The sequence below is a fragment of the Apteryx mantelli genome, chromosome 30 (genome assembly GCF_036417845.1).
Source record: "Apteryx mantelli isolate bAptMan1 chromosome 30, bAptMan1.hap1, whole genome shotgun sequence".
NCBI lineage: Eukaryota > Metazoa > Chordata > Aves > Apterygiformes > Apterygidae > Apteryx > Apteryx mantelli.
In genome coordinates this window covers 1,508,204-1,777,703 of record NC_090007.1, presented here as the reverse complement: position 1 = coordinate 1,777,703, position 269,500 = coordinate 1,508,204, and the positions used below count along the sequence as shown (strand labels likewise).

Here is a 269,500-nt window from a genome sequence, read left to right as displayed (position 1 = left end):
CACCGGGTGGCCCCTAGCCAGCCCGGGGCCCCGGGAGCACCCTGCCCTGTGCCACCCGCAGGGCCATGCGCTGCCACAGCCACTGGCTTCGCCTCTGGCCTGGCTAAGAGCTGCCTGCAGCCGTGCTGCTCCAAGCTGCTCCCGGGGGCTGCTGGCCCCTCGCCCCTGGGGCCAGGGACTGCTCCGGCCGGCTGCTCCCTGCAAGCTCCAGGCCGGCGGCTCCAAAGCTTTGAGCTCCCTCTTGAGGCCCTTTCTGCCCCCAAATTCCCTGGGGTTTGGGGAGCTGGAGCCACACACGCAAGCCCAAGGCCTTGGGCTGCTGCCGGCTGGGCTCCGGCCTCGCTCCCCTGCCCAGAGCAGGGCAGCCGCAGCGGCGCACGAAGCCCCTCGGCTCCCCCGGCTGGACCCGCGCTGTCGGCAGAGCTGCCGGCCTCTCCGCCGGCCTGGCCCGCGGCTCGGCTCCCGGTGCACCGCGGGATGGCGCGGGGCCCCGCTTGGCTGGTGGCTGCGGGTGGCAGGGAGGAGACCGAGACACCAGTGCTGAGTCTGTCACCTCGGGCCAAGTGCCAGCGACGGGGGGCTGAAAATCCCCTACAGCCAAAAAAATGTGAGCGGGGCTGGAAATGAGCGGGAGCCAACCCGGAGCCGCCTGCCAAGGCCAACACACCAGCTTCCAAAATAGCCATGTCCGGTTTTGCTCCGGCTGGAACGGAGGGTGCCAGCGGGAACCACCCACGCGGGGCAGGACGGGATGGGACAGGCAGGCAGACAGCGGTGCAGCGCTGCTCCGCCAGACTCAAAGGTCACCCAGCCAGATCCCAGCCCAGGATGTTGGCACGGCCCCAGCCCTGATGATCCCAGGCTGGAGGAGTCAGCGTTGCCCCAAGTCCCCGGCCGCCCGCCCCTGGCACATTGCCCGGGATGTGCACGGAAAGGTCTGGCCCCGGTGCCCCCTCATCTCAAGCGCGGGGGGGAGTTGCTGTTCCGGGGCTGGAGAGCTTGAGCTCTTCCCCGTGCAGAGCTGGTGTCTGAGTAGGCCAAACTCTGCCAGGATCCAGCCCCAGCTCTAACTCTGCCTCAGTTTCCCCACTGCTCCCAAGGCGCAGTGTCTTTCCCAAGGCAGCAGGGGAGTTACAGACTGAATTTTCCCAAGGTAGCAGCCAGTCTTCCCAGCGGAGGGCACGCGGGCCGGGGTCTGTACGCCCCTGGCCTCGCCACAGCAAGAGCCCCGTGAGGAAGAGTGCTGCGGAGGGCGACCCTCCGGCAGGGCCATTCCCAAGGGAAAAGGCACCACCGCTTCCCAGCAGTATTTATAAGATATAGCAAAGCTGTGTTGGCTCCAGGGGCTGTGGGCTGACAGCAAGCCAGTGCCTTGCTGGTTGCTTCTCAGCTTCGCAGGGATGTACTGTGGGTGTTGATGCCAGCCTGGACGAGGATGTCCAGCAGCAGGTGGAGGCTGAAGGCATCTGTCCCAGGGGAAGCAGGATTAGGCCATCGTAGTGGCCCTGGCCTGGCCCCAAGGGTCCCCCTGTGCCCCACTCGCGGCTGTCTATACCCAGGCAGAAACGTCAAACCTGGACCAGGGTTACGCTAACGGGGCTGATCCCAGCTCCCGGCCAACTCGGAGCATTTTCCCACCGAGCAGGAAGTCTGGGCTGGCTGTGGCAGCGTGGGAAAAGCACAGGGATGAGGCGACAGCCCGGAGGGAAGCGGAGAGGGCTGCAAGGAGGCTCAGGCCGTGGCTGAGAGCGGAGGGCAGCTGGCGGGACACGATGCTCGGCGCAGCCTTCGCAGCTGCGGTACCCACCGTGCATCCACGCATCCGTCTGTCTGCCCGGCGGCTCCTTGGAGCTCCCCCCCAGCCCTGCTGCTTTCCTACAGCCCCCAGACCCCAAGAAGCGCCGCAGCCGCGGCAGCGAGGCTCCCGGTGCTGGGGGACCCCCTCGGGGCAGGCGCAAACCCCCGGGTCCGGGTGTCCCGGAGGGGGGAACCGGCCCGGGGCGGCCGCTCGGCTCCAGCCCCCCGCGGTGAGAGGCAGGACCGGGGGGGCAGGACCGGTCCCAGGGGGCAGGACCGGCCCCGGGGAGGCAGGACCGGCTCTGGGGGGCAGGACCGGCCCCGGGGAGGCAGGACCGGCCCCGGGGGGCAGGACCGGCTCTGGGGGGCAGGACCGGTCCCAGGGGGCAGGACCGGCCCCGGGGGGCAGGACCGGTCCCAGGGGGCAGGACCGGCTCTGGGGGGCAGGACCGTCCCCGGGGGGCAGGACCGTCCCGCCCCGGCCAGGCTGCGGGGCCCGGAGGGAGGCGCCGGCCGAGCGGGAGCAACTTTCGCCGCCCGGAGCGGGTCTCCCGGTGCCGGTGCCGGCCCGGCAGCGGGGCGCCCCGAGGGAGGCACCCGCCTCCCGGCGCGGTGCCCCCCGGTGCGGCCCCGCCATGCCCGCCGGCTACCCGCAGCGGGCCCTCACGGTGCTCCTGCTCTTCGGCACGCTGGCCGCAGCCATGGCCCTGCTCGCCTCCAGCCTCATCTTCCAGCTGCCGGCGGGTCGGACCGGCCCCGGTCCCGGTCCCGGTCCCGGGAGCGGGGCGCTGCCGCCGCCGGCGGCCGCCGTGCTGCTGCCGGTCTCGGCCGTGCTGGCCGCGCTCTGCCTGGTGCTCAACGTGAGCTGCCTCCTGCTCTGCCTCCTCCACGGCTACTTCAGCACCGAGCTGTGCCGGGGACAGCCCGGGCCCGAGCGGTGAGAGCTGGGGGGGCTCCGGGGGCTGGGGTGAGGCAGGGGGATGTGGGGGGCACCGGGGGCCGAGGGGGCCGGGGATACTGGGGTGCTCTGGGGCATCGGGGTGGCTGGGGGGGTGCAGGGGAGCATCCAAGGGGTCGTGGGCACTGGAAGCCGCGGACCTCCGGGGCTCTTGGGGGGCCGCAGGGGAAGGGATGCGCAGGGGAGGGAGGGTGTCGGGGGCCTGGCGGGGTGCAGAAGGGCTTGGAGGGGTGCAGAGGGTCGAGGGCCAGGGGTGCAGGGTGCCACAGCTCCCGCAGGGCCAGGCCGCCCTTGCAGGGTGCTGTCCCCGCCATGGGGGCTCTCACACAGCCCTGCCAGCCCCATGCGCTCTCCTGCAACGGGCCCCGAGATCCAGCCTCTGCTCCGAGCTCCCCCAGTCGCTGCATCCCCCTGCAAACGGGAAGCAGCAGCTCGAGGGAGATGCAAGGAGCTTAACCACTACCGCGGGGGTCCGGGGCGCAGGGAGCCTGCACCCATATTCGGCTGCGGGGCCAAAGCAGGGCATCGCTCTCGCTGCAGGGATCCAGGCCTCGAGGAGACGTTCGCCATGGGCATGGCCCCTTGCGAGCAAACTTTCCGGAAAGCAGGAGAAAGTCCTGGCAAGGCGTCGCAGCACCCAGGAGCCATCCCGAGTCCTCTCCCTCGGCAGCGGGAGAGCCGGGCGCTTCGGGTCGCTGCTGGGGCGATTTCAAAGGCGACTCGCACAGCACAAAACGACTCTAGGCCTGAAATCATTAACCCTAAGACATGTGTTGACTTAATCATTACTAGCACATTTACACTTGCAAAAATGTTTCTGAAACAGTCCCTCTCTCCTCCTTCTGCCGAGAGCTGGGCTGGCGGCTTCTCTGCCGGGGCTGGCCCGGGCCCGGCGCCAGCTCCTCACCTGCGCTCAAAGAGAAAAGCAACTTGCAAATGAATGGGTTTAAATGTGGAAACTGCTCTGTATGTGGAGGTCCCTCAATGTAGCTCATGTGATGGCCCCCACGGGACCATTTTGGGACCACTCTGACTTCAGCAAGTCAGAACTCATTTAGAGGAAATTACAGTGTTTCAGCATTTGGTTTTGCCCCTAATCAGACAAAACCTTTAATGCATAATGCTCCGTATGGAGTATGACATCTGGAGGCACTCCAGCAAATGAGAAATGTCTCATCTCAGCATCTTCCAAGCGAAGACGATGCTTAGTGTGCTCATTAACAAAGGAGAGCAAAATATTTTTGCAAAACCAAAAATTCCCATACTAAATTTTGCTCTTTGTGGGAGCTGAGCTTCTGCTGGAAGACCATGATAGCAGAAAATTCCCAATCAGCTGTAAACTTGTCCTAGATCTGGTGTTGAAAATGAGCATTTTACAGCCCAAATCAAAGTTGTGAAGTTCATCTTTGAAACCCCTAAGTGCGAAACAGGACAAGCAACTAATTAGGCAGCTGAATGCAAAGTCACACGTGTAGAGACCAAGCGTGCTGGCCGCGGGACAGGGCCGCACTTCGGAGAGCGGTGACTTGCTCAAGGACTCGCGGGTCAGCGCAGCCATCGCACAGCAGCAAAGCCCCGCGAGCGCCTCTCGCCGTTCCCAAGCAATCTGATTTTAAATAATATTCCTGTGCATCCCTGCAAAGCTCTTTTGGGCTGGCTTCGATAGGCAGGAGCCTTGGGTTCCCGTCCCAGCATCATGCTCTTGCTGGTCTCGGGCAGATCACTGAGTTTTGCCGTGCCTCAGTTTCCCCAGCTGTGACCTGAGGGTCACACTCGCGTTTGGCAGGAAAAGGGCAGGTTCTTGCAAGGGGGGAAATTTCATTTGCGGGCAGCACTCGGCGCCTCGGACAGGGGGAGCCGGCAGGATGTATATGCTATAGCGCTGGCAGCACGGAGGGGCTAAGGGGGCTGCCCGGTCCCTCTCCCCCGCGCCGCCGCTCGCTGCCGTCCCCCCGCGGCTGAGCTGGCCCGGCCCCACTGGGCTCCGGTTTCATTAGGGAGCCGCTCACGTCCCCAGGACCTTTCCCACGTTGGGCCTGTCACAGTGAATTACCGCCCTGCTTCTCAGCGCCGCGCTCGGCGGTGGGAGCCAGCTCCGAACAAAGTCCTTCCCCTCCCCGCTAATCCCCCCCCGCCCCGGCTCAGGTAATTAATAAAACAAAGTGGCTGCTCTTCGCCGCCGGGCAGCGAGGAACAGGAGCGGGGCCAGGGTCTATTAACGGCTCCTGGCGGCAGGCTCCCCGCGCAAGCCGGGGGGAGACGGGGACGTGCATCCCTCGGACGCCTAATTCATCCCAGAGAGGGGGAGAGCCGGCTGCTGCAGGGGAGCAACGCGAGGGCCGGTCCTGCCCGGAGGACTGTCCGTGCTGCTGCCCAGGCAGTCGTTTCCAACCCCCCCCCACACACTTCCCCGTTACTCTCTGGGGCCTTTGGAGGTGCCCAGCAGGGCCAGCAAAGCCCCATGCACCTCCAGCCCCCCAAGGCAGTCATTTCCAGGGACAGTTTGCAGCTTCCCAACATCACAGTCCCACCAGCATCTCTCAGGGTGCTTGTCTGCCACCCGCAGTCGCTTGGCATCGCTCCTCCGACCTTCACCCCGTCCCCACTGCGCCACGTCCCCTAACGACCACGTCCCGCTCTCCCAATTAGCAAAGGCAGCCTTTGGTGGCAACGGCCTCCGAAGCCCAGTGAGGCGAGCACAGAGGTTTGCCAGGTCAGTTTGGCTCCGAAGAGGGGAACGTGCTCAAGCAGCTGGACGAGCAGAGCTATCAGGCGCTTTTCAGCCTCTGTGCAGGGACTGCGCCCGCAGAAAGAGCGCGGCACCGCGGCCGGGCGCAGGGGCCAGGCGCTGCGGTGCCGCAAGCGAGACAAAGGCCCTGCTGGAAAGGGACTGGTCTTTTGATGTGTTTTATGCACAATTCAAACACCAAACCACATCCGAACAAAAGGCCTGGAATCCGAGCTGAGCAAAGAAATCCAATCCCAACACTGAAAACGCAACTTGGCCTTGCTTAATCCAGTGCACCAGCACTTTACTTTCCATTCTTTTCTTAAAAGGGGAGAGGACTTGACTTGCCTCCGTTTTGTTCCTTGCTTGCTCTTCAGTCCCTGCAATAATCACCTGCAAATAGCCCTGAGCCATCTCTCCCTCTCCCCAGCACCTGGTTTCCAAAACAGAGCTAGAACCAGGCAGGAAAGGTTTCAAAATTCAAGTGATCTTAAAGTCTTCTCCTATTCCAGAGAGGGACAGAAAGTCAACCGGCCCAGAGGTGTGCGAACCAGCAGCCGGGGGTGGGGGGGGGATCCCCCAATTCAGCAGAGGTCCATGTGCTTGTGAATCCGTTAGCTATGCAGAGCTGAAGTGTTTTGGGTCCTCAGCAGGGACCAGGGCATCACACACTTCTGTGTGCTGACACCAGGGCCAGGAGACTACCTCAAGCTGTCTCACCCACCAGAGCCAGCTGGCAAAGTATTTTTCTCACCTGTTTTGCAGGGCAGATTGGTTCCTCCTGGACAGCCGGACGGTTCGCCACACTGCCATCGGCTTGTTCTGCTGTGGGGTCTCAGTCTATCTAACAGGCAAGTGCCCGTTCCCTGCCAGCACAGCCCAGCCCAGCCTGAGCTTGGCCCAGCAGGGACTGTGCGTTGTCACCCCAGGACACACGTCCCACACTCATTGCCAAGTGTTCAGGAGATGCCGAGTTTCTACTTACAATCAAGTTTGTTTTGCAAATGTTTTTCACCAACTCACTGCAGCAGTGCAGATGCCCCTCGCTCTGCTGGGGGGTGCAAAGCGCGAGTCTATCAGCTTTGAAGCAGACAGACCCTGTCCCACGAGGTCGAGCGAAGGGTAGAGGCTTAGCAGCACCCCCACGGGAGCCTGGCTCGGTTCTGGTCTCACCCCAGCTCCCACTCACCTGTGGATAAATAATGCCGATGCCCCAAGGGGCACATCCTGCTGGAGGGCGAAGTGCTGGTGCCTGGCTGCCGACAGGAGGTGGCTGGGCTAGGGAAAGGCTGTGTTGCTCAGCTCGACAGCACAGAGGCCGCGGTATCGACGTGGGGCTGAGGGCCCTGGTAGCAGGCGGCATTTGCAAAGGTGAAGGTCAGGGGGAACAGAGCAAACCTGCGAGGTGGTTTGGAAATAGGCTTTACTGCTGTGAACGCCCTGCGGGCTGTGGGGAGGGAGCTCCAAGGCACAAGGGCTCCCCAGCACAAGCCTTCGCACTGAGAGCGGTCCCAGAGCGGAGCACGTCTCCTCTTTCTGTTTCTCATGACCAGCCTTTGCTAGGCAATTTCTCGGGCCTGAATTTTGCAGGACAAATGCATCACTTCAGTCCTTCAGGTTTCCCAAGCTATATTACACTCTCCCTTCCTTCCAGCTCTTGCCATCTACATGCTGCTGCTGTTCGAACTCGAAGCTGGCATTGCCAGCGCCTGTATTCTCTCCTCCGGCATCATTGTCCTGTTGATCACGGTGACGCACGCCCTGGTACGGGCATCCCAGGTTTCACGTCGCAGCCACTCCGAGGTCTCTCACACCCTCTACGAGAACGACTCTGCTCAATGTGACGAAGCCTCCGCCAATGATCCGAACAACAAGAATGTGGCTGCACCCCGGCCCCGGCCCGAGATCCACCGGGAATTTTCCTTCCCTCCTTTCCTGGAGCGTAAATCCCAGCTGGACTCCACGGCCAGCAGCAACCTCACCTCCTCAGGGAGCCCCAGGCCTCGCTCTGAGAAGGAGAGCTACAACCTGCCCCGAACGCACAGGACGCTGTCGGCTGAGTCAGGCCTGCTGCAGGCACAGAGCAAGCCCTGGAACGGCGTCACCCAGGAGATGAAGAATATACTGTCACGGAAACCTGCAGCCTCGGGGAAGGATTCAACTCTGGTGTGAGTGGAAATGGGACCATTTTGCTCCAGCTCATCAGAAGGCAGCTGTAGCAGCAGGGCCAAGATCTGCATTTCTATTTAGAGCTTAACATAGATCATGTCAGAACCCACATGTCGAGGAGCCTCATCAGACAGGGGGATGACTGCTTTTCCATCCTCCGCCCTCCCGTGTGGAGGAAGAGACTTTGGTTCTCTCCCCAGTCTGGCTACATTAACCTGCCTGGTGAGCTCAGAGAGCGGGCAGAGCCACGGAAGACAAGTCTGTGCAGCTACGGCCTGATGTTTTTCCACTTCTTTTACTGAGAAGATGCAGCCTCCACTGAAACCCAAAAGTGCTCAGCCATCTGTCCTGAGCCCCCAGTGCCTCCTGCCAGAAAGCGCAAGTACTAAAGGCAGAGCTTGTTTTTGTGAAACACAAGCGGGGTCAACTCACTCCGTTACTGCAGCCCTGCTCTGATGTGACGCTTTGCTGGTGACTCACAATCCCGGTCTGGCAACAGTTCCTGGTCATTCGGCAATCAGTAAAGCATTTCAGGGAGCAAAGGGAGGTCACTGACCCACGCAGATCTCCTCTAACCTCCTAAATTATTATTCTGATAATACACCTGTAATCCTGAGCACAACCCATGACTACAAAACAGAGTACTTTTGGGGGGAACTGGGTTGAGCACTGCTGTGTGTTATTTACTGGGCTTTGGAGAGTCCAGGCTAAGCATCTTTCTATGATTTCAGGGTCTTTTCTCCACTTTCCTCCACAGCCCAAGAAAACCGCATCCTTATTAAATTCTTCAGCAGAGCAGAGTTGTTGGTTCCAAGGAAAGATTAACATTGAAGTTACATCGCTTTTCAAGTGATCTCCAAACTATGTGTACAGCTCTGCTTTCCACTGTTTGACAAGGGATGAAGAACGTCCAAATTTTTTTTGAAGAGCAGGACAGTTTCTTTTTCTCTTGAAAAGCTCTAAATCTGCATGTCTTTGTTTTGCTCCCTGCCCTTTGAAACACACAGAGGCAGCAGGCTCCAAGACCCCCCCAGCCCAAGTGAGCAAGAGGGAAAAGCTTTAGACAGGACTTTCTTGTTTTTTCTTTTTATTGTTCTCACTAAAACCAAACTCAGCAACTCTCTGGCAAACACATGAAAAACTCTCCTTGCAGAATGCCTCCTGAACAAGGCTGAAGTGTGCCTATTTCAAGTCTTTTTACATAGTCCTCAACAAAATACTGAAAGCAAGACCTAGTTTTTCTGAGATGTTTCTGTAACCAAGAGGTAGACAGAAAAATGCCTCATAGCAGTCTGCCATCAAAAAAAGAACAGGACAGGACAAATGCAGAACAATCTCATCTCCCTTTTGCAAAGTGCTCTAAAGAGGGACACAGCTGCTCCCTAAAACATCCCCAAAAGCAGGCCTGACCCCAGCAGCAGGATAGGCCTGCTCAGGTACAGCACCTTGGTATTTGAAATGGAGAGGGCAGGCAGAGGCATCCGCGCAGTTTCACTGATTGAGCAGGTTTCTCCCTCCTCCAGGCGGCTGGAGAACACGGAGCTGCACTCAGGACAAGGCAGAGGATGGCCAGTCTTGTCTGAAATCAGGAACTGGCTGGAGGATTCCTGGCTTGTTGGGCAACAGTGCTGTAAAAAGAAAGAGACAGTCACGTCCAGCAGGCAGGAAGGACGTCAGCAGCTGTGGGAATGTGAAGAACCGGGGGCTCCCTCAAATAAAACCTCACTGCTTGCAGCACGAGAGCAGCTTAGACAAGCACAGCTTATGGACAGCCATGGGCGTGCAGACTGCAAAGCAGCATACGCCAGCCTCCGTGGGCGTCGAGAAAGCAGTCTTCACAGCCACACCGCACGCAAGCGCCACTAGGAATTCTCTGTTGGGCTGAACTGAGTGTGACCCTGCCACATGAGGAATTAGGAGAATATGGAACCTGTACCACGAATGTCTAAAACAGAGTCATTCTGCAGAGACAGAGGCACCCTGTTTGCTGTGGTGGTTTTTCAGGGATGAACATTCAAAGCTGTTAGTGGGGAGCATGGGCATTTGGAAGTTTCTCACTCCCACACAGGCAGGCTCCAATACCAAGAAAGCTTTTAGGAGAGACAAATACACTAGACTCAGACCATCTGCTAGAAGATGTTTTAGTAGCTGTAGCTCAACTGCAAACATATGAAAATGCATCATCTTTCTGCTACATCTGTCAGCACCACTTATCTCTCCAGATCTTTCTGGGACTCTCCCCACAGAGAGCCACATACACGACAAAGAACAGCACCAAACGCAGCCTCTGTCCTGCTCCATCTCAGTGACACCATCACACTCCAAATGCCTTTGACATGACAAACATCTAGCGTATTACAAAAACAAACAAACATCCCTTTTCAAATAAGGAAATAAATTATTTTGCAGTTATCCTTTTGTAAACAAGATTATTTGCTTCCCAAGGCAAACAAAACCAGAGACTCACTGGAAAGCAAGCAGCGTATTCTTTAAATAAGTGTGGAATCACATTACTGAGATAGCTGCTTGGCTTATTTGTACTGGGCTGCGTTACATCACCAAAGCCTCCGTCAGCCAGAATAACAGGTCGTTCAGATAAACAGGTAGGGCAGTAATGGAAAGTCAGTGTCACACATCCCTTGCTACCTGCGGCCCTGAGCAGAGTTCAGCTGATCCTTCATGGCTATGGCGTGTTTGAGCAGACTGTCAATGCTCTTGAAATACACGCTGCTGTCAGTCATGTTCTTTATGGCACTGAAAGAGAGAGAGGGGGAGGGAGGGAGAAGGAGGACTGATTAATACTTTCATGGGCATCACTTTTAGTGTACACACACCCCAGCATGAGGGTACTGTTAATAAGAAGCCTCAGCTTTATACGGTGTTTTGCATCTTCAGACACTAGCTAGTGGGTTGATTTACTGCAGGAGATTGGCAGGTCTGCACTGCACACGTGTGGGGAGAGCTGGCACGCTAACCGAAGTGAAGCGGCCAAGTTTCACGGTAACAGTTCAGAGAGAACTGCCTCACGCTGACACACTTCCACTCCGACCATGCTCTCTCCCCGGCCAACACCAGGCAAGCAGCAGGGAGGCACGGACGGCCTCTGCGGTGCTTCTACCACACTTGCAAAGCCTGTGCCCGCTCCTCGGAAGGGTCTCCTGTACCTGCAGGCGTACTCCACGGTGTAGATCGCTCCTTGGCTTTGCTCCTCCCAGCTCTGCATGTCAGACTGAAAGCAGATCACAGAACAGGGAATGAGAACGAGGCATCGTTAGGTGCACACTAGACAGACGCTGTCTTCAGCAGTGCAGCCCTCGAGATACGCTCTGCCGGCCCTGCCCAAATAAGGGCTGCGGCTGCTTTTCACAGGAAATTGCACTTGGACTCTGTCTCCCACTTGACAGCTTGTGACATGCTCTGGGCTCCGAGTGCCATGCACTAGTATTTAAAAGAAACATTCATTGTGTGTATTTCTGGAAGTGCTACTGCTTCGGGCCAATGCTTTGGATGCTCTAGCAAAATTCCCCTTGGTTGTAGATGTGCCCATGAGCCAGCCGAGAGCAAAGGCACGACAGGCTCCTAGCAACCAGCAGCTAAACTGAGTGTAACGGACCGGCTGGAAATTTCAAAGCATTCAGCTCGCCTGGCGTCTGGTCACGCAAGGCAGCTGATCAGAACTAACGCAGCTCCTGGCGAGTCCAGTCCTCAGTCTCGCATGCAAAGCCAGGTAGAACAGCTTCTTTCGCAGCACTAAAAGTTCCCTCTCTCATAAGCATTTTCACAACCGCAGGCTTCCCTGTCCTCCAGTCTGCTCTGAAACTCTGGCTGTCTGATCCCAAGTAATAGTCAGCATTTAATAATGAGAACATCCAGAGTGCCTTTCCTTTCAAGGGATTACAAGGAGCCCTGTAAACTTCACACAGACTCAAGCAGAACTACACGCAGCCAATTCTGGCACGGGAGATAATTGTACACGGCAGGTCCATGGAAAGGGAAAACCAAACGAATGCACAAATCACAATGAAAACACAGCTGAACTCAGAGGTGTAGCTCAATAGATAACTTTTGAAAAAGTCCTTAAGTAGTTCAGGCGCTCTTTAAAATATGTTCTCATGGGAGCTAATTCTCAAGTCTATTCTGCCGACTCTAGTTACAGGCCAGAGGAAATCCAAGGGCCTCTTTTTGTGACTGAAGGAGGTCTGGTAAGAGCTTGGACTGCATCCAAAATCCCTTCTGCTGTTCAAAGCCTGTCCTGCATCGGGACACTTGACCACATAGCTTTAAACTACAAAAGAAACAAGTCTCTGCATGCAACTCTGGGCAGTTCTCTGCAGCAGAGGGTCCAGGACTCACAACCCCACACACTGTCCTCCAGGGTCCACGCCCATCCCAAAGTCCAGTCACGTTTTACAGGACCATATCGGTTGCTGAGAACACACTCTGCTAGTGGAGGTAGCTGCAAAAGAAGCAGGGATCTTCCCGCAGCTTCTCACCCTGTTCTCTCCAAGAGGTGCCAGCAGATCTCTGGCGATCTTTAGGAGCCTGGCATCACACTGGCTCAGTCACATGTGTCACCAGCGCAGCACTTGCCTACTGCTCTGGTGAAAGAGGGATTTGACCCACAAAGGGAAGGAGACTCCAGCTAATGAATTATCCATCCCATTCCCTCCAGCAGCAAGGCAGTTTCTGGATAATTCAAAGCACCGATCGTCAGCTTGCAAAACCCAGCACAGGATGAGGGCACAGAGGCAGAGCTGGAAAGCTGGAGACAGATGGCTGCAAAGTTCCTGTGAAAAAGTGGTGGAGATGATAAAGCCAGTCTGGTACAACAGCAGTTTTCCTTTGGCCCTGGAGTTTCTGAACACCAGTAGATCTTAATCATTATCCTGTATCAGAGCCAGTGATGTCCATTCCCAGCATTTCCACCACTTCCTGGGATTTTCATGCCCTTAATTAGGAACAAGAGTCTTTCCCTAGAGCTCCTGACTTCTTAATCTTTTCGTGATGTCCTTTCTTCAAATTCCCAGGACATGTCCTTGGATGCTGTTAAATAGCTAAAGCCAGCTATTAATACACAGTAGCACTAATGATGTATTACTGTTGCTCAACAGTAAATTAATGGGGAGATATAAGTTCTCAAAAGATCAGGGGAAATGCAGAAAGGCTGCTTCGTGCAGGGCGGGAGCAGGGCTTAGCAGCACTGCTAAGACACATGGAGGCAGCCAGGGCCTTGCATCGTGCTGCATCTTATCAGCGAGGCGGTAAATCCGCCTGGAGAGTTTGAGATGGTGAAGAAGGTATTAAGATTATTTTAAATCAAATCAAAGAAAGTTGCTTGTTGTAAGGGCATGGAGGTGACCTTTTCCTTGCATAAACTTTTTCTGCCCCTCCCTCCCAGTTTTTCCTAGGTTTAAGCCCTTTGGGAATTTCAAAGATTGTGTCTTAGTAGAACTCTGCCAGCCAGAGATGAAGTTGCTGCATGGGCCAAGGAAAGCTGGAAACCACCAATAAATCTTGTTTCCTTTTATACATCACCTTCATCTTGGGACTAAATTACATGAGAATGGATCCACACAGAATGTTCCTGTTTCTTCTTTTCCATTCCGAAGAATTAAAACCACCTCTGTTTAATGCCTTTGTTCTGATCTAGATAAAACCTGACAGCACTTTCACGGTGCAGAGCCCTGCTGACACCCTCCCGTTCCAGTGTCTTGCCACAGAGCCGATGGGCTCTGGCAGAGCGACCCAAAATATCCATCCCCATCTAATTGAACGCTCTGCAGTGCCGATGGCCTTGTCAGGGCCCCGAGCCCATCCCTCTCTCCTGGGGGTTTGGCTGCCTGGGCGCAAGAGCTTGACAGGCCCAACCTGTTCATCGCAAACACCAATGCATGAAACGGATAGAATGAGAATGAGATCAAGGACAACAGAGATAACGGGGGCTCGTGGTCAGGTTATCGACTGGCAGTGCAGTCAGGATGCCCATCTAGCCGAGTTATGTTTAACCCTCACAGTTACGACCAGGGCCTGGCAGGGAGGAGAACGTGCTCCCAAACACGATCCTGCAGCCTTGGAAGAACTGAGCTTTAGAGCTGATGAAGCTGGGAGAAAAGTCACTAGCAGCAGCTCTGGATCTGCTGTTTCAGCTGCAACAAGTAGTTTTCCTTCCATTTTCTCTCAGCTCTTGCCACATCAGTGCACCATTAAACAAGCAGGCAGGAACCAGAAAATTGTTTAAGAAGCTGAAGGTGCCCATGGTTTGGGCAAAAAGAAATGGACTTAAACAGCAGCAGGTACAGAAACTCAGAGCAAGCATCAGGAAACGCTTCCTAACACTGGAGAAGCAAACAGCCAGTGGAGCAGCGCTGGGGCAGTGCCCTGCTGGCTGTGGCCGTGGGGCAGAGAGCACCGTACAGCTAGTTCACCTTTGCCTTGACACCCACTGCCACTGCAGGGAGACCTCTTTCTCGTGTTTGAGGGCAATCACCACCCCAGCGAGGGCTGGCTTGAACAGGAAGGCATCAAAGACCAAAAGCATCTGATGCTCGTGACGGCTGCAGTCACACAGGGATGTACAGGGCCCTCGCACTCGCTGCTGGAATCCCCAGGAAGACATGACCTCCTTTCTCACAGGGAGGAAGCAAAACCAGCAGCAATTTTGTCTAAGAAAGGAGGATTCTCTGGGATGGCAGCCGCCAGGAAATGAACTTAGCTGACTCAGGGAGGTCACAAAGCACTACAAATAACTGAGAAGACAAGCCTGCCTAGCAGGAAAAAGGAGAGAATCAAAGATTTTGAAAGCTCTTGCCAAGCACACACCCTACTGCCTAGCAACACGTTCCGTGTCCGGTGCATTCACCGAGCTGTCGTTTCCATTAGCACTTCTGTGCTGCCCCTCGCCCCCATCCCCGTTACAAACTGTTCCGTGATGGAAACTGATCTCTTCCCTCTGCATGACTTGTCATACAATTTGCTCAATTTCCTTTTGTTCTGGACACATTCCCTGAAATTGGGACTATTCTGATTAAATCAAAGCAAGTGACAGCTCAGGAATAATATTACAAACCTCCTGTATCCCAGTGATGCAATCATATCAGCACGTGCTATACATACACATACATCTCTATACACCTACCATTGCACACAGGCACGTATACAAAATGTTAATAAATAATTGAATAATAAAGTGTCACAATCCAGGTTAATTTGGAAACTAGGGCTGTAAAGCAAAGGTGAAAAATGGGGCCCGACAGTGCATTAGCATAGACATGAAGCAGTAATCTATTCATGAGACATCACTCCTAATGAATCATGACTGGCAGGAAAGGAAGAAGGACAACAAGGCTGGCATTAAAGTGCCTGTGCTCCGTGCTCTGGAGGAAAGTAGGAACACAGCTGTGAGACGCGATTCATTATCCTGCTTTGCCTCTTGTGGGCTCTTTTCACTTGTTTCTTCACCCTCCTCCTTATTTTATGTAGGAAATAAAAACCTCGCAGTGTAGCTGGGGTAATAAGATTTAACATCTCCCTCCTTCCCCCCTCTTCCCCCATACAAGACAGACTACTTATTTCTTTGTCTCTGTGCTCAAGTCCAGTGGCGAGAGCACAGGGAGCAGTCCAACTCCCCAATTCTTTTCTCACATCTGCAGGTGAACTTGCAAAGTCACCTCATTCCTCCAGCTCGGCTGGACCGCGGGTCCCAAGCACACCTCGCTTGCCTGCCCGCTGCCTGCGCCCCGATGGGCGATTTCCTCCCTCCCCCCGCCTGGAGGCGGGTGAAACGGGCACAACCGGCCAGCTCAGGAAAGCAGCCTGTGTCCGACTCTTTCTCATGCCCAGCCGAAGCGGGACTCACCTTGTGCTGCGCAAGCTCGGGAAGGGATCTCCTCACGTGCTCCTGCAGCCGGTACAGCGCCACGGACGGCTCGTTGGCCAGGACATACATGCTCTCGGTGAATTTGTCCGTAACTGCAACAAGAAAAACAACCGAGTTAGGGAAAGTGGGGAGAAACAGGGAGGAACACAGGACTGCAAAGGCTCCCTTGAAGCACTGGCACCATCCCCCATGCAGTCTCCGAAACCTGCCGTAGGCATCTGGGCTGGAAAGGTTCAGAGACCACCCGCCGCACACCTCCCATGCCACAACCGCTTCAGTACCCTGCAGGGCTTTTATGACAGAAGGCCCAAAGTTTCAAAAGCCACAACATGCCAGAGAAAAAGAAGAGAGATCAGAACAAAACCCCAAATATTTTGGGTAACTAGTCTGTTAACGTGAAAGCAAAATCCTGTTAAACAGGCAGTTTGCATTCCAGCCTCCCCATAACAGGATGTGCAACCAGCAGCGAGCTCAGCAACAGCCAGAGACAAACCACACCGGGCTGTCACTGATCCCAACAGTCCTATCAAAGCTCCGGTTGCGCTGGTATCACGGACCACTCGGATTTGACCCATCGTTGGGCCCTTCCTGACCCATCTAGAGGCAGCCAGGAGATGGGAAGAGCCCAACCACACTCTGACGGGGAAGCTTAGCTCCCATTCCCACCCCGCACAGCTGCCCCGTCTGGCTGAGGGCGGCGGGGTGCCGACAGCCCCGACACCTCCCGGAGTGCCGGTTCGGAAGCTCCCTGTCTGGTTACCAGCCTTTCAGGTCCGGCCCGGCCCAGGGCCTCTTGCTCTCTGCGTCTCAGCTGTGCCCCGTGGGGGACTCGTTCTGCTGCTCCCCTCAGGAAACCTCCCCCAGGTGACAACATCACCGAGGAGACATGGTGGCCACGCAGCAGGGCTCGGGAAGCTGGGGTGCGATTCAGGACCCGCTGCAAACCAGCCGCCTGGCCCCGAAGACGCCGCTTTCCCTCTCTGCACCCTCTTCACCTGCCTCCACTCCAGCCTCCCTATCGACACCGCGCGCTGCGTCGGGCCAGTCTGCCTGACACCCTCCATAAGGGAACACCAGTGCTCTGCGTTTCAGCGCAGTCTTCACAGGCCGAGTTTTACACTGCAGCTTTGATCTCTTTCTCTGTGCATTTGCAAGGCATATGCTCAGGGCTCATAATACCTAATAATTAAGAGATCGTTTCGTTTTTTATAATGGGTGTGGGTTTCCTTTAATCACAACAAAAACGGGGGGCCTTTTCATCACGCTGCAGTGGAATACCTTCTGGCTTCTGCAGAGTCTTCTATTTTAAGGAAAACAATTCTCTTCTTCCAGAGCTTTTATTTCAGTGGCGACTGTTCAGATATTGCAGTTTTGTTACGTTGGCGGACACGCCGCACCTTTTGAACGCAAATGTGACTAAACGCAAAACTTTAGGAGAATAATTATATCCATCTTTCCAAGCTCACAATCCTAAAAGGGCTGATACAGCCAATATCCATCTCCCTTCCAGATACGAGTTCTTGCAGTAGGTGTGAATCCACACAGCTGGGCAGGTAAAGAAGGGCGGAGTCAGGAGAGGAGGAAGCCACATACCTGGTCACCTGGCAGACAGGAACGCCCTCCTGCATGTTTGCTATCGAGCACGCGAGACCCCATGAGAAAGGAAGGCACCCACAACGGTAACGTTTAGTGTTAACCCACCTTCCCGAGAGTCCTGATGCTTGAGGAGCCCCTGACTATTTGGGATCAGTGTAAATCGAGCACAGCGGATAGCTATTTACCATCTGCTACTGAGGTTCTTTGCTTCTTCCTCACTTTAATGGACATAGGACCCTGCACGATCTGCAGCTTGGTACAAAAAGGGGCAGCAACTTCCAACTTCCAAATCCACACCCTTGGGACACTTCCCCATTGCTAACAAAATTATTACCCATTCCCCGCCTTTCAAGTTTTCGAGCACCTCCCCGAGCCCAGCGGGTTGCTCAGCCCGCGACAGGGACGGCTCCGGCCTTGGCCGCACGCTCCGTGCTCCTGTGTTTTCCCCAGTTCCCGCTCGCGCTGGCTTAATCCGGGCTGCAGCCCCTCGCTTCTGCAGCGCGACGCTGCAAGTGGTTTAACGCAGCGAGAACAGCAGGGGACCGAGACGGCCAAAAAGCAGCAGAAGCAGCTAAAAGCCGGTGCGTCACCCCGGGAACAGGGCAAGGCCCGGGCAGCAGCCAGGCGGCGAGGGGCAGCCCCGAAATCCCCCCGAGAGGGGGGCGCCGGGAAGGGGAGCGCCGGGGGCCCCGCCGGGACTAGCCGTGTCGCGGCCTGCCGTCCCCTATCCCGACCTGCAGTGCCCTGTCGCGCCTGGTGCTGTCGCTGCATTGCCCTGCCGTGTCACGACCCGCAGAGCCCTGTCGCGACGAGCCCTGTCGCTGCAGCACCCTGCCCTGCGGTGACTGGTCCTGTACGGCCCGCAGAGCCCTGTCGCGACTCGGCCTGTCGCTGCAGCTCCCCGTCGTGCCCTGCTCCGTCGTGACTAGCTCTGTCACAGCCGGCAGAGCCCTGTCGCGACTCGGCCTGTCACGGCAGGGACCTGCCCTGCCCTGTCGCGACTCGCCCCGGAGGCGCCAGGCCCGCTCTCACCTTTCTTCACCTTCAGCTGCATCTCAGGCTCCTCCATGATGATGATGATGATGATGATGATGATGATGCCGCCGCCGCCGCCGCCGGCCGCCCGCCCCGCCGCTACTTCCGCTTCCGCCGGCGCCCGCTGCAAACCGCCCCGGCCGGAAACCGCCGCGAGGCCCCGCCCCTCGCCGCCCCGCCCAGCCCCGCGGCGCCCTCTGCAAACCGCCCCGGCCGGAAACCGCCGCGAGGCCCCGCCCCTCGCCGCCCCGCCCAGCCCCGCGGCGCCCTCTGCAAACCGCCCCGGCCGGAAACCGCCGCGCGGCCCCGCCGTTCCGCCCCCCCCAGTCGCGCCGCGGGGTTGGGGGGGGGCCGGGGGCTCCCCCAGGACCCCGCTGAGCCCCGGGCCGCACCGGGCCGGGCCGGGCCGGGACAGGGCGGCCTCCCCCGGCCGGGCCCCCGCCGCCAGCCCCAGCGCCGCCAGCGGGGCTCGAGGCCGGAGGAAGGGGAAGTGCTGGGGCCCGGCGGCTCCGGAGGGTGCTGGGGGTGAGCCCAGGCCCCGCGCCGGGGAGCGGGGGGGGGGGGGGGTCGCGGCCTGCACCGAGGCCCGGCGCGGCCCGAGGCGGCGATGTCCCCGTTTCTGTCCCGTTTCTAACGCTTTTCCCGTGCAGCAGCCGCCCCATGGAAGGGGAAGCAGCGGCCCCCGCCGGCGGCGGCGACACCCGGGGGCTCCCGGGAAAGGCAGCAGGCGGCACGGAGGGAAAAGCGTCTCCGCAGGAGCTGACCGGCACCGGCGACACCGGGGACCCGGGGGATGGTGGTGCCCCCCCGGGGGGCTCGGGCCGCGCGGAGGGTGAGCGCTGGGGGAGACTGGGCCGGGAAGCGGGAAACCCGTGGATAAAAATCCCGGAGGCCCCCGGGGACGAGGGGCACCGTGCGCCGGGCGAGAGGGTTCGGAGCCCCTGGGCTTCGCCCTGTCGCCTCTCCCCCCCGGCCCCTAACTGCTGTCCTCGTTTTGCCCGTGGAGCAGGCGCTCTCCCGAAGCCCTCGACCGCCTCGACGGACAGGCAGAGGAGCACCGAGGTCTCGGCCCTCGACAGTGAGTATCACAGAGCCCCGGGCTCGCGGGCCCTCGGCGGCAGCCCTGGCCCGCTCCGGGGCGGAGAGCTCATCTGCCACCAAAGGGGCCTTTTGTCCCACGGAGGCAGCTGGAAAAAAAAAGGCCTTTTACTGCTGCCGGTCCCTGCAGTAACGTGGCAAGGCCGAGTCCAAATCCAGACCTTGCTGATGACTCGTGTCAGCAGTGAGAGGTCGCTGCAGCTCCACGCAGTGGAATTGCAGATTACAAACTCTTTTCACGTGCTTTCCTGACTGAACTGTAACATGCTTGTTGGAAACACATTGAGATTTCCAAGTGGAGCTCTTTAAGGGTAGGAAAAACAAGGATGAACCTCAGTGTGTCCCAGCCTGCCTCCTGTGGCACGATATCATGTGTGATTATGCCATTAATGCAAGATCCATGCCTCCCGCTGGGCCCCGATGGCCCGTGCCTCTCCACAGGCAGCTGTTCGGGCTGTGTTTTATCCTCCCTGTTCAGCTGTTGTTCCCTGCCCACTGGTCAGACCTGCTCTCCAACCTCTTTGCTTGCAAGGGAATAATTCCATTTTTATGGCACTCAGTTTTTACCAGGTGCAGGAGGAAACAGCTCCAGATAAGGCACATTAGGCTGACGTGAGCCGTTGGCCGCTTTTGAAGCTCTCGGCCTCAAGACAGCCTACCTCCTACCTGGGTAGCAAGGAGACGTGCTCTGACTTTCCCCTCTCTCTGGAACAGGCTTCCCCCTGCGGCACTCGAACACGCTGACGAACAGGCAGCGGGGCAACGAGGTCTCGGCCCTTCCCGCCACGCTGGACAGTGAGTATCGCGGGCTCCGCAGGGTGGAAGCAGCCGTGGGAAAGCGGGACAAGAGCCTCCTTGTCTCCTGACACCCTGGCATTTTGCAGCACCCATGGGATGGTCTCTTGCCATGGCTGGCTGGTCCCACCAGTGAATGGTGGAAGGGTGTTGGTTACCCACTGGGCTTTTTGGGGACAGCCTGGGGCTGTGCATTTACCTCCGCCCCGGACTTGGAGGGACTCGTAGGTGCCCCGAGTCCTGCCAGGTGCAGGGAAGGTCCGACTGTGGCAGGATGGAACAGGGAGGCTGCCTGCAGACAGCGGGTGCCGAGCTGGGGAAACGCTTTGTCCTGACAGTTTAATTCCTTCCATTCCCCAGCGTTGTCCATTCACCAGTTAGCTGCCCAAGGTGAGCTCAGCCAGCTGAAGGAGCATCTTCGGAAAGGTACGTGTCTCCTTCAGCCTTGCCTAGACTTTTCCCGGTGTTAGTTAGGTCTCTGCTGCAGCAAAAGGGGATGTGGGAGAGTAGCAACAGGTTGGGTTTCCACCCCAGATCACGTCGAGTCCTGCCAGGTCATAACGCAGCCTTTGATAAACCCTCGGTTTAGTTTTACAGCCTTTGCTGTGTTTACTGGGAGACAGGGAGCAGAGGAGGCTTTGTCCTACCTACGTAAGATGCTTCGCCTGTGTTTGTGCAGGTGAGAACTTGGTAAATAAACCTGATGAGAGAGGCTTCACCCCGCTGATCTGGGCTGCTGCCTTTGGAGAGATTGAAACAGTCCGTCACCTGCTGGAATGGGTAAGGGCATGTGCTAACGCAGTGTCAGGTTAACAGGAGACTTCCCAGCCCCCAGCTCCTGCCCAAAAAGTCCAGTAGCAGCCTGACACCATCTCAGCTGACCTCTTCCCGTGGCACCGAACAGGAGGACGCCTTTGCAGAGCTAATGGCTCAGACAGTTGCTGTTGGACGCAATTCCCCATCAGGTTGTGGGCTAAGTCAGGAGTATGAACGAGCCTTATCTCCTAGTTAGCAATAACTGTTTGTAATTAAATATCTGCTTTTTGGTAATTTGAGATCAGGCTTATCATTTGGGCCCTGTAATCTGCCAGCAAGTGTGCTTGCCGAGGTGGTGTTGCAGTTAATGAACTCACTGCTGCATTGTCCTTGAGTGCTGGGCTTGCAGCTGGGGGTTGTCCCAGGGCCAGGCAGGAACCAGATCCCCCTCGCATCCTGGATCCAGCCGCTTCCCAAAGCTCAGTCCCGCATCCGTCCACGTGTCCGCAGATCAGTGAGTGCTCAGGCCACATAAGCGCCGGCCAAACACTGGCTTCATTGCTGCATTAGCAGCAAGACTGCAATTCATCATCAGAAAGACAAGTAGAAACCAAAATAAGTGAGGTGATACGTTGATAAAGGATATAACAAAGTCCAGGAGAGGTCCATAGCTAACAGGGCTCAGAGGACCGGGTGGGTTTTCTAGGGAAATCGGCAACAAAGAGACCCAGGCCATTGCACAAGCCTCTAACTAGACGAGGCCACTAACGCTGTTACTAGTGGAGCATCCTGGACGCGGAGCATCGCAGGCTGCGAGGCTGGCTGGCCCCGGCTTTGTGATCAGCCCTCCTGGGGCTACCAGCAAGACGGGTCTCGCGCTGAGCACCCCAGTTCTCAGCAGGGCTCCTTCGCCCTTCGGGAGGCTAATGCCTGTGCTGTCCCCAGGGCGCTGACCCCCATGCGCTGGCAAAGGAGCGGGAGAGCGCCCTGTCCCTGGCCAGCATGGGCGGCTACACGGACATCGTCATCATGCTGCTGGAGAGGAACGTGGACATCAACATCTATGACTGGGTGAGTGCCGCTGGGCCCAGGCTGCCACGGGGACCGCGCCAGCCCTGGGGGTGACACCAAGCCCTGCACGGGGCTCCGCAGAGCTCATTTTAAAAAACAGCAGCGAGTTCACATTGCTGCTGCTCTGTCTCCTGCTCTGGGCCGAGTTAGGGGCAAAGCCTCTCTCCCAGCTGCTGCCCAGGCTTGCAGTGCTCATTTGCATGCTCGCATGGTTGTTTAAAGAAATTAATCTGGATAATAATTTTAAATGGTTTCCTCAGTTGCTCATGCTGGTGATTTTACCAGCCGCAAGGAAGCTGTGCTCATAAATTCAGGTTGTCCTTAAAATAATACAAAGTTATTGTATAACATACAGAGAATCAGGGAATAAAATGTGCGCAGAGCCGCTCTGCAAGAAAACACCCAGCCTGGAGCTGGGAGGGGAGGGAAAGGGGAAGCCAGCAGCTCTGGGACCTACCGCTCTGGGAGAAACAGGGCCAGCACAGCCAAGGCTGCACAGCGGGGTCCTCGGTCCCGAGCAGCACGGCATGAGGCAGGATAGTGGAGAGGGCCGAGCCAAGCTCGATGGATACGTGGCTCCCACGCACTCGCCCTGCGAATTCAAGGGCTGGGTGAGCACGGCCCCGCGAGGCCAGCGCTGACGGCGCCTTCCCTTTCCCTGCAGAACGGCGGCACCCCTCTGCTCTACGCCGTGCGCGGCAACCACGTCAAGTGTGTCGAGGCCCTACTAGGTAACGGGGAAGATCCGCACTTAGCGCTTGGCCTCAAATCGCTGCTTGTTGGTAACCGCCTCGGGCAGAGAGAGCGCAACACACCCGGGGGGAGAAACCGAGCAGCCCGGGGATATCACGGGGTGCCCACCCAGGACGGGCGCCGGCCCCTTTCGGGGGGCCTCTTGCCCCGTGCCTGCCCCGGAGGGGATGCCGCATCGGCAGGGGAGCCCTGATCTCCACTGCCCGCTTGCAGCTCGCGGCGCCGACCTGACGACGGAGGCGGATTCTGGCTACACCCCCATGGATCTGGCTGTGGCCCTGGGACACAAGAAAGGCAAGTGTCTGCTGCGTGCCTGGCAAAGAGCCCGTTTCCCCCCACCCCCGGAAAAGGGCCCAGGCAATTCCCAGCTCCCAGCCCTGCCTGGGGCTTTTCCTGACTTTCTACCACAGCTCCCTGCTCTGCCGCACAGAGAAACTGAGCCAGAGAAATCAATGTGGGTCCTGTTCCCCCTCCCAAACCAGAGGTGTGCTGCAGACGGGGCTGGGGCGGGGGAGCTGGGGACAGGCCCCTGGAGAAAGCAGTTTCCCTATCTCCCACTGGAAAACGGGAGCAAAACGGTGACCGACCAGGGGATGTCCTACCTGCAGCAATGCTAGCTTCTTTTAAGGCTTGGCTTCCCTGGGTTTCATTTCTCTCCCTTCTCTTCCCTGCCTTAGTCCAACAGGTTATCGAAAATCACATCCTCAGGCTGTTTCAGAACAAGGGGCTGGAGTGACGTGGTTTGCGCTGCATCGCCAGCGCTTCTCTTGGCCGACACAGACTCTCCTCCACGACCACAGCGGCCTGACCCAGCGGTCCCAAAACGGGCAGCGGAGCGATGCTTCTAGCAAGAAGCATGTGGAGGAAGCAGGGAACCGCCTGCCCTGGGCGGATTTACGCCTCTCCCAGAGGGCGGCACGGCCTCGGCGCCTCGCACCCGCAGGCACGAGTTCCTTGGGGCAGCTGCGTTTCTGCTCTGCCCAGGCTCAGTTGCTTTGTGCGCGGGTATTCAGGTATTGCATTTTTGGAAGTAAACTCTAAAGCAGCCACGTGGAGCCCTGTCTGTTGCCTTGTGACATCCCACCCGCCGGTCGCAGCAGCTGGTCCTTGATCCCAGCACCAGCTACTAGGGAACCGCGAGGGGCACTGGGCCAACCAACCTCTTTGGGACACTGGGAGGGCCCAGCCCTTGGTGTTCCTCTCTGGAGCCGTCTCTTTGAAGAGTGAGGCTCCATCCCAATGCCCGTGAACTTGCCAAGCCCTCCCCACACACCGCACTGCTAGCGAGCCGGGGAAATATCCGTAGGCAGGAGCAAAATCCAGCAAGCGCCCGCGGGAAGCATCGCCCTGCCAGCCACGAACAAGCACGGCCCAGGCCGCGCAGCCGGCCCGCTGCAACCCGAGGCCGAGCCCTGCCAAGCCGGCAAACAGCTGCTCCAGGAAGGGATTTGGGGGTTATTAGAGTAGGCGAGAGACCGCCAGAGCCCCGCAGCACACGGCGGGAGGCAGCTCCTCCTCCTCTTCCCTGCTCCAGCCACACGATGCATCATGAAGCAGCAGAACGGAGCCTGGGGCTGGGCACAGAGGGCACCCGTCTGGGGGTGCCACTTGCCCAAGGAGCAGTCAGGAGGGCGCAGGGGGGCCACAACCATTTATTCAGCCCGTTTTTTGGGCTCTGTCCCACAGCAGAGGCCCCAGGCTGGCTTGCGAGTCCAGGCACGTGGGTTTCTGCACCGGTGTCCCTCCGTCACGGCCAGCCGGCCATCCCGCGGGGCAGCAGGGTCCCCCCTCCGCCAGCACCTCGGGGCGCACGCGGGGCCAGCACGTCCCTGCTGGCAGGGCTCACTGTCCCGCGTCCCCGCGCACGGCAGAGCCCCCGGAGAGGGGCTGCCGCGGGGGCCCCGGCGGCCGGGGAACGACCCACCCCGCGGTCCCTAGAGCCTCTCGCCCAGCACCCCGAGGTGGTACACCACGATCCTCCCGAAGAAGTCCGTGCTGTTCTCAAAGGTGATCTTCAGCTTATCCAGCGCCGTCTCTTCCACCTGGAAGCTGTGCGGAGCGCGTCAAGGAGGGAACGGGCAGAGGGATGCAGCAATACGCGGGAGACCTGCTCTGAGCCGGCTGGACGCCGCGGCAGCCCCCATGGGGCTCGCACATGGCGTGCCGCTCCCCAAATTCGCTCCCGCCCCACCAAGCTGCTTTAGCCGTAGCAAAGTGCCAACGGGCAGCTGCGACGGACTCTAAACTGCAGCTCAGACGCCTGCCCCTGTCCCTCCGCGGCTGCGGGTGGCTTTGAACCCCTCCGCCAAGCCGTTCGGCCCAGCCCGCAGCGAGCCAAAGGATATCTGCAGGGCGTTGACGTCCTCGGGGTACAAGTCGGATATTTTCACCAGTTCTTCGCCCGTTCTGCAGCCTGCGGAGGGCAAAGGTGGAGGCAGCCGCGTGGCGGGCTCGCGTGCCGGGGGAGCCTCCGTCTCGGCCGCCCCGACGAACCTCCCCGCGTGGGCTTTGCTGCGGGGAGCCGGGTGGGAGCAGCGCCAGCAGCCGCCTGCCTGCCTCCCGCCTCCCTTCACTGGGCTTTCGGGTGCAACGCGGGAGCAAAGCGACCCGTCCTAACACAAGGGTCTGCTGGGTCCAACCTAGGACCCGGCCCCCCCCTTGCCTAGCCCAGCTCCTGCATCCTGAATTTGGGCTGCAGAAACCCGCAGGCATTGTAGCGCATTTGATATCTAACGGATCGGGATTAGCCGCTGGCAAGGCATTTTCCAGCCTGCAAACGAGGGGTCCTGGAGGACCCTCCCTATTCACCCCTCTCTGCTCCGGCCTCAGCCCCTCCAGAGTTTCAGGAACAGTTCCCAAACACCTCTGGGCTCTGCAATAAAGAACTGCAGGATCCCGGTTTGGGTAAAAGGAGGGGAAAGCACTGCGCACCTCCAGGCACCTCCTCACCTTCCAGCGTGCACAGCCGGCTGGAGAATCCCCCCTGGAACTGGATGCGGAGCCGCGAGACCTTGACGGTGCGGGGGAAATCCAGGGTGACCCACTGGGACGATCCCTGAAGGCAGGAACAACACCGGGGCTCGGTCACCAGGTCCCCGCAGGGCTGGGAGCCCGGAGCCCCCCCGGCACGTCCCAGCCCACTGCGTAGCGCCCGCACGGCTCTGGCACCCTCTGGCTTCCCCCCCTCCTCGTCCCCCAACCTGGTCCGAGTTCCAGCATGTCTCCTCGTTCGCGTCGAACATGTGCTTCTTCCCAAACTGCTTCACGTCCCGGTTGAGCACGGAGCTCACCCTGCAAGGACACGCGTCACCGTCCCGGGGCCAGGGCCAGGGCCGGGGGACGGCGATGCAGGGAGCCGGGGTGCACCGGGGTCGGGGAGCAGAGCCGGGGGCAGCGCGTGGCACCCAAGAGGGACCCGCGTGGGTGACGCGGTCCCAGCGCCCTGGTGCCCGCCGTCCCCTCGACTCACCGTGCGGCAGTGTCAGCGCAGATCAAGGGCACCTCGGGCATCGCGGCGTGCGGCTCCGCTGCCTATGGAGAGACACGGGTCAGGGACCGGCCACGAAGCGTGGTGGGGACGACTGGGGACACCCGGAGAGGGTTGGGGCACCCGGGCAGGGTCAAGACACCCAGACTGGATAGGGGCACCTAGGCGGGGCTGGGACATGCTGGCAGCGATGACGGCACCTGGGCAGGGTTGAGGACATCTGGGCAGGGTTGAGGACATCTGGGCACGGCTGGGGACACCAGAATGGGGTTAGGACACTCGGACGGGGTGGGTGCACCTAGGTAGGGCTGGAAGCACCTGGGCAGGCAGCACCCGGGAAGGATTAGGGCACCTGGGCAGGGTTGGGAGCACGTTGGCAGGACGGGGAGACCCGGGCAGGGCTGGGGACACCCGGGGGCCGCCGTCGCGATCCCGGCCCGCGCCCATCCCCGCGGCCTCGGGCCGGAGCCGCCGCCGCCGCCGCCGCGCACTCACCAGCCGGCGCCGCGCAGGAAGCGGCGGAACTGCTTCCTCGGGGCCCAGGCGTCCGGGAACGCCCCCCCCGCACAGCGCTCCGCCCCCGGCTCCGGGGACCCAGGCGTCCGGGAGCGCCCGGTTCCCCCCTCCCACCCCCCCGGGGGCGGCGGCTCCGAGCTCCGCGCCGCGGCCCGGGTGCAGCGCGCGGGGGGGGGGGGGCAGCACCGGCTCGGTGCCCCCCGCGCCCGGCCCGGTTCGGCCCGGTTCGGCCCGGCGCCCTCCCGCAGCGACGCTCCAGGTGGCGCTACCGGAGCGCGGCTCGCCCGGCGCGGGGGTGCGGGCGGCCCGGCCCGGCCCGCTGCAGCGGCCGCGCACACGGCCTGCGCATCCCTAGGCACCCCGGAGCATCCCTAAACGCACGAGCATCCCTGCACTCCTGGGCATTCCTAAATGCACGAGCATCCCTGCACATCTGGGCATCCCGGCACACCGGAGCGTCCCTAGACGCACGGGCATCCCCGCACATCTGGGCATCCCGGCACACCGGAGCGTCCCTAGGCGCACGGGCATCCCCGCACATCTGGGCATCCCGGCACACCGGAGCGTCCCTAGGCGCACGGGCATCCCTGCACCGGTGCAAGGCGCCAGCGCAAAGCACGAGAAAGGCCAAGAAATCTCTGCTTCCCCGGTGCTGCCTTTGCGCTGCTGCTTCTCGGCAAAGGCAGCGCGGCCGCGTGGCCCACGGAGAGCCCCCGGCAGCTGTGCCATGCCGCGCCGGGCTCCGCGGGTCCCCGAGGGGGCAGCTGGCAGTGGGGAGGCCTGAGCAGCTGTGCAAGGGGGGATACGCACACGCGCACACGGGTGTGCACGCGGCGGCTGCTTAGAATTAACCTTCCCGGGCAGATGGTGCCTTTGCACTTGCCCGTGGTCCCCGTGTTTTTAGGAACGTGCCCCTCCCCGGTTCTCAGTGCAGCAGCTCAGCCCTGCCCTGGCCCCACGTCTCCGGCCCCCCCAGCACTGCCTTCCTGGGGGAGGCAGCAAAAGCCAACCCCGAAGGCACGGGCTGCAGCGCTCGCAAGCCTCCATGCGCTCGCCTGTGCATGAGTCACGCCACGCGCGCTGGGCTGCCTTCGCTCAAGCAAAAGCAAAAATAAACCCAGCCGAGTGCCGCACAGCCCTCACCTCCCCCTCGCAGCGCGGCCCGCGGCTGCAGGGCTCACGCACCCGCGGCCTTCAGTGTCCAGGCCTCGGACCCCCGGCTGGGGCTGCGCGCACGCACGCAGGCACTGCACATGCACGCACACAGTGACGCACACCCGCACGTGCAAACACACAGTGACACATCCCTGCATATGCATGCACGCAGCGACACAGAGCTGCGCACGGCGTGTGCAGTGACACACACACACACACACACACACGTGCATGCACGCAGCAACACAGCTGTGCCTGGTGCATGCACACAATGACACACACATGCATGCATGCAGCGACACACGGCTGCACACAGTGCACGCATGCAATGACACACACGTACATGCATGCAGCAACACACAGCTGCACACAGTGCATGCACGCAATGACACGCATGTGCATGCACGCAGTGACACACAGCTGCACACGCATGGGCCACGGGCCCCGCTCTGCCTGGTGCCCCATCGGCCTTGCCGCCTGCAGAGCCACGTGGCTAGTGAGCAAGGGGACAATTAGCAGCGCCAGCCCCCGAGGGGAGCAGAGCTGTGGCCACAGCCGCGTTGCTAAAACACCTCCCCTGGTGCGGGGGTCGCCCAGAGCCTGTTGCGGGCCGGGAGCGGGGCGTCGCGCCCCATCGCCGCATGCCGAAATGCAGCTGCTGCCAGGGAGGTGCTTTGCAGCTGCGCTGCTGCTCTCGCCTCGCTCCAGCCGGCGCTGGGTCCCAGGGCCAGGATGGCCCGTGCCCACGGCACAGGCTCCCGCCGCCATCGCGGCCGGCAATCTTCCTCTGCCTTCCTCCCCCTCCCTGCGTTTCGCCTCGGAAATTGGGTCAAAACCACGGGAGCCTCGGTTGCCACTCGGCGCATCGGGGCCAGGGCTGCTATTTCTGCTGCGCGGCCGCGGCTCCGCAGCGCCGCAGCTCGCGTCTCCTCCCACCGATTTCTCCTGGCGGCGCCTCTGCTCGGCACAGGGCAGCGGCGGGAGCCTCCCCGCGTGGCCCCGGCACCTCGCCGCCGTTCCCAGCCCCCTGCGCCTTGCCGCAGCCGCCGAGCCGGCTCTCGAGGAAAGACGCGGGCTGCAAATGCAGCTGTTCAGCGCCGGCCTCCGCCGGGAGCTGCTTGGCCGCGGCGGCCACAGGCTGCCTTCCAGCCCGGCACTTAGCAGCCCGCCGGGGGGCAGTTTGCATTTCACACACGAGCTAATAGAAAGGCTGGTGCTTAACGAGGAGCCGGCGCGAAGCCAAGGCCCTGCACCGCTCCCACCTGCGCCCGCCGGCCCACAGCTGTTGCTGCTGCGGGGATGCACGGGGATGCAAAGGGCTGCTCTGGCGCCGCGGCATCCCGGGGCGTTTTGGCGCTGCCACGGGCAAGCCACCGGCGGGGGTCCCGGTGCAGGAGTGCCGGCGCCTTTTGCACCCCGAGGTCCCGGCGCGGAGTTTTGCTGAGCAGCCCCGGCTGGCGCGGTGCGCCGTTCCCGAATGAGGAGTGGCTGTTGTGCCCCTCGCAACGGGACTGCCGGCGGGGTTCCCGGCCGCAACGGGCTCTTCCTCGCCCAGCGGCAGGCTGCCGTGGGACGCCCTGCTCCCGGGCCGCGGGCAGCGCGATTCGGGGCATGGCCGGAAAAGCGGCGCCTCCGCCGGGAGCAGGTGGCAGGGTGCGACGTGCCCTTAACGAGCGTGTGCTCTGCTAACGGGCGACGCGGCTCGGCTTTCCCGCGCCAGCGGGGCAATTACGGAGCTGGCAATGGCTAATAAAGCAGCTCCGGCCTGGCCCTGCGGCTAATTATCCCCAGTGTCAGCAGAGCCGCATGCCAGCGTGGCCGCAGCTGCGAGCCGGGCGCCCCGGGGACCCCGGAGCCACGGAGCTGCCCCCAGGGCCGGCTTGTCCCCGCTGCGCTCCAGCATCCCCGGCCGACGCTCGCTTTGACCTTCCCGCGGCGCCCGGCAGGGAAGCTGATGGATGGCGGCGGGGAGCCGAGCGGGGCGGGATGCCCACGAGCCGGGTGCTCCCGGCGCCGCAGGGGCAGCGCTGCCACGGGAAAGGGGGCCGAGCCGGGGGTCGGTGTCCCCCTGGGTGCGCGCAGCCCCGGGCACGGCACGGCACGGCATGGCACGGGATTTGCATGCATGGTGCGCATGCACCCGCCGGCTGCTGGCTCCGGGCCCTGCTGCCGAGGATGCCGAGCCAGTGCCATCACTCCCCGGTGACCTGCCCGCAGGAGGGGACTGCGCTCGTGTGTCCCGTGTCCCCCACACCGGAGGAAGGGTCCTGGCGGAGGGCGAGGGAGCCGGTCTGGGCTGCCGGGAAGCGGAAGGGGGAAGGGAGGGAGGCAGTTGCCATGGAAACAGAAAATAAAATCAATTCATCCTGCTGGTGGGTTTGGAGGGAGGCGGCACCCGGTGAGCGCAGGGCACCCGCCGCCCCGGGGCCCTTCGTGTCCCGGCAGCCCCGGGGCCGGGCGAGCCGGGGCCGGGACCAGGACCGGGGATGGGGGGATGCTCCGACTCGCCAGCGGTGCCCCGCGAGCTCCCCTCGGCCCTGTGCCTGCGGATGCAGGGCAGGACGGACAGATGGACGGACGGACCCTGCAGATCACCGTGGCGTGAATGATACCAACAAAAGCAGAAGCCGTTCCGAGGGCAGGGGGCTCTGGCGGCGCTTTGTGCTGGGACGCACGTCGCAGCCGGCACACGGGAATGCCAGGCGCTGGCTGCCCGGTGCGTCCTCCCATCCTGTTGGGATCCTGCCGTCCATCCGTCCGTCCATGTGTCTGTGTGTCCTGTTGCCGGGGTGCCCTCCCTGTGCCAGCGCCCCGAGCGCTGGCCCCAGCTGCGGTGGCCGAGGCCTCATTAACGAGCCGGGCTCCGGATGAATGCGGCAGCTCTCCTGGAACCGGCTTCATTAGCCGGCGGGAGACCTGAGCGGAATAACAAGCGCCGCTGCGGGGCTCGGGACAGGGTCCCCATGTGCCGCCACCGCTGCCGCTGCCGGCACCTCCTTGCCGCCGCTCAGCACCCCGCAGCCTGGCGCCGGTGCTCCGGGGTGGCTCCCAGGCTCGGCGCCCCATAAATCTCAGGGTGATGAGGTGGCTCGGAGCTGGGGTCCCCGCGGTGTCCCCGTGCCTCTCCCCACCCGCTGCCGTCCTCGCGCACCTCCCCGGGGCGGCGTGAGCTCTGCCCCCGGCACCCCATGGCCGGAGCCGGCGCCACGAGGCCCCCCCGCGCGGCGGCCGCCCCCGTGAGCCCCCGCGAGCCCCCGAGCAGCCCCGCCGCCGCCGGCCCCGCTCGTCCCTGTCACAACAAAGGAAAACATCCTCGGATGGAAACGGCGGGAGGGTCGTCACGGCAACACTGCTGCAGGATTTCGCTGGAAAGCCCTGGTTCGGCCCAAAAGGATGCCGAGGCCGGCTCTCCCCCCGTGAGGGCTGCCCTCGCCCGGCGCCGAGCCACCCCCGAGGGGGACACCGAGGGGGGGAGGGTCACCAAGCTGCCTGTGCCGCTCCCGGCACACCGGAGACAGGGATGGGGATGGGGACAGGGATGGGGACAGGGACGGGTCCTCCTGTCCCATCCCATCCCTGGGTGCAAAGGGGACATGGGTGCAGTGGGGTCTGCGACGGCGGGTGCTGCTTCCCGGGAGCGTGCAGGGCAGAGCGGGGCCGCTGCTGCTCCGGGGAGCATGCGGGATTCGGGATTCGACATCCCGAGAGGCTTCGGCAGTGTCTCCCGGTAAGCCGGGGGTGTCTGGCTGGGGCTGTCCTGCAGCTGGAGACAAAACTGGCAGCGCGAGGCCCCGGGGCAGCCGGGGTGCAGAAGGGACCCCGAGCCCACAGAACAAGGATGGGAAGAGGGAGCATCCCGCCATCCCACGCCGAGCTGGGCGCGCCAGGCAGGGATGGACACCACGGGGCCGCCGCAGGCTCTGCCGGGAGCAGGGGGACGCAGCCAAACCCACAAACGCGCCTCCAAACCCGGGGGGCGCAGCCTTTGCCGGCGGCAGCGACGGAGCTGGTCCCGCCGCGTCCCGCCGCGGCTGCGGCTCCCGGCCGCCTCCTGGCCCCCGGCCGCGGGAGCAGCTGCCAGCGCGGGGACGAGCGCGGGGGGAGAGGTGTCTATTAAATCCTCATCCATAAGCCGCGCTGGCTGGTGTCTGTTATGACATTTATCTGCACTCGAGAGGAGAGCTCCAATAACTCACTGCCGGCACCTTCACTCATCAAGACAAATGGCCGGGAGCAGATTAGCCGTGGTGCCGCCGCCGCCGCCGCCACCGCCGCTCTCCCCACGGGGCCGGGGCCTGGGAACGGCACAGGGGGCGGCGGGCGCATTCCCCGGCACAGGCCCTGCTCCAGGCCCAGGCGCCGAGCTCCCTGCCGGGCTCCCGAGCGCTGCCCGCGTGGGGCGCAGAGCCCCCGCCGCAGCCACCGGCCCTGCGACGCCCAGGCGGCGGCCAGGAGCCGGGCTGCTAAATTAACGGATCTAATCCCCCACTTGTGTCCGATTCATCGTGCGGATCAGACTCCGGATCAGCACCGCTGGCTTTTCAGCTGAAGCTTAGGAAAATAAAGAGGAGGGAAAAGGGTTCGAGAGGGGCTGCGAGGACGAGCACTGGAGCCCGCTGCTGCCCGGCTTCGGAGCGTGGGCTTCAGGGCTGGCCACGGGCATCGGATCGCGCTGGCCGTGGGATCACAGGGCTCGCCACGAGCTTTGGAGCATGCTGGCCATGGGGTGCACCGGACGGGAGCATCTTCACCCCATCCGAGCCCCCGAGCGATGCCGAGCCCCTGCTCCAGCCAGGCAGCAGCAGGCCCCGGTGCGAGCGGGACGAGGCCGGGCGCCACTGGTTCATCCACCGCCGTCCCGTCCGGCAGACACCCGGCAGCCCAGCGCAGCGCCTGGGGCACGAGCCGGGGGCCAGAACTCGCTGCCCCTCGCGGTGGGGTCCCACGGCCGAAGCGGGACGGTGAGCAGCACAAGGGGCCGGAGTCCCATGGGACCGCAGCACCGGACGCCTGAGACGGGAAGCGGCTGGGGCAGGACGCCTGGGCCCCTCTCCCCGCTTGGCAGAGGGTGCCGGGCCGTTAACCCCTGCCGCTCTCCGCCGCGCCTGGGCACCTATGGGGGAGGCCAGCTGCAGCCGCATAAAGGAGGGGAACAGAAGGGCTCTGTGCGGGGACAGCGCCAGGCCTGTGGCAGGGACTCACAAAAGGCAGGAAGCGGCGCCTGTATGGCAAAGTCCTATACAATAGAATAGGAAATGAGAACTTTTCTATCGGGTTTCCGCGGGCCCATCCTATAGAAGTGAAAGGGGCGACGTCTCCGCCGCGGCGCTCTGCCGGCCGGTGCCAAATCGCGGGAGACAGGCCGGCATTCTCCATTCAGGCCGGCAGGTTCGGCGGGGCTCCCGCGCCCGGCCAGGGAACGAGCGTCCCGCCGCAAGCTCAGTGCCGCTTCCCCCCGCGTTGGGTACCGTTCCCAGCATCGCCGCTCCCTGCCATGTCCCAGCCTTTCCTCGGGGTTCCTCAGGCCTTGACCCATCCTCAGCATCTTCCTCCACTCCTCTGTACAGCCCCAAGGGCTGGAAGATGCTGCTGGATATACCCTGCCCGTCCGAAAGCCCTGCCTGGGGCAAGGGGCATCCTCGGGGACCCCTCGCCAGTGAGCTGCATCCCTGGGGCAGCACGGCCCGGGGGGGGGGAATTTGTGGGGGAACGAGGGGGAAGCACTGGAAAATGCCCCACTTTTTGGACCCCTGCACTAAAACCATAGTTGCACCCAGGCAGGAGACAGGGCAGGGATGCAGAAGGGATGCTGTGTGTGTGTGTGTGTCCGGGCTCAGCGCTGATTTAGGGGGTGCAGAGGGGCCGGAAGATGCTCTCCCTTTTGGCGACCCCCTAAAACTGCGCTTGGATGCGCTGGGGCGCGGGCAGGGCTGCGGGATGCAGTGCCTGCGCGGGGGCACACGCACGCGTGTGCCAGGCTCAGCTCCCATTCACAGGGGTGCAGAGCGGCTGGAAATGCCCCCTTTTCTTGGATTCCCTCCCCCCCCCCCAAAAGCATGCCCAGAGCCAGCTCCGGATGGGGATGCTGGGGGGGAGTGGTGCACGGTGGGGGGGGGGCGGGCTCGGCGCTGGTTTGGGGGGCTGGAGGACGCCCCCCTTTTTGGACCCCCCCCGGAAAAACCGTGCTGGGCCCCAGCCGGTGCGTGCGGCGTGGGGGGGGGGGAGTGGGCGGCCCCGGTTCGGGGGGGGCGGCCCCGGTTCGGGGGGGCGGCGCATGCGCGGCCGCCCCTCGCCCTGCGCCGGGCAGCGCGGCGGGGCGCGGAGCGGGCGCGGGTTCGCCGCCGGCTGCGGGCAGGTGCGGGCGGGCGGCAGCGGCGGGGGGGCCGCGGCGGGCGGCAGCCGCGATTGGCCCGGCCCGGCCCGGCTCGGCCCCCTCCGGGGGGCCCGGCCCGCTGCCCCCCCACCTCCAACCCCCCCCCCCCCCCGCGCTTCCCCCAGCCTCCGCGCCCCGCTTTTAAGCCCCCGGTGCCGGCGGGGCGCTCGGTGCGCGGCTTCACCGGCGGCGATGACCCCCTGCGCGCTCTGAGCCCGGCCCCAGGTACGTGCAGCGGCACCGGCACCGGCACCGGCACCGGCACCGGCACCGGCAGCGCCCGCCCCGCCCCGCCCGCGCCGCGCCCCCGCCGCGCCCCCGCTGCGGTGCCGGTGCCGGTGCCGGTGCCGGTAGCGCACGGGGAGGGGGCGGCACCGCGACGGCAGGATCCGGGGCTGGGGGACACTCGGGGGACATCGGGGCTGGGGGGTGCCCGGACGGCGGCTGCGGGCCCGGGGCTGTCAGACCGGGGAGGGGGGGGACACGGGGCCTGGGGGCACCGGGAGTGGGGAGGGGACGCGGGGACTGGGGAGTCGGGACTGGAGCTCGAGGGTACCAGAACCGGAGCCAGGGGACGCCAGGCCTTGGGGACACCAGGACACGGCCTGGGGGACACTGGGGGGACTGGTATTGTTAGGGAGGGGGGACACTGGGACACCGGCAGGACAGCCGGGGGCTGGGGGGCAGCAGGGTTGGGGGGCAGCGGGGGCTGGGGACGCCGGCATCGGGGGCAGCTCAGGGCTCGGCCGGGAGCCCCCCCGCAATCCCGCGCTGGCGGCCGGGGCGGCGCAGCCGGAGGCGGCCAGGGGCCGGGGGCGGTGGGAGGCACCGCGGGGGCCGGCGGCCGTGTCCCCGCCGCGGCTTTCCGCTCGCCTCAGCCCCTTCCCCGGTGCCGCTGCCCAGTTCTCCAGCGGCACCGGCGGGATCCGTGTTGCCCTGGCGGGGAGGAAGCCAGAAAGTTTTGCAGCCCGGACGGGGGCGGCGGGCGGCAGCGCCGGGGGCAGCAGGGCTGGCGTCGCGGCGGGGGCTCAGCCCCCCGGCAGGATGAGTCCTGGCCCGTGTCCCTGGCGAGGGGATGCTGCGCGCGGCGAGGCCGGGACAGGCGGACGGAGCGGTGCCGCGGGTCGGAGCAGCCTCCCGGAGCGGGGAGCGGTGATGAGTTGGCCGGGGGCTTCCCGAGCCCCGCTGGGGGCTTGGCAAAGCCCGTGCAAGTGTTTCCCGGTGGAAAAGGCACGGGAGGGCCTGGGCGCCATGCGGCTCCGTGCCAGGCCTGCCAGCTGGAGGCCCTTCGCCCCGGCGGCCTCCTGCCGCGAGCTCGGGCGGGCGCCGGCGCGGCGTGCGGAGACGTTTGCCGGCGTGCGGCGGTGCGATCCGCCCGCCAAGGGGACCGCGCAAGCCGCCAGCCTGGAGCAGGGCTCGCCGCGCCGCTGCCGGGGCTTTCGGGCTCCTGCAACGTGCTTTCAGCCTCCCTGGGAGAGACAGAAGGCAGGGGAAAAAAAAAAAGAAAGGGAAAAAAAAAGAAAAGGAGAATTCGAAAATAAAGGCTGCAGACTGTCTGCCTAATAAAAATCACACCCAGCAAAGGGCCCATATTGGCCAGGATCACAGTTTTCCGAGGTGCTAATTTATTCTCGCAGGCTGGGGGGGCGCGGGAAGCATCACGTTGCCTGCGAGCGGTGACGGCAGCGAGGTTTGCAGAATTCCTTTGTTGTGGGCAGAGAGGAGGCGAAGCGGAGCCAGACCTGCAGCCGGGCTGCCGGCTCCCGCCGCGGCCGCCGCAGCCCCGCGGGGCCCCCGGGGGGGGCCGCCGCCGCCCCCCCCCCCGCCCCACGCCGGCCCGGGGGCGGCAGAGGCGCCGCCAGGGGAGGTGGGTGCCGGCGGGTGCGCGATGCTCGCGGCGCGCGGGTCCTGCAGGGCCGGGCACGGGGAAGGGTGTGCGGAGGGAGGGGGGAGGCGGCTCTGGACCGCCTGCCTTGGGCAGGATCGGCCCCGCGGGGTGTCCCCCGTGGGGGCTGGACCCCAGGTGGCCGGGCTCCGAAATGCCCCCTGCTTTTCCCCTCGTGTCCCACGCTGGGGACCGGAGTGACCCATGGGGACGGCAGAGGTCACAGGCCTCCGCGCCGGGGCTGGGGGCCCCCCCGGGGCTGGGGACATCCCAGGGCAGGGACACCCAGCCTGCCCCATCCAGGCTGCTGGGGGGGGGGGGCCGCAGTGACCCCCCCGCTGCCTCCCCCGTGCCCTGCGCCCGGCTGGCGTCCCCCTGCGTCGGGTGTCCGTCTGTCCGCCCTCCCCCAGGGCCCCCCCCGGCTCTGCACCATGGCCTGGGGCAGGTCCGCAAGAGAAAAGGCACCCAAACTCCCCGGCTCGTCCTGGCGCCCGGCGGCCCGGCAGGAATTAAGCTACGTTGCATCCGAAGCTAATCAGCAGCCCCGGCTCTGCGTATTCATGAGGCCGATGAATTATTCATGCTGTGACAGCTAGTGACAGATGTGAAAATGTTCACCCTGGCTTGGGGGGGGGGGGGCGGCTTTGCACCAGCGTTATTTTAGATTTCTCTCGCTTGCCGTTGCTCCGGCTTTCCCTCAGCTTGCGGCCGGAGCGCGGGCCGCTCCGGGCACGGCGACACGCTCCTCGTCCCCGAGCGGCAGCGGAGAGCGTGGCCGCTCCACGCGCCCGGCAGCTCCCTGGCTGCGGAGACCTGCAGGGCCACGAAACGCAGCCCGCGGCCGCCCGGCCGCAACCGGCACCGGGCAGCGGGGTTCCCGCGCCGCGTGCGCGCTCTGCTCCCGCTGCGGCTCGCTCGCCGTGGCTGAGGCCGCGTGCCCGGCTCCGGGCAGCGGCCGCCGGAGCGCGAAGCCGGCTGGGCTCCGCGCGTGGCCAGCCGGGCACCCGGGGTGGGGGCGCGTGGCGGCGGGGCCTCGCCGGCGCTGCCTGGGCTGCGCTGTGGGTTAGCGGATCAAGAGGAGGCGGGAGGCAGCCGATCGCCCTAATTAACGAGGCGCCGCAGCTCGGCGGGTGCTGCCCGGCCCCCGGCGGGGTGCGGGGGTCCCGCGAGCCAGGGGCACCGGCACGGGGCGAAACGCGCCCGCGGGAGGTGGGGGGACGGGACAGGACAGGCCTGGGCGCTGCGGTGCCCCCGCATCCCCGAGCCCCTCCGCAGGGACGGAGGCTGCCGGGCCGCTTCCCCCTGACCTTGGGAGAAACTTTCCCAGGCTGCGGGGGTGTTTCTTTGTCTCCGGGGCTTGGAGCGGAGCCCACCGGGGTGGGAGATGGTGTCCCCGCGTGCTTCCCGGGCGGCACGGGGACGGGTGCCAGCGAAACGGCCCCGGGAGACCCGCGGCACGGGGGTGCACGCCGGGGCAGGGGGCAGCCGGGGGTCCCCGGCGCCACAGCCCCTGTGCCGGGCGCTGCCGGCGGGCGCGGACCCCCCCCCTCCGGCTCCCGCTGTGCCTTCCTGCTGCGAAAGCAAAAGCTGCAGAAATGCTGATGTCAGGGAAGGCGAGCGGCCGCATGGAGGGAGCCGCGCGGCTCTGCAGCCCCTCGCTGCCCCCCGCCTCCTCCCCGCGGCATCCCCCGGCCGCGGGACCCGCCGCCCGCCCGCCCAGCCCGCGCACGGCCAGGTGCCCGGCAGCCGCTCCGCAGCCCGCTCGGATGCCGGTTACGAATCCAAAGAGCAACTTCTATGTTTAACATTTAAATAAAATATTGGATGTTTACCCAGCGGCGTTGGCCGCCGTTTGCTCAGCGAGGACCCGGCTCCAGCACGGCGGCTCTGGGTAAACGGCGCAGAGCTTAGCGGGGTGTTTATACGCTGGCACGTGGGAGCTGCTCCTTGGGGTCTCCGGCCAGCTGCCTCCGGAGCAGCATCCGGGGGGCCGGGACGGGGCAGCCCTCAGCCACCGGGAATGGGGAGCTGCCCCAAAGGGGAGGCTGGGAGGAGTGTTGGAGCTGCGCGCTGGGAGAGGAGGAGGATGGAGAAGGGAAAGGTCTCGGCCGGGAGAGGAGGAGGAGGATGGAGAAGGCGAAGGTCTCGGCCGGGAGAGGAGGAGGAGGATGGAGAAGGCGAAGGTCTCGGCCGGGAGAGGAGGAGGAGGATGGAGAAGGCGAAGGTCTCGGCCGGGAGAGGAGGAGGAGGATGGAGAAGGCGAAGGTCTCGGCTGGGAGAGGAGGAGGAGGAGGATGGAGAAGGGAAAGGTCTCAGCCGGGAGAGGAGGAGGATGGAGAAGGCGAAGGCCTCGGCAGCGCGGGGGGAGGCGTCGGGGTGGGACCCAGCCCCGCGTGGGAGTGGGAGCCGTCCGTGCTGCTCCGTCCGCCGCCTTCCCGCGCTGGGAAACGCCTCGTTTGCACTTGAGAAGCAAAAAAGTCTCCCGAAAGCTGCAAGGGGGAAGTGTTGAGAGATGCGAAAAGGGAAAACGTGGGTGAAAAGGGAAAAAAAAAAAAGAAGAGGGAAACACGGCTGATTTCGAGCCCTGCCCCAGGAGATGTGTGAGCGCGGCGCTGAGCCCCCCGCGGCACCCGGCGCCCCCCATCTCCCCCCGCTGCTGTGTGTCCCGCGCCCCAATCCTGCACCCACCGCCCCGATCCTTGCTGGAGCGTCGCCGGGCCGGGGGCTCTGGGGGGGCCGGGAGGGTGCAGGGCCACCTGAGACGTCCCTTCCCGCACCCGGGCATTAACGGTTTGTGCTGGAAAAGCCCCCTTCTGCCCCCCTGCCCTGGGAGAAAGTCAAGATTCACATCTCAGTGGGGAGGAGCTGAGAATTCCAGAGCTCCGTAACATCAAGTTTTCCGTTTGTTTGGGTTTTCAGGCGGCGGGAAGGCAGGGAAGAGCTGAGGGGAAGCAGCAGCTGGGGGCTCCGCACCCTCGGCGTGGGGGTGACGCTTGGAGAGCAGCCCCACAGCGGGTTCTCCCTTCTCCTCGCTGTTCCCTCTTTTCTCCTGTTTTTGTCCCGTAAAAGCACAAGAGACAAAGGGAGAAATCAAGGGCTGGGAAGCAGAGCAGCAGGGACGGGGCAGTGCGGGCACAAGCCCATCGCGGGGCCTCAGGGCTGCCGGGACCCAGCTCCGGGCTCTGCTCCGAGCGCGCTGCCGAGCTCCAGCGGGGCCTGGCCGTAAAACCCGGCAGTGCTGGCGCCCGCGTCCCGAGGCCGACACGTCTACCTTCCCTCCTGGACCGGGGATCCAGTGATTTAGAAAATAACCGGGGCCGCGGTAAAGCGGAGGAGCAGGAGGCTTTCGGCGAGCGGCGTCACCGGCTTTGTGCTCGCTGCCCGCTCCGCACGCCCGGCTCCGGCAGCCGCAGGCATCCGCTGCATGTTAACGCCGGGGGGAGAGCGAGGGCCGCGGGGGCTCCGGCGCGGCGGGAGAGCGGCCGGGGGCTCGACGGGCTGCCGGTCCTTCCCCGTGCCGAGGCGATGTGCGGCTCCCGGCAGGCTAATGCAACCGTGCAATGGAGCTAATCCAGCTCTTCCCGCCATCTCCTCCCCGCCGCTCCCGGGAGGCAGATGCCAGCGGGGGCTTGGCGCTGCTGAGGGTGATTTATGGCCGTGGGCAAGCAAACGGGGCTCAGGTGAGCGTCAGCCTTCAGCCGCCCGCTCCCGTTGCAGGTCGAGGATGATCCATGTGATGGGGGATGCCGGCTGCTGGCTCCTGCTTGGGCTCTCGCTGCTCCCCGCTGTGCTGGGTAAGTGCCGCCCACGGGGCCGGAGCAGGGGGCCCGCAGGGATCGCGGCCTCCGCCGGGTGGGAGATTAGCAAGGGAAAAGCCCCCCGGCTGGCCGCGTCCCCCGGCATCGCCGGGCTCCAGCCGTGGGGGATCCCAGCGGGACACCTTGAATCCTTAATCCCGCCGGCGGCGCGTCGGCGAGCCTGGACACGCGGAGCCGCCCTGCTCCTTGGCCGAGACCACCTCCGGGGCACGTGCGTTTGCCAGCGCCGCTCTGCGGAGGGCAGGCACCGGGATCCGCTCGGCAGAGCTGGGAGCACGCGCTGGCTGGTGCCAGGGTTAGTGGAAGAGGAGGAGGAGGAGGAGGAGGAGGCCTTTATTGCTGCCAGGCTTTATCCCAGGTTGAGGATGATCTTCCTTGCACGACACATTTGGTGCCGCCAAATCGCCAGCCCCGGGTCCTGCTTCATGCTCTTCCTCGGGGGGTTTGGGGGTGCCTGCTGCAGAGCCGGGATCCTTCTCCACCCCGCGGAGCTCCGCGGCCTCTCGCTGCCTGCCCGTCCCCCTGGTATCCGGGCGCCTCTGCCCGCAGGCTCGCAGGACGGCGGGAAGGTGATCCGCATCCGCAAGGTGCAGCACCAGGCGGTGCGCGCGGGGCTGGGGGAGCCCGTGGCCCTGCCCTGCCTCTTCCTGCTCCAGCCCTCCGCCGCGCTGGGGCCCAACGAGCCCCCCGACCCGCCGCGCGTCAAATGGAGCAAGGTGCGCTCGGCCGCCGGCCAGCGGGAGGACGTGCCCGTCCTGGTGGCCAAGGACAACGCGGTGAAGGTGGTGAAAGCCTACGAGGGCCGGGTGTCGCTGCCCGGCTACCCCCGCGACCGCTACAACGCCACGCTGCTGCTGAGCGCCGCGCGGGCCAGCGACGCGGGCCTCTACCGCTGCGAGGTGGTGGCCGGCATCGACGATGAGCAGGACCTGCTGCCCTTGGAGGTGACGGGTGAGTGGGGCCGGGCGCTGCGCCGCTGCGCGGTGGCATTGCTGCGCGAGTCCTGCGCGAGTTGCGGGTGCGTGCAAGCCCCCCGTGCAAGCCATGCCCCCCATGCAAGCCCCCCATGCCCCCCGTGCAAGCTCTGCACCCTGTGCAAACCATGCACCCCATGCAAGACCCCCATGCAAGCCCCTGTGCCCCCCATGCAAACTGTGCACCCCGTGCAAACCATGCACCTCAGGCACCCCATGCAAGTCCCCTGTGAAGCCATGCACCCCATGCAAGCCATGCATCCCATGCAAGCCCCTGTGCCCTCCATGCAAACTGTGCACCCCGTGCAAACCATGCACCTCATGCACCCCATGCAAGTCCCCTGTGAAGCCGTGCACCCCATGCAAGCCCCCCACGCACACCATGCAAACCATGAACCCCATGCAAACCCCCCATGCAAGCCCCCCGTGCAAACCGTGCACCCCATGCAAGCAAGCCCCCCTGCAAGCTGTGCCCTCCGCTCCCTGTCCAGGTGTCGTCTTCCACTACCGCCCCGCCGGCGAGCGCTACGCGCTGACCTTCGCCGCCGCCCGGCGCGCCTGCCTGGACAACTCGGCCGTCATCGCCTCACCCCGGCACCTGCAAGCCGCCTTCGAGGACGGCTACGACAACTGTGACGCCGGCTGGCTGGCCGACCGCACCGTGCGGTGAGCGCGCAGTGCTGGTGCAGCCCGTCGCGGCGTGCGGCCGCGGGAGCTGAGCACCCGCCGTGCCCCTCTCCGCAGGTATCCCATCACGCTGTCCCGGCCCGGCTGCTATGGAGACCGCGACAGCCTCCCCGGCGTGCGCAGCTACGGGCAGAGGGAGCCTGGCGAGGAGTACGACGTCTACTGCTACGCCAGCGAGCTGCAAGGCAAGCGGCGGCGGTGGCGGGGCGCGGGCCGTGCCGGGGGCATCACCGTGCCGGCAGCGCTGGGGTCTCCGTGCTGCCCTCGCCCAGCCGCAGCCCGGAGCGGCGGGAATCGCAGGTCCTTCGGCCCCGCGTCCTCGCCGGGTGCCCGGCGCCGCCGACGGGCTCCGCTCTGCCCCGCAGGGACGGTGTTTCACGCCGCGGCGCCGGGGCGGTTCACGTGGCAGGGGGCCCGGCAGCACTGCCAGAGCCGCGGCGCCTCGCTGGCCACCGCGGGCCAGCTCCACCTGGCCTGGCGGGCCGGCCTGGACCAGTGCGACCCGGGCTGGCTGGCCGACGGCAGCGTCCGCTACCCCATCCGCGCGCCGCGGCGCAAGTGCGGCGGCGAGGCGGCGGGCGTGCGCACCGTCTACCAGTTCCCCAACCGCACCGGCTTCCCCCACCCCGCCGCCAGGTTCGACGCCTACTGCTATAAAGGTAATTTATACCGCTGTAACGGTAATACGCCGCTCGAAAGGGACCCTAGTGGGGACCCTGCGCCCCCCGGCCCCGTGCAGCCCCGCGGCGCTGGGAAGTGGCGGATCCGCCTGGGCAAGGCTGTGCATGAATATTTAATTGGGGAATTAATGAGATAAATGAGGGGTGCTGCACCGAGGGGGGGGGCACGTGGCACGGATCGCCCTGTGCATGCACGCACCGCCTTGCAAAGCGGGGTGGCTGCGGGGGTCCCGGGGCGGCCGCCAGCCCCTCGGCGTCCCCACGGTGCCACGGCCACGCTCTCACCGCAGCGCACCCGGCCGCGGGGCCGCCGGTGTCGGAGGAGCCGGGGCACCAGGTGCCCGACCCGCCGGGCAGCGACAACGTGCTGGTGGAGCAGGCGGAGGAGCGCGAGGAGCCGGGCGCGTCCGGCGAGCCCCCCCGCGACCGCCGCGAGGACGAAGCCCTCAACACGGTGGAGCAGGGGCCGGCGAGCAGCCCCCCGGCGTGGGATGTGCCCAGCCCGGCCCCGGCGGTGCAAGGGGGGGCCGCCACGGCCACCCTCCCGCCCCGCCGGCTCCCCGACCCGCCGCCGAGCGCCCGAAGCCCGGAGCGGCTTGGTGGTGCCACGGAGGCCACCGGCGCCCCGAAGCGGAGCGGCTCGGCCGGGCTGAACGGACGCTACTTCCAGCTGCAGCGCCGGGGCCGGGACCCCGCGGTCCCCCCGGGGACGGTCCCGCCGGGAACGGTCCCCCCGGCCCCCGCACCAGCCCTGCCGGAGAAGGGGGCTGCAGACAACGCCGCGGAGGTGCCCCGTGCCGAGAGCCCCCGCGGCGAAGGCGCCTACCCGCTCTCCAACGAGGTGGAGGAAGACGTCGGCCAGGGTAAGCAGTGCCGGGAAGCCCCCGGGGCCGAGGCCGCGCGGGGCCGTTCCCCGACGGGCTGCGCCGTCTCTTTTGCAGAGCCAACGGGACCGGGACGCCAGGGTCCTGCAGGGACGGTGACGGCCCCGGCGCCCCCCTCGCCGCCGCAGCCGCCTGCCCCCAGGGATTCGCCACGCTGGAGCCCCCGGGCGGCTCCGCGGGGACCCGGGGCGCCCGCGCCGTCCCCATCGCCTCCGCCGTCCCCATCGCCTCCGCCGTCCCCATCCCCGCCTGCCTCCGGCGCCCGCGGAGATGCCCCCCAGCCGCCCCACGCCGCCGCCACCGAGGACTTCTCCGGGGACGCCCTCGGCAAGGAGGATGGCGGCTCCGTGCCGCCTCCGGTGCTGCTGCCAGCTGAGGGCCCGGGGACGCCGACGGTCCCGCAGCCCCGCGCCGATGGTGCCGACGGCTCGCCAGAGAGGCAGAGGAAAGCGGAGCCCTCCGCCGGGCTGCCCACGGCGGCGGACGCCCAGGTCCTGAGCCAAACCGGGGCCGAGCCCGGGCGCCCCGGCGAGGGAGGCGCTGAGCCGGGGGCCGACGCAGCCGTCACCCCCCCGGCGTGGGGTGTCCCCTCGCCTGCGCCTCCCCGCCAGGACGGGGAGACCGGCAGCACCGCGGCCCCCCAGCATGATGCCGAGCCCCCGGCGGACACCGCGGCAGGGCTGGGCGATGCCACGGATGGACCCGCCGGCTCAGTCCCCGCCGCCCCGCGGGCCACCGAGCGCAGCATCCACGAGCCCGTGGCCACGCCGGAGCCGGAGCCGGAGCCGGCATCCACGCAGCCCCCCGCCGCCGGCACGGAGGAGGCGAAGCGGGACGAGCCCCCCGCGCCCCCGAGCTCTGCCGGCAGCCGGCCGCCCCCGGCCGCGGCGCCCACCGCCCCGCAGCCCGGGGGGCAGCCCGGGGGGCCGAGCGCGGGGCCGCTCTCGCAGCCCTCCACGGCGGCGGCACCGCGGGGATCCCCGCTGATGGAGGCCGGCAGCGGCAGCGGAGAGGAGCCCTTGCCGGAGGAGCAGGGGCTGGTGGCCTGGGCGGCCGGGAGCAACGGCAGCCTGCCCGGTGAGTGCAGCCGCCCGGGACGGGGACGGGGACGGGGACGGGGACCTGCCCGCTCGCACCCCGCCGTCGCCCCATCGCCTTCCCCCCCGGCCAGACACAGACGCAGACAGACGGATCCAGCCTTCAGGCAGAGCTTTAGGGGCTTCTCTGTTTTGTCCAAACCCACTGACTCACGGTGGTGTTTATCCAGCCCCCTGCTCCCGGCCGCCGCGGGCTCGGAGCACATCCCGGGTTTTTCAAAGTGAGCCGTGCTATTAAAGAGAACCGGGAAACCTCTTAAATATTTAATATTTGCAGTTGCTAACAATAATAGCTAGGGAGGCAGCTCCTGGCAGCGAGTGTTTAGCACACAGAGCCTGCAAGTGTCTGGGAAAAAGGCAACAAATGCATTTAAAGTTTAGAGGCACCGAGAAGCAGAAAAGTCAACGCGGTTAATACGCAGCGGTTCGAAGCGCCCGCGCGGCTGCGAGCGGAGCTGCCGAAATCCGCGTCAGCGCTCGCGGCGGCGGTGGCTTCGCCCGGCCCCAGCGGCGGCTCACGGCACCGGCTCCTGCCTTGCAGCTGCGGCCGAGCCCTGCGACAACAACCCCTGCCTGCACGGCGGGACCTGCCGGGCCAACGGCACCGTCTGCGGCTGCAGCTGCGCCCCGGGCTTCACCGGCGAGAACTGCGAGATCGGTGAGTTCGCCGGAGCATCCCTGCAGCGGGGGTGCCGGCGCCGCGCTTCCCAGACCTCCCCGAGCTTCTCCCCGCGGCACCGTGCCCGGGAGCGGGAGCGTCGGTCCGGCTTGCTGCATCTCCCCAGCACGGCGCGGTGCGGCGGTGGCTGCTGGGAAGCCGTGCCGGCCACGGTCACCGCTTGCACATGGCATCGGGAGCGGGAAGGGGGAACCAGGTTGCAGCCGTCATTCCTGCTCCATCTGCTTCCTCCTCGGGGCCTGCCCTGGCGCCGGAGCCGGAGCTCGCTAGCCGCGGCGTCGCGTGCATCCCGCGCGCCCGCCCGCAGCTCCGGCACCTCTCCCCGCAGACATCGACGACTGCCTGTCGAGCCCCTGCCAGAATGGGGGCACCTGCATCGACGAGATCAACGCCTTCGTCTGCCTCTGCCTGCCCAGCTACGGCGGCAGCCGCTGCGAGAAAGGTGGGCGCCGAGGGGGGGGACGGGGGGACGCGCAGGCGCTCGGCCCCGCCAGCCCCCGCCGCGAGCGTTTGCTCCGCGCCGCCGTGCCGGCGAAACCAGCCTGGCCCCGGCCCCGCTCCGCGGCACCCCCCCATCGGCCTCCCCGTCTCCCGGCAGACACGGAGGGCTGCGACCACAACTGGCACAAGTTCCAGGGCCACTGCTACCGCTACTTCGCCCACCGGCGCTCCTGGGAGGACGCCGAGCGGGACTGCCGCCGCCGCGCCGGCCACTTGACCAGCATCCACTCCCGCGAGGAGCACGGCTTCATCAACAGTACGTGGCGGCGGCGGCGGCGGCAGCGGCGGGGAGCAGCCCTTCCCTCTGCAGCCCCGGCTCTCCCGGCTCCGAAACGGCGCTACCCTGCCCGGCGAGCGGCTCCAGGGCCGGCGCCGGGAGCCTGGGAAATGCCCCGTGTTGACTTGGGCCGCTTCCCTCGTGACGGCGAGCTGCCAAGCCGGGAAACGCAGCTCGGCCTCGTTTCGCTCCTGTTGCACGTGCATGTGCGCGCCGGCGCGGAGGGCACCCGCTCGCTGCGCGCGCCGGCTTTGCAACAGCCCCGACGCCCCCCCAGGAGGGAGCACGGGAGGGTTCGGCACCTTGTTCTGGTGCCTTTCGAGCATCCCGCACCCCTGGGTGCTCTTGGCACTCGTGCCGTGTGAGATGCGGGCATCTCTCGGAGCCTCACGTGTTTCTCTGCAGGCTTCGGGCACGAAAACACCTGGATCGGGCTCAATGACAGGATCGTGGAGCAGGACTTCCAGTGGACGGACAACACCGGCTTGGTGAGGCCGGCCGCGGCGGGGGCGAGGGCGCGGGGCTGCGCGGGGTGCCGGGGCGCTCACCCTCTCTCGCTGCCCCCCAGCAATACGAGAACTGGCGGGAGAACCAGCCCGACAACTTCTTTGCGGGCGGCGAGGACTGCGTGGTGCTGGTGTCCCACGAGATCGGCAAGTGGAACGACGTGCCCTGCAACTACAACCTGCCCTACATCTGCAAGAAAGGCACAGGTACCGCCTGGCCCCGGCCCCGGCAGCCCTCCCGGGTACCGTCCCCGTCCCGAGCATCCTTCCCCGGGTACCGTCCCCGTCCTGAGCATCCCTCCCCGGTACCGTCCCCGTCCCGAGCATCCCTCCCCGGTACCATCCCCGTCCCGAGCATCCCTCCCCAGTACCATCACTGTCCCGAGCATCCCTCCCCGGTACCGTCCCCGTCCCGAGCATCCCTCCCCAGCACCGTCCCCGTCCCGAGCATCGCTCCCCGGTACCGTCCCCGTCCCGAGCATCCCTCCCTGGTACCGTCCCCGTCCTGAGCATCCCTCCCCGGTACCGTCCCATCCCACGTCCCCAGCATCCTGCCTAGGTACCATCCCTGTTCCACAGCCCCAGCATCCCTCCCCAGTACCATCCCATCCTATGGTCCTGGCATCCCACCTGGGTACTATCCGTGGCCCCGGCATCCCTCCCCGCGGCTCCTGGGCACCTCCTCGTCCTGGGGAAACCTTTCCCCTCCGCTGCCCTCGCAGCCCTTTGACAAGGAAAACTCAAACAGCTTCCCTTAATCTCCATTTTTTTTTCCCCACAGCTTAATTCTTCCCTCTCCACTTTAATTTGCTTAATTTGCCACCATTAAAACTATTAAGTTCTCATTCCTTATCTTGAAAGTTATATTAACCTCCAGCTGTTCGTGCCGAGCCGGAGGAGTGCGCCTCCCACTCCCGCCGGCCACGTGTAATGATATATTTGTCCCGCTAAGGCCATTAATTAAATATGTAAATCCTGGGCGAACACCTTGGCGCAAAACTGTCAGAGGAGCCTCTCGACGGACGGGATTTATAGCCAAGCCGTCCGCCGCTGCCAGAGCCGGCGGATGCCGCGGCAGCCCGGCAGCGGTCGCAGGGCGTTGGAGCGGGGCCGAGCTCGGTGTGCGCCCGGCTCCGGCTCCGGCTCTGGCTCCGGCTCCGGCACGGGGCGCGGGCTGAGCGGGCGCTCGTCCCCGCAGTGCTGTGCGGGCCCCCGCCGGAGGTGGAGAACGCCTTCGCCGTGGGGAAGAGGAAGGAGAAGTACAGCATCCACGCCAGCGTGCGCTACCAGTGCGAGGAGGGCTTCACCCAGCGCCACGTGCCCACCATCAAGTGCCACAGCGACGGCAAGTGGGACCGGCCCAAAATCCTCTGCACAAAACGTGAGCGGCACCCGCGGACGCCCCGGGCAGCGGGGTGATGGACGGGATGGGATGGGATGGGATGGGACAGGACGTGATGGGACGAGATGCGATGGGATGGGATGGGATGGGATGGGACAGGACGTGATGGGACGCGATGGGACACGATGGGACGGGACGCGACACGATGGGACGGGACGCGACACGATGGGACGGGACGGGACGCGATGGGACGGGACGGGACGTGATGGGACGCGATGGGACGGGACAGGATGGGATGCAATGGGATGGGACGGGACGGGACGGGACGCGATGCGATGGGACAGGACGCGATGCGATGGGACGGGACGTGATGTGATGAGACGGGACGGGACGCGATGGGACAGGATGCAATGGGACAGGACGGGACGGGATGGGACAGGATGGGATGGGATGGGACGGGATGGGATGCGATGGGACGGGATGGGATGCGATGGGACGGGGCCGGCTCAGGCAAGCAGGACCCCCCCCTCACCACTCCGCGTGCCCCCCCCTTGCCTCCGTTAGCCAGGCGGTCCCACCGGGCCCGGCGCCACCACCGCCACCGCCACAGCCACCCCCACCACCAGCACCACCACCACCAGCCGCGCAAGGAGCGGAGGAAACGCCGCAAGCACCTCCGGCTGGACTGGATGGAGGAAGGCCACTACTTCTAGAGCCCGGCGGCGAGGAAGCACAAGGGCCCCCGCGGGCGCCGCGGCGGCTGCTCCCGCCCCCCTTCCCCTTCCCCTTCCCCCCCCCGGCCCCCTTTTATAAACCCCCTTGGCTTTAGCTCCTAGGATGCCCGGCTCCGTAGGGAATAGGACCGGGAGGGGGCGGCTGCGCGCGCGTCCCCAGCCCTCCCCGCATGCCCCACGCTCAGCCCGCGGCAGCCCCCCCCGCCCTCCCCCCCCCCCCAAAAATATCCCCGCGGGGGGCTGCTCCGGGGCCGGGGCGGCTGGCGGGGCGACCCCGGCACCCCACTCCCCCCTTTTGCCTCGGCTCCCTCTCGCCCGCCGTGCCGCACCGGCCGCCGCCGAGGACGGCTCCGGTTTTTTAACACCCCCCCCCCTCCTCCTCCGCCCGCCCCGGGCGCTTCCCGCGCTCCCCGTATTTCCCGTTGCCTTTCCAAGAGCCGGGCTGCACCCCCGGGGCGCAGCGGAGGAGCTGGCGGGCGCCGGGCAGGCACGAGCCGCCCGGGCGGTTTCGGGGGGTGGTTTTTTTCCGCCCCCCCCCCCTTCCCGGTCGTTGTCGGTCCCCCTCGGAGTTGGCGTGTGTGTGTGTGTGTGGCGCTTCCCCCCCCCCCCCCCCCCCGCTGTTTGCGACGTGACGGCCGTGTCCCGTAGCCCCCGCCCGGCCCCTCCGCCGGGCCGTTTCCGACTCTGCGTTTCTGTACTGCTGGACATTTTAATAAATTTTTTTAACAGTTAACAGGCCCCGGCGCGGTGCTTTCTGCGGCGCGGGGTGGGGGGGGCCCTGGGAATGGGCCCCCGAGCCCCCGCCGGGATGCTCGGCTGCGTTTCGCTGCCGGCGCTCGCGTTCTGCCTCCCTTCACTGCCGCTCAGTTAATTTTAAGCGAACGCGATGCTTCTCCGCGGGCTTTCACCAGGGATGCTCCGGCTTCGAACGCGGCGGCGAAGCGAGCGCGATCGCCGCCGGCCCCACGCGGAGCAGCGGCTTTGCCCCCCCCCCCCCCCCCCAGGCACGATCCCTCCGGATCCCCCTCCGCCAAAGGAGACGCGCGAGCCCGGCGCGGTTCTCAAAAGCTGCCAAAGCTTTTATATTTCGTCTAGGAGCAGCTCGATGCCACCATGAACGACGCAGAGCCGGCGCTCGGCCGCGACGGCGCCCGGCGGCAGCTCCCGGCCCCGGCGGCTCGGCCGCTCCCGCGCTAAGCCAAAGCCGAGCCCCCCCCTTGCCCCGGCGGGATTTCGGGGCGGGCGAAAGCAGGCGGCACGCGCCGAGGTCGGGCTCCCCCCCCGCGACCCCCCTCCCGTCCCGCTCGGGCCGGCGGCGCCTCCGGGGCCGCGGGGGCTCGGAGCTGCCTGGCTCCGGCAGGGCCTTTTGCACATGCAACACGCTGATTTACAGAGCGATAACTGCAGCTGCGCTGCGCTGGGGAGCAGCAGCCGGCGCCGGGCCCCGGCACAGGCTTTCGGGGGGGGGGGGGGGCGGCACCGCATCGCTTCTCCTGCTCCGTGCCTCAGTTTCCCCAAGCAATCCTTGTCCTTCTGTACGGCCCGCGGTGGAGCAGGCTCGCCGGCGCTGCACCGACGGCTTCTCCAGCTCGACGTGCCGGCGACCGCAGAGCCTCGAGCCCACGTCCCGCTCCCGATGCCGTGTCCAGGAGTGCGGCCGTGTCCTGGAAGCTCCGAGCGGCAATGCTGGGGGGGCGCTGCCCCCCCAGAGCAAAGGGGAAAAGGGGGGTCCGGTCTGCAACGGGGCGACCGGAGGGGAGAGCAGCCCCTCTGCAAGCGCGGCAGAGGCAGGGCAGGCTCCAGACAGCCCCAAACCGGAGTGACTGGGGCAGCTGGAGCTCCCCCATCCCGCTCCCTCTCTGTCCCCGTCAAGAGCCCGGTCCCGCGGCCCAGCACCGGCCGGCCGGGGGCAGGCGCGCGGGGGGGGGGGGGACACGTGGGCTGGGGGTCCCGGGGATGCTCTGCAGCCTCTGCCGGATGGTGCCGGGGGGACCGTCCCGGGGGGACCGTCCCGGGGCCGCCTCACACGCGGTTGGGATGCGCCGGGCTCGGCGCCTTCTCGGCAGCGGCCGCGCCGGCTTTCTTGAAGCAATAGACCCCGAAGAGCTTGTACTTCTTGTCCGGGAAGCCGAGGTTGCGCACGCCGGGCTCCCGGCCGCCGCAGCGGGCCCGCGGGTTGACGATGGGGTAGCGGATGCTGCCGTCCTCCACCCAGCCGGCCTCGCAGCGGTCCAGCAGCTGGATCTTCCAGGCGGCGTAGAGCTGGCCCACCTTGGCCACGGCCGCCCCGTTGTCCTTGCACGCCTGCACCGCCTCGCCGTAGCTCAGCTTGCGGTACGTCTTGAGGAAGTAGACTTTGCCTGGGGGCAGAGCGGGGCCGTCAGCGCCCGGCTCCCGCCAGCGAGCCGAGCCGAGCCGAGCCATTCCCGCGGGAAGGGGCCGGAGCAGGGCCAGCCGGCAGCACGGGCGCTCGCCGGCCTCCCGGGAAGCGCCGCCTCGGCGCAGGCGGATTTATAGGGGCTGCGAGGCGGCGGCAGCCGGCGATGGCTCCCCGTGGCGATTACGCCTGCTATTTATCCTGCCTGCCACCATTAAATAAACATCCGCATAGCCCCCCCCGCGCGTGGCCCTGCCAGCCAGCAGGAATTTACACAGCGGGAGAACCCTCCCGGCTCAGATCTGTCTCGCCCGGCCCCGGCTTCATCCATCACCCGGGCCATTTTCTGCTGCAATTACCTCCGCGCCCGGCGTCTGCCCGGGGAATACAAGAGCCCTGCTGCGGCCGGGGCGCCCCGGCCCCTCCGGCGACGGGGTCGCACGGACGGAGCCCGACCCCTGCCAGGGCTCCGCGGCACCGAGCCGCCCTCGATGAGCCGAGGCAGCTACGGCAGCCTTGCGCCGCAGGACCCTGGCACCGCAGCAGAGGAAGCAAAAGAGAGGAACGGGCTGGAGATTTGGCCCCCAGCCCCTTCTCTCCGCAGGAAATCACTGCTAAGGCACTCCCAGGGCTGCTGTGGGAAAGGCTCCCCGAGCCCAGATGCAAAGGGAAGACGGATGCTCCGAGCTGTGCCTCCGTTTCCCTTGCAAGGAGCTGCTCCCCGTGGACGCCCCAGCCCGCCTCCGCGCCGGCCCCCCCCCGCCGTTACCGTTGAGGTTGGAGGTGAAGCAGAAGGCATCGTAGTGCTCGCTGTCCTTGTGCCGGTAGCCGTAGTTGCGCACCCCCACGGGGGTGTCCTTGCGGCCGCACTCCTCCCGCGGCCGGGAGATGGGGTACTGCACGGAGCCGTCCTCCAGCCAGCCGGCGTTGCACCAGTCCATGCCCTCCAGCCAGGCCTGGTGCAGCTGGTCGTGCGAGGCGAGGATGCCGTCCTGCTGCAGGCACGCCTGCTGCGCCTCGTGGAAGTTGAGGGTGTAGCGGCCCAGGCGCGGGTGGTAGGGGAAGATCACCCCTGCGAGGACGGAGAGGAGCGCTGGGGCGGCGGCGGCGGCAGGGCTCCCCCCCGCCGGCGGCGCCCGGTTAAAGGCTCGTTGCAGCAGCGCGAGGCGCCGGGGAGCTTCCCGCGAACGGGGCCGCCAGCCGCGGGCAGCTGCCGCTCGTGAGCCAGCAAAGCTGGCGCCGGCTGCAAAGTCACGGGGGGCTGCGGTGCCTAACGAGACCGGCTGCGCTCTGCTCGCTCCTCGGGGAGCTCGAGCCCTTTGCAGCCTGCCGCCAGCTAACGGAGGCTCTGCGAAGCCCCCCCCACGGGGCACAGCGAGATGGGGCGCAGTGGCAGCACCCGGCACGGGGCTTTCGGCCGAACCCAGCGTCCCCAGAGAGCGCACGCGCTGGCTGAGCCGCGTGGCCGTGCCTTGGGGCAGCCTGCGATCCCGGGCATCCCTGCATCCCGGCCGTGGTGCCCCCCCCCCCCCCCCAGCAGGCAGTGCCGCGAGGGGGGATCTCGCTTTCCGGGGCCAGGATCCGGCACGGAGGCGCGTGCAGCGGCCGCGCTGCCGACGCGTTCCCCCCCCCGGTGCTTTACGAGGCGGCGCCGCTATCTATCTCTGGCGTTTATTAGCTGCCAGCACGTAAACCTGGAGCAACAATAAAAGCCAATAACAGATGCAATAAAACACGGCACACTCCAGGAAAAACAACCGGCCGTAAAGCAGGGCTGAGCTGAGCTCCGGGCCGCGGTGCCAGCCGACGCGGGAGCCTCTCCCAGGCCGTTCCGTGCAGGATGCAGGGACCCCGTGGCCCTCCCCGGCCCCGGCGCCGCTACCTTCGAGGTCCAGCTTGACCATGCCGGTGTCGTCCTCGAGCTCGTCGGTGACCTCGCACTCGTAGCGGCCGTAGTCCTGCAGGGTGACGTTGCGGATGATGAGCGAGGCGTCGCCGAAGCCGTCCTCCTGCAGCGCCGTGCGCCCGCGGTAGCTGCCGAAAGCCCGCCGCGCCTTGCCCAGCGCCACGAAGACGTCCTCGAAGGCCATGGGCTCCGTCACCTTGGTCCACTTGAGGCGGATCTCGGCGGGGTCGTGGGCCGACACGTCGTAGTGGTAGCGGCAGGGCAGGATGATGGTGCCGCCGCGGTGCGTCACCACCTTGCCCGGGGCCGTCTGCACCACCACGGCGCCGCTGTCGCCCTCTGCAAGGGACGCCGCGGTCAGGTTAAACCGCGGCGGGGAAAACACGTGCTGGGGATGCAGCGGGGGGGGGAGATTTCCCTCATCTGGGGGCTTTGCAAAGCACGAGGCGGCTCGGGCAGAGCTCCCCTAGCTTGGGGAGCGGGTGGCAGCGTGGCTGGCCCAGCAAGCCTGCTTTCCCGGGCTTCAATGGATCCCGCGCCTCGGAAGCGGCGGGAAGGGCTCCCGCAGACCGGCATCCACTCACCCAGGACGTGGACCACCTTTTTGTGTCCCCTGCTGCCGGGCAGTGCTGCGGAGGAGAGGACACCGGCGAGGACGAGCAGGGCGGCAGGGCCGCCGGCCCAGGGCCACAGGCGCCCGGGGAGCATCTGCGGAGAGGAAGCGGAGCCCGTCAAAAGGCCGGCAGCGTGGGGCGGCCGCCCCGGACAGTGCGGCCCAGGCGGCGCGGAGGCAGCCCGGAGCAGAGTGCTGCGTGCAAAAGCGAGTCCTGAGCTCCAGCTGTGCTCGAGGATGATCCCGCGTGGCTCTGCCTGGCTCCCCCAGCTCCGGCAGCCCCCGGCGCGGGGCGGCCGCCCCTGCACCCCGCTCCGGGCTGTGCCGGGGGGGTTCATCTCCCGCTGCCGCACAGCAGCGCACCCTGTTACGTGCACAGATTAGAGCAGACTGTATCCAGAGCTGGAGATGGAATTGGCTCCAACGCTCCCGTTACTTGCCCTGCTGAGCGGGGGGGCTCCTCCACGCTCGCCATGCACCTTATTTCTGCAAAAATTGCGCTTTTGCAGGTAAGAGGGGGGCGAGGCGGCGGCGCACTGGCCGCGCTGAGCTGCTCCCGGCCACCCCCAGCCCTTACGCGGCCCTGCTCCGGCGGGGACCCCCGCGGCCCCATTCCCGGCGTCCCGCACGGCGGCACAGCTCCGGGCCCTGCGCTGTTCTCGGCGCCCCCCGGCAGGGGCTCAGCGCTGAACTCCGCTTCACCCGCTCGCTTACAGCCGGGATGAATATTTCATGGCGTGAGCTCCAGGCGGGAGCTGCTTAGTTATTTATGCCAACGCTGGCACATCTGTAAGCCGAACTGCCGGCGCTGGAGCGCGCTGCGGCTGCCCGGAGCCCCGCGGTGCCCCGCGCCGGCCGCCGGCCCCAAGGCTGCGCCCCCCCTTCCCCGGACCCCCCCCTGCACCCCTGCCCAGGGACCCCAGGGACGCCGGGGGGCTGCGAGCCCCCGCGGTGCGCTGCCGGGCAGGGCTGGGGCGTCCTCGGAGATGCCCCAGATCCGGGCCCGGAGCCCCCCCGTGGGAACGAGCCGCCCCGAGCGCAGGGGGGGCTCAGGGAAGGAGAACCCAGGGCACCGCAGCACCGGGGCCCGGCTGTGGGGCAGGGGGACCGGGCAGCCTCCCCCCCCCGGGGTCCTGGTGTCTGGTTGTGGGGCAGGGGACCAGGCTGCCCCCCTGGGGGTCCCGGTGACCGGTTGGGGATGGGGGACCGGGCTGCCCCGCTGCGGAGGTCCCGAGACCCGGTTGGGGATGGGGGGACCGGGCTGCACTGCTGGGGGGGTCCCGGTGCCCGGTTGCGGCCCGGGGCCGCCCCCCCGCGAGGTGCCGGTGCGGCGGGGCCGGGCCGGTGCAGTGTTGCAGTGCGGGACACTGCGGCGGCAGCCCCGGGGCTGCGGGACGCCGGTGGCCGGGGGCGGGCAGCGCACCGGCGGGCTGCGGGGGGGGGGGGGCGGTTGAGGGGGGGGGCGGCCCCGGCGGGAGCAGCCCCTGCCCGGGGGCCCGGCCCGACCCCCGCGGGCTCCGCTGCAGCGAGCGGAGCCGCAGCGCCGCGCACTCACCGTGTCTCCCGCGCGGCCGGTGCCGGTGCCGGTGCCGGTGCTGCCGGGAAGGGCCCCGGCGCTGCCCGCAGGAGCTGCCGGTGCTGCCGCGGCGGCTCCGCGCAGGGGGCGGCACCGGGAGCGCGGCCCGGCCCCGGCTCCGGCGCTGCGCAGGGCCGCCGGCTCGCCAAGGTCACCGGCACCGGCACCGGCCCGGGCTCGCCGGAGGTTTGCGGGACGAACCCCAAACGCGCGCACCGCCCCCCGAAAGGATGCTCGGGGGGGGGGGGAGGGTGCACGGGGGACCGGCCCCCCTGCACGGCCGGGACGCGTGCGTGCACCCACGGAGACACCACCATGGTGCACGCACACATATGCGCACGCACACGCGTGTGCACCCTCAACACGCGCTTGCACCCCTGTGCACACACTTGCACCCCTATGCATGTGCTTGCACCCCTATGCACGTGCTTGCACCCCTGTGCATGTGCTTGCACCCCTATGCATGCGCTTGCACCCCTGTGCACGCGCTTGCACCCCTATGCACGTGCTTGCACCCCTGTGCATGTGCTTGCACCCCTGTGCATGCACTTGCAGCCCTGTGCAGCGGGGACGATGCTTCCCCAGCGCCGAGCGGCAGCGCCAAGGGCACGGCAAGGGCAGCGCGCAGGCAGTGGGGGCCCCGCTCGCGTGGGGAAGGGCAGGAGGGGGCAAAGTCCTTGGCCGGCCGGTCCCGGGGCAGCAGAGCGCGGCCAGCTCCTCCCTGCCCACCGGCGCAGGTAGCCGCCGGTCGGCTGCAGCCCGGCCCCCTGCCCGGTTCGCGCGGAGGGTGGCAGCGGGCTGCGGGCAGGGCCCGGGCGAATGACGTGGGGAGACGACGCGGCGTTTCGGCCGCTGTCACAGTGCGAGGTCCCCAGCAGGAGTCCAGACATGCAGGGGTTAAAAAGCCATACCCGAAGTCATTTATTTTGTAAACAGTGGTTTCCTGGAGGTCCCTGGTCCTCGTGTCCGTCCGGCGGGATGGTGTCCTCCGGAGAGGACCCGGGTCCCGCAGCGCCTCCATCCTGCCCCCCCAGCGCGAGCCCCTCGGGGCCGGTCCCGAGCCGGGCACCAGCAGAGGCCTGGGGTGCACGGAGCCCCGGGACCGAGGCCAAGGCCGCGCAGCGCCCCGGGACCCCCCCAGCAGCGCCCGGGGGTGTTAGGAGGCAACGGGGGGACTGGAGCAGGGGGGAACACGCGGTCCCCAAGGATGCTCGGGCAGAGTCTGCCGGCCGGGACACCCTCCCTCCTCTCCGCGGGACGCCCCGGCTCGGCCCGGCCCTGCGGCAGGGAGAGGGGCGACGGGGGCAGCAGCGCGGGCATCGGGGGCAGGACTCGTCACTGCCGCTTTTTGCCCTTGTCCAGGCTCGCGGGAGCGGCGGGCAGGAAGAACGCGGGGCGGCGGAGGCAGCGGTAGGCCAGGAGCTGCGGCCCCAGCGCGTAGAGCACGTTGGTGAGGAGGAAGCTCCACCAGGCATCTTCGGGGGTCTGGTACGGGAAGGGGGTGCGGGCGTGCAGCGAGGAGCCCAGGTGGGAGAACTGCGCCTGCAGAGCACAGGGCAGCTCGTGACACGGGTGGCCGAGGGCGAGGACAGCCCGGCCCGGCTCGGCAGGGCACTTCTGCATCTCCCAGCCTTGCCCGCCTGCCCCACGGACCCCGCGCGTCCTATCTATAGATCTATAGCGGGCCACTCGCTCCAGTCTATTTCTGTCAAACTAATCCCCGGCTCCATTAAGATCCACTGAGGAAAAAGTAATTATCGGGCTCTGGCAGTTGGCATGGAAACCGCTCCGCACGCCTGCAGGTGTGGGGCTGGGGAGCGGAGGGCCGACCCGCACCCCCGGGCCCCGTCTGGCCGGCGCGCTGCCCCAGCGCCTCGGGCGCGAAACCCAGCGCAGGGCTGGAGGCGTGTGGGGTCCCTCCATCCCTCCCTCCATCCCTCCCTCCATCCCTCCCTCCATCCTTCCCTCCATCCATCCCTCCTTCCATCCTTCCCTCCATCCCTCCCTCCCTCCATCCTTCCCTCCATCCATCCCTCCCTCCATCCTTCCCTCCATCCATCCCTCCCTCCGTCCTTCCCTCCCTCGCATGCAGTCGCCCCACGGCGCGGCCGGGGCGGGTGCGGACACGGGACGCAGCCTGCGGCGCATCCCTCCCCGCCACCCCTTACCTGGGCCACGGCTCCGGCAAACACCAGGCTCCAGTCCGGCATCCAGGCGCAGCTGGGCCGCACCAGCCCGTAAATGCAGAGGCAGAAGAAGGGGAGGACGTAGAACAAGTAGACCAGCATCTGGGGGCGCAGGCAGAGGCGTCGCACCGGTCCCCGGCAAGGGCAGGGGGGCGAAGGAGCGAGGGGGCAGCCAGGGAAGGAGCCGGCTCAGACCCGGCACCCGGAGGTGCTGCCCAGGACGGGTCCCAGCATCGCCCGCCACCAGCCCGGGGCCCTGGGGACGAACACCCCGAGCCTGCAGCAGGGCGCCCGGGGATGCTCCCAGCGGCTCCCTCGCACAGCTGCCTGCAGCTGGGCTCGGCCACCGCGGGGCTCGGCGGGGAGACCCTTCCCCTCCGCCGGGGGGGCGGCCCAGGCGCCGGCGTCCGCGCTCACCTGCGCTTTGGGGTAGGCGACGGGGTCGCGCAGGTATGGCTCGTGCTGGTAGATGTACTCGAAGCAGGAATCGGCAGGGCAGTCCAAAACCACCTGGGGACACGGAGGTGGGACAGATGCACCCTCCCAAGCCCCGAGCACCCACCCCGGATCCCAGGACCCCACCGTTGCCTGAGCATCCCGGCAGCGTCTCCAGGGACCCCCCGCGCCGGGTCCCAGCACTCACCAGCCCTCTGAAGAAGGTGAACGCCGCAGCTAGGATCAAGAACAGGACCAGGCCCAAGTCCTGGGGCCGCTGATGCAGACCCTTGTGTTGCTCCTCGGCGATCTGGGAGGCGGAAAAGGCCACGTTTGCCGCTGCTTTCCCCGGGGCCGACGCTGCCAGGCCCAGCCCCGCGAAGGGCGTTGCTGAAGCTCCCCCGGTTGCTCCTCGCGGAGGCACCAGCTCAGCTCCTGCCCCAGCCGAGGCGCCCAGCCCACGGCTTTGCTCACCTTATCAGCGGTGAGGCACGGCAGGGCCTTGGGCTGCTGGAAGAGCCTCAGCCCAGCCCAGATGAGGATGAGAACATAGGGCATGTTGAGCAGGAAGGCCGGGCTGATATCGGAGCTGTACTTCCCTGGGGAAGAGGAGCGCAGCGTTAGGTACCGCAGAGCAGCAAGCACCCGGGACCTGCTGCTTGCCCCAAAGGCAGCGCGTTGCCAGCGCTGCATCCGCTCCCCGCGCAGGGCCCGAGCGGAGACACGCTTGGCCTCATGCCTCCCTCTGCCCATGGGAGCGATTAACTGGGAAAGAAATGGTCGCTCAGGGAGCACCTCCGGGCAGGCTGGGGCACGCGGGCAGACTGGAAGGATCGGCACAGGCCGGAGGTCCCCTTCGAGGGCGGCCGATGGAGCAGAGCCCCCCAGGCACGCTGGCAGCAGCTCCCCTCGCAGCCCCGTACCTATCAGGTTCCCAAGCAGGAAGACGACGATGCTCATCATCAGAGAGCCCAGCCAGAAGAGACCCAGGTTCCTGTAGCTCTTTCTGCGGAGACAGCGGAGATCAGATGCCTGCAAGGCTCGGCGCTTCCCTTCCCCTCCAAGCTCCCCTTGCGCTGCCTTCTCAGGACCCCCTCCTGCCCACCCTGCTCCAAACACCTGCTCCGTGGAGATGCTGCAGCCCTGGACACGCTGGGACGGGGCAGCCCCGCGTCGCCGTGAGGTCTCCCAAGAGCTTGCTCTTGCAGGAGACTCCCGTGGCTTTTAGCCCCAGCTTTGAACATCGGGAACGAGGCAGCTGGAGCTCCCCGGCCTCAGCACAGACCATGCCGGGCCAGCTGCGCCTCGCCACCCTCACCTTTGGCTCATGGCTGTGATCATGGCGAGGTAGAGAGCGTAGTGGACGATGCCGTCCCAGTAACAGATCATGATGCCGTGGGCCGTGCGCAGGTACGGCTCGCCCTGCCCGTCAGAAAGACACCAAATCATAGAGCTGCTGGAGGAGGGGGGGGGTCACACACCTTCCCCACAGCCACCCCGTCCCCCGCCGGGGATGGAGGGATGGAGCCGCTCTGCTGCTCGCTCCCGCGGGAGCCGCGACCGCTCCGTTCAGCTGCTCTGCACCCGCTTCCCCCTGCCAGGGCACCAGCGGCTCCAAGGACTTCAGGAGCACAAGCTGCATCTGCGCTTGACGGGGTTGCGCAGAGCTGCTCGCTGCAAGGCTGCGGCGTGCGGGATCCCGAGGTCGGGAAGACCGTACCTCCCTCACGTAGACCTCCACGAAGCCGGAAATGTAGCCATCCTCCTCCAGCGAGATGATCAGGTCGACGACGGAGGTGAAGGAGAACACCGCAAACACTGCGGGACCAGAGCACCAGGCACCAGCTCAGCCCTGAGCCGGGTCCGATGTCCCCAGCGGGGAAATGCCCGGAAATCCCCGACCTCCGCTCCCAGGGCCGACGGGAGACGGAGCAGCCAGGGATCCCACGGAGGACTCACCGCAGAAAAGGGGGTCCTGGAAGTGGCTCCCTCCGCTTACGAAGCCGATGACGAAGAGGCCCGCAAGCACCAGCGCCCCTGTCAGCATCAGCGCCCCTGGGCTGCTGCAGAGGAGGCAGGACAGGTTCAAGCCCCCCGGCGAGGGGATAAAGCCCCCCGCGCACGCGTGGGCCCCGTTTCCCCTGCTCCTGGGAGGAACGGGCTCGCCCCGGCCCCTGACGGTTTGGACAGGCCTCCAGGGTCGCTCTGAGCCGAGCAGCCCGTGGGAAGCCGCAGGCGAGCGGGAGCAGAGCGGAAGCACCCGGGAAGGAGCCGCTTTGCAGCGTCTCCCGCGCAAGACCAAGGGAGAAGTCCCGCATCCGGCTCTCCCGGAGCGCCGGGCCGTTGCGGCAGCGGGCAAAACGCCAAGGCGCTAATCCAGGCAGGCGCTGCAAGCTGGGGTTTCATCCGAAAGGTATTTTTAGTCGGAATCATTAAGATTTTCATCTCCCTTCTGAGGAGCAGAGCTGCCAACCCCACTTGAATACAGATGGCTATTAACTGATGCACTATTATAAGAGACCATGTAAACCGATTATAAAGCGAATCTATAATGAAGAGAGAGATATTGCAGATTCGTCCTAAGAGTGTGAATAAGTTGCGGGGAAATCTATCCTGAGCTGGCTTCTTCTCTTCCAAGAAGCAATTGCATTAGTTGTAACAGCTGCAGGTCTGGTCTAGCTCATACTTCTGCTTCTCAGCCTATAAAGCTGAAAACATTACGGTATTTTTCACTCAAGCCTTTAACCCTGTTACCGGAAAAAAAAAAAGTTACAGTCACGGCTAACTCTGTAAAGACACCGGTGTTAATAGCTTATCCTGGAGAAATACCTTATTATCAGCCCGAAACGTCCTCTGCGCACCACAGACTAACGCGTAGACACAGAGGAGAGATGCTGAGCGTCCTTTTTGCCCCAGAATTACGAGTCTGAGAACAGCTCGTGCCTCACTTCAGAGGGCTGCAAAAACACCAGCCTTGTGCTTGCCTTGCGCGCTGGGGTTGCTTTTCCGGGACCAGGCGGAGTCGCCCGTGCCGGGGCCGCGCAGGACCCGGCACAGCGGGGCAGGACGGGGCGCCGGGCGCTCCGGGGTCACACCGGCGCTGAACGAGGCCGAGACCGGTCCTCACCCCCCGGCGGCTCACACTGAGCACTCAAATACAAAAGGGATATTATAAAAAAATAAGAATCAATCACATTCTGAACTGCCACAGTAAAAGTGCGTTATTACTACTGCATAATTAATTACTACATGACTAATTACTCCCAGAGAATGATTAATTCAAAATTCAAACACAGAGCTTGCTGTTGAGAGGCTGAACGCAACCCAGGGCTCCTCGGGTCACCACGAGACACGACCGCGCGTGTGAGAGGGTTTGAAATACCCCGGGGCGCACGAGCAGGCCGCAGGGACGCGCGGGAAAGGTGGAACCCGCACCAGCGATGTGGGTCCGCATCCCTTCCCCATCCGCCTGCAGCGCGCGGGGAGGAGAACAGCGCTGTTAGGGGCTTCGATTCGGGTGACATGTTACGGATGATTTTCATCCGGTACCAGGCCGAGCGGGAGGGCTCTGGATTTCATATATAAAGGTGCAGCGGTGGCCGGGCTGGAAGGGTGCCGCGGCCGCGCAGGGACGGGGGAAGGCGAGGGACGGTCTGAGCAAAACGGACTGAAAGGAAAGGACTGGACGGGAAAACGGGAATGAAAATCAGGAGTTCTTTAAGTAAAGCTAATCAGGTGGTCAAAAAAACGCTGACTCTACAATCAAGACAGAGGAGAAGTTTGGGTAAAATACCTTCCCGCTTCAGTGGTAAAGCAAAGGCAGAAATTAGCTATAAAAAGAAATGTGTAACAAATGGGAAAAAAAGCGGATAAAGGGTGCCTGGCAGAAATTAAAGGATGGAGGGAACAGAAGGGATGCCGAAAGAACATAAGGGAAAAACCCATAGCTGGCGGGTTCTGGAGAGCGACGCTAAGACGACGACAAGAGCAACCAAACAACGCGTGCTTTTACACATACGAGAAATAAAAGTAGTAATTCGGGGTGGTGCCACGGCCCCGGCGAGAAAGCTGACTGCAGCCGCGTCCGTCTAACGCGCGCGAACACTAGCGATGCGGCCAGCTGGGTGCCAGATTCCCGCTGGCTGCCGAGGAGGCTGCACGAGGGCACGGCGGACGGCTCCGATACGGCTGGCGTCGGGGCAGCGTCGGGGTTTTACACAGCGGGAAAACCGAAAGCAGCACGTGGCGAGGACGGGAGGCCACGGCCGAGGGGCGGGAGGGCTCGGCGCCGGGCACGCTCACGCACGCCAGTGGCCAAGCTCCCAGCGGGATCGAGGGAAAGCCGGGAGCCGGGTCCTGGCTCAGCGCCCTGGGGAGGCGCAGCTGCGTCCGGAGGGGACAGTGCCGGGGGGTCTCTCTCTCTCCGCCCCGGGAGCCGCGCTGGTGCCAGCTGGCTGGGAAGGATGCTCATAAAGCAGGGAGGTGCCGAGCGCCTCAATCCCTGGAAGATTTGGGTTGCCAGCGAGCCCCCGTCAGCTCCGTGCTGCGCAGCAACGAGCCCAAGCAACCCCGGTGAGCGTTTTCCTGCTGATAACAGGATTTAAAAGTCGCAAGCGCAGCCACAAACCACGTCTGCGTCGTTCCGGCTCGGAGCTGCCCTTCTGCCGGCTCGACCGGGGCAGGTGCCCCCCGGGCGGCCCCGCTCGCAGCGCCGCACCGCGCCGGACCCCTTCCCTCGGCCCCAGGTGCCCCCGCCGGGACCCGCCGCCCTGCCCGGACCCAACCGCTCCCCGCGGCACCGGGCCAGGCTCCGCGTCCCGTCCCGTCCCGTCCCGTCCCATTCCCGCACTCACTCCGCCAGGGCGGCCGCGCTGTTCACGCCGAAGGCCACGGGGAAGGCGAGCAGGGAGAGGGCGAGCGCGCCCGGCACGGCCGGGAGCCGCATGCCCGGAGCTGCCGCCACCGCCACCGCTGCTGTTCCGGAGCCGTCGCCGGAGCCCGCGGACTTCGGCCCCGAGCAGGAGCAAACAGGCAGCGCCTTAAAGCGCCGGAGCCGCCCCGGTCCCCGGCGCCGCGGGGGCTGAAGCCAGGGGGTCCCGCAGCCCCCCCCGGGGAGGGATGGGGAGAGGAGGCTGCCCCCGGGGGCTCCCCCCCTGCGGCCGTGCCGGTTACGTACAGAAACACACATCGCCCAACAGCTCCGCTGCACGGGACCGAGCCACTTAATGCACTCGAGAGCCGCCTGGAGAAACAGCGGTAGCTGCTATGGGGGAAAGAATAAAACCAGCGCAGAAGAGGCTCTGATTGCTTGGGGCCTGCTTCCCCCCCTCCCAACTCGTTGTGGAAACTGTAAGTGCTTAAAAGAGCCAAGAGGACACGGCTCTTCAGATCCGCGAGAGGAAAAGGGAAGGGGAAGAGCCGATGAAAGGCAGCACTTGAGCCGTGCCTTTAATAATGAATTGCACTGAGCAGAAAGCAGGAGTTTCAAGGTCTCCGAGTCCAGCGGGGAGCCCAGCGTTAACCCGACCTCCTCCGCTTCGACTCTTCTCCGACGGGAGCATTCACCCCCCGCCGGCCCAGGGAGAGACCCGGCTCGGTGGCGAACCCCGGGGACATGCGCTCCAAACTTCTCCAGCAACGAAGTCGCGCGCAGCAGACGCAGGCTGCTGCCGCCCAACCTTTCACCTTCCTCGCGAAGCCTTCGCAAGCGAGCCACCGTGTCACTCTTTTGCCCTGTTGCTTCAGAGTCCGCGGCCGGGATCAGCAGCCCTGCACTTTGCCCTGGGCTAGTTCACTGTTCCTTCGTGCGGGAGTAACTCTGAACACACGCCGTCTGCCTCGTCAGCACCAAGATCCCGAGCAGGCGACGCTGATGCCCGCTAACGACCCTGGAGGTATCGCATCTGCCTCCGCGCGGCCCGGGAAGGCGGCTCGTGCCACGGCCCGGACCGTGCCGGCAGCTCCTCCGCCGCTTGGGCGATGCTCCTGCAGCCCCCAGAGAAGGGAGCGTGTTGGGGACCGAGGGCGTTCGATGCCCGGGGCTCGGTAACAGACCTGACAACACGGCCGTGGCTGAGAAACCACCGGCCGGCGCGAAACGCAGCACGAAACCCGTGTGAGCAAAGGGATGAGACCAGGAAACGCAGGCCGATCGGAGGCAATAACCTTCAAATCTGCCGAGACACCCAACCCTCTAAAAATGTCACTTCAGAATCTTCCTGCGGCTGCTTTCATCCCGTTAATAAGCGCCGCGGGTCAGGCGCGCTCCGCTTGCGCAGCCTCTGCAACAACGGGATTTCGTTTCTGGCTGGAGCACTGCTAAATTAAAGCAGAGGCAGAGATAAGTCCTGCGGAAACATCCTGTGCGGCTGCCGTTACACCCGAGTAAGGAACATTTCCTGCTCTTGCAACAGCTGCTCAAAACAGACCAGCCCCAACCCGTTTACCTCTCCCCGGCTGGGTGGTTTCAGCGCTCGCTCCCCGCGCCGTAGCGTCGCAGCTGCGGTCAGCAAGGGCACTCGTGCTCGATCACCCCCGCACTCACACAGACCAGGCAAGCTGTTCTCACGGCAGGCGCCGGGAACCTGGAATTTACTCTTTGATCCAAAATAGTCCAAATTCAGTGACCTTCTGGGCATGCTGCAGCAGCTGTTTGATACGGTTTCTGAAGACTAAATCCCTTTGTAGATGATGAAGAAAAAGGATTGTTGTAGGTGGCTTGCTGAGACTCTGCAGAGCTGACCTCCAGTTCTCTGTTAGTGGCAGGGTATGTGGAAAATCACGTTATTTACAATAACGTCACAAGAAAAACAGAGCACAGAAGAGCACCTATAGATGAGCATGGTCTGTACCCGTTATCAAAACACAAGGGGCTTGGGAATACCCAGGCCACTGTGCTGAAACAACGGAATAAAACAACTTTTGCCAACGTGACACCAACCAAGTACATGGTAATCGCTGTACTATCAGATTTACCTTTTGCGACCCAATCAGTAATAACAGAAAACCTGTCCAGGAGCACTTCCCTTGTCTTTTAGGCCATGCTGTGACCAGGTCATTGCCTGTGCTAATAGGATGTATTACTACATACGTTTGGAATAAAAAGTGATTCTGAAAATGCCTCCCACCCCCCAGAAGCCTCACCTGTAAGCTCCTACGTTTACAAAACCGAGTCAGCCGAGCTCCATCGTTGCAAGGTGTTTACTTACACGTTATGATTTTCTCAAAATGATCCCCTTCTGAATTCACTGTTTTGAATATTTTTATTGAAAGCCAAGCCATTTACTCTATGTTGTTAAGAAAAGTTCACAAAAGAGAAACGCATGCTAAGTGGCAAGATTTTGGTATGTGGACTGAGGAAAAACAAGTGTAAAAACAAAACAAAACAAACAAAAAAAGACTTTGTTTTCTCCAAGACGCTGGGAAGAAAAGAGAACTAGAGCAGTCTCCTGGCCTAGGAAATCCTATGGCAAGATCACTTTTTCCAATGATTCAGTGATTAAAAAAATTAAGGAACAAATGAGTTTTATTTCATTTACAGACTGAATGAAGAAAATTTATATTTGCAGAGGCATTTAATATGACAACATAGTCCAAATTGCCTTTGATAAACTGTGTTTGAAGGCTTGGTTCTTCATCACCCACATCCATGGAAAGCGTTAGCAAGTCCCTTGTTTTGCTAGGAAGCTGTGGGTGAACTTAGTGTTCAAGAAAGCAAGAGGCTGTTGCCTCTGAAGCCGAATGAGCTTCCCCTGTGCACCTCAGTCCTTGCAGCCATGCTCCAAGCGCCGATCCACGCCTTGACTTCCATAGGGCGGAGGTATAACAACGAGGCACTGGTTTTGCAATGTCAGCTGGAGGTCAAACTCGAGACTTCTGACTTCACGACAGCATCAGAACCCAGTTCTTCAAGGAATAAAGACTAAACAATAGCCTCAGAAGTCAGCTTGGAGACAGCCCCTTGTTATACTTGCAATAAAAAAACCCCCAAAAGACAGGGCAGCAGAAGCTGCATATCTGAACAACAGATGGATCAGCTATTATGCAAAAAAATGCATTCCTTGATAAGTATCATGGCACTGAGCTATAAATGCACGGAGTCCCTGAACTATTCCTATTGGTATCTTTGGTGCTACCCTTCCACTCAGCAGGGCACCGAATAAAAATCTCCATTGTCACCTGCTCTTTTCTCTTTTCCGAATACCATCCAGGCCTTGTTACCACACGGTTGTCATGACACTCAAGTGTGCAGTGAGTGGGCTCACAGGCCTTTCTTCTGGGTGAAAAAGATGGTATTGTGACTTCAGTAAGTTTTACAATATTAGTAAATAAGAGAATGATAATGCAATTTCATAACATTTCACAATAAAATTACAACTGTTTTGAAAATATGTCATCCCAAAAATGCTATCAGTAGTAAGGTCGTCGTGGATTGTTCTGTGGGGGAATAACGAGAAAATTAATCAAAATTGCTATCTTTACAGAACAATGAGCATTTCAGTTTAATAACCGAGAACACCACTGAAATGCAACATTTCTAACAGTGAAACCTGAGATTTCCCATTAAAAATTACAAATGTAGCTTTCTAGGCCTGTTGGCACACTGAATATAACACAGGCTATTGCAAAACTGCAAACATTGCAATCAGGAAAATGATTATTCAAAATAAATCATGCTAGGATTCAAGGACAACCCATCAGCTTCCTCTGTGGGCAGCGTTTATACTTGGCAAGTACCAGCTCAAACTAAAAGCACAAACTTTATTAAAAAAACATAGCAAGGAAAACTGAGTATCCAAGGATGTTTTGGTAATGAAGATTTGATTCAACATGAAAACAGAATTAAAGAGAAACTTTCAGAGCATTTGCTTTCTTGGCTAAGCACTAGAAACACTCCCACCCCTTATAAGACATGCACAGAAGCCTCAATGAATGTAGCCTGGTTTAGGGATCACCATACCAATGGATTTGGTCGGAAGCGGTAGGCCAGCATCATTCTTTTACGGAATGCCTCATACTCATCATCCTCCTTGGTTAGCTCGGCTGGACGATCAATGCCAAAACCAGCTCCATCCACAGCAGTAGTTCCCCTGTTTGAAAAGAGGGAACAAAGCCTCCGGGGTAAACAAATGCGACAGATCAACCTCCTGTTCACCAGAAATACTTGCTGCCTCCTGTATCCAGAGCTCAGAGAACAAGAACTGAGGAGCACTGGGCATCATCATCACATGGAGAGCATTGCATCAGGAGAGACAGCTAATAGCGAGTGGCTTATCGCAGTTGCCACATTTCTACCTTGCCCTGCCAAATCAACGACACTCGCTATTGTTAGATGGAAGTAGTAGTGTCAACATATATTTGCTTAACCTTTTAGCTCCGCTACAGGAATACAGCCTACGCTTTGGATGCCTCCGTAGTGAACCATGTTCTGACTGGTGGATTAACCTTTGGCAACCAAATGCACTGATTTGTATCTCGCTGATTGGAGGTAGACAGAATGTTAAACAAAGTGCCTCCTCCCATGCCTTCACTCCAGAACAGTCCAGAAGTGGAAGCAGCTCTTGTCCGTGTGCATTAGGCACCTTCCTGTCAACTCCTAGAACATTAGAGATGGTAGAGCCCTAGCAAGCCACTGCTCAATCCTGTGATGGGCAGGAACTGCCTTCCTTCGTTTGCAAGCTTCACTTTTTTTGATCACAGGAATCTTTTATCACAGGTCTTATTTGAGTGAATAAGCACATTACCAGAGAAATCTTCCTGAGAAAGAGGAAGAGAAGTGCTTTGTAGAGATACCCCGTATTGTGCAGTAAACAAACAACTGTTATATATAAAAGGATCTAACGGTAAAAACAATTCAGAGTATTTCCTAGCACCAATATTTGGTTTTGAAGTTCAGCATATGCTACCAACAGATGAGCCACCTAAAAAAAATGCTGATCTATTTTCGGATGGAACTCACGTACGTAAAGTTTTATTGTATACAAAATGTGATCAAATCAGAAAACTTCTGCATAACAGAGTGATGTCAAAACAGTTGCATGATCACACTCAGAGCTCTTGGATATGGGGTAAAATATCTTTCAAACACAGGTCTCGTAATATCATATACCAGTAAATGCCTTTCCATACAGGGTATACCAGGAACTAAAGAGCAGGCATTAAGAGCACTCCAGCTGCAAAATGCATGTTCTTCAATATTTAAATAAATCTATCACTTTAAAGACACGACTTAATGCTCACATTCCCTGTGTGAGGTGCAGACAAGTATCATCTTCATTTTATAGATGGGGAAAGTGAGGCACAGAAGGCACCTCTCAGAAGAATATACTATGCAAATTGAAAGTAGAACCAAAATACTCTTGGCTCAGATCGTACCTGCCTGGAGTAAAGTAACAAACCCAGTTCTTTTGGGGAGTAGGAGGAGGGAACAAAACAAAAAACAAAACAAAAAGATTTTTGTCCTTTGCTGAAAAGATTCCATATTCTGTTCAAGTGATGAATTGCAGTCACATTCATTGCAGTTCTTTCCAAGGAGCATCAGTTATTGGCCTAAGAGGAAAGGAACAGATCAATAGCGGAAGAACTCTGCTTACTTGCTGACTGGATTTTTAATCCCCTGTCCATCCGAGCCAAGTCCCTCGCCTTCCTTCCAGCCCATCTTCATCAGCATTTGATAACCTATGTTTTCCACAGTCAGTTTGAACTCTTTATATTCAGAATAATCTGGCTCACGGCCTTCCTGCACAGAGACAAAAGGTAGCGTTGATTAATTTGTATACGTATACACACATGTATCTTTGTGGGTCAGAGAAAGGGGGAGGGGGGGAATCAACTTCAGCTACTGGAGGTGGCTGGATGGTTCTGGCAAAGAGTTAGTAACTAGCACGATTTCTTGGGATTCCATTTCTGCACCACCATAGAGAAGAAAACAGGTAAGTGATAAAGCACTGCACAGTCACACAAGCCCTATAACATAATCTGCAAGAAGCAGGGAATGCTACCATGAGATTAAGCTGAGAAATATTCAGTTCCTGAATTTAAAGTTGCTCAAGCCTCAGATACAGTTCTTATTTAAACCAAATCTCCAGGGAACCTTGGACCCCATGCTGGTTATACGAAAACATTATCAGGAATGCCAGCATTAAGAAATTCTACAGTTTAGGAAGAGTTGGCAGGTGTGAAGAGCTTTGCATAAGCTTTTTGTAGGCTTTATACTTTACTGCAACTGTCTGGATAAAAATTCAAATTTTCCTTGCTTGGCAGCAACAACCACTTATCCTAAACCACAACAGCAGACACATGGCAGGTAGTCTGAGAGGTTTGTCTGTAATTTCAGCTAACCCCCCCAAATCCTGTCCCAATAGTCTCTTCTCTAATTTGCTACAGCTGTTTCTCTGCAAAGAGCAGAAAACTAACCCTTTACTTCCTACAGAAGTGGTAACAGAACTCCCACTGTCAGGACATTCAGAAATAGCTCAAAGCTCCAAGGTGACTAACTACTGTGGAAGGGGCTGAACGTGCTTGAGGTCTTTCCCTCATTGCCACTGGACAAGTCTGAAGTATTGCCACTGTGCCCTAAGAAATCTCTGCTATTTCACCTTCAATGCCTTGAACGTCTCCATGAATTTCTCCAGCTCATCAGGTGGAAGAAAGTCTCCGATGAAATGTTTCCCTCTGCCCATCTGGGTCAGCTGCTCAGCCCACTCTGCCCAAGACATGGAAGAGAGAACAGCAATACTGCAATGTTCTTCGACTTGAAATTTCAGAGGGCTTTGTGAGGTGTAAAGCCTCACAGGAACAGATGGATATTATCCCTATTTTACAAGCAGGGAAACCAAGGCATAGACCAATGAAAAGGTGACCCTGTAACTCCCGCTGTGACAATATGATCTCAGATGCCTCCCTCTGGGTGCCTCTGTACAACAGCAGAGCAAGTGAGACGTTTGCACGGCAGGTCTCCACACACCTCGCGTCTTGTCCATCTCCATGCGTCGAAGCTGATGCTCCCACGTCCCCAGCTCACTGTCCACCTCTTCATCGCTGTCGTAGCCATGCTGGTGCTGCTGAATTGCCTTTTCCCACATCATCTGCATCTCCTGCATGGCTCGCTTGTGTTTCATGATCATATCGTACATCTGCTGCATCTAAGGGAAGAGAAGCAACAGCCCACTCTAAGACAGCCAGTTTATAGGCAGCAGGGTCTGCCACAGAGGCCTGTAGAGTTCTCCAGTACGGCCCACACCTGCCTTAACCTGTGTTCTGTACTGCAGGTACAACAACCACAAATCCCCGCAGGCAGTGCTGTTGCTTGATCTGCTCAGCTCTTCTCAGATCAAACGGGAGCATTATGCACCAGTTCCTCCGAGAGAGGCATCTTGAGATTAACACTGAGGACAGCTGCCATCTGATCATTCCCACACAGTTTAAAACTGCCCTCGCGTCCCAGCAAAAGCCAATTCTGCTCTCTTTCCTCCAAAGCTTGCACATATCCACCCACCTTCCCCCTACTTCCAAAGCAACGCATAACCAGCTGCAGAAGTGTCACAACCTTATAGATTTTAGGTTTTAGTTTGGTAGGACAGCAATTGGCTGGCTTAATTCATATCCCCCAAAGTCCTGTAAGGTATTTCTGCTGACTGCAGCATCACATGATTCTTAGGCATTCAGCACAAATCCTAGAGATTTATTTGTTGGGCCAGTGGGAAAATTTCTTTGCTATCTCCACCTCTATTTTCCCATCTAACTCAGCCATGCTGCACTGTAATATGCTAGTACACAAATGAACTTGGGAATCACTTCAGGACATTACCTCCTGCTGCTCCTTCAGCTGCTTCTTCTGGGCTTCAGAGAGCTCCGTCACACCCACTAAACCAACTGGTTTCCCTTTTTCATAACCAAGACCCTTGAGGTCCTGAACTGAAATAAGCACATGTTAAAAGATTTTCAAAAATCTGAGACAGCTCTTGACACCAGAGAAACCATATCTCAAGATCCCCTCAAGAAGTTTCACACTCATTTCATAGGTCCAGCATTAAGACATTTAACTGAAAAATAGCGACCTGGTAGAATTTAGGGAATAACAGGAGCAGGAAAGCCACCAGGGCTCACTGACCCTGCCAGCTAGCTCAGAGCATTCCCTCATTTAGGTCCAAGGCTCTGCTCATACGCTGTTAGTGGACTCAACCTACGTCTCACGTCCTTCGAGGTCAGGCTGCATGACGATCTGCTACACTATCCATGCTTTAAAAATCATTTCTCCTTTCATCTTAATGCTCCTCACGAGGCTTCCTTATGGACCCCAGCCATTGCAAAGAGTGATACTTAATTATTCAGAATTGAGTCAGAAGCTTATCTGAGCCTGTCAGCACATTGTCCAATCTGTGCACGTAAGCGTATGCTGATTACTATATAAACAGCAACTTCATTCAAAATGAAAAGCAAATGACCACATTAGAAAAAAGACATGAGCATTATGCTTCTTTGGAAGTTACCATTCCCCAAGGAGATTTTAGTTTCTAGTCTACAGGCTCAAGAACAACATTGCCAGGGATGTTGACCCCTACTTTCAAAGCAGGAGAATTTTAAGTCTCAGCTTGAGAATCCCATTGATGTAGCCTCTTTTTTCTGCAGAGGCCCACTTGGAAGCTCCTGCTTTGGAATGATTTTGCTGCTGTACCAGATAAGGCCTGAAATTAGATATTAAGATTACCTGGGCAGGGAACCTGCTGGTTTAAAACGATGGCACTTTGCATTCAGAGGTCAAGTTAAAAAAACAAAACAAAAAACCTCCCTGGCTATTTTTAATCGGTACACCATGAAAAAGAGTAATAGAAACATTGCTGGAGCTGCAAAAAAGAAATTTGCAATGAAGAATGCCTTGCAAACCTGTTTCATGTAGCAGGATGGCAGTTCCCCTCTAAAGCACCTCAGAGTTAGCATCCCAACGGTTAAATATTTAAGGGATTAAAAGAAGACACACAACCGCACTTGAAAGCATGTTGCATTTTTCAATACAAAGAAAAGGATTTCTTCCTAATGACTGCAAAAGCCTCAGTTGGAATGTAAGTCCAGACTACAGCTAAATGATGCTTCATTAATTATTCATCATCTATTAATTATGAAGCCCAATAATAACAGGATCATTGTTCATGACACCAAATGTCTACGCAGCATGCTAATTAGGCCCCAGGGGTTGTCTTCTCCCTTCGTCTTACTCTCCCTCAGGGCAATTGATCCGAGCACTCGTATCTCCCCTCCTTTCCAACATGCTTTTGGCCAAACATGTCATGATTGGAGAGTGGCTTCCTTAAACTCCAGCCTCCCAAGGAGAACATAAAACAGTGCATCATCCCTCCCTCACACAGCTAGAGCCTCAGCACATTCACACCAGCGCCAGGAGTCAGCTCTGCAGGAAGAGTTATGTAAAACACTGCAAGAGGTTTTCTGAGAGAAGGGAAGCAATAAGCAGTGTTACACTAGGCCTGGTACTAGGAAATGCACTTTCAGCTCCCAAGAAATAACAGCAAACAGAAAAAGAAATCTTTCCATTATTGATAAAAAGCCTGATTCCTGTCTCACAGAGAGCAGTGAGATTTGGAGACAGTTTTAATGAATACACTAGAGCTATTCCATGTAAAACTTGCAGCAAATAATCTCATCCCAAAAGTTATGCGAGACTGGGGTACTTGAGCACCAGCCCTAGTCACAGGTTCACCTCCTTTCTCAGGGCATGGGAAAGCTTTCTTTGAATGCACCGAGGAAGACTCTTTGCCCTTCACAGAGGTCAGCAGCTCTTTGGCTTAGTTCTGAATTGCATAAACACTCAGGCTAAGAGCCAGGCATGGCTCAAGAGGCCCCACTAACTGGTGGCTTGCCAGCATATATAATAACCTTAAAGGAGAAAGGTAAGGCTGTAGCATCATCTTCTACATCCCAGAAAATAAACGCCACTGCTCCTCCTTGCGCTAAAACTACATCTGGCTTGTCTGACTGGTATGGTACTTGCAGACTTTATGATGAGATAATGTTGGAAGAGTGACTGTAGAAATTTAGCCCTGGAGGTTATTTTGTAGTCTTGGCCAAACGTACAACAATACATCCAGGAAAAGTTGACAGAAAGAGCAAAGCTCCACCTCAAGCCACATCTGAAGTTAGAAAAGTCTATTCACAAATAAGACCAGTCAATGTATCTACATAAAAATGGATAATAAGATTTAAGTTCATTACAACAGGGTAGCACCAGGCAAACACCAGGCAAAAGACAAGGATTTGCTTCTGTGTTTCGTGTTCAGCGGGCCTGGGAAAAAGAGCTGTTGTTTTGCAATATATATTTTTTCCTGAATGACATCAGCTTTGCTTACAGGGTTAATGGTGCAGTCTATCTGCAGCATTGGCAGAAGACTATCTGAAGGTTTATCCCTTACCCACATGCCCAAAGAAGAGCTTCTTACAACAGGAGTGAATGTCCTTTAAGGACAACAGGAGAAGTTACAGTACAGAAGAGTCTGATTTTTTGCTTTATAGTCTGAAGATCATATTCAATCAAAACAAATCAGACCCAACCCAATCCAGTATTAGGTTTCAGAATATTCTAATGATATCCCTTAATTTTATATTCATCCCCAGAGTTCACTAATCACAATATCCCTGTTCTATTCAGCTTTTCAGACAATATCAATAAATTTAAGAGTCTTATTTATGTCCAAAAAGGGCTACACTTTCTCCTCTGTATGATACTGATTTATTACTATGAGTAGACAGGAGAAGAATGAGAACAGTCCTCCACCAAATCCCCCCAAATTTGCTAAGAATACAGGGCTAAGACATGGATATTTAGGAACCAAAGCACAATGCACAACTCTAACCTTCCACAGGACCAGGGGTGTAATTTGGTATTCTGTTCACCTGTCAGGTTAAAGATGTTAATTCTAGAAAGGGATTAGTTGATCTGAACCAATAAGAGAAACCTTCTCCCTGCAGAGCATTAACAGCGCATTAATGGTTGATTTGTTATGCCTGGCAAATTGTTTGCGGTCCTTTTCTTCTACTTGACACAAAGCCCTGTAGAAAGTGAGCATGAACACAGCTAGCATGTCCCTGTCTAATTAAGGGGAGGCTAAAAGGAAGAGCCAGGGGAGATTTCAGCAGGAAGCATGCTGGAATGAGCACATGAATAGCTCTGCAACCCCCCACTGCAGCAGGAGGCATTAAGATGAAATTCTATACTTGTTTTGATAGTGCCTGCCCAGCTTCAGCATCTAAGCTTCATCACTGTTTGCAAGGAAGGAAGAAAAAAAAAAATCCCTCTAGATGTACAAAATGAGGGAAGACCTTTGCAACTGATTTCTGGCTTACTAGGAGAAGCAGTTCAGGGTGAAACGAATGGGGCATCCAGGTTGGTATCTTGTCTTGTATGTACAAGTGAGATGTATGGACAAAACTTCTATAAGGAGATACAATCAGTAAATAGAGCTTCAAAATGACATAGAAACTCCTCTTCATCTACATTTGAAGTGCTGCAGGAGGAGACAGTCCTTCCTTCCCAACCTCTGCAGCAATCAGACACTCCAGCATATACAGACAACCCTACATCTTATCCAAGCTTAACAAAGCTATCAATGTTTGAGCAATTATCTCCTCTAAAACCCAACCAGAGCCGAAGACCCACTGACTTGGAGCAAGGAATTCTACAGGCCGACCGCATGTTGAGAATTATCTGTGATCTCACCCTGCAGCTCAGAAAATTATACCTTGTTTTATATTACTCATCTCACTTCGTCTGTTCTGCTATTGCTTTTTGAAATAAGTCCTTACTGAGACAGGTATTTATTACTTTTCCTGCGACTCTAGCCTCATACCATTAATTCTCTCAGTTTGCAAACACCAACGACCTTATCTTGTGTCTTTTCTTTCTCCCTTTCACATCCTTTCCCCATACCACACTAATTGGGCAAAGGATTCAAGTATGCCCTCTTAAATGTCTGCACTCACCTGTTGTCACGGGATGACTCAGTTTTTGTATGCATCTCTGTCTACCTAATTACCTATCTGCACATGCACTGATGGGCCACAAGAGTTCAACCTCAACTAGAAATACCTAGAATGGAAGAATTATCTTCCGATACTCAAATTGAGCTGCTCCCCCTGGGTGAACTTGGCAGGTGAAGTAATAGGGGCATCAGCCTCAACACTGGATGAGCACTGTGAACCTTGACCGTAATCAAATGAACTGAAATGGGTGTAAATTTGAACTGGAAGTTATACTTGTGTCCCCCAGCACCTGGGGAACAGCTATTCCTATTTAGCCTTCTGATCAGTAAAAATAAGATGGAAGCGCTGTCCAGGGATTTTAATCTACCATGGGGAATAAGCACAGTCAGCCTTTGATATTTGTTTTCTGACAGTCTCTCTTCCTGAAGTGAAATAGCCCTAAACAGCATACAGTCTGAGGCTGTAATGAGCTATAGCCCAGCAGGGTTTTAGAGATAGCTGAAGAACGATAAGAACCAGTCCCTGGTGTCAGGGAGATAAAGTGGTTTATCTGGGTTTCCACACAGGGAGAGTTAGCTGCTAGACCGGGCTTAAAGATAGGGGGCTGGTGACTGAGGAGATTACAACAAGAGATAGACTTCTTGGGTTTCCTGTTCACACAGCCAGCTGGGCCAAGGCAGAACACACTCCCAAAGAAAAACAGCTAATCAACACAATATACAGACCTACTAACCTGAAAGTGGGGAAGGAGAAGAATCCAACTGATGCTGGACAAGCTGTGGGAGAGGCAATTCAACCTTGTCTTCCTCTGGCCCCCACCTGCTCTTCCGCTTCTTTTTAGTAGTGCCTGTGGCAGTAGCTGTTGCAGTAGCAGTGGCTGTTGTTGCTGCTGCTGTTGTTGTTGTTGTAGCAGTAGTTGTAGCTGTCTGATCAGATGGAGTCAAAGAGGATGACGGTGACGGTAAGGGCAAGGGTGAGGGCAAGGACGGCGGCAAGGACGATAAGCATGATGGTGACGGTGACGCCTCTGGAACGGTCTTCCTTTTCAGACTGGATTCTAGATGCAAGGGGGCACACACAGAGCTGGTTTTGGCCTTACGGAACTCCTCCAGTTTCTGCCGGTAATACTTGTAGCCTTTGCTGTTTGGCTCATACAAAAACCTAATTAAAAAAAAAAAGAGAAAAAGGTTTTGTATGTCAGTCATATCCAGGAGTTGACCTACACCACAAATTGGTCAGGGCTTCCCTTTCCTACAATTTGTGCTTGCAAAACCAGCCTTCCCACAAACTTCCTTACTCTCCAGCACCATCCTGTGTATATGTCTGTGCAATGCAGGGCTCTGTGCGCTTGTGCAAGGTAGACTGCAAGCCTTTGGGATCAGGAAGCGCATTTCCCATTCATAAGTGAACCACAACTGTTTATGGTGCCAAATAAACACACAGCACTAAAATGGATCATGTTACATCCATAGAAACTCAGGGTCCTCCCACAGAATACACTTGCCTTCCAGAACATGTTTGGAAAGACTGCAAGGGCTCTGCAACACATCAAGTTCCAGTTCACAGAAGAAAAACAAGAACAACCCCCCTATTCAGGTCTTACCAACAGAAATGCCAAACCACTGCCTAAAGAAACTACTCCCACCCTCTGCTCAACCTAGATGCCGAGACACTAGCAGCCTGTTTAATTTTGCCATGATTCCTCCTGCTGCCTCATACACAAAAACCACTGCTTCAGTTACTACCACTTCCAGAAATAAGCATCTCTGACCTTTTGGTTGAAATAAAACTCTTCAGTCTCCATAGGGAGAACATGAGCGGTCCTCAGCCTAGCAGCTACATAGAATACATATGCTCATGTTTGTTACAAATGTGTTATTTTGGGGGGGCTTCCCCCCCCACCCCGATTTAAATACTTTAGGCAGAAACTTTGTCTCTTCTAAAAAGGGAAGATTGTAGAGGAGTTATGAAGATCAGTTTAATATTTGATACACTCTCTTCTGCAAGAGCAGACACTCTCCTGAGGAAAACGGAAAAGGTCTGTTGCCTGTTACATCTACTGCTGCTACGATGCCACACAACACACAGGCAAACACAAACATCTCTCCGATGTATTTTAAAATTCACTAAATGTTGTCTTGTGCCCCTCAATTTGATTAACAGCACTACTGAATTGCTTCAAGACTGAACACAGGGCAAGACTAGACACTCCCTAAGGAATGTCCGATGAAGTCTAAACACTGAAGATGGTGTTTAACTTGACTGTGCTCAGGTGGGACCACCAGTGGGATTTTAAGGAAATAATTTTTAAAGGAAAATAAATAATGAAGCAGCTCAGATATTAGCACATCTAATATTATTCACAACACAAGGGCACTGCTCCAGAGGGTCAGAATGCAGCCAATAAAATGCCAACATTTCAGCAACAAAATAAAGCTTGCCAAGTCTCACTTCACTCCCAGGGAACACACCAAATTGTTTGTAAGGGCAGAAAAATGAACCATGCATGAGACCAAAGGGAGACATTAAACAGCTGCCAGTGAACATTAAAGGGAACAATTCACATCCAATAGGCTGAGAAAGATTTTTCCAAAGGGGGACCTAACGGTGAAGGAGTGCTACCTGCAGGTTAGTGAAGATGCTGTGTAAAGAGCAACCCAGGGAATTAATCAGACAGCAGCAGTGAGAATGAGTGGTGGCTGGGGGCCCACAGCAAAAAATCAGCTGCAGGGAACAGTATAAAGGTTAGAATTATACTAGTACATTGCAACAGAAAGGAGGTGGGGAGAGAAGGAAATTGTAAATTAATTTTAGGGAAAGCTGTCATTGGAGGAGAAACACCAGACAGCCTGTTTTAGAAACCACCGCCCTTTCACAATGCTTTGGGCTTGACTAGCCAAAAGGAGCATCTTGCAGTGAAGAGCAAACAGAATGGTAGCTCTACTGCTTTGCAAAAGCAGTTGTTCTGTGGCGCGAACAACATTACTGGCACAAATCGGCGTCTGCTATGAATAATGAACAACAACATACTTGGATGCTAAACAGATACATGGAAGAGAGCCCCTGGAACCTGTTCTGAGCTCATACAGACTTTCAGGCAGGACTTGGGCTTAAGACAGCAAAAACAAATAGACAAAAACAGATTAAAAGAAGTAGAAGAAGAGGTAATGCATGGGTAACAAATTGATCAGCTGACCACAGGACAGGCCTCCAGTTTCGTGATTTCTAGTACAAGTTTAAGTAAACATGTGTTCATTCACTGTAAATAAAAAGGAAGGCCTGTAGCAGAATGATGAAGAAAGGGTAACAAGATCAGGAAGAACCTTTTATGTGATAAGCAGCATAAAAACATAGCACGAAAACTGCTGTAGGAGAGAGGGACATCAAGACTGGCAGATGAAATTTCAAAGTAACAACGGGGAGAGCTAGGCAAGCGAGGAACATAATCCAAAAGAACTCAGCTACAAACACACACTGCAAATGCTTACAAGTTAGTTCAAGCAGGGTTAACTACAGATTTCTTTGTTCTCTTCCTAGCTTTGACACTGATTCTCTTTGTGGCTCTGGGCAAATCGCTTTCTCTCCTTGCACCTTGGTTCAAATTGTGAAGCTTAATTAATGTTTGCAAAGCTATTTCAGAAACAGCTTGTAAATGCAAGAGTATCAGTGCTATAATTGCACTGTCACTTATAACTTCAGACTTACCACAATTTTGTTTATTATTTTCCTTAAAAAAAAAGAAAGGCCCAGCCAAGCTCTCTGCCCTCCCTTCCTCCCTCCCTCCTCCAATACACTCAGCTGCAGGTTTCTTCCTTACCTGAAAGCATGGTTTTCTCGGTTGTTCTGCAAGGCAATAGCTTCCACCTCAGGACCCCCGTCTGCTATGAACCTGGCCAGTTTCTCAGCAAAGTTCTTTGTCTCTTCATCCTCTGGGGGTGAAACTTTAAGCAGGCTGTCAGTACTGGGCCCAACTCACACAAGCAACAGTCAAAGCCTATCTGTTCTAAGAACCCCAAGAGCAGAATAAGGGCAAAAGGTCGAGTTTATTTTTTAGAAATATTACAAATAAACAGTCAAAGAGTTTATAATCATAAGAACATGATATTGCATAGAGTGGTACAACAACTTTGTAATCAGATGAGTGCCCATTCACACAGTTTCCTCTATGCTGGGAGCTAGATGAGAGCAGATTAACAAACAAACCAGCTTTTGTCTTCAAGGATAGACATTTGTTTCTCTCTCCTGCAGAGGAAGTCTGTTTCTTCCTCTTGTGTTAGGCCGTTTTCCATAGCATTACACCTCAGTACTCTCAATCATCTCTAGTTTAAAGTATTTGCCACTGAAGTTAACAGAGGCAAAATTGGAAGGCCCTAGAAAAAGTGGCAAACTAATAACGCACAGTAATCCCACTTGTACCTACTGTCACTATGCATCTCCTCACCATTTTAGGGGAGGGTTGTAGGACAGAAGAAACTCTCCATGGAATAGCCCCAATCCTCACCTGGAAGAGGTGGTTACTGCAGCCTTAGTCCAAAGGCACAGAGAAGGCTCAGATCATTAATATTTGAAGCATATTTGATGTTTATAAGGAGTCAGGCAAATATGTTATTTAGCCAAGACAGCCTTATATGACATTTGCTACCTGCACAGTACCAGTGCCAGTACTCCAGTGTCCTGGCACAGGACCAGGAGGCAGAAGACATGATTATAAGCCATGGACAAGTCATAACCTTTCCTCGCTTCAATATTCCACACCTGTAAAGTATGGATAATACTGCTTAGCTTCCAAACTGTTGTAACAGTTAGTTGATATTGGTAACAAGCTCTTTCAGCCTACAGTCTATTAAATCATGATTTGTTTGAGCTGTTAACTCATCAGCATGACAGCTAAATTGCATTAAAGCTCCTTTTCACAGAAAAGGAACCTGGAACCTGACGGAAAGGCTAAGGCATTTGCTAGGGCCACACAACAGGCCTCGAGCAGAGGCTGGACTAGAAGCGACAATGCCTGGCCCACAGACCTCACCTCACCCACTAAACACCTTCTGTCTCCTAACACAGTTAACCAGGTTCTGCGCCCACAATACCCGTTTGCTGGCAAATCATCCACTTCTGCTGTTTCTCCACCTGCAACCACAGCCCCCTATTTGCAAGGATTTATGTCCCAAACAGAAGATAAAAGCTTCAGATAGGGAAACAGCAGCAGAAATGGGGATGTTCAACGAAGAAACCATTTTCATTGATAACGAATCAAATAAGAACATCTGAGAAAAAGCACTTTTACCCAATGTATTTTCAGGACTGAAACATATTTTCCAGAACACAGACAATGGAGAATCATTTTCCTTTTAGTTCACTTTGTTAAGGATTTTGGACAACACCAGGGAAACCTCTTTCATGAGCCTGTATACAGAGTATGACACAGTACACTGCGGGCGTGGGAAATAATCATTTTGGCACAAGAGTTTGATGCCATAGTGTCACGATCTCCTTCCATTTGCGACTTTTTGAAATTTTATTTACAGGTAGTAGACTGACAGCCAAATATCCACCTCAACTGTTTCCCAAACAGACCTAACGAGCAGTTACAGAGAGAGTGAAGGCAGCATAGGTAGTTTCTGTAATTCATAGGCTATTCTCCAGATCCCAGTCTTAATTACCTTTCTCAGAAGAGGATGCCTGAGAACTTTGATTCTCTTTTCTTATCTCTGCCACTTTCTTTCTGTAGTAAAGGAATTCTCTGCTGTTCTTATCATGTAAAAACCTAAGGGTAGGGGTTGGGGAAATGAAGGAAAAAGGGCAGAAAATATGCATCAGCAACAGCTACACACAAACATTGATACTCTGGGATGTAAATAGCTCAAAAGACTAAATAGAAATAGAAGATAAATTACTCAGAATGCACTTAAAATTTGAATTATAAAATCTTTAGCATATGTAAATGCACTTAGCTCTAATCTAAGGTCTCATATCCAAATGTTTTGCGTCACTTGACTGAGAAAAAAAAAAAAAAATATATATATATATATATCAGTCTCTCCTTCTCACATAAGAAAGAATCGCATGTCCACATCCATACAGCATATCAATGGCAGAGGAGATGGAACAGTCTGGAGATCCAGTCCAGTATCCTCAAATGCTAGATGATGCTGTATACACAGCCAGATCTCCAAGTTTTATTCCTAATCCTGCTAACTGATCTGTATCCTCAGCAACATCACAGTACCACTTTCTGTCTCAGTTTCCCCAACTTTAAGACAATTATTCACAACAGATCTCAAATCCACCAAAGGATAATTAAACCAAAAACATCCATAAGATCTGCATATACAAGGCCAACATTTTTCTCCTACAAAGAGACAGTGTGCTGCTTTGGAAGACAAGAGTTATTACCACACTTACGAAAAAGCTGGGTTATCCTTGTAATCTTCCATAGCGACCTTCTCTAATTCTGGTCCCCCTTCAGCCACGAACCTAGCCAGCTTTTCCACCACTTGTCGGGTCTCCGCATCCTCTGGGGGTAAAACTTTAAGCAGGCTGTCAGTACTGGGGTTCAACTCACACACCAAACAGGCAACAGGTACATTACTTCTAAGAACCACAGAGGCAGACAAAAGTAGAACGGGGATGGGAAGAAAGAGGATGAAATGGGGGATCCAGTCTTACACAGCTGTACAAATTACAATTCCTTGGTTACCATCAGTCTCTGCATTCCCCTTCTAGAAACTAAATGGTCTAACTAGATTTTTCCCCACACAGAAAAGCCTAAGATTTGGATCACCAAAGCTTAGGGTACAACTTCGATTTGCCACACAATTTGCTTCCGACAGTTTTACTCCACACAAAAGACATGAGGAGGGAACAGGAATTTGGATTGTTTTTTAATAACCACATTACTCATGAAAGATTACAGCTTCCAGGTTCTAAGACATCATTCTGTATCCAGACACCAGAGACAGCTGGTGTAGCTGGAGCACACAGCTCTTCTTCCCGACACCTGCCCATGGCTCAACCCTCACTTGGAGCGAATCCCAGAGATGAGAGGAGAGCTCAGTCTCCAAGAAACTGCACTTTGGTTTCTGTGCCAAGAAAGGAACCCACTAACACAGATCGCGACTGCAGATCTGATGTAGGACACATTCAATGGGAACTAAACAGACATTTGCCTAGACAACAATGTTTTGGATAAGGTGCTGAACAAAGAGCACACAGGAGCAGAGTTGTCCACACTGACCTAGACTAAGTTTGAACCCAGGACCTGTAAATAAAGGATCCACAGTCTGCCTTTGTTCTCTGCAGCCAAAGGCTATATTGCAGTGCGTTTCACACTTATGTTCAGACTTGCTAAGGCTCTACTTTTATAAATTCCCATCAGAAATAGCTAGACTTTTTTTTAAATATATAATGAAATGAACTATGACACAAGGCAGCAAGGTTATTTAGCAACTCCAATCTAATTTTATACCTGATTAATTAAGACATACACAAGAAAATTTAGATCATTAAGCAAATATGCCTTCTGGCTTCCTAGTCTATCGTATTCAGAGAAGCTTGGTTATTTAAATACTGCAATATTCTTCATTGCTTTTCTATCCCTTTTAAAGCAGTCAGGACCTCTGAGATGAGATTTTCTAATAAAACTTTGGAAATAGACAGGAAATTTGATTTTACCTAGTCATTATTTCATGCCTTATGTTTTATACATATATATATATGTGTGTGTATACAAAAAAATACACATATATACATATATACACACACACGTATATTTTTTCTACACAGCCACTCCCAAATGGGGATATTTCATTTTCTATCATTTAAAGATTAAAATTCCGCTTCAAAATAGGGATTTTATAGATATATATATACACAGATAGTTTTTTTAAAGACAACTGTGCACTAGCCAGAATAGATTTCAACTGCAGGAAAAAAAAAAAAAAAAGCAGAATGCTTACAATTAGCAAGCAGTCAGGCTCCATTAACAGCAGAAAACATTCCTTCTCTCTGCATTACTTTCGGAGATTATATACTGGTCAAGTGCTTGCCTTGATAGCTCAGAGGCACCCACCCACCCCAGAATCCCCTATGCACAAAATAGACTTGGCCTAACTACGGCAAGTGACCCTTCTCCCACACCAAGCACAGGCTGGATGAATAATGCCTAACAGCTGGCAGGGAGTTCCCTCTTCATAGTCCATTCAGCCCTCAGCTGTTTCTGCTGAAGCTGGCTACGGAGGAGTCCACTAACGGTGTCATTTGTACTTCATGATGCATAAGTCTGCACACAGGAAATGCGCTAAGAATACCAATTCAGGGCATAAGACCCCCTCTCCCCCCACAAAAAATTCAACTGCTAATGGGAAAGCGTTGAGGGAACCTTGTTCCCACACTCAACCCCTACCACCAGGGTAAGTGAACCTGTATAAACAGAATAGCACAAGATGTCATTTACCTTTAATTTCCAACCACTGCTCATAATCCTCCTCCTCATCTTCATCTGGTGACTGAAACACACTGAGGCGGTTAACGACCGGGGTCTGTTTGGAATGGGAGTAGTTCTTCACTTGGTGCAGCATGCTGCTCAGGACCTGACCAGGGCGCTTCCCAAACAGCATAGGTTTCTTCCCAACATTTGATGCAGAAGTGTTTGCCGAGTTATTAGTAGAACTTGGGGGAGGTTCTTAGAAAAGAATGAGGGGAAAATAATTCCTGCGCATCCTTACTGTTTTAATCTCAGAAGGTTACAAATAACAACAGGCAGTAATACCACTGGCAATAGGCAGTTATTTTAAGAGTAAGTTAAAGACACCGTCTGGTAAAAGCTGCATAACTAAGTGAAATTTATGATGATTTTTCCCAGGTGAAATTCAGGCTAGAAAAGAGATGTTTGTCTTTATAACACCTATTGATGGCAAAAGTGCAAACCTCCCTAACACATACCATCTTGAAGAAAGATTTCAATCTAAATTTAAATGGGATCATCACTGTTTTAGAATTTACTCATACTGGTAACAACTCATAGCTAAGTTTCTAATGCAAACATACACGGAGGCAGCTCATACAAGGCCAGTATCATGAAGAGAAGGCCTCCTGTTGCTCAGAAGTTGACCTACCAGTACTTGACTTTTCCTTCTGCAGCTTGAGAAACTGCTGGAGGAAACTGCCATCATTAACAAACTTGTTGGAAACAGAGGCTTCATTTTCAGAACCTTCATCTCTAAATAGAAAAAGAAAAGCAGGTGATGGTACTCAACATCTTCCCCAGTCCCCTCATATGCACTTATTTTGGACAGAAAACAAGACGCCAGTGATTACTAATCTCTCTCATTTAATGCTAAAAATGCATCTAGCTTTTTGAAAGCACAAGAATCATTCAGCTTGCTGCCTACCACATTCACCCACGCTCTCCATCTGGCTTGTTTGCTAACACACTGAAACAGGATTTCTACTTGCACTGTGATGCTAACATGCTTCTGAGAATTCTAGGTAATCATTTAACCAGAGAACTGTGCTAACCCTTAGGAGCTTCTACAGTGACATGATTATAAGACAGATAACAAATAGGAAGCAGAAGGAAAACGTAACAGTACTGTGCTAAAAACATGATCCTTGTTCACACACAGCTGTTCTCACTAGTATCTGAGAAACTGCAAGTCTGGGTAGATCAATTAAACTACAAGTATCCCAGTGTTGCCAAATCCAATTATCAATTTCAGCCTTCTCAGTGTTTGCCTCCAAGTGCAAGAGCTTTGTAAAACTTGCCTATCCAATTTCATTTGACACATTTTCTGCCAGTCAAGCTCAAACCTAAAAGCACCGTTATTCGCATACTCTCCAAACAGAGGTAGCTGTTGTATGCTCAGGTAGTTCTGCCTTGCTTGCTGCTCCAGCCTAGCCTCAATCTCTCTCTTTTTCTGCGCTATCAGCTCCTCTTGATGAAGGATGTTCACGTTCGTCTTCGCCGATTTAGGCTGCGCGACCCCAAACCACCTGCTGGCCTTCCCTGCAGAGAAAGGGCGGGAGCAAAATTAGCGCCGAGGCCGCCCCGAGCGGACCCAGCTCCCGCACGGGGCCGCCCCGTCCCCCCCCCGGCCCGGGCTTTTACCAGGGGCCGCCTCGGGCGGGCCGGGCCCCGCTGCCGCCCACAGGCCAAGGCGGGCGCGGCACGCGGCCTCTCCCTTCCGCAGGCGGCTGCACGGGGGCCACGCAGGCCGGGAAGGGCCGGGCGCGGCGGGGCAGGGGCCGAGGGGCGCCGCCGGGTCGGCCGTACCTGGAGCATCCCTGTGGTTGTCCATTTTGGAGCTCCCGTCCCACAGTGCACCGCGGCTCCGCGGGCGGGCGGAAAGGGAGGCGCGGAAGAGCCGTGCCGCAAAGGCTTCTGGGATCTGTAGTCCGGAGGCTCCCTCCGCCTCCCCTGCCCTGTCTCCAGGGGCAAAGAGGCTAGGAAGAGGGTAGAACTCTCTTCCTGAGAGCTTCCCCCCATCACCCTCCCCTTTCGACCGCTCACACGGCCTGCAGAGGGAGGACTACAACTCCCATGAACCCCCGCGCGCGGAGTCTCGCTCTCGCCGGCACATCTCGCGTTGCTGAGGGGGGGGAGGAAGGGAGGGACACCATTTCCCATCAGCTTCTGCGCGCGCGTCGCGCGGGACGCCCGCCCCACCTCTCGCGGGAGGACTCCATCTCCCAGGCGCCCCCGCGCGGGCTGCGGCGCGGCGGACTCCATATCCCGGCCGCCCTCGCGCGGAGCCCCGCCCCCTTCCCCCCCCCCCCGCCCGTGTTGTCGCGGCGGCCCTGAGATGGCGGCGGTGGCGGCGGGCGCCGCGGGCTCGGCGGCCGGCGCGGCCCCTCAGCAGCAGCCGCCGCCTCAGCAGCAGCCGCAGCAGGCGGCGGGCGGCGCGGCGGGCTCCGGGGAGGCGGGCGGCGGCGGCAGGGGCGACGGAGGGGGCGGCGGCGGCGGCGGAGGCGGCGGCGGCGGTGCTGGGCCCGGCCCGGGGTCGGGGTCGGGCGGCGGCGGCGGCGGCGGCGCGGCCGGGGGCGAGTCGTGGTACCTGGCGCTGCTGGGCCTCGCCGAGCACTTCCGCACGTCGAGCCCGCCCAAGGTGCGGCTCTGCGTGCACTGCCTGCAGGCCGTGCTGCCCCGCAAGCCCCCGGCCCGCATGGAGGCCCGCACCCACCTCCAGCTCGGCTCCGTCCTCTACCACCACACCCGCAACGGCGACCAGGCCCGCGGGCACCTGGAGAAGGCGGTGAGCGGCCGCGGGCCCGCTTGGGGCTCGCCGCGGGGGGCTGGCGGGGGCCCTGTCAGCAGGGCCGGCCTGTGGTGCGCCTACACTAACCCGCTGTCTTCTCTTGCAGTGGTTGATATCCCAACAAGTATCCTTTTCCCAGCCGCCTGGAAGGAGAGCGTTGCTGCCTGGCCGGCTCGCTTTTGCCGTGTGGGCGCTGATACAAAACACCTCTGCAAATAAGAGTCTGGCCCTGGGGATGGGGATTTGGCCGGCATTTCTAATCTGCCTCCGTGGTTGTGGGTTACTTTCTGAACGCTTGTTCCTTATTAAGGATTTTGGGGATGTTGGAGTGTTGCTATGTTGCAGCTGGTGCTTAATATTTGCTTAACTCTGCTGCTAGATTCCCCAGTTTGAAGATGTTAAGTTTGAGGCAGCGAGCCTTCTGTCCGAACTGTATTGTCAGGAGGTGAGTGCGCTGCGGCGAGTCCAGAAATTGCCAGTCGTGGGACGTCTGCTCTTGGGGCTGAAGGGCTGCTTGCAATCTTAGTGCCTTTGATCTTAGAGTAATATGTAACTATTAAGAGTAGGATTTACCAAATTTTTAGAGGTCAGGTGCAATGTAACTATAGAGTGTTACAATGTAAGTCTGAAAGACTTTTAGTTTTTCATTCTTGCAGTTGCCACTTGCTGCCCTTGCAATGCTGGTCTTCCATGGCAGAGGAAGTTTATTTGGCCAGAGTATTTCTTTAGCCATTGACAGGCTAATTTAGGGAGGGGAGGGTGGGGAATAGAAAGTTTTTCTGAGGCTTTTGTGCTCCTTGGTTATTTCTGTTCTTTTTCTCTAGAAAAGCTTTAATTAGTCATTCCTTTCTATAAAACAAATGTTTGCCTTTTCTAATATGCATTTTTGTCCTGTGTGTGAGAGTAGTGAACAGAGGAGTTGATCAGCTAATACTTTTAAGCAAACTTTGAGTCAATTGTAGGTGTATGGTTCTGCATGTTAAATATTTGTTTTTGTTACTTTTCTTGTTTTAAGATTTTTTTGCTTATTGGACTTTAAATGGGGATCAGCACAGAATACATCTTGTTTAAATGTTATTATTCTTAGTGATGAAAGTTCCTGGTAGCCTGTTTCTTATGTTGAGTAGGATGTGTGTTTCTGTTTCAGAATTCAGTGGATACAGCAAAGCCTCTGTTACGCAAAGCCATTCAGATCTCACAGCAGACTCCGTACTGGCACTGTAGACTACTTTTTCAACTTGCAGTAAGTAACTTATGCTGATAGTTGTATTGCTGTAACACTGGCTGGGAAAATGTCTATGTAGTTCTTAAAAAGTGATTGCTTTTGTACTTTTTTGAAGGAAAAAGAGCTTGGATCTCTCTGGCAATCACTAGTATTAATGGAGAAACAAAAGAAGAAGAATTCATGTTGTGAAATAGCGATATGTTGCTAGACTGTTCTTAAAGTGCTACTTTTCCTGAGTGATCCAAATTGTTAGGATGGAGATCTTATCCAGAAAACTGATCAGTAGGAGGAGCAGATTATTGCTGACAAACTGTTCCCTGTTTTTTCAGGTTATGCCATTTCTCTGCTGCTTTTGTAGAAGACAGGGAAGGTTCCTAAGAGCCTTAAGCTGTTTGACACAAGAATTGAGGGAGTTAATTGCTCTGTAGAGGTACTTTCCATCAGAGAGATAGTTGGCAAGCAATTTTATCTTTGAAGATTGTCTTAATGGTCACCTGTACTTGTCTTCCTCTCCCTTCCCGATGAGCTTAAACAAGCAGGCTAATTTCCTTGAAAAGGAATTGCTGAGCTCCTTTGTATAGTTTAGGAACACTGAAATGTGGAGAGCCTCACTTTCCTATCGATTAAAGGACAAATGTTTACTCTGCAATGAGTTAATGCCTGAGTACTCACAAGAAGCTTAAACGTTTTTTTCTCAGTGCCTCTAAACAGGTCATTCCTCAAAGCTTGGCATTTTTTGCTGATTTCTTTTCTGTGTGATATTTCCTTTTTGGCTTTTGCTTGAGCAGCGGGGCCTGTATGTCCCACAGCCTCACTTTATGGTCTACAGTTGTTTGGCTTTCTATCTGAGTTTGGAAAAGGTACAAAAGGTTGGGAGACTGGGGGTGTTGAGAGGTGGTCTGGAGGTTGCGTCATCCTTTTCCTGTGACGTGAAACATTGTAGCCTGCAGGCTTTCTCTGGTGTTCCTGCTAGAGAACGGGCTCTACCCTGTAAATGTGCACAGTTGAATTTGAGCTGATTTGGGTCTGATTTGCACATGCTCTAAATGAATTATAACAACTCTGTGTGATGAGAGTCTGAGTTGAGAGATTTTCTTTGAAATGTTAAAGACTTTTTTTTTAGAATGCCAAATGTTCCTGGAAAATGGGTCTAAGTTCAGATGATACATTTTTACATGTTTCAGTTGGATACTTGTATCTCATCCAAAACACAGGAGTAATTTAAAAAAAAAAATTGCTAAGCAAGTTTACTAAGAAAATGCTGACCTATTATGGCCCCCCCCTTTTTTTTCTTTCAGCAACTACATACACTTGAAAAAGACTTAGTATCTGCATGCGACCTTCTAGGAGTTGGAGCAGAATATGCTCGAGTGGTGGGGTCAGAATATACCAGGTAAGTTCCCTATACTTTTTTTCCCCTCCCACAGAGAATATTTTGGTTTGTTCTAATTTTATTTAGAGATGTGGCCTGTGATTGCTACATGGGCTTTGCAGGCAGACCACTATGTCTGAGTCTGCTCATAGATCTGAGAATTTCTCCTATACCTAACTCTTCCATTTTTCTGTTAAAGTCAATAATGTTCATTAGGACTCTCCAGAGTCTTTTTTTTTTTTTTCAAACTGAACTTTGTTTACTCTCTTGCTCAACAAAAGTTTTCCTGATAGCCTGGCTTTGGCTATAGTAATTGGGATTGTCCAAATCTTAGATACAAACCTGAGGCTCAGATTTTATTTCCTGGCACAATGATTGGACTGTCCCATCTAGCTTTTAAATTTGCTCTCTGTGGCAGGTTCCTTAATCTGTTTTGACTAATGCCTTTGAAATGGAGAAAGGCACACATTTTTCCTCAGGGGTTTTGTGTACAGTCATGGTTTGGGTAACTTTGTGTGTATGACACAGTTTTGTTTTATTTCAGAGCACTGTTTCTGCTAAGCAAAGGGATGGTAAGTTAGATATACTTTTCTAATAAAATATTTACTTGCTTAACTAGTATAAGACAGGTTACAGAGCAATAGAATATAACCAGTCCAATCGTAGGTTATTTGTTTAAGGTATTTTGCATGCTTATCTATGCTTTATATACTCTGCTTTGTTCATGTAAGCAAGCACAGTATTAAAATACATATGAAATAAGCCATAAGACAGCAGGATTCCTTTGCTGTGTGAAATTCTTGTGAACAGACATTTATTTCCATTGTTAGTTACAACAAATATGTGGTTTCTGGAAGGAAAAAGGATAACTGCAAATTGTCATTGGAATTCTTTTACTTAAGGATGAAAAATCGGTCATGTAAAAAGCCTGATGCTCTTTCAAATGGGTGCCTTAAGTCCATTTTTATTTAAATAATAGATCAACTTACCTGGGACTCTACTGTGGTTCTCTGAGTGTTAAAATTGTTTCTTTAGCACAAAATATAATGAATTATTATTTTAAATTATAGCTTCTTCTAATGGAACGGAAGCTGCAGGAAGTGCATCCTCTCCTTACCCTCTGTGGGCAGATAGTTGAAAACTGGCAAGGAAACCCCATCCAGAAAGAGTCGTTACGCGTATTCTTTTTAGTTCTACAGGTGACGCATTACCTGGATGCTGGGCAGGTACGTGAGTTGTGCCTCTTCATAGTTCCCATGTCGTGAGAACTGGTTAAAGATTACTGCCTTGAAAGTAGCTAATTATTACACCAAGGTAATTTCTGGGGATTTTCTTTTGCTGGGCCTTGCCTTTTGTTAATTAACTTAATTTCTCTGTGATTTTAATCACAAACAAAATGGGGAATGAGAAATGAAAACATGCTACAATAGGGCATTCATTTCTTCTTCCCCAAGCAAAGGCTTAATTTGGTACACATATAATTATGGCAGCCACTCTTCCTCTGCACGTGATTCCTGTGGAGACAACAGGTGCTCTGGATGATTTTGAAAATTGTTTTGAGTGTTCATTGGCCATATTTGCAAATATTAAGGGTCGATTGTTGCTAATCCTGTAACAGACTTAGTGGTTGCTGTTTTGTGATGCTAGTATAGTGATTTATGTACAAACTAAGTTCTTGAATGTGGAGATTTTTTGTTGTCTGGCATGTTTTCTGAGCTAAATAAATGTTCAGCCATTTGCCATCTGGGATACAGCAGTTATGTCTGTGAATCATCTTTCACAGGTGAAAAGTGTGAAGCCGTGTCTAAAACAGCTTCAGCAGTGTATTCAGACCATATCCACTCTGCATGATGATGAAATTCTACCCAGCAACCCTGCTGATCTGTTCCACTGGTTGCCCAAGGAACACATGTGTGTACTTGTATACCTGGTGAGCAATTTTGTTTTACTTAATGTGTACTGCTAATCAATGAGGAATTGGTTAAAAATTGCTTATAACCAGCAGTGATGGAGATTCTGCAGACCATATGCTGCCTTATGTTACGCTTACACAGATAATTTAATGCTACTGTGGCATCTGTGAGACTATTACTTTCAGTGGTGTCGGTGTTTGAAGAAACAGTGCAAGAAGCCTGGAAACCTGAATGTTACCCTATTAATATCTAAGCCAAATAGTCAAATCAACTCTTATGAAGTAGAGCAATGTTGGCTTATTTTTACTAACAGAGAAACAATTTTCTAACTTTACATTTCTGAAACTAGTTGCCCTACATCTTGAATATGGTTATACTCCTAACTGATGTCAAAATTTAGCTTAAAAAGCTGCTAATTGAGGAGTTGTGTGGACCCCCAAACCTTGCCTTTTTGCAAAGATAATTTTTTGTAATCTTTCCTTGTCCTCTGGCAGGTGACAGTGATGCATTCCATGCAAGCAGGGTACCTGGAGAAGGCTCAGAAGTACACAGACAAAGCACTCATGCAGCTAGAGAAACTAAAAAGTAAGGATAAGAATTACAGTTTAGCTGATGCTGCAAGATTCCATTACTTGGTGCTGTTTTAAAGGAAAAAAAAAAAAACAAAAACGCCTTGTCTGTAGCCTATTTCTGCTGCAGCTAAGAATTTAGCTCTGTTTTAAAACTGGATTGTTGTTTTAATTTTGAATCCAGAAATGGAGTTTTGGAGGGGGGGTTATTTTTGTAACTTGGTAAATTAGGCAGTAAATGCATGCATTTTCTTGCTGTATATCTGATTTTCCATGTATTTGGTTATCCAAGTTTCCGCTTCTCTAAAACAAGTGCGTTTTCAAAGAGATCTTCCTCCGCTGATGCGGAATCAGTTCTTTTAAAAGCTGTGCCATCCTTCCCATGGCATATGGAGGAGGTGGGCAGTTTGCTGACTTTTTTGACACCAGATGATTCAGCAAAAGACATCACTAGATTTCTACACAGGAGTTCTTGTCCGAACCACCCGCGGTTCTAGAAGCTAGCTAGGTACAGTAAAAGCTGTGTGGTTAGGAGGCTAATGTTGTCTTAACTTTACTTCTTGAATTACCTTTGTTTCCCCTCTTCAGTGTTGGACTGCAGTCCTATCTTGTCATCTTTCCAAGTTATTTTGTTGGAACATATTATCATGTGTCGGCTTGTCACAGGACACAAAGCCACAGCACTGCAAGAGGTAAAAGTGTTTTGATCATCTCCCTGTTCATGAATATGTGTGCAAATAACTTTTAAAATATGGGAATTTCATGTATGAGGGAGGTACTGGGGCTCAGATGGCAATTCCAGCAGTGCTAAGCTACTGACTGATACAGTGCTCAGGATGCTGCAGTTTTGAAGCCGTGGAATTAGCTTCCTCCCATGTTTCATTTGAGAACACCAGATCTGCTCATGGAGTCAGCAATAATTCATCAGTGGCTAAAACTAACACCTTCTTCCTGATCCTTCTTCATGTTCTGACACTGGTGTCTTCTCCCTGTCCCTCAGATTCATGACTGGGAGTGGCCCTTAGCTCTTCTGCTTTCTTTTACTTCCTCTTAGTGTTCCTATCTCATCCAGTTATTTCTCCATTTTTGAGGTTCCCTTCTTTTATCTCCCCACTCCCAAAGCCTTCCAGCTCTGTGCAGCCTTATTTAATTTGGGGGAAGGAAGACAGGGGACAGCGTTCTCTAATGTTTTGTCCTTCCAGTCATCTTTTAGTTCCTGTTTGCCTGCCCTTTATTTATAGGATGTACTTTAAAACTGTTGTATTGTTTTAAACCTTCTCATCAATGTTCTTGACGGAAAAATTAGTCTGTCATTGGTTATGGCTTGCACTACTCTTTACAAACAGATACCCCAAATCCTTTGGAAGGTTTTGATTCCAGTTTTTTTATTTCATGCCAACTTGCATTTTGAGTGTTTTTGAAGAGATCTGTGACTTTGTTTGCAGGTGGTGCCACCGTATGGTGGAACTGCTGCAAAGCAGATAGTGGAGCGCGTATGTCTGTTTGGGAAAGTATGTGTGAGCAGTGTGTGTACCTCAGCTTGAGGCAAGTATAGCCTCTGGTCTTAACTAAGAAGCATAACTTAATGAATTTTTGAACCAATCATTGAAATGTGTTGAATGACTTGTATGATGCAGGTAGAAGGATATAGGGCATTAAATAAAACGAAGAAAAAAGTATTTTAAAAGAAATACTATCTTTTTCTAACAGATTTCACAAGTCTGTCAGCTCTGCCAGCAGTCTCCCAGACTGTTTTCTAATCATGCTGCCCAACTGCACACTCTCTTAGTAAGTGTATATGATTAGTAGTAAACTTTGACTCTTTGGAGAGCTATACCTAAGATTCATACTGAACATTCACCAGTAACTGATGAGAACATAATGATGCAGATCTCAAGCAGATTTCCTGCTGAGCAATGGGGTCTAGTTCAATGATTGCTTATCCTATGGGACTAGCACCTAGCAGTAACTGTTAAATTCTTAAATCTCCTTTAAAAAAAAGCAAACTCTAGCATAGTAATAACTAATATGTAAGATAAATGCACACGATTTAGACTGTGCATGTTTGAGACAATATAATGCCGGAACTGGGGAAGGGGAAGCTTTTATTTTATTTAGCATTGATATTTGGATGTTAAGTCAAGTGATTTTTTTCAAGCAATTGACCTTTACATGAGTATACTATTTTGAAGCTGTTTGTATAAAGCTTTTTTGTTTTTCCCACACCAAACAAAATAAGACTTGTTGGTTAACTTTTTTTTTCCCTACTAATGTCCTAAGATGTCTGTGTTTATGTGGATGCCTTTCTTCCTTGCATTCTAGGCTGGCTATAGTTGTACTAAAATATTAAACTTTAGAATTATCTTGTTTTCTACAGGGGCTCTACTGCATTTCTGTTAATTGCATGGACAATGCAGAAGCACAGTTTACTACAGCATTGAGGGTAAGATTTGATTCCTAAACTATTTACTCTGGCTGTTCAGCGTGGAAATGGACTTGCTGCAATTGCTGTGTGAGCTACCTCCAAATCATTTTTTGAATCACAGAATCACAGAATGGTTGAGGTTGGAAGGGACCTTGGAGACCATCTAGTTCAGCCCCACTGCTCAGAGGGGCAGCTAGAGCAGTTTGCTCAGGACTGTGTCCAGTCAAAACTTGAATATTTCCAAGGATGGAGACTCCACAACCTGCCTGGGCAACCTGTTCCAGCGTTTGATCACCCTTACATCAGGGTGATCATTAGTAAAGAGTGAACATGAGTAAAAAAGCTTTTTCTAATGTTTAAATGGAATTTCCTGTATTTCAATTTATGCCCATTGCCTCTTGTCCTTTCACTGGGCACCACTGAGAAGAGTCTGACTCCATCTTCTTTACAGCCTCCCACCAGGTATTTCTACACACTGATAAGTCAGGAATGTTGTCTGGTGTACTGACCTGAATAGATCGCCACAGAGCTTTTTAGGGAAGTGGAAATGCAGATTCAGGAAGAGGACTCTTATAAACCCTCAAACTGCCCTAACGTTGCCACTTTCTGTATGGGTTTGTGTAGCCCTCGATGTTAAGTAAAAGGAATTGGAGCAAAGGGCTTGTATCATTTCAGTTTTCTCTATGCTGAAGATGGTTCAAGTCAGGGACATATTAATAGCTCATATCAGACACCAAATCTGTGATTTTTTTCCATTTGTTATATATTGGATAAAAAGATAGGGTGAACCAATTCAGGGTTAAATGCAAAAATATTTATACTGTGCTATTGGTGTATTGTTTATTTTAGCTCACTACACACCAAGAACTGTGGGCATTTATTGTGACAAACTTGGCCAGCGTGTACATCAGGGAAGGCAACCGGCATCAAGAGGTAAGCTGCTTGCTGGTTTCTCTCTGCAGCTTTAAAAGTCAGAACTTGCTTAGAAAGAAGCAGACTACTGTGCTTGGATTATTCTTTTTTGTGCATTTTTGCAATAATGGTGCCTTGTCTGGCCAGCCAGCTCGTTAATCACGTTAGTGTCAAATAACATTGAAGATGCCAGTAGTATCAGCAGGCTTAGCTGCAAACCACCGGAGTAGAGTATTTTGGATTATACAGAGAATTTTCTACGACAATGGGAATGAAAACCAAATTCTTAACACAGTATGTCATTAACTCTGTCATCTTGATTTATTCAGTTAACCTGTTCACTTCAGTTACCATCTATTTAGACTTTTATTAGATTACATTAAAATTTAGCAAGACGTAACTAAATGTTTATCCAGCAATAGATATAAGCAATTGTGTGCTCATTTTTTTATTCAGCAGTGTATTTGAAGCAAATGTTAATACAAAAATAGAGTTGTATGCATTCTTTATGTGACATGTCTGATACCTCTATAGTAACTTTTCAGAGATGTGCTTGCAAATTCCTTGTGAATAGGCTGTAAATTGATGACAAAGTTAACCATTTTTTGCTTAGTTGATTTCTGGTATGACATTTGGGTCCTGAACACTGCAGCTAAATGACTATTAAAAGCTTTCTGCAGAAATATTGACGTTTTATAGTAACTTTTTAAAGTCTAAGAAAGCATATTTTGTATAAAACTTGGTGGGTTTTTTTAAGGCTAAAATGGAAATAACTCCTAATGTTGGAATGTTTGCGCTATGATCTAACTAGTACAAGTAAACTTAGTGTTTGTAGTGAGCTGCACCATTTTGCTTTTATGTGCATTTCCTGTAAAAACACTTGCTATCAGTACTGTAAGCTTATATATGTGAGAAACACTGATTTATGCTTTTTCCCCCCACTTCATAGCTTTACAGCTTATTGGAAAGGATAAATCCAGACCATAATTTTCCTGTGAGGTGAGAGTTCCAGAAACTTTCTACATGCCGATGTTGCATTGGTGATGGTAACACTGGATTTGTAGCATGCTTTTTTAAAAGAACAGAAAACAAAACAATTACCTTCTTTTCAAGGCAGAAGTTCTGACCATGCATTAAATAAAATGTTTTGTTTGGGGATTTGATTGTTAGGCAAATTCCTAGAAATCTGTCTGTCTGTAATCCATTATATCACTGTACAATGCATAGGTTTAAATGCATTGCTTTGTCCGTCCGTAGCTCTCACTGTCTTCGAGCAGCAGCTTTCTACATCCGAGGTCTGTTCTCCTTCTTTCAAGGAAGATACAATGAGGCAAAGTGAGTATAAATCAGTGCACTTGGAAGGTGGGAGAAAAAAGGAGAAAATAAATCAAGCTTTTTAAAATAAAAATGGAAACCCAGAGGCCTTGTTTTCAAACCTCCCAGATCTTCTCCACATGGATTTAGTCAGTCCGCTGTTTTACTTGGGGCAAATACCATGCAACTGTTTGTTTTAAATCTCTTTACAGTTTTGAACATTAATAATAATACTTGTGCACTGTTCTCCAGTGGTACATCTGAAACAAAAGGAGGAGGCTCCCTCCCTCAAAGGAGGGATCTGTATCATAGTCATTTTAGTTACAAGAAAGCTGAGGTATGGGAAGGAAGTGTTTTGTTTAAGGTCACCTACAGGACACATTTATCCCTGAGTCCTAATATTTGCTGACTGGATTGTTTCTGTTCTTAATGATGTTTCTTACATATTGGAAGGAGAGTAGATTTTTTTAAAAGGACACTTTATTTTTGTTCTGTTTTGGTAGACGATTTTTGCGAGAGACACTGAAAATGTCAAATGCAGAAGACTTGAATCGATTAACAGCATGTTCTCTTGTACTCCTGGGTCATATATTCTATGTATTAGGGAATCACAGGGTAAGCCTTTACTGTCTCTGGTATTACTACTGTAAATGTTTGATTTGTCATTTGCCAAAGATAATGAGGAGGTTTTGTTAAGTTAATTTTATTTAAGAATGCTTGTTTATTGATATCCCACTGAAAGCTGGTAATTCACTGACTTGCGTAATTCTCTTGTTACAGTTTCCACATTTAGTAACACTAACAAAGTGGTAGTATTTGAAGTCTATTCTAGAAGTGTGTATTTCTATAATGCCTGAAATCACTTGAAAAAAGGAGCAGAATAAAGGAGAAATAACATCATTCAACTGGATTGCTTTGGAAGGAATTGTGTATACAAGCTCTTCTTAATTCTCACCATATGCCAGTATGCATGAAATATTTCTATTATCTTGCACAACATAGACACCCTAATTCCTAGAACATAAAAAAATACCAGACAGCTTTAGGTTATATGTTTGGGTTATTGTCCTTTTAAACACTTCCACTTGTTAGCTAGAACATGTCAGCAAATCTGATTTAAGTAGACAAACTTAAGGTCATAAATATCACATTTCCTATATATAATATATAATCACAAGGGAAAAAGAAAATATCCATCTTATCTTGATATCTGCTCTTCACCAGGAAAGTAATAATATGGTAGTACCAGCCATGCAGCTTGCAAGCAAGATACCAGATATGTCTGTGCAGCTGTGGTCTTCAGCTCTGTTGAGAGGTAAGTTAGGAAAAGGTGTTGTATTTAAAACAAGCAGCAAAGAGCCTGTTAATAATAGGTGGGAACTGGGTGTGGGGATGTTTGTCAATGCTAGTACTCACCAAGAAGACAAAACAAGAGAATCCATGGATTTACAAAATACCAATAGACGTGCAAGACAGTTCTTTGCGTTTATTGATCTTCAACCCTGTCAGCATCCCGTTTTGGCTGCATCTCTAGCATCTGTCAGCTACTGTAGTCACTTGTTCAAGCAGGCTATAAAGCACCTTGGGTGGGGAGCACCATGTGGAGCTCCAGCATCCCCGTGTGGCTAGTGCTGGGGCGGCAGCCGGGTTCCTCTTGCCGTGGCTGGAAGGCAGGTTGTGAAACACAGGGCTCAGTTGATCACTGTCTGGAAAGGCTTCACGCGCGTGCAGCATCTATTCTGCTATTGCTGTGCTTTGCTTTGACTGCGGTTCCCGTTGTAGTAAACATTTGATTAAGTTTCACTTAGGCTTTGCTTCTGTGTATGAGTTTTAATAAATAACAAGACAACTATTATATCACATCATACATAAATATTGTTTAATCTGACTTACATAGGCCCCTGGATGCTTTGTTCAAATATTGACTAGCTTCTTGGCAGACAGTCAACATTAATGCTGAAATTGATTTGCTTTCACTAGAAAATAAAGCTGTAACTCTACCCTTTTTCCAAGAACTTACCCCGCAGCTTCAATTTATATTAAATTGTCATGTTTACTATAAGCACTGTGCTATTCATTGAGCACTGTGGGCCAGGCTTATGTTCTCCTGCTTTGCTGCTGCCTTTGCAACAGAACTGCTTCTAGGCAATTGAAATACTTTTCTCATTCATCTCAAAATGGTAGTTCACATACAAAATGTGCTGGTAGTGGACAATGATGAATCTGTTGTAGATGAAATACCATCTTCTGTTCAGCTGCTGTTGCCTACCATAGTATTCAGTAGCCCACGAACAGTGAGAGGTGCCGGTTTCCATTCTGCTCTGAATTCAGAGAGCTTTCCGTATAGAGCTAATTACCTGCTCTTGAAGAAAAGATGCTTCATCTGGAGTAACAGAATAGGTTGTGCATATGCTGCACAGGATGGTTGGCATCTGAGGCAGAAGCTGGATCTTGATCCTAAGGGAGGCAAACTTAGGATGATGCAAAAAGAAAGTGCCTGTGATGGTCCTTTGGAATCAGCAGCCTCTTTCTGAAGTTTCTTGCGAGGAGAGCACAGAACTGGCAGGAGACAAGGCGCTGCGGGTCTGCTGTGCAAACATTTGTCCATCGATAGAGGGTGCAGTGTCTCAGCACCTACCACACTGCTGCTTAAAATTTCTAGCTGAAGTTGGGATGCTTAATTAGTTACCAGTCTTATCACTGATTGAGCCAATACGTGTGAGTAAATCTCTCAGAAAACAAGACACGAGGACCAGCGTTCAGCTGACAGTAAAGCAGCAGGTTTCTGAGGCCCTACAAAAGCGAGGACTCGCAACAAAAGTATTGCTTGACCTCTGGAAACCCATCGTGGTGCCAAATCGGGGAGCTGCAGTGAGAAATCCGCGAGTCTTTCCCGTTGCCACTAGATGGTGCTGCAAACTAAAAAGACCAAAGAAAGCGCCCAGGGGCTTTTCCCGGAGTGCAGCCGGCCTCCTCCTTTTAGAGCTACTGTTTTTAGTGGTTGGAAACTGAAATAACAAATCCTGCAGCATGCGCTGCCAATGGTATTGGAAAAGGGAAGACTTTAGGTTCTCCACATGCTCCTCATTTTTTTAAGGGGGTTTTGATAATTTCAAAATGAGATGACTTTGGCGAATTGGCTATTTAAGTGATTGAGTCACCAAATATACAGTGGAGCTGTCTCTTCAGATAAACTAGCTGGTCAGTTAAAAGCAAATAGTGTTTCTTTATGAGCAGACGATGTTCTCATCTTTCAGATCTGAACAAAGCCTGTGGAAATGCTATGGACGCACATGAAGCAGCACAGATGCATCAAAACTTCTCACAACAGCTCCTTCAAGACCACATTGAAGCATGCAGTCTTCCAGAACACAACCTAATCACGGTAAGCAGTCTTCATCCTGCAGTTAAGCAGCATTTTCGAGGCAAAATAATGTGCTTTGCTTTCCTTTACTATTACTTTCGTCTGCCAAGCACACTTCTCAGTGAGTTGCCAAAATTCAGTCTACTTCCTGGTATTTAAACTGGACTGATAACAGGAAAAGGAAGTGTGACTCAATTAATTAGTTAACTTTTAAAAAGGTTATTTGGTGAGTAAGGTCTTTGTTTCTTAAACATGTTTTCTTTTCTTGGTACTCCAGAGTTTATTTTCTTAATGGCTTTTGTAGCCAGTAGCCAGTTCATTTAAGTGATAACTATTGCTTTTGAAAGAAAGAAACTTTCTAGGTACTTGGGTTTAATTTTCATGGTTAGGTCATCCAGTCCACCTTGTTCTGGGGAATGCTGCTAAAAATACGTTTCTAAGTTTTCCTCTGTTTACATATAAATCTTGTTGTATACCTCTCTGAATTTCCAGTTAAAATCTCATTTTATACCTGTGCAGCCATTGCCTGAAGGTACAATTTTCTTAGGACCTCAAATATTGATGATGTTCCTGTCAGAAACATTTCTGACATTCTAAAAATACAGAATGCTCTCCTAAGCTGGAACTCAGAGTAAGGGTTTAAGATAATTTACTCTCTTAGCCTGAGATAATGTCCAAATGTTACAATGTGTGAATTTGAGATGTGGGGAACTCAATATCCTTTTCAAAACATTTTCCTTTCGGGGAAAGAAAGGGGTGGGGGGATGAGGGGAGGCCAAAAGGAAGAAGCTGTTAGTTTGCTTTGCTTGCAAAGGGATCTTGAGAAACTTGTGAGAATGAAAAATGTTTGAGATGTGGCCTGTGTTGAGAGATGCAGGCAGCCAGGCACCTGTCCCTCTAAATGAGTCCACGGGCAGGCATCAGTCAGAGACCTGAGCCGCTCTCTTACTTGCCATTGCTGCCTTAGGCAAACTAAGTTAAAAATGAGGATGGGGGAAGAGGCTTAAGAAACAAGTATTAAATCTGCCAATTTCAGAAGACTTTGGACAAATGTGAAAGGAATATACTTTAGTAATAAAATGGTTGAGGACCAGAGGCTATACTTACTATGTGGAAACACTATAGCTATAGTGTATAATGGCCTCAGAAAGGCACGTCTAAATTTTGGCCCTGTCTTTCATAACATCATTTGTGCAAGTCATCGTTTCCCTTGTTTGGGGAAATAAATTTTTACCTGTAAGAACAGGAAATGTTTTCACTTGATTACTATTCATCCTGGATTCAGCAGAGTAGTCAGCTAGGTTTGGAATGATGGGCATGTGGAGTAGCTGCAGCTTGAGCGAAATGCTGTTCAAGGTATGTGAACTCCAGGCATGTAAAACAAAGTCAAACCTGATACTCAACTTCCCATGACGAAATCTTTAATTAACTCAATGTAGTAAGTGTCTGTATGGTGAGCTCCTTCCTCTGGCCTTGCTGTGATTCCTCCCCTCCCCAGGTAGTGGCTGTAGGATTTTCATGTTGTTTGTTATCTTTCAGTGGACAGATGGACCACCTCCTGTACAGTTCCAGGCACAGAATGGACCCACCACCAGCCTGGCCAGTCTCCTGTGAAACAGAATAACTATCAGGACAGTGTGTTTAAAAAAAAAAAAAAAAAAGCCAAAAAAGAGAAATTCATGCAAAATCTTTTCTTCAAAGAAAAGCCAGCATATTCCTCTTCTAGTGAGGGCCTTGTAGGAAACGGATTGCATAAAGAAAACGTACATTTCATAGACTTGCAAAGTGAGAAGGGCATTTTAAGCTGCTTTTACATAACGTGTGTGAATATACAGCTAGTATGTATATACCTTCTGGTTTTAATCTGCTTTCCTCTTATTGAGAATTAGGGTTTAGTCCAAAGGACACTTGTTCCTTAAATTGGTTAGATACCTGCTTTTTAAAAATTGTCACAGAAAATTAAGAGGACTTTGGCATACCAGTTGTACTCTAGTATTTAAACCTTCCCTGAAGTATGATGCATGCCATTTTTAATATTTTCTGTGCCCTTCCACTCCTGGGAACAATTGGATTAAATCATGATTGATTATAGGGTGCCCCAAAAATTCAAAATTTGTTTTCGGAGGTAATATTCTTTCCTTCTCATTGTCTGTAAGTCATTGCCAGTGCTGTTTGTAGCCTTGCAATGGGGGTAACAACAATGAGATCAGTGTGATTTGAGTTCTGACGGGTGGGGTATTTGCAGGCATGGGAATGTGTTGGGTTCTTCTGGGTCGCCTCCAGGCTGAGCGGAGCAGACTCGCGCTGTTGTTAGAGGAGCAGATTCCGTGTCCTGGATTCACCCAGGCCCATGAATCTGTGATAATATGTGCCGCCACTTCATCCCTACGTGGGTCTTCCCTCTACCTCCCTGCATTGATGCCCAGTCCCCGCCAGGGTAAGGCAGAACCACAGCTCTCTCCATCCCTGCTACTATGTGGTGATTTGTACCTGAGGAGGAAATTTCTTGTCCTCCTATCTAGTCCTAACATAGGCCAAGCAAGCGGGAAACCGCGTCTTGCATCTTCACTGCAGCCTCACCAAGGCAAGGCAGCATCTGTGCCTTACTGATTTTTACAAATTATTAAAGTGAGTGTTAAACTGTGTCATTACAACCCAGATCTGATATGAGTGAGAGGCTTATGATAAAAATTAAACCATTTGGCATTTGGCAAGCTCTTAAGTTTTCAAACTTTCTATGTTAGCTTTCTTGTTTTATCTCAGTTTTTTGAACTCTCCAGCTGTGAAGTCTCACTGCATTTGCCAGTGCCTCTGCAGCTGTCTCAAAACAGGAGAGACATAGCCCAAGTTTGTTCTACAGAAAACAGTATGGGAATTGCTAATTCCTTGAAGTATCAGCAGCTTTATAGCAAGGATTTGTGCCAGTCCGTTGTAGTGTGATGTAAAGCTTGCGAGGTTCATGGGGTCAAATAAAGCTGTTTTTCTCTGTTGGTAGCTCTGCATATTTATCTCCCAACTTAAAAGGGGGAGGGGAAAGGAATCTGCTAGATGAAGTAGGGCTTTCTGTAATTGCTTCTTTTTTTTGAGAGGAAGAGAATATTTAAGAGGAAATATTTGACCCCTCAAGCCTTTAGAATTTATTCTAGAAGGAATACTGTGAAATCTGTCTTTAATGGCCATTCTTTCTCCAAATCTTGTCCCTTGTCTAGCAGTAGGTCACATAGACACTTGCTTTTTATAATTCAGCCCCTCAGTTTGAACCATTGAATGATATTAAAGGGACAAGTACTTGTCCAAGTACCAAAATAGGATTTTACGCTTCCTCTACTGAACATGCAATGCTTATTTAGCTCTTGTTCTCAGAAACTTACTCTTGCAGAAGCCATGTGAATTTTAGACCTTGTTAAATCTCCAACAGGGAAAACATGGCCTCCGCATCGGTATAAGGAGAGTTTTATTACTGGGTTTGCACAAAACAAATGTCAATACAGTTTAAGGTCCCGCGTGCTCCTTAAGAACTCCAAGAATAGGAAAGAAATCTGTGAGGTCTGTTAGCTGGCAGGGTATTTTGATATATCAAATATAGGGAGAATCCATGCTTCTGATAGACTTGTGCAGATGGTTACTGCTCCGTATCACTTGCCAGTGTCATTCTTTGAGATAAAGTATTTCTTGTCTGCCACCTGGCTCTTACGATCCGTCCTGAATACGGCTCTTGTACCCTAGACGGCTTGTTTCTTTGAATTGCAGGACTGATGGTCAGCACGCTGTGGCCCTCCCATGGAAGCTGCCGGGCTCACAGCGCTGGGGCAGGAGCCTGTCTCCACGCCAGAAGCCTTGGTGGCAGCACCCTGCGCGCATGGCCCCGACTGCAGCCAAGGGAGGGTCGCTTCACGCTCATTCCACTGCTGGTCTCTGAGACCGCTGCCTTGTGCTGCAGGCATCTGTCCATTAGAGACGGAACAATGTCATTGTCTAAACAGCTGTTGCATGCTTGGATTTTGATCAGGAATGATCAGGTAAATCCCACCTTAGGAATGTTGATACCACATGGACTATTTTTAAGTTCTCCCTTTTCTTTTTAAGCACCCACCAACCTCCCTTTGGTATGGGAAACTATTTCTCTTTGGCTCTTCCCTTCCCTTGAATACCCTCAGTAAGTCACTGAGTAGTTGCAAGAATTCAGCTCTTGTTTTTAAGTATCTAAATATAATGGCCATTTTCTTGATGGTGCTCTTAAGTTTTTAGTGGGAGCAGCTGGGGAATGTCTAGTAACTGAAAAAGAGAGTACCAATGTACTTCAAAATTTGCTAGAGTCCCATTCTGATAATCCAAGCACTTTTTTTGTCTTTGTCCAATCTGAGTCTATTTAAGTGTTCAAATGTCCATGGCAACTATAATAAATTCATTTAAATGTTAGCCAAAAAGTGCTGCTTCTGTAAGGCAATGTTTAAAAAAAAAAAATCTAGAGAGCTGTGGTTTGGGCTTAGTTTAAGAAAAACATTTTGCAGCAAGCGAGATGTCTACTAGTGCTCATTCAGGTAGATGCATCTTCCTGACCTTTTCTTTTAGCTCAGGGATTTGCAGAGTTAAGATTGTGTGTTATGGGAAAATGGTTTGCAGTGGCAATCTTCTGGCTTCTCCCTGTCAATACTTCTGTGCAAACTAGGCTGCTTTGTAGTTCAAATCCCTTGCCAGTCTGTTCTCAGGAGGGAAGGAAGTACTTAAGGGAAAGGCTGCCTGCTTGCTCCTGATGTAAGTGCTCTTGGGTTCTTAATAGGAACCACTCGCTAAATATGGTGGCTTAACTTGTAAAATCGGGAAGAACAACCTGGGGATTCCCAGTTTCTGTGACAAGCCAGCTTCACCTGGAGTTGTTTTTTTTCTTTCTTTTGTGTAGATGGCACTCGGTGGCAGTTGTTGAGTTGAGGCATTAACTATCCCACAGCCCTGTGGAGTTCAGAACTCTGCTCTGTTTCCTGTGTCCTCTTGCCATTAGAGAATTTCACAGATCATGTAAATTTGAAAATAACTTGGTGATTTTCTATCTCTAAAATTCAATGTACATTTGTTACAATGTACAGTGCTTTTTAACTACACTTGTATATTAAATTATTTAATAGTTTTTGCTTTTCAGTATCTTTTGTATGTAGCAGAGATTAAAACAAGGACCTCATAACTGAAGTTCTTCCTAATTTTCGAATGCGTATGTAAAGTTGAAAAGAAAACTAGAAGTTTACCGTTTACAAATAATGTTCTGTTAAGTGCTTGGTCTGTCTAACTTGATTTGAACAACATATTTCTAATCTTCCTTGTCCTATCATTTAATTCTCTATAGAAACAAACATGAAGTCTTTTATGAACTTCTAAAAAAAATTATTCTTCTAAAGATGTAATTTAGAAAACTGTACAGTTTTTTTCCTCTAGTATTTTTAAATGAGTAGCAAGAACTTAAACAGAAGCATCTAATCACTGTTTTGTAGATAGTGTAAAAACTTATGTATGTATAGAGAACACAGTCTGAAGAACAGTGTTTGCCTGTTGTATTTCATTTTCTACAGTATGAACATCAGAAAGGCCCACATACACAGGAAATCTAGCTCAATTTTGGGGCAGGGGAATTAAAATAAAACCTTCATCCCCTGTCATTCCATATGTGCACTCACTGTGAAGCCACGAGCAAAAATTAACACTGACAAAATATTAGGGCCTTAAGTTGTTATGCTGCCTATGGACACATGGAGTTCAGCACAATATATTCCATGTTGTTTCACTGCTTTGATTTTATTCAGTTTTTCCAGATTCTTCAGAAAGTAAAGTTATGATAGAAATGGTTCAGTAATGTCACATTTTACCTTACAGATTGCTGACATCTCCAAATCATGCTAAACGAACCTGTTAACGTAATGTATGGCAATTCTTGCCACAGTTATGAGAACTCTTGAGTGAGAAGGAAATCAAATCGGTAGTTTAGGCTGTACAGAACACTTGGTGAAGTCAGGATGAATTAACACCTGTCTGTGCTCTTCTGCTGTCTGTCTTAGCAAGTGTATTTAATTGTTTCCTGCAATGAACCTTAAATGTTATGTCAGGTTTGTACAATGTATTGTTGTTTGTAGTTCTCCATAATTAGCAGGACGTGTACCTTCTGCCAGTGCTCCTTTCTGAAGCTGTAAATACAGTAACTCATGTAATGAGACGGAAATGCGGGCATTAGTTTGTTGCCTTTGTTTCCTCTCGTTTTCTATATTAGAAGAATTTTTAAATAAAGTTTAATTTTACTTCTAGCAGTTTGTAGAATACTAATTCCTTTAGTTAATCTGCAGGTAATGCTGCCTACTTAGGGATATATTTTATGTGGCAACAGGGACTTACCCCATCGCCCAGACGTGTGTTAAAAGTTGTTTAAGGCACTCCTGGCTTTGGGACAGAAGGGCAGGAAGCCACAGACTACACGTGCAAGTCGGTGCATGAAGAGCATTGAGGCTACCTGCAGGGGGTGGTGGGGGGACACGCATGGAGCTGGATTGGGACACTGATGAGCCTGGCGTTGGCATTCTTGTGCTGTGGTTGAGGGCTCCTGCCTTGGAACAAGAACCAGAATTTCCTGATTGAAATGTCCACCTGATTTTTCACCTTAACGCACACTTTGTGTCTGACTGTATAGAGGTTTGTGACATGACATAGCTAACTTTGTAAGATACCAGCCAGCTGCACGCACAGGCTACTGTAAGTTTTCTTTATCAGTTAAGCTAAACTATGGCAAAAATACTTATCACATTTAACCCCTTAGCATGCTTCCAAAGTAAAATGGCCAGCAGGTCTTCCAATGTTTGCTAGAACTATTGGAACTGCTACTTCTTACTATCACTTCAGTAAAATTCTGATAAACCAGGACAAGGAAAAAATTCTTCACAAAGATCTGGAAATAAATTTACCTAACTGCTAGGTAATAAAATGTGCTAAACCTGCTTTGAAACTCTTCTGACAACACAGAAAGTGAAGTAAGTTGAAAGCCAAAATGCACACGTTTGTGTGTGCTACTGTGTGGATTAAAGCATCACTCCAGAAGATCCCTCATCCTTAGTAGTTAACCATAAAGTTTTGAATGGCCTGAGGTGAAGCCAGTGGCTTTTCATGCTTAGTGCACTAACCAGAAAAACAACTAGTTATAAGTGAATTATGCTATTAACCCTTGATCAGTTGTAGCTAAATTTGGTTTGTACAAAGGGTGGGGGAAGGTACTTTAAAACTGTGTTGGGGAAAAAATTGCGTTTAATCTAGAGTGGAAAACACCCAGAAAAAGTTGAATGCATTGGACTTTTCCTGATCGTAGGCAGAACACACTCCAGGGGCACTATTCTGCCCTGGAGCAAGTACTCTGGATTGGAAGCGATGAGACCTGGATTCCAGTTCTGGTTCTGCTACTCATCTTGCGAAAGCCTTTGTTAGATGCCTTCTGCTTTCACTTCCCTGCCTCAATAAAATGGGAAGGATACCGATTTATGCTTATTAAATATGAAGATTATGAATGAAAATAATTAAATAAGCATTATCTCATTTCTACTCATTTGAAACCAACACCCAAATAACCTGATACAAAGATGAATCTAATCCTGTAATGAGCCGTGTCAGTCATATGTGTAAATTAACTGACGAAAGACGGGTATTAGCATTAAAAATAAAGTGCTGTTCTTGTCACTTTACTTCTATAAACTTGTCCTCACCCAAGTAATTTTCTAAAAAGAGCAAGCTCAATGGCAGGTGGCTAAAAATACTGAATAAGCAGTCCTGAGCCTCGTGTCACAGACACCGAAGGTAGGTTGTAAGCCGGTTTCTCAAAAGATGTTTTTTTTTTTGTACGAGCGCAATCGTTCCAGCTGTCACAGGGGCTGAGGGAAGGTAATTTATTAATTCGTTTGTTCCTATTTTCTACCTGCTGGCCGCCCCGGCTGGACTCCGGGGTAATCTTACCTGTGGCGGCGGCAAGTACCATGCACAGGCAACACGCAGCGCGGCTGCGGGGCCGGAGGCGAAGGGTTAACAACATCCCCGTGCGCCGTCTTGCAGCGAGATGGTATCGCGGCCCTGTCAGAGGTGTGGCCGGTGGCATGGAAATGCCTGAGCACCCCTGGCCTAGATCTGAGAAGGAAGCGGGGATGAGTCACGGCCTCCGCGGACGGCGCGGCCCCCGCCGGCCTGCCGGGGCCTGCCGCAACCGCCTGGCGCTGCGCCCCCCCCCCTTCCCCGGGGCCGCCCGCTCCCGCCTCGCCCCGCCGGCTACGGGGGAAGGGGGGGGGGGTCGGGGCTCCCCTCACGGCCGGGGGAAGCGACCCCGCCGCCGGCCCCTATCGGAGGCCCCCAGGCCGGCCTGCGCGGGCGGATAAGGGCCGGGGCCCCTCGGCGCGGCGCGGCGCGCCGCCACGGCCCCTCCCCGCGGACGCGCATCACCTCAGGCGGCCTCGGCGCGGCGCCGGGCGGGGGCCGCCCCCCCCTCCCCTCCCTCTCCCTCCCCCTCCCCCTCCCTCCCCGCTGCGGTGCCCGGGTCGCGGGTGGCGGGGGCGGGGAGCGCCGCCGAGCCCCGCGCAGCCAGCCCGGCCGCCGGCCCCGCCCCTTTCCCGCCCCGCCCGCGGCGCGCATTGGCTTCCGTTCCCCCACCCTCCGGGCGCTCCGCGGGTTTTACTGGTCTGCCCGCCCGTCGGTCAAAGCGAAGCCCCGCCCCTTTCTCCTTACAGCTTAGCTCGGGGGCGGGCCAAAGGCTGGTTTCGGCTCCCATTGGCTGGCGGGCTTGGTAACCCCAGGTTTTCATTGGTTACCGCCAGAGTCAAAACCTCGTTTCAAAAAAAAAAAAAAAGCCGATCAGGAGGCGGAGCGAGGCGGGTGGAGACGCAAGTTTGTCAAAATCTGCCTAGCAACCGGGGTGGGCGGGAAAAGCGTCCCGAGGAGGTGACGGTTGGTGGCGCGCGCGCCACCCCGGGAGTCCCGCGCCGCCGGCGGCGCGCGGCGCGGGGCGGCGCGGCGCGCGGAGGGGGGGCGGGGTAGGGGGGGAGGGAGGGAGGGAGGGAGCCCGGCGCGAGGCGGGTCTCCCTGCGCGCGCAGCCCCCTCCTCCCTCCCTCCCTCCCTCCTCCTGTCAGTGGCCACCTGAGGGAGCCGCCTCCCCTCCCCCCACGGCCCCAGTCCGGCCCGGGCCCCGCTGAGGAGGAGGAGGCGGCTCTGAGGGGGCTGAGGAGAGTGAGTGACATCGCCACCCCCAGCAGCCCGTGGGGAGCGGGGCGGGGGCGCCCGGGGAGGGGGGGCAGCGCCCCGAGGGGGGCGAGGGCAAGGGGGCGCCGGGGCTGAGGAAAAGGGGGTGAGTGAGGAGCCGAGGAAGGAGGTCGGGGGGGGGGGCAGAGAGGAGGAGCCGGGGGGGGGAGGGAAGCGGGGCGGAGGGGAGAGGGTCGCTGTGTGCTGGGGGGGGGGGGGGCCCGGCGGGACGTGGAGGGGGGCGACGAGGCGCGGGCGCCCTCGGGGGCCAGGGCTGGGGGCGCCCCGAGGGCGGCGGGGCGCAGGCATGGCGGGGGAAGGGGAAGGCCCGGAGGGAATCGGCCTGAGGCAGAGCGGGCCTGGGAGGGGCGCTCCAAAAAATAAATAAATAAATAAATAAATAAAATTGGGGGGAGGGGGGGGAAGTACCAGGAGAGGGTGGGCAAGGCTGAGGGGGTGCCAGGGAGGAGCGAAGAGTGCATCCTGGGAGTTGCCCGATAGGCACAGCTACCAGAGCATGTCAGCAAAGCCAGATTATTAGTCCCGGAGACTTGGGAGGGCGGGGGAGGGGCGGTGGGGGAGGGGAGGGAGCCACAGATGCGGGAAGATGGGGCATCCGGGAAAAAAATAAAATAAAAAAACTTGGGGCGCCCGGGCCCTGCTGGCCTCCCCGGGGGGGGGGGTGTGTGTGGGTGCAGTCAGCTCCGGAGCGGGCGGCCGAGGGGCCCTGCGTGAGGAGAGGCGGGAGGCGCAGCGGGGAAAGGGGCCTGCTGGAAGCGGAGGGCAGCAGTGTGGGAAAGGAAGGTACCAGGACTCCTGACAGAAGCTGCGGTGGTGCGTGCTGCAGGGGGAAGGAGACGTCCACCGCGCGAGAAAGTGGCACTTCAGAAACGGACAAAGTTCTGTCGTGGGGCGCCAAAAGCCAGGGTCTTCCGTGGAGGAGGCACCCCCGGGAAGAAAGGGTGAATGCAGGCAGGGTGAGGCCACGTTCGGAGGGGACCTGCTAAGCAGGAACAAAAAACTGGTTGCTTGCTGGAGAGTGCCAGATGGGTTGAATTCACGACAGGACTTAAGATGGAGGTGTTCTGTGGGGCTGGTGCCAAAGATGAGTACTTATACCCATGTTTGTAGACATGTTAGAGGTTATGTGTGCAAAGATTGAGAGCTAGGCTCATTTTCTCTAATGTGAAAACATTGCCCTTGTGTTTGCCTCTATAACTCAATTACTTTCTTTTTCTGGCAGTGTTTATCTCTGTACTACTTTGGGGGGGATTTAGTTTGTACGCAAGACAAGCTCTATTCAAAATAAAGTTATATCCTGTCTGTGGTCTACCACCTTCTCCTCACCCCCAGCTATCTGCCATGTTTCACAGAATGTATATAGATGGCTTTTAAAAAATCTAATTCATTATTAATTTTCTATCTTTTTCCCACTTTTTCTTTCTTTCTGTCTTTGTGATAAGTGTGGTCAAAAGCTAGAGAGAAAAAATGAGTATATGTATGAGCCACATATGCTGTGGCAGTTGCTGTAGGTAAAAGAATATTGGCTAAGTATTTAGAAGTAACTAACTGTAGAAATTTTGATTCTTCACAGCATTTTAGCAGGACATTCCAAACAAGTAAAAAGTATAGGCAAGGAAAAAGATGAGGACTCTTCCTTTTGCCTTAAATTGAAAAAGTCCCTTAAAAATAATTACAAAACAACTTAGAAACTGGTGATACGAATATTTAGTTGAATTAGCTGAATACTGTTAAATGCAGGGAAAGTTGTGTAAAATACTTGAATATTTTTCATGACTGCATACTAAGCACAAAGTTTTAAGAAAGAAAACATGATTTTTCTACTGGGCGGCCTTCTCTTAAACTTTAGGTAAACTTTAGCTTTTCTTCTAATCTCAGTATGACTGCTACAGATGACTTGTTTTTTTCAGACTTTTTCAAGAGTTTAAGGACACTTAACCAAACTGAATGCACATGCTGTTCAAACAGTAAATAAGTAAATCTTCCAAAAGGTAAAACAGATTATGGTATCACACACATGTAACTGAAATTACTTCTGTGTACCAGTGGTTCCTAAATTCTGCTGCCCAGTGGGCAACTATATGAAGCAAACAAAATGCCACAGGCTGTTTCATGTCTCCCAGTTGGCTTCATTTTGAACATCTTAATTTCTTGTTGCCATGAGCAATTTTAGAGGGTCTTGCATGAAGAAACGTGTCTGTAAGCAATGAGTTGGAGACTACATCTAAGAAAACAAAATCTTGTTTTAAATCACTACACAAACATGGTTCCCTTGCATTTGAAACCTCTTGAAGAATGTGAATTAGCTTTCATCCAAAGTTAATAATCCAGTTCCCAACATGACAGACTGAATGTCTCAAGGATTGTACATAAGAGGCAGAACCATAGAATGATAACCTCCGTATTGCAGCAAAAATTAAGAGGTCTCTGCTAGATTTAGCTATAACTGAATGTGTCTTATCTCAGTTGAGTTCAGCTGCTTGGCCAAAAGGGAGATGGACTGCTTTCCACTCTGATATCTTCAGCTTGAATTTAGGGAGTCTATCGAGTGTCTCTGAAGAAACTGGCTTGTGCGTTGTCACAATTTTCCAAAGGCAGATAGGGAATTTAAAAGTAATAGTGGAGACTTAATGGGTCACAGGCATGTTTTAAGCAGCAACTGAGGGAATAGGGGAGCCAATCCTTAAATGTTTCTAGTAATGGCACAACGCCGTGGAATCAGAATTCAGAGCTTTTTGCTGCTAGGGCCAGTATGGTCACGAACAGTGAATTAATGTCCTGTTTTCAAAACATGGGACCACTTGCATCTTTTGACATAGGCATTTCTACTTCAGGAACTGAGCAGTATCAATGGGCTACTACCACTGTGAAATATCTCTGTATGGCATTGTTGGGTAGTACAAGAAAGGTGAGAGAAAATTTGAGAAAAAAAATTATTCAAGAAGATGTATGAAAAATATTTACCTAGCCTGGCTTGCTGATAGTGTTCTCCGTTCCTTACAGAATGCTAGGATTCAATCTCATCTACGTTCTGGGCTGACTCAGAGTATCTTGTTTCACAGTTTTGGTGTGCAACCAAAAATATCAATGAATGTTGCAGCCAAAGAACAATGAGAGAAGACACATTGTGAGCATACCCCTTTGCTGACTAATTCCCTGTTCTTCAGAGCGAGATAGCATGTACTTTTTTGCAAACCTTACCAGTGCTGTTTCTCACCCAAGTTTGAAAACTGAAAGCATTTGAGCTGTTGTGCTATGTGGGTAAAGGTAGGTTGACTGTAGAAGAGCAGCTGAGAGTATCTTCAGATGCCAAAGGTCTTACCTTTTCGTTGGCTATATATAGTGGTGCCATATGCTTACTTTCAGAATTGGATAATAAATGTTTTATTTTGACCTAAGTAAAATAGATAACATCAACTGAATCCATCAGCCCATCATAATCAGAGCAGAAAGTACTGTTCTTGGCTTCTTCAGTAAAGTTGGAGGAGAAAGCTTAAAGTCAGCATGGAAAGATAAAAATTACTGTTGTTCGACTGAATGCTTCCTGCCTTTTCACTTGACTCGTTACTTTTAGTCAAATAGGTTTCCAGATTAGCAGAATAAGCACATGAATATTACTTGTGAAACATTGTTGTGGAACACACCATTTCCCTAGAAATAGATACACGGAAGTACTATTGCCATGTGTGATCTAGTCTGTCTTTTTTATTGCTTCTTTTTAAACAGGTATGTTATGTCAGCCATGGCATCAATTCATCCTTTAGAATTCTGTTGCTTAGAGCAGATCTGTTCCTTGCTGTAGCAAATAACTGGGGTGTTACTGACAAACTGAAATATTGGAATGGTATCTACAATATTTGCTTTTTGGTTACCTGACACGGTAAACCAGTGGCTTTATGCTAATGGAGCTACCAGGAGCTACTCAGGATTTTTCCATCTTTTTATTGTTCTTTTTACAGCACACAGCATGAGTCCTTATTTATAATCTCTTATAAATTCTATAATTTATATGCAACTGAACCCACTGATCCAACTAGTATGACATTCAAGTAGGTTGGAGAAAATGAGAGGATAGTAGGTATTTGGTGATCGTGTTTTAGGCTTTGGGTCAAAAGGACCCAGTCAAATAGCTTCATGGTTAAATTACATTTTCTTGGTTTAGCCTGTTATTACTAGTACATAACAGACTTGGCATCATGAGCGCCAGTATAAAATCAAGCAGGTTTTTTTTCTAGCTAATATATTTCACAATTCTTTTGAAAGTACTTGCATATAATTACTGATAAATTATAAACCATTTTAATTTTAATTTATAAATAAGCATCTCCAAATACCATCTGAGCCCAAATATAGTTGCCCTGGTTCCTATACGTAGACCAGTTAAACTATCCTTCAACAATTGATTTATATAACTGAAATAGCTAGGGAAGTGAGAAATTTCCTTCCTTTTAGGATACAATGCCAAGGATGTTAAATCTCTAGAGACTCTGATGATAAGAATTGGGCTGTCCTTTTTTGGAGTTATTAAACAAGTACATGATTATTCATTTGAGCACTGAAATTGTGGAATATGATTCTGTTGTTATCTCTCTTCTCCCACTTGATCATATGTACTTCTGCGGCGTGCAGATTCAGTGCAAGGCTTGGTAAGCGTGTGGTGGAGGACAAGCTTCCTCTTCAGAGGAAAACAAAGGCTACTTCAGGTTTTGGTGAAATAGTAGATGCGATGTTTTTTTCTGAGAGCCATCTCTTGGCAATGCGTTGGGAATTGCATGTAATCGGTAGTATTATCTGATGGCTGTGAGTGATTTCCCCCCCCCCCCCCCCCCACACACACACTGTCTTTTTTCAGTAGAAGTATTTGGCTTCATTGTTGAGGACAAATTTAAGATTATTTTGAAAGATGGAAGAAATGCATCTAGCTCTTCCAATATCAGCTGTATGTTAATTTCTGTGAAGGTAATCCCAGCAACTAAAGCAACCAAGAGCACTGAGGTTTCTAGTTTAGAGCTTCGGTAAACTTTAAGCAAGCACTGGAAGTAGTAGTGGCTTTATGAATACCTTTCCTTTGAAATCTGCCTAAAAAAATAAGATCAGTAATGACTGATCCCATCAATCCTAAATTTAGAAATGAATCTCATTTATAATCCTTGCTTTTCAGAAGGAAAGCAGGTTATGGAACTGACCTAATACAATTCTGTTGGGGGGGAGAGGGGGGAAGCGACTTCTTAGAACTTAAGTTAGAATTGGTAGTGTGCTATGGGAAAAGACTGGCGTTTCTTATATGCTGATAGTATACGTCCTATTACCAGGCAGAATGATGTTAGTAAATGCCTGTAGTAAACAGAGTATAAGACTCAGATAATCCTCCTAAAAATGCAGAGGTTTTCAATATGCAACATACTTCAATAACAATCTGTCTTATCTACTAAGCTTTGTTTAGATCAATAAAACCTAGTTATGCTGTTTTAGACTTTGGCTTTACATCAATCTGTCCATCATTGCCTTTAATATAATTGTATTATAAGGCTCTATTGACATCTCAGAAATGCACTGAAAATACTTTTCCAGTCAACTCTTTGGGAGTTATAGGTAGCAAAGGACTAGGAGTATTCATCTTTAAAAAATTAACGATGCAAATTATAGCAAACTGAAACCATGTTGAACTGTCAAACTCCTGTTCACCTATGAAAGGTTAAAAGAAAATGGTTTGAGACATACAGATAACTTGCTTGTTTGGCTTTGGCATGATACAAATTTTAATAAAGTCAGTTATAATCAAGGAGAGAATTTTGTAACAAAAAGGGCACGACTGTCTTTGGATAAAGTTACAATGCAGTGTTGGTCTCTGGATGGATACCTTGAGAATCCAGTAACAGTTGAAATACTGAGCACTCCCTTTCACAACGTTAATGAAAATACTCAGCTTTATTAAAGGGATGTTATTCTGAATTTTTTTTGCTCAAAATTCCTACTTTTTGTTCTTTATCTAACCAACCCGTACTTCTACTCTTTGTGGTAAGGGCTTTATTTTCTGTTAAAAAAAAAAAAATTGTTAAGACTGACGCTAATTCAGTTAATATATGAATTTATATGCAACCAGCTTTACTGTTCATACACAGTATGGGTTTTAGCAACAAGGAGAGCATGAATCATTTGCCTGTCTGCATATTTAAAGAAATCTAAAGTAAGAGTAATCTGTTTTGGAGGCTCTCATATCCATTTTCATCAAAACTACTGTATCACTGGTCTTGCATAGGCAAAACTTTTAATAAATTCTGAATACTTTCTATCAACTCTTCATTTCCCAGTACCTCTTCCTCAAGGATCTTTAGAGAGAACCTGACTGTTAAACACAAATAGCTGTAGATGTCATGGCACCCATGCGGACAAATATCTGATCGTGCTCATATTAATCTCTATTAGGAGTCTAGTCTGATGCTGGATTGAGAGAATGAATTACTGAGAATTACTCAAATATGTTTTGTAGAATTTAGGTGGAGTTCTTTATGCTGTAACTACAAACCCATTTACCTTGTGAAAAAGAGATTCCCTAGATATTCTAAAATTCTTGGTTTGTAGGATATGAATTGTAAAAACAAATCTTTCCCCAAACAGGCTTTTCCGTGTCCAGCTTGCTGATTGGTAAACACTGACTGGGGGGGGAAGGGGGGGGGTGTTGTTCCAATCTGATTAATAATGAAGTATCATTAACAGTGGCCACCTGGAGACAGTGACAACCATGTCCTGCAATTCCCAAGACACTTTGGCAGACAAACACTCATCCTACTTGAAAATACTTTTGAACCATTTCAGTTTTAAGTTTGATATCCTGAAATTTCACAACTCAACTGAGTAGCACAGTCTGGCTTTCATAATCTATCAAGTCAGGAATATCTTTGGTACCGTTCCTGAAAACACCACCATAGCCCTGTGCAGGAACATCTCATATGTGTCAGAGAAATAGAGAGAAAAGTTCTAATTATTGTATCTACAGTACTGTAAAACTTTCAGCTCTGCTGCTTAATCTTCTTGAAAAATGATCCATTTCAGCCAAAAATATACCAACCAGCCTAACTGATCCCTCAAGGATAAGAGCTGGTTTTCTAGAAAGTGGGGTAACCAGTGACCAGCTCTGTGACCAGAGCTTTGAGAATACAAAGTTTGGTCGGTTCTGTTCCAGTCCTTGAGATCATATTTTATATTTCCCCCATCATGTCTGATTTGGAGAGCAGTAAAGACCAAAACGCAAGAAGGACCAAATGCTATCCAGGCTGGAGGAAATGTCATGTGTTTTAATTCTCAGACTCCTCCTATTAACAGTGGGTACTTCAGTGCTCTTCTGCTTCACTGTTCAGGGTTTCAGAGTATATGTATGTGGATACTAGTGTGAATTATTAATTTAAATATTTTTGAATAAGGAGTGAGCAAATTATATGCAACTGGAAGTATTCATTATTGTGCTCAGATGGAAGCAATTCATATTTAAAATTACTTGCAGTTTAATAGCACAGGTCCTGCTGCATTCAGAGACTGCCCCCTACCCTGAAGAGCTTACCAGTTAGATGAGGCAAAATGCAATGCGCGTGTAACATGAAAGGAAATCAGCAGATAAAAATAACAAAATCATCTGATTGTATATGTTGACTGTGGCAGAACTTTGAGTTTTCATTAAAAAGAAAAAAAGTTTTAAATGGTTAGCAGTCCAGCTGATGCACAGCAAGCAGTTGCTGGTTGGAAGATTTCTTGTATGCGGATACCTTCAAATTCAGAGTATTCTATATTCTATTCTGAAAAAGGCTTCCGTGCTAGAGAAGAGGCTCATGGACACTCAGCAAGCCATATCGCTCCTGTGCAAAAAAATGATGAAATAATAAGGGTATTCTTGGGGGCTTGTGGTTTTCTTCTCATGTGTAGCATTTACAGGCTGCAGATGAGACAGTTAAAAATAGGCTGGCAGGTCTAGATGAAAAAAATGCTTGTGAATATTCAACGACTGATACAATTAGCAGGAAGAGAGGCTAAGATCTATTTCAGCCCTCATTGTTATAGGTTTGCAACCACTGGTTTGGGGGTCCCGCTTCTCTTAGGACTCTGTAGTAGTTAGAATTTACGGAAAGTCAAATGTTATGGGAACTCTTTAGAGCTTTCTGCCACTAGTTCATTCTTCTTTTAATCAGGGTCAAGTACTGATGAGCCACGTGACAATGATCAGTAAACAAGCAAGAGGTGCTTGTTTACAGCCATTCCCTCAAAGTAATGGCTCTGTGGGTCTGACTCACTGTTTGCCAGCAAAACATTTGTGTCCAAAGTCGCAGATCGCAAGGCTAACTTAAGTGATCTGAGAAAGTCTGTGGTGGACCAGTTTTCAGGAGGTTGAGATGTTCTTTGGCAGATCTTTAAATATAAAAGCAGTGCTATGTGAACTTTGTTCTCTCCCACTTCAGAGTAAAATCGATAGTCCATGAAGCGCTTGTTGAATTGGAGCAAAGCTCCTACTGTATCCTCTTCCACTCATAAAAGCGCTTATTAAAGAGAAGGTTAGATAATACCACACTGAAGACACCATCTTGGGCAAAGCAATATTTGCATATATAGCTACTGTTTTCCTCCTTTCCTCAAAAGCCATACATTAGTGATCTTTAATTTCTTCAGTTCCAGAAAGATTAATTTTCATTTCTGTTTAGAGTCATTCACCTCACTGCTTAGATTATGGAATTTTGACTGTTTCCAATCTCACGTCCTGCTTTGCTGCAGGAAACATTTAAGTATTACTCCGTTTGGATGGGAGAAAGACAAATAGACGCAGTGGTACAGATTATATATTGACTTTGAAGTGTCTCAGATTCTTCTTGTTAAAATGCACCTGTTTACTATCTCATCATATTCCTGACTACTTATCAGAAATTATGTCTTGAGCAGCTTGTGGAAGTTGCAACTTGCACTGCAGTTTACAGCCTGAATATAGTTTCACGAGAAAATAAGTAATGGAAGGTCTCTTGATCTTGAGTCTATGGAATTCCTTTCATTCTTAGCATAAGCCAGCTTAAAATTGTATTGTTATGATTTCTGACACTGTTGCAGCATGCTCACAGTTTTATCCTTTTTTTTCTCCTTTAACTGTTTAAAGATTAATTTCAGAATTCTAGCCAGCGATATAAAAGATTAAAAAAAAAAAAAGTTCATTACAAGGTGCTTTGGTTTGCTTTAAACAAAAAAAAGAATTGCGGTCTCTCTTTTCTAGTGTCAGACTCCCGGTCAACAAACACTAAGCGGTAAAGCTTAATTTATCTTCTGAATGGTGGAAGTCAGGTGAACATAACAGATTCTGAAGCAGATCTGAGGCAACAGTAAGAAGTAGCTATACTGATTTCTTGATCCTCTAGACCATCAAACATCTTTAGAGCGGTGTTCTCTACCTTTACTAAAATATATATTGGCTATTGGGTTTAAAGAACTTGTTTAGCCTGTTCTGTATGCCAATATTAGCATGTTCCCATGCTTCTTACATATGTTGCTAGTTGTAGGAAGCTGACCAAGTCTAAGAAAGGTGTATTCATCTGACTTGAGTTTTACTTCATGTTTTTCTTTGAACTTTTTTTTTCTTTTGAATTCTAATAGGCAACAACACCTTGAAGTGGAGAAGAGGCTTAATCTCATTTTTCATTCTTCCTTCAGTGACGTTTGTGAATTTTGTCTGAATTGTGCATCTTGTTTTTTCTCACATCCCAGTATCAAATTCTACTACTGTTACGACAAGATTAGGTACCTGGTGTATATTATATTTGGAGGTATGAAGAATGTAAATAATGTACTATTAAAATATACAGGAAGTAGTTGATCAATGATATCATCTATGGACTTCACATTTGGAGTGAGGGACATACCTCTGGAGGAACAACTTAATAGTAGAACTTTGTGGCTCCAGCAAGATTTTGCCTTCTTGATTAGGTGTTCAGCTTTAAAGTAGAATTAGGTTATATAACATTAGTTTTGATTATCGGAACTAATACTTGTGCTATTTTCTGGGTATATGCCACATTCATGAATGAAAATCATACTCAAGTAAGTATCCAAGGCGATTTGCTATGTTGGATTCTTACCAGCATCTTTGTAAGAATTGAGCAGACTAATGTAAACAAACAAGCTCCGTAGCTGCTCTGTTCCACTGGCCTGGCTGGAAAGGCTGACAGATAAAGCTTCCCTCTGGATCCACCCACCTCTTGCCAATCCAGGCACCAACGCACAAGGGAGTGTCATTAAGGTAGTGCAGCTGATGCCCTCCGCAAAGCGTTGTCACCTTAGTGACACACCCAGGACTTGCCAGCCTAAACGGAGGCTGAGTCTGAATTTCAGATTTCCTTCTCCCATTTGACCATACGCTCGGTGCTCCGTTTTATGCTTAATTGAGTACATTTAATCAAGGCCCAGGTGAGAGATGGTGAGGTAATATTTTTCTGTTATTGCTTTGCTCTACATCATCTGATGCATAACAAGGAAAAGATTTGCAAAAGTATAGCTGCTTGCTTACATAAACGGCTTCTCTAATTTTGAACTATTGGATTTTAATTAAAATGTAATATTTACTTTAGATGGCAAGCTATACATATATTTGAGTATGCAAAATAGTGTGTAGCAAAGGTTTACAGAAAATCTGTAATGTTCTGAGATAGAAGCTGCTCTTTTGTTTACTCTAAAATACCTTGTTCTTGAAACAGTGTCAAGAGTGTGATCTATAAAGCTTGATATAAGAAGATATTTCTTAGGCTCTTGATTTTATTGACAAGTGATGCTGAGGATACCGTATAAAAGTTTAGCACGCAAATTGGACACTAGTGCTACTCCTGCTTTAGTACTGTTTTTCACACAATTTGTGGTGTGTAGGCCCATGCCAGATATCTCTAAATTGCTAGTGACTATAAAAAAGAAAATCCATTTTATTTCACTACTTAAAGGTGGCTGTTTCGTGTAATTGGATAATATGTGGCTCAAGAACTTCTAGAATATGTGATAGTAAATAGAACTTCAACAGCATCACTCCTCTCAAAGAATCCTCCCGTGGAAGCGACGCAAGGCCCTTGCGTTCCTCTCCTGGCTTGGCTTAGGCAAAAGCAAGAATATTTTCAAAATATTTTTTGCTATTTTGTATGTTAAAAACCCATATGTCAGTACTTTCAATTCACAGTTGCTATATACCAAACTATTTTGATACTTTAGCAGCAAAGAGCAATGATTTTAAATTAAAGTGATATTTCTCTACAAGAAGCTGTAACATTTAGAGTCAAGCTGAAGCCTGACTAGAACGTGAGCTTCACATTATACATTTCAGGTTCAAATCCTTAAAAATTATGCTAGTAATTTATGCTGATTCTTGGTTCAGTACTGACAAAGATAAATACCATTGAATAAAACACAAGTGATACAAGAGGTGGTCTCTCCCCATACTGACTGAGGTCACTACTACTTGCTGTTTTAAGAGCAAGGCAGCAGGGCTTCCAGCAAGAAAAGTTAATACATGTATTTTTAAAATGTCCATATAAACAGCTTTGATAGCGTCAAAGACGGTGGTGTAATTGAAGGAATTCTTGCAATTTTTAGAGAAATCCCATTTCTGTCAGTTCAGCAAATGGATAATTAGGCACAAAACCAAAATGTAATGTTGCCTATTATTTTAATAAAATTATAAAATAATGCTGCATATTGCCCAATATTTAAAATGTATATATCCCTCAAAAGGAATACATTCAAATTACAGTTGCACTCACACTTGATTGTGAGGGTTTTAAGTCTTGTTTTAAATAGGAAAAGGGACTGTTTTAATAATATTTCAGTAACACTCTTTATCTGGAAAAGACATATATACAATCTATTTAAAATAGGGATAAGATACCCTTTTTTGACTACTCTTTCAGATGTCTTGTTTGCATTGTTTGGAGTTAAGTAGTTCCAGCTTTATTTTTTCTGAAAACAAGATACATATTTACAGAATTCCTCCTAAAATCTTAACAACTTTCACAGTCTGATACATACAGGTAGATTAATTTAATTAGCTTCCCCCCCCCCCCCAGTCTGTTGTGATTCCATAGAACTTTCCTCCTGAAAGCAGCTTAGGACTAGTTTCATTTCAGCAGTTTACATAAACGCGTTGCAAACAAGTTATTTTACCTTACGTATATTTTTCTAGGAATACGCAACTCTGGTATCGGTGTCTCTCTTGCTGATAGAGCCACCAATTTGCCACACTTGATTTGTCATTGAAATAACATCAGCCTGCGACTTTGTTAAGCAATTATAATACTAATACGCGTTCAAGGTGACTTCATAATTAGCAATCCCTTCGGATGCTACACCCTTACCTTCCCCCAGCAACATCTAGTAGCTAAAATCTGAACTTTGCCCCCAAAGAGAAACCAGTCTTTATAATCTCTTCATTCCAGTTCAGCAGCCTGTCTTAAACTGCACTCACTTATTCCAAGTTCTTTACTAAATAATCACTTACTTTGCTGTTTTGAGTATGCTGGTGAAAGAGTTCTCTTCAGCCTGTAGTAATATTTCTATGCATCGTGTTTGAAGGATTGTTCCAGCAAAAACTCTCTGACTTTCTGATAGATGATTGGTTTGGTTTTCTAAGTTGACTTTTAATAGACCTATAACAGCTACGGACTAAGGAAAGCCAGCTGTGAATTAGGGCTCTACTGTTTGAATTAAAAATAATTTTTGCTCAAAGTAAACTACAACATCTCCCATAAAATAGAACATGAGGCATCTTGGTTTGCAATGGAAAAAAATTTCCTTGTTAGCCTTGTGAAAAGTGGGAGGGTACAGCTGTAGCAGGGACCCCAGCAAGACAGATGCCAAGGAGATTCTCCGTTTGGTCCCACTGCTGCGTTCCAGCTGTGGCGGCGGAGCACAAGATAGCTCTGTTTCTGATGATGTGGTTTTCCTTTCTCGTGCCATCCATCTCATCTTCCTGCATTTCTTTGAGAAGGCACCTACAGCCTTTTGAAAGGAGATTGTCCATCATTTTTATGTTTAAAAAAAGGGGAGGGGGCAAGATTCTGGATGTTGTGCTAACTGGGAGACAAAAAAAATGCTGCAGACAAGTGAGATGCTGTTGTGAGAAATCCTTTGCGTTTGAAAGTTGGATAGAAATAAGTGGATATAACCCACAGAGGCAGGACAGGGTCCCCATCTTTTCACAGGACCCGTAAATTAACTTTCTTCCTCAAAATTAATTCATCAAAATTCTGAAAAACACTCCTAATCATTCTGCTTCTAAATCACTTTCAATAAATATCATGTTTGGAAATGTGTTGGCAGGGAACATTCACACACTAAGTCTGGCAGAATATTGCTTTTGGAGTAACTTTCTTCCCTAACTTCCTATGACATCCCTCCCATTTTTAAATCCATGCTTCAACTAGATTTTGAAAAATGTGTCAGAAATATGACTGCAGAGCCAGAAGCTTCATCCTTTTAGAGGGAAAGGAGGACCCTAAAGCACGTATATAAGCCTAGTGAAAATTACTCAGCTTGAGACTAGCTTGCTTGATTTAGTGAATAAGATGTAATCAGACTGGTGTCTTAGGAGCCAATAGACTGCATCTGAAAAATAATGTTTCTCTAGAAGCGTGGAAAACTGGAGATCTTAAGGGCTACAGAAGACACGCTCATTGGCATTTGCCTGTTACAGAAAAAATATTTATGGAAAAGCTAGATGAATCAATGTCACTTTGATAATTTGGTATCTCTGAAAAGGTTGACCTGGTCATTCGGACACTGCAGCCCGTATGTAGACTTATGGCATGATTGCAGCCCGGTCAGAATACTTAACGGCCCAAGGAATACCAGGGAGAGAAGTGTCCTTCCGTGAGCCATCTCTGATAAAGGACATGAGAAAAATGGTGCTTAGTTGGAGAAGCAAACCAAAGCTACATTAGTGTGTTAAAGGGACTGGTAATAAAAAAGTTTGGAATTTCTTCTGTTATTAACTTGATCTACATTAATTCACCTGCTAGACTTAAGATCTGGTGAGCACAGTTTGAGAAAGCCCTTCTAAAGACCTTCTGCTAAAAAACATGGACAGGGAGAAAGTAGGAGTAATCCATAAACACCGCTTCTCTTTCAGGTCCCACAGAAACATCTCTAGCTATACCTTTAGTGCAGGGACGTTAGTGGGAATCCCAGTATTCCCGTGCATTGCTTAGCGCACTCTGCATGTGATCAGCGTGCCAAGAGTCATGCTCATGTACGCCATGACTAAGATTTGTTTCTGAGGACTCGAAGACACTTGCAGGCTGCTTTCTGCCACTTACTAACCCACTGTGAATTGTAGATAACAGTAGTATAAGCTCTCTTGAGCTTCTTAGGTAGAAGAAAATAGCTATTTCTAGCGTTGGCTGCTTACAGTATAACAATATATCTCTTCTAAATCTTCTATAGATATGTAAATATGTATAAAGCCTATATATATAACTTAAATACGTAGGTAGGTATTTGGAGATGCCTACAAGTGTATTTCCCAGTGATAACAACTTTCAGGAAGCAGTCTGCAGGAAACGTAGTTCTTTTTGTCCAGAACTGGCGGTTTTCGGTGCGGTGGGATTACACAGTGCGTATAGAGCTAGTGCAGTGTCTCGGTCCCCTCTCTGCTAGACCTGTTTCTGAACTGGGTCTGCAGGACACCGCGCTGTGCGGTGAAAAGGAAAGCTCCGATCGTCCGTCTCTTATCGGGCGGCTTCCTGCCTTCGAGATAGATCTGAGAAATCGGTTGCGGGCGCGTCCTCCTGCCCCCCCGTCGCCAGCCCGGCAAGGCCTCCGAGCCTCAGCAGCGCCGGACGCCGGTCCGAAGCGTGAGACCCGTCCGGGGACTCGCTCCCGCGGCCGCGGCGCGGCTCTCTGCCCGGCATCCTGCAGCATCCGCTGGCGGCAGAGCCGGGCGCGCAGCGGGCAAAGCGCGCTGCTGCTCCCCGTTTCCCTTCCTCGGTGCCCGCAGGCGCTCGGGAAGGGAAAACACCGGGCGACCCGAGGAGAAGCCGTGTGCGCGGCGCTGCGGCACCGCCGAAGGGCCCGGCGCGGAGCCCCCCCCTCCTCCTCCTCTCCCCCCGCCGCGGACAATACCGGGGCGCGGAGGCTGCCGGGCCCCGCGGCGGCGGCGGCGGTGGCGGCGCCTCCACGTGGCCCCGGGCGGCGCGGCGGGTCCCGCGGCGCCCCCCGCCCGCGCCGCAGCCAATCGCCGCCCGCCCGCGCCGCGACCCCCGCGGCCAGTGGGTGCCCCCGGGTGGCCTCGCTGCTCCGCTCCGCGCCGCTCCGCTCCGCTCCCCCGGCGCCCGGAAGCGGCGGCGGCCCCCGCGCTGCTGCCGCTGCCGCCTGTGTCCCCCCGCGGCGCCGCGCCGCGCCAGCCCCGCCGCTGCGGCGCAGGACGGGCCGCCCTGTGCCTCGGCCGCCGCGGCGCGCATGCTCCGCCGAGTGACGCCGCGACTCCATGTGTGAGAAGCGCATTATTTGGCGAGGGGCAGCCGCGGCGCAGAGGATTAGCCGGGGATCCCTGGCGGCGCGGAGCGGAGCGGAGCGAGGGGCGAAGCGGCGCGGGGCAGGCGAGGCGAGGCAGCGGCCGGGCAGCGGGGTCGGCGGCGCCCGGATGCGTGGCGGCCGGCGGGGAGGTGCCGCGGCGTGTAAGTTCGCAGATTAAAAGTTCTCGTTGGGCTTATTGTCTTGGGGGAGGGAGGAGGAGGTGGAGGAGGAGGAGGTGGTGCGAGTTATTTGTAAAAGGAAGCTGCTGGGGATGCGTGTTTGCTCCTCGGGAAGTTCCGGGAATGCCCCCCAAGCGTGCGGGGGTTACGGGCAGCCCTCGTTAACCTGGGAAAAGTGCAAAGTCCTGTTGTCCGGCCGCTGGAATTGTGCTGGGTTTCAGCCTTGGGGCTGATTTATTTATTAATCCCCGGGAGGGAAGTAGTTTTGCGCCTTTGCGTGCGGCGGGGGGGGGGGGGGGGGCGGGAGAGGGGCACCGGGGAGCTGGGTTTCCCGGCTGCATCCTCCCCCGTAAATGAAAAGTTTTTGCGGTGCGCCTCGTCCCCGAAACGCAGGTACGAAGCGAGTCCGAAAACGCGCCCGGCTGGGGGAAGGCAGATTTCGTTCGCAACGTGAATTATTGCCGGCTTTTGTTTAGCTGTAGAAAGGGAGCCTGCGACGCGTTTGTTTCGGAAAGTTGTTACGGGCTTTCCGCCGTGCCTCCTTCCTCTTCCTCCTCCTCCTCCTCCTCCTCCTCCTCCACCGCCGTCGCTCCCGGTGCCGGCTCGCGGGGTGGGGAGCGCCCCGGCTCGGCGCTGCCCCGGCGCCGCCGAGCACAGCGGCGCCGCCGAGCGGAGCGGAGCGGAGCAGCAGCGACCCCGCGGGCCCCCGCGCCGGGGGGCGAGCGGCCGCCCCGGGCAGCCCCCGCCGTGGCACTGGCCCGGCTGGCGGCCAGGCCCGGGCCCGTGTCACAATAAGAGTCCCCGCCCGCCTGCCCGCCCGCCCTTCCTGCGGCTCAAGGTGCACCGGGGCTGCCCCCCCCACCACCACCTCCCCGGCCAAAAACCCCGCCGGCCCCCCGGTCCTGCCACCCCCCCTAACCCTTGCAATGCAGCGAGGGGATGCGCAGCTGCCGCCTCCCCGGTTTGGTGCGCGTGATGGGGTTATTGTCTGCGAGGGCTCAGCTCTGCGCACTGCCCGGTGTCTCCCTGCACTCGCGCCCCGACTTCTCCATGTTTGCACGCTCCTTGGGCGTGCAAGCGGTGCGGGAAGGGCTTTGGGGCCGGGCCAAGCTGAGCCGTGCTTGCAGTAGCCCGTAAGAAGTTACGCTGTCCGGGCGCATACGGGTGTTAAACTCCTGAGTATCCAAGCATTATTATTCCTATATTATTTGTGGAGAAACTGAGGCAGTGACTTGAAACTACTTGGCATTTGTTATTCGTTTTGAACATCCAAACAGGGCAAGCACGTAAGTTAGAATGCACATACTTACTTCTCTAGAACATCTGCTTACTTTTTTTTTTTTCTTTTAGACTCTTTGTGTCTTAGGTTTTGCTTTCACTTGTCTTTTTCTAGCTACCCCACGCTCTTCCATTTTTGTACTTTGTACTGTAAACTCCCGTTCCCCAAGACGGAGATTCCTAAGGCGATGAGTGCAGTGTTGACTGTCACAGAGGACTGATTTGCAGACATGGCACTAATTCTCATTCCCAGCTTCTTTTACAGGTGTCCAGCTTTCATGTTCCTCTCTTCCTTGTCTGTCTGTAAATGCAGCTGGAAGTAAGTAGAGGTAGCAGAGCTGCCTGTTAGAGACTGTTATACAGGAAGTGAAAAAAAGAAGAGGGGCCTTCGGGAATAAGTGACATGCCAGTAGGCTGGAAGCTGCCATACATCAGTAAGAGAAGAGAATGAAACCTTCTTTCTTTCTAGACAAACTATTGACCAGAGTTTCAAGTGAAAGGAAACATGGGTAGGAAGAAGCAGGAACATGAGAGACATGCAGTTAGAGAAGAGGACCAGATGGTAGCGGACCAGAAGCAGGAGACTGAAGAAGAAAGTAAGAAATAAAAGAGCACGTAGAAGTGATGAAAGGTATTGTTTTTCCGTGCAAGGAAACTGTGTAGTGGCCTCCTGGGTGCTGTGTTGTCATACACGTGAGGTCCATGGGCCTGGCTCTGTTAAGGAGTGGTCTGTCCCACAAAATCTTGGGAATGTACCTGCTGGGATCCCGTGGCAGTGATATCGCAGTGACACCTGCTGGTGTGGGACCGCACAGATACAGATAAGCCCTTGAGCTCTATAAGCGGGGATTGCACCGAGAGCTTTGTGGAGAAAACCTGCTTGTTGGAGAGAAGGCAGCGTTTAAACCCGAGTGCCTCCTCGCAGCTATTGCAGACTATGACACTTACGGAACTAAGTATTCCTGCACATCACGCTTCATTACTCGCTGTTTGCATAGCGTTCTGTGTGTCTGGATTGTGAAGCGTAAAACAAAAAGGGGGTGTTGTACGCTGAAGGCAGCAGGGCTTTAAGGTTAAGTGCCTCAAACAGGATCACAAAATAAGTTTCAGGATTGGGAAATGCTTTTTTTTTTTCTTTTTTCTTCCAACTACCAGGTATTGAAAATTGGGGAGGGCTGCACGGCTTGGTTAGCTTTTACAACCTGCATGTTGCATGCCCCTATACATGCTGGCTGTGGGTAAGCAATAGACTGATCTTTATCTCACTCTCACGTGGAAAAAGAATGAATGTGTTGCGGTTAGCGTGCTCTGATGGAATTGTGTATCAGCGTGAAGGGCCACGTTCTGTGTTTGAAGTAACAACTTAACCACCTTGCTGAGTTTCGCTGGCAGGAAAGAGTTGTATCTCTGTGATCACTTGGTAACTACTGGTGAAGGGGGATGGAGATAGCTGAAAATATTTCTCCTTCCTTAGAGGCAGAAGCACAGAAGAGCAGCTAATACCATTCCTAGCAATGTTACGTAGTCCTCTCATGAGGTTACATCAAGAGGTGATGATGCAACAGTGTTGGCATACCGTGCTGGGCCAGTATGCTAATATTGTAATTTAATGTAGCTGTATTATGACTTTCTTGTAGTAATTACAGACCAGCAGTCATTTATGGAGCTGTTTAAAATTGTTGGTTTAAATTCAGACAGTCCTAATCTGTCATATAATGTTTCTGAGACTTATGTAAGGCACGATGATGGATTTGGACTGCTTTTTCAGACAGACAGCTACATGTGTATATAACATTTGGTCCTTCTAGAGACCTCTCAGTATGGACTAAGATCTGAACTGGAATTATCCCTTTGCTGTCAAAGGCACTATAATTGTGGAAGGAACTCCTGGCTTACTGTCTTATGCTCTTACACTTCTATTTCTGGGTGTGCTCTTCGTTAGCCCTACTGATTTGTATAGGCTACAAGCATGCTTATTTTCTGACAGCAGTAGTGGTGCTATGCCCCTTTTTAGGAGGAGAAGGGGAAGATGGCAAAGATGCTTGGGATAAAATTAAAGAAAGTCAACTCCCAGCGTCTTTTGGATAGTGCTGAAAAGCATCATTCAGGTGTGATGAGGCCATATTTGAGATCATCCTAGGTTTTTAGTTGTACATCTTGAAATGGTATCGATGTTGTGAAGTCCCTGGCCAGCTGCCAAGCAACCGAAAGTCATGGTATCCCATATAAGAGATTTGGAAGGACAGAATTGACAAGGTGGCTGTAATGGTCAGCGAAGTTCAGGTTTTCTGCTTGGATAACGAGCACTCATTTTAGGTATAAGTTCTGAGTGGAAAAGGCTGTCTTGTGGAATATAAATTTGGAATGTTTTCACTCATGTTTTGGACCACAAACTTCTAGATGTGATACATAGATATTATTCACTGATAGTAGTTGCTAAGGGTTATTATGAAATTAAAAATTCAGATCTTTGGGCATCAGAGCTTTTTTGTTTGTTTTTATTAATGCTTATGCACATACGAACTACAAGCTCTTTCTCAGGCTTAAGTTAGCAGGCTTGCTGCTTCTTACTGCAGTGCTTTGAGGGGAGAGTAGTTATGTGCTTATTTTGCTCATGTTTCACAAAATACTGTGCCTCGGGTTCATGTAACTTGGGGGTAGAAAGTTGTGTGTTCTTACAGAGTTCATGTGTGTGCTAATCTACCTGTGCAGGTAGCGGCTTTTGTTCTTGAATATAGATACTGGCCATGTAGTTCACCGAATAAAAAAGTTAGAAAGAAAGCATTTGGCTTGTGCGTTCCCCATCTGAACTAAAGTGTGGACGCTGAGCTTTCATTGCAAAGTAAAAGCAAAATGAACAGCGTTCATGAGCTGTTTCTTTAACTTGCTGCTATGGGGTTTTATTCCTCTTTGTAGAATGACCAGCAATTACAGAGCCCAGTTATAGGCACTTGCTGACTTCTAATTTATTTCCTTTTCAATAATAATCTAAGTAACGTAGAATAATCAACTGTGGTTTTTTTGTTTGTTTGTTTGTTTTTCTGTCTCCGAATGTTCCTGGGGACTGTGGTATCCGAAAATATAGTAGACTTACTTTTAGACTTGGTAAGGTAACGTTTGCTTTTGTGTAACGCTGTTCGTGTTTGAGGTATCACAGAATACTGTCTGTAGGCTGATATGTGAAGTGTAATGTAGTTAGCACATCTTCTTGACTGAAAGAAATGGTAGATGAGCACTCCTTCCTCTTCGCCCATCACTACAAAAAATACGCCCTGGGAGAAGAACAGACCATGGATGGACCAGAAACTGCCAGGACTGCCATTCCAGCATATTCTTCTTTGAAAGTCTGTTCTTGATCGTTCTGTCAGGCTGGCCCTGCTCTCCCTCTACTACAGATGTTGCTTGGTTTAGATTCGCGCTGTTAAAACTTACAGGCTAGGATTTGGCATTTTATATATAGATGATCTTAATTCTGCTTGTTTATGCGCTCATATTATGATTGATTGGTTTAAAGACTCACTTGAGAACCTTTGTTTTGAGTTTTTTGGGTTTTTGGTTTTTTAAGGCACTTCTCCCCCCTCCCCTCACTTCTGTATTTCTGTGGCATCCCTTTCCATGGGGATAGGACAGCTGTTGAATATTTTGACCCCCCTTCAGTTAGTAATTCCTGCTTTATTTCTAATGCACAACCCAGCACCTGGAATTTATGAACTTATTAATTTCTTTCCAATATTTTCTAGCCACTTAGCACCACTTAGTCTGAATGGCCTGCGTGCACCAGTGAACTTTGTTGTGAGATGAATCATATGTCCATTTTCAGGTGGAGAAACTGAGAGCTAATTGCCCGAAGGAAGCATTATAGGACAGTGACAGAACAAAGGTTAAGGTTTATTAATATGCAGTTTCCTATGTTGGCTTCTTGTTGTTCAGCACTTCTCCTCTTCCTTCCCCCCACCCTTTTCCAGACCGCAGACTGCTAAAGGTGCCGGCATTTCTAGCTTTCATTGTCCTTAATTGCGTTTTTTGGTGTTTGACTTCTCGGTGCGTCAGGTCTTGGGAGTCTTCAGCGGGGCACCCAGTAAGCAGCTGGTGTTTACTTAGACGTTTGTGCGTGCGCACGCGTGCGCGCCTGTGCGGCTCGTTCAGCATCACCTCAGGAGACCGTGGCTACGGCAGGGGCCGAAAGGAATTCTCCCACATAGCTTTTGTATGTCTTAATTACAGGCTGCCTCCCTATTGTGCCGGAGTTTTTTAACCTGTTGCCCGCTACGCCTCTAACGCTTGCTCCTCTCTCGATTTCTTGAGCAAACGAGGCAGGAGAGCAGCGTCATGGCTCTCGCTTCGTGGGCGCAGCTTATTCTCTTCACGAGTGATGAAGAGGTCCTTTGGAAAAAAGAAATGATTAGTCCACTTGTGATACAAGGGCTTAACGCGTATATGCGGGACAAAATCAAGGTTTAACAAGAAAACTGCGTCCACCTCTATCTAACTTCTGATGCATTGACTCTTCTGCAAAAATGTTAGTGTGGTGTTGTATCCGCATGTTGAAATAAGGCGGAAAATGGAAAACCTTACTATGTGTAACTGTTCAAATCCTACCAATAATAAAGACAAAGAGGAAAGAAAAGGGCATTGGTACGCAAACGCTTCAGCATTGCAACCTGAGCTCAGGATAGCACTGCTTGGCAGTGTATCTGCGTAAAGCTGGTGCTCTTAGATCTAGTGCAGCTTGGGAGTATGGTAGCTGGATTCAGGCTATTCCTTCCTGTTACCACATCTTGAAAAGCATGCTGCTCAGGACCAGCTCATGTCCTGTGTGCTGGGGCACCTTGTTCTCCCTTTTTTCCTTTGCTTTTCCTGAAGGACGAGTTTGTATTGCCTTGGACAAGTCCCTGAAACCTCTCCACGCATGGGTTACCCCATCTGCAAAATGGGTATAATGGTGTGTTACAAAGGAAGTACGCAAAATGCGGCTTATAACAATTCCCTTTAGTCTTATTTTAATTATGGTCTTCCTTAGCTTATAACTCTGTGAAATGCCTTAACCTCACATCATGTCACTTTTCAAATGAGAATTACTGGTAGAAGAGAGGATGGATTTACCTCACCAACTGTGATGGTCAGTTTGTTATATTAGGAAATACAAATACTTAAATTTTACTCTGCTGGATCTTATTTTAACAGCCAGTCACACACACCAAAGGCCAGACAAATTTGGGTTAGGAGTATCACATGCTTAACATTGAGTTTGGCAAATCCCTAGACCAAGGAAAGCGATTAGTTTTCCTCTGTCTCTTATATTCATTAATTCAAGACTTCATGTCTTGGTAGTTGATGTACTTTAGTCAGATGAATTTTTCGAGCTCCATAGAATTACGTTCTTCTGTACGTGCTGGCTAATTGATTGGTTGGGATAGATCGTCCCTTCTAGCCGGAAGGTTGAGCGTATAAATCTGTAGCATGGTTTTAACTAAGACTTCCGGAAGCTTGTGATCGAGTGTGTTTATTTTGTGTTTTATTTTTAAAAAGGCTCAATTTCAGGAGGCTGTTTCTCCTCCCACCAATGTCCTTTCTGAAAAAAAAGATCCAGATCGGCCTTCGGAAGCATGACGCAACTTCCTGGCAGGCCAGTGGATTTCGTGGGTTTCTGTGCTAGTCCTTTAAAGCAAGGTTGCTTGTCAGCTGCTCCCTTTGACTTCGGCTTTGTGTATGAAACAAACATATACTGATCTAGACCTGGTGTCCTTTGCCGATTTAGGGTTCTTCTGAAGCTCGGTCAGGTGATGCTAGCATTAAGCAAAATATATTAAGTAATTCTGTGCCTGAAAAATGTTGAGAGTCTTGAAATACTCTGTGGGATTCAAGTAAGCCGATCTCATTTTGGTATCAAAGAACTATTTAAAATACACATCTTTGAGTTCATCTCAGTCTGTTCTGTTTGTATTCCTTCTTACTAAATTATGTTTCTGACTTTTTTTTATTCTTATAGCAAGTTAAGCATTTCAGATTATATTCATTCTACTACCTCCGTTTCCTTTCCCTCTCTCTTCGCTTCCCCCCTTTTTCTTGCCCCAAAGAACAAACACAAATATCTGCATTTTCCAGAAGTAAAGCAGTTCTCGTCACTGTTTCCGGGTAACCTGCCAGGTAAGGTAGTTTGGGGACAGGATTTTGAGACTTGTCTCTTTAGGGAATCTGCAAGTTTGACATTCCAGATAATTTTGCATTAAAATAAAGCTCTACCTGAAAAGCTTTACTTCTGCCAAGTTTGGAAGAGGAGTCGGTCTCCAATTCCTTTGACAGTTATGGGGTGACTAATAATTAGCAAGGAAACTGCATTCAAGTTTACTGTGCCCTGTAGTGAACGCTGCTGCAGAATGAAAGGCATCAGTGTGCAACTGCTCCATCTTTTGGTTCTGGTGCCTTATGCATCGCTTTCTGATTTGGGTTTATTCCTGTGTAAACTCGAACCAAAACAAATTCAGAGTGGTACCGGTCTCATTCTGCTTGGTCCTGGCAGCCGCGCGCTCGCGGGCTCGTGTCGCCCGGGCCGTATCGGGAAGCGGTCCGTGGCACTTGCAGTCACCCATGGCGATATGTGCTTTTTGTTGCTCTGGCCCCGACAGTGTGAATGGGAGCTGGAGGGATGGGAACAAAAACCCGAGGCCTGTAAAAGAGCACTCCCACAAGGCAGGAGATAAGCCCTGGCACGAGGTAAACACTATTCCTCCCCCTCCCCCCCCACTTCCAGTATTTTCAGCTGAATATAAATGGATATTTAAAAAGTCAAATCAGACACCTGAAGAAATGTTTAAAATACCCAGTAACAAGTAAGGCTGTATATTTTCTTCTTTTTTGGAACCCCTCAAGTGAAAATCATTCATCGGTGTTTAACTGTATAAATAATGTGGAAAACTCTAGCAGGGGGTATAGAAATACATATTCTACCTTACCTCCCAGAAAAAGGTTCAGCTCTCTTTTATCATTACTAATTCTTTGACAGTAAATTTTGTTACTCAAAGTAAGTTAGCCATGAGAGTGGGTAATGACAACTTCTCCGAATGGTAGGTGGCACCTCAAATGAAAAGGTTCTGGTTTTTGTTTTGTTTTGAAGTTATGTTTGAGTGGGAGACCAGATGAAGAAGGCAGTGATAGGTTATGTAAGTAAGAATGAGCTATCTCTAGGCAGCCTACTTTTTCCCTCCTCTGTTAAATATCCAAAATAAACAAGAGGTTTAAGATGAGGGCTTCATATGTGAGAATGTCAGGTGCTGGAGTGGAAAGAAGAAAGGGGTATTTTGTAGCTTTCGGGGGGAAAAAATGAAGCTTTGATTACATTTTCAGTTAGTATTGAAATTGATTTGGATGGGATCTCTCTTGTTCACTTTGGGGTACAGACAGGTGGGTTTAGTACCTATCAGACTATACAAGCTAGCATTCAGGAAAACCATTTTTTTAATCCAGTAAAACACTTCTAATTGAGTGATGCTTGCTTAACTTGTTTATCCTTTCCTAACTCAGTCTACATACAGAGATTCTTGGGAGTGGTAGCTGCTTAAACTACATCCCAAGTGCGCTAGGCAGTTACCCTGTGGCTGAAAACGGTCAGTAGCAGTAGTTAAAGCAATACTGGAAATGCTCAGAATGTTGTTGGAACACGGTCCCCGGCAACCTCACGGAATGCCATCGAAAGCAGGGAGTTGTAACTGCGGCGGCGGCAGCAGCAAAGTCGCTTTTGTGACTGCTTTGGAGGGGAAGTATTGCTGAAGATCATCAGTAGTGAGTTTTTCTTAGTTTGATTTACGCTATATAATATTGAAGACTTTCCACATATTAAAATTAGTCAGAAAATTGCATCATTAGGTTTCGGGCTAATGCTTATTTACCTATTGCTGTAAGTAGGAACAACTTCCTTGCTGTAGTCTGTTAGTAATGACCAGTATGTTCATTTGCTGAACTAGCCATGTGATCGCTGGCTTTGAGATGCTTGCAAGAATTAGAGGAAGTAAACTGAAAGCATTCATATTTAATAGGATCTTAGAAAATCCTGTCTTCAAAAGAATTAGGTACTGCAATTGTGCGTGTGTCTCTAATGTTACAGTATGTACAAACACGTGAACCGCATATTCAGTTTCATATACGACATAAATCTACAATTTTCTGGTTTTCATTGTATAATAGTAAAATCGCCTATCTGCCAATGGCAGACACAGTATTCATGTGACACTGTAGGATGCTGTTGAGTATGGACTTTCAATTTTGTTTTCTGCTTTAGGAAAAAAAGAAAAAATCCTTACAGATATAGGCTGAGATAGATGTACTCTTTAAAAGCCAGTGTCTAGTCATTTCAGATGACAAAATCTTGCAAGTGTTGGAAGAACTTGCTATTTTAGGTGCTTGATAGTAAAACCTCTTGCCTTTGTTTGAGGGAACCTTTACTGTATAGACTCCATGTATAGAAGATACCAATCTGTTGCTTGAATCTGGGTTGTACTTGTGAACCGTTGAGGATGTTCTGTGGACCATACATGCAATAGGGGAAAGTGTACCTTTAGTGCCTTAATTAACTCTATGAATGTGACATAGATTCATGTCTTAAGCCTTTCTTAAATTCAGATTTACTTCTGTAGACATAGAGAAAAAGATGACATTCATAACAGCTTTTCTGTACCTATTCTTGAAAATAGATGATACTGCGAAGAGACTTCATTGGCTCATAAGGCATAGCTTTTTCCGAAAGAGAAGGTAGGTGACATTCTGAATAAAACTTGAAGAATAATCCTGGCATAACTTTAAGTAGCTCAGCTCTAGAATAATCCAGGTTCTTATTTTCATTAAATTTATGCTCCGAGATAGTAGGTAGCACTTACAGTTAAGGACGACACTAAATTCATGTGTCTTGCAATTCACGAAAGGTTGCTTATGCACGGGGCTGTTACTGTTTGTGTGCTACCATGGCAGGTATGCTTCAAAAAGGTCAGACGGGAAGATCACCAAGAGAAGCTTGGTCGTACAGGTCGTAATGTATTTTGCAAATATCCTGTGTGGGAAGGTTGATGAATAGTCGAGAAAGAAACCACTTTAATCAGCATCTTAGAATAACAGGCGGAAAGCACAGTGTCTTTGGGGATGGTCTGGTGTATAGTACACGTGAATGCGTAAAGTGTTTTGTGGCTGGGAAAGCTGAAGGCTTTGGCCGGCTCTGAAGGAGGTAAACTTTTTGCTTGACATCTCCAAATGAATTTTTCAGGGCTGAGCGTGCGTTTCTCTATGCTACAGGAAAGCTGGCATCCGGGAGCCACCATTCACTTTCAAACCTGTTGCATGTAATCTTTATTCCATTAGTAGGTGCTGAAGGCATTTAAGATTCTTCTGCTTTTTCTCCTTCCTTTAGCAAAGCTATCCATAGAAAGATGTATTAATTTCTTTTGTTGGACCCCAATTTTTTTTTTTTTTTTTTTTTTTTAAACCTGAAGGTAATGGCTAAGCAAGCAGCCAGGACTTTAGTTGACAGAAAAGAGCAAAAGCGCATGAACCCTCTCCGTTACAGTGCTGCCTGGTGAGCTTACAGCAGGGTATATTTCTGTGAGGTGCCTGAGATTTGTGATGGTGAAGGCCATAGAAGCAATTAAATAAGGCTCAGTTTAATAGTGCACGTGTTAACGAACCCTTAGGACTTTTAACTACGCAAACTTCGTAAGAATATCTCCTTCCCAAAATGCCATTCGTTATAATTGTGACACCTCTGGTTGCTTTCTACCCAGGATGCTCTTACGTTTTCATAGATGTTGTCTTACATGAAAAGCTTAGGTAATTGAGAGTCTGAATTTCATGTTACTCATCTTTTAAATCTGTTTACTTTCTGCTTGTTCTGGGTCAAGGGACCCTGACAGGTTTGTTACTAGTGGTTAGGCTTGCTCGAGATAAAATCCATACCCTCCCCCGCCCCGATCCGGCGGGTGACAATGACACCTTTGTTCCTTTTGCCTTCTAACTGCAGGACCAAGGGCTAAACATCTTGACCTGCAACCTCCCTTGCTTTTAATATAGAAACGGTTACGAGCAAGCGCGGCTCGTGATGTTCGGTGTGTAGAGCTCCCCTTTCGATCCCGGGTGGGGGGATGCACTGTGCATCCAGATCAAGTTCTGTGTTCTGAGGCCTCTGAATTAATGATGGTGGCTGTGCTCGGCTTCCCCTGTAAATAGGTGTGGCCCCTGGGTCCCTGCCAAGCTGCCGTTTCATTCCCTTATTTGGATTTCTGAGCAGTGTCAGCCTCTAAACACACCCTCAGTTATGTTTTTAAATAATACAGTTGGGGAAACTAAAATTGCTACTGCAAAATTATTAGCTTATGGGTTATTAATGTGCTCCTACTGCTGAGATTAAGAATGTGTGTCATTAGTGCAAGATGGCATCTTGAATTAAAAAAAAAAAAAAAAAAAACTTACTGCTGTGTTTCAAGTACCTGATGCTGAAGCCAGGTGGGCACAAACCGAATTATTCAGAAGGAGTCAAACGCTTCCTTCTGTTAAATGGAGAAAGAAGGCAAAACGTTGCATGTTTTAGTTGATGCCAGGTTGCCCAGTTAAAGTCACGGGCACTTTGGAAGCGCAAACTACCTGCAGAACGCAGGCAAAGCCTCGCTGCGGCGGGGCGCCTTGCTGGAGGAGACGAAAGGAGGCCCCCGACAAACACGGCGAATACAAAGGCACTTCGTACTTGATGAAAGGAAGATGCATTTTTCCACCAGAGGTAGAAATAACAATTTACCACCTGCTTTTCTTCCCCCCACCCTAATGGGAGATACAGAGCTTTCTGCTTCTTTGCTTTGGAGTTGTCAGGTGCCCTGTGAAGGAGGTGATAAATTCACGCACAGCTCTCTTCCCATGTTTAATACTTGGCCAAACAGTTCTGCAAATGCATTTCCTAATGCTGCCTCCTACCTCTTCTGTCAAAATTATTAAATACTTCTGAAAATAGAAGATAGTAATTCAAGTTCTTGCAAAACGTGTTTATGCAATTATCCATAGAGACCTGCACTGTTGGGCTGATGAGATTATACTTTCATTAACACCAGTTCATTGCAGCTACTCAGTGTAGAGAATAGTTGGACAGGTCCAGTCACCTTGAATGAAAGGTGGAACTTGTCTATTCTGTAGTGTCAGAAGTCACAAAAGCAGCGTCATTGGCCTTACAAAATGGATATTTTACAGATAGGACCCATTCCTACATGCCCAGTAGTACTAGGCCCTGGGTGAGGATCAATATAGTTGTCTGTGAATATAGAATAACTGAACTGTGATACATACAAAAAAAAAGAACCTCCAAACCAAAAATCTTAAATCTATTTTTAGTTCTTGGTGTTCTCTCCTTTCGCTTAACAGTAGATACTATAGTTCCTCTTCTTAAAATAGACTCTATTTTGTTCACATCTGCTGCTTAGTTATTGTCTCCAACATGCAGGGTGTTGTTGTTGTTACTGCAAGTCAGCCTCTTGCTAAGATTTTGATTTAATGACTTAAGTTACCCATACAGTAATTATGAAGATTCATTTGGATAGATGTGAAACAGATGCATAAAATTGTTTGGACCTAGACCTGGCTCTTTTGAAGATCCAGTGCCGCTTACTCAGTGGTTTCTTCATTTCTCTGACTTCCCATTCTCTTATTTGCTTAAAATAATAATGAAAAGAGATACTTCTGTAACTATATCACGGTTTAAAATACTAATTGTAACATTAACGATGCAAATATTTTCTTGCTATTACACAAGTCAGTACTTCCTTTAGTCAAGGACTTTCCTAATTCCTCGTCATACCTCTTTGTTCCTTTGAGTGAGAACATAAAATTGCTGAGCTGCTTCTATACAAGGGAATACACCTGTCAAAACCAGAGCAAATTAGCCAAATAGTTCAAACAAAATTGGTTTACCCAAAGAGAGTTGTGTTAAGGTTAACTTCATCTAAAAATACCAGCTTTTGTTACTCATTTTATAACATTTTCCTTCATTTTATGAAACTTAACCACTCTAAGACACTTTTCTCTGGACTTTTGGGGAAATTGCTTTTTCATAGGTTTGGGGAAGCTACGTGTCCCCTGTCCCCCTCCCATTTCAAGACATATATTGTATTATGAGTGAAAAGCAAGCTGCATGCTTGCCTCTGCTAGAGCCCGTAGTGGTGCAACCCTAGACAATCATGGGTGTTTCTATTCATGAGTAGCCAACCAAATCGTGATCTGGGTATTTTGAGCCTGCCTGATCTTCTGAATCAACCTGCAAAGAAACGCACTCCATTTTGTGCTGACTTAGGACTCCGCACAGCGTTAGTCAGTGTTGCGTTTTTCCATGTAGCATCTGTAAATTGTTGCATTTGCTGTGTACGCTTCAGCTTTGCAAACTGCTGAGCAGGACAGTAGTAATTGGGTATTCCAGGCTCTGGTTACAGAAAGCCAGATTTGCAAGGTCTTGAGTAGCAAGCTTCCAGGAAGAAAAAAATTCCAGTTAGTGATGTTTGTTTTTTGTTTTTTGTTTTTTGTTTTTTCCCCCAACTGCACTACTGGAAACCTCTTTATCTTTGAATCTTTCAGGTATCTGCACTTGACTGCATTCTGGGTAATCTCAGTAAAAGCTAGGTAGATTGATTAAAACGGTTGCTTGTTTGGAGAGGGAGGAAGGAGTTTGATAATGTAATTACCACTGAGATATTCCAGACTACAAATAGGAGAAATCAAAATGCATTTGCACTTTGGTCTCAAAACAACGATGTTTCGATTTCAACAGATTAGATTATACCAGTGATTTTAAAAGGCTCAGCTTGGATTTTCTGGAGGAAACATATTCTGTGACTTCAGAATTTCCTGTACGGGAGTATGCGAGTAGTAGGATTTGAGAGGACATAACAGAGCTGAACTCCAGCTCTGGTAAGTTAAAGATGTGTACGGAGCGCTTTGCAGATAGCGTAATTAGTAGATAGTAGCCGATACTCTTTCCCAGATCCAAAGTAAAGACAGAGTTTCTCCTTGAAGGCCTATGTGCATTTCCACATGATTTGGCAGCCCTTGTCGCTTGGCATCCAATAGAGAGTAAATGCTGGAAAATAAGCATTCTCCAAAGAATGAATATGCTGAGGTGACATGCTTGAGGAGCAGCTGTTGCCAGTAAATAATCTTTCTATATCCGAATTTCTGCTGTTGTCTCAAATGATTCCCTAGCCTACTGGCAAAGCATATGATCCCCCTGCTACGGGTTGGCTTAAATAAAGGGTTGATATTGGTTTTCCTGCCCCTCAAACACATCCGTTGACCTGAAGGCTGGAAGCATGAATACTATGGATGACTTGGCGCGGGAGGTGTGTGTTACCTCTGGTGCAAGGACTCCGGAGTCAGTGGTGAGGCTCTTACTTTGTAAAAGGTTTTATTTGGAATCTGACTTGTATACAATAAACCGGTAGCGGTAGTATCAATGTGTGTCTGAAAGGAGCTTTTTTCCTTCCTGAAGCTACAAGGTGGGGCGCGTCAGTGCGGGGCGGCGAAAGCTGAATCCTGTGCGTGCAGGATGTTTCAGATGCTTTGGGCACGTGGAAGAAGCTAGAAAGCAATTTTTTGAATATTTGGTGTACTACCAACATATGTCAGGTACAGAATGGATCGGGACATCCGTAAAAAGCTAGAGGAGCGCCCTTCCATGCCGTGATGATCACCTACACTGTATTAACACATGCACCGTATCTATCCCTTCCCTCTAATGATTCTTCCTAGTATTCTGTTAATGGAGGTGGGGGGAATCTGTATTTCTGGAGCATAGAAAAATGTTTTCAAGTGATATTTTTCTATATTGCATGTGCTTGAAAAGCCAATTTGATACTCTTGTAAGAGCTTTGAGGCCTGTACTTTGCTCCTGTATTTTTGCTCCTGTACTCAAAAATGCTCATGGAAGTAAGGCCTGAACAAATGTGTCGGAAGCTAGCCCCTTGTGTGTCAATATTTAAATTGAAATGTGACTCCTTTTTCTGCTGACCAATTCACTCAGCCTTCCAAAAAGTACAGAAGTTTTCTTATCTCAGTTGTTGGAGGAGGTAGGTACAGCAGTAATCCCAAACTATGGTACCTGTGTCAGAGTTTCCATGCCAGGAAACTTGTAGAGTCCATAGCCTGTTGTGTTCTGAAAATATTATATTTTTAAAACCTTGTTTTGCATGTAAAATCTTTTTTTACTTTACCGGATCATATTTTTTTTTAGATAGTGTTGATAGGTTTCGATAATGTTCCTAAAAATGTGGTCCCTAGTGTTCTGATCTATGATTTTCTTTTTTTCTATATAATGGTTATGAAACTTCATTAAGTGACAAAGTAGGCTCTAAAAAAAAAAATAAAATAGATCTGATTTCTGTTCCGCCAGTGAGATCTGGTGAGTTGGAAGAAGGTAATGCTCTATCCAGTGCCTGTTTAATTTCTTGAATATTTTGCTTATTATACTTTTAAAAACTTGATTTTTTCAGAATGAGAACCGAGATTCCCTTTAAATGAGGTGTTAAACCTTTGAAAGCGATTCTAAAGTAACAAGGTGTCTGTCTTAATTGAACAGCGAGTACCGCTGCACTGCCGCCTTCCCCCTCCTCACCCCTTAGGTTTAGCACAGCAGTGGGCTTATGGGGCTGAATAAGTGCAGTTTACTTGCCGTCTTCCGGAGGGTTTGGGGTAGGTGGTCAGGAGGTTATGAAATTGAAGAAGTGTTGTACTGTTTAACTTGGAAGGCTAACCTTAAAAACAGCGGCTAGAGACTTAATTTTCCTAAACTGCTGAGGAGCCGATCCGGGACCTGCGGGCACGGCGGTGTCCGCGCTGCAGGGCTGCCTGCTCCGTCTGCCTTCAGCACTCCCGGCGAATGGCAGCGTTAAACCGAAGCATGCTGATAAATGCAACTCGCTTGTCGAACCCTGCGCCAGTATTCTTCTGTAGTGACTCTTTCTCTAATAGAAGTAGTGTTAAAACCTACTAGCTGCTGTTTAGAGTTTCACTTCCGAGTATTAACTGTTTAATTGCCTGCCTCTTCCTATGAGATTCCCCGAGTAGATGCTTTAAAAAAATAACCCTTTTGAGAATCCTCTTACGAACCTTTTAACCTTTTTTTCCCCCTCAGTGATGTTTGCTGTGAATCTGAACTTCCCGTCCCACGGATGTGGGAATAGGAGGGAGGCGAGCGGCGGAGCGAGCTTAGCGTTTCGCTCAGGACCACGGAGGGAACCTGCGCGAGAGCCAGGGCTGGATCTCGCCCCGCGGCGCCGGTTGCCTCCCCGGACGCTTCTTTGCCAACCCTCTGTTGGATTTCGGTGGAAACTTCCGCGCGCCAAATGCGGGTCGGCGCCGTAGCCGTGGCCCCGGTCCCTCGCAGTGAACATGGTGCAGCAGTGAAGCGGTTAAACTGCTGTTCTAGTGTCCTCGCAAGATGAAAACTATTTTAGTCCCATGACACTAGCACTATGGGAGTTTAATGCTACAGTTCATTAAAAATGGAGGCTGGCTAGAACCTCAGCAAAATGATTCGGTAACTTAGGCTTTCCACGTTCGCAGCAAATCGGAAGGAATGATTTTTTACCTATGTTGAGCTTGTTCGAAATCCTGAAAAATTCTGATGTGAAGTTGCTGCCAAGCCAGTTCGAGTTAACTGTATTCCTGTCTATCGGGGCAGACTTCGAAAAATGCAGGTTGTCTCGGGGCCAGAGAGATACCTTGTGTTTCCTCCTCCGGAGAAAACTGAGCGGTTTCACGCGGGGATGAGGGGAGGCTGCCCAGCGTGCAGCGGGGATCCAGCGCGGAGCCGAAGCCTGGGTGATCCTCCCCCCTCTGCCTGGTACTTTTATTAGGGCAATTCAGCAATATCTTTGCACGAGGCAGAATAATTCCCTTTTTTTTTTCCTGCCGTGTTACAACTTGTGGCTTCCTGCTCGTTGCAGTAGTGTCATAACTACCAGTTAATAGGGTTGTGTAGTAGTTCTTGTTAATAGTCGGGTCTGTTATGCGTATTACTTTTTGTAGGCTTTTAATGGTAAAGAAGTGTTTGTTCGTGTCTGAGCCAGGTGCTTGAGAAGCAGCATGGAAACACTGCAGTATTTTTAGGTGTCTTGTTTTCCGTCGCTTTTGCAGCTCCTTTGAATCCTTGTGAAGGCCTTGAAGTAGCGGTAGAAATGGTTTACAATTGGCTACTAATTAGCAAGGCATTGGGCTAATAGGATGAGCTATAATTAGTAAGGCCTACCCTCTAGATGGCTAATCAGGGCCCAGAGCACAGTTGCGTGTCCATTTATTAAGTTTCTATATCTGCGCTTTCGTAGCAACTTGTTTAACCTATTGGAACCTTTTAGATTACTTAAAATAGTCAAACAGACAGGATGTACCGGGCACAATCTTACGGCTTTTGGAACAAGATGACCTCTGAGCTCGTTAGCCTATTGACCAAGTAAACGCCAACGGTTTGATCTGCAGACGGGACACGTTAGGAGAAGCGTGATACTTCAGCAGCGCTTTTCCTGTGCTCAGAGAGGAGGACTAGACGTTGCTGAGCAGTTGTCCTGCCTTCTGGACAAAAGAAAATAGTTCTGAAACTTTTTGAGGAGGGAAATGACTCAGAATTCTTGGTGGCTTAGCAGAAATAAGAGGCCAAGCTTCCAAGGAGTTGTCTTGGCAGCCAGAGCGCATCAATTACTGTGCTCCACCTACAGTCCAGCCGTGGTGAGTCTGCCCCAAAAGCTGATACCAGTTTCGTGTCCATGTGCACAGTGCTGTGGAATACTTGCAGCTAAAATTATGGTTATCTTAGCATTCGCTTTGTGCTATATAAAAGCAGGCTGTGTGATAAGCGGGGGAGGAGATTGACCAAGTTTGTGCTGCTGACGCAGGTAATTGCCGATTCAGTAGTATGGCAAAAGTAGTTGATTTTTTTTACTGTGTTTTCTAACTGCCCGTGAACACTCACTGGCAGGTTCTTCCCTCAGTGTTTTCATAGAGGGGGAAAAAGGAATGTTTGAATCTCAAATGTTGTATGTGCAGGATTACAAAATAATTTTTGTAAAGCAAAAACAAGCGTGGGCAAACAGAAGTTGTTCTGGAGCCCATGCTCTGTATTACGGATTTTTCTTCACATCCTGCCCTTACCCACCTCCTCCTTTCCCTTCAAAACAACAAGCAAAAGGGAGTGGGATCCTGTGGCAGAACAATAAAACCAAAGAATCTTCCTGTTTTGTTTTCTATTAATTTAGAGATAACTGATATTGTCTTCACCTCTGGGTATTTTCTTCCGGCCTGAGTCAAGCCCTGCTAACATCAGCCCTTTAACTGCAGGAGAAGTGAGCCACCCTAACGGAGCATGTTCCTGTGTTTATCTGCTTCTCTGCGCTCTCCTATAGGAAAACACTTCCCTAAGAAGTCATCCCCCCCCCCCCCCCGGCTTGATGCGTGACTTCATGGAAACTTCCACTGAGAACTGTGGTGTGTTCTCGGATGTGACCAGTAACGTGGGGACAGTTAATTTCCTCCACGTTACGGAGCGTGCGTGGTGGTGGTATCCCACCAAAACCTGCAGCCATTTCTAGCCAGTATTTTCAGGTTGGCTTTAAGACTTGCTCTGATGTCCTTTAAGTAAAGACACGAAATTGTCACCATATAAGCTGAACGGAGCTACATGTATGAGCATGCACGTGACTGCGGTGCCAGTTCCAAAGCCAACTCTCTTCACTTGCGTCTCTGAACGTTATTGCTACTGATGAACTAGAAATTAAGATCTAGGTTACTTCCACAGAGTAACTTCTCGGTGTGAGGCTGTTAGCTATGTGATACTGCAGAGCGAAAATTAAGAGTAAGACTTGCTGGCGTGCATGCGTTGGGCAGGAGGGGCAGCGAGGAAAGCAGCCTAAGAACAGGCTCTCTCATCGGGCAACAGGGAAGACCTTGAGCTGGATAGCTAAGTACAAAGACTTCTCAATTTGATTTTTGTCCTCAAGAAATTGTTCAAGCTACAAGTCTTTTTTGGCCATTATCAGTTTCATGCCATTAAGCCCTAGTAGACTAAACTGCCCGAGTCTAGCTTGCTGGACAAATACTGCCTTGTTTGCTGCATCTCGCTAGCTTGTCTCCGCTATTAAAATGCTGCTGCAGTGGGTCTGCTGGTTTGCTGGACACAATAAAAGCTGAAAGCAGCTGAAAACCTTTGTGAAGCAAGACATTTATTTTTATTAGTGTTTGTCTTTAAAACAGCATGCTTTTCTAGCTAGTGTCACAATCAATCTGAGGAGGAGTGACCAGGTTTCTTTTTAAAGATGCGTCTTCAATTAGTGTTCTACATGCACATATGACCCTATACTGCTTTTGTCCTGCTAAGTAAAATGGGGAGGTTGGACAGTGACTGTTTCAAGACTTGCCTAGAGCAAGCTCCTGCGGTACTAGCCGTTATAATGATAAATGCAGGTGTCGGTCTCTTCTACCTCAAGGGAAATGATCAGTTACAAATTGGAATATTGGTTCCAGCAGGTGTTTGGATCAAACAATGGCTAATCAAAAAGCAGCTGGATTCTTCCTAAGATGTTAATGTAAGATGCAAAAAATAAAGCAATATGGAGTAAGAAATACGGTAACTTTCAAATATTTTTGTGAGTGCTTTTGTTTTTTAATCTAAAAGCATTTGAACACAGGCCTAATCTGTCATTCCTTTCCAAATAATAGGATGTGGTCTTGTGATCTTTCAAACAGGTAGCTAAATTTAAGGATTACTGTCCCATGCGTGAGCATTTTTCAGATGAAGATGTCAAGAATTCCCATATCAGAGCAGTTAGTGTGGATTTTTTCCCCAACATTAACATTCTTGGTATTTGATTGCTCTCTCTCCACTTGGATACAAGCTGGCAATGGATAACTCTACTACTTCTCTTGCAAGCTTGCAAAAGTGAAATTTGAATGATTACTTGAATAATATTTTTCATAAGGAAAAAAAAAATCTAATGCATTTGGTGTCATTTTCTATTTTTGGTGGGGCTGTTGTCAATCTCACCTGCATTCCACCCAAAGCATACTGAAGTACTTGTCTTTCCCCTCAGGATCTTTGTTGCAATCACTTTCAGCCACCAGGACTGGACCGGATTCCACTTGGAACCCATGAACTTCACTGACAGGTAGGAGTTCTTAATAGATAAGTGTCTGACATAGTAATCTCTAATGTGGCATAGACATTTTCAACCCCATCACAGATTTGTTAATAAAAAGTGGGGAGGCGGGGTAGGAGAGGTGGAATCATCTTGCTGTTTTTGCACCTCTGCTCCTGTCTTGCACAGGATGATGAGGAAGGTCTGTAGTAGAGCTCAGAGACTGAACTTGAATCTGGATTCAGTTCCTGTGTCTTAATCAAAAGTCGCCTTTCACTTAGCAGTTAATCAACACTCCAAAGTAGGTAAATCTCCCTAGCTTACAAATGGACAAACAGAGAAGTTTCACTTCCTTTTAACCAGGCATTTGCAACAGCTGCACAGTATTTTCAGTCTTGAATAAGATGAGAAGTACAAAGAAAGTGCACAGAAATTCTTCCCTTGAGAATTCTATATATTTTGATCATTTGCACAATTCCCAAAAGAAAAATTGTGAATGAAAATGAAATTTCAGCAGATACTTTTTTAGCTCTGACAATGATATAGTTGTGCAGCTACAAGTAATACAGTGGAAAACAGTCTTGATCAGCTATGGTGTGTGTAGTGATACTCGCCTACCTCACTGTAGAATCAAATGAAGAATATTTTTAATGGAAGCTTAAGGGTTTATCCAACAATTGTTCTCCAAAATATGTGTTGCCAAGGCTCAGGTGATCTAGTTTAAGGATTTCTGGTCTTCACTTTTCTTTCAATCTCCATTTTTCTGGTGTAAATATTGATGTGTCTGCTCATAATTTTACAAATTTGATTTACTGTGATTTACCAGCGTCAACTTTAGAACTAATGTTGTGGTGCAAGCCTTAAGTACTGCTGCTTTTTTGGTATGGCTATTTCTTACATAAGTTCCCAAATCTGTGCAAAGCAGTGCTTTGGAGTTTGGAGGGGAAGGATGATCTTGGGAGGTGCAACTTCCAAAGTTTAAATGTGCAGTGATTTTTTTATTTTTTGGGGGGGGGAGGGGGCATCTTTCACGAGACCAAAAGATTAAATGGACTTGTAAAAAAACAAAGAAACAAAACTACAACAACAACAAAAACCTTGCTAATGAAATGAGTCAGAGATGAAGGAACGGGAATAACAGAGAATAGTTGTACCACACTTAGACATCTTGAACACACTCATGGAAGTTTCTTGATCTGCTTTCTTGTTCAGTGAGTTATCACCATAAAGTACTTGAAAAATATAGCTCTGGGAAGTTGTAGGCATGTGTATAAATACTATCTTATTTTTCCAATTCAACTTTTTATCCAAATGCTATGGACCTTAATCGAAACTGGTATTTAAACTGATATTCAACACTTGAGGAATCTCTGTGATTTTTTTGGTGATACAAAGCCCAGACATAAATCATTAGCAGACTTCCTGCCCGGTAGTTTCTACACAAAAATAGATCCATAAAACCGGGGGGAGAATTCAGGTCAAACAAATTCCTCATTTAGTGGCTGTAAGTAGTACCCTCTACATACACCTCTTTAAATCCAAAGAAGTGGACCTTAGAATTAATACCATTTTAAAGTTTTTACACGAATTAGGGTGTTAGTTGATAAATAAGAAAATTGCTTGGTTGTTCAGAATCTTTCTTTGGGTACCCTGTACTTTGTATCTACTTACACTAATTCGCTCGATGAACTTTCTGAGGCTGTAAAGAATATATATGTGTACGAATATGAATCCTAAGTATGGTACTTCTTGTAGGGAAGTGATGCTAAACGCAGTTCGGATAGCCCGTGTGCGCAGAAAGCCAGCCTTCTCTTACGCTTTTTAAAATACAGAAAAAGAAGGAATCGCCTGTATTACAATATACACAGCATGTGGTGCTAGAAAAGCTGATTGTTGTTGTGACTGAGTATCTGAAGATGTTAATTTTGCTGTTCTTGCACTAAAATAAATGAACCAACCTAGATCCCTTTTCTCATAAGAAGCAAACGTTTAATGGGAGGAGGGGGGAAGGATGTGATTGCAGTCTGCAATGCTGCTGTTCAAATCTGCCCATATCAAATAGAAGTTTAAATAAAATTGCAGTGATTTGTAAGTGAAAGGTTTTATTTTTGAGTCAAACACTGGACAAACAGGTTTTAATCGCTAGTTAATGTCTCTGAGGGTTGATGGGGCTGGAGAATCCATACCTTAGGAAAGGTCACAACCTGTAGTGCTAGGCTGAAGTCAGGCCATGTGCTTCTGGTAACAGCTGCTCTCCTTTCCCACTTCTCTCGATTAAAAAAAGTCCCTTTACTGTGAGCTACTAAATGATGAAGAGTTTAGCTTAAATAAGTGTAAAGATGGTGACCTTATTAAAAGGTTGCTTTTTTGCCCTTTTTTTTTTTAAATTAAATTATTTTGACTTTCTTATTCCTCTTTAGCTGCCTCTTACGTGAGGTTGGTAGAATTCCCCTGGCCAGCTCAGAGGTGACAAAAACTAACTCCATAGCGAACTGTCTAGTTCAATCCTGGAAACTGTAGTTATGAATCACTATAACAGAACATTAAAAAAAACTGATGTCACTTTGCAGGGCAAACTGAGGAATGTGCATCGTCATGGCAGAACTGGGAAGTGGGTTTTTTGTTTTGTTTTTGTTTTTGAAATTTTAGGCTGGATATGCTGATGAGAGAATAGCAACACTAGTAAAAGATGTTTAGAGAAAAACCTGTTATTTTTGTGCAAGTTAAAAAAAAAAAAACTTTTTAATAATTCTTACTCTAAGATCACCTTGACATTGAACACTTCTGAAGTCATTACAAAATCATAGAAAATTTGTAGACTGTTTTTTGCATTTAATAGCTGGTTTACATTTACACGGCTACATGTTAAATATAATCTGTGTGGCACATAGAGTTTTCTGTTAAGAACTGTGAATTCTTTTCGCGATATGCAGACCGCTTATATAGCAATTAGACCATAGGCTGCTTTAGGGAATGGAGCTGAACTTTGTCGTAATAGTGATTTTTTTTTTGAGACGAGCTCGTACCAGTATTGCGGAGAGCGGTACGGTGACTCTCTTAATGCAGTGGGACTTCAGCTACCAAAGTCTCATTTCTGCCCAGGTACAGAACTTAAGGTTTGTGGTGTTCTGAGCTTGACCTGAAGATGTTTCCACAAATGTTTGTCTGTCGATTTTTAGTAAATGTTTGGGCGAACTGAGGCTGAATTGCTTCCTAGCGCACTAATGACTGCGAGCAGTTGCATTGTGGGCACAGTGTTTATGTTAAAGCTGCCTCCTGTTGCCTGGCCACTCGGATGAGAAATAAAAGCAGCTTCTGCAAGATGCACACCAAGGTATAGAGTGACTTGCTGCAGGTCCTTGCCTCAAAAGCTAAGCAGCAGGAGTAGTCGTGGGGTGTTGTTGCTGTTTTTAGGGCAGACTAGTGCTCCGAGACCCCAAATCTTCAGTGTTTTCCTTTAGAAATTCATCGGGGCTGGTGTCCCTGTGATGTTTTTCTGCTGAAATCTGCTGGTGGATCATTCATGTGCTGCCTGCAAGTGCTCACTGCTGTCGCCTCCCTAGCAGAGAACTTTCTTCTCTGCTGTCTTTAAATATGTGTCATAGGTGACAAAGATGAAACTTTTGTGGGCTCTTTCTGCTTTTAATTGCAAGTATTTAGCAATCCTAAACAAGATCCCTTATTCTTCCCCTCAAAGCTTATGGTGGGGGGGGGAAGGAAAAAATAACAAAAAAAAAAACCTCACAGCCCAAAAGGTGCTGTGGTTTCCTGGCGGGGCTGGTGTGCTCACATCCAGCTCAGCACCGTGGGAGCGCGGCACGGGAAGGGTTAAGGTCTGCCATTTTGTTATGTAACACCCTTAATGGACATATCAGTGAATGGCACCAAAATGGCAGGGCTTAACCCTTCGTGGGCTGCGGTGCCTCTCAGCCACCCAGGGGCTGGGACGTGCCTCCTGCCTGGTGGGGACTGCTTTCCCAGGGATTTCTGGTGAGAGCAGCAAATTGGCTGTTAAGCAGTTATTCTGTCCCTGTCATTTCAACTGAAGGAAAACTTCAGCATTTTAATTCTTCCTATTTAAGTCTTATGGTATGGAAATAATGGCTAACGTAGAAAACTAATCAACCTACCTCTGGCTGCTATCATTCTTCTTATTGCATTAATAGAAAAAGGAATGGATTTTCGGTTGTCCAGTTGAATTCAGCTGTGGGATTTTTTTTTCAACCCACAAAATAACCAGTGTTCTTATCCTACTACAGTTGAGTTAATTTATTCTTTAAAAAACAGCCAGTTCTTACTTTAGAAAGACAAAGTTTCTCCTAAAAATCTACATGGCAAGGACAGGAACTCCTCTGTGTGTGTGTGTGTGTGTGCACATATTAATATGTACACACACGTGTGTGCACCATACACACCCATGTTTATATATAAAACTTTAATATGACCTTTTCCAGCACATCTCACTTCTGGCTTAGATAGCAGTGTGCATATAAAAAGAAAAAAAAAATACTTATGGCAGAGCAAAAAATTAGGCTTGGTTGAAACAATGCCTTGTCATTGCAACTTCTTGCATCCTGCAAAGAGAAATGGAATTTCTAGGCATCGTGGGGAGGGGGTGCGGAGGATCCAAGGTAACTCCGCGTGCTGCTGCCTGCATTGGCTGCCCTTGCAGGAGGCCTGTCTAGTTCGTGCATCCGAGTCTGATGCGCTGAATGGGAGCGACTGTTCAAAGTCGGTAACTTAATTTTGATCAGTTACGCTTAGAAAATATCTGAAGTGGTCTATTAATATTTTTCACTGCGAGGCGTTAACTTGAACATGTCTTAGCCTCCACATCTCCTCTTTGGTAAACTTGCCTTTTTTTTTTTTTTTTTTTTTTTTCCTTTCACTGTAAAAGTTTCCAGATTAGGCTGGGGAAGAGGGTTGTTGATCTTTGTTTTTGGCTACCCAGAAAAGCAAATAGCACGTTGCTGGATTGTTCAGTGTGTGTCTGTTGTCAGACTCAAAACCTTCTATAGATGGTCTGTATTGAACCAGTATCTGCTGCTGCTGCTCACCAGAAATGTTAATGGATTCTAGCAGAGTCAGAATATAATTCTACCTCTAATCCATTTTATTTCAAGCTACTAAGTTGCACTAGAAGAGTATACCTAACTACTTTTCTATGATGGAATCACCTGCAGTTTGTGTAAAGAAGTCATAATTCATGAATGGGAGAGGAGAGAGGAGGTGATATGAACTGTTTTGAATGTGTGATGTAAGGAAAAGTGGAAGTGTTCATTACAAATTGCAAGCCAAACGTGCTCTTTTTAATTGTGTTTTTATCTGTGAGCACTGTGTCAGTGCTCTCTGCGTTTGCTCGGTGGTATTCTGAAAACTGTTTTGGGTGCTGCCTCCGTTACCTGGTTGTGTGCTCTAAACAGATAGTGGTAGGTAAGCCAGATGTGACTTCTGCAGTTGTTCTGGTTTATTCCAGGCTGGATTACACATCTGGAAAATCATCACAAAGCAATTAATTTCCCAAGTCTTAAGCTGGAACTTATTGAATTTTTCCTGTTCTGTAACTTTTCCCTACAGTGGCAAAAGAAAGCAAGCAGATAATTGTTCCAGGATCTCCCAATCCTTTGCCATCTTTGCAAGTGGGAGGCGTTCTGGGCAGTATGTGACAGGAGTCTGTCATACACATCCGTGTTGGAAAAGACACTAGCTGAATCAAACCAGGTTTGTCTCTTTGTTCTTGCTGCTCTGCTCTTTTGAGGGAGGAAGGGTTTGGAAAGGAACATTTGGAAGACAGCAAGAGATCTCTTTTGATGCTTTTCCAAATGGAAAGCATATAGGTGAAATCACAGGTGTCCATAATATTTAACAGGGTAGCATGAATAGGTTATGAACTCGCAGAAGATTTGGGGTTTTCTTTTGTTGTCCTTATACTTAAAGGGCAGCGAATCAGTCTGGGTGATTTTTTTGACAAGACTTTAAAGTAGCTGAGTGTGATAGTATGACCCTGTGGCCTGCAGTCCAAGAAGTTCACTGCATTTTATATCATATACTAAACTCCCTTTTAAATTGATCATAGTAGTTAATCTGTTACAGTGATAGCACTTTAGACAGGGTATTGGCTGTTTAGATTCCAGGCACTTCACCCTGAGCTGTGTCGTTCCTCATAATAAAAAGCAGAACCTTCCATAAAATTTAAAATTTACTGTGTAATCCTTACTTTCTCCTCCATCTGTAAAATCAAAGGTATCGTGCAGAATGTGTTGAACCAAACCTGTTTGCTGTTCATGTCGATCAGCTTCTGTTGTCACTAATGAGCGTCAGAAGTCTATACTCTGGGTTATAAATGTTTGAGGAGGAGAAGTGAGGGTTTGGGAAATAACATAACTTCAGAAGTGTTCTGTTATACTTATCTGATGAATTCCTAACCTAGGTATTTTGAAACATCCAGATGATTTATTCTCATCTAGTGGAATCAAGTGGTTGAATGTGTGTGATCTCAATAAATCCAGCAGGCATTCAAACACAGTAGAGAATACAGGCTTTGAGCATATGGATACGTTCCTCCTCTTCTGCCTGTGAAATCCAAGTATAAGCAATGTTCTGCTTCAGGAATTATTAGTCTGGTTGCCTGCGGAGGGAGGAATCTCTGTAAGCACTAAGGATGGGTCACAGAGTACTGGTAAGGTGCTATTTAACAGGGGTGGTGAAGTCTCGTGTGATTGACTGGCATGTTCTCCTCACACGCTGAGGATTAAGCAAATTGCCAGATTTGCCATCAGGAGGGAACTTTCTTCCCAGGGCAGTTTGGGGTTCTTTTTTCCCCCTCTGGTTGTGCAAATAGCAGCTCACTTCCTTCTAGAAGCTCCGTAATAAAGACACTCTCGGTGCTGGTGCTAGACTGGGCAGGTGCCCTCCTGCTCCTCCTGTCTTCCCGTGGCACGCTTACGGAGCTTTTGGTTTTAATCTTGTCCTACAGGTCTGCAGTTCAAGCTGTTTTGGGATGTGCTCTACAGCCCGCTGTGGGTAATGCTAAGTGAAGTAGATCCTGCGGGGACTTGTCTGAACTGTGTATCTGCTTCGTGCTGCACTCTGACTTGCGGATGGGGCCCAGTAACTCGCGATTCCCATAAAAATTTCTGATGTTACCAGTTTTCATCTCTTTTCCTGAAAAGAAGAGGCAGAAGTGTCTTTTAAGAAATCCTACTCATTTTGTCTGTCTTCTCCTCCCTTTTCCTCCATACTATTATACTGCATTAAATTTTCTTTTAGGCTTCTCCATATATGCAGGCATGTTAACAAACTGTTTTCCAGTACTGTTTCCTGAAAGAGTTAAAACAGCTATTCTAGGGGGCGTCATTTAAGGCTCATCTATAATAAATATGACTTAACATTGTGGTGGCAGGGGAACTGTGCAACCAGATCTCTATATTAGTGTGTATATATAAACCTTGAGCCTGCACTTGCAATAATCTTCAGGTTTAGTTGTAAAATCTTAGTGCAATCTAGTCCCAAGGTCTTTCTGGTAACGTAGATCTTGAACGTAGCGTTTCACTTGTGCTACAAATAATGGTCTATCTAGCAGTTACTGTCCCCACACAACTCTCCAGACTACACTGTTGTGGCAAAATACTGCAGATTGTTAACAAAAACTTGGATTGAATTTTAGTCTGCAAAAGTTGTCATAGCAGCAGCGCCATAACTGGAAGGAAAACTGACCTTGTGAGATGTCGCCTTTTGGCTGTGCGAGTGTTGAATGCACAAGGAAGGTGAAGCCGTTTCCAAGTAAAAGTTTAAGTTGTCAGTATCTGATAAGGGAGCGATCGTGACATTGCAAGAACAAATGGCAGCTCCTACTTTGTGAAGGAATTGCAGGGTGCAAGATAATGCTGCAAAAATAAAAGGATTTAAAGTTTATTAACTGCTCGCAGGTGATGCAGAGTTCCAAATTCCTGGCCTTGTGTCGGCTCAGCGGTCTAAACCTAGAGATGAAGGAACCTAAACAGGTTCCTTTCCAGGCAAGTAGAAGCTGCGAGGTTTGATTATCAAAAAAAGCTATTTGCTGTTGGGCTGTTGGTGTCCAACAGAATATATAATGGTAAAGGGTTTCACTGAGAGGTACATCCTGCGTTTCTGTAAGGGCTGTTAATCTGTTTGGTCCGACCTTTGTGAGGAGTTGCCCAAGAAGGGTTTGCCGCTGGAGAAAGTCTGAATGTAGTGCTGGACATCTGCCTGGCTCCATCATTCCTTGAGATTAGCTGTCTGGGCTAGTTAGAAAACAGAGATGCCCGTTAAAGCGTTCAGATCTTTATTCATTAACTGTTTTTACATTACTGGTAGGATTTTTGACTCCGTATTAATTTTTAAAGAAAACTTGCTGCCGATACAAGATGTAGATCGTCTCTGTTGCTTCTGATGTTACTGTGTGCTAGAAAGATTGAGCAGTAACTGCACAATTCTAGAACCTCCTGGCTGCCCTGTACGGTGCATTACAAAATAACCTGGGTATAGTTCAGAATACAGCTTTTTCCCTATCCTCCCCCAAAACAGGGGCAAAAAAAAGAAAGCAAGCGTCTAGTAAATGTTCTCAAAACTTGGAGCCTAAGTTTTTGAAGTGCTGTGGCCACCGGCCACTGTTGCCCTGCGATCAGCGCCGACTTTGGGGGTTGTTGCTTCCCATCTGTGCTAGATGGGAGAATATGAAGATCTTGGAACAGGAACCCAGATCAGGTGGGGATTTTTGTTTGTTTGTTTTTTATGCAAGTTGCCTGCCGAATAAGCAGGCCTGCTTCACAGCGCTGATCAAGAAAGCCACGGTGATTAATGGCAAATCTCAGTCTCGATAAGCTGAGCAGTAGCACGCTGGGCAGCCCTTTGTTTCAGTCCTGGGTTCAGATGGGTTTGCGTCAGGTTAAGAGTAATAAGGCTTGTGATTCCTGGCCAGATTGTCCGATCCCTGGTTCAGAGAGAAACAATTGTTGCGTTGCCTCATTGTCAACAGCGATACTTAAATGGAGGTAGGTTTTGCAGTTAAAAGCCGTGTGTTTTCAGAGCACTTTGTCTGAGGCTGAGCGGGGCTTTGGCGAGGCTGCTGCACGTCAGCCGAGGTGGACTGCCCGAGCCATGCGAAAGCTCTCGGTGCTCCTGGCGCTCCGCCTGGATTGTGTGCTGTTTATTCACTTTCATAAATGCCGAAATTAACTTGGCCATTCTGTAGAGCACACCTTTTTTTCATTATTTCAAGTTCAAGCGTGGTCACACTGTAAATGCACATCAGCTGAGTGGAGGCACTTTGTGTATTGACTATGACTTTTTCCAAAATAATTCCTCCAGCATCCGTGCAAAGAAACCGCTCTCGCTTGCTCTAGGCTTGTACTATCAAAATTGCGATTTCACGTACTGTATACGCAACATTGTCGAATACCGGGGGGGGGTGGGGGAGGGAGGGAGAAGCAGAGGTTAGCGATGTTGCGTAATTACGTTAGTCGTGCGCTGCTAAAAAAATTTCAAAGACTTCGTCCAACTATTGTGTGTTGGCCTTACTCTTGAAATCCATTTATTTGGAAAGAAGGAGGGGGGGGGGGAAAAATCTGGGATGGGAGAAACTTTTTTTTGCGGGGGGTGATGTTGCACCCCCCGCTGGAAGCGTGTGGTCCGGGTGCAGCGGGGACCCGGGCGCAGCGATGCTCCGGGGCTGCAGCGATGCTCCGCTCTCAGGGCGGATGCTCTCCGGACAGACAGACGGACGGGCTGCGCCGGCCCGGCCCGGCGGCGCTCGGCCCGGCTGCAGGGTTAACCCCGCGCCGGGTTGCCGGCAGCCGGCGCAGACTGGTTTCTGGAAAGTGCTTTGTCTCGCAGGCTGCATCCTGGGAAGGGTCATGTGGAGCCCAGTGATGTCATGGGATCAAAGCCTGACTCAGCTCCTGGTCCGGTGCGCGCGTCCGCAGGTAGAGGAGGGCAGGCGGAGATGGCAAAGCTCGCCCGCCGCCAAACTTTGTGCGCCCCTGGCATGCAGGGAGTTAACCGTGATCCCACAGGAGTTGAGCACTTCCTGTGCAGCCCTGGAAAAGCCTGGCTCATTCATTAGGAGGGAAGAAAGTATCAACTTGGATATTACAATGGCAGTGCCTTAATGTCTCGTGGCAGGCTGTAAAGAAATATGGAAGACTCTCTTCACGCAGGGTGTGGTGGTCCTTTTCCCCGTAACATCTGATTTCTGAAACTTGCAATCAGGCATAGTCCTAAGAAATACATGGCAGAACTCCCAGAGAGATTCTGATCTAGGATTTTGTAATTACTTTTATTTGCATATGAGACAAATACATACATTCTTCCTGCTTTTTGGTAACGATCCAAACTTTTTAATCGTGTGGGTTTGTATATTCTCCTGGACTCTAATACAGGTTTTCTTTATCCTTCATGCTTCTAGTTTCTACTTAGTGGGGTTTGGGTGCATGTGTGTGTTTTTGTTTTGCTTTGCTTTTTTTGTTGTTGTTGGGTTTGGTTTTTTTTTTTGCTTAACATAAAAAGTGTAGGTACAGTGGATGCTCAGTGCTTAATAACTTCAGACTGAGATGTATTTTGAAGATAGGGTAAGTGAACATACTGGCAAAACTGTTACTGCTCTTTCTGAGCTTCTTGTGCAGTAACCGCTGTACTTTGCCCTGTTTTGAAATTAAGGTGTTTTGTCCAACTTACTTTTTTCAATGCTCTTAACTCATTTGTGTCTCCTCTTTCTCCAGAGTCTCACAATGACAGAGGAAGCATGCAGGACACGAAGTCAGAAACGAGCATTAGAACGTGAGATAACGCATAACGATGTGGACAGTAAAAAAATAAAAATGGAGAAAGGACTATTAGGAACAGATATAAATGCTGAAGGTGACATGAAAATAAAAACAGATCCTGGAGCTGGAAAAGTGCAAGGATTATTAAAAGGTGGAGAAGTGAAAGCAACCATTAAAGTAGAGGTTCAGACAGGCGATGAACCCGTGGACATGAGTACCTCAAAAAGGTGAGTTGGAACCTAGATGCTGCAGCTGCACTATAGTGTTTGGGATACCTGCACAGTAAATGTGGTGAAATGGCACTAGAAATGAGTTCTCTGCGTCTTAAAAGTAGAATTAAAAGTTTAGGTGTATGTTGCAGCTTTGGCTGCTTGACATTCAACAACTTGTTCTCTATAACTTTGTTACTCATTTTTCTTCTCACAAGCTTTGACAGCAGTAGCGGCTGTGATGAGCAGTTGAGTAAAGAAATATGGTTTTGAACAGAAAAATGTAGAAGTTACAAAGTGGATGCACTTTAGGAAGACTTTAAAAAAAATTTGAGGCGTCATATAAGGAAAATAACAGGTTATGATCATCTAACACATGACAGAGCAGCATGTATGAATAAGTCCAACTTTTATAAGACAAATTCTTCATACTTATTTGAAAGTCAGGCCTCTAAGATTTCTGAATTTTGACATCTGAAAGCATGAACATTCAAAATTGGTGATCAGTTTGGGAAAATCTTGTTTCTACAAAAATGTAAGGCTTTTCCTTTGACTTGTATTTGAAATACACAAGTGAATCAGGTCCTTCTGGTTTACAGATTTGAGTGTCACTTAAAAGCCAGGTTCCAGATCTTCCACCATATTTCTAACCCAGATTCTATCTGTACCAAGATTTTAAAACAATTTGTCAACATGATGTTGACTCTTCAAGGTCTTAACTTCTAATTTACAGTGCATTAAGCTCTAGTGGTCACAGTACTGAACAAAGTCTAGAAGCCTGGTTTATTCCTGGTTTTGACACCAACTGATGTCAGAGTAATACATAAGATTTGAGAGACTTGCCTTTTGGTCTGAAATGGGTTAAATAGTTAAAGTTCTCAAAGCAATAAATCTATATTTACTTGAATATAAAGTACTACAAAAGTACAGATTTGAGGTGTAAAACTGAAAATGTGAGTTTTCTTATCAACTATGCAGGGATTATTGGGAGGATTATTGCTGTTTAATGGCAATTAATCTCTAAACTTTTCCTACTCTTTACTTTTGATGCTCTTTTAAAAAAATATTTTAGGGCTGCAAGAGCCATATTACTTTATCCAACTATTGCTTCAATACATGTAAAACGAGACCTTTTCCATCAATTTGATTGAGGGAAGGTGATAGTTTTCAGCTTTCTTCCTAAACCTTCTGCCAAAGGGGCAATTAAAAAAGTTGCTCAAGGAGATATTTAAGATGTACTTACCTGTCTTATACAGAATTAATTAATTGGGGTAACAGGAGGTTGACTTCCATGTCAGAGTTGCATGACTAGGAGTAAATCTCTTAAGATGTCTTTTGGCATAATCACTGCTTGCTAATTAACACAGGTATGCATACTCCTTTTTTGGAAGAATATCTTAAAAAGATCAATCATACAGAAATCTAATAAATTAGACTACTACATTCTTGTTACAGTACCTGCCCCTGCATGCATGTTCCCTTCATGAATTCATAAGGGCACATTTATAATATTCTCGCAATGTGTGCGAGTGTTCCTACTCTGTTGTATTGTAAGATCCACAGATGGGATGATGAACAAAAGGATATATGCCCAACTTCCCAGAAAGCATCTGGAGCAAAAACCTCTATTTAGATTAGAAGAGAGAACATCCTCTCTCTCTACAGTGTTCTTATTTCAGGTGGTAATAGGATATTGTTGTATTTAGTTTCTACAAGAGGGGAGAAGAATGTTTCCCTACACAAAAAATATTCTTGTGTAAGAGGCGTCTGATCCCATGTCCACTGAAGTTAACCAAACTAAATTTAATTAAGAATTTCATGAGGCTGTGGATCCTCTCTTGGGTTACTGTTTCTAAGTTAGAACACCTTTAATAGTATATATGTGTATAAAGCTCTTAATATTGAGGATTTGAATTGTGGGTCTTCTCAACTGACGAAGAATGAACCAGAAATTCTGCCAATTTCTGCAAGTACCACAGCTGATTCCCAGGCTCTGGTGCTCTGCTCCCGCTTGGTGGTGATGCCATTGGTTTTTCAGCGCATGTTTCCACTCCTGGAGCATAAATGTGGCCCTGCACTGCATACCAACCTTAAGATGCAAATATCTCCAAGCGAATGAAATCTGACTCTTAAGATGCTGGTGATACAGAAGAAACTTGTCTCTGAATGAATCTGATCTCTTGCATATATAAGAATAAAATTGGCATTGTAGGGGAGGAGAATCTTAACTTCATAAGGATTTTTTTTTTCCCCCAAGTGTGGGACTTACCTTTCCAGACCTTTGATCTTTAGAGGAATTTAGCTTGCAGCTTTCATAAGACTGTGTCTTTAAAGCAGTTGAACTGATTTTCTGAAGAGATGAAAAAGATCTGTTGCTTAAAATGCCTGAATTGCTACAAACTTCTCGGTTGGATAAATTCATGCTTAGTGATGTATGGTGTTTTGGCTTTTAAACTTCCTTAATGCTTTTAGAACTGGAAACATAATATTTTCCTTGGAAAAGGGAGCCTAGCAATAATCACAGTTTAGCTGATGTAAAGCTGGTTGAATGGATAATCTCTCTGAAATCAGTTGATTTTTCAAGATTTGAAATATGAACTTGGCAATATCTCTGTATTAAACTCACCAGAAAAAAGTTTCTTTTAATTCTCTTTCTAGACCTTGAAATTAAAGTTAAAAATAGTATTTGGTTTGAGCACATCTTCTGATGCCAGAAGAAACAGAAGGACGTCTGTAGTGGTAGAAGTCTTTGAGAGGTCACACAAGGCCAAACCAAAATCTTGCTCCTCTACATGGCATTTTTGCAACACTCAGAACTAGCTATGCTGATGTGCAATTATACTAGAGCTGCTACAGAGAAGGGATGGGAGGAAGGAGGGAGTCCTCCTCTGTTGATAAGAACATGCATCACTTGCAGTGGAATGGGAGAAGAGCATAATGTAAATCATCTTGCTTGTGTGAATATATTGATTTACATCAATATGGGTGCTAGAAAGAAAGAGCATTTGGCAAAACTTGGTTGAATCCTGCCATCTTCTAACTCTCTCAAGTTGTTTTCTTTCTTCTGTCCTTTATCTCACTTTTTCTCTTTCCTTGCCCTTAAATGTATGGGTTCAATGCAGGGCAAATGTAATACCAGTCTGAGGGTGACGCTTCTGGCGAAGCCTTTCTTGGATTGTGCTGCCTTCTCTATCACGTTGCATTTATTGCCCTTCAGATTCAGCACTCTTCATCTAATGTAGGCATATAATACACATTCTGACAATTTTTTTAAGATTTTTTTTTTTAATAGTATTTCCTGAATCGGACAAAATAAACTAATTGTGTGTGTGGTACTGCTAAGCTCATGACTTCTGGTGTACTCATCGTAAGTTTTGACAGAGGCCACAAACGATCCCTGGTCACAATGATATAAATGGTTATCTGAACAGGAGCTGCTGTCTCCGAACTTGTCTGTGAGGACAAATTGTCCCCTGTTCTGGAGCTCAAGTGTCAGGATCCTTCAGGAGCAGTGTAAGGTTATCCCAATTCTAGGAAAACCTTGTTTATAATTTAGTGGGGGGGGGGGGGGTGGACGGGGTTGCAGACAAGGGTGCTAGTTAACCCTGTGAGTAGCTATGTTGCACTTGCTGGTTGCACTGGGCTGTCTTAAACCAACTTCCAATATTTTTTTTTCGAAATTACAGTAACTCTCCCAAATATGTCACCTTCAAATATATTTCATTTTATAGTATTAAAAACAAAGACTTCTCAGTGATGCAAGAAAGGGGAGTGAGAATAAGAAAATGGTTTTGTTGCAGCATACAAACCTGATGACAATAGTGATATTTTTAGTAAAATGTAAATACAAAAGTTGGCTATTGTTACCTGACAGCTGTGAGCAGTGCTTCTATTAAGGTGGCTGTGAGGCTATTTGGCTTGTTAGCTTGGAGTATCCAAAGTTTGCACAGTGGTGTTACATAGCTCTCCCCAGTTTTTGTTTTATATTGTCAACAGTCTTAGACTGAACATGTGCCCCCTAAAGTGAACTGAAACTTGTTAAGCAGTTGAACATCTTGCTATTATTCCTGTATTTTCTCTATTTGCCAAGAGTAGTAAGTTTTCATGTAAACTATCTTATCTATATTAATTGTAGCTTGATCTAAAACAATTTAAGGTTGGTTGATTAACAGAAATGATTCCCAAGATTCTGTATCAGGTGGGCTCTTATTTAAAAATAACAATAATAACAGTAACTCACCCCAGGCCAGCACAGGGATTATGTGTTCTTCTCACATTAAGCTACAGTCTGGATTTTCTTGTAGAATATTTTTTCTTCCAATTAAAAATAGAAGTATGATAAGCCAAAAAGTCTGCATTTGAAATATTTGGTTTGTTTTCCACAAAGAATGCTTGCACCCGTCTATTGTCTCCTGTCTGTTACAGGCACATATCAAATATACCCACTGCTTTAAGCTCCTGCTTCTTGAAATTATATGTGAACTGGTTTGACTTAAGCCACTGCTTGTTTGCTTAAATGAAAACTGCCAGGAAAGATGAGTGGAGAATTTGTAAGCTGTCTTTACAGTCAGGGCTTTCAGACAAATAATCTATCTGAACTCTTTTTTCCCTTTAATTTTAGGTCTTGCTGGTTATGATTTGTGTGCTTGGGGAATGTTGCATTGCTCTGGAAGCTCAGAATAATCATGTTGTCCTTTTGTTGTACAATGCAATTAAAAATAACTTTCTTACAATTTCAAAACAACTTGTATTAAAAGTTGGCCTAGTGGCTGTGCTCTAAATTTTCTTATTAGGGTCTGGATGCTAAATTTCAGTGCTTTGAGGGATTCTGAGTGTGTTTTTTTTGTTGTGTGTTGTTTTTTTGTTTTTAATCTGGACAAATATTTGATTTGAATTGATTGAATATTGGATTTGAGCTCTGGAATTCTACCATGTTCTTAAACACATCATGGTGCAGTTTCTGGCTAACCGAACTCTCCAGTTTACTGGAATTAACTGTGATCAGCGTTACCTTGGTGCCAATAAAGAGTAATAGGATCTTTACCCATTAATGAAACTGGGAATGTGGTACAGCCCCATATTTTAGATCTCCTTTTCAGCTTATGTATGTTTTATCTAATACCTCATTATGTGTGTGTTCTGTTAAGGGATGTTATAAGAAATTTGATGCCAAAGTTTCTTGTGGAGTTCTGATATTTTATTTTAAATGCAGATATAGTTTAATAAAATCTCATTCCGTTAGGTGCAAAGGAAGGAATGAAATCTCTTTTGCTTCAGTGTCATACCACAGTCTCTAGATCCATCACAACTTCTTTGATTCATGTAGATAAAACATCTCCAGAAAATCTACCCCACCATTGCTTTTCTTCCCTTGTTTGTCCTCCTTCCTTGTCAAATATTTTTGGATGACAGTATTCAAGGGACTTTTGAATGGACTGAAGTAAAACTGTTCCTTATTTGCTCATGTAGATGAAGCTTTAGTCTGAGTGACAGTTCTGGTGCTTCCTTCGGTTACCTGTGGATGGACAGGATATGTTGGGATATCACAAGATTAGGCTCTGCGGGTGTCTTGCTCCGAAACGTGGAATCTCACGTTTCAGATCAGTAGTTTGTAACTTTCATCAAATGAGCATCACTGATTTTATTTTTCTCACCTTTTTGAAAAAGTAACCAAAAGGGCATTTTAGAGCATGAATAAGATCTGGTCTGTGAAAGGAAGCTTATTTTTGGGTTGTGTTTCTGGATTGGCATGAAGGAATGGAAAGGCAGCTTGCTGAAATCCTTGAGTCCCTCGGTTAATGTCACTGCGTATCTCTGATGCTGTCAGCTTGAGCCAGCAGTTCCTGGGTTTTCTCACCTTTTTTTCTTTTTAGTGCAAGTCTGTAACTTTTTCTTTCTTATTCATACTTGATCTAGACTCCTGCCTCATAGGAAGGTGAATCTGTTACAACAGTTGAGTCCATCCTGAGATACTTTAGGCCTCAGATGCATCATCTTCAAGACAAAAGTTTAATTAGTCTTCCTTCTGTCCCACCTAAATGGACGCAAACCTCTAAGGATGGGTTCAGCCACCTGAGGTCTCTTGAACTGGATGACCCCTTTTCCTTCAAATCAAAAAATAAATAAATGTACAGTGTCTTTAGGGGAGAGGTTTTTTTGTTGTTGTTTTTTTGTTTGTTTTTTGCTTTGGGGCATTTTTGGAATAGTTGTTCTGCTCTAAATTCCTAGAGGAGTGAGGATGCTTCAAGATACCGAGGAAGACTACCGAATAGCATGATACATCTGTTCTGTGATCTAAGGTTTTAAATAGAGTATTAGAGGAAGCATGAACTCTTTCTGAGGGTCCTTAGTGACTTAGGAGGTCTGCGTTGGATTCTTTCTTCAAGGTCTCTATTAAATTGTATTTTTTTTGTCATGATGCTTAAATACGTATGCTGCTAGGCAGCAACTCTGCTTTTGACTTCTAGCATCGAGTCCAAGTGATTGAGACAGCAACACGTATAAAAGCTGAAGGGCACATAATAAAACTATGTCTTTATTTAGCTAAAGGATATGCCTGATGGCTTCAGGGGATAAAGGTCATAGCATCAGGGCAGCTATCCCAAATTATTAACTGCTGGTGGCAGTATTTTTCTGCAAGTGGTGATGCTTCCATTGTCTGCCCTTGTTCTGAAACATCTGTTTTGAATTTCTTGCTTTATGCACAGGGTAACAAAAGAATACAGCAAACTTCTTTCTGAAGGAAGATTCTTTTGCAGAGATCTGGTCAGTGTTTCTGTAGTTCAGTCTTATGCCACCTCAGCCGCTGGGCAGTTGGTCATGCTGCAGGGCACTGAAGGTGGATTGACTGATGCTGTGGTCAGTACGTGTTGCTTTTTTCATAAATAGATAAATAAATGACTCTTCCCCCTCCCCCCCCCCCCCCCGGAAGGATTTTCTCTGTGAGGTCTCATGTCAACAGACTCAAAACCACTCGTTGGTGTAGGTGGTAGATGGTCCTAGATACAGATCTGACTGCTTACTGCTTTTATGGAGAATGCAGTAGGCTACGTAGTAAGTTGTGAAACGTGAGCAGCTTGGTTGTTTTTGCTGTTGGTGTGTGGATAAATAGTGACGGTTTCGTAGACTCGGTAGGAGAACTTGGAGAATCAAAGCAAACGTGCGCCGTTCTTAGCTGCGTTTTGTGCTTTGTAGAGAAATTTGAGAGCGATAGTCTTATTTGAGATTATATGTGTGTGTGTGTGTGTGTGTATTTTATATATTTATATGAAAACTCTGACTGAAGTGGTTTCTAATGCAGCTTCTATTACACTGGCACATTACAATGTACCTGTCAGGAATATTGTAATGTATCTTGAAAAACAGAGAAATCGTATGGGTTCCAGGAAGCCTCTGAATGCGGTAATGCCCAATGGCCCCTTCGTTTGGGGCAGGCCCACTGATTCCCATCCCGGTTTGGGGTTCGTTTGCCCTCGGCTGGGTGCCCAGAGAGGCGTTGGGAGCGGTTCCTGGGGCTGGGAGCGGCGGCTGTTCTGCCGTATCCGCCTGTTCGATCTGTTTCTTTAACCATGAAATTCCAGGTTTTCTCAAGGGCTCTGATGGGTGCTCGTTGCACCGTCTTAATCTTGTCATCAGATCTTTTCTTTTCCCTCCCAAAGATGCAGTATTCAAATCACTGATGAATGCAAACTCTTGTCGAGTACGTTTTGCTTCAGGTGTTTTGTCATTTTCTACCAACATATGTTGTTTGACTAGTTCACGATTAAGCTGTATGGATTTGGGGTGTTTGAGGTTTTTCTGTTTTTGTTTTTTTTTGCTTTCCCCCCTCCCTGTAGTATCTTGAAAAAGCAGGAGGCAGAGGCTGAGAGTTGTCAAGTGTCTTCTTTCAAGGTCTCCAAAAAAAAAAAAAAAAAAAGGAAAAAAAAAGGGGATGAGGAATCCACACAGCAAACCGGTGACTCTCGTGGCTTTTATTGCCGTTTCTCCGCGCTTTTGGAAAAACGCCCGGCGGCCCCTTGGCGCGCGCCCCCCGGGCCCGGCCCGCTCCATTTTCTCGCGGCACCTGAGCCTGACCTCACCTCACAAAATGAAGGCCGGGCACCACCGGCTGGGACTGGCCGTTGCCATGGTTTTCGCCGTGGCGGGTCACGTGACCGGCGTGCCACGTGACCCGGCGCGGGGGCCCCGGAGCCGGGAGGAAGGGAGCAGCGTGGTGCCGGGGGGGGGGGGACACGGGCACCCACCGCCTCGGCCTCCGCCGCCCCCGAAGCAGGAGGCTTCAACTGTTGCCCATCGCCTCCCGCCAGCAGTTTAAAAATCCTTGGTTCTCCCAGGCGGCTCCGGCAAAGTTTGGGAAGAGCGGCCTGGTCGGGCCCCCTCGGCGAGGCTGGGGGAAGCATCGTCCTTGGCCGCAGCGCAGAGCGCGGGGTCCCGTGGCCCTGGAGCGGGGGGCTTGTCGCCAACGCCGGCCGATGGGCTCCCGCGGGGGAATTTGTGGCGGCCCGGTTAGCGGCTCCGAAGTTTCGCTGATCTCTTGCACGGCTGCAGACGCTGAGCACGTAGCGACTGCTGTCGCTTTACCGGACCGCGTGGCGGGAGCTTGTGACTTTGCGGAGTGGGCACAAAGAATTCCCAAACTGCAGCGTTTAGCCGCGTAGTCCGTAGCTGAATAAAATCTTCATAGCGCCAGCTAGCATTGTATTTGTGGATATAATCCAGTTATGATGTATCGGCTCCATAGCTCTTTGCAGTTTTACTCCCTGCAGAGGTAGAAACTATTTAAAGGGTGGAGCTGATGAAAAGATCCTTTGCGTTTCAAAAATGTGTTGGTTTAGGTTCCAAGCGCTGTCTGCTCAAATCCCCACAGTTACATGAATCTCATGGTTTTTTAGGTAATGTAACTTGCTTTTCATGGGAGGGGTGTAACCTAAACAAAAGTGGGAGGAAGGAAAGCAAGTGAAGTGACTCCACTTATATCTTGGTCCTTCATATTAAGAACCTCCAGCTGTTGTCTGAAAGGGATCCAGAAGGGGCTGGCTCCATACCTGAATGCTTTCCCTAAAGCCCTGCTGTTGACTGCTTTCAGGAAAAGAAGACCAAGTTAGCTGGAACTTGGTCTGACACAGTTAGGCCCCTGTTAAGAACCACTTGGGCCAGTTTGGTGCATTAAGATGGAGTAAAAGCTTGAAGTATTTCACCTGTGCCACTGTTATTTTTGAAACCTCCTTAGAGTTTAAATGACTCGAGTTTACTGGCTCGTTGTGCCCTCTAGAGGACACTTCTCTACCTTTTCCTTTATTTTTCACTAACAGGGGAATTGTACTAAAAAAGCTAATTGCTGCAATATTTAGTACTGTTTTTGCAGTGTCCAGAATACTGATTGACCTGGCATGAGTTTTTACTGAAAGTGTATGTTTTGCAAGGTTTATCGGGGTGCACAACTTCTCAGTGATATTACTCAGCATGACTACTGTTTGCATCAGTAAAAAAGATGACCTCTCTGATTTTTTTTTTTTTATTATTATTATTGGATTATTTCTAGAGTTAAGAAGTAATTGCCTGATGTTTAAAAATAAAACACATGGCACATCTCCTCTTCGTGAATAATATAAGACACTCTTAGTTATGCATTAGCTCATTCTGTTCTTTTCTGTATGAGTTCTAATAGGTGATTACATATCTTCTTAATCTTGCTTATAGAATTTTTTAAAAGAATTTTATCTAATGCATAACCTGCTGAAAGTTTCTCATTTACAAGTTTCTCACTACTAACTTTATTGTTGTTACTTCTGTTTTTGGGTTGCAAGAAAAAATAATTATATGCAATATAGTGTCCTAAAATTCCTGGGTGTTGAATCTGTAACAGGCCCTCTCCTTGTTTCCCGGGCAGTGCAGGAGGCCATGCTGTCCTGTTCCTGTAAAACACTTGTTAAATCTCTTGGTTCTCATGTGCCACCAACATTGTTCTGAAATACTTACGCTTTATAGTTTGAAATCCCAAGTCTTAGCATCAAAGGCTCAAAGATCATCTACTCTTCACTTCAGCTTCCATTCATAATTTTCTCAGAAAATGACCTGTGCTGGATGTCTGAAGCCAGAAGGACAGCTACCAAATGTCCAGTAAAACTATCCAGCAGAAAGAATGGTGCTGTAGTCTGTGAAATCACGTTGTCTCTGTCCCTTCTGGTTCGTGTAGTTCAAAACATTGCTCTGGTATGATAATTGTGCGCGATAGAGTTGAGAGGTGATTCACTGTCCAGAAATCATGTGCAAGATGCAGCCATCTCTCAAGACACTGAGCATTAAAGCCAAATAAAAGGTCAAAATCAATATCCATCTGGAAGTGTTTCAGCAGTTTTCAGTAAAGTTTCGCAGATGTGTGTATCTGTGTGTTGACTGTAATGGGCTTCTACTGGTAAGTAACAGAAAAGAAAAGAATCTGTTAGTGTTGGTGTAGAAAGAAGATTATGTCATTAAGTACTTAAACTTATGTAAGTGTGGCATACATGAATTGCTTGTGTTTCATTAAGATTCTGATAAATAACTTTTGTGGGAGAAGGTCACAATTTACAAACACTTGCATTAGGAAAAGAAAAAGAGGCTGGGAGTAGCTTTTCGGCTTTCAGCACATAAGGAGAAGAAGCAGTAAGTGAACCGGCTGGCTGTGGAATACGGATGGGTGGGTGGATGGGCTTCCCCCGGTACAAGCAAAGCTGCTGCTCCCAGAAGACCATGCCGCTGATGTGAGGTGGAATGGCTGGCGCAAAGCTTCTAATCTGAGAGAATCACCAGTCCTGTTTATTGTAGCTGCATCTTGACTAATGACATGCTTTTGTAATTGTAAGTTTAATATTCACAGCAAAAGTGAACGTTGATCAACTTCATTCATGTCAAACGTGCAGAATTTAAGAGATTCAAGATTAATCTTATCAGGAGCTTCTAAATAACATTACTTTCAATGCGGTGTGAAGTAGTTTGTCTGTTTATTAACTCATTCTCTCTGCTTTTTCTTTTGATTTACAGTGAAATAAAGAGAGAGAAGAGAGTACCCTCCCCGGATGTTATAGTGTTATCAGACAATGAACCTTCTAGCCCTAGAATGAATGGTTTAACAAAAATAGCATTAAAAGAGACCAACACAGAGGCGCTCATGGTGAGTCTGCATGGCTTGACACAACTTTAGATTGTGCCGTCTAGAGATGGCACAGTTGTTCCTGCAGGTGTATCTGCGATCAGTGTCAGGTGGATATATGGCTTCACTAAGATTGATTTGCAAGCAGGGAATCTTAAAGCTGTGCTAAAGACCGATGCCCCCTCCCCTCCTCTTTTTTGGCTCCTACCTCCTTAAATTTTATATCTTTCTAAAGTGCACCTTTTCCAGAATTGCCTTTTTAGTGAAGTTTATATTGTGGATGCAGTATTCCTTATGCAGCATGGCCCAATGCAGATTTGTTGTCTGAGACTTCATTTTACTTTGTTTACTCACTTTACTAGTGAAGAACTCTTGAAAGTCTTTTTGCCTTTAAGAGTTCTTTCTCTATAGTTCTTCTATAGTTTTTATGCCCACATATTGCAGGCATATCAGTGATATTAAGACATACGTGACAATTACACTGCTGTAAGTTCTTGTCATAACTTGTATGGTATCTTTTTGCCTCTTCCCCCTCCCTTTTTTCCCATCCTGTATTGCCTTAACTGGCCCTGCAGAAAAGCAGTCCAGAGGAGCGTGAGAGAATGATTAAGCAACTAAAAGAAGAGTTACGGTTAGAAGAAGCAAAGCTTGTTTTATTGAAAAAGTTACGGCAAAGTCAAATCCAGAAGGAGACCACTACTCAGAAGGTATTTATTTTCCTACAGATATTTATCATCTTGTCTTTTGGAATGGGAAAAAAGAAGAGCAACTATGGCAGTTGCCATAACCAACCTACAGAGTATATCATAGCTTTCAGATAAAACACATCTCACTTTTCATAAAATCTTCATGAAGTTTGTGGGGTCTTATCCTGTTAATGATTCATTTTTGTGTGGTTCTTCTTTTGTGTTTTGGTTTTGTTTTGTCCGAACCAAATGACAGGACAGTCGTCCTAGCAACCATGTCCAAAAGCCAAAGGCCTTTTTATTGAAACCTAGATGCATTTATGAATGTAATATACTTCAAAGTATTAAACACTGCATGCAGTCCTTAATGCAGTGTAGAGAGTATTAAACACATTTGGAGAAGATTCTTGCAAATAACTTTACCTGTCAGCACATTTATTAAAGCGTTTGAATCCCAACCACTGGGAACTGGCAGTTGATGGCTGATTCTTTATAGTGCGTGGCAGAACTCCAAATCTGGATTCCACGTCTTACCAGGTGAAGTAAGTCTGTGGTTAGATGTACGCTTTAATCAGTCAGAAATCCAGGCAGCCCCTGGAAGGAATGGTCCAGCCCTCCCACGCTGAATTCCCTTCTCCTCCCATCACGCACAGTGCTGGGGAGAGAACTGATCTATCGGAAACTAACCCAGCAAAAAAGATGACCTTTCTGTCAGATCAGTAGCCTGATCTGGCTCCCTCCTTAGGCTGTTCATGCTGGCACAAAGGGTGGAGGTGGCGGGTGGTAGGAAAAGAGCAGAGGTGGCTGGGAGGAGAAGGGGGGTGTGAACCCCCCACGCACTGCTGCCAAGACTCAGGATAAATTTCAAGTGTCTGTAACAATAGCAACTAATTATTTTATTTTACAGCATGTGTTGCTGACTTGATGGATTTTGTGATGGGGGGCGAGGTATAGATTTAAGTGTGCTTCACTCTGCAGATGGATATTAGTACATCTTTGTTGATTGGTTCTGGTTGTTTTGTTGGTGTCTTTCTTCTGGACTTTGGCGTGTTTCAGTAGATGGAATTAAAACCAGTGCAAGTACCTGCCTCACACAATTCATTGCTGCATGCTGAGCGAGTGAACTTTGGGTGTTTGAATTAATTAGAGTGAAATGGCATATTCTAAACTTCTTAATATCTGAAATCTTTTCCTTAAACATTGTTCACTTTATATTACGCTTGAATTTAGTTAGTTGCGACCAATAGTAATGATGGATAAGACTGAAGTAGGCTATAAGCCAAGACTATTAAAATCAATTTCTACTTTGCTGTGCTTTTGGTGCATAGGCGCTTTTATTTATTTTTTAATATAATCTTATCTATACTTGCCTAATAACGTCTTCATTTAAATACGCATGTTTAGATGCTTGGAGGAAGAAAGGGATGGGGGTGGGGGAAAACCACAGTCTTTGAAGAATCTCTTACTAAGGCGCAAGGAGGTAAACGCTTTTATTCCCTTAGCTTCTGTGATTCTGCTTACACCCTTACACTCGTCTGCTTTCTTTCTGGTTTTTCCTCTTCCAGCCTGCTGGTTCCTCTGGGAGTGCTGTGGCCACCCCTCCGCCCTTGGTGCGGGGAACGCAGAGTGTTCCTGCGGGCAAGCCGTCCCTCCAGGTCAGTGGGGTGGGCTAGGCTGCCAGGCTTAGGCTGTGCGCTAGAGGAGGACACAGAGTAACAGGAAAGACGATCCTTCCGCATAAATAGCTTGGATCCAGGTGGAAACCTTTTATTTTTTTTTTTTTTTAATTTTATTTTTTAACAGATCCAATGCTAACTCCCACAAACCCCACTATAAGCTTTTTAAGAACTGATGGGGTGGGAGATAGAAGTAAGATGTCACCCGCAGGTAACTCTCATAAGCTTATCTTTCAGTGGCTGATCATCCTGAAGGGCCTAATTCACTCTGCTGATAAATACGTGTAGGCTACTAGTGCTAAGGACCTTGGCCAGAAAGGATGTCGTGGAGTGCTGCCATAGAAATACTGTGGCAGCCTGTTGTACCCCCAAGATGCTTAACTCTGCCCTCAGCGTGATTAACTGTAAGAGCTGAGTGAATCGTAGGATTTTTTTTTTTCTTGACTTGATGGCTAACTTGCAATTGATAGTGGAAAAGGTATTGGTTTAGACTAAATTAACTGAAATATTGGAAAGCTTTGGGGGGTGGAAAAAAAACACAGTGCAAATTGACACCTGTCTGCCTAATCTTCCTCTTGAGCTATAATAATTTTTTTCACATTGGGATTTAAAACTTTTTTGGTTATTTACCTTGGAGTCATTTCAAACAAATTTCAAAGTTGATTCAGCACAAAAATTTTTCACTTAAGAAATGCCAACATGTCATTTGAAAATGTTGGTCTTTCAGCAACAAAAAAAATCAAAGTTGCAGCTGTATGTTCTAAATTTATTTTAGTGTCCCTAAAACAACAATACTGGGGGGAAGGGGTTAACCTTTCTATCACTTTAGGAAATATTCACAAAACTTAAAGCAATTTGTCAGTTTTTGAGTAATCTCTTCCTTGAGGCAAGTTGCCTTCACTACAGACAGCACTTTCAGAGGAACTGGACCATACGTTAAATCTTCAGCGAACAGGCAGTGAAACTTTGGTTGTATGTGGCAGTGGTCAGGGCAGAGAGCTGGGAGCTAAGAATCCAGAATCCTGGTTATTCTGTCTAATTTGCAGTGTTTGGGCAAATTAACCTAATCTCCATCTGCTTTTGCTTGACTGTAAAAACTCTATTAATTCCTGTGTGTAGGAGTTGGGTTAACATTTCATCTTTAGTTAAAAGGCATAACAGAAATGGATAAAACTTCTCCCTTGACTAAATGTGCACATGTGCATACATATAATAAGTAGTGAAAGTAGGAGCTTTGGTATTTTTAGAAGTCTCAATTCATGGATGATGGTCAGTTTGGGGCTTGAGTGAGGGAAGTGGCGAGATGTGCGAAACCACATTAATGGGACGGAGAGGTTTAGTGCTCTTGAACAGGGCGTCTCAAACGAGATTGCACAGCATTAGCGATCTGCTGGAATGTGAGTGGTGCATGAAACCATATCACCTTTTATAACATTATGAGAAACTTTGAGGATTTAATAGTCTGCAGCCCAGAAAGCATGGACAGCAGTTTTTCAAATGTCTCTAGCCTGACTCCTTTTCTTACCTTTTTTTTTTTCTTTAAGCTTGTCCCCTTTCCACTCTCCTCTTTCCTTCCCACATACATGTGTGTGTCCATTCCTCTCACCTTCCCAGGTTCCTGCATCTGCAGCTTCTGCCTGGCCCATGGTTCTCCTTGAAGATAGCATTTTGTAATTCCCTGTTCTCTTACTCCCAGAAAAAATAAACTTCTCTTTGAACCCAAGCCAGCCTGGCCCAGTCTTCTCCTGGATCTTTCTGATCCTGATTTCCATTGGCTCAGGACAGATATTGCATTCATCACATCAGCCAGAGAGGAGAGACAAAAGGCAGATGAATATTCCTGGGGCTGCCTTCATGTACCCCATTCTCTCTCACTCCAGTTATGGCTCACCTCTTCAGTGTTTGCAGTACAGCAGTTCTGGAGCTATTGAATTTCATGTTTTTTTGGTTGAAAAATGTTACTCAGAACTGCTTTTTACCTTTTGAATTCCATGCAGGATGTGAGAGAACAATCTCTGAGCATGTAGCCAGACTGCTCTCCCATCCTTACATATGTCTGTATTGCTACATAAGATTTTGGATACTGCTTTAGCAGCACACTAACCAACAGAAGAAAGCATGTATATAAATATGCCAGGATAAAAAAGAAAAGTGAATTATCTTCTGTTTTGCAGACCTCTTCTACACGTATACCAGGCACTGTTATTCCTCCTCCATTGGTCCGTGGTGGGCAGCAGACTTCTTCAAAGTTAGGAACTCAGCAAAACACACAGATAGTAATGCCACCTCTTGTCAGAGGTGCACAGGTAAGTATTTGCCTCGTGGTAGATATACTCTGTTTTTTCTTTTCTTAACTATTTTTTTTTAGTTATCCTTCTTCTTGTCCAGAAGGATTCTATGTAGTTCTTGCAGGATTTTAATAGGGCTAGATATATTGCTACTGAAAGTTCCCATGTCATTCCAGTTCATGCTTACACATTCTGCTGCTCCATAACACTTCCAGTGAACCATGAGGAAACTTTGTGGTGATATGGGATATGATTCTTCCTTTAGCTGCACCAGAAAAGTTTGTCTTTTTTTGAAAGCTACTTTACAGGCTTCCAGGTTTACCTGCTGTTTAGGAAAGCAGCAGCAGAGGAAACGAAACTCATTGTTCTTCTGCTTTTTTCCTTGTTATTCTTCCTGTCTTATCAATTTCACCTTTTTAAATGCTAAAACTCACTTTTTTCCTCATTGTGTCTGTCTTCAGATTGAAAAAGAGCTGCTGAAATGAGATAGTGAGTTGGAAATCTGAAGGTGCTGATTTGTGAGGTCGTTATCACCTGTAAGAGAAAATAGTGGTGTCACTATAGGAGTTAGGGACACAGTGTTCAATTTGATATGTTCTTCTAGAGTTATGACTTCTGAGAGATATCAGGAAAAAAAAAGTGTTTTCTTGTTAAATGAAGATTTATTTTTCAGTAGAAGGTCTACTTTTATCTGTTGCATAGCCAGCACTAAGGAAGAAGGTATAGCATTTGGTATTTCATTTTCTTTGTTATGATGATGGAGAAAACCTCATTCTGTGAAACAGCTTTTCTAATGCCTTTAAAATGAAACAGGCTTAACTACTGTGCATTCTGAAAGAAATTTGACTTGAAAACTTTAGATTTGTGGTGCACCTGTTTTGGCCTTAATATGATGGCCTCAGACATAAGCATCTCTTTTGATGTTACATTCTACTAGTTTCATTTTAACAGAGGGAAAGGGAAAAATACCACCCTTTGACAAGGATGTTAATCATCACGCTTTTTTGCGTTCCCTGCCTTGCCTCATTTCCATTGTATCATGTCATCCCATTTGGCTTCCACCACTTACTTCCCGCTATCTAATCCTCCCCATCCTTCATGGAACCATCACATCAGCCCATTTCTGTGTCTTCCCAGCAAATCCACAACATCCGACAGCACTCCAGCACAGGGCCGCCTCCGCTGCTGCTGGCACCACGGGCGTCGGTCCCCAGTGTGCAAATCCAGGGGCAGAGAATTATCCAACAGGGTCTGATCCGTGTCGCCAATGTCCCCAACACCAGCCTGCTTGTCAATATCCCACAGGTGAGTTCCAGAGCTTTGCGCCAAACATAACTTTAATCTCAAGAATACAGGTGAGCAGATGCAATTACCGATTGTCTGGTTACTGTATCTAACTGGTGTTGCCTGCTGTCATCTAAGTGATGTGGTTGCTTATTACTGCAGTTATCCTGTTCTTTGTTCTACCTGTGCAGACCGTTTCTGTGTTTATATTCACCTCCTGTGTACAGAAATGAAAAAAATATTACAGACAATTGGGAAGGAGTATACATTTCAGTGATCTGAATGTTGGGCCTGAGTTTTCTCATTTGGTATTTTAATATGAAACTGTCCTTTAGAATAGTCTCTCTTCTTCTTTAAGAAGCATAAATAAAATGAGTGCTCTAGTAAACAAAATGGACTGGCACTCCTTTTTGAAACACCAAAAGATACTGAAGCAGCAACTTAACGTCTAATACTGACATTGGCATGCATGTAGTGTAGACAAAAGAAGCACAGCATTTTGTTTTTTAATTAAAGTCATGACTTTGGTAAAGTCATAAGGAAAAGTACTCTTTTCTCCCCCCTTTCCCCCCCCCCCCCCAAATTTCCAATACCTAAAAATGATCAGTAAAGGAAAATTAAGTTCTTTAGAAAAAGGATAGGAGGATTAGATGACATATTTGTAACAGGAGATGCAACATTGCAATATCTAAGCTTAGATATGTATTGTGATATGTTTGGTAGCCTGCATAAAATAAGATTTAGCGGGAGATGGTCTTCATTGCACACACACACACACACACACCCCCCCCCAAAAAAAACCACACACACGCTATTACAGCAAACACTGGTTGCCCTTCCTTTTGACTGTCTCAGTAGAAAGGAGCATGTATCTCAAAAGGGCTGAACAATCTGGCACTTGTCGCTGACCAAGATGTGTCAAATTTCCTTCAAGGCTTCACCAACTTCAATAAAAGGTACAACTGTGACGTCAGCTCAGGCTAATGCTACTACTACCAGCGCTGCTTCCATCGTGAACTCCAACGACTCGCCAGCCAGCCGGCAAGCTGCTGCCAAGCTTGCCTTGCGGAAGCAGCTGGAGAAAACGCTGCTCGAGATCCCTCCTCCGAAGCCACCTGCACCAGAGATGAACTTCCTGCCAAGTGCAGCTAATAATGAATTTATTTACTTAGTTGGATTGGAAGAAGTTGTGCAGAATTTGCTGGAAACTCAAGGTGAGACAGCATTAAAAATCTTCCTCGTAGATGAAGAGAGAACCTTTCCCATTTAGACTCTAGTTAAATAACAGGCAGCAAGGAGTTTCAGACCTTGCATGATTAAATTTTCATAGTCTGTCTAATGTTGGTTTCACTTTCTCTGACAATTTTGAAATTGCTTTATCTAACTGCATAATTCTAGAATTTCACAATGCTCTGATTTCTTATATGCTAGACATTAATTATAAAGATTTCTCTAAAATGCATCCAGTTCTCCCTAGAGACTTCCTATCATCACTTGTTTGTCCATCAACACAGAATTCTCCAATGATATATTTTCAGCGGATTCCTTACCAATATGTTCACAGGCAGAAATGAGATAGATATCCTAGAGAAATTACCTCCAAACAAAGGAAGAATCCAGTTCTAGCCTAGTTTACGTAGATGGAGCAAAGGGGTAAAATTCCCTGTTGCCACACCTGAGGGAGAGAGAGTTTTAACTTTCATTTCATAGAAGCTGCAGGTGGAGCTGAGCTAACCTGGTTGTGTTCTTCAGGTAAAGTTTCAGTTGCTGCATCATCTCGCGAGCCCTATATGTGTGCACAGTGTAAGACTGACTTCACCTGCCGTTGGAGGGAGGAGAAGAATGGAACCATTATGTGTGAAACCTGTATGACATCAAATCAGAAAAAGGCCTTGAAAGCTGAGCACACTAACCGACTGAAGGCTGCCTTTGTAAAAGCACTGCAGCAAGAACAGGAGATTGAGCAAAGGATACTGCAACAGACTGCGTCTCCTGTACAGAGCAAGTCGGAGCCTATAGTGCAGCACCACTCACTCAAGCAGGTAAGGAGCTGTCCCTAGGAAGCCCCATCTCAGTGGTGACGGAGCGAAGGTCCCACAACGCCTGGTCTTCCAGGCATACAGCACGGGCACTGTGGTGTTTGGTGTGCAGATGTGAAGCTGCTGCATAAACTTCTCGTTCTGTTTGAGCTCCACAGTGTGTGCTTGAGTTTTAAGCTTAAACTGGGCAGTTTAAAATGTTATTCCGTCATACCATGATGATACATAAACTATCTTCTCTGTACCTGAAGAACAGAAGTTGGTGATGTCCTTCCTGCAGAGTCATTGTAATTATCCTAGAGTTTTTAGCTCGTATCCCACAAATTGCGTTCCTGAATCCTTTTAGGATATACTAAATGGAAAATTTTGCTCCAGTGCAAATACCCAAGAATAAATTTACCTAAGACAGAAAAAAATCTGACTTGAGTCAGGAACAACTAGCAGTTTTTGTGAAGTTTCAAGGTAATGGGTAATATCCATGGCAGAGACTGGATCTTTTACACTTTGTAAAACCACCTTTGAATTGGGGGAAGATGGAAACTGCTTAAGTGCTGCTTTGAGTGGAAATAACCAAGGTGTGCTGATGTGACAGGGGAGAAGAGTGTCTGTGTATGGAGATGCTTACGCAGCACTCTTGCTGCTTTGCAGTTGATTGATTCCCCATTCTTACGGATGCTTTCAGAAGTACAAAGCTGATTCTTATTTAGATGTAGAGATCACTTGAAGTTGTCAGCCCTGAGACTAATAGTCCATTCCAGATCTAGAGAGAGAGGAGGAGAGAGAGAAATGTAGTAAAGATTGCTCAGGGCTGTTGTACTTGAAAGAGGAAAGACTGCTGTGCCTGTCTTACTCTTTGCTCTCTTGCCAGACTGCTAGCCAGATGTCTCGAGGTCCTCCTGGAGCTCCACGAGGAGTGTTGCATGCATTTAGCCAGTCACCCAAGTTGCAGAATGCATCGTCTGCAGCAGCACTTGGGAGTAGGCCAGGTAAGCATGCTGAGAGACCTGTCAGCAAGGGCAGCGCTGCCACCTGGAAGAAGACTCCCATCAATACAGGTAGATTTTTCTCTAAAGTTTCTTTTTTTTTGTACTTATTAGCTGCACTCTGTCCAACATTCATAGTTCTTTGGGTAAGAATGCTTTCTCTTTGACACTTCCTGCATGAAGACCTGACCACACCAAGGCTTTGCTCTTCTTACTGTTCTTTGCACTTGCTCTTGATGTAGTTTATGCTCATCAGAAATGATCAAATGCTACCATATAAAAACAGCGCTGCTTTACACTGTTACATATAGATTTAATGTAGTACTGAGTCTGTATGCACAGTCAGTACTGCGCTGCAGGAGTTGGTCATTTAATTCTGGGAGTTTAATCCAGTCGTTTAATTTTGACTGGTGTTTTCTCTTTGCTGTAAGCAACATACAGTAGATCTTTTTGCTTTAGGTAAAGCTACGGTACATACTCCTAGAATTCCTCATGATTTGAACTGCTAACTAAAGCTGTTGCTCTGATACAAACTGGAATTTTAATTTCTAATTTTACCTTGATTTTTTTGGCTATAAAGATCTGACTTGGGAAGAGTAGTTTTGTTTCCTTAAGTGATAATTAGAATCCCTAGGAAGGAAACACTGCAGCAGCTAGCTCTTTTGTGATCTACTTTCTTGCCCGGTATTGAGTGGGTATTTCTTTTCCTGAGGTTAATTTAGCATTTAAACATAATTTTATTGCAGAGAATTGCTCAAATCTAATTCCTCATACAAAGTCTTGCTACTGTTTGTTCAGATGTTTTTGGAAGCTTTCTGTTTCTGAAGGTGTCTGACCTTCTGTGACCAAAAGGGGCTAATGCTTGCTTAGATTTCAAAAGCATCCATTTTCATGTGGGTAAAATGTGAATGTAGCAGGGTTTTTTCCACTGTTTTTTTTTTTTTTTTTTCCTCATGCTTTTACTGTATTGTGATGCTTGTTCTCCTCTCTCTTTTATATCTTATCAGGTGGGGCTTTACCTTTTGTTAATCCTAGTTTAGCTGTGCACAAGTCTTCTTCAGCAGTAGACCGCCAGCGTGAATATCTCCTGGATATGATTCCCCCACGGTCCATCCCACAGTCTGCCACGTGGAAATAATGCAGAGGAATGCCCAAGAGGAAGACTTAACCTGTTTCTGCCATCCTTTTTATACCACATTACAGTGGAATCTGCTTTAATCCCAGCTGGATATGCCCCAGGCTTCATAGGATGCAAGAAGACCACTCCTCATCCCATCGAGTGCTGCTGTCCCTGCTATGAGAAAATGACACCACGTGGGTGGGAAAGACTTGAGCTCATTTGGTTATCAGATTCTTATGATTGATTGATGATGAAGGCTGTCAGGGAAAGGGAAGAATTCTTTTTTTTTTTTTGGCTTTATGTATTTAGTTTGGATTTTTTTGTCACCAGCACAAAAGGAGGACTAATGACTCTCTGCCTTCGGTTTCTTTATTAATAACTACCCATTCACCAACAGTATGGTGTTCATTCGCAATCAAGCATGGATGTCAGTTCAAGGAAAGAGGAATTTCAGCCTGATATTGCAGATGCATTTAGTGAGCCGAATTCATGTTTGCTTTTCTTCCCTGCTCCTCCTCAAACCAGGAAGGCAGTCTACAGATTGTAATGTTTCAAAATCGTCTGATGATGAGCTAATGATAAATAAGTGCAAACTCAAATTCCAGTTGAGTATGTCTTTCTAAGGGACTGGCTGCCGCCAAAACTTGTCTGGTAGGTGGGAACCAGTGCAGGAGTCTCTCACTTTTGTTGGATTCTGTTTTGAATAGACTTTGAACTTTTGGTAGTCTAAAATCTAATTTACTGAATAGGCAAACACCTTTGTTCAGTCTTTCTAATTCAGCAAAGAGCAGTTGGGCCTTTCATATGTTCCCAGAGACTTAAAAGTGAAACTGTTTTTGATTTTTTTTTTTTGAGTTTTTTTGTTGTTTTGAGAAATTTTACTCAAAAACTAGGAATTCCAGAAGCTGCACGCAATCAGAAAGGGTGAGTGGAGGGAGCAGAGGACTGGGAGGCTGCGGTCAGGTAACAGGTTCTTCCCTCTGCTGTTATCCACCGAGAAGCAGTCTTTCACGAGCCGTGCTTTGGCGGTGTGGTGGCTGTACCAGCACGTGTTGGGCATGTTTCGGGCAGGACTGCCTACCTTGATCCCTCTAAAATTCCGTTCTTCCAAGCGTACCAAGCATGCTCCTCTGTCCCATCACTTCAATATTTCATTTTTGATAGAGCTTTAGGTAACCCTGCTTTAAGGACAGGTTTCTATGTGGTTTTAATATATTTTGGGGATTCCACAGATTAAATCCAAATTCATCAGGTCCAGTTTTTCTTCTTATCATCTTCCCTCCTTCTTCCCTGTGCTTCTCCCAAATTAAAGTTGAATTCAAGTGGCAGAAATACATGCCTTACTACTTAGGTTGCATATCAGTACTAGAAGTAGTGCTGATGAGAATTATTTGCAAAAAAATATATATATATATCTATATATCTATATATAAAAGAAAAGGGGGGGAGGGGTTACTATTCAGTCTATGCTGAATCTATTTTCTTAGCAGTTGCAGTTAGATCTCACTTTAAACCAATTACTATATAGGGTTGTCCCTTTAAGATCTAACTATTGCATAGTGAAAAAGAAAACTCGCATTCGTTTTAGCCCCTGTTCTGTTGTGTGAATTTCAGTATTTAGAAACTCTTGAAAACTGTTCAGTAGTATAGAAAACCTAGTTTTGCAAAATGGTATTTGTTGCTGTATAAAGCCCTAGAATTTCAATTTGACTGTTTTTTGTTTGTTTTACAAATGTATATTAAGAGCTAAATGGGGATGAGAGGAATTAGTTTGTGTTTTTAATTTTTCTTTTCATTCCAAGATATTTTGGACTGGGAGATGTGGAGAGAGAAATTGAGTGCATTTTATTTTTGCACTTTGAAATATTATGAAAATGTTTCAGTTCCTTAAATGTGTGGAGGGTTTTTTGTTTTTTTTTCTCTCTTCTGACAAATGCCTGCATTATCATCACATCACTGATACGAATGTCTAGTACTATTAAATGACCTGGGAAAAGTGCATTTATTTAAAAAAAAATCTAACTTCTCAATTAAAATTCAAACTCCTTTTTGGGAAACCTGGACAATTTAACAACTTTCTTCCAGTACGGGAGTAGCTTTGGCTTCAGCTGGTGCTGGAAAGAGGGGACTGGAAGGAGGGGCAGAAGTATTAAAATCACCTGTTTTAAAAGCTATGTCAAAACCTTTTTGGAAACTGCCAGTTCAGTGCAGCAGCATGTAAATTTGATTTTCAGCACAGTGGATAGGGGAGACTTATTTTAAGATCCAGAAGTGTAAATAAAAATGAGTCTGCACATACTCTCTTAAAGTTTGCTCCCTCGGCCACACTAGACTGGAGTTGTTTTCATTCAATATGTAATAAAACCCCACAAATATGATCCAAATGTTTTGGGGCAGAATTGTTTTGGAGGCTTCATAAATGAACATAAAATACTATGTGGATATTATGCTGTTGGGGTCCAAAACAGTTTTGACATTGTTTTTAATCCATGGTTCTTGGAGTGTTGCAGGTAACTTAAAGTACATATTTATTGCATATGTGTTTCTGCAAAGTTTTAGATAAATGCACCAGGAAAAGACTTGAGTGGTATACATGTGTTAATTGCCAGAAGAATTGCTTCTTCCTTTAGAGTCAAAACTGCTTATTCAGTTGAGTAGTGTTTTACTGGGCTAGTTAACGTGTCATATGTTAGGTTTAGAATAGTTGTTAAAACACTTGCTACAGTCTTTCCAAATCTTCTCTTCCCCATTCATATGTTCCCCTTCTTGCAAAAAAAACCCAAAAACACAAAAACACACAAAAAAAAAAACAAAAAAAACCCAACGATGAACGACAACAGCAAACAGAAAAAAAGCTCAATTAGATTGAGTATTCAAATAGTGACGATGCGGCCTAAAGGTTAAATTGTTTGGGAATTGCGGAGGAGGGGAGATCTAGACACACTTTCAAGAACAAATCCTTGGTTTCTTTGTGCTCCTGTCACGTTTGGGATTCCTGCCACCTTAAGGGCTATTAGTTCCCGCTCCGGAGCTGCCCAGCGCGGTGCAGATCGAAGCAGGGCCTCGAAGGAGGTCACGTCATCAGCCCTCTCCTGGGAAAAGACCGTTTTGCTTAAAGCTCCCTCAGAGCGAGAGACTGAACGTGCTGCTTGACGGCGTAACCTGTAAATTGGCGTCATTCGGGTGGAATATCCTGCAACCCGCCCCGGGTCCCGCTTCCCCAGCCCTCCACCGCTTCGCTGCAAACTGCTGCATGAGCTGGTTTGACATTGCTCAGAGGCTGCTTGCTTCCCCCCTCTCCTGGGGAGAGGGTTAGAGCAGCGTTGGTCCTCGCAAGCCATATAACCTTTCTTTGAGACGTTGCAACTACAAGATTTTATAATACAGTAATAATGAAAATGACTATTGTACTTAGATTTTAGCAACTTGTGAAATAAACCCCTGATTTTCATTTGAACCAGTGTTGCAATTTGGGAGCTGTGTGGTTTTTTAATTTTATTTTTTTATAACCTAATTTATTATCTGTTGGATTTTTTGAGCGTGGACTGGATTACGGTTCTTTGCTCAGAAACATGAAAAGTGGCCTGGTTGAACCTTTTATTTTTATAGTGCAGTCAACTTTGACAGCTTTTCCAGTTCATGTAAAGTGTGACTTTGCTAATTTTTGTATTCTAGGGATTCCTGTAAATGGCATTCCAGCTGTAATATTGAGGAAGACTTTTGGTTAATCTTAAATTCAAGATAGTTTGGGTTTTTTTTTTTTCTATAGATATTTTTATTGTTGTTTTAGGAACCATTCATTTACCTCTGACTTATCAGACCTAGTTATCACATTTTTGCTTACTAAGAAAAATTTTTTACCAAAGTACAGTTAAGAATTGAAACTGGGGGATTTAGGTTGTAGAACTCAGTAGACCAGAGAAGGCTTAGACAGGTCTCATCGGAAACCCTATTCGGCTCATTTGTCACTTTCTCCTTGTGGAAGGAGGGGGCACAGAAGGCATTTTTTAATAATAAATATATAAATATATATATAGATATATATATATGAATATATATATATATAAATATATATATATCTATAATGCAAAAAGACCTCAAGGAACCGCAGTAGTGTTTGTCTGCTTAAGGCAGAGTTACGCTGTATATTGCATTTAGCGAAATAACTTGCATTGTGCTTTTTTTAAAAAAAAGAAAAAAATTTATAATCATCTAACAGAAGTGTAACAGAGTAACGTTACGCCAGCGCAGGGTATGTTTTTGTCACTCGTATTTATTGTGACTCTAAATCTTTGATAATAAAACAAAAATTAAAAAAAAAAAATTCCCACTAAAACCTGATAGTCAGTTTCAATGGAGGAAGAATCTGAAATCAATAACTGTATATTGTATTGTGAGGGATTTTTAGTATTTGAATGACAATAAACAAATGGACAAACTCCTGTGTCTGCCTCTTACTTCCAGTGTGCGGATATTTCCGGTATCTTGGAGGATTTCCTCGGCCGGGCGGCAGGATTGGCTTTTCCTGGTGGAGCGGCTGTGCCTTTTCCCGGTCGGCAGCGGTAGAGGTTGCGCGCACGCGGGCGGGTGCAGACCTTGTGCACGTTACACAGCCGCTCCGGTTACAACGGCCGGCAACTTACGGCAGATCCGGCCTATGAAACGGGCTCCTGTTCGAAATACCTTCTTATTTCGCACGAATCTCTGTAGGTCAGTGATGCCGCTTTATTGCGGAGCTGCCTGGGTACGAACCGCGGGGTTGTGATTTGTGCCTGGATTTGGGTGTGCACAATTCCTCCCCCCGAACAGAGGTGATGGGAGGAGAACGGGAAAGGAAGGAAGGGGAGGGGGAGATAAAATCTATGTGGAATTTATGAGTTGAAATTAAAAGCCGCAGATCGATTAAACTTCCTTGCCGATACAATCTCTGGATGTAAGAAGCACGTACGCTTTCCCGACAGAAGGTTTGCAGTCTCATCCCAGCAGAAGTATTTTGGTTGCTGTTTCCATTGCGAGGTCTTAGAGCCCCGTAGGAGCTATACGCTTATATGGAATATCCACAGAGTTTCGCTAACCGCAGCACTTCGGTGCAAACTTAGCAATCGCCTTGTAATAAATAGGCAGATGTCATTTCAAGGAAGAAGTGATGTTTGCTGTTTGGCTAAGCTCTTGCTAGCCTTCATGGTGCGGGTGCCCCAAATCGCTGAAGAAGGAAAGCACTCGTTCTCGGTAAAAGCAGGAATCGCTTGTTTTAGCATTGTAACACCACGTTTTGGAACTACAAGAGCTGACGAGATGGGAGCATCATGCAAGTCATGCTGAAATTCGTGGTGGCAAAGTGCTGGCAAGGAAGAGGTCACTGCTACGGAAATAGGCGCTCCGTAGCCCCTGCAACACGTACGTCTTCCCGGGAAGATCTCATTCCGAGAAGAGATCTGCGCTGCCGGCCGGGAGCGCCGCGGTGGCAGCGCTTGGGGACGGGCGCTGCAGCTACCGTTCAGCCCACGCCGCCTTTCCAGGCTCTGCTGGACTTTGCCTGGGCCGTGTTTGACCCGAACCCTTCTTGGTGTTCGCAGACGACCCAGATGTTCGGCTCTGTGGGCGGGTGGTGTTTGTTTGGGGTTTGGGCTTTTGGGTCTTTTACGAGCTGCTTCTGACCTTCTAGAACAGGGAAATCTCTAAGATTTCTGAATATGCAAGTTAAGGAACCAGTTTAATTCAAGCTACTTTGGTTTTTTTTCAAAGCTCTTTAATTGCTGTGCTAGGAAAGGTTCTCACTGAGGAAATCTCTATGCAAAACTGCTGAAGTGAAGCTATTGATGCTAGGCTATTTTGGTGCAAGAAACACCAAGCTAATGCGGGTCAAAGCAGCAGAAGGAGGTACTATCACAACCTGGCGTGCTCAGGTGGGCGGCCGAACCAGTTCACCAGCAGAGATTGTCTGCAAAGGTCCTGCAGCCGGGCAGGTTAACAACTGGAAAGCTGGCGAGGTAACTACATGGTGCTAACCGCGTGCTCAAATTCAGGAACGGCTGGCACCTACAGGGTTAAGTCCACTGCAATCCACCCTGAAAAACTCCGACTTCGTGGGCTGCCGGGACGCGGCTCCCTTGAGTTACGAAATTCAGCCAATGGAAATTATAGGTCTGCTGCCACCACCACCACCACCACCCCGCGCAGGCAGCCTGGGCAGCGCTTGAGCGCTGCTGAGCCGCTCGGGAGGCCGCTCGCGGGGGGAGGCAGGCAGGGAGGCAGGCAGGCAGGCAGGCAGGACGCGTCTCCGCGTGTCACGTGCAACGGCAAAACAGGCGCAGGCTGCGTAACGGCCCTGCGATTCGGGACCGGAGCTGAGCCCCTCGGTGGAGTCCTGGTTCCCCGTTCCAGTTGCGTCGGTCCGGCTCGGGGATGGAGCTGGCGGCTCGGGCAGGTTTCCGAAAGGCTCTTCCTTCCCGGGGAAGGCTGTGCCGGAGGCTCCCTCGGGAGGCTCCCTCGAGACGCGCCTGATGCCTTCGGAGCACTAACCGAGGGCTTGAATCGTTTCTCCTGATAACTCTTCTGAAATGCTGCCTGCAACCGATTGTATTTTCAGCCTGTAAACCTTTCTAAGGGTTTGCTCCGTCTCTAATTGGTTGCTATTTCCGGATAACCTGTGCGTGGCAAACTAAACCCTCCTCAGGGCCCGAACTGTTCTACCTTCCCCTTCCCAGGGGGACTTGTTTCTTCCCCATTAGGTACCAAAGACGCTTCCCTCTGCTTGTCGAATCCGACTAGCAGATTGCTTGACCAACCGGTCTAAAATCACAGCCCGGTGTCTCCCCCTCGCCCAGGTGGTGATCCAGCGGGAGGGGAAGTGCTTCCAGCCCCTGGCTCCCAAAACGCTGGCGGCAGATCTCCTCTTCCCCCACCAGCCGTTCCCCTCCGTGGTGAGGGCTGGCACCGGGATCCCTTTGGATACAAAGAGGCTTCGGCGTTTGCTTCCGTCTCGCAAACGCTTGGCTTGGTCCCAGAAGTTTTCGCGTGATGCAGCCGCCTCGTAACACCGGGGCGGGATTGCATCAGCTCCTCCAGGCTCCCCGGACAGGAGCTCGCTGGAGGATCTCACCTTGGTTACGGGCTTCGGCTTCGGGAAGTTTAAAGGTCTTGCAGGGGTTTGCAATCGACTGGATTCCCGCGCCGCCGTTCCATCAGTCTTTCTCCAGTACTGAGAAAGTGGAAGTTGCTCTGTCGTGTTCTGCATCTTACGGTGTTGTCCTCAGCCCAGAGGGGAAAAAAAATCCCCAGACCTTAAACTGTGATCGATACAGTAGGAGATGGTAAAACTTGGCTCTTTAGCGTATTCTGGGAGCCCCTCTTCTTCATCATGACAGCAGCAGTACATCCTAAGGTGTACTAGGAAAGAAATATAAACATCTTGTTAAATACAAGCAGAACCTTAAAAAGCTGCTTTTCACATCATTTCCCCAGTCTCCTTTCCAAGCTTTGGATGCGATGCAGAAAAGAGGCAGCTAATGTGTTTTAAGCCATCCAAGACTTGAGCCGACTGTAAACTCTGCAGGGCAGAGACGAGATGCGCGGCGGGACGGCGGCTCTGCTTGCGCGGGGCCGTAGCGCTAACAGAGGTTGCAAACTCCCACGCCCAGCGCCTGCCGCAGCGAGGTCCTGCCCTCCCAGGTCGCCCAGGATTAGTGCTGGGCGCCCGGGCGCCCGTCAAGCCTTATCCTTACGTGTGAACTGAAAGGGAATATTGAGCTACGGCTTCACGAAAGCCCCTCCGTGAGCTCATTGCTTGCTTTAATAATTACTTGAATAAAGAATTCAATTCCTAAGGATAAAGGTTATTTATTTAAAAAGGAAGTTTGTCAGGCAAGCAAAGCTGTAAAATAACTGCTGCTGAAAAGCAAAACAGCTTTTGTTTCTGTTCCCTTTTTGCAGTAATACAGCCTTGCTTTTAAGTTAGGCTTAAAAGTAGGAAAGCACTCAACGTGTCTGCCGTCAGCTATGCTTCCCGGTGGCAAATACCCTGAAGGAAAAAGGCCAACTCCTTGGAATCTGTGCTAAAAGTTAAGATTTTGGGAGGAGGGAGGGGCTGAGCCCCCCTGAAAGGCCCAGGAGCCGCTCAAGTCCTGTCCGCGTACCCAGACCCTCGCTTGACCCCTTTCACCAGGAAGGATTTAACTAAAGGTAGGAAAAAACAAATCCAAAGTAACAACTTATCCTTAAATATTTATACAAAAGTGTTGTGTCTGACCCTCCAGTTTTACCAACCGGGTCTGCTGAAGTCTGGTAAGCGCACAGTGGGCTATGGGAACACGCCTCGCATGTGGTGCAGAACAGCTGGATGGGGTTGTTCAGTAGGATTGCTGAAGTTTCTAGGGGAAAAAAAGGGATCTGACGGACCTAGAAAACAGTAAATCAAGGCTTAAGGGCTCAGGTAGCAGATGGGAACCTCGTTAAACATGTTCATTCCTGCTGCAACGCAGAAATTAGCATATTTCAGTAAACCCCAGCTTGGCATTCAGCGAAGTGTTTATCACCTGAACTCGAGGCACCCAATAGTCGGAGCAGCCCCGTGTGGTGGACAAGGGGCTACCGGAGGCCGGCAGGCTCCCGTAACCCGGGAAAGTGGAAGAAAAACCGATGCAGGGACTTGCGCCTTTTGGCAATTAGCACGGTGCTGCATGAGGCGTGAAATGTCCCGGGATGCGCCGGCACAGAGGGCAGAGCTCTGGCCTAGACCTTCCCTGCTGCAGAGTCGGCCTCGACATTCAGCTCCCTTCTAAAAGCTCAACTTTTAGCACAGTTCTGGTCAGAGCTGATACTACAGAAACACAGAAACCTTGCTTTCTGCAGGCAGCTGGGCACTTCGGTTTGATAAAGGAAGGGTTTTTTTATTTTTTTCTCATTTTAAATGAGTTGACTGATCTCTCCTTTCTATTTTTCCCCTCCCCTCCCGCCTGCTCTTGGGAGGTTGTTCATCCTCCTACCTGCGAGCGTCGACCCCTCCGAAAACCCTGTGCAGAAAACCTGAACAGCCGTCCCTCCCCGGATGCGTGCGAGGGGATGGTCCTGCCAGCTTTTGCCAGGGTAATTTTTCAGTAGAAAAATCTCCGGGTGGGTGTTAAAGACTCTGAACTTGGAAACCCTTCCTGCCGGGCGGGCGCAGAGCACCAGCTCTCGCCACGGTTTGCGGTTTGGCCGGCCCGAGCCCCCTCCGGCCCATGTGCAAGAGCAATCCCCGTCCCCGCGCGCGATTGCCCGGCGACGCCACGTCCCCGCTCCGTCGTCTCATCCGCTCCGCACCTTCGTTTTTCTTAGCTCGTTTTGCTCCGTGAGCTTAATCGCGAGCGGGCGCTTGCTTTGCATCTCCTCCCTCGCCGAGCCCGCGCGGGGAGGGCGGGCGGGCGGGGGGGCCCGGAGATCCCTGTCGGCGCCGAGCCGGGGCAGGGCAGCAGCCCCGGGGCAGGGCCGGCCGCCTCCTGGAGCTGCCTCAAAGGCAGCAACATCAGAGCCGCGGCGCGAGGCGATGTTCAGCCTCCCGGGAAGCCGGGAAGGGACCACACAGGGAGCGCCGGGAAGCACCGGCGCCGTGGGAACGCGGCCGGCCCGCGGGGGCTGCTGCGGCGGCGGAGGCCGCTGCTCCGCGTCCTCCTCCTCCGGCTCGGCTTTGCAGCGGGGTCGTGGCGGGGAGCGGGGACAGGGACGAGCTTTGGTGCCTGGCGGGAGGGAGCGGATCCCGCCGAGGCGCCGGGTCCCGGCTGGATCTGGGGCCCCAGCCGCGCATCCCGCTCATCCCCGCGCATCCCGCGCATCCCGTGCATTCCGCGCAGCCCGTGCATCCCGTGCATCCCGCGCATCCCGTGCATTCCGCGCAGCCCGTGCATCCCGCGCATCCCGCGCATCCCGCGCATTCCATGCATCCCGTGCATCCCATGCATCCCGTGCATCCCGTGCAGCCGCGCTTCTCCCCGTCCTTTGCCCTCGGTTATTTTTGGTGTCCGATGTGCGGCCGCGATTAAACCCGAGCCCGCAGCGGGAGACGAGGAGGGGGCTCCCTGGCTCCCTGCTGAACCGGGCCAGTTGTGCGGGGCCCAGCTCGGTGCTGCGACGGAGCGTTTTATTTCCCCCCGACGTCGTCGTGCAAGGGGCCGAGAAGCGGCTGCCGATGCGGGTTTGCGGCTCGCGCCGGGAGCAGAACCACGGGCCCCCCGAAAGGGCTCGGACGTGGAGGTGACGCCTGTGCTTCCCCCCCTTCCCCCCCCCGCCCGGCGGCGCCTCCCCGCGGTGGCGGCGACGATGCCGTCGCGGCTTTTTGCAAGCGGAGGGGAGCGCGGAGCCCGCAGCCGCCTCGCGGGACAACTTTTGCCCATTTTGCTTTGGGGCAAATCGGAGGCATTTTGGGAAAGCGGGGAGCCGCTGCCGGCGGGGCCGGGTCTCGCTGCTGCCTTCGCCCCGGGCAGGTGCAAACGCGCCTCCGTCCGAGGGACTGCGGACTGCGGACCCCGCTTAGCGCTGAGGCGGGAGTGACCTCGATCCGCAGCGCTCAACGGCTTAGCGGGGCTCGGGGGGGGGAAACGGCGGGGAAAATAAGATCAATGCGGAGCGGGAAACTGCTTTAATGACGTCATCAGGATGGGGCCCACCTCCTCCCTCCCGCCGGCGTCGCCGCTTTAAGAGCGGCGCGGGAGCGGTCACGTGGCCACGCTGAGCGCGTCCTTGTGAGCGCGCCGGCGGATGTGACGCAGCGCGGCGCGCGCGCTGGGGAGGGAGGGGGGAGGCGCCAAGATGGCGGCGCCGAAGGTGAAGCAGGACATGCCGCCGCCCGGCGGGTACGGGCCCATCGACTACAAGCGGCACCTGCCGCGCCGCGGCCTCTCAGGTGCGGGGCCGGCGGCTGAGGGGGCCCCGGGCGCGGGGGAGCCGGGTCCCGCGGGGCTGGGGGGGGGGGGTCGGGAGCCGGGTCCCGCGGGGTTTGGATGGGGAGGGGGGCTCGGACGCCGAGGCCCCCCCCGGTGCCGCCGCTGCAGCCGCCGCTCTCCGCAGGTTACAGCCTCTTCGCGCTGGGCATCGGCAGCCTCCTGCTGGGCTACTACACCGTCATCAAGTGGAACCGGGAGCGCAGGTGGCTCGGGACCCCCCCCGGGGCCCTGCACCCCCCCCCGAGGCCCCCGCCCCCCCCGCCCCGGCTCCTCTCCGCCCCCGGGGCCCTGCTCGGTTCCTCTCCCCGCTTCCCCCCCTTCTGCCCCCTCCCTGGGACCCCTCGGCCCTCCCCGGGGTGCTCTGTCGTCCCCCCCCCCCCGCCGCGCGGAGGGGGCGGCTCTGACCCCGCACTGTCCCGCTGCAGGCGGCTGCTCATCGAGGACCTGGAGGCGCGGATCGCCCTGATGCCGCTGCTGCAGGCGGAGTCGGACCGCAGGTGCCGGGGGGGGGCTGGCAGGGGGGCGATGGCGGCGGGTGCCCCGGGCTCAGCCCTGCCCTGCCGTCCCCGGGGCGCTGGTGGGGTTCGTGCCCCGTCCCTTGCGCGGGGCTGCCGGGGTCTCCCCGCGGTCAGAGCGCGAGCTGGGCCGGGGCTCTCTTTGCGGGCTGCTCCCAGCCTGGAGGGCTGCGCTCCGCCTGCCGGAGCGGGCGAGGAGGGTGCGGGAGGAGTCCCGAGCCCTTCCCCGGGTCTCTGTGCCCTCAGGTGGGCTGTTTGTCCCCGCAGGTCTGCGTTTGCCACTGTGCGAAGCCGAGTGTTTCCCCTGGAGAGCGAGCTGGGTTGCTAACCGGCTCCCAGCGCTGGTCTTGCTGCCTGTCACTAGGTGGAAAGCAGCGCTGGCTTCGTACTCAGCCTGGGACTGTCGCGTAGTGTCTGGAAAAGAGATCTCGAGGCTGATGCCTGGTTGAGGTTTAACTCTCTGCGCAACATGCTGTGGCCCTGCTCGTGGCCTTGCGATTGGGGACAGCCTTTTCCTCTGTTACAGAACCCTGCGCCTGCTACGGCAGAACCTGGACGAGGAAGCTAAAATCATGAAGGATGTTCCTGGGTGGCAGGTTTGTAACTTGCAGATGCCCCGAGAAAGCAGCTGGAGCAGGCAGCAAAAGGGCAGTGAACGAGGGAGTGCTGGGATCCGCCCCAGGTGTTCCCCAAAACGGCATCTCTTGCTGGGGGGTGGGGGGGGGAGAACTGGCCTCTCGGATGGGTTTTGGTCTGTCTTGTGTTTCCTCTGCGAGCTCAGATCATCTGCGCTTGGAGGAATCTCCCAGGACCCGGGTGCCCTGCCAGGTTTATCAGGTGGTAACAAGAGCAATGGTGGAGCTGAGCTGTGCTAGCATGGGGTGTGGGGAGATGGCGCTTCCGCCGCTCCTAGCGGGGGACTGGGGGTCTCAACGGCCTGCAGAAAAAATTGAGGCTTCTGGGGTGCAGCACGCGAGTGTGGGGGCTCCTGTCGTGGCCCTGTGCCCTGCTCAGTCCTTTGGACACCTGTGGGGGTTCCCTTGGGAGCATCTGGTGCAGGCTGGGACAGGCTGCTCAGGAGGAGTCTCGGGACAGTCTCGTATTTGACAGCATCAGCTTAGACCTAACGGGGAAGTTAACTTGCCCGGAGGCAGCTATTCCTGGAGCTCGCGGGCGGGCACAGCCGCTCGCCCGTGTGCGGCCGGAGCGCGGGCTCTCCCCGGCGAAGGCCGAGCGCTCGCGCTGGTGCGGCGCCTTCACCACCTCTCGCCCTGCAGGTTGGGGAGTCCGTGTTCCACACCGACCGCTGGGTCCCGCCGACGTTAGATGAGCTCTACTACCTGCGGCCAACCAGCGAGCTGGACAACGAGAAGTTCGGCTTGCAGTATTACGTCTGAAGCGCGGCGGAGCCCGGGCTCTTCCTGGGTTTCGGTTTCTCCAGACGCCGCGTGGGGGGTGTTGTCTGTCAGATGCGTTCATTGTTGACCATGTGTTTGAGCGTCTGCTATTAAAACCGCACCAATACGAGACGTCTCGTGTATTCCTGAACAGCTCTCCGTATCCCCCGGGAGAGCCTCACTGCTCTCGAGGGGCACTGGCTGCTCTTGTCCCTGTTTGTGCCGTCCCAAACACGTGCCCGGGGCAGGGAGAGGTCCCGGTGCGGAGCAGGACTAGGTGCTCTGCCGTGGAGGACCTTGGGGCCGGTCCCTCCTTCTCCAGGGCTCCGTGAGGGGCAGGTGGTCGCTTTGCTGGGGTCCTCGCTGCGAGCTGAGCTGGGCCGAGCTCCATCTGCTGAAAGTGCCCCAGCGCTCTTGGGGGACTGCGCAGGAGCTCGGCGCTCCCTGCCCTGCTGCTGCTCGAGCCACCCGTGGGGCCTCGTCCCTTGGCGTCGCAGCCTGGTTCGGGGAGCGGGACGGCCCGGCGGTCGGGGGAAGCCGAGGACTCTGCAGCCGGCCCCGGGACAGAGCCTCTCGGCCCTGCTGCGGTCACTGGTGCTGCGGGAGAAGCTTCAAAAGGGAGAAAAGGGGGGTTAGAAACGGGGGGGTTTAAACGGGGGGTTCGTGGTTCCCCAGCGCTCGGCACGGGGAAGAGGGAAGGAGCTTCCCAAACGCCCGAGCCTGCAGCCCCCGGGGCAGGGGGGGGGTCGGGCTGGCCCCGCCGCTCGCCCTGTCCTCGGAGCGGGGAGCGGGGCTGGGGGGGGCCGGGGGCGGGGGCAGCCGGAGCCGCCGCCCCCGGGCGGCACCGCGCAGCGCCGGGACCGCGCCGCCGCCGCTGCCGCTGCTGCTCCCGCCGGGCGCTGGCTCCGCCGGTGCCGGAGCCCCGGTGCGACCATGAGCTCCGCGTCCGGCCCCGGCCGGGAGCCGCTCCGCTACCTCAGGTGAGTCCGGCCCGGTCCCCGGGGGCGCTGGCAACCGCGGAGGGGGGTTGGGGGGGGAAACTGGGAGCACGGGGAGCGGCGCAAGGGGGCTGCTGCCCCGCGCCCATCACCGTGCGCCCGCACCGCGGCCGCCCCCGAGCCTGCCCCGGCGGTGCTGAGCCCTCCGTCCCGGGGGTGCTGAGCCTCCTCCCCGGCAGCGCAGGGGCTGCGCAGGCAGGAGCTTCCCGGGATGCCGGGGCAGTTTTGAGCCCTGGCACAGCCTGGACCCCCCAGCTGGTGCCCCCCTGTCCCCCCCCCCCCCCCCAGCTCACCCTGGTCCCTGCCTGCCGGGCCCTGCGGCAGGGCCGGCTGGTCCCAGCGGGATGCCGAGGGGGGGCCCGATGCCGGGGGGCCGCACGGGAGGGTGCTGGGGGGCTCCCAGGTGGGGGGCAGCACCCCTGGCTAGTCCGGCACCCCGTCAGGCCTGGCTCCAGCCCCCAGCGATGCCCGCTCTGGGCAGGGCCATGGTGTTCCCCGACCCCCCCCCAAACGCCCCCGTGTGTCCCCAGGGTCACCTGCCCCCCCCGTGGCCAGCCCCCCCCCGGTGCTGCACCCCGGCATTGCGGGGGCAGAGGGGGCTGGTACCCGGGTAGCCGCCGTTGCCAGGGCAACTGCATCCCGGGTCTCCATGGCTGCGACAGGGATGTCTCCCGTTGGAGGCCCCCCATCGCGGGGAGCGGAGCGGTCCCGGGCGCCAGGGAGGGGGTGTCTGGGTGCTCCCGGCTGGGCACCCCCGGCCCCCCCCCTCCTCGCACCCAGGCCGGGTTGGGGAGGCACCTGCAGCTGGGCTGAGCCCGGGGGGGGAGTTGCGCCGGGACGGCCGGAGCTCTGGCCGTGAGCTGAGGAAGCGCCTGAATCCCGGGACCGGCGCAGGCCGGAGAGATGCTCTGGAGCCCCTTGGCCCTTCACTCCTCCCCTCCCTGCTCCCCTGCGAGGCCTCGGCTCAGACCGCTCGGCAGGCGGCCGGCGAGTCCCGGCGGCCTCGGCCAGCGCCGGCCGGTGCCTCCTGGAAGTGGGCTGGGATAGGCCAAACTGGGCTGCGCTGGGCTGGACGGGGAGCTGCGCTGAGCCCCGGGCATTTACCCCTGCGCGGGGGACGGAGCAGCGCTGCTGTCCCGCCGTCTCCCTTTGGCCCCGTAGCGAACTTTGAGGCAGCAGTGAACTGCAGCCCCGCACAGCTTGGGGATGCTCTTCCGTGGGAGCCCCGTGACATCCCCCTCCGGCGATGGTGCGGGGACGCCGGGGCCAAGCCAGGGCCAGGGACCTCCCCCGCAAGGTTTTCCTTGCCAGCAGCAATTAAGGGAAATGGTTTCCCTTGGATCAGAAGTAGGTAATTTTTGTCAGCGCTGAAACGTGCCTTTTGTTTGGCGACAACAACACAGCTGCGGTGGGGGACAGCGGGGCCAGGAGCAGCCGCCTTCGGGGCTCTGCCGCTGCCGATGGGCAGGAGGGAAAATCCCGCCGGGCTCCGGGGCCTCCCCGAGGGCCCCTCGCCTCCCTCGCCGGGGCCTGTGTCCACCGCGTTACTTCCAGCAGCGTTCCCAGGACAGGACGGGGACAGGGCGATGTTTGCTCCTTGGCTCCGTCGGGAGCGTGGCCGGGGCGCGGGGGCGGCAGTTCACCCCCCCCCCCGGCTGCCTTTGCCCCCTTGGCCCCCCCTTTGCCCACAGGTCCCCACTGTGGGGCCGGGCTGGGACTCACTAGAGGGCACCAAAGGATTGGGAACAGGGACAGGATGGGACGGGACGTGGCTGGTCTGGGGGGGTCTGCCAGGACAGCCGGGGAGGGGGGGTCTATAGGGTCTATAGGATCTGCCAGGCAATGGGGGAATCTATAGGATCTGCCAGGACAGCCAGGGGAGGGGGGGTCTATAGGGTCTATAGGGTCTGCCAGGACAGCCAGGCAATGGGGGATCTATAGGATCTGCCAGGACAGCCTGGGGATGGGGGAGTCTACAGGGTCTGCCAGGACAGCGAGGGAATGGGGCATCTATAGGGTCTGCCAGGCTGGCCAGGGAATGGAGGGGGGGCCATAGGGTCTGGCAGGACAGCCTGGGGATGGGGGGTCTATAGGATCTATGGGGGGGGGCCGCGGGGTGCCCTCCCCAGACACCCGTGTGGGTTGGCTTTAGCATCTCATCCCTGCGGGCCGGGGGCTCCTCGCCTCGGGGCCTTCTCCGGGGAGCCCGGCACTGCGGCTTCTCCCGGGGCTAGATTCCACCGTCCCTCCAATAACAAACCAAGTGGCGGCGCGTTGGGAACGGCACATGTTGTTCCCATCCGCGGCGCAGGTGAGCCAACAGATGTGAGCAATTATTGTCCAATTCCGAAGCTCCCCGTCCCTGCCAACTTCTGGACGCGGCAGCGGATGAACAACCGTAGCATTGTTCAGCTTTACATAACGCCCCGATCCCTCCGAGCTCGGCTCTCCCGCCAGCGCCGTGCCTCGCACGAAACGCGGCCGCGACCCCGCGGCGGCCGCCGGCCCCAGCCCCGAACTCGCCGGCCGTGCGTGCCGCGAACCCCCCGTCTGCCAGCCACGTCCACCCCAAATCCTCTGGCCACGCACGTCCCGAATCTGCTAGCCGCGTGCTTGCCCGGCCCCGAACCTGCCAGCCCCGGGCGTCCCGCGCCGGCTGCACCAACGGTGGGTGCGGGCGTCGCGGCCGGGGCTCCCCGGCGCCGTGGGCCACCGCGGGGCCGGGGCGACGTCCCCGTCCTCACTGCCTGCTCCTGCCCGGCAGCAAAGCGGAGGCAGAGGCCATCGAGAAGGAGCTGCTGGAGGATTACCGGTTCGGGCGGCAGCAGCTGATCGAGATCCGCGGGCACGCCTGCGCCGTGGCCGTCAGCAAGGTGCGGGCAGCCCCGGCGATGGGGACCCTCCTCTCCCCCCCCCCACCCCCCCGCGTGGCTTTGGTCCGGGTCCCCCCTGCCCGGGATGAACACGCAGCGACGCGCGGGGCTGGGAGCCGGCCGGGACACCCGAGCCCCTTTCAGCCAGGCGCCGGGAGGGCGACGCTGGGGCCGCACCAGCCTTTCCCCAGGCCTGTTCCTCTCCTTGCCGGGTTTCGTGCTCCTCGGGCACCTTTGGTTATTTCCCCGGCTGCTCCTGGGCGCAGCTGGGGTCCAAGGCTCTGCCCTCAAAGGGGGGCTGCTGTGTCCTGGGGTGGTGTCCGTGCCGGGAGGAGGGTGCCTGGGGGCTCCCAGCCCTGCTCTTGCTGCCCGGAGCCCCAAAGGCTCCTACCGGCCGCGAGGAAGAGGAGGAGGAGGAGGCAGCAGGGCCGCGAGCAGACGCATGCATCAAGGACAGCTTTGTGCTCCGGGGGGGCCGGCGAGCGCCGCGCCGCGCCGTGCCGTGCCGCTCCGGCCTGGCTCAGCTTTTCCATTCGAGGCGTCTGGGCTGCTTTGTGCCCTCCCCTTCTCAAGGACACAGGGTTTGCCTGAGGCGGAGAAATATTTGGGTGTTGGAGCCTCTGCAGATCCTGTGGCCGCCGGCCTCTCCCCCTCCGCGCTCCTTGGGGGGCCCCGGCCGGGGGAGCAGGGCGAGCATCCTCCTCCCGCGGGGGCCCCAGGCACTGAGCAGGGAAAGCATCCACGCGCCCCGGCTCGGGCGTCAGGCAGGGTTTCCCGGCGTCCTCCCTTCCCCGGGCTCCCCCATCCCTGCCCGGGACGTTCCCGGGAGCTGCAAGGAGGTTTTGTCCCGTGCACGCTGGAGGCGGCACACGGCCGGCACCACGTGCGTCTCGCGGCACTTGGATGGAGCCGGGAAAAATCCATCCATGGGCGAACAGAGCGGTGCCACGGGGGCACCGTCCCCGGCCACCGCGGGTCCCCCCCGAGCGTCCCCGCGGGCTGGGGGCCTGGTGGGCCGGTGATGTGCACCGGACGCTCTCCGCTCTCGCCGCAGGCCTTCCCGCTGCCGTCGCTCCCGCGGAAGCAGCCCACGGTGCTGGTGGTGTGCGGCGCGGCGCAGATCGGGGCCGTCGGGCTGGTGTGCGCCCGGCACCTGCGCACCTTCGTAGGTATCTTCCTCCATCCCCCCCCCCCCTCCTCCTCCTCCTCCTCCCGGGGCAGGCGGTGGCTCCAACGGCCTGTGCCCGCTTTCTGCCGCGCAGGGGTACGAGCCGACCATCTTCTACCCCAAACGCTCCCTGGAGCCCCTGTACCGGGACTTCACGACGCAGTGCGAGAAGATGGACATCCCCTTCCTCTCCTACCTGCCCACCGAGGTGAGCCGGGGCCGCGCCGCCGCCGCCCCGCCGGGCGGGTTATGGCGCGTTTTGGGGTTTTTTTTTGTTTCTTTCTTATTTTCCAGGCTCTGCCGGGAGCCCGGGGATGCCATGCAATCCTGCCGGCGGCTGCGCTCGCCCGGCCCTGCCTCCCTGAGCCACCGGCTCTGTTGTTGTTGGAAACCTTGGCCTCCCTCGGAGGAATGTGACCTCAAATCACTGCGCTGGCGGCTCCGGCGCCCGCGAACCTCCCTGCGCGCCGGGCTCTGCCCCGAGGCCACCGGAGAGGCCTGCAAACCCGCCGGCTCTGCCCCCCCCCCTCCCTCCCCTCCCCTCGCCTCGCCTCCGCGCGGGGTTTTGGGTTTTTTTCTTTCTTTTTGCAGGATTTGCTGCATAATTGCACCCGGTCGCTACTGATTTAATAGCAGCCACGTCGGCGGGGGCGCGGGGTGCGGCGGGGGCCCCCGCGCCGCCGCTCAGCGCCCCGCTCCCCGCGCAGGTGCAGCTCATCAACGCCGCCTACAACGCCGTCGTCGACGCCGTGCTGGGGGCCGACGCGGAGCCGGCGGAGCCCTACGCCGCCATCCTCGCCACCCTGGCGCACGTCCGCATCCCCATCGTCAGCCTGGACGTGCCCTCAGGTCCGGCACCGCGCACACGCGCGTGTGCACCCCCCCGTCCCGTCCCCCCCCCCCGGGCAGGATGCGGCCCCGGGATCCCCCCCCCCCAGCCCGGCCGCAGCGCTCTGAGGATGCATTCAGGGCATCTACAATAAATAACAAACTCCCCGAAATGAGACATGATGTAATTTGAAAACACCCGGGTGTCTGGTGGCCAGGCCTGGAATTGCCATCACCTTCCTCCCCCCCCCCCGCCCGCCCCGTCCACGCGTCCCGCCGGGAAGAGCAAACAGGAGCCCTCGGCAGCGCTGCCAGAGGATTCCCACCCGGAAAAGCGCCGCGGGGGGCCGGGGGGCTGCGGAGGTGGGATTTGGGCTCGGCCAGCTCTGCGGCCCCCCCTGACCCCCCCCCCCGTGTGTCTCTCTTGCGTGACAGGCTGGGATGCGGAGGCCGGCGGCAGCGGCGGGATCAGCCCCGACGTGCTGGTGTCGCTGACGGCGCCCAAGCGCTGCGCTCGCCGCTTCCGGGGCCGGCAGCACTTCGTGGCCGGCCGCTTCGTGCCCTACGACGTGCAGAAGAAGTTCGAGCTCAACGCGCCCGAGTACCCTGGCACCGAGTGCGTGGTGGCCCTGGGGGGGCCCCGCCGGCAATAAAGCGCCGCTGCCGTCCCCGGCTCCGTCTCTGTCCGGGCGCGCGGCTCCGCGGGGCTCCGCGGGGTGGGAGCGGGGTCGGACCCCCCCCTTTGCAGCCTGGTCCCCCTGCTGCCCCAGCCCCGAGTTGCTGGGCGCGCTGCGGGGAGCCGGGGTTTGGGGGGCTTTGGGGGAGTTTGGGGAATGGGGTGCTGCCACGCCAGGGCGGCACGGGGCCGCGGGAAAGGGGCTGCCCTCCGCCCGGCCCCCCCCGGGGGTTGATTTCCCTGGTGTCCCAGCAATTGGCTCCCCTGAGCCCCGGGGCCGTCCCAGCACAGAGGGGGGGCACCTGCCCCCATCCCTCCCGCACAGCCCCGGTTTGGGGCGATCCCGGGTGCCCCCTGCCCCATCCCTCCCCTCGCCGTCACATATGGCAGCGCCTCGTGCAAGCAGGGAAAGCCCCCGGGGGGGGGGGGGGTCGGCCAGCCCATGGGTGCAATGAGCCCTGCACGGCCTCAGCTCCCCCCTCCAGGGCTCGGCAGCGGGTTCCGGCACGCACACGTGGCCCAGGTCACGGCCCGGGCGCCCACCGGCCCCGCGAGGTGTCCGCCAGCCCGGCCTTGCCCCAAAGCACCCGGTGCCAGGGCAGCGCTGGCACCCCGGCCCCGCTGGCCCGGCGCTGCCGGCCTCGACCGCATGAGCTCAGAGGAAGGGCTTTTTCCCTTCCCTCCCAGCCGCATTCCCCAGCGCATCCAATTTTAGCAGCTTTGCAAAACAAACCCTCAAGTTTCCCGGGCTGGAGCGGCGAGCGGCAGCGCGCGGCCGGGCTCGCCGGGGAGGGCTCCTTCCCTCTTCCCTCTTGACGCGGCGCCAGCCCCGGCCGAGCCCCGCGTGCCAGGATCCGATTTCTGCCGTCTCCTGGCGCGAGCGGGAAAGGCCTCCTATATAGCCGTGCGGTGCCGGCGGGCTCGCAGTCGCGCACGCAGCCGGCGCCCGCCCCGACGGCAGGCATGCTCCCGCGGACGCTGGCCCTGCTGGCGCTCGCCGCCTTCCACGGTGCCGCCGCGCGAGGTAAGGCTGATTTACGAGGCTCGGCGACGGCTCTGGGATCCCGCCTCGCCTCTCGCCAGGGAAATTCCTCCCCCTCCGGCCCCGCTCCCCGGCCGCTCCGCAGACGCGGGGGCAGGCGCTCGCCAGATGTTCACCGGCACCGCGACGGCAGCCGGAGCCCGTCCTGCCCTTTCCCTCCGCAAGGTGCTTTTCGGAGGATGCGTTTGGGATGCGCAGGGCTGCCTGGCCGCCCCCCGGCTCCGATCCGGGACTAGGGCTGCCCCCCCCGGGACAAGTGCCATGATGCTCCGGCGCGGGATGGTGAGAGCAAGTGGATCCTTCCTGCTGCCGCCCCGGGGCCGGCAGGTTCCCAGCCCCGCTCCAGGACGGCCGCTGGCAGCGGCGGCTTTGCACGCGAGCAGCCCCAGCGGTGCCTGCGTGGTGCATCCTGGCGCTGCTGTTTTCCCAAGGGGACACTCCCGCTCTGTGCCCCTGCCGTGTGCGCTCTCCATGTGGCTGAAACCCCTGTCGCCGGCAAATCTCGCAGTGCCGCAGAGCGCCCGCGCCGGGGGCAGGCAGATGGGGCTCCTCTGGGAAAACGCCGGCTTTCTCCCCGTGGCCGCAGCGGCGGAGGTGGGACCTCGGGCAGCTGCGTCCCGCGTGCTCGCCTCCCCCCAGCAGCTCGGTCCGGCCGATGGTCCTGGCATCCTCCAGAGCAGCCGCCCCGGCGGGAGCAGGAGGAGCCGCCGGCCGGCCGGGGCGCGCAGGGAGCCCCCCACCGCGTCTCGCGGTCCTGGCCCCGTCCGTCCCCCGGGGCGGTGATTTTACAGCCCAATTTCCTGCTGCTTCCTGGCTCGGAAGCTGGGGGTCGGTGTGAGCCCGGGGTCACCCAAGCTCCGACAGCAGCTCGGCGGAGCCGGGGCCCCTTGACTCTGCTCCCGTGCCGAGCGGGGTTTCTTTGCCCTTTCCCGGCGGGTGTCCGTGCGCTCGCAGGAGGCGTTTTCCAGGCGCGCAGCCTGCAAACGTGGCGCTGGCACTGGCTTTGCAGCACAGGTGTCTGCTGCCGCTTGGTCTCGTCCCCGCTGCTCCGCAGAGGCTTGCCGTCCTCTGCTCCCCTCGACCGGCCTGGCCCCGCGAGCCCGTAAATCCTGCCGCGAGCCGGCCACACTCCCTCGCCCGGATGACGATGCCCGTGGGAGCCCCGGGGCAGGAGCGGGTTCCCCGTCCCGTGGGCTCCCCGCGGCGGGGCCGGCGATGGCACCGGCTATTTGCAGCACGGCGCCAGTTTCTGCGGCTCAGCCAGGCAGCGGCCGGGTGCCGACGGTCCCTTCACCCCGCGGGAGCCGGTGGCAGATGCTCTCGCCCTCCGCTTCCCCGCCAGACTCCCTGGAGAATGACTCGGAGCCGGCCAAGAGCGGCGCCCTGGACAAGCCCTGGAAAGCGGCCCCCGACGTAGCCGACCTCGACCTGGCCACGGCAGGTACGGCCGCCACGGCACAGCAGGCCGGACGCTGGGGACCCGCAGCCGCGTGGAGCGGAGCCCGGGCTCGGGATGCGGCCGGGTCCTTGCAGCCTTGAGCTGTCCCAGCCTCGCGGTTCGGGGCGGCAGCCGCGCTCCGGCGCCCACGGCTCGCTCCGTCCCAGGTGGAGGTGCCGAGTGGACGTCCTGGTTCAACATCGACCACCCCGGCGGGGACGGGGACTACGAGAGCCTGGAGGCCATCCGCTTCTACTACCGCGGGCGCGTGTGCCAGCGGCCCGTGGCCATCCAGGCCCGCACCACCGAGTGGGAGCTGCCGGAGGAGGTGGGCGAGATCGTGCACTTCAGCCCCAAAAAGGGCTTCCGCTGCGTCAACAAGGAGCAGCCGCAGGGCAAGACCTGCTCCAACTACCACATCCGCTTCCTCTGCCCCCTGGGTGAGTGCCTGGCCCCGCCGCCTCCCGAATCCAGCCCTGCCGGCGCCGCGGGCACCTCGGAGGCTCCAAAGCCACCTCCCTGGTGCCACGCTGACCCCCAGCCCCGTTGCCATCCCGGCCGTGTGCTGCGTGTGCCGTGGTCTCCCGGGATCTCCCCCTCCGCAGTGAACAGCCCCCGGGTGCACGGCGCTGGGGGAGCGGTGGGAAGCGCTGGGGGCCACCTGGGTGCCCGCGAGCCAGGAACCTCCCCGCCAGCGACCGCCCCTGCCCTCCCCAGAGCACATCTACTGGTCGCACTGGTCCTCCTGGAGCCCCTGCTCGCGGAGCGCCTGCGGCCGCAGCGGCACCCAGACCCGCCGGCGCCGCTGCGTCAGCGCGCACCTCGCCGCCGCGCTCAAGGAGCTCAAGTGCAAGGGCAAAGCCGTGGAGCGGCGGGAATGCAGCGCCGGCCCCTGCCCAGGTACGCGCTGGCCCCGGGCATCCCCCTGCCACAGCCGGCCCGTTCCGGGAGAGCCGGACGCGCCGGCGGAGGTGCAATAGCAGAGGCTGCGCTCGGGAAAAGAGCTGGGCAGGGGCTGCGCTGGGGAGCCGGCCCCGGCACGGCGGCGGCCCCGCGGAGCATCCCTGCATGCCGGCTGGGCTCGGGGGGTGCCGGGGGCTCGGGCGCGCAGTGCAGCCCCTGACGCCCACCCGGTGCCTCTGCCCGCAGAGGCCGCGTGGGCCGAGTGGGGCGCCTGGGGTCCCTGCTCCCGCAGCTGCGGCCGCGCCGCCAAGCGCCTCCGCCGCCGCAGCTGCAAGAACGCCAAGACGTCGCCCTGCGTGGGCCGCGCCGCCGAGGTGCAGAAGTGTCCCCCCTCGCCCTGCCCAGGTACCCGCTGCACCCCGGGGATGCACGCGTCCCCCCCCACCCCGCGTCGCCCTCCCGGCGTCTCACCGCTCTGCCCTCTCCAGCCTGCCCGGAGCACACGCTGCAGGGCACCGTGGTCTCCGCCACCGGAGCGGCGCTGCCCGGAGCCCGGGTCTTCCTCGAGGGCCGCCCGCCGGCGCTGCTGGCCCGGAGCGACGCGCGGGGCCGCTTCCGCGTGGCCGGGCTGTGCCCCGGTGCCGCGGCCAACGTCAGCGCCCACCTGGAGAAGTTCGCCCCGGCGCTGGCGCCCGTCGTCTCCAACGGCTCCGGGCTGTCGGTGGTGCGCCTGGTGCTGCAGCGGCTGGGTGAGAGCGGCGGCGCGGGGCCGGGGGGCTCGCGGGGGGGGGCGGTGGGAGCCGGGGTGAGCCGGGCCGCCTTCGCCGGTGCGTGCACGAAGGGGCGGCGGGGGGCTGCCGCCGCTCGCCGCACCTCCGCTGCCTTCCTCCCCTGCAGAGAAGCCCTACATGGTGACGCACCCCGAGGCGAAGGTCCGCCTGGCCGGGCAGCGGGCAACCTTCTGCTGCAAAGCCTCCGGCACCCCCGTGCCCACCAAGTACTACTGGTGAGCGCGGGCTCGGTGCCGGGGTCTTCCCGGGGATTTGGGGCGGAGGGAGGAGGGTGCCGGGGGGGGGTCCCCCGGCGCAGCGCCCCGCTGAGCCCCGGCACCCCGTCCCCGCAGGTACCACAACGGGACGCTGCTGGACAGGAAGGTCTACAAATACGGCAGCCGCCTGGCGCTGCGGGGACTGACGCCGGCGCAGGCCGGCACCTACCACTGCAAGGCCAGCACCGAGGCGGGCGCCATCCAATCCGCCCCGGCGCGCCTCACCGTGCTGGGTGAGCGGGGCCGGCGCGACCTGGGGGCTTTGCACGGCGGTGGGTGGGCGGCTTTGGGGGGGGGGGGGGTCGTTGCACCTTGCTTTGGGGAGAGGGATGGGTGAGCAGCGGCGGCGGGTTGGGTGGCCGCTGGGTGCACGGCGCTGCACGCGATGGGGAGGCTTCCTCCTAACGCCGCCTCTCTCCCCCGTCCCCCACCATCACCCCCAGCCCCGGGGCAGCAGAGCTGCAAGTCCAAGCCTGAGCCGAACCTCATCAAGCTGCCCAGCGAGTGCCGCCGGGACGCGGTGGGCTCCCAGTACTACGACGTGGGCCGCTGCCCCCCGACGCGGTGCGCCGGCAGCCCGGCCGACGAGGCGCAGTGCGGGGAGGGCGCCCGGCGCTGCTGCGGGGTCCGGCGCATGGAGGCGCGGGAGATCCAGTGCTCCGGCTACCTCCTGCCCATCAAGGTGGTGGCCAAGTGCGGCTGCGGGCCCTGCACCCAGCCCCGCATCCTGGTGCGAGGACGCGTGACGGCAGCCGACACCGGGGAGCCCCTGCGCTTCGGCCAGATCTTCCTGGGCAAGAAGAAGATCGGCTTCACCGGCTACAAGGGCTCCTTCACCATCGAGGTGCCGCCGGACACCCAGCGGTTGGTGGCCCGTTTCGTGGACCGGCAGCAGAGGTTCGTGGACGCCGTCAAAGTCCTGCCCTTCAACAGCCGGGGCGGTGCCGTCTACCAGGACATCAAGATGATGAGGAAGAAGGAGCCGGTGGACTTGGATGCCAGTCAGACCAACACCATCCCTCTGGGGGAGGTGAGAGGCCAGGAGCCCGTTGGAGAACTCGTCATTCCCGCCGGCACTTTCCTCCGCTCCTCCGGGGAGGTCTTCAAGGGCACTGTCAAAGCCAGTGTCACCTTCCTGGACCCAAGGGACATTGCAACAGCTGGCGCTGCCTCCAGTGACCTCAGTTTCGCCAACGCGGAGGGGGAAATTGTCCCCCTGCGGACCTACGGCATGTTTGCAGTGGACTTTCGGGAAGGGGAGTCCAACGAGGCGCTGCAGACGGGGCCGGTGGAGGTGCGGATGGATGCAGGGCAGATCAGGATGCCGGAGCACTTGCAGAAGATGAAGCTGTGGTCCTTGAACCCTGAGACCGGCTTATGGGAGGAGGAAGGCGTCTTCCGCCAGGCCAAGGAGAAGAGGGGAAAGAGGGAGGACAGGACCTTCCTCATCGGGAACATGGAGATCCGGGAGAGGCGTCTCTTCAACCTGGACGTGCCGGAGAACCGCCGCTGCTTCGTCAAGGTCAGGGCTTACAGCAACGAGAAGTTCAACCCCCACGAGCAGCTGGAAGGGGTGGTCATCAGCCTCATCAACCTGGAGCCCCAGCCCGGCTACCCCACCAACCCCCGGGCCTGGGGCCGCTTCGACAGCATCGTCACGGGGCCCAACGGCGCCTGCCTGCCCGCCTTCTGCGACGGCGAGCGCCCCGACGCCTACTCGGCGTATCTCACCGCCACGCTGGGCGGAGAGGAGCTGGAGGCCGTGGCCTCCAGCCCCGTGCTCAACCCCAATGCCGTGGGGGTGTCCCGGCCCTACTTGAACAAGCTGGGCTACCGCCGGCTGGACCATGACGACCCTGACTTCAAGAAGACGGCCTTCCAGATCAACGTGGCCAAGCCCGACCCCAACAACATCGACGAGACCAATGGGCCCATCTACCCCTACCGCAGCCTCAAGGAGTGCGAGGAGGCGCCGGCCAGCGCCAACCACTTCCGCTTCTACCGCGTGGAGGTGGACAAGTACGAGTACAACGTGGTGCCCTTCAAGGAGAGTGACCTGACGTCCTGGACGGGTGACTACCTGTCGTGGTGGCCCAACCCGCAGGAGTTCAGGGCGTGCTTCATCAAGGTGCAGATCGAGGGGCCGCAGGAGTACATGGTGCGGTCCCGCAACGTGGGCGGCAGCCACCCGCTCACCCGCGGGCAGCTCTACGGCTTGCGCGACACCCGCAGCGTGCGGGACCTGCTGCTGGAGAGCAGCTCGGGCGCCTGCGTGGAGTTCAAGTGCAGCGGGATGCTCTTCGACCAGAGCCTCGTGGACCGCACCTTGGTCTCCATCATCCCCCAGGGCAGCTGCCGCCGCACGGCCGTCAACAGCCTCCTCCGCGAGTACCTGCTCCGTCACCCGCCGGTGGCGGAGAACAACAACACGGCCGCCTTCACCATGCTGGCGCCCGTCGACCCGCTGGGGCACAACTACGGCATCTACACGGTCACGGACCAGAACCCGCGGCTGGCCAAGGAGATCGCCATCGGCCGCTGCTTCGACGGCACCTCGGACGGCTTCTCGCGGGAGATGAAGTCCGGCGTGGGCACGGCCGTGACCTTCACGTGCCAGGAGCGGCCGGTGACGCAGGAGAGCTTCTTCCAGCGCCTGCTGACGGCGCCGGCCGAGGCGCTGGACGAGATCCGGCGCGAGATGGGCGCCAACGAGCAGCGCCGGGCCCCCCCCGAGGTGACGGACTTCTCCTCCGGCTGGCGAGCGCCGGCCCAGCGGAGCCCCGGCGGCCGGCGGAGGATGCGGGAGCAGCTCTGAGCGCCGCCCCGGCCCCCGTCCCGCCGCCCCGGCTGGCTCAGCCCTGCCCCATCCATTACCCACCGCTTTTACCTGCGCGCGTTTATTAGGGCCCGAGGGGGCACAGAGGGGCTGCGCCGGGGGGGGGGGGCTGCACAGCGGGATGCGGCTAGCGGGCAGCGGCCCCCGCTCCCAAGGGACCCTCCTTGGCGAGGGAGCGGAGCGGGGAGCTGAGCCCAGTCCCGGCACCGCCGGCGTCTCCCATGTCCCGGTGCTCTCCTTGCCCCGCTGCGGGGCCGGTGCTCATCCCCCCCCCCCCCCCCCCCCGGGACTAGGGCTCCCGCGGCCGTGTGCCCTCGGGGATTATTTAAAAAAAGAAAAAAAAAGAAAAAAAAAAAAGAGGGGGGTGGGGGGAGGAATCAAACAGGTGATTTCCCTGGAAATTGGGAAGCAATCGTGCCCCCGGTCCTTGGCTGCACTGAGCAGAGGGCCTCGAGGCTGGACTGGGGCGCAGCCTCGCCGCTGCGGTGGCCCCACGCCGGGGATGCGGCCAGCAGCATCCCTGTCCGGTGGCGCGGCCACGGCACGGCCACGGCATGGCCACGGTGCAGCCGGCGGGAGGCGACCCAGGCAGGGATCATCGGCGCCGGCTCCTCGCTGCGGGAAGCCTCGGCCGTGGTTTCTTGCAGGAGGCGGCAGGAGCCGGGGCTTCCCTGCTGCACGGTAACGTGGTTTCTTTGGAAAAAAAACAAAAAACAAGAAAACCAACCCCAAGGATTTTGATTAAAAAGCCCTTTTTGTGTTTCCTCCCCGCTACCCGAGTGCTGCCAGCTCTCCGGCCCAGGCAAGGGGAGCGCGGGCGCAGGCAGTGTGCCGGGACGCCAGGCTCAGCCACCGCGGCCTTAACACGAGCTGCGGTGCCTCAGAAAATCCCTGATGTCTTGCCCCCAGGAGGGGGCGTTTTGCCCCAAATACCCCCAAAAAATCACTTCTTAAGCCGCCCGTCCAGCAGGGTACAGCCATCCGCCGAGCCGCAGCTGCTCCCCTCTCCCCCGGCGTGGGAGCGCGGCCGGGAGGACAGCGGGCGCGGGAACGGGAACGGGGCCGAGCCCCCCGGTGCCGGCGCGCGCCCACGGCTCGTGCGGGTTTGTACATTATTTATTACGAAATATACGGTTGTGTTAGAGCCGCGTGGCCCCGGGTGTCTCTGCGCGTGCGGCGCTGCCCGGAGCTCAGCCGGGGAGGGAGCCGGGACGGACGCGGGGACGCGGCCTCGCCGCGCTGCTCCTCCCGGCCGCCGCTGTTTGCCTTGGCCCCGTTCAGCAGCCACCGGCAAAGCGCTCCAGCCCACGCCGGGGGGACGTGGCAGCCCGGGGAGTGGGGGGCTGAGCCGGCTCGGGGGTGCCCTGCGTGGGTACCCCGCTTCCCCGCACCCAGGGCTGCAACAGCTTGCGGGGTGGGGGACAACCTGGGGGGGGCGGAGGGTGGACGGACGGGAGGGTCCCCCGCGGGATCGGGTCTATTTGCGATACCCTGGGGTGGGTGTGTGTGTGTGGGGGGGTCGTTTGAGCATTTTTTTTGCAGAGATCTGCAGAAGTCTGTCCGTGCTCATGGAGCCCTCGGGATCGAGCCGGAGAAGCAGCGGCTGCCGGCTCCGCGTGCCTGGCAGCCGGGCTGTGGTCCCGCGCCCCCCTCCCACCCATCCCGCTCCCTGGCGGATGCTGTAATGGAACATGCCGTGTTTATGGGTCCAAAAAAATCCCCTTCTCCTCGCAGGACAATGTTTCCCTTTTAAAGCATGGTTTGGCCAAGGCAAGGCATTTTTCTGCCCTTATGCTGGATGCTGCCACTTGCCAGATCAAAGGGGACGGGGCACCGGGAGGGACGAGGGGGACGGTTTGCCAAGCCACCTCTTGGGGCTTCAACGGCTGAAGCACGAAGCACGAAGCCCCTCCGTCTCCAGCCTGAAAGCAAAGACTCAGGCTGGCCACGTCGGGCGGATGATGCTGCGATAATGCACGGGAAGGAGCACCTGATCCCCTGCCCCCACGTGCCCAGAGACCCCGGGCGCTGGCCACGGGTGTCCCACCCACCGGCGGCAGCTCTGCCGCAGCAGACACCTCTGCGCGATGCCCACCTTGCTGGGGAGGTGGCCAGGCCCAAGACCCTGCTTGGGAAATGAGGCTGGCTAGCGAGGAGGTCCCGCATGTCCCCGGTGCTGTGTGTCCCCGGTGCTGCATGTCCCCAGTGCTACATGTCTCCGGTGCTACATGTCCCTGGTGCTGCCAGGGGGTTTAGGAGCCGCCTCCACCACTCGGAGCCGTGTCCTGACCTCCGGCCCGCGGGCGCCGGGGTCTTCGTGGAGGAACAGCGGTGAACGCTGCACCGCGTGCATCGTGGACCGCGAGGGCCGCGGGGGCCGGGGCTGGGGACATTAGCGGGCAGGACTGTTTTCCACCATCTGTTTGGCTTGGACGGAGGCAGCTCCTAACACGGGGCGGATGGAAGCAGCAGCGACTGCAGCTCCGCTGCTATTTATGATGTCAGGGCGAAAATGGGGCTAAAAACAACACAAAGCAGCAACTCAGGAGTGGCCGGTTGGACGTCCCAGTTTGCAGCCCCTTGTGCTAACCGCTAGGCCTTCCTCCCCCCCCAGATGCACGGGGTCGAGCCCCTGCAGGGACCCAGGCGTCCGGGTTCCCCATCCCTCGTTTGCCTGCAGAGCCTGTGGGGCAGGCGGGGGACCATAGGGACCTGGCGCAAAGCGGTGCCGTCGCTCCTTGGCCCCGTCCGTCCTCGCTGGACTGGCCCCCATGGCCCTGCTGCCCGGCAGGGCAGTCCGTGTGTCCCTGCTGCCCATCAGGGCTGTCCGTGTGTCCCCGCTGCCCGGCGTGCAGCCGTGCCTGAGCCTCACAGCTTCCCCTGGCTCCGTGGCTCCCGGCCGGGGCCTCTGCACCACTTGGCCCTTGCAGCAGGAAACCAGGCTGCTGGAAGGCCCCAGGGAAGGAAAACCCCAAACCGCTCCCGGGCAGCTGCAGCGTCTCGGCAGCGAGCTGGAGGGGCCGCGCGCGGGAGGGGGCTGTGTGCAACCTGCTCCCGTCCCCGGCTCGCGGCCCCTTCTCCGTGGGGAGAGTGCCTCCCTCCTGCCGACAGCTCTGAGTCTCCACCGAGAGCTTTGAAAAGCCTTGAAGAGCTGCAGAAAAGCATCCACCTCCCGAGGGAGCCCGGCTGGGAGGGAGCTCCCCAGCCCCAGCCCTCGGCATGACGCTCTCCAGATACTCCCGTCCCTTCATCATCCGTCCCTGTCCAGCCCCTCCACCTTGTGTTTTACATTTCAGCTCCTGCCGGCTACTCAGAGCCGAGGGGCGAAGGTGGTGGCGTGGAGGGGGCAGGGGGCAGGTGCAGAGCTGGGGGGACGAGGGGGCAGCGGGGGCTCCTGAGCCACCCGAGTGGGGCGATGGGCACATGGGCACGCTGGGGGCAGGTTGCATGGGGAGCCGGGGCGGATGCAACCCTGGACGCACTGGGGGCAGGTTGCACGGGGATCTGGGGTGGGTGCAGCCCCGGACACGCTGGGGGCAGGTTGCACGGGGAGCCGGGGCGGATGCAGCCCTGGACACGCTGGGGGCAGGTTGCATGGGGAGCTGAGGCGGATGCAGCCTCAAACACGCTGGGGGCAGGTTGCACGGGGAGCCGGGGCGGATGCAGCCTCAAACACGCTGGGGGCAGGTTGCACGGGGAGCCGAGGTGGATGCAGCCTCAAACACGCTGGGGGCAGGTTGCAAGGGGAGCCGGGGCGGATGCAGCCTCAAACACGCTGGGGGCAGGTTGCAAGGGGAGCCGGGGTGGATGCAGCCTCAAACACGCTGGGGGCAGGTTGCAAGGGGAGCCGGGGCGGATGCAGCCTCAAACACGCTGGGGGCAGGTTGCAAGGGGAGCCGGGGCGGATGCAGCCTCAAACACGCTGGGGGCAGGTTGCATGGGGAGCCGAGGTGGATGCAGCCTCAAACACGCTGGGGGCAGGTTGCAAGGGGAGCTGAGGCGGATGCAGCCCCAAATGCACTGAGGGCAGGTTGCACGGGGAGATGGGACGGATGCAGCCCCGGAGGCGCTGGGGGCAGGTTGCAAGGGGAGCTGGCGGGGGGGATGCAGCCCCAGATCTGCCGGGGAGGCTCACGCTGGGTGTGGGGCCTGGAAACCCGCCTGGGGCCAGGGCTGGGCTGGGGGCCGCAGCCCACAGGGCTCCTGGCGGCCGCCCGGCCCTGCACCCCACCCACATGCTGCAGCTCTGAGCTCATGCTAAGGAGCGTCAGCAGGTACCAAAATAACCCCCGGCCCCCCGGAGGTCGCTGGCTTCCAGGCGGTGCCGAACCTTGCAATCCAGACTGGGGCTGATTACCCGGCCGACCGGCCAAGCCGCCAGCTGGGATGGTTTTGCCTCTGCTTCGCCTAATTGCTAGCAGAAACCGCTGGTGTGCGGCTCCGGCGGCGGCGGGGGGCTGCCAAGCAGGCGGCTCCCGGCCCCAGGACCCCGCACCGGGCCGGAGGAGGATGGAGAGCCCAGAGGGGTTTTCTGCATGGTTTGGGGGTCAAACCCACCTTTTCCTCCCCTCCTGCACCCCTGGCATGAGCGATGCTCGTGGCCGAGCGGCGGAACGGGCAGGTGGAACGAACACGGCCGGTGCATGAAAGTCTCTGAGCAAGAGCCAGGGCAGAGCGGGAGCTGCCAGGCTCAGGCTTGGGGCAGGAGCGATGCGGGCGGAAAGGCCTCCTCCTCCTCCTCGCCCCCTCGTACCGGCGTCGCAGAGCTGTGGGGCGCTTGGCGGCTGCTCATGAGCCGTGAAGCCCCGATGCACCCCAACGCAGCGACCCGGCGGGGAAACGGGCTGCCGCCTCCCGGGGCATCGGGGCGGCCGCATCCAGCCTGCGAGCGGGGCTCCTCCGAGCGCAGGAGCGAAGCAGCCGCCGGCTCGGGCGCGTTTCCCCGGCATGGTCCCGGCAGCAGGGCAGCGGCCGCGCCGGGGCAGCCGTGATGAGAAACGCAGGCCGGGGGTGTCCGGAGCGGCGCTGGTGCGCAGACGGGCCCAGCTGCTTCTCGTTACCTCCGAACGCTGCCCAAAACGGAATAACAACCCGGGGAAGGGAAAAAGGAGAGAGAAACCAGCTCCCCATCCCGCCCCGCCAGCAATTAGAGATGGCCGGAGCCCAACGCAAATGAAGCCGCCGGTAGCTCGCGGGAAGCACTGGCGCGTCCTTAAACGCCGCCGCGCGGCCGGGGGGGCTCGGGCTCCCGTTTTCCCGGTGGGCACTGCTCGCCACTGAGCGCCGGCGCGCTCTGACCCCGCCACCCCGGCCTGGCACCCGCGCGGAGGCGGCAGCCCGCCGGGGTCTCCCCAGTTTGCGCCGCGCGTGGGGCTGTGGCCACGAGCACGTCCAGGGGCCGGCCGGGAACAGAGGCTCCTCTGAGCACCAGCCGTGAGCTGGAAAACGACTTGGGAAACATCTCGCTCCTCTTTTTTTTTTTTTTTTGCATTTAATAATGGAAAATGTAATGACAGCGCCTAAATTGAAATAATAAAAGAAGCCTTCCGGAACGCCAGCCCAAAATAGGAGTGAAACCCACGTTTCAGGCTGCAGGGAACAGGCGCAGGCAAGGGATGAAAGGGAAAAGCAGACGTTTGGAGGCCGGGTGCAGCTGCAGGGCGGCCTCCGCGCTCCCCGTGCCAAACCTGCCCTCGCCCTGCCGGGGCGGCCGCGGGGGGCAGCTCCCCCCCTCTGCCCCTTCCCGCGGCTCCTCTCTGCCCCGTCTGCCCCCGGCATCGCTCCCCATCGCGGGGAGTTGGACCCCCCCCCCATCACCCCACGCCCCACAAGCCGGATCCTGCCTGGGGCTCCAGTGCCTGGATCCCAGCCCCAGGGCTTGGCTTCCTCCTCTGCACTATCCCGGGTGGAGCGGGAGAGGAGGCACCCGGAGCAGGGGACGGTTCCCACGCCGGAGCCTCCCTGGGCGGCAGCAGCCCCAGCGGTGCCAACTCCCCGGCTCCGTGCGATGCCGGAGCCCACGCCGGGTCCAGCTCCCGAATTCCAGGCCGTCTGGCCAAGAGATGCTGCTCGGCTCCCGGCGCTCCCTCCGGAGCAGCCGTGGAAAGAGGAAAACAACAGCAGCCCTGCATGCCGGAGGGCTGGAGGGGAGCAGGTGCCCCAGCCAGACGCCCGCTGCCAAAGCAGCAGGACCCTGCTGGAGGCGGGAGCCAGGGGACTTAGGGATGCTGCTATTTCCCCCCCTGTTGCAGGGAGCATTCGAAGCCAGGATTTGGGGAAAACAGAGGGGAGAGGAGACAGGCCGGAGAGGAGGTTCCCTCGGCATTTCCTGGGTGCCCATCGCTGCACCCCTGGCGGACAGGGAGCAAAGGGGAAAAACAGGATAAAATGAATAACTGCATCCACTGCAACCCCTGGCCTGTTACAGCCTCCCGCCTCCGTGGCTGCCACATGCCAGAGACGCACGCCGGGGCCGGTGCCAGCTCCCATGGGAAGGCCCGGGAGCCCCTGCACCAAGAGCCTTGCACGAGCCTTTAGAGCCGGAGCCAGTGGCCACGCGAGCCGGCCGCGGGACGCGAGGCGAAATCCCGCTTCCTTTCCGAGCAGGCCCTGATGGAAACACCGTGCCGGTTACCGGGCAGGCACGCGGGAACGCTGCGCTCCACCATGCCAGCGCAGCTCCGGGAGATGAGGCTTTGCCGCGCGCATTCCTCTCGCAGTTGCTTTTTAGATGTATTTTGAGAGTTACATCTTAATATCTCAATGTTCAGAGGAACGTTATTGAAGTGAGCTGGTTCTGGAAAAACCATCCATTTCCCTTTTTCGATCTATTTTTGAAACTTTTGGCCTTCACTCATCCCAGGATCCAGACCATAAATAACAATAACAACATATTTAAACCTTTTATGATGACAGCTCGCCGAATCTGCCAGAGCCTTTTAATTCTCCAGATGTTGAAAATCTGGCTCAAAACTGGAAGTTTGGTAAATATTTTGTGTGTTTCTCATTTCACAGCCACTGGGATTTTTTTTTTTTTATATCACACAAAGCAGCAGAACAAAAATAACAACTGGAACAGCTATTTTTAGGAGATCGAGGGAGGAAAGGTGAGTCGGGGGCCGCCGTCCCCGCTGCCCCACGGCGGCATCTCCGCGCAGCCCCGCTGTGATTTATTATTAGCCGCGGGGCAGCGGGGACCGGGGCTGCGCTGGGATCCCGGGGGCGACGATTTGCTTCGGATCCCAGGGCCAGGGATTGCTGCTGCAGCAGACTCGGCCCCGGCCGGCCTTGGGTTCCCATGGGCGCCCAGCGCTGGCTGCAAGGTGCCACCCCGCGTCGCCCTCTCCCCGTGCCGGGATGAGTTTTCTCCCTTGTGCTCCGCCGGGCGCCTTCGCTGCCCCACCTGCCCGAGGCATGCGGAGCTCCTTCGAGGGAGCGGAGCGGAGGAAGGGCTGTGCTGCCTGCAGTCGGCTGGCGGTGCCCTGCTCTCCGCTGCGCGCTGAGAAACGTCAGCGGGGAAAGTATTAAAAAAAAAAAAAAAATTGGCTTTTAGCACGAGTCCTGGAAAAAGCGAGTTTTGGATTTCACCACAACAGAAGCAAAGAGGGCGCGTGGCGGGGGCTGCGCCAGCCCCGGAGGCAGCGCTCCCGCGCCTCCCGCTGGAGCTCGCCCGGCTCGCTGCGAGGCTGGGGGTGATGCGCGGCACGGCACGGCACAGTGCGGCATGGCTCCCGGCTCCCGGCTCCCGGCTCCCGGCTCGGCAGAGGGCTGCGGCTCGCAGCAGCGAGGGCGGCAAGCGGGGCGGGGGGGCACCTGCCCCACGTTTTGCCCTTTCTCCTTCCTTTGCCGGTGGGAGCACCGGTACCTGCTCCCTTGGTTGACCCATGCCCTGGGGACCCCAAACCCCGGGTACCCCAAACTCGGGGTACCCCACACCCCACTATCTCCACACCTTGTGTACCCCATAACCCCAGTACCCCATACCCTGGGTACCCCACACCCCAGGTACCCCACACCCTGATTACCCCCTACCCTGGCTATTCTGTACCCCACCATCTCCACATCCTGGGTACCTCATATCCCGAGTACCCCATACTCCGGAAGGCCCAAAGCCCAAGTACCCTTATAACCTGGAGTACCCCACACCCTGGGTACCCCACACCCTGGGTACCCCGTACCCCACTATCTCCACACCCTGGGTACCCTATAACCCCGGTACCCCACACCCCAATTACCTCATACCCTGGCTATCCCATACCCCACTATCTCCATATCCTGGGTACCCTATACCCCAAGTACCCCATACTCCAGGTACCCCCATAACCCAAGTACCCTATACCCTGGGTACCCCATATCCTGGGTACCCCATAGCCTAGGTACCCCATATCCCCTATCTCAGGTACCCCACACCCTGGGCATCCCATTACCTAGGTACCCTGTATCCTGGGTACCCCATATCCCCTATCTATCTCAGGTACCCCACACCCCGGGTACCCCACACCCCAGGTACCCCACAGTCCGGATACCCCGGTTGCCCCATACCCCAATACTCCGTACCTTGGGTACCACATACTCTGCTTACCTCATCTCCTGGGCACCCTGTACCCTGGTGCCCCACGTGCCACTTGCCCTGGGGGACGCTCTGCCCTCTCCCCCCAGCACTGGCCCCACTCACAGGGCTGCAGGCACCCAGGGCCGCCCACGGCCCGCAGCCCCCCCGGCTCGCGGGACCCCGCTGCCCTGCTCCCCGCAGCCAAGGGCCGGGGCAGGCTGCTTCCTCGGTCAGGACATGCAGCCCCTGCTGCAGAGCTGCCCCAAATCACATGATTTCCTGGAAAGGTCCTTTATCCGAGAAACAAAACAACCCAGTTTTGCAGAAAAGCTCGAAGCCCCTCCCCGGCCTCCTGTGCAGGAGGTTTTTGCCCAGGCAAGTCCATGGGTCTCCCAAAAGGGATGCGAGCCTGGAAGCGCATCGCCCTCGCCGGCGGGGTGATCACAGCGGTCCTGGTGGTGACCCTCCTCCTGGTGCTCTGCCTGCCGGCCGCGGCGCAGGGGCTGGCGCGGTGCGGGGGCTGCGTGGGGAACAGCACGCTGGCGGCGGCGCAGGGGCCCGGCTGGGACCAGGCGATGGCGCAGGTGGCCGCGCTGCAGGCAGAGCTGGGCAGCGTCAAACGGTCCCTGGAGGAGACGCGCGGGCGCTGGGACAGCTGCAGGCTGCACCTGGTAGGTGCCCGGGCGGCTGCTGCTGCTGCTGCTGCGCGGAGAGCGGGGACGCCGGAGCAGCCCGGGCTGCTCCTCGGCCGCTGGGCGTTTCGCTAGTGCCAGGGCACTTCGGTGCCTGAAGCGCAGCCCCCCCCGGCAGTGGCGCGTCCCTTCTCTCCCCGCGTCCCCGCAGGACACCTTGCAGAGGAACGTCACGGCCCTGGAGCAGGCGCTGGCGCTGCTGTGGCGCCAGGGATCGGAGCAGGGGGCCAGGACGGCCGCGCTGCAAGGTGAGCGCCGGGGCAGGCGGGATGGGGCGAGCTGCGTGGCGGGGGCTCGGGGCCCGGGCGAAGACCCTGGCACACCTTGGTCCCCGTCCCCTGGGATGCGCCGATGCCCCGGGCCGCGTTGACCCTGGGATGCTCTCGCCTCCCCGCAGAGGAGAACAGGGAGCTCAAGGAGGAGTTGGCGCAGCAAAGGCAGCAGCTGGAGGACGTGCAGAGGGGCAGGTGAGACCCGCATGCCCTGTCCCCCCCCGCCCCAGCCCCGTCCCCACCCTCCGTCACCGACTCTCCCCGTCCCCCCCCCCAGGAGCAGTCTCCAGTCACAGATCTCGAACCTGCTGCAGCAGCTCCAGGCCCTGCAGAGCAGGACCTCGAGCGGCACCCAGCCCCCAGCCTCGAGCCTGGCCGCGCGCCTCAGTCTCCTGGCCCTCGCGGGGACGCTCTTCCTTTGAGCCCGAAGCAGCCGGCACGAGGGCCCAGCCGATCCTCCGTCCCCCGTTGCCCCGATGTGGGGTGAGGAGGGACCGTCTCCATCCGGAGGGGCGGCAGCTCAAGGAGCGCCCGGTCCAGGAGCCCCCGTCCCTGCTCAGCCCTGCCTCCGGCTCACCTCATCCCCCGCCGCCTCCAAACCCACCCTGGCCCCGTTCACTGCCAGAGCATCCCGGGGACACAGTTTGCTTCCAGCTGCAAACCGCTGGCCAGCTGTGTTATGCCCGGGCCAGGCAGGGGCCTTGGACTCGCCACGGTTTGATAGTATTTAACCTAATAAAAACTTGTGAAAAGCCAAAAAAGTGCTTTGTTGCTCCAGCACATCTTTGGGACCCAAAGCCCCGACCCCGCTGGGGTGCCTGCGTGACCGGGGTCCCCCAGCCCGGTGCCCCTGGCTTCCTGCCCTGGCGCGGGCGCCCAGCCCCTCGCGTCCTCTGGAAATCCCCCTCCAGCCTCCCCAGGGCTGCAAATTCCCACACGAAGCCTCGCGCTCCCTGCTCGGAGCCCGCGGTGGTGGCAGGGCGCGGGACCGACCCGCCGGGTTGCTGAGGGAGCATCGTGTCCCACTTGGAGCTGAGCTGCAGCGGGAGCCGCGTCCCTGCCCGCTTCGCCTGCCAGCTCCGTGCACGCCCGGGAATGCTGCAGAAACGGCAGCTTCAGCATCCCCGAAATGTCTCGGTGTGCCCCATGCACCAGCCGTGATGGGGGGGAAGCGGAGGGTCCGGCCAGCCCTTGCTCCCGGCCCGCAGCAGCCAGACGCAGGACTGGCAGCTCGTCCCTCCGGCATCACCCACGGGTGCTAGCACCCACGCGAGCCGCCCGGCCGGGCAGGGGCAGAGCCGCCTGCCACGTCCAACACAAACAAACTCTATTACGGGCTGCGACCTGCGAGAAACCGCAGCCCAAAGCGGTGCTGGGCGAGCAGAAGCCGCACGTAGCAATTAGAGCGACCCAGGGAGCGAGCGCCCCGGGGCCGCCGGCACATCGCGGGCGGCAGCCGCCGGAGCGGGCGAGCGGCCCCCGCGCCCCCGAGCATGGACCCCTCGGTGCCCAAGGCCACGCTGAAGGTGCTGGGGCTGTGCGCGGGGCTGCTGCTGCTGGTGGCGGCGGTGACGGTGGCGGCGGCGGTGCTGGTGCGGCGCTCGGAGGCGCTGCGCAAGCTGCAGGGCTGCCAGGAGCGGGCGGCCAACGAGAGCCGGGAGCTGGGGGGCCGCGTGGCCGAGCTGGAGCGGGAGCGAGCCCGGCTGCGGCGCGTGGCGGCCGAGGGCGCCCGCAGGGAGGAAGCCCTGCAGCGGCTGCTGGCGCAGGCCCGCGGCGCCGGCGAGAAGCTCAACGCCAGCTTGGCGTCCTGCAGGGAGCACGCGGTAGGTCCTGCGCGGGTTTTGCTTCCGTCTTGGAGCCGGGGGGGGGCGGGGGGTGGATTTCGACCAGGCTCATGGAAAGCCCCAGCTCCAAGGGGAAGGATGCTGCAGATGAGGCCCCTGCTGAGAGCGAAGGGCAGCTGTGAAGAGGCGCCCAGTGGGGAGATGCAGCCGGGACGAGCAGGGAGGCGCGCGGGGAGCGAGGGCACGAGGGGCGCCGCGGTCCCCGCGATGCACGGCCGCCCTCCTGCAAAGCACCTTGCTGCCCCCGGTCCCGCGAGCTCTGCCAGGGCCCAGCCAGCTCCGGGCATGGCCCAGGCCGCAATGGCTATTCCTGGCTGGGACCGAGCCGAGCCGCTCCGCACACCTATAATTAACCCCCGCAGGGCGGCCGCGGGGGCCGGAGCCCGGTGCGGAGCTGCCGCTCCTCTCCTCCGCGGTATTTTTAGTTGCAGACCCAGCTGGGAAAGGGCCTGGCCCGACCGCTGTGATTTCAGCCCGGAGGAAGAGCCGGGGCCTGCTTCCCCCCCCATGCTCTTCCGGCAGAACAATGGCCCGGAGGGTCTGGAAAACCGCTCCGGCGTCCCGCCGCCGGCCGTGCCCAGCTCGGGGCCGGGGCTGTGCGCCGTTTCGGGATGCTCGGGCCGCCCGGGTGAGCAGCACCGGCTAACCCCGCACGGCTGCGTGCGGACGGACCCTTCCCTCCGGGGAAGACGGAGCCACCGGATCCACATCCCCAGGACCCCCCCCAGGCCTCCAGGAAGCCCAGGTGACGCTGCCCAGTGCCACGGGGTGGACGCAAGGCGAGGAGCCCGCGCCACGGCACACACACCGGAGCTGGCGAGGAGCAGCAAGCCAAGGCCGGCTGTGGATGGAGATGGGAGGGTGCCGTCACCTCCTGTCCCCACTCTGGACATGCCTCCAGCCCGGCAGCCCCTGGTGCCCCCCCGGCCCCCCCCCTTCACCGCAGTGTCCCCTCTTCCCCAGGCCGCGCTGGGCAGCAACGTGACGGCGCTGCGGAGCGAGGTGCTGGCGCTGCGGCGCGAAGGGGCTGAGCTGGCCGGCAGCAACGCGGTGCTGCAAGGTGGGGGCTGCGGGGGGCTGGCGGGGGGGGGACGGACCCCCAGCCCCATGCACATCTGCGGGGGCCGGCTCGCGGGGCACCCGGCTCAGCCCCTCCGTCCCCTTCGTCCCGCAGAGGAGCTGGTGCGGAGCCAGGAGAAGGCGCTGGGGCTGCAGCGGCGGCTGGCGGAGGCCACGGAGCAGCAGCGGGCGCTGCGGGCGCGCGGGGAGCGCTGCGAGGCCCGGCAGCGCGAGCTCGAGGGCAGCCTGTAAGGACCCCGCTCTGCTGCCACCCGCCCCGCAGCCTCCCTCCGCTGGGGCAGTGGGGCCGGGACCCCCCCCCGTAACCCACCTCTGCTCTCCCCACAGCCGGGACTACGCGGCCGAGGTCGAAGCCCTGCAGCGGCGGCTGAGCTCCCGCCCGCCCGGGCGCAGGTGCCGTCCTCGCCGGTACAGCGCCAGGCGCTGCCTCCTTTCCCTGTCTCCCTGCCCCGCTGGCCCCGGGGGCGGGGGGGGGAAGGGCTGCATGCATGTGCATGTGCCCTGCATGCATGTGCATGTGCCCTGCACACACATGTGCATGTGCCCTGCATGCATGTGCTCTGTATACGTGTGCACGTGCCCTGCACGCATGTGCACACACCCTGCACACGTGTGCACTTGCCCTACATGCATGTGCGTGTGCCCTTGCACCCCTTCGGCACCGGTGGCCCCGACACCAGCAGCTCCCGGGAGCCGCTCACCACCATCCCCTCTTTTGCAGGAAGGGTTGAAGCCCCTCGGCAGTGGCGCCGGGGCCCGGCCGGGTGCTCGGCGGCGGGGGCTCCACCAGCAGGACGGCCCCCCCACCCCCACCCCAGGAAGGGCGGCAGCAGCACGAGCACGGCCTCGACCCGCGGTGCCGGTACCGGTGCTGCCGCTGCTGCCCAGCGGTTCTGGTGCGAGGGGGGCACGGGGAGCCCGGGGGCTGCGGCCGCCCCTCTGCACAGCTATTCCCGGTCCCACAGCGCCCCTTAGCACCGGCCCCAGCACCAGCCCCTGGGCGCTGCAGCGGAGCCAGCGCGGAGGTGCTAACCCGGCCGCGGTGATGCTAACCCGGCCGCGCCGCCTGCGCCCGCTTCCTCCGCGGGAGCCGCGCACTCGGCACACGTGGGAGCTGTTGGTGAGCCTGGGCAGAGGCTTTTAGCTCCTAGAAATGCTCTTTGCTGGCTGAGGGATGATTCCCTCTGCCGGCCGCTCGGCTTCGGTGACGCTGCCTGCCTGCTCGGCGCTGTTTTTTCATCCTTTGCTTGCTGCCCATGTGTACGGACCGCGGTGTTTTCAGCAAGCACCAGGAGCTGGAAAGACTTTGCAAGCGGGAAGGCATTCGTGCAATAAAGGCCGCTCTGTTCACCGGGATGTTTCCATGTGCCGCGAATCCAACCTTTCTCTCCGGCCCTGAGGTCAGAAAGTTAAACAAATTCCAGGGCTACCGCAGGCTCCGACGGCTGCGAAGGCAGCGCCGAGCAGCCGCCGAGGGCAGGAGCCTGACTCTGCCCCAGGCACATGGGGACGCTGCGCCATGCCCGGCCATCGCACAGGCTCTGCCGCCTGCCCCGGCAGCTCCCGTGGGACCGGTGGAGTGGACGCAGCCCCGGAAAGGCCGGCATGGGCCACGGGGCTGGGCCAAGCGGGTGGAGAGGGATTAGCAGATGTTGCCATTTCCCAGTCGCTTCCCAGATTCTTTGATCCACTTTAAACCAATGCAGAAGGTTTCCAGGAAAGCTGCCGATTTTCCTGCCGCTGCCACACAATATCCTGTGCAGAGGGCAGGCGGGCCGCGAGCGTCGGAGCGCGAGCATCCGGCCTCAGCCTGCAAAACCCGTCAGCGCGTTGCCCCCGCGGCCGCCCCCCGCTTCGCTGAGCCGAGCAGCCGCTGGCAGGCGGCTTTCGAGGCGAAAGTGCCTCTGCTGGGGCAAACTGGCCCCCGGTGCCTGCAAGCGCTTCCCGGGCTGGAGCCAAGGGCTTGGCACGCACGGAGCCGAAGTGGACGGAGAGGCCCAGCCCGCTCGGCATCAGCGCTGGATGGGCCCTTCGCTTTGCACGCGGGGCAGCGGTGCGGCGCCGGGAAGCAGCCCGGGGCGAAGAGCCAAGCGCGCCCCAGCCCAGAGCCCGGCACCCACAAACCCAGCAGCCCTGACTGGGACAGGGGAGGGAAGGGCGGCGAGGGGTGGGGGGGGCCCATCCCCGCAGCTGCCGGGGCTCAGGGCAGCGCCAGCCTTGGGGCAGGGCACGCGGGAAGGATTTGCTACAGACGGGAAGCGACCTGGGAACGAGAGCAGCAGGGCTCGCCGCGGCTGAGTGAACCGAGCCGGCAGCACCGTGGCGGGTCCCAGGGCCGGCGCAGCGCTCCGGGGCTGGGGAAGCCCGGACAGCATCCCTGCGGCAGCGCCGGGGCTGCCGGAGCGGGGAGGTGACTCACCCCTGTTATTTGCAGCTCAGGAAGGAAACGGCAGTAGCTGAGAACGGCTTCAGGATTGACACCGTCCCGACCACCGCAGACGCTCAGCGGCCCCCAGGGACCTCGGCCCGGCGAGAAAGCAGGAAACAGAAAGCAGGACTCTTGTCGTGGGGTCAGCGCCCGGCTCGGCCCTGCGCCTCGGCACCCCCGGAGAGACGCCCCCGCCCAGCACGTCCCCGGGCCGGGCATCCTGCCCCGCCACCGCCACCAACCCGGGGCCCTCTGCAAAGCGGGGCTGGGCAACACAGCGCGGAGGCAGAGAGCCCGTCCGTGGCAGCCGAGGGCTCCCACGGGCTGGTGGTGGCGGAGGCGATCGTAGGGGAGAGAGCATCTGTCTCACGGGCTGGAAACACGTCCCGCCTGCGGGAACACCCGCATCCTGGCTGGGAGCCGCGGGGATGAAGACGGGGAGTCACCTGGGAATGCTGCGGGGTGTGCAACACCCCTGCACGCAACACCCCAGCACGCAACACCCCTGCGTGCAACACCCCTGCGTGCAACACCCCAGCATGCAACACCCCAGCATGCAACACCCCTGCACGCAACACCCCTGCAGGCAACACCCCTGCAGGCGCCTCCTCCTGAGAGCCCCTGATCTCCCTCCCCGGGGAGACGCGGGGGTGTTTGGAGAGATCTGGTTCTGCCCCTCGCTTGCAATGCACCCAGCAGAGCCGGCCCCGGTGGGGGGCAGTGCCGGGCCCAGGCTCCCTGGAGCGCTGCATCCGGCTCTCCGGATGCCCCGGCTCTGGGTTCCCTCTCGATGAGCCGGCCGGGATCCAGCCGGCAGCTCCGTGCGGACCGCGCTGCCCTTGGCCCGCGCCTGCCCTGGCCCAGGGCCACCCTGCCTGGCAGCCGAGGCCCCGCCGCGTCCTTCCCCTCCGGGGCGGCCGCCGCACGCTGCCGGGAAGGGCGCGAGGGAGCAGACACGGCAGCGGGCTGCCGGCGCAGGGACCCCTCGCCCGGCTGCAAAGCGGGGCACGGGAATCTGGCGGCGCGGGGTGGCATCTCCGCAACCTCCCTGTGCAAAACCCCTTTTCTGGGCACCCGCGAGCCTCGCTCCGGCACGTGGGCGATGGGATCCTCCTCCATCACCCCGCGCCACGCTGAGGACCGCAGCCCGTAAACCATCCCTGTCCCGGGCTTCTCCCAGCGCTCGCAGCCCTGCGGGAGCTCCAGGTGCGCTCCCCGCGTGCCGGACGGGGCTGCTCCCGGGGGGGAGCCGTTCCCAGCTCCGCGGCTGGGGATCGGCGGCCGGGAGACGCCGAGCGGAGATGCGACGCAGCCGCGGGCGGGGGGCGGAGGCCTCGTCCGGGGTTTTGCCCCGCTCCGTTAGCGGCGGGGAACAATAGCCCTCCTGCAAACAGAAGCTGCACTGCGATAACCCGCCGGGTCCGAGGCATCCGGAGAGGCAGGAAGGAGCCCAGCAGAAGGAAATATTAAATGGAGCAATATAAACAGGGGCCGGGCGGCCGCGGGAGCAAGCTCCACCCCGGCGCGGCCCCAATGAAAGGGGCTGCCGCGGGCCGGGGGGGGAGCAGATCGCCGGCGGCATGGACAAGAGCAGCTACGCCATGGCCAAGTTCGGCCTGGAGGCCAAGGAGGCCGTGCCCAAGCGCGACTGCAGCTTCTACATGAAGTACATCTTCCTCTTCACCTCCCTCATCCAGTTCCTCATCATCCTGGGGCTGGTGCTCTTCATGGTGTACGGCAACGCGCACGCCGGCACCGACACGCACCTCCAGCTCCTGGAGCGGCAAATGCAGGACCGCTACAGCAAGATCATCACCCTCAGCAGCAGGAACGCCAACCTCACGCGGGCCCTCAACGCCACCACCAAGGAGAAGCAGGGGCTGCAGGCCCTCGTGCAGAAGACGCAGGGGGACCTGGACAAGTGCAACAGAAGCCAGGCCTCCTCCACCATCAAGGTGAGCCCCGCGCCGCCGGCTCGTTGCCGGCTGGTTCCCACGGCAGGGGGGCAAGCGAAGCCCTGCGCTCACCAGGATGCCGTGGGGGGGGGTTGGAAATGGAGCCCATCCCCCCCACCAGGGCCCCGCTCCTCCGGCTTTTCCTCCCCTCCTGGCTCCCGGGCACCCGCGAAGCCCCGTTCGGCTCCGGGCTCCGTGGCCAAAAGGGGACGGCGGTGGCTCGAGCGTCCCTATACCGAAGCCGGGCAGCAAACGGGGGTCAGACCCCCCCCCCCAGGACCACCACCACGCTAGCACCAGCCCCTCGCTGAGCTGGGGCTCAGCACCGCAGGGGTCCCAGCCCTGGCCGGGGGCTCTCCCGGCTCGCAAGAGCCATCTCCGCTTCCTCCGTCCAGATGATCCCACCGGCGCCGGTGAAGCCGAGCAGGGGCAAGGCGATGCCCCAGGGCTGCTCCTCGCCGGGGGGCCGCTCTGACCCCTCTCCCCTTCACCCCCCCCCCCCAGAACGAGCTGCAGGAAATGTCGAGGAGCAGCTTCCTCCAGAAGATGAAGCTGGATGAGTGCCACATGACCATCAGCCTCATCAACGCCAGCTGCCACGGTAAGCGCCCGGCCCACGCCGTGCCCCCACCCCGGGGAGCATCCTCGGCCCCCCCGGCCGTGCTCATCCCTGCATCCCGGTGGGGGGGGGGGGTCCCGGTGGGTGCAGGGTGCCGCGAGCGCAGCGGCCCCCCGACCTCCGCCTGCCTCCCCGCGCAGCCGAGAAGGCCAGGCTGCAGAGCCAGCAGGACCAGATGGCGCTGGCCAAGCGGGAGTCGGAGGAGAGCTGCGCCAAGGCGGGCGCCGCGCTCACCAAGGTCAGCCGCGAGCACGAGAGCTGCCAGCGGGAGCTGCTCACCACCAGGACCGGCTGCGACGCCACCAGGTCCCAGCTGGAGCTGCAGAAGACGGAGTGCGTCTCGCTGCGCGCCGACTTGGGCTACTCCCTCCAGCGCATCAAGGACCTGCTGGGCCCCTACAGCTGCGGCAGCGCCCAGGAGCAGCTCAGGCAGCTCATGCAGCAGACCGAGGGGCTCTTCAACTGGCAGCAGGATAGGGACACCAAGTACGTGGGCAAGGCCGTGTGCAGCGCCAGCATGGCCCAGTGCCAGCTGAGCTGCTCCCAGGACAAGGAGGACCTGAGCAAGCAGCTGCAGGACGCCCGCAAGCAGCTCCAGAGCAGCGAAGAGGAAAAGAAGAAGCTGGCGGCGGCGAAGGAGCAGCTCAGCAAGGAGCTGGAGGAGAAGAGCAGGGCGGCGATGCGGGCTGCCTACCTCGAGGAGCAGCTCAACATCTGCATGAGATTCAAGGTCAGGGACGTGTCCGGCGGGGCTGAGCCGGGCGGCGGGGCCGGACCACAGCGGGATACCCACCGCCTCGCTCTCCTCCGCAGACGGGCGCCTTCTTCGACGTTAGCGGCGTGCGGGTGCCGGCGAGCCCAGCTTTCGGCAGCCGGCCCGGGTCCTTCGGGAACATGGGCACCTACATGAACGCGGATGCTCTGAGGAACCAGGGCTTCTTCGGGAACATGGGTGAGTCCAGGCGGCGCTTGGCGCGGGAGCCGAACCCGAATGCCTCCCGTGGCATCCCTCGAGCCGCCAGCCGGCCCCGCGGCTGCTGTCCCCACTCGGCCCCAGCCCCAGGCAAGCTCCACCGCTCTCATCCCACCAGGCAAAATCAACACGGAGGAGATCCAGCGCTCGGTGCAGAAGATCATGGAGCAGTACGCGTCCGTGCCAAAAAACCCCAGGTAAGGCAGCGCATGGAGACCGAGCAGCGCCGGGTCCCTGGGGCCGCCGGCCTGACCCTGCCCTCTCCGCAGCGGCTAGCGGCCGAGCCGGCGCACCGGGAGCCGCAGCGAGGGGCTCCGCACGCCCCGGCAGAGGAGCGGGACCGGCCCGGAGCGGCGCTTCCCGCGGCGCGGACGGCACAGCCCGAGCAGCCAGCGGCCGCACCGCGAGGGGCCACGGCAAACCTCCCCATCCCCCTTTCTCGCCCCGTTTTCCCCACGTCTCCCCTCCCCGGCGGCTGCGGGAGCAGGACCACGGTGCTCAGCCCTTCCCGCACACGTGTATATATTCGGGGGCTGCAAATACACTGGGCACCGGCACGGCGCATCCGCGTCTTCCTGCGGCATGGTGGGCGGCCGGGGGGAGCGGGGCACGGAGGCGGCACGCGGCCGGGCGAGGGATGCTCCATCGTGGAGGAAAACACTGGCTGTAGGAGGAGAGGGGCCAAGCCGCGACCAAACAAAGCTGGGAGCGGGCGATCCCCATCCCAGAAAGGGCTGATCCCCAGCCGGAATCCTGCCCCTGGGGGCCGCCTGCCCCGGAGCCTTGCGGCGCCGCATGTCGGAGCGGGGCCAAGCCCGGCCCTGGTTTTCCCACACCGGAAGCGCGTGGGCCGGCGAGCGGGAAGCCCCTGGCCACCGAGCCCGAGCATCCCCGGCCCTCCGCTGGGAAAACCTCGGCCACCGCAGCACCCTGGCTCCTAACCCCTCGCCGCCCTCCGGTGCCGGGGAAACCCAGGCGCCCGGAGCGATCCCTGCCGGCTCGGCCCCGAAGGCATCGGGCAGCCCTTGGCACGCAGAGCCGGGGGGGAGCAGCGCGTGCAGGACGCGGCGGGCGCGATGATGAATCGCCGGCTGCCGCACGCACTGATTTATTGCCGCGCTTCCTTCGCCTTCCTGTTTAAACAGCCTTTCCTGACGCCGGCGGCGGCGGCAGGCTGCACCCCCCGGCACGCCACGGGCGGCCAGCACCACGCCGGTGGCACGCAGCTCCCCGCCGGGGTGCCATGCTGCGCCCCGCGCACCCGAGGCCACCGGCACCGGCGTCCGCACCGGCCCGGGGACCGGGAATGGGGCGGGATGGGGGAACGGCGGAGGGGCTGCGGCTGCCCCCGCTCCTGGCTCCGGCCCCGCGCAGCCCAGCTCGGGGACCACAGGGACACGCTCGGCGTTAGAGGATTTCCTGGAGCTCCACTATAAATAATCCCGGAGCAACAGGGGCTTCCGCTGCCGGAGCCCGGGAGCCCCAGGCCGGCCGGCAGGAGAGCGAGACGGGTCCCTGGGGAGCCCCGAGCCTTTGAAGCCCAGGAGCCAAAAGTGGCTGCCGTGGGATGGGGAGGGGGCAAGAGCTGGGGAGGCCCCACGGCTCCAGGGGCACCGGGGCCAGGACCCCCCCCCCCCCAAAGCCCCAAATCCTGCTGCCCCTTGCTGCGGCGCGGTGGGGAGACGGTCGGGGGCTGACGCTGGGGCCAGTTTTTTCCCTTCCAGACGCTCCAGCTCCTTGTTTATGCTCCCGGCCAGGAAACGCGGCCGCTCCCCGGAGCGGGTGGATTTTTCCAATGCTGGGGCTCAGGAAACATCCCCCCGCGGCCGGGGAGCACACCGCGTCCCGTCCTGGGAACGTCGCGCCACGCGGCCCCGGCGAGGCCGGGCAAGGATGCCGGAGCAGCTGAAGGCACCACGGTTTAATAACGTGCCGGCGGCTCCCGGCCGCCCGCCCCGCGCCCCCCCCTCACTTGCCCACGCAGAAGTCCCTGAAGATGATGTCCAGGATGTCCTCGGCGCCCACGTGCCCCGTGATCCTGCCCAGGTGCCGGCGCGCCAGGCGCAGCTGCTCGGCGGCCAGCGCCAGGTCGGCGCCGGCGGCGGGGCCGTAGCGGGCCAGGGCGGCGCGGCAGGCGCGCAGGTGGTGGCCGTGGCGGCTCTGCGTGAGGCTGGGCGAACCGGCCAGCGGGTCCCCGCACCTGCGCGGGGACAGCACGCTGCAGCGCCCGCCCTGCGTCCCCCCCCCTTCCCGATCCCAGCACATCCCCCCCCCCCCCCCGGCACTCACAGCCGCTCCAGCTGCCGCCGCAGCAGCTCCAGGAGCCCGGCGAGCCCTTCGCCCGTCTTGCAGGAGAGCAGGGCGGCGGGGGGCAGCCCCCCCCGGGCGCAGGCGGTCTGCAGGGCCCCCCCGCCGTCCTGCACCAGGTCGGCCTTGTTCAGCACCAGCACGCAGGGCGGGGGGGCGGCGGCGGCGGGGGGCAGCACGGCCCCCAGCGCTTCGCCGAGCCCCCCCGGCTCCGCCGGCACCGCGCCGGCATCCAGCACCGCCAGCACCAGGTCCGCGTGCTGCAGCCTGCAAAGAGCCCGCGGGAAGGAGCCGGCCCACGGGGGTTGCGGCATGTGCCGAGCCCGCGATTGCACCGGCAACGGGGCCGCATTGCCGCTCCGGCACGGCCGGACCCCCCCCCGCCGCCACCGCTGCCCCTCACCTTTCCCGCGCGCGGCTCACGCCCTCCCGCTCCACGGGGTCGGCGGTGGCGCGCAGCCCGGCCGTGTCGCTCAGCACCACGGGGTAGCCGCCGACGTTCAGCGACAGCTCCACCACGTCCCGCGTGGTGCCCGCCACGGGGGACACGATGGCTGCCGGTCGCCGGGCTGGGACGGGGCGAGGGGGGGGGGGGACACGGCTCAGGGGACGACGCCAGGGAGCCCGGCGGGGCCGCGACACCCCGCCGCCGCCCCCCAGCCCGACTCACCCAGCAGGTTGAGGAGGCTGCTCTTGCCCACGTTGGGGGGGCCGGCGATGACCACGCGGACGCCGCCGCGGAGCAGCTCCCCGCGCCGCCCGTCCCGCAGGTGGGCGCCCACCTCCTGCTCCAGCGCCTGCACGGCCGCGGCCACTGCGGGGCGAGAGCGGCGGCGTCGGGGTGGGGGGGGGGCCGCCGGCGTGGGCTGGCCCCAAACCCCGGCCCCCGGCCACCCTCACCTTGTGACAGCACCTCTTCCTCCACGCTGTCATCCTCGCTGAAGTCGATGTAGGCTTCGAGGTGGGCCAGCGCCTGGGGGCACGGGGCAGGCTGAGTGGCTCGGCACCAGCGTCCCCATGCGGGGGGGGGATGCTCCCGCCGCGGCGCTCCGGCTGGTGGCGGAGGAGCCCAGGCGTCCGGCCGGCGCCCCGCAGCCCTTGCCTGGGTGAGGGTCTCGCTCCAGCGCTGGTAGAGCCGCCCCAGCTCGCCCTCCATCTGCCGCAGCGCCTGCCGCCGCTGGGCCTCCGTCTCCGCCTGGATGAGGTCCCCCAGCCCCTCCACCGCCGTCAGGTCCAGCTTGCCGTTGTGGAAGGCTCTCCGGGCAAACTCGCCTGGCTCGGCGGGCCGCAGCCCGGGCAGGCGCCCTGCGAGGCGCCCGTAGCCGTGTGAGCCGCCGCGGCGCGATGCAGCACGGCTGCGGGTGCATCGGCCCTGCGGCGGCGGGGGGAGCCTCACCCAGCGCCTGCAGCACGCCGCTCACCACGGCCGGCCCGCCGTGCACGTGCAGCTCGCAGCAGTCCTCCCCCGTGAAGCTCCGGGGCCCTGCAAAGCACGGAGCCGCTCAGCACGTGGCCCTCGGACCTGCTGCCCCGGCACGGCTCGAGCGGCAGCCCCGGGCGAGACCCTCCATGGGTGGCCGGCCGTGCAATTTAGGATGGGTGCACGGGGGCCAGCACCCACCTGGCTGGGCAGCACCAGACCAGCTGCACTCCAAGGGGCCGGGCAAGCCGGCGGGGTCCCCTCGCCCAAGCCCTGCCCACGGTGCGGGAACCAGCTCCGCACCGAGCACGGAGCCCTGCCCATGGCGCGGGAACCAGCCCCGCACCGGGCACCGGCTGGCGCCGACCCCTCCGGCTCTCACCTGGGAACCAGGCGACGAGGCCGCGGTCCAAGGGCTCGGCGGTGGCGGGGTCGCGGATGCGCCGCAGGGCCAGGACGCGGGGCGGCGGCGGCTCGGGGCGCCCCGTGAGGCTCTGCACGGCCGCCCGGCAGCCCGGCCCGCTGGCCCGGATCACCGCCACGCCGCACTTGCCGTGGCCCGAGGACATGGCGAAGATGGTGTCGCCCTGTGCCGCGGAGCAGAGGCGCTGCGCCCACCTGCGAAGGGACAGGGAGCCAGAGCGGGGGGCTGGGGGGGGCGCTCCCCTCCTCACACACATCCAAAAAGGGGTGCAGGGATGCACACACCCCCCATGCACCCTCTCCCAGTGCACCCCATATAGCCAGGGGTGTGCACCCCTTCCTATGCACCCCCAGACCCAGGCGTGCACCCTGCATACCCGGGGGTGTGCACTGTCCCTGTGCACCCCCATCCAGATCTGGGGGGGCAGGCAGAGTGCAGGGGAGCACCCCCCTCCCCAGCTGCACCCCGTTCCCCGTGCACAACCCCCCCCCATGCCAGGGTGCACCCACTTCTCCCCACGCACCCCGATTCCAGGATGCAGCCCCCCCTCCCTGTGCACCCCCTCCCCGTGCATCCCCACCTCGAGGTGCACCCCCTCCCCATGCACTCCCCGCTCCAGGGCAGCCCCCAGCCCAGGTGCATCCCCTCCCCTTGCAACCCCCCCCCCCAGGGTGCACCCCCACCCCGGCGTGCCCCAGTTGCACCCTCTCCTCATGCACCCCCCCGCATATCCCCACCCCGCGGTGCCCCAGGTGCACCCCCCCTTGCAAGCCCCCCCCCCGGCTACCTCCCCTCCCCACGCCCCCCCGGGCGCCCCTCACCTGCTGCTGCCGCCCGCCGCGCTCAGCGCCCTGCGCAGCGCCATGAGCCCACGGCGCACGCCGCCCGCTCACATCCCGCGGCGGCCTCAGGGCGAGCAGCTTCCCCGCCCTTCCGCACGCGCTGATTGGCCAACGCAGAGAGAGGGGGCGGGCTTTATACCCTCGTCCTCCTCTATGATTGGCCAATGAGCACGGCTGACGTCGAGCCGCCTGAGGCTGCGCAGAGACGAATTGCTTCCGCCCGGCGGCGGGCGCGGCGCGTCCCGTGTCCCCTGCGCGGGCGGCCTGTCCCCACGCTGTCCCCTGCCCTGCGGCGCCGCGGCCCTCTGCAAGGCCCCGCACGCCCCGACGGCCTCGATGGGGGCATTTGCCCCCCCGGGTGCGCTCGGCCCCGGCTCCCGAGTTGCCGGAGCTATTTTAGTCGCGGCGTGGCAGGGGCTGGGGCATGTGGCCTCGCTGTCACCTCCCCGGGAACAGGACACACGCGGACCCGAGCCGGCAGCTGAGGCCCAGCTGGGCCGCGGGCGCCTGGCAGGCCTTTTCTGCGCCCTAAGAATAACCCCCAGCCCCGTTCGTCCCCAAACCTGGGTCCGGGAGGATGCGGGTGGCCGGAGCAGCGGGGACAGCACCCACGTCCACCGTGGGAGACTCCCCCCTGCATCCCATCCCTGTCCTCCAGCCCCTTTGCACCCGCAGACCCACACTAACCCTGCAGCGCCGGGCTATGTGCCCTGCCCAGCTCCCACACAGGCTTCCCGTGAAGCTCCTGGGATTTTTGGACACCCCCGGGCCACCTTGGCCATGCCGGGGGGGGGTCCCAGCCCTGGGGACCGCCTGGCTCCAGGGCGGGAGGGTGCTGAGCTCCCGGCTCCGGAGATGCTCCATCCCCAGGAAACCCAGAGCATCAGCTGAGGCCGGCAGCCGGTGCGGCGGAGGGGGAATCGCAGCCTCCCGCTGCCACGTGGCTCCGTGAACCATAGAAATTTTCCCCGAGCAGATGCTGGGTGCTGGGATGCTCCTGGGGACACTGGGACACTCCTGGGGACACTGGGACCCGAGCTCCCTCCCCAGCTCCCAGCGGCTTTGTCCGGACTGTGGTGCCGGGGCGGTGCACAGCCGGCGGGGCCTGGCGAGGACGTGGGGACGCTGCGGTGGGGGGACGCCTGTGCAGACAAAGGCACTGGGAGCGGGGAGGAGCGAGCGCCTGCGTGTGCAGGGATGCTGGCAACACCGTCAGCTCTGGCTCCGGCCGCTGAATCCCCCCGACACCCTCTCGCCCATCACCAGGGAGCAGCTCCGGGCTCTGGGGCTGGTGCAGGGAGGGGGGGCTCTGGATCGCTGTGTGCACGCTGCCCACCCACGCAGCCCTGCTTGCACCCGCGCGCACACAGCTGCACGCACACAGCCCGGTTTGCACACCCCTGTGCGCACAGAGCCCTTCATGCACCCCCGCGTGCACCCCCGCGTGCACAGCCCTGCGTGTGCACAGCCCTGCACACACCCCCGCGTGTACCCCCGCGTGCACACCCATGTGCACAGCCCTGTGCATGCACAACCCTGCGTGCACCCCTGCATGCACCCCCACGTGCACACCCCGCTGCACGCACGCAGCCCTGTGTGCACCCCCCTGCACATATCCCTAGGACAGACGCCAGCTAACCAAGCCAGTCTAGACCCCCCCCCCCTTTCACTCTTCTCCCCTCCAGGTCGTTCCAGAAGCTTTTCTCTTGCCCTAGGTGGGGGCAGGTGGGTCCAGCCTGCACCGCGTCTCGGGAAGGTCTGGGACACCCTGACCACAGCCCCCCCGCAGCACTGGCTACATGGAGGGGTGGGGGATTTGGGGTCCGCTGCCCCAACGGGCGCCCTGGCCCCCAGCCCAGGCTGCAGCAGCAGGCTCGGCCCTGGCACGGAGAGGGCCCCGAGACGCGCCAGGCGCCAGCAGCCCGTGTGAACCCGCCCCGGCTCGGAGCACAGATGCCGGAGGAAAGGCCGGTTCCTTGTGGCATCGTTCATCACGGCCGTCAGAGCTGGCACCCGGCGCCTTGCCCTAAAATAGCTGCGGGCAGGCAGCAGGGCTGGGGGGAACCGAGCAAGACCTGGCGCGGGGGCTCCTGTGCGCCGTGGGGCTCGCGGGGCATCCACGGCCCGGCTGCGCTGCAGAGCCCGTGAGGGGCTGCGTGGGGGTCCCCTGCCGTGTCCCCACGGCACGCGGGGCAGCGGGGACCAGGCTGTGGGGCTGGGGACAGAAGAGGGCTCCCGAAAGGTCAGTGTGACACTGTGTAGCCCAGGTCAGGTTGCCTGCGTGCCTTCCCGCCCGGCCGGGGCGCTCGAAATAACACCGTGACCCATGGGGCTGCGCAGAGCGGGGGACACCGGGGCAGAGCAGGGGGGACGGGGGCATTGGGGCAATGCAGGGGGGCAGGTGCATCAGGGCAGTGGAGGGGACAGGGGGGATGTGGGGCAGCGGGGAGGACCATCCGAGCAGGGGGATGTGGGACATCCCGGGGGGGGGGGGGCAGCGGGATGTAGGGCAGCGGGGGGACCATCCGGGCAGGGGATGTGGGGCCACCTCGGGGGTCAGGCAGTGCCGGGGGATGCAGGGACACGGCGGGGACGAGGGCTGCGGGGCAGGGGGGGGTTGCTGCCCGGGATGCTCCGGCTCCTCTCCCCAGATCGGGGAGTGGGGGGGAGCCGGACGCCTGGGCCCCCCCCAGAGCCAGCCTTGGGGGGGGGGAGGGGCGCGGCCCGGACACCTGGGCCCCGCGGCCGGTGCCGCCGGGCGCTGGGGAGCCGGCGGCCAACCAGACAATTAAAGGGGCCGGGAGCGCGGCGCTCCGCCGCTTTGTCCCCTCCTCCCGGCCGGGAGCGGCGGCGGCGGCGGCGGCGGCGGCTCGGGCGGCGGCGGCGGCTCGGGCGGCAGCGGCCCCGCGCCCGCAGCCCCGGCGGCCCCATGCGGCGGCCCCCGCCGCGGCCCGCAGCCCCCGCAGCCCCCGCAGCCCCGCACCATGCCCGAGCCGCCGGCGGCAGCGCAGGACGGCGAGCGGCCCCGGCGGGCCCCGGTCGGCGAGGAGCGAGCGGAGCCGGCGGCCCCGGCCGGCGTCCTGGGTAGGTGGCACCGGGGGGCGCCGGCCCGGGGGGGGAGGTGGGGGGCGCCGGCACCGGTTGGGGGGGGGGGGCACCGGGGGCCGTGCGCAGCCCCCCGCCGCGGTGCGCGGCTCCGCGCCCCTCCGCTCCCGGCCTGGGCGCGGCTCCCCGGCCCCGGTCCTGGTCTCGGTCCCGGTGTCGGTCCCGGTGTCGGTGTCGGTGTCGGTGTCGGTCGCGGCCCGTCGGTGCGCGCAGGGGCGGCGGGCTGCGGCCGGCGGCAGCGGGGGGGGGGGGGGGGGGCCGCTCCCTGCGGCTCAATGCGGATGTCGGCGGGGCACGGCCGGGCTGCGGGACAGCTCCTGCCCCGGGCAGGGCTGCGATCCCCCGGGATGGGCTGCGATCCCCCCGGGACGGGGTCCATGTCCCCCCGGGACAGGGCTGTGATCCTCCCAGGGATGGGGTCCTTGTCCCCCCCGGACAGGGCTGCAATCCCCCCGGGATGGGGTCCGTGCTCCCCCCTGGACAGCTCCATGCCCCCTGGGTATCCAGTCCATGTGCCCCCAGGACAGGGTTGTGATCCCTGGGGATCGGGTTCATGTGTCCCCCCCCTCCCTGGGACCAATCTGTGTGCCCCCCCCCCAGGATGGGTCCCCCCAGGACAGGGCTGTGTCTCCCAGTATCAGGTCCCTGTGTGCCCTGGAAGATACCTGTGACCCTGGGACAGGTCTGTGCCCCCTCCAGACTGTGTCCCTGTGCCCCCAGGATGGATCTGCATCCCCAGGATGGGTCCATGCCCCCAGGATGGGTCCACGCCCCCAGGACAGGTCCGTGCCCCCAGGGCAGGCCCATGCCCCCCCCAGGTCGGCTCCATGCACCCTGGCACAGGGCTGGGGCCAGGGCAGAGCTGGGCAGCGGGTGCGGGATGAGGGTTTGGATTCATTCCCCAGCCTGGAGCTGGGGCGGGAGGCGGCGGTGTGACCCCAGGACCAGGTGGCCTCACCGGTGACTTCCCTGCGGACGCGGCGGGGGCCAGTTCAGGTGCCGGGCGGCCCGGGGGCAGGGCGAGGGGGGCGTCGCGGAGGGCCGGGCCAGGCCGCGTGCCGGGGGGAAGCCGAGCCGGGGACTCCTGCCTGCAGGAGCGCCAGGAGTGACCCAGTTTGGGTCCTCTCGGGAAGCGGCCTCCCGTGGCAGGGCGGGATCGGCGTTAGAGCCCGGGCCTCGAGATGACGTGTGCGGCCGTGGGCTCCTCTCCGCGGCAGGGCAGCGATTTATCAGTCCCCGGAGCTCTGCAGCTCCGGTGACCTTATGCCGGAGAGCCAAGGTTAGCGGCGCAGCCCCGGCGCTGCCGCGGGAGGACGAGCGGGGAAGGGGCAGCGGTGCTGCACCGCGGCGCTGGGGTGGAAGCCGTGGGCTGGGGCGCCAGCCAGGGTCCCCTCGCCTCCCGCGGCCCCCGGAGCAAAGCCGCTCCGTCTCCCCGGCTGCAAGGCTTCCTCGCCGGCACATGCTCGCTCCTGGAGGATGAGGGTGCTCGCCAGCAAGGCACGACGCGCAGGCAGCTTTTGGGGGGAAATAGTGGGATATCATGGGCCTGGAGCCGGAGGAAGCCGAGCCTGCTGGCAGGGAAGGAGGGGGTGATGGAGCTGCAGCCTCGGCGTGGCAGGACGCCTCGGTGCTGAGCTCATGTCCTGCTCAGGGAGCCGCAACGGGACCCAGCCCTGGCAGGCCCGCGGCTCCCATGGCCGAGACGCGACAGTGCCGGGAAGGACGGGGCAGAGCGGGGAGCGTTGCACCTCGCCGGAGGGCACCGTGACGCCGCGCACTCGGGGCGCTGCAGCACCTGTGCGTCCGCAGGAGCCTCTGCGCTGCCCGGCGGGTGCCCCCGCGTTTGCTGTGTTTTGCACACCCAGGTCCCGACTTGCAAGCGTGCGCGTGCGCCCGGGCTCAGGCACCCTGGCTGCACTCACTTGCCGGCCCCAGCTCACATGTGGCCCGGCTGCGCCCACCGGCTCGGTGCCCTCCCGGCAGCAGCGCCGTCTGCCCGGCCCGGGCCAGCTCCTGCTCTCCCAGGCTTGAATTACACCTCTCCTCGCAAGGCGTGAATAATTCATGCGCGCAGTCGGCGGTGCCCAGGCTGGTGTCGGAAACCCGCCTGGCTGCTGGGCAGGGCGGGACACGGGGGCCCTGGCAGCAGGATTGGTGCTGTCGGCCACTCTCTCCTGCTCTCCCTCGATTTCCAGCCGCTCTGTGGCCACGGTCCCCAAGGCACGTGCCACCCGGGAGCCACCGATGCCCCCCTGCAGCCGGAGCCCAGTCCCTGCCCCGCTCCGGGCTCCCAGGGCCCCGGCTGGAGCCCCGAGGTGCCTCCAGGCTGTAGGCAAACACCCAGCTTGGTTAAAACAGCGCCTAGCTCTGATGTCCTGGTTGCTCCTGCCAGATCCATGGAGCTTCTGCACGGGTTACCGGAGCTGCCCATGTGCCGCGTCCCTTGGGCTCCGTGCACAGAGTCAGCGCGCGTTTCCGGGTGTCAGACCCCAGCGGCAGCTGCGTTTCGGCAGAGGGCAGGAGGACGGCTGCTGGGGACACCCAGGAGGAGAGGAGCGATCCCGAGCCGAGGTCTCCCTTGTGCCAGGCTGGGCACGAGGAGGGGCGAGGGGCCGGTGGCCCCCGGGCCGCCCGTCCCGGCTCTGCCTCTCCCCGCAGCTGCGCCGGCAGCCACAATGCCGGGCTTGTGCCGACACGGCGCCGGGCCGCGGGCGGGTGGCAGGGCCGCGGCGCCGGCCGGGTGCTCGTGCCCACGCGGGCGCCCCGCTGGCCTTTCGCCCACGTCCAGCCGGGACAGGGCGCCCTTTGAGCGCGCGGTGCGATGGGTGTAACCTCGCGCGGCCCTGCGGCGCCCAGCTCGGGAGATGAGTTTGTCGGGTCTCAGCCCGCCTGTCGGACCTGGTGGGCGGCGCGGCTCCCCGGGGCAGGTCCACGGAGGGCCCGGGGGTGGCCTGGCATTTCCGGTTCGGAGCGGCCCTGGCCGACGGGATGCTCCCAGCCAGCCCGACCGGTTTGCGGCATGCGGTGCTGGGACAGGATTTCCGGGGCCCCGGGGACCTGCCCAGCCCTGGGGCAGGTTGGCAGCTGGGTGAGGGCCACCGGAGGGGCCGTGACGTCCCCTGGGTACATGGTGCACCAGCCCGGCGCAGGTCCTCCTCCATGGCTCAGGAAGGGGAAACTGAGGCACGGAGCTAGCCGGGAGCACTGCCGGCGTGGGGCAGGGAGAGCCGTGGGTCCCGTGGCTGCTACCCACAGAGGAGCAGCTCGTCCTGGCATTTTGGGATGTGCCGGGTACCCTGCGCCCCGCGGCGGAGCGCTGGGGCACGGGCACTGTGTCCCCGCGTGGGGGGGAGCCCGGCGACTGTGCCCATCCCCGCGCTTCCCGCCGCCTCCCCACGTTTCCATGGAGACCGGCTGCTTTTTTGCTGTCCCCTTTTTTTATTTCCTCCTGCTTCCCGTCTGCCGGCATCGCGGCGGCCCTGCTGGAGCCAGAGCTGGAGCCGGAGCTGGGCCCGGCACAGGGCCGCGGCGGGCGGTGAGCGGTGAGCAGGGCCAGGCGCCGCAGGACGCCGGCACCGGAGGGGTGCACGGCCGCGCCGCCGGCTCCTCCCCGGCAGCTGTCGGGGCCTTTTTGGGCTCCTTGACCTGCCAGAGGAGAAACCCGAGCCGGAGGGAGCGTCGCCTCGTGCGGCGCCGGGGGGGAGGCCGGCGAGCCGCCCCGCGGACCTTGCACCCATCCCGCCCGCCCGGGACCCCCCGGCATCGCCCTGGCTCCGGCCGCCCTCGGCCCCTCACCCAGCGCTGCCTTTCCCGGCAGATAAACTCTTCGGGAAGCGGCTGCTCCAGGCCGGGCGCTACATCATGTCCCACAAAGCCTGGATGAAGACGGTGCCCACGGAGAACTGCGACGTGCTCATGACCTTCCCGGGTAGGGAGCCGCCGGTGTGCGGGGGGCCGGGGCCGCGGGGAGCCCCGGTGCCGGGGCGGGCGAGGGGCCGGCACGCGCCGCCGGTGCCAGCGCCCGTGTCGCCGCCCCGCAGACACCACCGACGACCACACGCTGCTCTGGCTCCTCAACCACATCCGCCTGGGCATCCCCGAGCTCATCGTGCAGGTGCGGCACCACAAGCACACCCGCGTCTACGCCTTCTTCGTCACCGCCACCTACGAGAGGTAGGAGCCGGCGCCGGCGCCCGCGGGAGCCCCCGGCGCCCCGCGCCGCCTCTCCAGCCGCGTCCCCTCTGTGCCCGCAGCCTGCTGCGCGGGGCCGACGAGATCGGGCTGCGGAAGCCGGTGAAGGCCGAGTTCGGCGGCGGCATGCGCAGCTTCTCCTGCGAGGAGGACTACATCTACGAGAACATCGAGAACGAGCTTTACTTCTTCACCTCTCAGGTGGGCCGCGGGGCAGGGGAGAGGGGCGATGGGGACAAGCGGGGCCCGGGGAGGGGACGTGCGGCAGGGATGGGGTGGCGCTGGCAGCCGGCCGGCGGGACCCGTCGCCCCGGGCTCACGTGGCTCCAGTGCCGCAGGAACGGCAGAACATCATCAGGTACTGGCTGGAGAACCTGCGGGCGAAGCAGGGCGAGTCGCTGCACAACATCCACTTCCTGGAGGGGCAGCCCATCAGTGAGTATTGCGCAGCGCGGCCCGGCACGGTGCAGCCCAGCGCGGCACGGCATGGCATGGCACGGCTTGGTGCATCATGGTACGCCACGGAGTGGCACAGCATGGCACAGTGCAGCCTGGCATGGCACAGCGTGGCGCAGTGCAGTGCAGCACAGAATGGCACAGCATGGCATGGCTTGGTGCACCACGGCATGGCACAGTACAGCATGGCATGGCATGGCACGGCATGGTGCAGCACGGCATGGCACGGCACAGCATGGAGCAGTGCAGTGAAGCACAGCACGGCATGGCATGGCTTGGTGCATCATGGCATGGCACAGTACAGCATGGCAGGGTGCAGCATGGCACAGCATGGTGCAACATGGCATGGCACAACAGTGTGCAGCATGGCATGCTGTAGCACAGCATGGCACGGTGCAGCACGGCATGCAGCATGGCACAGCATGGCACAGCATGGCATGGCAGGGTGCAGCACAGCACAGCATGGCATGGTGCAGCATGGCATGGTGCATCCACCCCGATGCCCCACCAGCTTCCCACGGCCAACCCATGCCATGGCCCAGCAGTGCTGGCCGGTGGCCATGGGGGACACATGCCCTGCAAGGGACCCCGGGCCGTTGTCACCGTGTGTCCCCATCCCCAGGGCTGTGGCCGCGAGGCGATGCCAGGAGCCCCCCGTGCCGCGGTGCCGAGTGTGGGCTGAGCCAGGCAGCGACGGTGCAGGGCACGGAGCCCCCGATGTGGCACGGTCACTCCCAGTCCCTCCTCCCCGTTGTCCCTGCTCTGGTCCCCCCAAGCTCCCCCGCGCCAGGCCCTCTCCGCGGCGCGGTCCGGCGGGGAGGAACAGCCGGCTCTCCCGGGCCGGGACGCAGGCGCGCACCCGTGCCTCACGCCGTGCCCCGCCGCGCAGTCCCGGAGCTGGCCGCCCGCGGCGTCATCCAGCAGGTCTTCCCGCTGCACGAGCAGAGGATCCTCAAGCGGCTCATGAAGTCTTGGGTGCAGGCGGTGTGCGAGGCCCAGCCGCTCGGTAAGGCGCTGGGGGGGGGGGGTGCCAGGGGGTCCCCGGGGGTCCCTGCCCCTCTCACGTCCCTGCTGCCCCCCCCCGCAGACGAGATCTGCGACTACTTTGGCGTGAAGATCGCCATGTACTTCGCCTGGCTGGGCTTCTACACCTCGGCCATGGTGTACCCCGCCGTCTTCGGCTCCATCCTCTACACCTTCACCGAGAGCGAGCAGGTGAGCGGGGCTGCGCCCGCGCCGCGGAAGCGGGGCAAAACCCCCGGCTTTTGGGGCATTGCCATCTCCGGGCTTCCCCTTCGGTGCTTCAGTGCTCCCATCACCACGGAGCAGGGAGGGAAGGTGCCTGATCCTATTAGTTGCTTAACAGCAGCCCCACCGGCACGCGGCCATGCGGCGGGTGCAGGGCTGGGGCAGCGCTCCGGGGTCCCCTCGCCGCCGCTCGGCTCCGGCGCCGGCCGCCCCGGGGATGGGCACGGGAAGGGACCGACGCCGGCACCCTGCCTCCCCCCCCTTCCCCCCCAGACCAGCCAGGATATCTGCTGCGTGGTCTTCGCCATCTTCAACGTCATCTGGGCCACGCTCTTCCTGGAGGAGTGGAAGCGCCGCGGCGCCGAGTTCGCCTACAAGTGGGGGACGCTGGACACCCCGGCCGAGTCCATCGAGGAGCCCCGGCCCCAGTTCAGGGTGAGCGCGGGGGGTGGCGGGGGGCAGCCGAGCCCCGTCCTGGCGGCTCCCGCGTGGGTGGCGGGGGGGGGGGGGCTCAGACCCCGCTGTGCTCCCCACGGCCCCCACGAGCCACCCGGCCTCGGCGCAGAGAACCGGCAGCTTCGTGACACTCAGCGGCTCTCCTCCACCCTGGGGGGGGGGGGGGTTGCGAGGGGACCCCGTGGTGCCCCCAGCCCCGGGGAGGGTCACGCGCTGCCATGCCCCCGCTTAGGGCATTAAGAGGATCAGTCCCGTGACCAGTGCCGAGGAGTTTTACTACCCGCCGTGGAAGCGCCTGCTCTTCCAGTGCCTGGTCAGCCTGCCCGTCTGCCTCTTCTGCCTCTCCTTCGTCTTCCTCATCATGCTGGGCTGCTTCCAGCTCCAGGTGGGTGCTTTCCCCCCGGCCGGAGCGGTGGCGGTGGGGGCCGGCGGGTGACACCGTCCCTGTCGCCGTCCCCGCAGGAGTTTGTGCTGAGCATCAAGGAGCTGCCCCGAATCATCCGCTTCCTGCCCAAGATCGTCCTGGCCGTCATCGTCACGGCCTGCGACGAGGTTTACAAGAAGATCGCGTACTGGCTCAACGACATGGGTGCGTCGGGGCCGGGGGCAGCACCCCGGGGCCGCCCCGGACCCTCTCCCCCCCCCCCCCCGGTGCCCGGAGCCGCTGCCTGACCCTGCCCCTTGGCTTTGCAGAAAACTACCGCCTGCAGAGTGCCTACGAGAAACACCTCATCATTAAAATAGTCCTGGTGAGCGCCGGGGGCCGGGGACGCCGGGGCCCCCAGTGCCGAGGCCGGACCCACGGCTGGGGGGAGCCTCGGCCGCCCCGCGCTGACCCCGGCTTCTCCCCCCCGGCAGTTTCAGTTTGTAAATTCATACCTGAGTCTTTTCTACATCGGTTTCTACCTCAAGGACATGGAGCGGCTGAAGGAGGTAAGGGGGGGCCGGGGGCGGCGGGGCAGCCCCACGCCGCCCAGACGGACGGACGGACAGACGGCCGCCCCCGCGCCGCCCGGCCCCGCGCCCCCCCCCGCGCGCTCCGCTCTGCTCCCGCCGCCGGCCGGGCTCCCGCCGAGCCGCCGCTCCTCTTCACGGTCTCTCTGTGTCTTTCTCTCTGTTCTTCTGTCCCTTTCCACAGCTCCTGCTCATCTTCTCTCTCTCCCAAAGCCTCGCGCGTCAGCTCAAAGAGGCTCTCCTCCCCTTCATCTTCCTCCACCTCCACCTCTCTGTCATCTTCTTTAAGGGCCTCCTGGGCTTTTGCTGGAGACTGGGAGTATCCAAAGTAGGAGCGGGGAGGGTGGGGGGGGGCCGGGCAGGGCCGTGCACGCCGTCCCCCCGCGAGCCCGCCGCACACAACCGCGGCGAGTCTGGGCGGTCTCAGCCCGGCTCGGTGCTGGCACGGCGCTTGGCCGGGGCGCGCGGTGCCGGGGAAGGAGCAGGGATGTGGCGGCGGCGGTGGCGGCGGGGCTGAGCGGGCGCCGGGCGGTCACGAAGGGGGTGACGCCGGGCACCGTGTCCGTGTCCCCCCCCCGCTCCCCGCGCAGATGCTGGCCACGCTGCTCATCACGCGCCAGTTCCTGCAGAACGTCAAGGAGGTGTCGCAGCCCCACCTGTACCGGCGGCTGCGCCGCGGCGAGCTGAGCCTCCGCGGCCTCCGCGAGCTCTGCCACGCCGTCCTCCGCCTGCTCGCCCGCCCCGGCCCCGGCCCCGGCCCCGCATCCCGCCGCGGCCCTGCGCCCCCGGGCCCCGCGCCCCCGGCCGCCGAGGAGGCGCCGCGGGGCGAGAAGAAGTGTCTCAACGGGGGCTGCGGGGTGCCCGAGGAGGAGGAGGAGGAGGAGGAAGGGCGGCGCGAGTCCGACTCGGAGGACGAGAGCGCCCTTGACTGCGGGCTCAAGCTGAAGAAGGTGAGCTTCATCGAGAAGGCGGAGCGGCGCGGCGGCGGCGGCGGTGAGCCCGGCGGCGCCGAGGACGACAGCTTCCTCGAGGAGGGCAGCCCCACCATGGTGGAGAAGGGCATGGACCCCGCCTCCGTCTTCGAGCTCTGCGAGGACGAGGAGGAGGCCGAAGGCCCCCCCGGCAGCCCTGCCAGGGTGCCGGAGCCAGCCGCCACCCTGCGCGCGGGCCGGAGGAGGAGGGCGGCCGAGAGCCGGGAGGAGGAGGAGGGCGAGGAGGAAGGCAGGAGGCAGAACCGGGCCTCCTGGATCGACCCGCCAGAGGAGGACTACTCCACGCAGCTGACGCAGGCTGAGGTGGAGAGCTGCATGAAGAAGTACGAGGTGAGTGGGGCGTGGGAACGGCGTGGGAACAGCGTGGGAACAGCGCGGGAACGGCGTGGGAACAGCGCGGGAACGGCGTGGGAACGGTGCGGGAACAGCCCCCTGGGGCCAGCGGGTCGCAGTGGGCCCCCCTGCCCCGCGGTGACACGTCCCTTGCCTCCCCCCAGGACACCTTCCAGGACTACCAGGAGATGTTCATCCAGTTCGGCTACGTGGTGCTCTTCTCCTCCGCCTTCCCCCTGGCCGCCATGTGCGCCCTGGTGAACAACGTCATCGAGATCCGCAGCGACGCCTTCAAGCTGTGCACGGGGCTCCAGCGCCCCTTCGGCCAGCGGGTCGAGAGCATCGGGCAGTGGCAGGTGGGCAGGGCGCCGCGGGGCTCCCCGGGGGCGCCCGCGTCCCCCACCGCCGGCCGCAGCCCAGCCCGCCGCCGTCTCCCTTGCAGAAGGTGATGGAGGCCATGGGCGTCCTGGCCATCGTGGTGAACTGCTACCTGATCGCCCAGTGCGGCCAGCTGCAGCGCCTCTTCCCCTGGCTCAGCCCCGAGGGAGCCATCATCTCCGTGGTGGTGCTGGAGGTAGGCACGCGCCGCCCGGACCCCGTCCCACCGGCAGCACGAGGGGGGGACACGGACGGACCGGGTGGGTGATGCTCACACCGGTCCTCCGCGACCCCGCAGCACTTCGCCCTCTTCCTGAAATACGTCATCCAAGTGGCCATCCCCGACATCCCCGCCTGGGTGGCCGAGGAGATGGCCAAGCTGGAGTACCAGCGCCGCGAGGCCTTCAAGGTAGGTGCCACCCGGGGGCCCGTCCCCATCCCCGTTCCCATCCCCGTCCCCGGGGCCGAGGCGGTGCAGGGCCAACGCGCTCTCCCCCGTTGACAGAAGCACGAGCGCCAGGCGCAGCATCACTTCCAGCAGCAGCAGCGGCGCAAGCGGGAGGAGGAGGAGCGGCAGCGGCACGCCGAGTACCAGGCCCGCAAGGAGCGCGAGTCCAGCCGCGACGAGGCCAAGGCCGAGGCCGCCGGGCAGGACCCGGCCCACGACAAGAGCCAGAGCAAGGGCAAAGGCTCCGGCACCTCCTCGCACGCCTCCGACAAGCCCAAGAGACCCAGCTCCCTCCTGGCCACCAACAACGTCATGAAACTGAAGCAGATCATCCCTTTGCAGGGCAAGTTCCTCTCCGGGGGGGCCGGGGCCGCCGGCACGGCCGCGGCCAGGTCCCCCCAGTCCCCCACCGGCAGCGATAACAAGCTCCCCGGCTTCCTCAGCTTCAAGTTCCTCAAATCGCCCGAGACTAAGAGGGACGCGGGGACCGAGAAGGTCCAGTCGCCCACCAAGCCGTTCAACCCCGGCAAGCTCTTCAACTTCGGCAAGTCCGAAGGGGCCGGGGGCAACGGCGCCGCGGCCGCCGCCTCGCCCCAGCCCCGGCCCGGGCCCTCCTCGGACGCGGGCGAGAAACCGGCCCCCAGCAAGTCCCATCTCAACGGGGTGCCGGACGAGGGGGGCCGCGAGGAGCCGGAGCTCCGGGCGGAGGAGGAGAGCGGAGGCTACAAACTCTGACCGGGGGCTTTGGGGGAACGGAGCGACCACGGCTCCCCGGTCTGTTCTTCAAGCAGCCAAGGACGTCGTCGCCCTCTCTGCTCCCTTCGCCGCCCCCCCGCCGCAGGGAGCGCGGAGCTGGGCTGTGCCCGGGCAGGCTGAGCCCCGCCGGAGCGCCCAGCACCCATGGGCACGCTTGCCCATGCACCGTCCTGCAGGCTGTTCCCCTCCGCTGCGTCCCCGTGCATCCCTCCGGCTCCTCCGCCGGGCCGGGGGGACCCGCTGCCGCCCCGGCCCCAGCTCCGGCAGAGGTCCGGCCTCATCCTGCGTCGCGGAGGCGCAAGCAAACCGCCGCCGATCCGAGCAGCGGGGTCTGCCCGCATCCCCGGCTGGAGCAGCCCAACGCGCTGCCTTCGCGCGCCCTCCTCCGCCCGGCGCTCCTCCGCGCGCTCACAGCCGACGCGGCGGGCGGGAGACGCCGCCATCCTGCTCACCGCCTGTCCCTGCACCCGCCGCCGGAGGGAAGAGCTGGGGTGATGCTGCGGTCCGGCTTGCTGGCACCCAAGGAGCTGCATGGGAGCAGCCGGTCCCACCGGCCTGGCATTGGCAAAGGGATCCGGGCTCGGAGCCCAGGAGCGGCGCGGGCTGGCGGGAGCAGCAGTGAGGAGCCTGATCCACCGGTGCCTACGGCCTCTTTGCCATACAGCCGTCGTCCCGCTGCGCCGGGCAGCGCCTCGCTTCGTCCCGCTCCGGCTCGCCGCAGCCTCCTCGCAGCCGGTCCTTCTGCAGAGGGCTCGGATTCATCCCGCTTCTCGCAGCACCGGGGCATCCCGCTGCCCAAAGAACAGGCTGACGGGAGGGAGGGGGGCGAGCGTGAGCCTCCTGGATTTCCCTGCATGGGCAACATTTCTTGCACTAAAAAACGAAACAAAACCCAATGCAAGCGACTCTTTTTCCCTTCTTCGTGTGACGGCTCGAGGCGGCACACGCAGGACGCCGGGTGGCGCGGTCCCGGAGCGGCAAGCAGCCTGGCCGCGCGCCCCCAGCGACTGCACCACGAGGCGGCACGGTGCCCTTGCTGCTTCCTTTCTTCACGGAGCTGCCTCGCGATAAGGCACCTGCGCACGGACGTCGTGCCGGCAGCCGGGAGAAGGACGACCGGGGCTGGGGGGGACGCGAGCTCGCAGCGAGGGCAGGCTGGGGGAGCAGCTTCGCTTCCGCCCGGGCGAAGGTTTTGCTGTCGCCGGTTGTCACCTTAGTGCTCGAACAGCCGCCGTCCCCGCTCCGGTTGCTGCTCCTCGGCTTTTCAGCAGCTCTGCTCAGCGCCGCTTGGCTTTCGGCTCCAGGGCTGGAGGTGGCCGTCGGCGGGCCGGGACCCCGCGTGGGTCGGAGCGCCCCGAGCCTGGGTGCTGCCGCCCACCCCCTGGCAGCCAGCTCTGCCCTCCGTCCGCCGTGAAACATTTCCAAAGCGAGCCGGGGGGAGACGGAGGGTTGCGGCCAGCCGGGCTCTCCGGGGGACACGGACGGTCCTTCCCTGTGCCTGGAGCAGGCCCGGGCGGGCGTGAGGTCCGCGTGCCGCCGTCTCTCCCCAAGGCCTGCTCTGTAGGAAACGTCAGGTTTTTCCCCCCGTCTCTCTCCACCCGTCGTGCTTTTTTTTTTTGTCTTTGAACCAAGCCATTTTACGCAGCAATAAGCCAGGCCAGGCGAGCGCCGAGGCTGTGCCCACCGCTTCGCTCGCCCGCGCTCCTGCACCCGCCCGGCTGTTCCCGCTGCGGCGCGAGAAGAGCAGAGCCGCTCGTCCGGTGCTTTGCCATCCCGGGCGGCACGGTCAGGAACGCCGGGTCAGGGCTGGAGCCGGCTCCCGTCGTGCCGCCCTGCAGACGGCTGCGAGGGTCGGGCAGCATCGTGCTGTTCCCGCACCGTTCCCCCCGGGCACCCCTCGCCCCTGCACCCACCGGGCCAAGGGCACGAGGCTCCCCGGCCGCTTTGCATCGGCGTTTCAGGCTGCGTCGACGAGCTAGCGAAGGGCGCGCTGAGCTGCGGCCGCAGGAGAGCCGTTTCTGGGGCAAGGCCGGGGAACGGGGAGCGCTGGGCTCCACGGCGCTGGGAAACCGGGGCAAGGAGGCCCTCGGAAACCCAGCGAGACCGAAGCCGAGGCGGTCGTGCCCCGGAGCCGCTCTCTGAAAGGCGAGTGGGAGCAGCAGCGCGTTAGGAGATGTCAGGAGAGAAGAGCCCTGAGCTCAGCCCGGCTGGCGGCACCCGGGAACCCGGGGGCTTTGCCCAGCTCCTGCCCTAACCCGCGACGCCCGTAACCACCGCGGCTTCGCCCCCCGCCGCTCTGCAGAGCCCCAGTGACAGCCGTGTCCTGCAGCACCCGCGGCCCAGCTGCGGGCAGGCTGGCAGGGCCGTTCCCCTTCCTCCGCTCACCCTCTCATCTCGTTTCTCTAGTCGTTCCTGGGTTTGGCTCGCCGAAGCCAAGTCTCACCTCTGTCATCGTTTAAAACATGCTGGTCTTAAAGGGAGCTTTATTTATCACATTTTCCTCCTGAGAGTAACAGTCCTGGTGTGATCTACTCCTAGCGCCGTTTACCAGAGCACAGGGCACGGTCCCGCTGCTGCCAGGACCCCGGCAGCCCAGGGCATTTTTAAACGTTTCTCTACACCAACTATTTCTACAAGTGGCCGCCTGTCTGGTATCTCACTCTTCCGGGCAATTACTGTACAAAGGAGGGATTTTTTTTTTTCTTGGATTTTTTTTTTTGGTTTTATTTCTTTTAGAATTAAATGAAATGAAGGGGGTTATTTATTTCTTTTTAATTTATTTTGTCATATTTTTGTAAGACCCGCAGAAATGCAATAAAAGTATATTTCAACAAGTCTGAGACGTGCTAATTTATTGCCTACAGCAGTGTTCGTAACACATCCGTCAGGGCAAGCGAGTCTTGGTGCCCCTGTTCCTGGGGAAGGTGGAAGGGGACGTTAGGAACACTGTCAAGAGATGTTCAAAGGAGGCAAAAGCAGCAGGACAGAGTCACGGAGGGGCAGGGGATGGGTCTTTCAGATGTACACCTGAGCAGCCAGGCCTTCACTATGTGGGACCAGGTGGTGGAAAGGTAGAGACAGGCAGCTTGTCCTCCTAAAGTTTGCTCAGAAACCATGCAAAAGGCTTATTTTTGCTTTCAGGACTATTGCAAATGTCCCGCGGGGAGCTGAAGCCCAGGGCACCAGGCCTGCTCTGCCCCTGCCGCGCTCTGCGGCTGCAGAGGGGCCGATCCCCCACTCCATAGCACGGGGGGGGGAGAAAGCAGCAGCGCGAGCTGTAATTTTACCCCTGTGTTCACCCGCGTGAGAGCTGGGGCCTCATGTCCCAGCTGCGGAGGAGCGCAGCAGCACAGACAAGCGCTTCCAAGCGTGCACCTATTTGAGGCCCATGTTGGCCACAACACAGCAGGGAGGGCAGCCCAAAGCCCTTCCACTCCTTGGAGGGCTTTTATTCTGCACAGCCCTCCAGCGCCTGGCAAAGCTTTGACACAGCGATACAAGGAAAAACCCCACCAGCGTGGTTTGATTCAAAACGCACCCACACAGTTGGCTTCCGTAGGCACTTAGCAGCTCGCTTGCATATTGTCAATCGTAGAAAAGAGTAGAGGAAGAATAAAGAAAGTTATAATCCTCTAAATTCTGCAAATTTATTATACAGTATCAAACATGGAATAGTTTAAAAATAAATGCAAAAATCCAACGGCCATGACATTCGACTAACAGTATATTTACAGTTACTCCACGACAGCAGCCCTTCTGCCAACATGCAGTTTTCAGGAATAAACCTTCTCCCAGCCCCAAAAGACAGTATTTTTGCAAAAGAGGAAAAGTCACATTGCAAAGACAGGTTGCAAGTGACACAGACTCACAGGCTTAACACTGCATTGCAAAAATCAGCCTGGGATTTTGTGTTCTGAACAGACCGTAGGAGTCATAAAAGCAATCACAGATGACTTAGAAGGATCCGACCCACACTCAGACATTCAGCTATGATGTGGAACTGGTCAAAGGGAGGGTAGTTTAGCTAAAAAAGAGAAAAAACAGTAAAGCCTATTCACGGCACACTCAGTGCTCTGATTAATAAGAAATGAATGCATTTGGAAATCCAGTCCAACTGTACCACAGACAACGCGGTGACTCAGCTCTGATCATCCATTCAGATTCCATGTTATTTCTTACAATAATTGATTAGTCATCGCTCACTTTCCATCTCAATGTCTCTGCAATCCCTGAGAGCCATTATTAAAGAACTAAATGGCTAGTCCTGCTTTCCACCAGCTACACTAGCATATTCCACTGGATATACGGCTGCTATAGCCCTTACCATCTCACTCATTTCTACACTTACACATACATGCTGCTTATCAAAGCAGGGAAGAGTATTTGACCAGTTATACTGCTCGGTATCTTCTCCCTCAAAAAAGCACCGTGTGTGTTTAACAGCAACACACCATGAATTAAGCACTGCAATTCCTGAAGAGCTAAGAGGGATGAGTCGCCCTTGTGTTTACGAAGCTGGTAGCAGCGAGGCCGCCAGTGAAACGTTACTGCTAGCCAAACGAAGCTTGCTTTGGTCATGAAAGCGAAGAAATTAAAAGAGAGTTAGAGCAAGTAGAGCACAAACTAACACCCTCATTGTGCACGAGGCAGCTTCACTTTCCTACAGCGCTGGCTGGCGGAGGAACAAGGGCCGTCTCTCACCTCTGAATGCTGGCCGAGGAGTTTAGTGGAAGGAACAAGAAAACAGCTGACGATCGGTGGAAAACCTGGTCTGCAACTGCAAGGTATTCAGCACTGAACACTGGTCCATAGACGTGCATGCTTACCTCATGTCCCCCAGTTGACTCAGCCAGTCACCTCCCACATTAAAAAACACTGATTTGAAATAGGGTGAAGTTTTGACAGTGCTGCCCTTTAATCTTACTACCTGAATACTTACTTCCAGGTTTATACAGTAAAACAAACTCCACCATAAAAGGTTAAAGCCACCCAAACTCCTCAGCATTAAGAACTCCAATACAACATTTTTTTATTCCTAGAACAACCTAATTCTAAAATCACACATGTGACGAGTCTTAGTTCTTCATATCTGGGGACACTCTAGGAAAGTTTCATATTAAAAAAAAAAAAACACTCAGTGTTAAAGAGTATTTGAAAGCTGATCTTTTATTCCCATGTTTCAGTTACAAAATTGCTCTTCCCCACCAAGTTTTTATTTTCAGTGTCTAGGAAATTTTTTTCCCCCAGAAGTTGAAACAAGAAAATGAGACTCTAGAAGTCCTATTGCCACTCTAACATTAAACTCTCAAGACGACACACGCCTTTTACATAAAATGTAACTCAGTAGCCAGGGAGAACACTGCATGCATTTCAAGCAGGCTCTCTTCTCTCAGATGAGCAATACAGGCCAAGACACATGCCGTTTAGTATAGGTCGGATGCAACTGTTAGACCCATAAGTAAACTGGCAACTGGCATAGTCAGTCTACCTGGATAGGCTGCTTACTCAGGCTTTTCAGATAATAACTAGCAGTAAACGTCCCAGATGAGCTGTTAGATGAGATCCCAGAACTGCATTCTCCACCATCAGGACACACACATTTGTGAACCAGCAGAAGAGAAACCTTAATGCACAGTCAGCACAGCATGAAGGTCAGTCTGTGCTTAACTCATGATGCAATACCCCCTTCCAGGCACACTGACCAGCACATCCTCCGCGCGTCTCCCAAAAATACCCTTAGCCGCTCCCAGGTATGTTCAACCCTCTCTTAAGAAAGGATTTCCCACTGTTGGTTATACATCAAAAGATGTAATGCAAAACCTGACACAGCCAGATCAGCTAGAATCCCTCTAGTCATGCTCACTAAGTTGCACAATTCCCCTGCTGCCAGGCTGACATTATTAACCCAGAAAAGCAAGTTAGCTTTCCTATTATACATATGCAAGTGGAAATCTTAAAAACAGGAAAAAATGAAGTTAGTGGTATATAAACAACACAGGAAACAGTAAGTGATAATACAGCTGATAGCTACAGTGTTTAAAACAACGTTTAAAAAAATTTTCAAGACTTCTGCTTGGTCTTTGCCCTTAAGGCCAGTGTCAAGGCGCTCACAAAAAAAAAAAGCTTTGAAATTATACTTACTATATCTACCTAGTATAAAGTGAAAATTTTAAGATAATGTCCAGCATGTTCAACAATTTGCCTTATAGAAAACAGTCCAAACACTAACAACTGAATTGCTGCATAAGGCACGAACCAGAAAGGGAAGGAAACCCATTTTCCAGTCAACCATACTCCAAAGCAAGTTTTACAGCTCCATGTCAGTGGCCTTCAATAAAACCCCAAACGGCTACACACACGTGGAGTTCATTAAACGGCTTGGCACATATACCCCATTCTCACCAGGATGAGGACAACAGAAAACAGCATTCAGGTTAAGTATATACTTCAGATTCATCACAACCTGGCTCAGCAACTAGCTCTGAAAACAGTCATGGGGACACAAATCCCAAACACCATAAATACATACAGCCAGGCCAGGTGAGAACTGGTCATCACTGAACCTGCCCGAGTCCCATTTTACTATTCATGGGATTTTCCCTTACCCTGCTGATACTTCATGTCCTTTCTAGGCTAAGAAAACACTTAAAAAAAACACCTCCTAACATATCTAAGTGGTTCTAAAAGCCTGTTCTCTTGTAGTGAAATGCATCTAAAAACTTCTCAAATATTCCTGTGGTTAAGAGTTTAAACAAATGGCAGCCCAGGTCCAAGCCTAGTCATGGCCTTAAGCAGACAGGGCAGTTGGGTGGCTCCCTTCTTCCCCTTTCCATTTGGATTTTCATACCGCTGCTGTGGATCACTGTTCTTTGTAGCACGATGTAGCTGCAGGGCTGTTTCCTTGTCAAACGCTTTTGCACATGCTTGCAAACTCTGTAAGTTTTGGTAATAGGACTTCACAGCTTGCCAGCTTCACACAAAAACAAACCTTCCAACCTGCCGCATCTTCCCCCGTGTTTACTACCACGGAATCACAGCATAAATGCGTTTGGAAGAAACCCCAGGAGGTCCCCTCCAGCCTCCTGCGCAAAGCAGGGTCAATACTGAATCCAGACCAGGTTGCTCAGGGCCTTGACCAGTAGGGTCTCGAAAACTTCCATGGACAGAAAGAGGAAACAGCTTGAAAGCTGAACACGCTGATGTTATTTAACTGGGTATTTAGATAAAATAAAGTAACTCAGCAAACTTCAAGAGTCAACCATCAATGCAAACAATAAACACAGACTTTACTGCTCAGATGCAATTACCTATGAATTCACAGCTATGAGGTCAGAACATGTTATAAAATCTATCTTTTCTTTCAAACTTTTTCCTTCTCCAATTCTTTTGTGTGGGGAGGAGATTTTTGATTTTCTCCTCTAAAAAAAAAAAAAAAGCCATATGATATCAAGAAATAAGCTAAGCAGAACTTTAGTTTTCCTGCAAGTCAGTCACAAGTGTATTTTTATGTCAGAAAAAGGCAGTGACTAACTTCTTAATACACTAAAGTTACCCAACATACACCTAATTGCTCTCAGTGGGCACAAGCTCTAGCGCTGTTTAGTATAGGGGCACTTCACCTGGCAGGACAGATGCCTATTAACAGGATAGTCTGCTGTAAGGGGCTATTCCTGGAAGGACTCACCCTCCTCTGATATAAAAGAAACACGTTTCTGCTGCTTTGACTTTAGACAAAAGATACACTATTCAACTAAAATACTTATCTCTGATAAGCATCTCAAATTTTCATTAAAAAACCTAAACCTTTAGCATACATTGATAACAGAAACAATAAAAATACCACTATGCAGACATATACAAAAAACCCCTAAGGGTCACTAAATTTCAGTCACTTTGTAACAAGAGAATCAGAAGTTAGAGGAGCTAAGTATGATACAAACAGTGCGGTCAGCAAAGATCCATGGTTTTTGTTTTTTGTTTCCTTTTTTTTAAATGCACTAAGGCACCAGGAAGTCAGAGTTAGGCAAGTAAGATCTTCCATGCAACATTCAAACCTGATACACTTACCATGTATTAAACAGCTGTGGATATAGGATCAAAGTGCAATAGCTTGAGGACAGCACTCTTGAGCCAGTGGCAGCATGGAAAGTAGGTTGGAGAATGAAGGAGGGAAGAAGGGAGCTTTCACTTCAAATTGGATAGGATGTAAAAAGATTCACTGTGGGCATCAGAAATCCAAACTTTGCACACAGCCACCAATGCAAAAAAACCCCACAGTTTGATACTTAAAGTTGCATCCCTTCAAAAACTTGTTTCTCCATCACTTCAGAACAACTTTTGGGAGAGGAAAAAAAAAAAAAAGCAACTTTTTTCTTGTACCTACTAAAAATATTTGAAATACATCAAAGGCTCCTGTAACCAGCAAGATCATTTTTAAAGACACAGAGGGAACAAAGACGGGGGTTTACAACAGGAAGGAACTGCCAACTCTCTTTAATAGTACATCACTCTGTCTAGCAGAGAAGTCAGCAAAGCTCAGACCTTGCCATATCAATCAAGAATTATACAGCATTTTACAACTTTAAAGCACTGTACAAACATTAGTCTGCAAGGCTGCAGCTCTCAAACTTTGCTAAACACACAGATTGGTCACACTTTACCACCAGCTATATGTCCATTTCCTCTTTTGGTGTCTTACAGCTCTTCACGGGATTCTTCAATTTCAACTTTAAGTACATCCTTGTGAAACTGGATGCTAACATGGCATCTTCAGTTAACATCTTGCATTTTGTACAAAAGCACTTTTTGACAGCGTAACTCTGGGAGGAGTCCTCTTGCAAATGCCAGTAAATTACAAAGAAATCTAAGTATTTTTATCTTCACCAACGCAGTTGGCAATTTGGAGGTTACTGCCACAGCAAAAAGGTAACTTTCTGAGGCAGAAGTAAAGGTCTAAACTATTCAGTGTTAACTTTAAGTTAAATTCACTCGCTATATGAGAAACTTGGTGCCTAATGCAAGTTTAAAACATAACATGAGCCGTGCCCTGCTCTTCCCAAAGTTCTGCCTTATAACATATAGTCATCAGCAACAGTCCATCTCCCTTCATATTCTCTTTGCCCCCAAACCTAAACACGTGGTGTCCACTGGTTGGAAGGGAATGTTGTGGAGAAGGGGATAATAGAAACCCTGTCCTCAAAGCTTTTGGCCACTGCAGTCACTCAGAACTAGGCTTATCCAGGATTTCTAGAAAAACATTCGTGCGATTTCTTGAATCGGTGTTTAGGATTTGTGAACGAGGAAAAAAACACAACTAGAAATGTGACAATTTAAACTAACACAGCATGAAGTCAGCTTCTTATGTTAAAGCAGACAAGACATCATTACTAAGCTACACCTTTCCTGTCCCCTTCAGGTGATGACGCTCATTTCCTTTTAGTCTCTCAACTTCTGAATCCACCTAGACGACTTGCGGGTCTCTATTTTGGCTCTTACTGAAGAGTCACTGAAGGGTTACAGGCAACAGGCACTGAACTGTCACAGTCCAGAAGAGATTGGTCTTTAACAGAGACCACGGAAGCTCACATTTTGATCAACTATAAGTCCTGGACTCCATTCCAGACATGCTGATATCGCAGGAAAATACAACGTACCATTATTCATAGCCAGCAGTCAAGGCAGAGAACTAGATCTAGTTGCCAAGGTGCTCCCAGACTTATCCAGACAAGTGCTGACTGCAGGGTGCCTACCCAACTCCATTCCATCAGCTGTTGCTTAAATACACTGTTGATCAAATACTCAGAATAGGATAAAAGTATCCTTTTATTCCAATGGAGAAGTTGCACATATCAGTCCATTCAAGACCAAAAGACTGTTAGAATTTAAGAGAAACAAAAGCAACACACCTTTCACTTGAATTCTCCGTGACCACTGATGCATGTGATAATGTATGCTGCCAAACAACTGAGGCCCTTACAGAACAGGCCAAAAGAATACAACTGATATATCAAGTTGACAACACTAAGATCAACATAATCCTAAATGACACCCATGATTTTTTAGTGCAGTGCCAATTTCAGAATATTTGAGAAAGATATTGAGGCCCCACACTTATGGCTGGACTGGGCACATCCAGAGAAGAGTTAACCACTGTAATATATCATTGGGTACGTGAATCAGAAAGCCTATACCACTGAAGGGTTCTGTAATAACCCACATCTCTTACCCAGGCTTCCATGGCTAGATGTGGTTGATTAGGTAACAGATTTAACAAAATCGGTAAAAGTGACAGTGTATGTTTTTAGAAAGGAGGAACTAAGGTTACACTACATCATTTACTGAATTGTTCCACCATTGCTCCATAAGTTTTACGGCATAAATAAAAAACGGAGAAAAAAAATAAATAGATTGGCTCCTATGAAGTCTGAAGTGGTTTGGGCTGCATAGTGGAGAGGTGAGAAATGGGGGCAAGGGGCAAAATTTACACACTTTGAGACAAAACAGGAAGCGCCTGCAAAGTAGTAGAGGAGAAAGCCAAGAGTTTAAGTGTCCTCATTCATATCCTGGCTGTCTGTCCGAGCGATTTTCCGTGGAGGTGCCGAATTCTCACCTTCTATTTCCACTTGCTCTTGATCTCGCTTCTTTGCTGCATTCTGTTTGGACAGAGAAAGCTACAGTGAAACTCTGAAGCATTATATTCTAGTGGGAGCTAGCATCAGTGTAACAAATTTTTCTTTCCAAATCTTTGGGAAGGAATATAGTTCTGTGATGAACTAGTAGATGCACTCAAGCGAACACTAAAGAGGATTTTGCCCACAGCTGAAATGTGCTCCTTCTAGATTGTTCTTCAAATTCGAGGGTGGGGCTGAAAGGCAAATCATTGTTCTCAGCATCTTTTATTTATAGATCTCAAGTACTTTATAAACATGAATAAGATACTCTTTCTCTCCTGCTGCTCTGATTCAGTCTCTGAACTATCTAAATCTCCAAAGGCTTTCCGTCACATACAAATAGCTTCTTTTCAGCTTCAAGGTTCCTTATAATTTTTCACCTCTCCACATCCTTCAACTGTTTCTTCATCCCATTCCACAGCAGTGTTTCAGAGTACTCACAGCCCAGGTATCCTAGCTTCCTAGTCTTAAATACTAGCTACTAAACTGCACTCCAACTTGTATGTTCCTCAAATGGGAATTCTGATTTTGTATCCAAGCTAATTACACAGCCTCATTAATGTATTCACGTTTCTCACAAGCTCATGCATCTTCTCCTAACAGTCCTGGGAGGTAAAAAGAGCTTTACCCCAGCTGTAAAGCAGACAGTTGAGGCACAGGGAGACTAATTTGCCTAGGTCACAAAGGGAGCCTACAGCAAGTTAGAAATGCAACCAAAGTCTCCCAAGTTCTAGACTGAACACTAAGTTGCTGCCCCTTAAATTGAAACAGAAGGCAAAAAAAAAAAAAAAAAAAAAAAAAAAAAAAAGTGGTGTGCAGAGAGAGCAAGCCTCCTTGCACATCTTTTGATGAAGTGCAGTTCGCAAGGACTGGGTCACTTTAATCATCAGTTTTTGATTATAATCAATATTCAGCTCAAGTAGTCACAATCAGCAAATCAAGAAGAAATGTTAATATTAGGAAAACACAACCATACCTTTTTGTCCCACTGCTGATGTAAATAACGCAAAAGTATATTTGTCTTTTCTGTTACTATGACTGCCAAAGAAAGAGAGAAACATGTTGAAGTCATTTTAAAGACAACTTTTAAAACTGCAATAATCACATCACTATTTCACATGCTATAGCCTAGTCCCTTTCCAATAGAAGGACAGTATGCAGGAACAATTATCATTTGATAAGAATGGGGAAAAACACAAAAACCAATAACCAGATATACACTGCTAATCACTGTGGCAACAGTTCAGTAACTTTAAACTTCAGGTCAGGTAATGTAAGTGAAATTATAGGTATGCCAGATTTTTAATATTAGAACAGAGTAAAGTTTAAAAAACCTCAAACTTACTTTGTTCAGATGGATATTCTCTTGTGGGAAGATATACCGATGGTCTTCTGTTCTATAGAAGAATTAGAATAGTTACAGAGCAGAGACAGGGAAAAAATATTTTTTAACCCAAACTTAGCTAAGCCAACCAAAAGGCCCCCATTAACCACAACTACAAATGCATTGTGATATTCTGTCCTGTCACACAATACTGTGAAGCTTCAGTCTTTCATATGTTAAAAAAAAAAAAAAAGTCCATCCATCATATTTTTCAGGGCACAAGACTATTGCTAAACTAAAGAATTACATAGAAAGGAAAGAAAACACCACAGATTTGGCTTGGCTGACATGATGATGTATCCCTCACCAAAGCAGGCAGGAAGTATTCCTTGCCAATCTCAACTTATGAACTACCAGCTATATGCACACATATTTTTGAAGGAACAAAACATTCATTTAAAGTCTGTTTCACTCTAGCATCTTTTGAGGTGTGCAAGAAAACCTACTCCCAAAGCACAAAGAAGTTACAGATTATATACAATACTTACTGATGCTTTACATACAGAGTCCGCATGAAATCTACTGAAGTTGCTTTTGTTGTAGACTGGTAATCCTTTCAAAAAATCTGCCTAAAAAAGAAACAGAGTACAAACAAAGATGTAGGGGAAGAAGGAAAGAATAATATTCTGGTTGCTTGCTTTGTGCTGATTCTCAAAGGAGTTGAACAGGCCATTACGTTAAGTAACTGCAGGGTTTGGAAGGATGTTGCGAGGTCCTAACTAGTGAGATAGTTGGCTACTGAAAAACCCCCAAAACTGTTTTTGCAAAGTAGGCAAATCCACAGCTTCTGCATTTGGCTCATTATTTATACTCTGCAAGTTCAGTAATTCAGTAAGAGAGCTGTTAATTAAATCTCTTTTGGCATAAAAGATGTAAGACATAAAAGACAGACACCTCTCCAATAGGTTGAGCTCTGAAACAAGGAAGCTCTGCTGATACAACCACCACAGACATAGAACACCAGAATTTACTGCAACTAACTAGTACAAATCATGACATCACATGATAAACTCTGCCACAGCTACACTGATGACCGAAATCCTGGAATATGACCCAGTATCAAACTAGTTGTTCTGTTGTTTTCCAAGTCAACACTCTTTGTCATGGACCAAGAACGATTCTACAAAGCAACAAAAGTCTACATGGCCTCAAAAGCCTAACCACATACTTATCAGCCTTGTCCAACTTTTTTTGGAGGATAAAACCCTACATGCCTCAGTGGCTACCAGTACAACAAAGAAATCCCAAGTTTTGATGGAAGTCTAGTTAGATCCCCACTCAATAAAACGGGTAGAATGCACATGCCAGCAAAGCTATTTGCTAAAGAGCAGCGGGAACCCTGCTGAGCTCTCTCAGTTTAATTAAGACATACCAGCATGAAACAGAAAGTTCCTTCTTGAAAGCAAAAATGGAAGGTGGGAGGAGAACATTATGGGATCATCAGAACACCAGGCTTAAGCATGTGTTGGAGTCTCTTTACCCACAGTAGCGGCAAACAAAGAAAGATGCCCAGCAGTGTAATGGGCAATAAATGTAACATATACCTGTGTGACAGGCAGAAGAGAGAGAAACGGGCCCTAACACAATCCTCCTAACTCAATAGATCAACTACCTGTATTGTAACACTTGCTTAAAGATTCAAAGCCTGTTATACTAAACACTAAAGGATTCTAAACCAAGAAATAAACCTTCTTGTTTATAAGCGATTTTAAAAGGACAGTAAAGCAGCAGAAGCTGTTTAATTTCAGTGTTAGAAGCAACAAATAAATAGACACTATTGCTGTAAAACTACTACGTTGGAAGACATTTTCTTCATTTAAATAGAAGCCATATTTTTCATTAATACGGATCTTAATTCAAAACAAAGAGCTATGATTAGCCAAACCAGAAAAATGATTCATACTTTTGTTCTTAAAAAGAAATCTACTGACATTCTAGTGTCCACATTCAACCCTTCTCCTGTGTCTACTTTTAGAAATAATCTCGTTAAAACAGTAGACTTCTATTCACAGACCCAACTGCAAATTTCTGTTGCCCATCTTATCCCCAATGGGAACAACGCTGTTTCCTTTCTCCCTTTGTCTTCACTGCCTTCTTATATTGCCGGTTCTCCAGGACAGAGTCCATTGCTTACTCATCTGTATAACATCTACACCACTGCTGAGCAAAGAAATTAAGGTAGGATCTCCTGGCTCTGCTGTAACAGAAACATTTATTTTCAGATTGTGTTGTGCTCTCAGCAAACTGGTTCCCATGCCTTCTCAGACAGACTTATCTGTTTATCTGTTTTCATTCACATCCGTTGTTGGCACCAACTAGAGAATGCATACACTACCTGAATACTCCCAGGCTGAGGATGATGGGGAACCTTTTGGTGACATTTAAAGGCACAGCCAGCCAGAGTTCTCTCCACATAGCACAGATTTAAGAATTACTAGTTATATTTATTACTCTGTTTGGGAGGACTAAGGATATTCAAAATATCCCATTATGTTTCAAAGCATCTCGCTTTTCTCTTGCATTAAATTTGCAGGCTTTTATGACAAAATTATCTGTACCGCTACACTAGACAAATCCAGAAAGAGACGGACACAGGCCCTTGATTTCTTTTATTACAGTAAAACAGCTGACAACCGTTTGGTTTATTTCCACTTATAAGAATGGAAAATAACTGCTCTCATTTATGAACATACTACTTCAAATACATTTTTAATAAGCTAGAGCTCACCTCAAGCTCCACACATGCACACTCTATGCTAGTCCCCATTTTCCGTCTGGCAATTTGATCTGGCAAACCCCATGTTTCACCTGAAAGAGGCTGGATGAGCTGGATCATGGTTCTCATCAGGGATTCTGCAGTCATATAATATACTCTTGCAGCAAAGTGACTTATACCCAGTAAGGTGCAAAAATGCTAAATTTTTTTTTTTTAAGTTAAATTTTTTAAAGAGGCATGTGGGGCTTTTCTCCTCCTCTCTCCGATGTAAACAACTAAAGCAAGATATATACCAGCTAAATACAGACTCACAAGTAGGAAGGTTACTAGTCACTCGCACCTCACACAATACCTGGATACTTTAGCTGTAATGGGAACAGCAAGAGTGTCCCTGCTTCTTGGACACCACCCTGCCCTTTTTCAGGCCAGAAGTCACTTGAGTGAATCAGTTCCAGCAGCACCACCAGCACATACTGATAAGTCACAACTCACCTAGCAGCAGAAAAACAATAGTGATACTAAGAGTGACTGGACACGCTAAAATGGACATCTATCCAGTTTAGGCTTCAGTCAACACCTTAAGAACTCATCATCTGTTCATCAGTTCGCCTGAAAATTCTTTTTTTGTTAGCGATACAGATTCTTTCACTGATAAGCTTATTGCAGAGGTAGGCATTTCGGCAGTTATCTAATAATAAGATTTCAGAGATTACAAAGATGTACCCTCAGGGGAATTGCCAGAAGTCATATACCTGAATATTCAGAATTAGACAATACTTGAAGTGAACATGATCCTTATCCACTCCAAGGGCACAAGACAGGTGAGACGCAGAAGGTCACTGCCATGTTTACACAGCTATCACACAAGACGTACCAAATAATACCTCCAATATAATGTTACAGGAGGAAACATTCCCTCTGTTCACTTTCTGCTATTCTTTAACTAAAGAAAGAGTTCCCAGGCCAGACTAGCGAGGCTGACGCAGTGCCCTAGGCGGAAATGAACAGGAACAGCTCCCAAAACTGAGTAGTTGCCCCATTTCCTCTGGGGAAAGGCAAACCCAAGAACAACAAAACCAATGTGATTAAGCAACCTCAGAAGACAATATAGGTTCCGTCTATGATTTAGGAAGAGAGGTTCAGATAAGATGCAGCTACTGCTCCTGTGTCAACAACAGTGCTCAGACTGTCCTCATCTAGAAAGAGAGAGATGAAAAAAACCCATATCTGCCTGTCCCATTCTGAGCCTCTGAAAGGATTTGCAGCAATAATGCTCAGAGACATGAGGCCCAGAACACAGACGCTGAAAGCAGGGCTCTATCCCAGCATGATGCATGTACGTGTGGGTGTGAGTTAGAGGAAAACCACTGAAACAAGCCCAGGAACAGCCACAGTATGCCTGTACAAGGAGACCACAGAGAACACCACTGTATCCCCCATTAGTTATTAAGCTTGCGGAGTGGCAAGAGGAAAACTCTCTTCCTCCAAAAATGATTACGTCACTACAAGACGGGGGAGATAGAGAGAGAGAGATAGAGAGAGATAGAGATAGAGAGAGAGAGAGAGAGAGAGAGAGACAGGAACCCCCTTGGCTATGACAACCACCATCAAACTCTCAAGCAGCAAACCCAACACCAATTGCTATTTAAGGGACACAAAAAGGCCTGAAGAGCACCCCCACTCCAGCCCGAGGGATGGGGAAAACACCCTGTACTTGGGGGATATCCCAACTCCCCCCTTCTGCCCTCCAACCTTTGGTAGTGGAAAAAACACCCCACACCCTGGGGGAGCCATAGGCCCCCTTGGTGCACTCCAACCTTGATGGCAGGGCACACACCCCACATCCTGGGGGTGCCCTAGCCTTCCTTCCAGCCTTGGGTGGGGACGCCCACATCCTAGGGTGCCCCAGTCCCCCTCAACACCCATCCCGTGGGGTGGGGAACCCCCCCCCACCTCGGGGTGCCCTGGCCCCACACTTGGGGGTGGGGAACCACCCCCCCACCTCGGGGTGCCCCCGCCCCCCAAAAAACACCCACACCTGGGGGTGGGGGACCCCCCCACACACCTCGGGGTGCCCCCGCCCCACACAAATCCCCACACTTGGGGGTGGGGAACCCCCCTCCCCACCTCGGGGTGCCCCCGCCCCATCCCTGGGGGTAGGGACCCCCCCCCCCGCTTCGGGGAGCCCCAGCCCCCCTCAGCCCCCGCTCCGGGGAGCCCCAGCCCCCCTCAGCCCCCGCTCCGGGGAGCCCAGCCGCCCCGCGCTGGGCGGGGGCCCCGCAGGCCATGCTCCGCCGGGGCCCCGGGAGGGGACGCAGGAGGGTGCGGGCCCTGCAGCGCCGGAGGCGGCCGCGGCCCACCCGCCCCGGGCTGGGTGGGGCTGCGGAGCCGCGGCAGGGCGCGGCCGGTAGGGCCCCCCCCCTCCCCGGGCCGGGCCGCCCCGGGTTGGGCTCCCCTCAGGGCGCCGGGGCCGGAGGAGGAGGGGGGGTGCCGCCATTTCGGGGCGGGGGACGCGAGACACCTACCATCTTCTTCGCCGCCGCCGCCGCCGCCGGTCGTGAGGAGCCACCCCTCCCCCTGCCGCCGCGCCTCAACCCACCGCCGCCCCTCGCGGCCCGCCCCTCCGCCACCGCCCGCCCGCGCCGATTGGTCTGCGTCACCATAGGCCGGCGGCCTATTGGGCGCCGTGCACGTCACTCAGCGCGGCCCTAAGGAGAGTGGGGTTAGGTTGAGGCAGGAAATGCCCGTTCCAAAACCGGCGGGGGGGGGAGGGAAATGGCGGCAGGACCCGGATGTACGGCCAGCCGCGCGGCTCCCTGGGAGCTGTAGTCCTGGCCGCAGGGCTTGCTGGGAGCTGTAGTTCTGGCCGCGGGCCCTGCCCGTCTGCCCCCCTCCCCCCGGCCCTCGTTAGGGAAGGCGCTAATTGCGCGGCAGGAATGGCGGTTAGCACCACTGAGAACGCAGAGAGGCCCAGAGAAGTCCATTCGGAGACAATTAGCAGTGTGTTATCAGCATGATTGACAACCCCACACTGGACATGGCCTAGTTCATCAACTGCCTGAAATAATTTGCTAATGAGCATTCAGTCTCTCCCACCCTGGCCCAGATGTACCTGTCTGCTCCAGCCTGCCCTGTACAGCTCCACAGCCCCTGCTCCATCCCCATTCCTAGCTCAGGAATGGCACATATGTGGCTACGCATGTGCCACCCCAAACACACTGAGACCATCTGCTCAGGCAGACCAAACTGCAGGACCTGGCCCCTAACTGGCAGCTAAGAAAGAAAAGGCTAACAGGCCTGTTCGTGTGATACCAGCTAAGTATTCTCCGTGCTAAAATCCTGTAAAGCACCTCATGTGGATAAAGCAGAGCACAAAGAGGCACTATTGGCTTGGCCAATGTAAACTGAAAATAGAGTTCCCTCTACCATCAAACTAATCCCACACTTGTGTCATCCTTTAGGTTTTCTAGCAGTTGTGCTCCTACTTCTGAGAAAGTAGGCGAACAAGGCAGCTTTCCTCTCCCCATTAACAGTGCATTAACAATTAGTGCAGCACGAGGTTCAGTTTTAATTACAGATCATGTTTTCACAAGTTTATCTTAAAATCATGCTTACAAGGTGCAATAGCTTTACAATTAAAAAGCAGCCACTAAACAAAGCCACTGAAGGTCGCCCTCAACCAGTGCAGCTCCTCGCGCATTCCTAACATGAAAGGAGCAGTTGGTTGCTGCTGCTGATCACAGAGTCTTCCTTAGTGCAAACCCGCAGGCTGGCTCTGGACTGGGGCAGTTGTAAGGCTCGATTCTGACACACTTCACACCACAGAGGTCTTGCAGACAGAGCGCTCAGTGGCTCAGAGACTTCCTGCCTTTCAGCATGCGCCGGAGAATAACCTCGATTCCAGCTGGTGTGCTAATACGCTTGATCCAGCCGTGGGTCCGCTTGCGTTTGCGATTGTTTGGCTGATACTCGTTCCCACGTGCCTTTGTACGAATCTGTTGGTGGTTCCAGGAGGACACCGGGCCAGCAAGGCCTTGGCAGACGCCTGCAGGCTTGAAGGAGAAACTGCTTCTTAGAGGCTGCTCCAGTGAATTTGAGAGGATTGAAATAGTCCGGAGATAAAAAGGAGAAACCGTAGCTTGCTGCAGAAGAAGTCTTTGGAAAAAGAGAAAAATAAGAAAAGTTAAAAGATACCACAACAGTATCCTAGAGTTTGGAAACTCAACATAGCACAGCAGGTGTCAGGGCTTTTAGCCTGACAATGCAACTCACAGACAAAAAAGGCAACTAAGAGACTTTGCCACAGCAGTGAGGGCAAAACTGACCCCGCTGCCACCGAGGGGCCCGGGCACCGCGCCGGTACGGCCAGCCCCTCTCCTCAGACACCCCTGTCCCCTCGTTATCCCGCCCCGGGGGCAGCACAGAAGGCGCCCTCCGACCGCTCCACGGGTGCCGGGGAGGCAGCGGCCGCCGTTACCTGCCACCGGCAGCCCGAGGCCAGAGGCGGCCCAGCCCGACGGTCACCGACGCCATCACCTCAGCGCCGCCGGACAACACCATCCCCCCAACAACGCCGCCTCCTATTGGCTCCCGCCGCGCGGCCAATCACAGCCCGCGTTGCGCGGGGGAGGGGGGAAGGGCGGGGGCGCATGCGCCATGAGCGCCACCAGTCCGCGGGGGCTGATGGGCCTTGTAGTTCTGGGGGGCCAAGGGGCCGCCATACTGTTGCCATGGCAACCGCCCGCGGGGCTATGGCCTGGGGGAGTCGAGCCAGGACGCCTGGGTCCTCTGCCCGCTCTGGGCTTATTGCAGTCATAATCCCCGACCGATCCACCCGTAACATTTTTCTTCTCATGGTCTTGAATGGTGAAATGATAAAAAATAATATGTAAGCGAATGAGGTGTCCAGCTCTGGCCGGGCTTCACCAGCGGGGCTCCGTCCCGCGCCTGAGGGAAACCCGCCGCGGTTTCGCGGCACTGTTTCCACAGGATTTCTGTGACGCAGCTCAAGGCCCAGCTGGAGCGCCGGGATGGGGAGCCACTCGTGGATCCTCCCGGGCTGCGTCGGCTCCTCGCGGCGACGTCCAGGCCTCCAATGCAGTCACGAGGCGCTCGCGCGCGGCCAGAGGTTCGGGGCAGCAAACACCCGAATCACGAGGAAAGGGTGAAAGTCTTCCCCTCCCTGGCCGAGGCCGCAGGGCTGCCCCGCAACAGCCTCGGTCGCGGCCCGTTTCAGAGGAGCTCCGCCAAAACCAGCCACGTCCCGAGAAGCGGGAAACGCTCGCGCCACCAGCCGCCGGGGAACTTTCAAACTCATCACACGCGTGGGGCAAAAAGCAGGGCAAGTCCTCCCGCCCCTTCGCTGCTGGCGGGCTCTCCATAGGCGGCAGCTCCCTCGCCCTGGTTCCCGCTCTGACTGGCGAGTCTCCTTGTCCGTCATGCCGAAAGCCCTCCTCTCTAGGAGGGATTTAAGGGGCTTTCTATGGCTATAGCCTGCAAGGACAAATAGCACCCCCAGACCCCAGAGCCGGGCGATGAGGCGCCTCTCTCCGCCGGGGCTCATGGGGGGAAGATGGGGGCAGAGGGCTCAGCCTAGAGCCGACGAGCTGCGCTGAAGGGGCTCGCTCCATCATTCCTGCCGCACCGGCACACACACAAAAAAAAGATGTAACCGGAGGAGCCGCCAAGCTGAGCCGCTCGCCAGCTCCCGCGTCTCGCCCTCTCCCCCCCTGCTTTGCCTCCCGCAAGATTAAGCCCTTCATGTGCAATCTCGACTCCCGGCAACTCTTGTCAATAAATGAGGTGAGCATGATGGTCCGTCTCTCCCGCTTTGTGCAGAGGACCTGGAGCGGCGGCCGGGATATAGGGCATGCGCTGGAGCGGAGAGGAGGACGGTGGGCTTCCTAGGGAGCAAAACGGCCAGGAGATCGGTGTCGAAGCCGAAGATCGGAAGGGATCTGAGAGGCGTTAAATGGGATCGGGGGGGGCAGACAGCAGCCCTCGGAGTGGGACGGGATTGCGTGCGCTTAAATAGCCCTGTTAGATGAGCGTGCTTCGCGCAAGGGGTTAAAAAGGTACCTAGCAATAAAACTTAGGTGCAGCTGCCGCTGTGATGCAATTGCAGTAAATTGTTGCTGGCTCTGGATGAAGAACTGCTGTTGCTATGTGCGTTGCAAATCTGCTCGGATTTTCAGCTTGGGAGCGAGGGGGCACCTGAACGCATCGCTGCCTGGCGGAGGGGGCAGGGTTTTTCTTCCTTCCTCCTTGCAATGGTTTCTTCCAGTCTGTTACTGGGGGCTGTAGGACATTTGCTGCTGGAAGGAGCCGAGCTGGGTTTTCTGCAGCTCTGCAGCGGTGTGAAATGTCGGGATGTCCCTGGAAATCCAGGCGGTTGGGGAAAACGTGGGGGTTAACTGACAGTTAAATCCCGGAGGTCAGACACAGGTTACTTTGACGTGCATTGCATAATCTTTTGTTTCTCAAGGTCTTCCTTCCTAAAGAGAGGCAGGTGGCGGAGAGCCAGCCATGGCTCCCCGGCTGGCTGATGCGTTACAGACGCTTCGCTTTTGCTGCGCTGCTGTTTCCCAGCCAAGTGCCATTCGCCCGCATTTTGCAGGGCCCTCCGCAAAGTCCGGCCCGCGGCGCCGGGACCGGTCCTCCCCGGCTCTCGGGGACGGGGCAGATGTGAGTTGCAGCCCGGCTATGCTGAGATTTCGGGGTTGTCTTTGGGATTTCACCTGCATGGCTGATAAAACCTTCCCGACTCCTTACTCCCGAATGTCCTGATAAAGCTGCTATAATTGTATCAGTGCATGGAAATCAAGCATAAGAGAATAAATCCAGGTGCTTGCCACTGGTCCAAGGCGACCGTTTCACATTCCTCCAGAGGGAAGTTTACTTAGAAGGACTAAGTGGCATAAACATTTTCTTGTGCTTATTTGAAATTGGGGCTTAAATAGCTGTTCTCTTTAAGTGTTTTCTCAGTGCTGTAGCTTCACTACTTTGCAGAGAGTGAATGAATGGGAGAGACTGGGAAGAGAATAATAATATTTGCCTATTCCTCAGGAGGGTCGTGTGTCATCGTTAATACTTGTGAGCCCTGGAGGGAAGGGATTAGAGCTGAACAAATTATTATCGCAGTTTGGATTCTGGCTACGGCACGTCTAACGTTCCTCTCTGTGTCTCTGGCACCTCTCCTCCAAGGATTTGCAAGGGATTTGCAGCTATGAAGCCCCTGCTACTCCCTGAGAGGGTCCAGGGTTATGAGCAGTGATGGGGAGACGCCGTTCTCCCGGCTGCTGGCTCCTGCTCCCTCCCGCGGTAGCCGATGCTCTTGGCTCGCTTGCTGGGGCCAAATGTTCACCTTGACTTCTCCCAGCAGGGACGGGCTAAGTGCTGCTTGTGGGGCTGTAATGCAGGGACACGTCTCATCCTTCCTCCTGCCCGTAATTGCAGGGTGGATCACCGGGGACAGGACAGGAGGGGAATATTTTTGTCGTCCCCAGCACCCCGGGCTTTTGATGGGCCGCTGCCTGCATCCAGGTGGGACTGGGACCAGGGCAGCAGGAGGCAGGACCGGGGGGTTTTCGGGGCAGGGGAGACCCTCTTTCCCGCAGGGGTTGTACGAGCAGAGCCGGCGGTGCTGCCCCGCGTGCTGCCCATCACGTTACAGGAGCTGGAGGGGGGGATTTTTTTCGCCCTCCATCCTGACACGTTGGATCTTGTCCCATTTTCCTGCAACCTTGGCATGATGCCAGCGAGTCGCGTAGGACCCGAGGCGCTGCAGCCCGAAGTAGGTCAGTAAGTTGTTTTTTCCCCAGCTTGGTTGTTGTCAGGCATGAGCATCGCGGCGATGAGGGATGAGGCCCAGGAGAGGCCGGAGGCCAGAGCTCGGCTCCAGAGGCCAGGGCTCGACAGGGAAGCCGCAATGCCGGCGGCGGACGTGCCCCTTGGCTGGGCTCGGATCCATCCGTCTTCCCAAGCGATGCCTTGCGGGATGCTGGGACGCGGGGCTCTGCAGTGGCATCCCCAGATAGCTCCGACTCGCTCCTGGTGGCCCCGGAGGCTCCGGTCCTGCCTTGAGCTCCCCGTGCCGGCCGGGCGCTGGCGGGCTCGTTACGGAGCGGGGAGAAGGGGGGTTTATATAACGCTCCCGGTGCCTGACTCATTGTTGTGCCTGGCGTTACGTAACCGGTGCCCAATTCCCACTTTCCGCTGGCGGCGGCGGCGGTTGACGGGAGCCGGGGGCCGGCGCATCGCCATGGTTACCGGCAGCTCTGCAAAGTTCCCCACATCCGCATGGTTCCCTTCCCCCTCGCGGAGGAGCATCCCGGGCCGGCGGCCGCGGCGGCTCCGAGGGGGCGCGTGGGAGGTGGGAGACGGGCGCGCGGCGCCGCTTGGCCCGGCCGGGATGCTCCGTCTCCCTGCCGGGGTTCGCAGGGGTGGGTTGTCCCAGCCGGGTTACCCAGCGAGGACGGTCCCACCGCAGGCCACGAGCCTTATCCGGGACGCGACCGGCAGACGCGGCAGAGGACCGGCTTCGATTCCCATCTTTGCCACCATCTCGCTCAGTAACGCCGGGTAAATCGCTTCTGAGCGGGGGGCGAGGAAAGCTCCCTCGCACGTGTGACATGTTGGTGGCACGTCGAGGCCGTGGCGATGCCCCGTGGAGGACGCCGCCAACGGGGGGACGTGCAGCTTGCGCCTCTCCCATCCCTCCCGTGCCGGCCGCGGGGCGAGTTTAGCTGACTCCTGCCTTTCCGGCCGCTCCAATTCCCCGGCTGTCAGCACTGGCGGCTCTGCGCTGTCCTGCGCTGAGCGCGTCTGCGGGGGCGTCGGGCGCGAGCACAGCTGGGAGAATCGCAGAGGAAAGCCAGGGCTGCCTCAGCCGAGGCGCGGGAATCGCATCCTGCCTGCTGCCGGAGGCAGAGGACGCCGGCATCCCGGGGTGCTCGGCCCAGAGCAGCGCTCCCGGGTCCCGCTGACTCCTGACGGGAGCTTGTGCCATGAGCGTGGGCTGTTAGAGCAGCGGGTCCTACCAGTTGTCCCCCCTTTCCCGTTCTGGCCGGTCGGATATTTCCCTTCCCCAGGCTGGCACCGAGCCGTGCTCGGAAGCATGGCGGGAGCAGCGACGCGTCTCCGTCCCGTCGCAGAGGCAGGCAGGGCTCCTCCAGCCCGCCGCTCCAGACAGGCTGGTGCCCTGCGCGTGGGGCTCGCCGAAGATTTGGAAGTAAGGACGAGCAGAGCAAACCAGCCACCGTGCCCGGGACTCGCTCCAGCACGGTCTGTATTTGGCTTCTCCTTCCCAGGGCTCTGAGACCTCCTGCCCTTGCTCCGCTTGGCACGGCAGCTAGGATGGGCCCATAGGATGAGCACGGAGGGAGCCCGGCAGACGAAACAGCTGGTTTAGCTCTAAGCCAGTTTGCAGGGATTAGGAGGTTGCTGGAAAGATCTCGGCACTCTAGGATGCGAGCCGCATCCCCGGAGGATTTGCCCGTGCCTGGGGGAGAGATGGTCAACGTGAACGTCGCCCAGCCCTGCCGCGACCCGGCCCGCGAGCGGCCAGCGGGGCCCCTCGCCCTGCGGGCTGCCTGCTTGCAGGGTGACTTTTCCCAGTGCCGGCAGCTTCGTGCTCCGCTAGGGCCGGAGCGTGGGCAGACGTGGTCCCGCTCGGCCTCTCCACCAGGCCGGTTGGACGTGGCGCTGCGGAGCGCGGCTGCGGAAACCGGGGCGGCTTCGCAGCGCTGCGAGGGAAGCGCCGGCTGTGCGGCGGCACGGGCTGGGTGCAAGGCAGGGCGTCGGGCTGAGACCGGCTCCGATTTCCCTCCGCTTCGCACCTTTGGCCGGGCCTCACCGCTCTGTGAAACGGGCTCTGCTCTGCTGGCCCCTTGTGCTTGCTTCTCCCAGGTGTCCCCCCATCCTACCGGCATGGATCCGTACGGGTCACGCTGCGGATGCGGGGGGGGGGGGGGGGGGGGGGGGTTAGGTGAGCTTTGGACGTTGCACGGAGAGCACAAAGCGCAGGAGATGCAGCCCAGGCTCCGGTATTTCCTCGCCCAGGCGCGACGCCGCGGAAGGCTCCAGCCCCTGCACCCGGCCCGGCCACTCGGGATGCAAGGACACGGAGCAGTCGGGATTCAGGACCAGTCCTGCCGCGTTTCCAGCCCGCGTGCACAATCCCGGATCCAGACCTTAAAGCGCGGCCGCGTGGGAGATGAGCCCTTCGGAGCCGGGCGCGAGTCGAGCGCTGGCTGCTCTCCCGAGAGGAAGAGGAGAGCTGGCAAAACTCCCCCGAACGAGCCGCCCGCGTTTGCCAAGGGAGCTGTTACCCAGCTAGCCCGCGCGAAGTAAACAGACTGGTTTTGCAGGGGAAATCCGGGCGCCGGGCCGGCGGCCGAGCAGGCGCAGCGGCACAGGCTCGCTGGCGCCCAGCGCGGGAGGTTTTGCCTTGGGCTTGGTCGGAGCCTCTTTGGGGAAGATGCAGCATCGATCCCCCCCCCCAGCCCAGCGCCTTGGAGAAGCTGCGGCGGGAGCCAGCAGGGCGGACTCTCTCCCAGGGCTTTATCCCTCCACTCTCCGGCATTTTGGCTTGGCTAATTCCCTCTCGCGCACTCTGCCAGCAAAGCTCCCGTAATCCTGCTGGGTGCATTTGAAGCGGTTGTTCGGGGAGTTAAGTGGCCTGCTCCCGACGGCGTTACCGGGGTTTAGATGTTTAATTTCCCTCTGGAAATGTGCTCTTCCTTCTCGGCCGCGCTGCAGGGATTTTGTGGTCGGGAACCGCTGCCGCCGGCTCCCGGCAGGGACGGCCCCGGCCCCTCTCCCGGAGGAGCAGCCCCGATCCCGCGCTCCTTGCCGAACAGCCCATCAGCATCAATAATTCACCGTGTTTAGCCTCGTTAATAATAAATGCTCATCACCAGCCTGCCAGAGCGGGGAGGCAGGAACCTCCCCAGCCCCCTGCGGGAACTGCGCGATCCTGGGAGCGGGCAGCTTCGGGCTGCAGCACTGGCACGGATGCCCTCGGTACTGTGCCCTCCGGCGCCAAGCCGGGCTCGCAGAAATCCCGCCCGACTTGGGCTTCATTTAACTATTAAACTGTGATATTTAGGCAGAACTTTGCCCGAGGAACCTGCAGGGACCCTTCCTCACCCCATCAGGAAGAGCAAGCATTAAGGAAGGACCCTGCTTTGGGGGCCGGCGAGGGCCCCCAGCCCGGGCAGGCTCCCCCGGTCCCGCTGCGGCTCCGGGTGCGGATGCGGGAGAGGCTTCCCCTGCTCCGAGCGGCACCGTGTCATCCCATCTCCCACAGACGCTCCTGCCGCATTATTTTCAGTCTCAGTTTGTGGAATGACTGTAATTAAAACCTCCAACGCCGTTCCCTGTAATTGCCATCCCTCACTGTTTGTGTTGGTGGCTCAGACTGGAGGTCTATATGCATTTATTTAATTGGCATAAATAATGTATTTTCATAGCTGAGTCTTTCCTTAACTCCGCCTTCGGTGCCAGGACAGCAAGAGCGTTTTCATTTCCAATGGGGCTTTCCTTCGGGCGTTCCTTCCCTCGGGATTGTTGGCCGGAGGGGATCCCGGTGCCAGATGAGGGCTTGGGAGTTTACCCGAAATAAAAGCCTGGCTCCCGGTTGCTCCGAAGGGCTGGGCATTTGGGATGCCCCGAACGGCTAACGCTGCCCGGCTTTGCCTCTCGCCCCGCTGCAGGGAGCACGATGCTGACCAGCATCGCCGACGGGCTGCTGTGCTGCCTGCTGGGCAAGACGGCCAACGCCGTGGGGCCGCTCGACGGCCTTGAGTCCAGCGACGGCTACAGCTTCATGGAGGTGAAGCCGGGGCGGATCCTGCGGGTGAGGCACAGCGCGCCGGCGCGGCCGGCCGAGGAGGCGCCCGCGGAGGCGCCGGAGCGGGGCACCGTGCACTGCAAGCGCAAGATCACCGTCTACCGCAGCGGGCAGCTGGTGATCGAGAACCTGGGCGACGCCGTGCGCTCCGAGATCCTGCACTGCCATGGCAGCTCCGGGGAGCCCAACGGCACTGTGGAGCTGGAGCTCGCGGACACGGGCGGCCCCGCCGGCGCCCCGGGCCCCGCCGGCCCCCGGGAAGCGTCCGCCAGCCCCGGCAAACGCCGGAAGCGCAAGCCCAAGAAAGTCGTCAACATCGACTGCAAGAAGCAGATCACGAGCTGCAAGGGGACGCACGGCGACGTGGTGCTGTTCTTCATCCACGGCGTGGGCGGCTCCCTCGACATCTGGAAGGAGCAGCTGGACTTCTTCACCAAGCTGGGCTACGAAGTGGTGGCTCCCGACCTGGCCGGCCACGGCTGCAGCTCGGCGCCGCAGATCGCCGCCGCGTACACCTTCTACGCGCTGGCAGAGGACATGAGGGCCGTCTTCAAGCGCTTCGCCAAGAAGAGGAACATCCTCATAGGGCACTCGTACGGGTAAGGCTCCCGCGGCGCCGTGGGTCCCGGGCGCGTGCCGTCCCCCACCTCCTCGACAGCAAAACACCAGGCACATCCCGCACCTCGGCGGCGGAGAAGCAAAGGAGCGCGGCGTTTTCATTTCTAGGTTTATCCCTCGGGTTTTATCGCCTACCTCCTGTCGGGCCGGATCCGAGGGTCCGGCTAATCCCGGAGCCCGTCCTCCCGAGCAGAACTGCCCGGCGTATGCGTGCCAGCGACGGAGCGGGCAGCCCAGATCCTATAAATAGAGTAAAGCCCAAGAAAGTCAATTAGATGGAGACTAAGCGGTGCGGAGGGCTGCTCTCGGAGGCCGGGGAGTCCTCAAGGAGCAGGTTCATGCTGCAGCCATGCAAGAGCGCATAAAGGAACAGATGGGATCAGCCGAGCCGGAGGCGGGCGGTAAAAGGATTAGCTGAGGACGGGAAGGGATCCCAGCTGCAGCACGGCCGAGCCGATCTCTGGGCACATCCCAGCCATCGACACCCGGCTGCTGTGCGGCAGAGGGAAGAGCAGGGACCCTTGTGCTAAGCAAGGATTGGGAAGCGAGGCTGGTCCAAGCTGGGAGGGGGGCGAAGGAGAGGGCTGAGCTTGGGCTCTGGGACAGGGAACCGGCACAGCAGAGCGGCTCGGATCCGCCTCGGTGCACGGCTCTGCTCCGTCTACCCGGGTCGGAGCGCAGCCTGGGCGCCGGCGGGGCCTCGGCAGCGCTGTCTCCCCCCCCCCCCCCGCAGGGTTTCCTTCTGCACCTTCCTCGCCCACGAGTACCCGGAGCTGGTGCACAAAGTGATCATGATCAACGGAGGGGGCCCCACGGCGCTGGAGCCCAGCCTCTGCTCCATCTTCAACATGCCGACGTGCGTGCTCCGCTGCCTGTCGCCGTGCCTGGCCTGGAGCTTCCTCAAGTGAGTGGCCGTCCCGCTCCATCCCCAACGCTCAGCGCCCGCGGGAACCCCCGGGGGCGACGCCGTGTCCCGCCGGCAGCGTCCCCCGTGCACCCATCCCGCGGGGCCGGGAAAGCCCCGGCGCAGGGAGCGGGGCCGCCGGCGCTGCCCGCCCGTCCCGGCTCTGTCCCCCCCACCAGGGCCGGCTTCGCGCGCCAGGGCGCCAAAGAGAAGCAGCTGCTGAAGGAAGGCAACGCCTTCAACGTCTCCTCCTTCGTGCTGCGCGCCATGATGAGCGGGCAGTACTGGCCGGAGGGCGACGAGGTCTACCACGCCGAGCTCGCCGTGCCCGTGCTCCTGGTGCACGGCATGCACGACAAGTTCGTCCCCGTGGAGGAGGACCAGCGAATGGCCGAGGTAGGGGGGGCGGCGGCGAGCGGGGCTGCAGCGGCGGCGCACCGCGCCATGCCGTGCGCGGGAAGCTCGTGCCGGGGCTGACGCCGGCCGGCGCCGCGCTCTCTCCCCCCCCGCCAGATCCTGCTGATCGCCTTCCTGAAGGTGATCGACGAGGGCAGCCACATGGTGATGATGGAGTGTCCCGAGACGGTGAACACCCTGCTCCACGAGTTCGTCCTGTGGGAGCCCGAGACGCCAGCTGGGGACGGGCAAGGAGAGAAGAAATAAGGCAGCGGGAAGTGGTGACCGGGCTGCTTCGATGGGAGAGACGTTGCGGAGCGCAGAGGGGTTTGTGAGCGCAGGGGCACGGCGGAGGCTGCCCCTTGCCGGGAGCGGAGCTCTTTTTCTCGCCTGGCTCCGGCCGGGCCGGGCCGGCGGCTGCCTTGGCCGGTGGCGGAGCGCGAGGGCTCCTTGGGCAGTGGCTGCGGGCCGGCAGCGGGAACGAGGCAGACTCCCATCCCCGTCCCTCCGGGGCGGGATGGCCGCCGTTGGAGCGTCTTCATCCTGTTTCTTTGTAGTATTATTTTTCTCACGCAGTGACCCCCGTGGGGGCAGAGAGAGGAAGCTGCAGTGACGCTGGTTCCACCTGGGGCAAAAGGGGACGAGATCAGACTGGATCCTCCGGGGCGAACCCGGGAGCACCTCGACTCCTTGCAGCACCTTCCTCCCCGGGGCCGGAGGAGCCGGTCAGGGATTGCTTTACGGGGCAGCCGACGGCTCCTCTGGCGTTCCCAGCAGTCGGATTCGTCTCTCCGGTGGCCCCCGGGAAGCTGCATTGCCTTGCTCGAGCCGTCCGCGGGCCCTGCCCCGAGGAGCTTGCAAGCAGCCGTGCACGTGGCTTTCAGCGGCTCTCGCCGCTCTCCCGCCCGGCGCTGGCGAGGGCTCGTCCGCGAAGCTCATCTGCCTGCCGCCGTCCGGACAGCGGCCCCCGGCCGCGGCACGAGGCCTCCAAGGGGCTGTTGCAGGGGGAAGAGGAGGCGACCTGCCCCGCGGCACGCCAGCATCGGCAGCTCGGATGCACCTGCCGGCCGGGCGGGCGCGTGGCGCGGGCTCTGCAGGCTGCGGCAGGAGGGAGCCCGGCCGGGGACGCGGCGCCAAAGCCGAGCTCTCCCGCCGATTCCCCTACCGCCGTTCGCAGTCACCTCCCCAACCGCCGCCACGTCAGGTACCGCCGCGCTGGCTCCGGCAGAGCTGCCTTCGCTCTCCTCCCGCTGCCGCCGGGGCCAAGGCTTCCCGCCACGTCCAGCCTGTCCCCGGCTTCCAGCTGCTCCGGGACCGTTGGCTCACGGAGCACCTCCCTCCAGCCAGGATCACACACGGCCCTTGCGGAGCGGCCACGT

At 55.0% G+C, this 269,500-nt stretch overlaps 19 protein-coding genes and 2 long non-coding RNA genes across 34 annotated transcripts; 13 read left to right on the top strand and 8 right to left on the bottom strand.

The window, feature by feature from the left end:
* The first annotated feature begins 2,432 nt into the window (after positions 1–2,432).
* TMEM221 (transmembrane protein 221) lies at positions 2,433–8,516 on the top strand. The gene is made up of 3 exons (XM_067312859.1): positions 2,433–2,734; positions 6,249–6,334; positions 7,138–8,516. Exons 1-3 carry the CDS (start codon positions 2,433–2,435, stop codon positions 7,653–7,655), a joined length of 906 nt encoding a protein of 301 aa, XP_067168960.1. The 3' UTR covers positions 7,656–8,516.
* A 218-nt stretch (positions 8,517–8,734) lies between these two features.
* On the bottom strand, positions 8,735–18,206 carry BORCS8 (BLOC-1 related complex subunit 8). The gene is made up of 5 exons (XM_067312858.1): positions 18,157–18,206; positions 15,508–15,620; positions 10,817–10,881; positions 10,299–10,406; positions 8,735–9,280 (listed from the first exon to the last, which is right to left on the bottom strand). Exons 1-5 carry the CDS (start codon positions 18,191–18,193, stop codon positions 9,238–9,240), a joined length of 366 nt encoding a protein of 121 aa, XP_067168959.1. The 5' UTR covers positions 18,194–18,206; the 3' UTR covers positions 8,735–9,237.
* A 265-nt stretch (positions 18,207–18,471) lies between these two features.
* Positions 18,472–23,687, top strand: RFXANK (regulatory factor X associated ankyrin containing protein). Of its 2 annotated transcripts, none has more exons than XM_067312880.1 (10): positions 18,472–18,684; positions 18,813–18,991; positions 19,169–19,237; positions 19,972–20,052; positions 20,413–20,478; positions 20,732–20,832; positions 21,754–21,879; positions 22,544–22,610; positions 22,846–22,926; positions 23,310–23,687. In XM_067312880.1, exons 2-10 carry the CDS (start codon positions 18,820–18,822, stop codon positions 23,366–23,368), a joined length of 822 nt encoding a protein of 273 aa, XP_067168981.1. In that variant the 5' UTR covers positions 18,472–18,684; positions 18,813–18,819; the 3' UTR covers positions 23,369–23,687. The 2 variants fall into 2 exon arrangements, with proteins under 2 accessions (XP_067168981.1, XP_067168980.1); XM_067312879.1 differs by having other exon boundaries at positions 18,810–18,991.
* A 577-nt stretch (positions 23,688–24,264) lies between these two features.
* NR2C2AP (nuclear receptor 2C2 associated protein) lies at positions 24,265–26,680 on the bottom strand. Of its 2 annotated transcripts, none has more exons than XM_067312734.1 (6): positions 26,615–26,680; positions 26,102–26,163; positions 25,833–25,923; positions 25,582–25,687; positions 24,978–25,045; positions 24,265–24,683 (listed from the first exon to the last, which is right to left on the bottom strand). In XM_067312734.1, the coding sequence occupies exons 2-6, from the start codon at positions 26,140–26,142 to the stop codon at positions 24,567–24,569; spliced, it is 423 nt and encodes a 140-aa protein (XP_067168835.1). In that variant the 5' UTR covers positions 26,143–26,163; positions 26,615–26,680; the 3' UTR covers positions 24,265–24,566. The 2 variants fall into 2 exon arrangements, with proteins under 2 accessions (XP_067168835.1, XP_067168836.1); XM_067312735.1 differs by lacking the exon at positions 26,615–26,680 and adding an exon at positions 26,472–26,600.
* A 7,417-nt stretch (positions 26,681–34,097) lies between these two features.
* On the top strand, positions 34,098–48,437 carry NCAN (neurocan). Of its 2 annotated transcripts, none has more exons than XM_067312646.1 (15): positions 34,098–34,145; positions 34,289–34,388; positions 39,766–39,842; positions 40,416–40,817; positions 41,332–41,506; positions 41,585–41,712; positions 41,893–42,186; positions 42,498–44,168; positions 44,730–44,846; positions 45,196–45,309; positions 45,466–45,624; positions 46,051–46,133; positions 46,214–46,358; positions 47,350–47,532; positions 48,062–48,437. In XM_067312646.1, the coding sequence occupies exons 3-15, from the start codon at positions 39,773–39,775 to the stop codon at positions 48,304–48,306; spliced, it is 3,786 nt and encodes a 1,261-aa protein (XP_067168747.1). In that variant the 5' UTR covers positions 34,098–34,145; positions 34,289–34,388; positions 39,766–39,772; the 3' UTR covers positions 48,307–48,437. The 2 variants fall into 2 exon arrangements, with proteins under 2 accessions (XP_067168747.1, XP_067168748.1); XM_067312647.1 differs by having other exon boundaries at positions 48,058–48,284.
* A 1,809-nt stretch (positions 48,438–50,246) lies between these two features.
* Positions 50,247–55,720, bottom strand: HAPLN4 (hyaluronan and proteoglycan link protein 4). Its single transcript, XM_067313068.1, has 5 exons — positions 55,611–55,720; positions 53,095–53,218; positions 52,487–52,898; positions 51,374–51,676; positions 50,247–50,587 (listed from the first exon to the last, which is right to left on the bottom strand). Exons 1-5 carry the CDS (start codon positions 55,718–55,720, stop codon positions 50,250–50,252), a joined length of 1,287 nt encoding a protein of 428 aa, XP_067169169.1. The 3' UTR covers positions 50,247–50,249.
* Positions 55,721–55,941: 221 nt separating this feature from the next.
* Positions 55,942–62,301, bottom strand: TM6SF2 (transmembrane 6 superfamily member 2). The gene is made up of 10 exons (XM_067312644.1): positions 62,174–62,301; positions 59,280–59,383; positions 59,041–59,138; positions 58,639–58,742; positions 58,244–58,326; positions 57,795–57,919; positions 57,529–57,630; positions 57,303–57,395; positions 56,868–56,987; positions 55,942–56,241 (listed from the first exon to the last, which is right to left on the bottom strand). Exons 1-10 carry the CDS (start codon positions 62,263–62,265, stop codon positions 56,035–56,037), a joined length of 1,128 nt encoding a protein of 375 aa, XP_067168745.1. The 5' UTR covers positions 62,266–62,301; the 3' UTR covers positions 55,942–56,034.
* Positions 62,302–64,827: 2,526 nt separating this feature from the next.
* On the bottom strand, positions 64,828–84,621 carry SUGP1 (SURP and G-patch domain containing 1). 2 transcript variants are annotated; one of them, XM_013956273.2, is made up of 14 exons: positions 84,580–84,621; positions 84,141–84,312; positions 83,423–83,526; positions 82,762–82,989; positions 80,712–80,835; positions 79,970–80,073; positions 78,127–78,250; positions 75,043–75,470; positions 70,129–70,235; positions 69,286–69,463; positions 68,918–69,024; positions 67,913–68,058; positions 66,280–66,409; positions 64,828–65,756 (listed from the first exon to the last, which is right to left on the bottom strand). In XM_013956273.2, the coding sequence occupies exons 1-14, from the start codon at positions 84,602–84,604 to the stop codon at positions 65,730–65,732; spliced, it is 2,004 nt and encodes a 667-aa protein (XP_013811727.1). In that variant the 5' UTR covers positions 84,605–84,621; the 3' UTR covers positions 64,828–65,729. The 2 variants fall into 2 exon arrangements, with proteins under 2 accessions (XP_013811727.1, XP_013811728.1); XM_013956274.2 differs by having other exon boundaries at positions 78,127–78,238.
* A 487-nt stretch (positions 84,622–85,108) lies between these two features.
* Positions 85,109–100,269, top strand: MAU2 (MAU2 sister chromatid cohesion factor). The gene is made up of 19 exons (XM_067312990.1): positions 85,109–85,558; positions 85,668–85,685; positions 85,941–86,006; positions 86,709–86,804; positions 88,085–88,179; positions 88,703–88,730; positions 89,229–89,384; positions 89,942–90,088; positions 90,566–90,656; positions 91,229–91,332; positions 92,351–92,428; positions 93,018–93,083; positions 93,915–93,998; positions 94,927–94,976; positions 95,235–95,312; positions 95,795–95,906; positions 96,516–96,606; positions 98,549–98,676; positions 100,195–100,269. Exons 1-19 carry the CDS (start codon positions 85,109–85,111, stop codon positions 100,267–100,269), a joined length of 2,013 nt encoding a protein of 670 aa, XP_067169091.1.
* LOC136994544 (uncharacterized) lies at positions 96,513–107,150 on the bottom strand. Of its 2 annotated transcripts, XR_010886605.1 has the most exons (5): positions 107,107–107,150; positions 106,630–106,797; positions 99,890–100,263; positions 96,708–96,954; positions 96,513–96,596 (listed from the first exon to the last, which is right to left on the bottom strand). It is a non-coding gene; the product is annotated as an uncharacterized lncRNA (long non-coding RNA). The 2 variants fall into 2 exon arrangements; XR_010886604.1 differs by lacking the exon at positions 107,107–107,150 and having other exon boundaries at positions 106,630–107,080.
* Positions 107,151–107,865: 715 nt separating this feature from the next.
* GATAD2A (GATA zinc finger domain containing 2A) lies at positions 107,866–179,677 on the top strand. 8 transcript variants are annotated; one of them, XM_067312650.1, is made up of 14 exons: positions 107,877–107,887; positions 133,578–133,635; positions 143,976–144,050; positions 149,598–149,741; positions 154,760–155,031; positions 166,036–166,165; positions 166,720–166,851; positions 168,396–168,485; positions 170,681–170,812; positions 171,932–172,099; positions 173,013–173,292; positions 173,831–174,120; positions 174,986–175,172; positions 176,108–179,677. In XM_067312650.1, exons 5-14 carry the CDS (start codon positions 154,769–154,771, stop codon positions 176,236–176,238), a joined length of 1,803 nt encoding a protein of 600 aa, XP_067168751.1. In that variant the 5' UTR covers positions 107,877–107,887; positions 133,578–133,635; positions 143,976–144,050; positions 149,598–149,741; positions 154,760–154,768; the 3' UTR covers positions 176,239–179,677. The 8 variants fall into 8 exon arrangements, with proteins under 8 accessions (XP_067168753.1, XP_067168751.1, XP_067168756.1 ...); XM_067312652.1 differs by lacking the exon at positions 133,578–133,635 and having other exon boundaries at positions 107,866–107,887; XM_067312655.1 differs by lacking the exons at positions 107,877–107,887; positions 133,578–133,635 and adding an exon at positions 123,557–123,594 and having other exon boundaries at positions 174,986–175,103.
* A 7,287-nt stretch (positions 179,678–186,964) lies between these two features.
* Positions 186,965–189,178, top strand: NDUFA13 (NADH:ubiquinone oxidoreductase subunit A13). The gene is made up of 5 exons (XM_067312679.1): positions 186,965–187,096; positions 187,261–187,339; positions 187,562–187,633; positions 188,178–188,247; positions 188,929–189,178. Exons 1-5 carry the CDS (start codon positions 187,003–187,005, stop codon positions 189,046–189,048), a joined length of 435 nt encoding a protein of 144 aa, XP_067168780.1. The 5' UTR covers positions 186,965–187,002; the 3' UTR covers positions 189,049–189,178.
* A 758-nt stretch (positions 189,179–189,936) lies between these two features.
* Positions 189,937–195,588, top strand: YJEFN3 (YjeF N-terminal domain containing 3). Its single transcript, XM_067312790.1, has 6 exons — positions 189,937–190,028; positions 192,811–192,919; positions 193,974–194,084; positions 194,182–194,295; positions 194,795–194,936; positions 195,351–195,588. Exons 1-6 carry the CDS (start codon positions 189,982–189,984, stop codon positions 195,566–195,568), a joined length of 741 nt encoding a protein of 246 aa, XP_067168891.1. The 5' UTR covers positions 189,937–189,981; the 3' UTR covers positions 195,569–195,588.
* A 966-nt stretch (positions 195,589–196,554) lies between these two features.
* CILP2 (cartilage intermediate layer protein 2) lies at positions 196,555–202,837 on the top strand. The gene is made up of 9 exons (XM_067313067.1): positions 196,555–196,615; positions 197,976–198,074; positions 198,239–198,511; positions 198,789–198,971; positions 199,221–199,379; positions 199,463–199,723; positions 199,872–199,980; positions 200,098–200,255; positions 200,466–202,837. The coding sequence occupies exons 1-9, from the start codon at positions 196,555–196,557 to the stop codon at positions 202,835–202,837; spliced, it is 3,675 nt and encodes a 1,224-aa protein (XP_067169168.1).
* An 8,876-nt stretch (positions 202,838–211,713) lies between these two features.
* Positions 211,714–213,134, top strand: LOC136994527 (fibrinogen- and Ig-binding protein-like). Its single transcript, XM_067312825.1, has 4 exons — positions 211,714–212,080; positions 212,253–212,349; positions 212,499–212,568; positions 212,651–213,134. The coding sequence occupies exons 1-4, from the start codon at positions 211,793–211,795 to the stop codon at positions 212,793–212,795; spliced, it is 600 nt and encodes a 199-aa protein (XP_067168926.1). The 5' UTR covers positions 211,714–211,792; the 3' UTR covers positions 212,796–213,134.
* Positions 213,135–215,213: 2,079 nt separating this feature from the next.
* On the top strand, positions 215,214–215,682 carry LOC136994546 (uncharacterized). The gene is made up of 3 exons (XR_010886607.1): positions 215,214–215,277; positions 215,392–215,524; positions 215,625–215,682. It is a non-coding gene; the product is annotated as an uncharacterized lncRNA (long non-coding RNA).
* A 3,594-nt stretch (positions 215,683–219,276) lies between these two features.
* On the top strand, positions 219,277–221,828 carry PLVAP (plasmalemma vesicle associated protein). The gene is made up of 6 exons (XM_067312782.1): positions 219,277–219,680; positions 220,185–220,281; positions 220,440–221,029; positions 221,113–221,251; positions 221,391–221,469; positions 221,542–221,828. The coding sequence occupies exons 1-6, from the start codon at positions 219,306–219,308 to the stop codon at positions 221,546–221,548; spliced, it is 1,287 nt and encodes a 428-aa protein (XP_067168883.1). The 5' UTR covers positions 219,277–219,305; the 3' UTR covers positions 221,549–221,828.
* A 556-nt stretch (positions 221,829–222,384) lies between these two features.
* Positions 222,385–225,837, bottom strand: GTPBP3 (GTP binding protein 3, mitochondrial). The gene is made up of 8 exons (XM_067312699.1): positions 225,382–225,837; positions 224,976–225,062; positions 224,682–224,884; positions 224,480–224,552; positions 224,250–224,393; positions 223,983–224,148; positions 223,562–223,846; positions 222,385–223,472 (listed from the first exon to the last, which is right to left on the bottom strand). Exons 1-8 carry the CDS (start codon positions 225,830–225,832, stop codon positions 223,241–223,243), a joined length of 1,641 nt encoding a protein of 546 aa, XP_067168800.1. The 5' UTR covers positions 225,833–225,837; the 3' UTR covers positions 222,385–223,240.
* Positions 225,838–229,249: 3,412 nt separating this feature from the next.
* On the top strand, positions 229,250–242,416 carry ANO8 (anoctamin 8). Its single transcript, XM_067312974.1, has 17 exons — positions 229,250–229,349; positions 233,188–233,298; positions 233,411–233,543; positions 233,624–233,762; positions 233,900–233,996; positions 234,907–235,023; positions 235,105–235,232; positions 235,539–235,700; positions 235,954–236,106; positions 236,184–236,310; positions 236,415–236,470; positions 236,580–236,654; positions 237,266–237,997; positions 238,165–238,356; positions 238,443–238,574; positions 238,677–238,787; positions 238,884–242,416. Exons 1-17 carry the CDS (start codon positions 229,250–229,252, stop codon positions 239,559–239,561), a joined length of 3,243 nt encoding a protein of 1,080 aa, XP_067169075.1. The 3' UTR covers positions 239,562–242,416.
* A 794-nt stretch (positions 242,417–243,210) lies between these two features.
* On the bottom strand, positions 243,211–256,954 carry DDA1 (DET1 and DDB1 associated 1). Its single transcript, XM_067312610.1, has 5 exons — positions 256,878–256,954; positions 252,125–252,205; positions 251,598–251,649; positions 251,229–251,290; positions 243,211–250,234 (listed from the first exon to the last, which is right to left on the bottom strand). Exons 1-5 carry the CDS (start codon positions 256,878–256,880, stop codon positions 250,124–250,126), a joined length of 309 nt encoding a protein of 102 aa, XP_067168711.1. The 5' UTR covers positions 256,881–256,954; the 3' UTR covers positions 243,211–250,123.
* A 2,387-nt stretch (positions 256,955–259,341) lies between these two features.
* On the top strand, positions 259,342–268,723 carry ABHD8 (abhydrolase domain containing 8). 2 transcript variants are annotated; one of them, XM_067312959.1, is made up of 5 exons: positions 259,342–260,154; positions 266,067–266,802; positions 267,555–267,725; positions 267,905–268,121; positions 268,239–268,723. In XM_067312959.1, the coding sequence occupies exons 2-5, from the start codon at positions 266,075–266,077 to the stop codon at positions 268,386–268,388; spliced, it is 1,266 nt and encodes a 421-aa protein (XP_067169060.1). In that variant the 5' UTR covers positions 259,342–260,154; positions 266,067–266,074; the 3' UTR covers positions 268,389–268,723. The 2 variants fall into 2 exon arrangements, with proteins under 2 accessions (XP_067169060.1, XP_067169061.1); XM_067312960.1 differs by lacking the exon at positions 259,342–260,154 and having other exon boundaries at positions 265,131–266,802.
* The last annotated feature ends 777 nt before the right edge of the window (positions 268,724–269,500 follow it).

Excerpts from the sequence above, each read along its gene's own strand:
- TMEM221 (XM_067312859.1), top strand. The coding sequence starts at position 2,433 with ATGCCCGCCGGCTACCCGCAGCGGGCCCTCACGGTGCTCCTGCTCTTC. Across the intron at positions 2,735-6,248 it reads GGACAGCCCGGGCCCGAGCG|GGCAGATTGGTTCCTCCTGG; the intron begins GTGAGAGCTGGG and ends CCTGTTTTGCAG. Across the intron at positions 6,335-7,137 it reads GGTCTCAGTCTATCTAACAG|CTCTTGCCATCTACATGCTG; the intron begins GCAAGTGCCCGT and ends CCTTCCTTCCAG.
- BORCS8 (XM_067312858.1), bottom strand. The coding sequence starts at position 18,193 with ATGGAGGAGCCTGAGATGCAGCTGAAGGTGAAGAAAG. Across the intron at positions 15,621-18,156 it reads GCAGCTGAAGGTGAAGAAAG|TTACGGACAAATTCACCGAG; the intron begins GTGAGAGCGGGC and ends TTCTTGTTGCAG. Across the intron at positions 10,407-10,816 it reads ACCGTGGAGTACGCCTGCAG|TGCCATAAAGAACATGACTG; the intron begins GTACAGGAGACC and ends TCTCTCTTTCAG.
- RFXANK (XM_067312880.1), top strand. The coding sequence starts at position 18,820 with ATGGAAGGGGAAGCAGCGGCCCCCGCCGGCGGCGGCGACACCCGGGGG. Across the intron at positions 20,833-21,753 it reads TCCGTCACCTGCTGGAATGG|GGCGCTGACCCCCATGCGCT; the intron begins GTAAGGGCATGT and ends TGCTGTCCCCAG. Across the intron at positions 22,927-23,309 it reads GGCCCTGGGACACAAGAAAG|TCCAACAGGTTATCGAAAAT; the intron begins GCAAGTGTCTGC and ends TCCCTGCCTTAG.
- NR2C2AP (XM_067312734.1), bottom strand. The coding sequence starts at position 26,142 with ATGCCCGAGGTGCCCTTGATCTGCGCTGACACTGCCGCACG. Across the intron at positions 25,924-26,101 it reads TGCGCTGACACTGCCGCACG|GGTGAGCTCCGTGCTCAACC; the intron begins GTGAGTCGAGGG and ends GTGTCCTTGCAG. Across the intron at positions 25,688-25,832 it reads CATGCTGGAACTCGGACCAG|GGATCGTCCCAGTGGGTCAC; the intron begins GTTGGGGGACGA and ends TCCTGCCTTCAG.
- NCAN (XM_067312646.1), top strand. The coding sequence starts at position 39,773 with ATGATCCATGTGATGGGGGATGCCGGCTGCTGGCTCCTGCTTGGGCTC. Across the intron at positions 44,169-44,729 it reads GAGCAACGGCAGCCTGCCCG|CTGCGGCCGAGCCCTGCGAC; the intron begins GTGAGTGCAGCC and ends CCTGCCTTGCAG. Across the intron at positions 45,625-46,050 it reads GGAGCACGGCTTCATCAACA|GCTTCGGGCACGAAAACACC; the intron begins GTACGTGGCGGC and ends GTTTCTCTGCAG.
- HAPLN4 (XM_067313068.1), bottom strand. The coding sequence starts at position 55,720 with ATGGAGGCGCTGCGGGACCCGGGTCCTCTCCGGAGGACACCATCCCGC. Across the intron at positions 53,219-55,610 it reads TACAAAATAAATGACTTCGG|ATGCTCCCCGGGCGCCTGTG; the intron begins GTATGGCTTTTT and ends TCCTCTCCGCAG. Across the intron at positions 51,677-52,486 it reads GGTCAAGCTGGACCTCGAAG|GGGTGATCTTCCCCTACCAC; the intron begins GTAGCGGCGCCG and ends CCGTCCTCGCAG.
- TM6SF2 (XM_067312644.1), bottom strand. The coding sequence starts at position 62,265 with ATGCGGCTCCCGGCCGTGCCGGGCGCGCTCGCCCTCTCCCTGCTCGCC. Across the intron at positions 59,139-59,279 it reads CCAGGACCCCCTTTTCTGCG|TGTTTGCGGTGTTCTCCTTC; the intron begins GTGAGTCCTCCG and ends CTGGTCCCGCAG. Across the intron at positions 57,396-57,528 it reads TCACCTTCTTCAGAGGGCTG|GTGGTTTTGGACTGCCCTGC; the intron begins GTGAGTGCTGGG and ends CCGTGTCCCCAG.
- SUGP1 (XM_013956273.2), bottom strand. The coding sequence starts at position 84,604 with ATGGACAACCACAGGGATGCTCCAG. Across the intron at positions 82,990-83,422 it reads GAAGGAAAAGTCAAGTACTG|AACCTCCCCCAAGTTCTACT; the intron begins GTAGGTCAACTT and ends TTCTTTTCTAAG. Across the intron at positions 69,464-70,128 it reads AGCTGAAGGAGCAGCAGGAG|ATGCAGCAGATGTACGATAT; the intron begins GTAATGTCCTGA and ends CTCTTCCCTTAG.
- MAU2 (XM_067312990.1), top strand. The coding sequence starts at position 85,109 with ATGGCGGCGGTGGCGGCGGGCGCCGCGGGCTCGGCGGCCGGCGCGGCC. Across the intron at positions 91,333-92,350 it reads AAGCCACAGCACTGCAAGAG|ATTTCACAAGTCTGTCAGCT; the intron begins GTAAAAGTGTTT and ends TTTTTCTAACAG. Across the intron at positions 94,977-95,234 it reads GACCATAATTTTCCTGTGAG|CTCTCACTGTCTTCGAGCAG; the intron begins GTGAGAGTTCCA and ends GTCCGTCCGTAG.
- GATAD2A (XM_067312652.1), top strand. The coding sequence starts at position 154,769 with ATGACAGAGGAAGCATGCAGGACACGAAGTCAGAAACGAGCATTAGAA. Across the intron at positions 172,100-173,012 it reads TGCTTGTCAATATCCCACAG|GCTTCACCAACTTCAATAAA; the intron begins GTGAGTTCCAGA and ends ATTTCCTTCAAG. Across the intron at positions 174,121-174,985 it reads AGCACCACTCACTCAAGCAG|ACTGCTAGCCAGATGTCTCG; the intron begins GTAAGGAGCTGT and ends CTCTCTTGCCAG.
- NDUFA13 (XM_067312679.1), top strand. The coding sequence starts at position 187,003 with ATGGCGGCGCCGAAGGTGAAGCAGGACATGCCGCCGCCCGGCGGGTAC. Across the intron at positions 187,340-187,561 it reads AAGTGGAACCGGGAGCGCAG|GCGGCTGCTCATCGAGGACC; the intron begins GTGGCTCGGGAC and ends GTCCCGCTGCAG. Across the intron at positions 188,248-188,928 it reads AGGATGTTCCTGGGTGGCAG|GTTGGGGAGTCCGTGTTCCA; the intron begins GTTTGTAACTTG and ends CTCGCCCTGCAG.
- YJEFN3 (XM_067312790.1), top strand. The coding sequence starts at position 189,982 with ATGAGCTCCGCGTCCGGCCCCGGCCGGGAGCCGCTCCGCTACCTCAG. Across the intron at positions 192,920-193,973 it reads GCGCCGTGGCCGTCAGCAAG|GCCTTCCCGCTGCCGTCGCT; the intron begins GTGCGGGCAGCC and ends CTCTCGCCGCAG. Across the intron at positions 194,296-194,794 it reads TCTCCTACCTGCCCACCGAG|GTGCAGCTCATCAACGCCGC; the intron begins GTGAGCCGGGGC and ends CTCCCCGCGCAG.
- CILP2 (XM_067313067.1), top strand. The coding sequence starts at position 196,555 with ATGCTCCCGCGGACGCTGGCCCTGCTGGCGCTCGCCGCCTTCCACGGT. Across the intron at positions 198,512-198,788 it reads CCGCTTCCTCTGCCCCCTGG|AGCACATCTACTGGTCGCAC; the intron begins GTGAGTGCCTGG and ends TGCCCTCCCCAG. Across the intron at positions 198,972-199,220 it reads CAGCGCCGGCCCCTGCCCAG|AGGCCGCGTGGGCCGAGTGG; the intron begins GTACGCGCTGGC and ends CTCTGCCCGCAG.
- LOC136994527 (XM_067312825.1), top strand. The coding sequence starts at position 211,793 with ATGGGTCTCCCAAAAGGGATGCGAGCCTGGAAGCGCATCGCCCTCGCC. Across the intron at positions 212,081-212,252 it reads ACAGCTGCAGGCTGCACCTG|GACACCTTGCAGAGGAACGT; the intron begins GTAGGTGCCCGG and ends GCGTCCCCGCAG. Across the intron at positions 212,569-212,650 it reads GAGGACGTGCAGAGGGGCAG|GAGCAGTCTCCAGTCACAGA; the intron begins GTGAGACCCGCA and ends CCCCCCCCCCAG.
- PLVAP (XM_067312782.1), top strand. The coding sequence starts at position 219,306 with ATGGACAAGAGCAGCTACGCCATGGCCAAGTTCGGCCTGGAGGCCAAG. Across the intron at positions 220,282-220,439 it reads CATCAACGCCAGCTGCCACG|CCGAGAAGGCCAGGCTGCAG; the intron begins GTAAGCGCCCGG and ends CTCCCCGCGCAG. Across the intron at positions 221,252-221,390 it reads GGGCTTCTTCGGGAACATGG|GCAAAATCAACACGGAGGAG; the intron begins GTGAGTCCAGGC and ends TCATCCCACCAG.
- GTPBP3 (XM_067312699.1), bottom strand. The coding sequence starts at position 225,832 with ATGGGGGTGCACAGGGACAGTGCACACCCCCGGGTATGCAGGGTGCAC. Across the intron at positions 225,063-225,381 it reads CCTCGTCGCCTGGTTCCCAG|GGCCCCGGAGCTTCACGGGG; the intron begins GTGAGAGCCGGA and ends CGTGCTTTGCAG. Across the intron at positions 224,885-224,975 it reads CGGCGTGCTGCAGGCGCTGG|GGCGCCTGCCCGGGCTGCGG; the intron begins GTGAGGCTCCCC and ends GGCGCCTCGCAG.
- ANO8 (XM_067312974.1), top strand. The coding sequence starts at position 229,250 with ATGCCCGAGCCGCCGGCGGCAGCGCAGGACGGCGAGCGGCCCCGGCGG. Across the intron at positions 236,107-236,183 it reads TGGGCTGCTTCCAGCTCCAG|GAGTTTGTGCTGAGCATCAA; the intron begins GTGGGTGCTTTC and ends CCGTCCCCGCAG. Across the intron at positions 238,788-238,883 it reads AGCGCCGCGAGGCCTTCAAG|AAGCACGAGCGCCAGGCGCA; the intron begins GTAGGTGCCACC and ends CCCCGTTGACAG.
- DDA1 (XM_067312610.1), bottom strand. Across the intron at positions 251,650-252,124 it reads ACTCTGTATGTAAAGCATCA|AACAGAAGACCATCGGTATA; the intron begins GTAAGTATTGTA and ends ATTCTTCTATAG. Across the intron at positions 250,235-251,228 it reads ATCAGCAGTGGGACAAAAAG|AATGCAGCAAAGAAGCGAGA; the intron begins GTATGGTTGTGT and ends CTGTCCAAACAG.
- ABHD8 (XM_067312959.1), top strand. The coding sequence starts at position 266,075 with ATGCTGACCAGCATCGCCGACGGGCTGCTGTGCTGCCTGCTGGGCAAG. Across the intron at positions 266,803-267,554 it reads CTCATAGGGCACTCGTACGG|GGTTTCCTTCTGCACCTTCC; the intron begins GTAAGGCTCCCG and ends CCCCCCCCGCAG. Across the intron at positions 268,122-268,238 it reads AGGACCAGCGAATGGCCGAG|ATCCTGCTGATCGCCTTCCT; the intron begins GTAGGGGGGGCG and ends CCCCCCCGCCAG.